Raw genomic sequence first — 288,358 nt, 5'->3', positions numbered from 1 at the left:
TCCCACCATTTATTTATATATAAATATATATATATTTTGTGTATATATATACATATATATTTTATTTAAATTTTTCGATATGTATACTTTGACAATGTAAGTAATAATAACTTGCCATGTCAATAAAGTCAATTGAATTGAATTGAATTGAGAGAGAGAGAGAGAGAGAGAGAGAGAGAGAGAGAGAGACAGAGAGAGAGACAGAGAGAGAGAGACACAGAGAGACAGAGAGAGAGAGAGAGAGAGAGAGAGAGAGAGAGAGAGAGAGAGAGAGAGAGGCAGAGAGAGAGAGACAGAGAGAGAGAGAGGCAGAGAGAGAGAGACAGAGAGAGAGAGGCAGAGAGAGAGACAGAGAGAGAGACAGAGACAGAGAGAGACAGAGACAGAGAGACAGAGTGAGAGAGACAGAGAGAGAGAGAGACAGAGAGACAGAGAGACAGAGAGACAGAGAGACAGAGGACCCCAGGCAAGTCGGTTCTTCCCCAGACAGATGTTAGCAGCCTCCCTCCCCTGGCACTCAGACCAGCAGAGGCACTATACGACTATAATAAAGCAGAGGCAGAGCAAAGCCCACCAAATACAATTGGGCTACAGTACAGACAGACTCTGTATGGTATACTGAACTATTCTTTTCCTCCCCAGCCTCGTATCAACTCATCCACCAGGCAGGGAAACAGTGGTGGAGGGAGGCAGTGAGACAGGGGTGTAGGGAGGGAGGCAGGAAGAGTGTAGGGAGGGAGGCAGGCAGGCAGGGAGCAAGGGGTGGAGGGAGGCGGGGAGGGAGACACGGGGAGGGAGAGAGGGAGAGCGCAGGGAAGGAGGGAGATGGGGAGGGAGGCAGGGAGAGCGCAGGAAGGGTGGGAGGGAGGCGGTGGAGGGAGGGAGGGAGAGCGCAGGAAGGGAGAGAGACAGGGAGAGCGGAGGGAGGGAGGGAGGCAGGGAGATAGGGTGGAGGGAAACAGGGAAAGCACAGGGAGGGAGGGAGATGGGGAAGGACAGAGGGGGGGAGGGATGGAGAGAGGCAGGGAGGGAGACAAGGTCGGAAACAGGCAGGCAGAGAGGGGGGCAGGGAGGCAGGCAGGGAGGGGGGCAGGGGTGGAGGGAGACAGGCAGGGAGGGAGACAGGCAGGGAGGGAGACAGGGGTGGAGGGGGGCAGGGATGCAGGGAGGGAGACAGGGGTGGAGGGAGACAGGGGTGGAGGGAGGCAGGGATGGAGGGAGACAGGGGTGGAGGGAGACAGGGGTGGAGGGAGGCAGGGATGGAGGGAGACAGGCAGAGAGGGAGACAGGGGTGGAGGGAGGCAGGGATGGAGGGAGGCAGGCAGAGAGGGAGACAGGGGTGGAGGGGGGCAGGGATGCAGGGAGGGAGACAGGGGTGGAGGGAGACAGGGGTGGAGGGAGGCAGGCAGAGAGGGAGACAGGGATGGAAAGAGGCAGGCAGGGAGAGAAGCAGGCAGGCAGAGCGGGAGGCAGGGATGGAGAGAGGCAGGCAGGGAGGGAAGCAAGGATGGCAGCTCGATACACCCTGCTTAAACATTAATATAGGCCTAGCAGCTTCTTCCCAACATAATATTACTAACGCAGTGAAGTGGAAACTCTGGAAATGGCCAATAGAGTCAGGGAGAATAAATAGGATGACTGGAAATCGCCAATAGAGTCAGGGAGAATAAATAGGATGACTGGAAATGAACCGTTTGATTACCATTCTTTCTCAATTACTATTTTCATGATTAACTGTTTTTCCTTGTTTTAAGTTTCATTAAATGACTGAAATACAAAATCCTGTCTAGTTGTGCATCAACCTGTTTATTAATGGAAACAAACATACTGTATTGTGACACACATGCATGTCATTTTCATAATTGTAACAGAGTATCTCTGATTGTAAACTCCAAAACATCCTCACGCCACTGAAGCGTAAATTAAAAATGAGTTATTTACGTTCACTTGCTAGAGAGGAGTGTGGGTAGCAGAGAGGAGTGTGGGTAGCAGAGAGGAGTGTGGGTAGCAGAGAGGAGTGTGGGTAGCAGAGAGGAGTGTGGGTAGCAGAGAGGAGTGTGGGAAGCAGAGAGGAGTGTGGGTAGCAGAGAGGAGTGTGGGTAGCAGAGAGGAGTGTGGGTAGCAGAGAGGAGTGTGGGAAGCAGAGAGGAGTGTGGGTAGCAGAGAGGAGTGTGGGAAGCAGAGAGGAGTGTGGGAAGCAGAGAGGAGTGTGGGAAGCAGAGAGGAGTGTGGGTAGCAGAGAGGAGTGTGGGTAGCAGAGAGGAGTGTGGGTAGCAGAGAGGAGTGTGGGTAGCAGAGAGGAGTGTGGGTAGCAGAGAGGAGTGTGGGTAGCAGAGAGGAGTGTGGGAAGCAGAGAGGAGTGTGGGTAGCAGAGAGGAGTGTGGGAAGCAGAGAGGAGTGTGGGAAGCAGAGAGGAGTGTGGGTAGCAGAGAGGAGTGTGGGAAGCAGAGAGGAGTGTGGGAAGCAGAGAGGAGTGTGGGAAGCAGAGAGGAGTGTGGGTAGCAGAGAGGAGTGTGGGTAGCAGAGAGGAGTGTGGGTAGCAGAGAGGAGTGTGGGTAGCAGAGAGGAGTGTGGGTAGCAGAGAGGAGTGTGGGAAGCAGAGAGGAGTGTGGGTAGCAGAGAGGAGTGTGGGTAGCAGAGAGGAGTGTGGGTAGCAGAGAGGAGTGTGGGAAGCAGAGAGGAGTGTGGGAAGCAGAGAGGAGTGTGGGTAGCAGAGAGGAGTGTGGGAAGCAGAGAGGAGTGTGGGTAGCAGAGAGGAGTGTGGGAAGCAGAGAGGAGTGTGGGAAGCAGAGAGGAGTGTGGGAAGCAGAGAGGAGTGTGGGAAGCAGAGAGGAGTGTGGGTAGCAGAGAGGAGTGTGGGTAGCAGAGAGGAGTGTGGGTAGCAGAGAGGAGTGTGGGTAGCAGAGAGGAGTGTGGGTAGCAGAGAGGAGTGTGGGTAGCAGAGAGGAGTGTGGGTAGCAGAGAGGAGTGTGGGTAGCCAGAGCAGACGTTGATGGTGAGTAAACGACTGCTAGAAACAATTCCGTACTTTGTCAGCTGAGGAGACGAGACACTGACAGTAATTAAAATCCCAAGCATTACAAGAGGCAGACGACCAGGCATTATGGTGAAAAATTACTAATTAAAAATGCCTCCTCCGACATTGGACAATTTAATTTTCAGACCCGAAAAATAAAAGATGTCATTATTAATTTAGTTGGCCACAGAACCTCAAATGGATCTAGAAGCTGTGTTGCTGTGTGTGTGTGTGTGTGTGTGTGTGTGTGTGTGTGTGTGTGTGTGTGTGTGTGTGTGTGTGTGTGTGTGTGTGTGTGTGTGTGTGTGTGTGTGTGTGTGTGTGTGTGTGTGTGTGTGTGTGTGTGTGTGTGTGTGTGTGTGTGTGTGTGTGTCTCATGGATCAAATGCAAGTGAGATGGTTGGTTGGACCCACATTGATAATTAATTGAATTACTGTGTCAATTAACATGCTTATCTGGGCATCCCACTAAGACAGGGGTACTTACAGTTGAAGTCTGAAGTTTACATGCACCTTAGCCAAATACATTTAAACTCAATTTTTCACAATTCCTGACATTTAATTCTAGTAAAAATTCCCTGTCTTGGGTCAGTTAGGATCACCACTTTATTTTAAGGATGTGAAATGTCAGAATAATAGTAGAGAGAATGATTTATTTCAGCTTTTATTTATTTCATCACATTCCCAGTGGGTCAGAAGTGTACATACTCTCAATTAGTATTTGGTAGCATTGCCTTTAAATTGTTTAACTTGGGTCAAAGTTTTGGGTAGCCTTCCACAAGCTTCCCACAATAATTTGGGTGAATTTTGGCCCATTCCTCCTGACAGAGCTGGTGTAACTGAGTCAGGTTTGTAGGCCGCCTTGCTCACACACGCTTTTTCAGTTCTGCCCACAACTTTACTATAGGATTGAGGTCAGGACTTTGTGATGGCCACTCCAATACATTGACTTTGTTGTCCTTAAGCCATTTTGCCACAACTTTGGAAGTATGCTTGGGGTCATTGTCCATTTGGAAGACCCATTTGAGACCAAGCTTTAACTTCTTGACTGATGTCTTGAGATGTTGCTTCAATATATCCACATCATTTTCCTCCCTCGTGATGCCATCTATTTTGTGAAGTGCACCAGTCCCTCCTGCAGCAAAGCAGTCTGGCTTTTTTATGGTGGTTTTGGAGCAGTGTCTTCTTCCTTGCTGAGCGGCCTTTCAGGTTATGTTGATATAGGACTCGTTTTACTGTGGATACAGATAGTTTGAACCTGTTTCCTCCGGCATCTTAACAATGTCCTTTGCTGTTGTTCTGGGATTGATTTGCACTTTAGCACCAAAGTACGTTCATCTCTAGGAGACAGAACGCGTCTCCTTCCTGAGCAGTATGACGGCTGCGTGGTCCCATGGTGTTTATTCTTGCGTACTATTGTTTGTACAGATGAACGTGGTACCTTCAGGCATTTGGAAATTGCTCAAAAGGCACAGTCAACTTAGTATATGTAAACTTCTGACCCACCGGAATTGTGCTACAGTGAATTATAAGTGAAATAATCTGTCTGTAAACAATTATTGGAAAAATTACTTGTGTCATGCACAAAGTAGATGTTCTAACCGACTTGCCAAAACTAGTTTGTTAACAAGACATTTGTGGAGTGGTTAAAAAACAAGTTTTAATGACTCCAACCTAAGTGTATGTAAACTTCCGACTTCAACTGTAAATACTATACTGAACAAAAATATAAAATGCAACAATATCAAAGATTTTACTGAGTTACAGTTCATGTAAGGAAATCAGGTGTGACTACTACTTGTCTCATGCAGCACGACACATCTCCTTCTCATAGAGTTGATCAGGCTGTTGATTGTAGCCTGTGGAATGTTGTCCCACTCCTCTTCAATGGCTGTTCGAAGTTGCTGGATATTGGCAGGAACTGGAACACTATCGTACACGTGGATCCAGAGCATTCCAAACATGCTCAATAGGTGACATGTCTGGCGAGTATGCAGGCCATGGAACTGGGACATTTTCAGATTCCAGGAATTGTGTACCAGATCCTTGTGACATGAGGCCTTGCATTATCTTGCTGAAACATGAGGTGATGGCGGCAGATGAATGGCACGACAATGGGCCTCGGGATTTCGTCACGGTATCTCTGTGCGTTCAAATTGCCATCGATAAAATGCAATTGTGTTCGTTGTCTGTAGCTTATGCCTGCCTGCCCATACCATAACCCCACCGCCACCATGGGGCAGTCTCTTCACAACGTTGACATCAGCAAACCGCTCGCCCACACAACGCCATACACATGGTCTGCGGTTGTGAGGCTGGTTGGATGTACTGCCAAATTAACATTGAATTATCTGGCAACAGCTCTGGTGAACATTCCTGCAGTCATCATGCCAATTGCACGGTCACTCAAAACTTGAGACATAGGGTGAAAGGGCAAGAAATAAAAGATTTAAGTGCCTTTGAACAGGGTGTGGTAGTAGATGCCAGGCGCACCTGTTTGTGTCAAGAACTGCAACACTGCTGGGTTTTTCACGCTCAACAGTTTCCCGTGTGTATCAAGAATGGTCCACCACCAAAAGGACACAGTGGGAAGCATTGGAGTCAACATGGGCCAGCATCCCTGTGGAACGCTTTCAACACCTTGTAGAGTCCGTGCTCAGACAATATTGAGGCTGTTCTGAGGGCAAAAGGGGGGAGTGCAACGCAATATTAGGAAGGTGTTCTTAATGTTTTGTCCGCTCAGTGCATATACGAGCTGTAACATTGCTATTCACATCTTTTCACTCTACTGAGCCCAGTCAAACTGTACTGGGCTGATTCTGGTTACGCAGGCCTGTACAGTACAGACCATGTTGGCCCTATAGTGTTAGTTGATGCACTAAGATATAGCTTTGTGTACTATCTTCATTACACCGGGACTCTGCTGCCTGTGAGCACGCAGCTCAATGCAGAGCACTGACTCAACACAATCCATCCCTAGGGAAGAACGAGACTAGCTGAGAGAAACGGATGGCAATTACTTACCCGCTAGATCTAGAAGGTTTTTTGTAGTGTGTGTGTGTGTGTGTGTGTGTGTGTGTGTGTGTGTGTGTGTGTGTGTGTGTGTGTGTGTGTGTGTGTGTGTGTGTGTGTGTGTGAGAAGGGTGATATAGATACAAGCCAACAAATGTTATATAGCTCAACATGCAAGTCAATAACACAGACATTTTCGTCTCTGAAAAAGGATCGTTGCAGAGTGCTTAACACACACTCTGTCTGTCCTTGGAGAGAAGAGGAGTCCTGGAAACCATTTCACAACTCTGATTTCCATCTCGGAGGCAAGGTGGTAGGAGGAGGGAGGAGAGGGGAGGTGGGAGTGGGGAGGTGGGAGGTAGGAGAGGGGAGGTGGGGGGGTAGGAGGGGGAGGAGAGGGAGCGAGGAAGGAAGCAGGAGGGGGGAGGAGAGGAGGTAGGAGGAGAGGGGGTAGGAGAGGAGGTAGGAGGGGGGAAGAGAGGAGGTAGGAGGGGGGAGGAGAGTGTTCACTCCAGAACTCCTCTCTGTGTGACGTGTCTCACACCCCCTCGCCCTCACCTCACCCATGCCTCTCCCTACCCCCTCACCCATCCCTCCCTTAGTAAGGGCAACATGGACAGCCGCCTTGGGCGGCATCTTGCCGGGGGCGGCACAGGGCGTCCCCAGGTGCGGGCGGGCACGGGCGCTGAAGCGGGGGTTCGGCCAAGGCACCATACAAGCTAGAATCTCCACATACACTTGAAACAAATAGCCAAACCGAAAACTGCAGACAAAAATGCTTTATGCTACTAAGATCAGTGAAATATAGGCTAAACTGAGTGAATGGCAGAAATCTCAACTAGCAAGCAAGTCGCAGCAATGAAGAACGCGAGGGGGGGGTGAGAATTCTGTCAGGGGGGAGATTTTTGGCACTTCACCGGTACACAGTTTAGCTGATATGTTTACGTTGGAAGCTGCCGGTAGAAACTATATAGTTGGTTAAACGGTGGTAAGTAGAACTAATGTACTTTTTCTCCTACCAACGTAGGCCTACCTAGCGAAGTTAGCTAACATCCCCTTATCAACATTGTTTTTAAGAGTGTTTAATCATGATTGCTGCTGACAAAAATGATAGCGAGGCTATATTGCTTGATGGACCATTTCAAATTGGCTAGCTAGCTAATAACAGAGCACGTCAATATGGCTAGTTAACAAGCTAACAACAGATCATGTCAATATGGCTAGTTACGAAGCTAACTTTCAGGGGATAAACTAGATGACTCTATCCAAATAGTGTTTGATTTGCTTGTCATCTATAGTGGTGATGACAATAGTCTGACTGACAACTTTACCAGGACGAGGACTTGCTGATGTCAAGCTCTTTCCAAAAGCCTCATCTCTGATGAAGCAAGCTACCTGACACTTGTTGTTTGTTTAGCTAGCTAAATGCCAAATGGTTCGGCTACCCTGATCGATCTGAAATTACATGATCAATTGATGTTTACTGAACATGAAAAGCATGCAGTTTCTTGCTATACAACTGTAATAGAGCTAAATGTGGAATAATCAGAAATGTGTAGTTCTGACTGCTCTTCAAGAGGTGATGATATTAAAAACCAAATAGTTGTAAAATGTATTTAACAATCTCTTGAAAACGGCACATAGTTGTCAATGGTTTTAGCAGAGCTGGGCAGGGGGGGGGGGGGGGGGGGGGTCTCCTTGCCCCCCAGCAGCCAAATCGAACGCTTTGCACCGTATTGTGACATTTTATTGATAATGGCATATTCCCTCCCTCCCTCCCTCATTCTCACTCCTCCCTCCCTCCCTCATTTTCTCTCCTCCCTCCCTCATTCTCTCTCCTCCCTCCCTCCTTCCCTCCCTCCCTCATTCTCTTTCCTCCCTCCCTCATTCTCTCTCCTCCCTCCCTCCCTCATTCTCACTCCTCCTTCCCTCCCTCATTTTCTCTCCTCCCTCCCGCCTCCCTCCCTCATTCTCTTTCCTCCCTCCCTCCCCCCCCATTCTCTCTCCTCCCTCCCTCCCTCCCTCATTCACTCTCCTCCCTCCCTCCCTCATTCTCTCTCCTTTCTCCCTCCCTCCCTCCCTCCCTCCCTCCCTCTCACTCCTCCCACCCCTCCCTCATTCTCTCTCCTCCCTCTCACTCTCTCTCCTCCCTCATTCTCTCATCCCTCTCTCCCTCATTCTCTTTCCTCCCTCCCTGCCTCATTTGCTCTCCTCCCTCCCTCCCTCTCCTTTCTCCCTCCCTCCCTCCCTCTCACTCCTCCCACCCCTCCCTCATTCTCTCTCTCTCTCCTCCCTCATTCTCTCATCCCTCTCTCCCTCATTCTCTTTCCTCCCTCCCTGCCTCATTCTCTCTCCTCCCTCCCTCCCTCCCTCATTCTCCCTCCTCCCTCCCTCCCTCATTCTCCCTCCTCCCTCCCTCCCTCATTCTCTCTCCTCTCCCTCATTCTCACTCCTCCCTCCCTCATTCTCTCTCCCACCCCTCCCTCATTCTCTCTCCTCCCTCTCTCACTCATTCTCTCTCCTCCCTACCTCATTCTCTCTCCTCCCTCCCTCCTCCCTCCCTCATTCTCTCTCCTCCCTCCCTCATTCTCTCTCCATCCCTCCCTCCCTCATTCTCTCTCCTCCCTCCCTCTCTCTCCTCCCATCCTTTACTCATCTCTCTCAGTTCCTGTAGCGTTATTCCTCTTGACAACCTCCACCGCAGCAGGAAGGCTGCCATGTATAGCTACGTCTGCTGTTCAACCAATCACATCTCATTCGGCCTGCTGTTCAACCAATCACATCTCATTCGGCCTGCTGTTCAACCAATAACATCTCATTCGGCCTGCTGTTCAACCAATCACATCTCATTCGGCCTGCTGTTCAACCAATCACATCTCATTCGGCCTGCTGTCCAACCAATCACATCTCATTCGGCCTGCTGTCTAACCAATCACATCTCATTCGGCCTGCTGTCTAACCAATCACATCTCATTCTAAAACAGGGACAACATGTCTCATTTTTAAAGCAGCAGCAGTCTGTAGCTGTAGGTTGCCAATGTGCAGGGATGGAGGGACGAGGGGACAAGCAATCAATGGCTGACATGTTGAGAGGCAGGCCAAGGCAATCAGGGTTGGGGGAGAAGAGGAGAGACACCTAACACACACACAAAGAAAGCTTTCAGAAATCCAATGCACACAGAGTAACAGTCAATGACGATCACACATCTCTTGATTTCCCCCACTTTGACATCATCAAATATAAATGACAGGGTGTGTAACAGAGGCTTTTATTCCAGTACAGCACTAACACACCTGATTCAACGAATCACCAAGACCTTGATTACTGAATCAGGAATGTCAGTCGGTGCTGGTCTGGAACAAAAGCCTGCACCCCCTGCAGCTAGCTCTCTAGGACCAGGTTTTATGACCACTGTACTAAACCCCATTTCAATTCAATATCTGCCCTGCCTGTTTATGACCGTTTCCATGGTGATCAACTCTTTGTAAAACATTCTATTAAACAATTACACAGCTTACTGGTCCAACATGGAAGGAGGATCAAGAATTCTGTTAAATCCTATTACAGCATTAGTATTAGTGGTCATATAGCCTCCCTGTCCCGGACCGCACATCACAAGCTATGTTTTAATGCCAACAGCCTAAACAAACACATACCAGCTAATCTCCAGACTACAGGATTCATTGGGGGGGGGGGGGGGGGTAAGATTTGTTTAGCAACACTGCAGTATCTGTGGCATAAACATGATGTACAGTAACAAACAGCAGGATAACATAACATGAATGGCACGTGACACACAGCATACATCTCTACATCCCTTTGGATGGGTTTGACTAGGCTACTGTCATCACATCAAACCCGTTTTGAAACAATCCTCTCCTGTAGCTTATATCCCGCTGCGATATGAGCATCAATGTACAAACGCAGACAGATTTTGCCTACAGTAAAACTATTATTCAATGGCTTAGTCTGTTCTTTATTATATTTATATTTGACATTGCCAAGATCTTGCGAAGAATTAAAAAGCACGTCCGTCCATTCGCCAATCAATCGATACCCATATAGACATTACTGTATGATACAGGCTGGGTACAGCTTCTCTGCTGCAAGCATCGCAACAACATCGGTCGGATGTCAGAGGTGTGCCGCAACTAGGTGTGCTGGACGAAACACACAAACACAGTGCTCTTGAGTTGGGAAAACCCAAAAAGACAACTCCGAAAACCCAAAACATTGACGTAAAATATTTCAACCTTAATAAGGTCGCTTGTTTTCCCCCCTTGCCACCTGCTCCGAAACCTACAAGCCGAGTGGACAATTGGGACGAATATTTGTCAGGAAGACAAAATATGGAGCACGTACGGCGCTTGCGTATTCCGGGTCGGTGCCGCCATTCATCAGCTCACAGACGGTAGCGCACTACTGAGCAAGAACACCGACCGAGCCCCGGTCCCGGTGGAGGCAGCTGCGGCAGCAACAATTATCCCAGGGACAAACTCGTCGTAATGAATGCTCACTTGTTACAGACGCCAAGCTGCGTGTCTGCAAACAGGATGAATCAGCCCAGAGTAGACCAGAGCCCCGCCATATCAATAGGACTGATATGGGGAGGTTTAGGAGGGGCTGCCCTGGGGAAAAAAACATCTCGTTTTTGCCATCAAGTTATGGGATGTAGCATATCCCATGGCACCTGAAGCAAAGCCAACGCGTTATAGCCGAACTGTCATGCAGACACTGTTATTATCTTTATTGATAACCAGAGGTTAGAATCACAACGAATGCACTTGGTGCGCAACTCAAAGCATCATCTCCGCAATAACTTAACTAATTCACTAATTGTTCTATTTTATTCTATGTACTATTTTCTATTGTTGTAAAATGATCGAATCAGATCAATGCGTTCTGAACACCTGCCAATGACCGGGCCCAGAACAGATTCTATAATATATTCTATCCCCCGCATAGAACGTTTCATGTTATTTCATGTCATGTTTTCCTTCCGCTACATTGATACATTGTAACTAAGTATTTTTCTATTTCTTATCTGGAACAGCATAATCTCCTGCTGGCCATGACAAACTCAGTAGCAGGATCACGGACTAGGTTGTCCTGGCCCCTCCTCAAGTGGCATTCGATTAGAGTCCATCTCTGTTACTGTTCGTTCTGCAAAACACTCGTATAGAAAAGTGTCTCCTTCTTCATAACGCCATAATATAGCATGCACGCGCAGCGGTGCGTTCAAACGCAATTCATCTCACCTCAGGTGTTTCAATATCGGTGTTTCTTCTAGAGTGCGGTGAGTCTTCCATGCAATTCCACCGTCTGTCGTTTCGTTCCCCACCTCTCCCTCTCGCTCGAGCCGGCTGGGCTCGTCAGCTTTCGGTTGGTCTGTGTGTGCTGTGCGCGCGCTGCCTCAGCCCTTCCTTCCTAGCCACCGGGCGTGACATCAGAGGGGGATTACAAACAATGCCTGCAAAAATCATCTTTAAATGGGGGGAATTGTATCTGGCCGGCTGCTCCAGCTGTCTTATACGGCTTCTATTGTCTTCAACTAGACTTCACATAGAAAATCCCTAGTCTGTTTAATCTATCCATGCTATTCTGGATGCCAGTTCAATTTTACCCCATTCTTCTTATAGAAGCTCTCTAAATCCATGTCATTTCTGTACTAAGTCACGTGGAAACAATTGGATTCCATTTATCATTGGTATAAAGTACTTAAGTAAAAGTACTACTTACAGTTGAAGTCAGAAGTTTACATACACCTGAGTTTAATACATTTAAACTTAGTTTTTCACAATTCCTGACATTTAATCCTAGTAAAAATTGTCTTAGGTCAGTTAGGATCACCACTTTATTTTAAGAATGTGAAATGTCAGAATAATAACAGAGAGAATGATTTATTTCAGTTTTTATTTCTTTCATCACATTCCCAGTGGGTCAGAAGTTTACATACACTCAATTAGTATTTGGTAGCAATACATTTAAATTGTTTAACCTGGGTCAAACGTTTCAGGTAAGCTTCCACAAGCTTCCCACACTGAGTTGGGTGAATTTTGGCCCATTTCTCCTGACAGAGCTGGTGTAACTGAGTCAGGTTTGTAGGACTCCTTGCTCGCACACACTTTTTCAGTTCTGCACACACATCACAGGGCTTTATGATGGCCCCTCCAATACCTTGACTTTGTTGTCCTTAAGCCATTTTGCCACAACTTTGGAAGTATGCTTGGGATCATTGTCCATTTGGAAGACCCATTTGCAACCAAGCTTTAACTTCCTGACTGATGTCTTGAGATGTTGCTTCAATATATCCACATACTTTTCCTACCTTATGATGCCATCTATTTTGTGAAGTACACCAGTCCCTCCTGCAGCAAAGCACCCCCACAACATGATGCTGCTACCCCTGTGCTTCACGGTTGGGATGCTGTTTTTCGGCTTGCAAGCCTCCCCCTTTTTCCTCCAAACATAATGATGGTCATTATGGCCAAACAGTTCTTTTTTTGTTTCATCAGACCAGAGTAAATTTTTCCAAAAAGTACAATCTTTTTCTGAGGTCTTGACTGATTTATTTTGATTTTCCCATGACATCAAGCGAAGAGGCACTGAGTTTGAAGGTAGGCCTTGAAATACAGTGGGGAGAACAAGTATTTGATACACTGCCGATTTTGCAGGTTTTCCTACTTACAAAGCACGTAGAGGTCTGTCATTTTTATCATAGGTACACTTCTACTGTGAGAGTCGGAATCTAAAACAAAAATCCAGAAAATCACATTGTATGATTTTTAAGTAATTAATTTGCATTTTATTGCATGACATAAGTATTTGATACATCAGAAAAGCAGAACTTAATATTTGGTACAGAAACCTTTGTTTGCAATTACAGAGATCATACGTTTCCTGTAGTTCTTGACCAGGTTTGCACACACTGCAGCAGGGATTTTGGCCCACTCCTCCATACAGACCTTCTCCAGATCTTTCAGGTTTCGGGGCTGTCGCTGGGCAATACGGACTTTCAGCTCCCTCCAAAGATTTTCTATTGGGTTCAGGTCTGGAGACTGGCTAGGCCACTCCAGGACCTTGAGATGCTTCTTACGGAGCCACCCCTTAGTTGCCCTGGCTGTCTGTTTCGAGTCGTTGTCATGCTGGAAGACCCAGCCACGACCCATCTTCAATGCTCTTACTGAGGGAAGGCGGTTGTTGGCCAAGATCTCGCGATACATGGCCCCATCCATCCTCCCCTCAATACGGTGCAGTCGTCCTGTCCCCTTTGCAGAAAAGCATCCCCAAAGAATGATGTTTCCACCTCCATGCTTCACGGTTGGGATGGTGTTCTTGGGGTTGTACTCATCCTTCTTCTTCCTCCAAACACGGCGAGTGGAGTTTAGACCAAAAAGCTCTATTTTTGTCTCATCAGACCACATGACCTTCTCCCATTCCTCCTCTGGATCATCCAGATGGTCATTGGCAAACTTCAGACGGGCCTGGACATGCGCTGGCTTGAGCAGGGGGACCTTGCGTGCGCTGCAGGATTTTAATCCATGACGGCGTAGTGTGTTACTAATGGTTTTCTTTGAGACTGTGGTCCCAGCTCTCTTCCGGTCATTGACCAGGTCCTGCCGTGTAGTTCTGGGCTGATCCCTCACCTTCCTCATGATCATTGATGCCCCACGAGGTGAGATCTTGCATGGAGCCCCAGACCGAGGGTGATTGACCGTCATCTTGAACTTCTTCCATTTTCTAATAATTGCACCAACAGTTGTTGCCTTCTCACCAAGCTGCTTGCCTATTGTCCTGTAGCCCATCCCAGCCTTGTGTAGGTCTACAATTTTATCCCTGATGTCCTTACACAGCTCTCTGGTCTTGGCCATTGTGGAGAGGTTGGAGTCTGTTTGATTGAGTGTGTGGACAGGTGTCTTTTATACAGGTAACGAGTTCAAACAGTTGCAGTTAATACAGGTAATGAGTGGAGAACAGGAGGGCTTCTTAAAGAAAAACTAACAGGTCTGTGAGAGCCGGAATTCTTACTGGTTGGTAGGTGATCAAATACTTATGTCATGCAATAAAATGCAAATTAATTACTTAAAAATCATACAATGTGATTTTCTGGATTTTTGTTTTAGATTCCGTCTCTCACAGTTAAAGTGTACCTATGATAAAAATTACAGACCTCTACATGCTTTGTAAGTAGGAAAACCTGCAAAATCGGCAGTGTATCAAATACTTGTTCTCCCCACTGTACATCCACAGTTACACCTCCAATTGTCTCAAATGATGTCAATTTTCCCATCAGCAGCTTCTAAAGCCATGACATAATTTTCTGGAATTTTCCAATCTGTTTAAAGGCACAGTCAACTTAGTGTATGTAAACTTCTGACCCACTGGAATTGTGATACAGTGAATTCTAAATGAAATAATCTGTCTGTAAACAACTGTTGGAAAAATTACTTGTGTCATGCACAAAGCAGATGTCCTAACCGACTTGCCAAAACTATAGTTTGTTAACAAGAAATGTGTGGAGTGGTTGAAAAACGAGTTTTAATGACTCCAACATAAGTGTATGTAAACTTCTGACTTCAACTGTAAGTCATTTTTGGGGGTATCTGTACTATACTTTACTATTTAGATTTTTGACAACTATAATTTTTTACATGACTACATTCCTAAAGAAAATAATGCTCCATATATTTTCCCTTACACACAAAAATAGTTGTTTTGAATGCTTAACAGGACAGGAACTTATCAAGAGAACATCCCTGGTCATCCCTACTGCCTCTGATCTGGAGGACTCACTAAACAGAGAACATCCCTGGTCATCCCTACTGCTTCTGATCTGGCAGACTCACTAAACAGAGAACACCCCTGGTCATCCCTACTGCTTCTAATCTGGCAGACTCACTAAACAGAGAACATCCCTGGTCATCCCTACTGCCTCTGATCTGGCAGACTCACTAAACACATATGCTTCTGTCACGTTCCTGACCTTATTTCCTTTGTTTTGTCTTTGTTTAGTTGGTCAGGACGTGAGCTGGGTGGGCATTCTATGTTATGTGTTTCTATGTTGGGTTCATTGTTATTAGCCTGATATGGTTCTCAATCAGGGGCAGGTGTTTTACGTTTCCTCTGATTGAGAACCATATTAAGGTAGGTTGTTCTCACTGTTTGTTTGTGGGTGATTGTTCCTGTGTCAGTGTTTGTACCACACGGGACCGTTTCGTTTCGTTCGTGTGTTCCTTCCTGTTCGTGCGTTCATGTGTTTTTGTTCTCAAGTTCAGGTCTGTTCACGTTGTTTGTTATTTTGTAGTTTGTTCAAGTGTTTTTCGTCTTCGTTTAAATAAACGAGATTGTCTTCACAATACGCTGCATTTTGGTCCGATCCTTGCTCCTCCTCAGACGAGGAGGAGGACGAGCGTTACAGAATCACCCACCAACCAAGGACCAAGCAGCGTGGTAACAGGCAGCGGCAGCAGGAGCAGCGCAAGAAGGAGGAATGGACATGGGAAGACGTTTTGGACGACAAGGGCTGCTACACATGGGAGGAGATCCTGGCTGTAAAGGATCGCCTCCCATGGGAACAGGTGGAGGCAGCTAGGAGAGCAGAGGCAACCGGAGAGAGGAACCGGCGTTATGAAGGTACGCGGCTAGCACGGAAGCCTGTGAGTCAGCCCAAATAAATTCTTGGGGGGGGGGGGGGGGCTACAAGGGAGTGTGGCGAAGTCAGGTAGGAGACCTGCGCCAACTCCCCGAGCTTACCGTGGAGAGCGAAAGTACGGGCAGACACCGTGTTATGCGGTAAAGCGCACAGTGTCTCATGTACGTGTGCATAGCCCGGTGCGGGTTATCTCCCCCCCCCCCCCACTGGCCGGGCTAGATTGAGCATTGAGCCAGGTGCCATGAAGCCGGCTCAACGCGTCTGGTCTCCAGTGCGTCTCCTCGGGCCGGCATACATGGCACCAGCCTTATGCATGGTGTCCCCGGTTCGCCAACACAGCCCAGTGCGGGTTATTCCACCTCCCCGCACTGGTCGGGCTACGGGGAGCATTCAACCAGGTAAGGTTGGGCAGGCTCGGTGCTCAAGGGAGCCAGTACGCCTGCACGGTCCGGTATATCCGGCGCCACCTCCCCGCCCCAGCCCAGTACCACCAGTGCCAACACCACGCACCAGGCTTCCTGTGCGTCTCCAGAGCCCTGTTCCTCCTCCACGCACTCTCCCTGTGGTGCGTGTCTCCAGCCCAGTACCTACAGTTCCGGCACCACGCACCAGGCCTACTGTGAGCCTCAGCCGGCCAGAGTCTGCCCAGTGCCGCCTGCACTGCCCGTCTGCCCAGTACCGCCTGCACTGCCCGTCTGCCCAGTGCCGCCTGCACTGCCCGTCTGCCCAGAGCCGCCTGCACTGCCCGTCTGCCCAGTGCCACCTGCACTGCCCGTTTGCCCAGAGCCGCCTGCACTGCCCGTCTGCCCAGAGCCGCCTGCACTGCCCGTCTGCCCAGCGCCGTCTGCGCTATCCGTCTGCCCAGCGCAGTCTGAACTGCCCGTCTGTCCTGAGCCTTCAAAGCCGCCCGTCTGTCCTGAGCCTTCAGAGCCGTCCGTCAGTCAGGAGCCGCTAGAGCCGTCAGTCAGGAGCCGCTAGAGCCGTCAGTCAGGAGCCGCCCGCCAGACAGGAGCAGCCAGAGCCGCCCGCCAGACAGGAGCAGCCAGAGCCGCCCGCCAGACAGGAGCAGCCAGAGCCGCCCGCCAGACAGGAGCAGCCAGAGCCGCCCGCCAGACAGGAGCAGCCAGAGCCGCCCGCCAGACAGGAGCAGCCAGAGCCGCCCGCCAGACAGGAGCAGCCAGAGCCGCCCGCCAGACAGGAGCAGCCGGAGCCGCCCGCCAGACAGGAGCAGCCGGAGCCGCCCGCCAGACAGGAGCAGCCAGAGCCGCCCGCCAGACAGGAGCAGCCAGAGCCGCCCGCCAGCAAGCTCTGTACTGGTGGTGCCCCGATCGCACAGCTGAATCAACTTTAGGAGATGGTCTTGGCGCTTGCTGGATTTTCTTGGGCGCCCTGAAGCCTTCTTCACAACAATTGAACAACTCTCCTTGAAGTACTTGATGATCCGATAAATGGTTGATTTAGGTGCAATCTTACTGGCAGCAATATCCTTGCCTGTGAAGCCCTTTTTGTGCAAAGCAATGATGATGGCACATGTTTCCTTGCAGGTAACCATGGTTGACAGAGGAAGTACAATGATTCCAATGCTACTCTCTGAAGAGCCTGTTCTTTCTGATCCTATGAGGTGCTACTCTCTGAAGAGCCTGTTCTTTCTGATCCTATGAGGTGCTACTCTCTGAAGAGCCTGTCTCTTCCTGATCCTATGAGGTGCTACTCTCTGAAGAGCCTGTCTCTTCCTGATCCTATGAGGTGCTACTCTCTGAAGAGCCTGTCTCTTCCTGATCCTATGAGGTGCTTCTCTCTGAAGAGCCTGTCTCTTTCTGATCCTATGAGGTGCTACACTCTGAAGAGCCTGTCTCTTTCTGATCCTATGAGGTGCTACTCTCTGAAGAGCCTGTCTCTTTCTGATCCTATGAGTTGCTACTCTCTGAAGAGCCTGTTCTTTCTGATCCTATGAGGTGCTACTCTCTGAAGAGCCTGTTCTTCCTGATCCTATGAGGTCCTACTCTATGAAGAGCCTGTCTCTAGCACTAATCCTTCCTTACACTCAAAACAACAGTTTGGTTTTGATCATGTTGAGCTCTGTCACATTTTGTTATCCGACAGCCGTGAAGAGAATACTGTACTTCCATACCAACTGCCAAGCTCACGCCAGCTCTCTCTCTACCCTGTCTTTGTTGACATTGCCTGCCTCGGCCCCATACCGGTGCCTGTTTGGTCAGGAAGACAGTTCTGATCACATCACAGATTCACACAACAGTATTTTTATTTATTTAACTAGGCAAGTCCGTGGAGAACAAATTCTTATTTACAATGACGGCCTACCCTGGCCAAACCCAGACTACGCTGGTCAAATTGTGCGCCACCTTATGGGACTCCCAATTACGGCCGGATGTGTTGCTCCTAGACGTTTGGATACATTCCTGCTAAAAATAAATTGGCAGATATTTCTGCATTCCTCCTGGCTGCGGAGTGACTTTCAGACCAGCCACTACAGTAACGCCTCTTGCACTAAGATGCAGTGCCTTAGAACGCTGCACCTAACAGTAGCCTGGGAGCCCTAACAGTAGCTTGGGCCCATATCCATAAAGCTTCACAGTGTAGGAGTGCTGATCTAGGATCAGGTCCCTCCTGTCCATGTAATCTTATTCATTATGATCTAAAAGGCCAAACTGATCCTAGAGCAGAACTCCTACTCTGAGATTCTTTGTGAATACTGGCCCTGTTGTTAAGTAGCACCTCCACAAGAGGGCTCAGACACCTACAGGAACATAGGGCTGTCTCTCTCTGCTACAAATGGTCTTCCAACCCACTCTATAACCCCTCCCTACCTGGCTGCCCTCTGGCTGAGTTCACTGCTCATGTGTATTTTGAGTATCGGTTACTTCAAATACTTTATCAGTATTTTCAAATACACAGTCCAAAACAAGTACTTTTATTTGAGTATTGTTTAACAGACTCAAAAATACTGCCATGCATTTAACCCAGGTATTTTAAAATAGTATTTGAAGTATTTGAAAAAACTGTCAAAATACTTTCCAAGTGTATTTCCAAATACGTTAAAAATATTAAACGAACTGTCTTTGCAAATAAAATATATATGCATACTTTCTTCAGAATGTACAGTTCCAGTCAAAAGTTTGGACACCTAATCATTCCAGGGTTTTTCTTTATTTGGACTATTTTCTACATTGTAGAATAATAGTGAAGACATCAAAACTATGAAAGGGGGGGGGGGGGGGGGGGTCATGATCGCTAATCAAGATGTCAGGGACTCCTAACCTAGTAAAGGCTGCTTTGAGCTTGGCTATGACCTGGCTACTGGTCCTGGTTGGAAGGTGGAGGATTTCTAGGAATCTAGAATAGTTGTCTGACACTAGGTAGCTTTGCTTTTGGTAACTCACACAGATCTATTGCTATTTTCTGACGTGGTCTGGAGGAAAGCTCTCTAGACATTAATGGCTCTTTTCTCTGTGTGCTCTTAGTTTCACAGCAAAAGGCACACATTTTGCACCTCTGTGATTATCTCCTGTGAGATTTAAGGCCACCACACTGACTGGTTAGCTCTCTCCCTGCACTTAACCAGCCCTCGGTGTCCATCATGAATCCTATGTAGGAATGACTATACGGTTTCCCTTGATCACTAGTCCATGTGTCTCTGGTAGTTCCCCTCTCACCTGATAAAAGTCTCATCGATTCAGGGGTTCTCTCTAAGTACTCAGGCCACCCATTTCTGATGAACCACAGCACTGACTGCAGCTGTGGGTCAGATTCTGTGTTCAGTCTGATGTCCTCCATTCTCCGCGGGGAAGCAGGTAGATTACTTACGTGGGAGTCTGTTGTACCCTCGTGGTTTCTCAGTGGACCCCTGGACAGAGCATCAGCTACGACAAGTGTCTTTCCTGGTGCGTACTCTGCGATTCCTCTAACACATCAACCTCATCAAGAGTCTTTGACACCTGATAGGAACATTGTCCACGTCCTTGCTAATGAGGGGCACAAGAGGTTTGTGGTCGTGACCAGCCTGAAGCTGTCTAGTCCATAGAGGTACTTCTCAAAGCGTTCACAAGCCCATAAGCTTGCTAAAACACTCTTTTTCAATCTGAGCGTACCTCGTCTCTGCATCACTCAGATGCCTGCGGGTCTGGCCCGACACCGTTTGCATCAATGATGTGCCCCAGGAAGCGAAGCTGGCTTTGTTTGAACTTACACTTGTCCTTGTTGAGCTTGATCCCACTTCTGACACCATGTTAAGACCTTGGTTGGTATATCTAAGATATAAAATACTTTTATCCGTAGGTTCTTTTCAATGTGTTACCACCTTTAATGACATGCGACTGAATGCTAAGTAGCCATGATCCCAACTGCCCTCGTGATCTAGCGCATGTCCGTTCATTCTATTGGTTAGGTTGCCAGTGACTATCCCCCTCGCGCAGTCTTTTTGTTCTATATCTGTAGACGCGACCCAGTCATTCGTTCTAAATGTTCCGTTGCCATGCTCCCTGGCAATGTTCTTATCCTGTGCTTGCTAGCTAGCCAACTACGGCTAACACAGTCACGTCAAACCGTGCAGCTAGAATAACAAAGTAGCTACATTTAATTTCGTTTGACCTGTTTTTCTATTTACATTTCTTTGTATAACCATAAAAATGATGCCAATTCATGATTTCGACTGGCTGAGAAAAGATGTCCGTCTCGTCCAATAGGACGGTGGAGATAGAATTTCAAATGTTGCAAATGTCAAGAGACAGACATTAACGTTTCTAAAAACCAAATGTTAGGCTAGAAGCAGGGGGAGATAACGTCTAGATGCCTTTTTACAGTGGAGATCAAGTTAATGAATTGGCTGGCTGAACTGAGGGATTTCTCAGATGGAACAGAAAAAAACATGCCAATTTTTTGCGTTTTTCAAGCTTAGCCGTGCTAAACAGGTTTTTTACTATGGCTTACACAATGCTTGTTTTGACCAACCCGTTGTAGAATCAGATTTGATGACTTTGTGGCTGCACCAGTTAGTGACCACTATGCAGAGCTGACTCCAGAACAACATGGCGAAACCTGAAGCTACAGCACTGTGTAATAACCACTGACAAATGAGCTGATGTGACTCAGGGGCAGAACGCCAATCAGATCATTCTAAGCGGGAGGTTTAAGAGATGTTAAAGTAGGTTAACTATTCCCTTTGAGAAGAGAGACACAGGTGGTGAACTATCCCATTTAAGACTTGTGTTTCAGCCCAAAGGTAGCCCCGCCACATAATCTTATGGATGGAGCTGGATAAATGTAATGATGAAAACGTCTGCAAAAATCCCGGATTGCAGCTTTAAGAAGAGAACACAGGAGGGCCAGAACGTTCAACACAGCTGCTTCCCTATGAGAGCTCGATCTGTTACTGTAGTCAATGGCGATGCAGGGTGGAACACGTGTTCTGCCGCCATTATTATTATCATCATGTTCATAGTGGTTTGCGTAACTGTGAAAAGTACATTCACAAAAAGGTACAGGACAGGGTCCTTTTCTTTCTAAATGTAACCCTAGCTAAATACGTACCATGTGAGTAAGTGTCAGGTCATACTATAGATATGCTCTGCGAACAAGACGATGCGATTTCATGCTTATAAAACAGACGTCGATGATGAACCATGAGATAATGTAACTAGTACCATTGTAACACCGGCAAAATACCGTTATACCGTATTGATCATAGTTAACCATAGAGTAACCTATAATCTAATACCCATTACAGGAGGCCAATCAGTGCTTAATTGCCTTTATTTATTAATTAATTGATTTAATTGTAATGAATCAAAAACATCTCAACATATCTTGTAAACTGGGTGGTTCGAGCCCTGAATGCTGATTGGCTGACAGCCGTGGTATATCAAAGCATTTATTTTTACTGCTCTAATTACGTTGGGAACCAGTTTATAATAGCAATAAGGCACCTCGGGGGTTTGTGGTATATGGCCAATATACCACGGCTAAGGGCTGTGTCCAGGCACTCCGCTTTGCGTCGTGCCTAAGAACAGCCCTTAGCCGTGGTATATTGGCCATATACCACACCCCCTCGTGCCTTATTGCTTAAATAATCCCTTAACGTTATGTGCTGAACTGCAAGACACACAGTGCTGTAAGGACAAAGGAACAGCTTCACTGACAAAAAGCTTTCATCCATTGACCTATAACACTACCCAGATCAGTGGATATCACCAAGAGATCTGGACTGACAAGCTGTCAAATTGGTGGGAGCCAAGTTACTTACTAGTTAGGAAAGAACAGAAACTCTTCAAAAAACACAATGAGAGCAGCTGTTTCTGATGCGATTACAGTGATTCTGACGGCCCAATACAGGCAGCCATACTGAGTGTAGTGTTGAATGGGAAGCATCCAGGCCTGTTCCTGAAACAGCATGAAACAGATTGTGTCATAACTCCCTTAAAGGGCCGTCCACACCAAGGACGATAACGATATATAAATATTTACAAAATAACACTACAACGATAACTACAAAAAGAGCGGAGAACGATAAGAGCTATCGTTTGGATCACTTTAAAACATTGACAACCAACCAAAAAACGTGTTCGACGGAAGCGTTCTTGGTTCTAGGTGCGTGAGGCTGCTCAGGGAGTAGAAAAGACAGAGCGCACGGTAAGCTTAGCTGAATAACTGGGCATGACTGAGCATATTGTTGGCCACATTACAGGACAACTTGATGATCCACGACAAACAGAGCGCATAAGAAGGCCATATTCTCTGATAGTAGGCCATCTAATAATGCTGATACCGCCTGACAAAATAAACACTATGAATTACCTGCTTATGTGGCTTTCTGGACCTTGTAAACTGTCTAGAAAATACCCACTACTGATCAAGTAGCATACCACCCTGCATCCTAATGCTGGCTTGCTTCTGAAGCTAAGCAGGATTGGTGCTGGTCAGTCCCTAGATGGGAGACCAGATGCTGCTGGAAGTGGTGTTGGGGGCCAGTAGGATGCACCCTTCCTCTGGTCTAAAAAATATATATATAATATCCCAATGCTCCAGGGCAGTGATATGGGACATTGCCCTGTGTAGGGTGCCGTTTTTCGGATGGGATGTGAAACGGGTGTCCTGACTCTCTGTGGTGACTAAAGATCCCATGGCACTTATCATAAGAGTAGGGGTGTTAACCCCGGTGTCCTGGCCATCTAATCATCCCCAGTTTACAATTGGCTCATTCATCCCCTTCCTCTCCCCTGTAACTATTCCCCAGGTCGTTGCTGTAAATGAGAATGTGTTCTCAGTCAACTTACCTGGTAAAGTAAGGGTTAAATAAAAATCACTTATTTCAGAATGAAACATGTGAAAACGCAGGGCTTTTTAGCGGTTATTGAAATAACCAGTGGTGGAAAAAGTGCCCAATTGTCAAACTTGAGTAAAAGATTCCTTAATAGAAAATGATTCAAGTAAAAGTGAAAGTCACCCAGTAAAATTCTTAAGTCTAAAAGTATTTGGTTTTAAATGTACTTAAGTATCAAAAGTATACATCATTTCAAATGTCTTATATTAAGCAAAGCAGACAGCACCAATTTCTTGTTTTAAAAATGTACGGATAGCAAGTGGCACACTCCAACACAGCCATTATTTACAAAAGATTTGTAAAGTGAGTGTTAAGTGAGTCCGCCAGAACATAGCCAGTAGGGATGACCACGTGTTCTCTTGATAATTGCGTGAATTATGGGTTGTCAGGGAAAATGTATGGAGTAAAAAGTACAATATTTTCTTTAGGAATGCAGTGAAGTAAAAGTTGTCATATATAAATAGTAAAATACATAAACTCGGCAAAAAAAGAAACAAACTTAACATGTGTAAATATTTGTATGAACATAACAAGATTCAACAACAGACAAACTGAACAAGTTCCATTGACATGTGACTAACAGAAATTGAATAATGTGTCCCTGAACAAAGGGAGGGTCAAAATCAAAAGTAACAGTCAGTATCGGATGTGGCCACCAGCTGCATTAAGTACTGCAGTGCATCGCCTCCTCATGGACTGCAGCAGATTTGCCATTTATGCTGTGAGATGTTACCCCACTCTTTCACCATGGCACCTGTAAGTTCCCGGACATTTCTGGGGGGAACGGCCCTAGCCCTCACCCTCCGATCCAACAGGTCCCAGACGTGCTCAATGGGATTGAGATCCAGGCTCTTCGCTGGCCATGGCAGAACACTGACATTCCTGTCTTGCAGGAAATCACGCACAGAGCGAGCAGTATGGCTGGTGGCATTGTCATGCTGGAGGGTCATGTCAAGATGAGCCTGCAGGAAGGGTACCACATGAGGGAGGAGGATGTCTTCCTTTAACGCACAGCATTGAGATTGCCTGCAATGACAAACTCAGTCCGATGATGCTGTGACACACCACCCCAGACCATGACGGACCCTCCACCTCCAGAGTACAGGCCTCGGTGTAACGCTCATTCCTTTGACGATAAACGCGAATCCGACCATCACCCCTGGTGAGACAAAACCGCAACTCGTCAGTGAAGAGCACTTTTTGCCAGTTCTGTCTGGTCCAGCGACGGTGGGTTTGTGCCCATAGGTGACGTTGTTGCCGGTGATGTCTGGTGAGGACCTGTCTTACAACAGGCCTACAAGCCCTCAGTCCAGCCTCTCTCAGCCTATTGCGGACAGTCTGAGCACTGATGGAGGGATTGCGCGTTCCTGGTGTAACTCGGGCAGTTGTTGTTGCCATCCTGTACCTGTCCCGCAGGTGTGATGTTCAGATGTACCGATCCTGTACAGGTGTTGTTACACGTGGTCTGCCACTGCGAGGACGATCAGCTGTCCGTCCTGTCTCCCTGTAGCACTGTCTTAGGCGCCACACAGTACAGACATTGCAATTTATTGTCCTGGCCACATCTGCAGTCCTCATGCCTCCTTGCAGCATGCCTAAGGCACCTTCACGCAGATGAGCAGGGACCCTGGGCATCTTTCTTTTGGTGTTTTTCAGAGTCAGTAGAAAGGCCTCTCTAGTGTCCTAACTTTTCATAACTGTGACCTTAATTGCCTATAGCTTACGTATGATAATTTTCTTGTCCCTAAGAAGCTTAATCAATTGGGGCGATGTTCGAGCCGGAGCACAGCCTGGGGAGCACACTATCCTAGTCTACCTATCATTACATAATCTGATAAAAAAATATATATATTTCACTGTGTAAATTCATTGGGTATAGGCTATTCACTGCAATATTAGGCCTTATATTCAGCTAATGAATTATGGGTTGCATACGCTTCTTCATAACTTAGGCTAGTGACACCTGTCTTCACGTTTCTCTTAGCGCAATTACGCACCTGGGCTCTGCTGCCTCTCAGCTCCAGCTATTCCTCTGAGCTAGTGAAGTCCCAGGAAAAAGTACACTACAATAGCTTGTGTACAATTCATTTGAGCATTTTATTTACTACTACTAGCCTATCAAGGAGAGATTCCAGAGACAGTGAGAGCGTGTGATCAAAATACACAAAAGTCCCGTCCCGGGACCAGAAGTATGTGGACACCTGCTCTTGGAACATCTCATTATAAAATCATGGGCGTTAATATGGAGTTGGTCCCCCCTTTGCGGCCACAACAGCCTCCACTCTTCTGGGAAGGCTTTCCACTAGATGTCACCACAGCAATGATCCAACTTGCTTCCATTCAGCTACAAGAGCATTAGTGAGGTCGGGCGTTTCAATTCATCCCAAAGGTGTTTGATGGGGTTGAGGTCAGGGCTCTGTGCAGGCCGGTCAAGTTCTTCTACACAGATTGAAAACCATTTCTGTATGGACCTTGCCTTGTGCACGGGGGCATTGTCATGCTGAAAAACAGGAAAGGGCCTTCCCCAAACTGTTGCCACAAAGTTGGAAGCACATAATCGTCTAGAATGTCATTGTATGCTGTAGCATTAAGATTCCTCTTCACTGGAACTAAGGGGCCTAGCCCGAAGCATGAAAAACAGCCCCAGACCATTATTCCTCCTCCACCAAATTTTACAGTTGGCACTATGCATTGGGCCTGGCATCCGCCAAACCCATATTAGTGTGTAGCCCAAACTGCGTGGACACTGCAGATGTTTGTGAGAAAAAAAAGATTTTCGGGATGTCTCCTGGTCTGTAAAAAAACGCTGTAGCTTGGCCACCTTCCACCGCAGAAGTCCAACATTGGATTTTGACGGGGATGGGGGAAAAAATGGCATAATATTATGCCTTAAGTGGAGAAATGCATTTGTTTTATGCCCAGCTCACGAGGCCCCTTGATGAGGCCCGAGGCAATTACCTCTTCTACCTAATGGTAAGTCCGCCAGTGCAAACAGGCTGGTCATAAATTCTATTATGTTTTGACACAGTCGTTCATTCTATTCATTCCACTTTGCTATGTTAAACAAATCAATGGCATGTAGCTAGCTAGCAGAGGTTCAATGACGACAAGAGACAAGAACTTCAATAAATAATGATTTAATAAATATTTTATAAATAGGCAACAACCAGCTGATTGTCGAGTCAATAAGATATTTATGGGATAGCTAGGCTAACGTTACTTCTCCTGATGGGATAGCTAGGCTAACGTTACTTCTCCTTATGGGATAGCTAGGCTAACGTTACTTCTCCTTATGGGATAGCTAGGCTAACGTTACTTCTCCTTATGGGATAGCTAGGCTAACGTTACTTCTTATGAGATAGCTAGGCTAACGTTACTTCTTATGGGATAGCTAGGCTAACGTTACTTCTTATGGGATAGCTAGGCTAACGTTACTTCTCCTTATGGGATAGCTAGGCTAACGTTACTTCTCCTTATGGGATAGCTAGGCTAACGTTACTTCTCCTCTGTTAGCCAACGGAAGCTAACACAGTCACATCAAGCAGCTGAAATGATAAACTATGTGCCCTTTCATTGGTTTCAACTTAGTTTCTATTGGCATATCTTTGGGATATATTCATTTTAATGATCATGATAATTTAATTTGCCCTGGATCAGAGAAGCTCGTCACGTTCATATATGCGTGACACGGTGGAGATCACAAAAAAATAAAACTGCAACATGTTGCACAAGTCAGATAGTCACACAGCGAGACGTAGCTATTACCCCGCTGTACCCAAACCAATGGTAAGCTAGTAGCATGGGGAAATATTGTCTAGACGCTTTTTTCGAAGGGAGATTGACTGGCTGGGCTGATGTAATAGAAATCATTATGATCTAAGGGCCAAACTGATCCTATAGAAGGACACGCAATATAACACTTTGTGAATACAATCCCAGGTATCATTGACTCTGTACCCTGCATATAACCTCGTTATTGTTATTGTGTTACTTTTATTATTTTCGTTTATTTGGTAAATATTTTCTTAACTCTTTCTTGAACTGCACTGTTGGTTAAGGGCTTGTAAGTAAGCATTTCACAGTAAGGTCTAAACCTGTTGTATTCGGCGCATGTGACTGATAAAAGTTTGATTTGATCACTAAGAGTAAGTACCACTAACAGGGTGAAACAGAACAGACAGAAACAAAGCAGCTACCACTCCTGGAGAGTCAATGGATGCCTCCCAAATGACACCCTATTCTCTATATAGTGCACTACTTTTAACCAGAGCCCTATGGGTAGTAGTGCACTAAGAAGGGAATAGGGTGCCATTTGGGACACAAAATGATGTGAAGATCAAACCTATAAGGGCAATTCCACAGCAGCAGGAGTGGAAAATGTTTTTTGGGGTATCTCAGATTGGTCTCACATAGGAACTCCACTGGGAGGAAGGATGTTTATTAACATGCTTTTTTACATTTGTATCACAAACTTTTTTTTTTTCTTTGAAAATCAGGATGACATTTAATTTAATAAGGCCCTTTTTAGACCTATACATGCCTCCTGTAAGAACCTATGAGCTGTGAACCGTACACGATACAGACAACATCTTGGTATCGTTATAGTCCTTAGTGTTCTCTCAAATATGGAGTATTCTGAAATACACATTTATTTATTCAACATAAAAAATATTAATATCTCAACTACCCTTATTGATTTTTCAACAATAAAAACGAACAATATACTCTTCAAACATCACATTTCCAGAGTTGGATCTCTGGTACTTTTAATAATATGACCCATTTTACACATAGAAATTGACATTGGTTGATGACCTATCACAGCCCTTCTTTAGGATTGCACATTCAGCAAGTCACCAGCAGAGGGCGTGCCCTTTGAATCCATTTCCCATTCAATGTGCTGGTGGTGATAATAACATAGCTCATACCTTCAGTATTAGCAGAGAGCCCACTCTGGAAATGTGATGTACTAGTAGAGTATATTGTTCCAAACACGTCTTAACATGAAAAAAAAAAAGGGAAAAAAAAGGGGTAGTTTATGTTGAATAAATTAATGTGAAAATTGTATTTCAGAATCTAGTCATACTCCATATTTTAGAGCACACTATAAGGTTTATTATGATGACACCAAGATGTCTTAACTTGTACGCTTCACAGATCATAGGGTCTTAGAGTTTGGTTGGTTCATGGTTGTGCTCTGTCTTAAGGTTTTATAGTTGTACGGTTGTCCGTAGCGACACATCAGGAATGGCTTGACTAGTTTTTCCTTCTTTGTTTTTGTATGTTGACAATTCATTGTTTGCTGCACTGCTCATCTCAAAGTAGTCAGCAGAACTGACTAGAAAACAACACGATTAGTGATGGATAACGGATAACCATGGCAGCTTCACATAGGCTATTCTTCTACAGTTAGTGGGAGACAAAAGGAATGAAACAGTGACATGATGAATGAAACGGAGACATGGATCTCATAAGTGAAACAACTAAAAGGACTGACAGAATGGTTGTTCTAGTCCCTAACATTGAGAGAGACCTGAACTAAGACTACTAACAGACAAACAGGCCAAGGAGACAGACTGTACTCTTCCAGAGAATAGCCCTTCTCAGACTTCCATTCCCAGACAAAGCTCTGCGGATGAATCAGAGTCCAGGCATTTTCAGGAGGGTGGGAGGGGCCACAAATTACTTGACCTATCAGAGACCCCCAGCCACCTTCACGAGTATTGAAGAATAGGATGAATTGACCAGCCACTAGATGCTGATCTAGGGACAGTTCTTAGCAGTTCTCGCCCTAATGGTTAAGGTTAGGGGTTGGGTAAGGGTGAGAGGATGCTAGATCTGTGCAGGTGGGAAACTTCTAACCGCTGCCCATCTCCGGTGGAACAGGAAGTATATCCTCTCACTGACCAATGACAGAGTTAGTCTATATCTCACTGACCAATAACAGAGTCCAGCCACTTCCTGTATGCGAGGGCGAAGCGTCCCTGCTCAGGGGAGCGGCAGCTGTCCAGGACACTGGCTACGAAGCTGTGCTCTGAGGGCAGAGCAGGGGGGCAGGGGCCAGGGGGACCCCTCTTCAGGCGCTTGGTGTCACGGGGGTCCGGGACCCCAACCCCGTCCACTTCCATGGCATCCTGACCCTCCTGAGCCTGTCCATTCCTGCGCTGCACCCTGTCTAGACCCACACCTCCAGGGCAGGCCGTGTGAGGGTGGCTGCTCAGCCCAGCATCGGTGTGGTTCGGTTGGGGAGACTCGCTGCCAAAGCCCTGGCCGTAGTGGTGGTCCCTCCTCCAGTGGTGCCAGAGGTAGAAGACGTGTCGCCTTGAGAAGATAGTTGTTATGAAATACTGCATTAGAATCATGTCAATGTGAAACAGTACGCTACACTGCAAAGCCTTTAGGGTGCTTTGTTTATTTATCTGTGCGGAATGTGAAGCTTAAAATATAAATAAGCACTTGATGTTTTTAATTAAGGGGGAAAAGATACAAAACTTATGTAGGCTAAAAAACAATATCCTTTTTAATAAAGTATTTGAGGAAGAGCACAACTGCTGTGCTGTCTTTTCTACAATCATCTTTAAAACCTAAGATATATCTATCTATATATGTGTCTCACACATTCAACAAGGATATGAACACTGTTGCCATGGCACCACTCACTTCTCCCTATCACAACAAAGCTGGTCAGGATAAACACTTGACTGTGCAGCTGGTCTTCAGCCTCGGGGCAAGACATATCTCTCACTCTCTCCCTCCCTCTCGTCTATCTTTTCTTTCTCTCCCTCTGTTCTCCCCCTCTGTTCTCCCCCTCTGTTCTCCCCCTCTGTTCTCCCCCTCTGTTCTCCCCCTCTAGAAGGAAGAATGTTCCACAGCAAAACAACATCAATGTCATGATAACCCCCAACATATCTACTCCTGAGAACATTGTCATGGTCTAACAGATTATAAACTGGGTGGTTCAAGCCCTGAATGCTGATTGGCTGACCGCCATGGTATATCAGACCGTATACCACAGGTATGCCAAAACATAATTTTTTACTGCTCTAATTACATTGGTAACCAGTTTATAATAGCAATAAGGCACCTATGGCCAATATACCACGGCTAAGGGCTGTGTCCAGGCACTCCGCGTTGCGTCCTGCGTAAGAACAGCCCTTAGCCGTGGTATATTGGCCATATACCAAACCCCCTCGCACCTTATTGCTTAAATAAACATGATTGGCATAATAAAGCATTTGCCACCAATATGGGAAGGTAGTGAGACAAACTCTGTACAGTATTCTATGACTGGAGTTTAGCCACACCCTAGACAAAGAGACATGGAGTTCCTGTATGCTCCTACCTGGTGATGCCAGAGCATGTCAATATAACATGTGTTCTGTGATTGGCTAACATCATAGTCCCAGGTTGAGTGACAGTAATATCTAAAGACACTAATAACTAACCCAAGATGTATTCTTGGTGTCGTTTCCAACGGATGCAAATTAAACGTAGTTCATAGAACAAGCAAGGAGGTGGGCACAGCCAGGCACGAGCTAGTGAGATCCTATTGGCGTGTTTTAGCATGCATTTGCACATCTCCATTAGGTAGAGTCTACTCTGAAGTGTGTGTGTGGGAAATAACTCAATTCACCCTTGCACTCCTTCTAAACAATGCAATTCTTTCAAACTTGTAGAAAGAATCAAGTCTCCAAAGTGCACTGTTCGTAAACAGATTATAGTTTTGGGAACAGAAAATGGTATTGAGATCAAATGTTTCATTGATGACAATTTGCAGAATGTCGGACAAGTTTTATCTAGCTTCATTTTATCCCACTTCCCGCCACTGGACTTCCTCTCATCACCATATTTGGTGGTGAGTGGAAGTTCTAAACGTATGCTTCAGATTTATGCCCCGTGACATGTCTGGGTTTCCCTTTTGGTCTGTGGTAATATTGTCCTGTAGGCTCGTACCTGTGACACCAGAGTGTCTCGTGTCCGGGGAAGGACTTGATGAGGTCAGTACATAGTTCCACCTCCTGGTGGAAGAGCTGAGGCAATGCCGGCACCGAGGCCAGGTCCTCTGGGGAGGGGGGAGAGGGGCAGGGGGCTGCTGCTGTGGCCTCGCCGTTGGCCTGGTGGTGGGGGTTGGCTTTGTGGGGGCTGTGGCTAGGGTTAGAGCTGGGCTGAGGATGGTAGTGCTGGGGAGAGGAGGAGGAGGACAGGGACTGGCTGAGCTCCCTGACCAGGGCCTTGAGCAGGAACTGGCGGTAGTGGAAGCCACTGTGGTCCGACACGTGCATGGAGACCCACTGACGCATAGAGGAGAGCTCATCATGGAGGATCTGGAAGGAGGAGAGAGGTCTTACAGCACTAACCATATGCATAACCATTAATCTCATGGTATATGTTCATCATCATGGGTGATTTCATTCACCAGTTTCATTCACATGGGAGTTTTTTTTATAAGCGAAGGGCACAGCATTATTCTGGAGCAGAATACAATAGCAACTTCACAGAGAAGAGAAGGAAAAGATTCAATTTGATGATATTTGATGATATTTGGATGAAACCAGATCAAAGTATGATGACAAAATGAAAATGTTATGTTGGTTCTAAACTGATAAAGTTTGATCATATAGTTACACCCCCCATGTCAAACACTTGAATTCAGGAGGCGGGATTATTAAGGGGATAGGGTCCCTGCACCCTTAACTCTAATTTTAATACACTAATGGTAACATGATATTATATTACCTTGTTTAAATACCGCTTTGTAACCAACATCGGACATGGGCGTGGTTAGGGCTGTGGTGGTCATTACATTATGTCAGCCATTTATTGTAATGCAAATAACTGCCGGTTTCACAGTAACTGACCGTTAATTTACATAAACATGTTTAGCATCTGCAGGCCTCCATGCCTTTGGAAAATACACATTAAAAAATCCTATATAATATCCACCGTCACAATAAATCCATTATTTATTTTAGGCAGAAACATTATGATATGAAGAAAATGCACTTCAGAAGACAAGAATATGAGTTTGCCTACTGCATGTTATCTGGCTATGCTCCGTGACCTAGGCTGTAGGATTATTCATTTACCTGCCAAGATATATGATAGTAAGAAGAACATCATTTAACTGAATAAAATAGAAAGGATATTTTTCCCCATTCTGGAGCGAGTGCACATATGAAGTGGCCATGTTTGTTTTTTTAATGTTTTTTACATTTTTCTCCCCAATTTCGTGGTATCCAATTGGTAGTTGTGCACTGCGCCCGGCCCACCCCGCCACAGGAGTCGCTAGTGCACGACGAGACAAGGATATCCCTGCCGGCCAAACCCTCCCTAACCCGGACGACGCTGGGCCAATTGTGCGCCGCCCCATGGGCCTCCCGGTCGCGGCCGGCTGCGACAGAGCCTGGGTGCGAACCCAGAGTCTCTGTTGGCACAGCTAGTGCCTGAAGTGGCTATGTTGAGCATTAAAGTGATCATTTGAAATAGGTCCTATATGCTATTTTTTAGAGTTATTTGGCTACTTAAGTTGTGAACGATACAAACCTTAGAATGTGTTAGAAATCTACACATATATGGGCTGCATGATGCGACTACAGGATATTGATGACTTCAGAAGGTTGTGAAAAAAGCTTGCTCTCTGATCCTCGCCTCAGGCTGCACAGCTGTTCTCTCATCAACTGATCACATTTTCACCCATCAGACTATTCTCAACGTAATCTTGTCTTTACTAATATGTAAAATGAGTTTTGATTTAGTATGGCCTGTGATCAAATAGACAGGATCAGAGGCAGGGGAAAAATACATGTCATCCGTATGCACTCGAATAGCGACTGGGTGTTTGATGTGGTTTTCCATTGCATTTGCATTGATGTCAGAGTGGTTAGAGGGACAATAGAGCCCTGAGTACCAGGCCACTAGGACCTGATGGAGGGACAATAGAGCCCTGAGTACCAGGCCACTAGGACCTGATGGAGGGACAATAGAGCCCTGAGTACCAGGCCATTAGGACCTGATTGAGGGACAATAGAGCCCTGAGTACCAGGCCGTCAGGACCTGATGGAGAGACAATAGAGCCCTGAGTACCAGGCCACTAGGACCTGATGGAGGGACAATAGAGCCCTGAGTACCAGGCCGTCAGGACCTGATGGTCATTAGCAAGTTGGGTACTACCAAAGCATGTTCAGAGTGCATAAAAGGAGATTACCGTGGAATATTTACTGTGGTCATGACCACAGACCTATATCTATCCAACCCTGCCTTTCTAAGGTCTTCGAAAGCCAAGTTAACAAACAGATCACCGACCATTTCGAATCCCACCGCACCTTCTCCGCTATGCAATCTGGTTTCCGAGCTGGTCATGGGTGCACCTCAGCCACGCTCAAGGTCCTAAACGATATAACAGCCATCGATAAAAGACAGTACTGTGCAGCAGTATTCATCGACCTGGCAAAGGCTTTCGACTCTGAGAATGCGGTGATTGACATCGGGCAGACTCAACAGGCTTGGTTTCTCAAATGACTGCCTCGCCTGGTTCACCAACTACTTCTCAGATAGAGTTCACTGTGTCAAATCGGAGGGCCTGTTGTCCGGACCTCTGGCAGTCTCTATGGGGGTGCCACAGGGTTCAATTCTCGGGCCGACTCTCTTCTCTGTATACGTCAATGATGTCGCTCTTGCTGCTGGTGATTCTCTGATCCACCTCTACGCAGACGACACCATTCTGTATACCTCTGGCCCTTCTTTGGACCCTGTGTTAACAAACCTCCAAACGAGCTTCAATGCCATACAACTCTTCTTCCGTGGCCTCCAACTGCTCTTAAAATTTAAAATGCAAGTAAAACTAAATGCATGCTCTTCAACCGATCGCTGGCCGCACCTGTCCACCCGTCTAGCATCACTACTCTGGACCGTTCTGACTTGGAATATGTGGACAACTACAAATATCTAGGTGTCTGGTTAGACTGTAAACTCTCCTTCCAGACTCACATTAAGCATCTCCAATACAAAATTAAATCTAGAATCGGCTTCCTATTTCGCAACAAAGCATCCTTCACTCATGCTGCCAAACATACCCTCGTAAAACTGACTATCCTACCGATCCTTGACTTCGGCAATGTAACTTACAAAATAGCCTCCAACACTTTACTCAGCAAATTGGATACAGTCTATCACAGTGCCATCCGTTTTGTCACCATAGCCCCATATACTACCCACCACTGCAACCTGTATGCTCTCGTTGGCTGGCCCTCGCTTCATATTCGTCGCCAAACCCACTGGCTCCAGGTCATCTATAAGTCTTCGCTAGGTAAAGCCCCGCCTTATCTCAGCTCACTGGTCACCATAGCAGCACCCAACCGTAGCACGCGCTCCAGCAGGTATATGTCACTGGTCACCCCCAAAGCCAATTCCTCCTTTAGCCGCCTTTCCTTCCAGTTCTCTGCTGCCAATGACTGGAACGAACTGCAAAAATCACGGAAGCTGGAGACTCATATCTCCCTTTCTAACTTTAAGCATCATCTGTCAGAGCAGCTTACAGATCATTGCACCTGTACATAGCCCATCTGTAAATCGCCCACCAAACTACTTCATCCCCATATTATTATTATTATTTTTTTGCTCCTTTGTACTCAAGTATCTCTACTTGCACATTCATCTTCTGCACATCTATCACACCAGTGTTTAATTGCTCAATTGTAATTATTTCGCCACTATGGCCTATTTATTGCCTTACCTCCCTAATCTTACTTCATTCGCAAACACTGTATGTAAACTTTTCTATTGTGTTATTGACTGCACGTTTGTTTATTCCATGTGTCGCACTGCTTTGCTTTATCTTGGCCAGGTCGCAGTTATAAATGAGAACTTGTTCTCAACTGGCCTACCTGGTTAAATAAAGGTGAAATATTATTATTATTATTATTTTTTAATTTAATGACTGCCAGTGAGGCAGTAATATGGTCACTAACAGCCCTACGCGTGCTTTATATAGATTGGTGCCAACATTATACTGTAGGGTGTCAGCAAATATAATTAAACGTCTACCCTATTCGTCTACAGGCAAAGATAAAAAAATATATATTTGGTTGATTTTGAGCATTTCTAACCCACAAAGAATATTATTGTTGATATTTTAGTCACTCAAAATGCTATTTTACATGGGACTCAGAATGACTGTTCGGGACCTTTAAGACATTGTAGAAACATTCGACCAATCAAATGTCATCATCCATTACATAACCCAAACACCAATGGCTGATCAGAGAGCAGGGCATCTTACCAATAACAGGAAGTGTCTATTGCAGCTCCATATCCCTGGTGCTACCATAGCTCCATATCCCTGGTCCTACCATAGCTCCATATCCCTGGCCCTACCATAGCTCCATATCCCTGGCCCTACCATAGCTCCCTATCCCTACCATAGCTCCCTATCCCTACCATAGCTCCCTATCCCTACCATAGCTCCCTATCCCTATCATAGCTCCCTATCCCTGGCCCTACCATAGCTCCCTATCCCTGGCCCTACCATAGCTCCATATTCCTGGTCCTACCATAGCTCCATATCCCTGGTCCTACCATAGCTCCATATCTCTGGTCCTACCATAGCTCCATATCTCTGGTCCTACCATAGCTCCATATCCCTGGTCCTACCATAGCTCCATATCCCTGGTCCTACCATTGCATCACTCCATATCCTGGGAATGCCACTGCGGCTTAAAAACAAGCCATGGATTCACTGAGCCACAACAAAACACTCTCCATACACCTTTAAATCCCTAGGGCTCGGTCCTGGGGGGTTGGCTGTTCCCAGATCAGTTCAATGGACCAGAAAGGTCTTATCGTCATGGTCACACAGCACAGTGACAGGCCAGAGAGAGATGAGACGTGAGGCAGAGAGGCTGGAGACACACTGTCCTTGGTGGTGATACACTATAAACCCTACTGACTGACATACAGAGCGGCCGGTCGGTCAGGATTCCTTACCTTCCTGGCAGTATAAGACCTGCTAGCTGCCTGCCTGGCTAGAACCCAGAGAGGTTACATTGAAAGAGCGGTTGTTTTAACAGAGACCGTGTACAATTAACATAGGCTATATTTAAGAGGCTGAGAGAGATGAAGATGGAGAAAGAAACAAGGGAGAGAGAGATATGTAGAGCCCATCTAGTCCTACTCCTACCTTGAGGTTGCCCGGGGCCATGTTCTGCAGAACCCAAACACGGTGCGACCAGGCATTGTAGTTGCTAGGGTAACGGCCGGCGGCGTCGGCACACACCTTCATCTCTTCGTGTAGAACCCTGTGGAGGTGCTCACTCATACGCGTCTTCTCTGCTGCGTCACGCCGATCACCGTCCCCCTGCTCCTTCCTGTCCGGCCCGGGGGAAGAGCACTCCCGTAACACCTGCTGTAGTATCCAGCGCCTGAAAACACAAGGGACATGTTGGAGTCACGCAGGCACACACACACACACTTCAATCACCCTCGGCTGGCTCCCAAAACAACAGCCCTAAACACAGAACCAACCACAACCTAAGCATCTGGTTAAACAACAGAGCCAGGACACTAACACAACATGGATAACATCAACACAAGATGGCTACTTCAGTGAAATATCAACTCCCATAGCATTTCTCTGTACACATGGGGCCATCGCAGTCTTCTCACGCTGCTAAACCCTTTGCTGGTAAGATGAGGGGTCGTTTGGAGTTAGGGCTGTTGGTTTTTGCTTTGTCATTATGGGGTAGATTGATGAGATTTGTTTTATTTTAACACATTTTTGAAAAAGGCTTTAACGTAACAAAATGTGGAAAAGGTCAAGAGGTTTGAATACTTTCTGAAAGCACTGTGTGTTATATCTATTATATATATATACAGTCGGGAGAACAAGTATTTGATACACTGCCGATTTTGCAGGTTTTCCTACTTACAAAGCATGTAGAGGTCTGTAATTTTTATCATAGGTTCACTTCAACTGTGAGAGACGGAATCTAAAACAAAAATCCTGAAAATCACATTGTATGATTTTTAAGTAATTCATTTGCATTTTATTGCATGACATAAGTATTTGATACATCAGAAAAGCAGAACTTAATATTTGGTACAGAAACCTTTGTTTGCAATTACAGAGATCATACGTTTCCTGTAGTTCTTGACCAGGTTTGCACACACTGCAGCAGGGATTTTGGCCCACTCCTCCATACAGACCTTCTCCAGATCCTTCAGGTTTCGGGGCTGTCGCTGGGCAATACGGACTTTCAGCTCCCTCCAAAGATTTTCTATTGGGTTCAGGTCTGGAGACTGGCTAGGCCACTCAGGGACCTTGAGATGCTTCTTACGGAGCCACTCCTTAGTTGCCCTGGCTGTGTGTTTCGGGTCTTTGTCATGCTGGAAGACCCAGCCACGACCCATCTTCAATGCTCTTACTGAGGGAAGGATGTTGTTGGCCAAGATCTCGCGATACTTGGCCGCATCCATCCTCCCCTCAATACGGTGCAGTCGTCCTGTCCCCTTTGCAGAAAAGCATCCCCAAAGAATGATGTTTCCACCTCCATGCTTCACGGTTGGGATGGTGTTCTTGGGGTTGTACTCATCCTTCTTCTTCCTCCAAACACAGCGAGTGGAGTTTAGACCAAAAAGCTCTATTTTTGTCTCATCAGACCACATGACCTTCTCCCATTCCTCCTCTGGATCATCCAGATGGTCATTGGCAAACTTCAGATGGGCCTGGACATGCGCTGGCTTGAGCAGGGGGACCTTGCGTGCGCTGCAGGATTTTAATCCATGACGGCGTAGTGTGTTACTAATGGTTTTCTTTGAGACTGTGGTCCCAACTCTCTTCAGGTCATTGACCAGGTCCTGCCGTGTAGTTCTGGGCTGATTCCTCACCTTCCTCATGATCATTGATGCACCACGAGGGGGGGTCTTGCATGGAGCCCCAGACCGAGGGTGATTGACCATCATCTTGAACTTCTTCCATTTTCTAATAATTGCGCCAACAGTTGTTGCCTTCTCACCAAGCTGCTTGCCTATTGTCCTGTAGCCCATCCCAGCCTTGTGCAGGTCTACAATTTTAGCCCTGATGTCCTTACACAGCTCTCTGGTCTTGGCCATTGTGGAGAGGTTGGAGTCTGTTTGATTGAGTGTGTGGACAGGTGTCTTTTATACAGGTAACGAGTTCAAACAGGTGCAGTTAATACAGGTAATGAGTGGAGAACAGGAGGGCTTCTTAAAGAAAAACTAACAGGTCTGTGAGAGCTGGAATTCTTACTGGTTGGTAGGTGATCAAATACTTATGTCATTCAAATAAATGCAAATTAATTACTTAAAAATCATACAATGTGATTTTCAGGATTTTTGTTTTAGATTCCGTCTCTCACAGTTGAAGTGTACCTATGATAAAAATTACAGACCTCTACATGCTTTGTAAGTAGGAAAACCTGCAGTGTATCAAATACTTGTTCTCCCCACTGTATATACACACACACACACAGTACCAGTCAAAAGTTTGGACACCTACTCATTCAAGGTTCTCTATTTTTACTATTTTCTACATTGTAGAATAATAGTGAAGACATCCAAACTATGAAATAACACATATGGAACCATGTAGTAACCCCCAAAAATGCTACTGCTAGATCAGTGGTAATCAAACGTGTTCTTTTCCCTCTAATTTATGAGGACCCCATTTTTTGGGCAAAAACAATTCCGCAACCCCACCGCAAAAACCTTAAAAATTTTACATTTAGATTTCTACATCAGCAAATAACCGTCAATTCAATATATTTTAATCTCTTATTAAAATAAAAAGAAACCAATACATACATGTACTTGATAAGTTGTATTTTTCTAATTATCTTTAAAAATATATATATATAGTCCCATACAATAATCTGTAGTCTTAAAATGATGTTAACCTTTTTTGTTTGAGTTTTTTGGGGGCGACCCCACTACAGACCTGACATGGAAGACCACTGAGCCAGAGGTGGAACCCCCATCTGGAACCTCCTCACCGGCAGGCAGCACACAATGACAGGATGTAACAATTCCCACACAACAGCCACGCCATGACCTTGCATGGCTCAGATGTTGGGGGGTAATATAGCTCTACCTCCCTCTCTCTGGTAAACTGTGGGAATTAGGCTGACCTGGTCTATTCAGTCTCAAAATAAATATCTTACTCATCGCCTTCTCCCTCTTTCTGTTTCTCTCGCTCTTTCTTATTCTCTGTCCTTCTCCACCCTTTTTCTCTCCATCACCCATCCCCCCCCTCTCCCATCCGTTGCTTACGAGCCCTTTCCAACAATGCAGAGTTAAAAGAAAATTTGGACAAAATAAAAACAGGTACGAGGTAGTTGAGGTAATATGTACATTTAGGTAGGGGAAAAAGTGACGAGCCAATCAGGATAGATAAACAGAACAGTAGCAGCTGCGTGTGAAGAGTGTGAAAGAGCGTCTGTGTGTGAATTGTGTGTGTATAGTCAATACACAATATAGTGTGGCTATGTGTAGTCAATATACAATATAGTGTGACCATGTGTAGTCAATATATATATACATACACACACAAAATATGTTGCTGGAATAGCCAAATCCACTAATTTGAAGGGGTGTCCACATACTTTTGTGTATATATATATATATATATATATATATATATACACACACTGTATTTTGGTCCACTGGCGACGAGACGTGCATCGTAAAATCGCCACAGTTACAAGGGCTGGGAATTACCAGGGACCTCACGATACCGTATCACGATACTTGTGCATTGAGATTCTATATATGTATTACGATTTGATACTGCGATTCAATGTTCCAAACATATAGCTTCCCCATACGCTGAAAACAAAATTGCTTCATTTAAGAAGATGAGAACAACCTATGAATGAAAAATCCTGGAGATTTGGTGCAGGTTACAGCTAACTAGCTAAAAGTGACCAAAAGGATGGTAACGTGGAAACTCCACCCCCCCCCCCCCACCAGTCCTACCTGTGTATCCATGTCTCGGGGCTCTTGGGGAACTTGGTGAGGGCCAGTTTTCCCAGGTACAGGTCTCTCTCTGGACTCAGGGCTCCACATTGTAGCAGTTCCTTCCTGCCAGAGCAGAGCAGACAGAGGAACTATTTAATGACATTACATCTCAATGCTCCTGATGTGAATCTTATGTTTACTGCACTATAGTTTTGTGTATGCTATTTGCGTACTTGTGTTTGTTTTAATAAACACTCCATAGAAGAACTTCCCAAAATAATAGATCAATTATTTCTCTCTCTCACACACACGCGCGCCCCCCAAAGATGGTTAGGAGGTTGATAACAGAAAAATTGTCCCGTAAAATGTTTTTTTTTTTAATGACTACATAGACCATGGCAGGGCTGCTGACTGGTTATATTCTCTGAACAAGGTCTTGGTTTAATCAAATACAACAGGCACAGCTTAGGTCGTGACCTTGACAGTTGGATACGGCATTTGGTATGACAGAATGATTTGACCAGGGCGTGGTCTTTGAAGGGAGGACCTGTGTCTTAACGGTGTTGGTCCACTCTGCACTCAGGGGAACACGAAGCTGAGCTGACTGGTTCAGGGCAGTGGAGAGTGTTGGAGTCAGGTCAATGTGTTAAAGGAAATGTCATCAACAGAACAACAGGTTAGGAGACACCAACGCACACAGAAACCAGATTCCAAGACACAGATTAAATCTAGTCCTGGTCAGTTGATAATCTCCTTTGAGCCTGCTTTTTATTCCAGGACTAAGCTTAATCTGTGTCCGGGAAACCGGCCCACAGAGTCACACACCCTTAAAAAACCTCCCTGTAATGGTCTTCAACCCTAGTCCTAGAGACCAATACAGGTTTATATTACAACCCAACACTAAATCACCTTGACGACTAGTGATTAGCTGAATTAGGTGTGTTAGTGTCGAGTTTGAACAAAACCCTGCAGCTCTCCAGGAAGAGGGTTGAATAACACTGCCGTTATGTTGAGCCACTATAGTGCATGTGGTTATAATATGATATTTAGCTCCATCTCCTGGCCAAAACTGGAAGCACAAGTTGCAGGTATCAGGTGTAATATCAGTGTACAAACAGCTGGATTTTAAAACAGCTGCTTCACGTCTTGCATCCCCTTGATATAAAATCAACTGCATGTATGAACTTAAGTACTAGCTGATAACGACAACTGCCTGAAACAAGAATCAACTACCAAGTCAAACATTAAGGCTAGTCTAGTCAAAGAAAGTCTACTGTGACATAATATATGAAAAAGCAGTGAGCAAGAAAGCCACAGGCCAGCCCATAGTACAGCAACCAGAGTATAGGCAACCAGAGACCTACAGCAGGGAAGAGAGAGGCCCCACTAGACTCTGATGATGATGGGCCATATCGGGGCGGCAGGTAGCCTAGTGGTTAGAGCTTTGGGCAGGCAACCGAAAGGTTGCTAGATCGAATCCCCGAGCTGACAAAGTATAAATCTGTCGCTCTGCCCCTGAACAAGGCACTGTTCCTAGGCCGTCATTGAAAATAAGAATTTGTTCTTTACTGCCTTGCCTGGTTAAATAAAAAATATTTAGGCATTGCTTTGTTAGTTTCTCTGATCCACCTCTACGCAGACAACACCATTCTGTATACTTCTGGCCCTTCTTTGGACACTGTGTTAGCAAACCTCCAGACGAGTTTCGTGGCCTCCAACTGCTCTTAAAATGCACGTAAAACTAAATGCATGCTCTTCAACCGATCACTGCCCGCACCTGCCCGCCCAGCATCACTACTTTGGACGGTTCTGACTTGGAATATGTAGACAAATACCAAGGTGTCTGGTTGGACTGTAAACTCTCCTTCCAGACTCACGTTAAACATCTCCAATCCAAAATTCAATTTAGAATCGGCTTCCTATTTCACAACAAAGCATCCTTCACTCATGCTGCCAAAAATACCCTCGTAAAACTGACTATCCTACCGATCCTTGACTTCAGCGATGTAATTTACAAAATAGCCTCCAACACTCTATTCAGCAAATTGGATGCTGCCCTCCTCAAAGTGCCATCCGTTTTGTCACCAATGCCCCATATACTACCCACCACTGCGACCTATATGCTCTTGTTGGCTGGCCATCGCTTCATATTCGTCACCAAACCCACTGGTACCTAGTCATCTATAAGTCTTTGCTAGGTAAAGTCCTGCCTTATCTCAACTTGCTGGTCACCATAGCAGCACCCACCTGTAGCACGCGCTCCAGCAGGTATATTTCACCGGCCAAAGCCAATTCCTCCTTCCAGTTCCTCTGCTGCCAATGACTGGAACAATTACAAAAATCACTGAAGCTGGAGACTCATATCCTCCTCTCTAACACCAGCTGTCAGAGCAGCTCACAGATCACTGCACCTGTACATAGCCCATCTATAAATAGCCCATCCAACTACCTCATCCCCATACTGTAAATGTTTTTCTCCTTTGCCCCCCAGTATCTCTACTTGCACATTCATCTTCTGCACATCTATCACTCCAGTGTTTAATTGCTAAATTGTAATTATTTCACCACTATGGCCTATATATTGCCTTACCTCCCTTATCTTACCTCATTTGCTCACATTGTATATAGACTTATTTTTCTACTGTATTATTGACTGTATGTTTGTTTTACTCCATGTGTAACTCTGTGTTGTTGTTTGTGTCGCACTGCTTTGCTTTATCTTGGCCAGGTCGCAGTTGTAAATGAGAACTTGTTCAACTGGCTTACCTGGTTAAATAAAGATGAAAAAATAAAAACAGTTCCTGACTGTACACACAATGGACAGTAGTAAGTCTTTAGAACGGTAAATGATTTACATGATATTCTGAGTTGATTTAAGCAAAACTCGGAGTTGCACACATTTATCTTAACTCTGAATCAGAACAAACTATAGCCCCAGCATTTATGATGATACCTCCAGCATTTATGATGATACCTCCAGCATTTATGATGATAGCTCCAGCATTTATGATGATAGCTCCAGCATTTATGATGATAGCTCCAGCATTTATGATGATAGCCCCAGCATTTATGATGATAGCCCCAGCATTTATGATGATAGCCCCAGCATTTATGATGATAGCCCCAGCATTTATGATGATAGCTCCAGCATTTATGATGATAGCCCTAGCATTTATGATGATAGCCCCAGCATTTATGATGATAGCTCCAGCATTTATGATGATAGCCCCAGCATTTATGATGATAGCCCCAGCATTTATGATGATAGCTCCAGCATTTAAAGGCTTGTGTGGGTTATGAAATTAATGTGAAATAAGACAGAATTCCTGAGAGGATAATAAAACATTTTTTTTTTTGACATAAAGTAATTCAGAGTTCACCCTGTCCAGATACAAGTTACCACTGAGATCATACATCCATATAGACTAGAGGTCGACCGATTATGATTTTTCAACGCCGATACCGATTATTGGAGGACCAAAAAAAGCCGATACCGATTATTGGACGACCAAAAAAAGCCGATACCGATTAAATCGGCCGATTTTTTAAAATGTTATTTGTGATAATGACAATTACAACAATACTGAATTAACACTTATTTTAACTTAATATAATACATCAATAAAATCAATTTAGCCTCAAATAAATAATGAAACATGTTCAATTTGGTTTAAATAATGCAAAAACAAAGTGTTGGAGAAGAAAGTAAAAGTGCAATATGTGCCATGTAAAAAAGCTAACGTTTCAGTTTCTTGCTCAGAACATGAGAACATATGAAAGCTGGTGGTTCCTTTTAACATGAGTCTTCAATATTCCCAGGTAAGAAGTTTTAGGTTGTAGTTATTATAGGAATTATAGGACTATTTCTCTCTCTACGATTTGTATTTCATATACCTTTGACTATTGGATGTTCTTATAGGCACTTTAGTATTGCCAGTGTAACAGTATAGCTTCCGTCCCTCTCCTCGCTCCTACCTGGGCTCGAACCAGGAACACATCGACAACAGCCACCCTAGAAGCAGCGTTACCCATGCAGAGCAAGGGGAACAGCCACTCCAAGTCTCAGAGCGAGTGACGTTTGAAACGCTATTAGCGCGCACCCAGCTAACTAGCTAGCCATTTCACATCGGTTACATCAGCCTAATCTCACAGAGAAGAGCTGCTGGCAAAACGCACGAAAGTGCTGTTTGATTGAATGCCTACGAGCCTGCTGGTGCCTACCACTGCTCAGTCAGAATGCTCTATCAATTCATAGACTTAATTATATCATAATAATACACAGAAATACGAGCCTTAGGTCATTAATATGGTCGAATCCGGAAACTTATCATCTCGAAAACAAGACGTTTATTCTTTTAGTGAAATACGGAACCGTTCCGTATTTTATCTAACGGGTGGCATCCATAAGTCTAAATATTCCTGTTACATTGCACAACCTTCAATGTTATGTCATAATTACGTAAAATTCTGTAAAATTAGTTCGCAACGAGCCAGGCGGCCCAACCTGTTGCATATACCCTGACTCTGCGTGCAATGAACGCAAGAGAAGTGACACAATTTCACCTGGTTAATATTGCCTGCTAACCTGGATTTATTTTAGCTAAATATGCAGGTTCAAAAATATATACTTCTGTGTATTGATTTTAGGAAAGGCATTGATGTTTATGGTTAGGTACATTCGTGCAACGATTGTGCTTTTTTCACAAAAGCGCTTTTGTTAAATCATCCCCCGTTTGGCGAAGTTGGCTGTCTTTGTTAGGAAGAAATAGTCTTCACACAGTTTGCAACGAGCCAGGCGGCCCAAACTGCTGCATTTACCCTGACTCTGTTGCAAGAGAAGTGACACCATTTTTCCTAGTTAAAATAAATTCATGTCAGCAGGCAATATTAACTAAATATGCAGTTTTAAAAATATATACTTGTGTATTGATTTTAAGAAAGGCATTGATGTTTATGGTTAGGTACACGTTGGCTCAACGACAGTCCTTTTTCGCGAATGCCACCGCATCGATCATATGCAATGCAGGCCCCGCAAGATAAACTAGTAATATCATCAACCATGTGTAGTTAACTAGTGATTATGATTGATTGATTGATTGTTTTTTATAAAGATATGTTTAATGCTAGCTAGCAACTTACCTTGGCTTCTTACTGCATTCGCGTAACAGGCAGGCTCCTCGTGGAGTGCAATGTAAAGCAGGTGGTTAGAGCGCTGGACTAGTTAACCGTAAGGTTGCAAGATTGAATCCCCGAGCTGACGAGGTAAAAATCTGTCGTTCTGCCCCTGAACAACGCAGTTAACCCACCATTCCTAGGCCGTCATTGAAAATAAGAATGTGTTAAATAAAGGTCAAAAAAAAAAATAATGTAATCGGTGTCCAAAAATACAGATTTCCGATTGTTATGAAAACTTGAAATCGGCCCTAATTAGTTGGCCATTCCGGTCGACCTCTAATATAGACAGCATCAGAGTTATCCTCAGAGGACAAGTTTCAGATACAAACCAGACACGGATACTATAGTATTATTCTGTCACAACAGTCGTCTGGATACTGTAACATAGAGAGACATTTTGTCCCCTCAGAGGGGGAAGGGCGTACTGACCCGTCGGCATCATCTTGGCAGTTATTTCAAAACGCATAGGTTCATAATAATTTTGACATACTTAATATCTAGTTTTTTTACATGTTGAAGAGTGGCCTGGAGTGTTTTTTAGCTCCAAATAATAATCACCACCACAAACAAACAAAAATATCAAACCTATGTTGCCCACCCCTGGCCAATGGGGAGTGAGAGGATGGAGTGGGTCTACTTAGAGGGCTTGTTATTGTGTCTTCAATGTGGCCACAACATATACAGATCATACTCTTTACACAACACAGCTGGAAGGGTGTGAGCCAGAGTTCTTACCTGACATTCCAAGCAGTGGTGAAGTCTGGGTTGAGCAGCAGCAGAGTGCAGGTGATGTCTACCAGAGCTTGAAGAGGGAGAGACAGGTCAGTATATAAACTGATTATTTTAAGTAAAAGTAAAGTCATTTATAATGCCCTTTTTTTTTAATTTTTTTTTTTAGGTACAATAAATTCTGTCCGTCAAAAATGGTAACGAAAGGATATCGCCACATCCCCAAAAGCTAATTTATACGACAGACTGAGTTCATCCTTTCTCTAGAAACCAATATGTTTTAGGTATAGGCCAGAGCTGTGTTCGAAAACTCATACTAACCGTACTATTTGTGAGGTAAATTGAGTATATAGTATTGTATTGCTTATTGGTCATAGTGTTGGTATACCAAACGTTCCCGGATGTCATACTACATTCGCCCAAATACGAAGTATACAAGCAGTGGACACTATTTCCGTGCTTTTAGGGCCCATAATGCAATTCTTCGGGAAATGGGCGTGGCTTCACATCATTTTCAGATTTGAAGAAAAGTGTGTTAAATATGCAGCCGAAGTCCAACGAGAGCGCCTACAAACTCATTGCTTTAACTAATTATGACAAATGTTAACAAAAATGTTGAGCAATGTAATAAAGTAATTACTTTTCAAATAAGTTACCTTACACGTTATGTTGGCTGACAATTTGTTAGCTACGCTATCCTTACGAACCACAGAGCATTACAGCAGTATGTACCGGTATGTTAGCTAGCTACCTAACGTTATTTGGCTACTAATACTTCAAACTTGTCAATATATTAACTAACTATTGGCTGGCTAACTACCCAACGTTTATTGACTTGATTATTCCTAGCTAAGTGGTATAGTCGTTGGGCGTTCTCAATGGACATTCGGGTGCTTTCGTAAATTCGCTCTGGCTATCGGACTTGCCTAGTTAAATAATAAGAGCGCAGAATAACTGATGAGTTTACGAAGGCTCAACACCCGTTGAATATGGCCTGTGTCAGTAAACGTCAGCAAAAAGTGTCATTAAATTGTTGCCAGCATCAGTCACCAACGCCCTGGATAACATGAAAACAGCCTAACCAGCCCTGGATAACATGAAAACAGCCTAACCAGCCCTGGATAACATGAAAACAGCCTAGCCAGCTCTGCTAGGGCGAGTAAAATGGTCAGAGTGAGGTGTTCTCTTATTTGTCTGGAAGTAGCTAATAAGTTAGCCAGTTAGCTTGGATGCTTGACTGCCGTTATGAGGTCAGGACGTTCGAATCCACCCTACTCCTCGGCCAGAGTGTCCAGTTTGCACCCTGAACGCTCCCAGAGCGAAACGCTGTCAATTTACAAACGGACAATCTGACAACACTCTGGCACTCCAGATTGAATTTAAGAACACACCCGTAAAATGTCTAGCTAGTGGGGGCCTCCCGGGTGGCGCAGTGGTCTAGGGCACTGCATCGCTAGTAATGTGTTATGCTAACAAGCTAGCAAGAGGTTGCATAGCAACAGCATCAACTTCCGGTAGACCGGCAAAGCGCTAGTACACTCAACTGAAAGGATACCGTTTGTTTACAGTATACTAAAATGAACTAATAGTATATAGTATGTAGTATATATATTAATTAAGTATGTGGTATACAGTATGCTTGTATGGGTATTCAAACACAGCTCAGGCCTTCAGAGTACAGTAACCCTTGCAATCTTCAGTGAGTAGTCTCCAAGCCAGCAGCTGTACAAAAGGTTACTTTCCCTGTCCTAAAAGCAGCAGCTATGAAAAGCAGCAGCAGCTATGAAAACAGTTGTGCCCTTGAGCAAGGAACTTCACCTCAAACTGTTCCAGAGGGCCTCCCGAGCGGCACAGTATTCTAAGGCACTGCATCACAGTGGTAACTGTGCCACTAGAGATCCTGGTTCGAGTCTCAGCCGGTCGCGACAGGGAGACCAATGGGGCTGTGCACAATTGGCCCAGCGTCGTCCGGGTTAGGGTGAGGGTTTGTCAGGCCAGGATGTCCTTGTACCATTACGCTCTAGTGACTCCTGTGGCAGGCCGGGTGCATGCACGCTGACAGGTTCACCAGGTGTACGGTGTTTCCTCCGACACATTGGTGCGGCTGGCTTCCGGGTTAAGCGGGCATTGTGTCAAGAAGCAGCAGGGTCGTGTTTCAGAGGACGCACGGCTCTCGACCTTTGCCTCTCCCGAGTCCGTACGGGTGTTGCAGCGATGAGACAAGACTGAGACTACCAATTGGATACCGCAAAATTGGGGAGAAAAAGGGGTAAATAATAAAAAATTATCACTGAAAAACTGTCCCAGAGGGTAGAGCTGCACCATGGCTGACCTGTGCTTCCAACCCCTCGGGGGAAATATGTGTATCTCGGGGTGTTGGACAAAAATTTAAAAATACATTTCTGAGGACAGTAAGGAAACTGGACAATAAAGTTCTTACCTTCCCTGTCCAGCCACTGTTTGCGCTGCCTGTAGAGCAGTAGCTTGTTGTGGACGTAGGGTAGCAGGTATTTGACACACCAGCTCTCCACTCCCAGCTTGTTCTCTACCAGCACGATGGGGCTGCGGTTATACCTGACCTCTGGACACGGGATCAGACCTATCTCATCACTGAGGGAGGGAGAGAGAAAGGTGAGTGTAAACCTGCATGCTAATTGCTCTAACACTACAAGGACACAACACTCCACTCTCAGTGGGATAGGCAGAAAACAGATGTTTTCAGGGATACAGTATTTCAACTTAACTTCCGTTTCCTCTGAAAAACTGGATGTGGGGACTCTGCTCAGGCGTCGTTTTACGGCTACAACGTTAAGTTAGACACACACACAGTAATAAGGAGCAATAACCTCCAGCCCAGTCTAATGAGGGCTTTATTCACTGTCTGGTGTAGGGTTGTATCTAGCCCAAATGGGTCTCTAGTTGACGGAGCTTTTAGATGCCCAACATAACAGTGGTCTGGATAGGGGACAAGCCTTGTAGCGAGCAACCTAGTTTGCACACATGCATCTCCAGAGAGTATACGCCGTGAGCACACAGTAAAACTGGTTTGCCTCAAACTGCGGCACACACACAGAGTCCCTTTTGCATTAGGGTCATGTATAGTACGCAAAATGTCACAAATAGAACTGAAGTGATTTCTAATTCTATATGCTAGAGAGGAATGTTCTACACAACTATATCTGAATGTTCCACAATGTTGTTATGCTGAACCCAGCTCTGGCACAGGCGGAGAGGGACACAGAAGAAGGGTGGGATTTTAACTTTTGAGGGTGTGTGTGTAGTCTAGCTATGCATCAGCATGAGTCGGGTGAGTGTTATCAAACACAGACATTCTCAAAGCACTGTACTCAGTGCAGCTGAGCACAGCCCAGGTCACTTCCAATAACACCAGAGGGTTGGAGAAGCCTATGCAACATTATACACACTAACACTACAAATCAAGCTTAGATTTTGGTTTTTTGCCTCTTAACCTTATCATATAAAAGTAGAAATGCAGAATATCAATCAGAGAAGTTCTGGCATGGTCTGACAATGTTCTACTTTTGAGAATAATAATTATTATTATTATTTAGTAGGTGCTATGGTACTTGATATTTGTCCTATTTCATGTATCAGTGTGTATTAATAAGAATTTAAATGTTGTTTTTTTTCATATCCCAATTCTCCCTGAGACACTCTTGGAGAGTGGCAGACCTGGCTCTCAAGAGAAGACAAACTAGGTGCACACTGCCCACAAAATGAAGTGTAAACTGAGCTGCACTTCCTAACCTCCTGCCAAATGCATGACCATATTAAAGACGCATATTTCCCCTCAGATTACACAGACCCACAAAGAATTAGAAAACAAACCCAATTTTGATAAAACTCCCATATCTATTTGGTGAAATATCACAGTGTGCCATCACAGCAGCAAGATTTGTGACCCGTTGCCACAAAAGGGCAAACAGTGAAGAACAAACACAATTGTTTATGTATATTTAACTAGTCAAGTCAGTTAAGAAAAAAATATTATTTACAATGACAGCCTACCCCTGCCAAACCCTAACTGGACGACGCTGGGTCAATTGTGCGCCGCCCTATGGGACTACCAATCACGGCCAGCTGTGATACAGCCTGGAATCGAACACGGGTCTGTAGTGGAGCCTCTAGCACTGATGCAGTTCCTTAGGCCACTGTGCCACTCGGGAGCTTATTATAAATACAACCCATATTTATTTATTTTCCTTTTTGTACTTTAATTATTTGCACATAGCTACAACACTGTATATAGATATAATATGACACCTGAAATGTCTTTATTCTTAAGGAACTTTTGTGTAATGTTTACTGTTCATTTTGATTGTTTATTATCTATTTTACTTGCTTTGGCAATGTTAACATATGTTTCTCATTCAAATAAAGCCCCATGAATTGAATAGCGTCACAGCCAGGGTCTGGATAATCTAACTGAACTGTCCATTAAATGAAAAGTTCTTTCTCCACATTCCGTTGTGCCGCATACAGGTCAGCAGCATTCTCTCTCTTTTAAATATGTGTATAGGCTTGATATAATGAGCTCTGAGCCGGCGGTCAAAACTCAAACACAAATGAAAGAAAAGATCTGGGATACTCAGCATCTAAGTAAAAGCATTCACACCCTGTTCTGAAATGAGAATGTAGGCCAGTTCTAATTTAGAACACTCAGTCAAGGACGCTTCTACACAGAAGCTAGTTACATTCCAGTTCTATTCTACACTCTACATCTGGGTTCCCCAACTGGTGGCCAGCAGGTGATTTCATTGTCCCCCAAGTTTTCTGAGCGAAGAAAATAAAATGTATATGTTAGTATTTTTTAAATAATTTTTTTCACCCATTGTTGGACATAAGACTAAAAACACCACGAAATCAGCTCCAAGTGATTTAGATTCTGGAAATCTGTTCCCAAGTATTGACAGAACTGAGTTTGGGACACCCTGACATAGCTACCTTGCTATGACATGGCATGTTAAGAGTCGCAAGCCGAGGAAGGTGTGACTCTTCCAACATTATTTGGCTGACTGGTTAAGTTACTTGTATGTGGTGAAAAGCGCTTTCTGATCACATGATTTGTGCATACCGTTCCAGAAATAGGAATAACAACAAGGCTGTGTTATCCGTTTCTGCTAATCAAACTAGATAGCCAATAGCCTAGCTAACATTATTTGGCTAATGAATAACTACTGTAGATAGCTAACTAGGTAAGTGGCAAACAAATTCAGCAGCAAAGTCAAATATGTTTCCTCAGCGATTTGTGGCTCAATGTAAGCATAGACACTAGCTATCTACCTTGCTATTTTTGCAAGCCTATACTGCCCTGGCTAGCCTTTTATCCTGCTAGCTAGTTAACGTTAGCTGACCAACAATCTGTGATGACTAACGTTAGCTAGCTAATGTAATGATATAGCTTGTTAGCACACCACGCAATGATTAATTTGATGTTATAGTGTAGCTAGCTTATCTTCGATAAAGTGGATATACGTACATATTGGGGTTTCTCTTGAAGGCGTTATTTATATCTTTTACAACTCTCTGAACCAATACCTCCACCTCATTCTCCGTCTCTGCCATTTTTGTACACTGATGACGTCAACGGATTATCTCAATTTCATCCGGGTCATTAAAAATGAACACACTTGGCTAGGCAAAGTGCGCATGTGTAAAACAGGTTTCACCATGGTAACGTTGTTGCAACATTTGTAAAAATTGAAACGCCACACCGGCTACAATGTTTTTATAGTCCACAGTAATTAATGAATTAGTTCCTTTCATACAATTTGCGGGACTATGCTATTTTACTGCTATGGAATGTTACTCACGTTCTAATCTTTGCTTTAACGGTCCCGTTCTATGACGTCACAGTAATTGGAATGGAATTTGGAAGCCTCTTAATTTTGCTAGCTGAGTATCCTGAGTGCAAAAGGCTTCCTTCAGTTCAGTGGAAGTTTTATTGGTGAATCACGGTTCAGTCTTCAAACTCAGTCACCATGTCTGATACCAAGATGTATTACAGCAGACCAACTCTTATTTCCAATTGGTATGTAGACTAGCCAACTATTCATTCTAAAATATCTCTCAACATCACAGCCATCTGCAGATCACATGAATGATGTACATATTATTTCCATCTAGGCATAAAAACAGAGAGGCCGAACCCAAAGACTATGACTTCACTCGTTGTCCAGATGGAAAGAAGAAACTCAGCAAATCTACCTACAAACACTTTGGAACCTACATGGATGCTGTGAGCAATACCTCTTCTTTGTGAAACAATAGGAGATTATATATCAAGGTTTTTTATTTGATCTTGATTGTTCATGTATCAGTTGGCCTTTAAAAAATATATATATATTTTGTTGTTGTTGCTGCTGCTGCTGCTGTAACATAATCTACTCCTTACCGAAGTTCCCTTTGGGGAAAACCCCCAATATATTCTAAGAGTTCTATTCTATTCTGTTTAACCTCCAGGATTGGAGCACCAGTACAGAAACCCAAATGTCACAGTATCTACTGAAGAGAGATTATGAGCCCAAGAAGAGTCTCAAGTCTATGGTAGAGGCTGGCCACTTCCAGTCTGCAGACTTTGACAAACGTACAGTCAGGTAGGTTGTAACTGTAGAACTGTAGCATGGTGCCATTAGGTACAGTAGCTGGCTATAGGAGGACTGTAGCATGGTGCCATTAGGTACAGTAGCTGGTTATAGGAGGACTGTAGCATGGTGCCATTAGGTACAGTAGCTGGCTATAGGAGAATTGTAGCATAGTGCCATCAGGTACAGTAGCTGGCTATAGGAGAATTGTAGCATAGTGCCGTCAGGTACAGTAGCTGGCTATAGGAGAATTGTAGCATAGTGCCATCAGGTACAGTAGCTGGCTATAGGAGAATTGTAGCATAGTGCCATCAGGTACAGTAGCTGGCTATAGGAGGACTGTAGCATAGTGCCGTCAGGTACAGTAGCTGGCTATAGGAGGACTAGCATAGTGCCATCAGGTACAGTAGCTGGCTATAGGAGGACTGTAGCATAGTGCCATCAGGTACAGTAGCTGGCTATAGGAGGACTATAGCATAGTGCCGTCAGGTACAGTAGCTGGCTATAGGAGGACTGTAGCATAGTGCCATCAGGTACAGTAGCTGGCTATAGGAGCACAAAAAACACAAGCACTAAAAGCTAATCTACTTTGTCGTTCTCACTGACCATTCAGGAGCACATTCTCACTGACCAATTAGGAGCACATTCTCACTGACCAATCAGGAGCACATTCTCACTGACCAATTAGGAGCACATTCTCACTGACCAATCAGGAGCATTCTCACTGACCAATCAGGAGCACATTCTCACTGACCAATTAGGAACACATTCTCGCTGACCAATTAGGAGCACATTCTCACTGACCAATTAGGAGCACATTCTCACTGTTACGCATGCCTCTGAGAAGAGGGAACGCAACTCCCTGCTACAACTCAACTCTCTGTGAAGTGCAAGAGGTATGGACTGCAGGTGCGAGAAAGGACGACAAAGGCAGAATTTACCGTTTACTAGGATTTATTTTCTTACACGGTAATATGGGGAAAAGGGGCTGGACGGAACCAAAGCAAAGAAAGTAAATATCAAAGTTCCCCCTCTCCTATCTAACCTGCCTACCCACTTAACTTACCTAACTTAGCACCACCTGGTGCCCTAACCAAAATACAGGGGGTGGTCCGCCCAGGTCTTACCTAGTGTGCCTCGACAGTGAATATACTACGGGTATATGTATGCCCTCGGGCCTCTTGCCTAAGCACTCCCTAAGTGCCTTCCCCTTCCCCCCTGGGAACAAATGAAACAGAATAATTATTAACAATTTCACAAACACTTTACAACAAAACTGAGTAAACTAACTCAGGCCACTAAAGAAGCTTTGACAAAGCAACAAACACAGAACTCTCTCTAATGATTTCTCCAAAACATTCAATCTCCCTCTAATCTTTTCTCCAAAACATTCAATCTCCCTCTAATCTTTCTCCAAAATATTCAATTCTATCTCTGATCTCCAAATCTCTACTCTCTTCTTCCTAAGCAGAACACTGGCTTTTATCTTCAGGTGGCAATGGTGATTAGAGTCAGCTGCTTCTTGACGAGGGGGCGGGGTCAGCTCCAATCATCAATTAGCCTGGGGTCGACCAATCAGCTGGTTGGGGAGTACTTCAGGAAGCCATCTCCTGAAACACACACTCAAATACAAACCAGAACACAGAAACTGGGGAACGTAACACTCACTGACCAATCAGGAGCACATTCTCACTGACCATTCAGGAGCACATTCTCACTGACCAATTAGGAACACATTCTCACTGACCAATCAGGAGCACATTCTCACTGACCATTCAGGAGCACATTCTCACTGACCAATCAGGAGCACATTCTCACTGACCAATTAGGAGCACATTCTCACTGACCAATTAGGAGCACATTCTCACTGACCAATCAGGAGCACATTCTCACTGACCAATTAGGAGTATATAGACTTATTTTTTTTCACTGTATCATTGACTATATGTTTGTTTTACTCCATGTGTAACTATGTGTTGTTGTATGTGTCGAACTGCTTTGCTTTATCTTGGCCAGGTCGCAATTGTAAATGAGAACGTGTTCTCAATTTGCCTACCTGGTTAAATAAAGGTTAAATAAATAAATAAATAAATAAATAAAAGGAGCACATTCTCACTGACCAATCAGGAGCACATTCTCACTGACCAATTAGGAGCACATTCTCACTGACCAATCAGGAGCACATTCTCACTGACCAATTAGGAGCACATTCTCACTGACCATTCAGGAACACATTCTCACTGACCATTCAGGAACACATTCTCACTGACCAATTAGGAACACATTCTCACTGACCAATTAGGAACACATTCTCACTGACCATTCAGGAACACATTCTCACTGACCAATCAGGAGCACATTCTCACTGACCAATTAGGAGCACATTCTCACTGACCATTCAGGAACACATTCTCACTGACCATTCAGGAACACATTCTCACTGACCAATTAGGAACACATTCTCACTGACCAATTAGGAACACATTCTCACTGACCATTCAGGAACACATTCTCACTGACCATTCAGGAACACATTCTCACTGACCAATCAGGAGCACATTCTCACTGACCAATTAGGAACACATTCTCACTGACCATTCAGGAACACATTCTCACTGACCATTCAGGAACACATTCTCACTGACCAATCAGGAGCACATTCTCACTGACCATTCTGGAACACATTCTCACTGACCAATTAGGAGCATATTCTCACTGACCATTCAGGAGCACATTCTCACTGACCAATCAGGAGCACATTCTTCTCCTTCATGGGGAAACTCATAGCAAGGCTGCACCTTGTTTTTACACTCAAAGACTCTTTATTCAATTCATTTCAAATAACTTTTGTTTCCTGAGAGGGAACTTCATGTGTGGTAAAGGATTGGTACCGAAAAGACACATAACACTGAACACACAAACATATATACATGTATGCAGTTACAGGCTATACACCAGTGGAGGCTGCTAAGGGGAGGACGGCTCATAATAATGGCTGGAACGGAGCGAATGGAATGGGTTTTGATACCATTCCACCTTTTCCGCTCGAGCCATCACCACGAGCCTGTCCTCCCAAATGAAGGTGCCACCAGCCTCCGGTGCTAGACACATACAGTGTATTCATGATGTTGCAGTAGAATATTGAGATGCTATGTATGCTATGTGCAGAGATTTACAAAAGGACATTTAGGTGGACACAATGTGTTGATCCAGTGTTGTTTTACAGCAGAGACACAGCAGGACATGTGACTGGTGTGACCAATAGCATCCTGCCACATCATCGCCCCGGGCATGACAAGATGTAAGAGGCTGTTCTCTGTTCTTCTTGCTTCGACACACACTTAGTAACCAGTTTTCTCTTGTACTAGAGGACAGTGAGGACGGTGAACTGTCGACTCCAAATGGTGTCGCTACTACTGTCTGCCAAAAGAGGGTGATATGACTGTTTGGTCGTTGAGGCCCCATTCTCCTTGTTGAATAATCACATTATTTTACACAACAACAAAAATCTCAAATGTTGATATTGACAAGATTAAAATATGATAACAGCTGAGAAAACAGTGTTGTAAGCAAAGTTGGAGAGGTTTTGAACATCCTTTGTTGAGAGGGCAGGAGAAAACACTTGACTTTTGCTCCAGTGGAACCCCTTTGTTTCCAACATAAAGCGGTCAAATAGTCCTGTAGTGAACATTACTTTCAAACACAATTGCAAAAGACATGGAGAGCGCCTGTGGAAACAGTGATGTATTCCTGCTGTCGTCGTGGATCCTGACTGTGTGGGAGGCTAGGGCTACAGCTCACAACAACATTTGTTGGGACAGCAGTCACCCACACACACATCACTCCCGCTTTTAGAAGGCTTGGCAACACTTAACACAACATTCACTTAACAACATTTGAGTCATGCCAAGAGACCTTTCATGAACATCTGTCTGTATTTTTTTTAGTGTAGGCTATAAAATCTCCCATTCACAAACAGTCTGGGCATAGTGGCAATTTTATTTTACCTTTATTTTATTAGGGAGTCATACTGAGACCAATGTCTCTTTTACAGACGAGTCCTGAATTACATAAATGACAGCAAATACACACATCAAAAAAATACAAAATGCAAGCAGAAATAAAACAATAATACAATCAGTGTTTATCAAATCAAACTTGATTTATAGTTCATTTCAAATCGGAATAGACTTTACAGTAGAACAACAAAGAGAAGATGCATCAGTAACAGGCAGGTCCTAATCATGCAGCACATGTAACAGATGTGAATATAAACACCATGTTGACTGGAGCCTGGGAGGTTGCCTCTGGGGGTCTGCCCAAAGAGAGTTATTCAGCAGTAGATTCTTTCAGGTTCCTGTGAGGGCACCCGTAGACTGGTGGAGACTGCTGAGGGGAGGACAGCTCATAACAATGGCTGGAACAGAGCAAATGAAATGGCATCAAACCATGTGTTTGATGTATCTGATACCTTTCCACTGATTCCGCTCCAGCCATGAGCCCGTCCTCCCCAATTAAGGTGACACCAACTTCCTGTGCTATAGACCTAATATTATGTAAATCAGATCAGATCATATCAATCAAATGAAATGTTATTGTTCACATACACATGGTTAGCAGATGTTAATGCGAGTGTAGCGAAATACTGTTTCTAGTTCCGACAGTGCAGTAATATCTAACAAGTAAATCTAACAAATTCACAACGACTACCTTATACACACAATGTAAGGGGCTGGAATAAGAAGATGTACATATAAATAAATGGATGCGCGATGGTCATGCGGCATAGGCAAGATGCAATAGATGGTATAAAATATCAAAATCAAATCAAATATATTGATATAGCCCTTCTTACATCAGCTGATATCTCAAAGTGCTGTACAGAAACCCAGCCTAAAACCCCAAACAGCAAGCAATGCAGGTGTAGAAGCACGGTGGCTAGGAAAAACTCAGTAGACAGGCCAAAACCTAGGAAGAAACCTAGAGAGGAACCAGGCTATGAGGGGTGGTCAGTCCTCTTCTGGCTGTGCCGGTTGGAGATTATAACAGAACATGGCCAGGATGTTCAAATGTTCATAAATGACCAGCATGGTCAAATAATAATAATCACAGTAGTTGTCGAGGGTGCAACAAGTCAGTACCTCAGGTGTAAATGTCAGTTGGCTTTTCATAGCCGATCATTGAGAGTATCTCTACCGCTCCTGCTGTCTCTAAAGAGTTGAAAACAGCAGGTCTGGGACAGGTAGCACGTCCGGTGAACAGGTCAGGGTTCCATAGCCGCAGGCAGAACAGTTGAAACTGGAGCAGCAGCACGGCCAGGTGGACTGGGGACAGCAAGGAGTCATCATGCCAGGTAGTCCTGAGGCATGGTCCTAGGGCTCAGGTCCTCCGGGAGAGAGAAAGAAAGAAAGAGAGAACTAGAGAGAGCATACTTAAATTCACACAGGACACCGGATAAGACAGGAGAAATACTCCAGACATAACAGACTGACCCTAGCCCCCCGACACATGAACTACTGCAGCATAAATACTGGAGGCTGAGACAGGAGGGGTCAGGAGACACTGTGGCCCCATCCGATGATACCCCCGGACAGGGCCAAACAGGCAGGATATAACCCCACCCACTTTGCCAAAGCACAGCCCCCACACCACAAGAGGGATATCTCTAACCACCAACTTACCATCCTGAGACAAGGCTGAGTATAGCCCACAATGATCTCCGCCACGGCACAACCCAAGGGGGTGCGCCAACCCAAAATACAGTATAGACATATGAGATGAGTAATGTAGAATATGTAAACATTATTAAAGTGGCATTATTTAAAGTGACTAGTGATAGCATTATTAAATCAATTTATTAAAGAGGCCAGTGATTGTAGTCTATGTTGGCAGCAGCCTATCTATGTTAGTGATGGCTGTTTAACAGTCTGATGGCCTTGAGATAGAAGCTGTTTTTCAGTCTCTCGGTCCCAGCTTTGATGCACCTGTACTGACCTCGCCTTCTGGATGATAGCGGGGTGAACAGGCAGTGGCTCAGGCAGTGGCTCGGGCAGTGGCTCGGGTGTCCTTGATGATCTTTTTGGCCATCCTGTGACATCGGGTGCTGTAGGTGTCCTGGAGGGCAGGTAATTTGCCCCCAGTTATGCCTTGTGCAGACCGCACTACCCTCTGGAGAGCCTTGCGGTTTAGGGCTTTAGAAGTTTGTGAGGGTTTTAGGTGACAAGCCAATTGTCTTCAGCCTCCTGAGGTTGAAGAGGCGCTGTTGCGCCTTCTTCACCACGCTGTCTGTGTGGGTGGACCATTTCAGTTTGTCCGTGATGTGTACGCCGAGGAACTAACTTTCCACCTTCTCCGCTACTGTCCCGTCGATGTGGATGGGGGGGGGGTGGGGGTTCTGCTCCCTCTGCTGTTTCCTGAAGTCCACGATCATCTCCTTTGTTTTCTTGACGTTAAGTGAGAGGTTATTTTCCTGACACCACACTGCGAGGGCCCTCACCTCCTCCCTGTAGGCTGTCTCGTTGTTGTTGGTAATCAAGCCTACCACTGTAGTGTCGTGTGCAAACTTGATGATTGAGTTGGAGGCGTGCATGGCCCCGAGGTCATGGGTGAACAGGGAGTACAGGAGAGGGCTGAGAACACACCCATGTGGGGCCCCAGTGTTGAGGATCAGCGGGGTGGAGATGTTGCTTCCTACCTTCACCACCTGGGGGCGGCCCGTCAGAAAGTCCAGGACCCAGTTGCACAGGGCGGGGTCAAGACACAGGGTCTCAAGCTTAATGATAAGTTTGGAGGGTACTATGGTGTTGACTGCTGAGCTGTAGTCAATGAACAGACAGCATTCTTACATACAGTTGAAGTCAGAAGTTTACATACACTTAGGTTGGAGTCCTTAAAACTCATTTTCAACCACTCCACAAATTTCTTGTTAACAAACTATAGTTTTGGCAAGTCGGTTAGGACATCTACTTTATGCGTGACACAAGTAATTTTTCCAACAATTGTTTACAGACAGATTATTTCACTTATAATTCACTGTATCACAATTCCAGTGGGTCAGAACTTTACATACACTAAGTTGACTGTGCCTTTAAACAGATTGGAAAATTCCAGAAAATGATGTCATGGCTTTAGAAGCTTCTGATAGGCTAATTGACATCATTTGAGTCAATTGGAGGTGTACCTGTGGATGTATTTCAAGGCCTACCTTCAAACTCAGTGCGTCTTTGCTTGATATCATGGGAAAATCAAAAGAAATCAGCCAAGACCTCAGAAAAAAAAACTTCTTAAGTCTGGTTCATCCTTGGGAGCAATTTCCAAACGCCTGAAGGTACCTTGTTCATCTGTACAAACAATAGTACGCAAGTATATACACCATGGGACCATGCAGCCGTCATACCGCTCAGGAAGGAGAAATGTTCTGTCTCATAGAGATGAATGTACTTTGGTGCTAAAGTGCAAATCCATCCCAGAACAACAGCAAAGGACCTTGTGAAGAGGAGGAAACTGGTACAAAAGTATCTATATCCACAGTAAAACGAGTCCTATATCGAAAGGCTGCTCAGCAAGGAAGTCGCTCTGGATAAGAGCGTCTGCTAAATGACTTAAATGTAAATGTAAATGAAGAAGCCACTGCTCCAAAACCGCCATGATAAAGCCAGACTACGGTTTGCAACTGCACATGGGGACAAATATTGTACTTTTTGGAGACCTCTGGTCTGATGAAACAAAAATACTGTTTGGCCTTAATGACCATCATTATGTTTGGAGGAAAAAGGGGGAGGCTTGCAAGCCGAAGAACACCATCCCAACCGTGAAGCACGGGGGTGGCAGCATCATGTTGTGGGGGTGCTTTCCTGCAGGAGGGACTGCAGGAGGGACTGGTGCACTTCACAAAATAGATGGCATCATGACGAAATGAAATTATGTGGATATATTGAAGCAACATCTCAAGACATCAGTCAGGAAGTTAAAGCTTGGTCGCAAATGGGTCTTCCAAATGGCTTAAGGACAACAAAGTCAGGGTATTGGTACCTCAATCCTATAGAGAATTTGTGGGCAAAACTGAAAAAGCGTGTGAAAGGAAGGAGGCCTACAAACCTGACTCAGTTACACCAGCTCTGTCAGGAGGAATTAAAGTTAAACCAAGTTAAACAATTTAAAGGCAATGCTGCCAAATACGAATTGAGTGTATGTAAACTTCTGACCCACTGGGAATGTGATGAAAAAAATTTAAGCTGAAATAAATCATTCTCTCCACTATTATTCTGACATTTCACATTCTTAAAATAAAGTGGTGACCTACGACAGGGAATTTCTACTAGGATTAAATGTCAGGAATTGTGAAAAACTGAGTTTAAATGTATTTGGCTAAGGTGTATGTAAACTTCCAACTTCAACTGTAGGTATTCCTCTTGTCCAGATGGGATTGTGCAGTGTGATGGCGATTGCATCGTCTGTGAACCTATTGGGGTGGGTATAGGGTATCAGGTAGGCTGGAGGTGATATGATCCTTGACTAGTCTCTCAAAGCACTTCATGATGACAGAAGTGAGCACTACGGGGCGGTAGTCATTTAGTTCTGTTACCTTAGCTTTCTTGGGAACAGGAACAATGGTGGCCATCTTGAAGCATGTTGGGACAGCAGACTGGGATAGGGATTGATTGAATATGTCCATAAACACACCAGCCAGCTGGTCTGCGCATGCTCTGAGGACGCGGCTAGGGATGCCGTCTGAGCCGGCAGCCTTGCGAGGGTTAACACGTTTAAATGTTTTACTCACGTCGGCCACATTGAAGGAGAGCCCACAGTCTTTGGTAGCGGGCCGTGTCGGTGGCACTGTATTGTCCTAAAAGCGCGCAAAGAAGTTGTTAAATTTGTCTGGGAGCGAGACGTCGATGTCCGCGACGGGGCTGGTTTTCTTTTTGTAATCCGTGATTGTCTGTAGACCCTGTAGACTCTACTTTGTCTCTATACAGACGCTTTGCTTGTTTGATTGCATTGCGGAGGGAATAGCTAGACTGTTTGTATTCGGTCATGTTTCTAGTTGCCTTGCCATGATTAAATGCGGTGGTTCGTGCTTTCACAGTTTCTGGTTAGGGAAGGTTTTAATAGTTACAGTGGGTACAACATCTCCAATGCACTTCCTAATAAACTTACTCAGCGTTTACATCGATATTATTGTCTGAGGCTACCCGGAACATATCCCAGTCCACGTGATCGAAACAATCTTGAAGCGTGGAATCTGATTGGTCAGACCAGCGTTGGATAGACCTAAGCACGAGCGCGCCCTGTTTTAGTTTCTGCCTATAGGATGGGAGCAACAAGATGGAGTCATGGTCAGATTTGCCGAAGGGAGGGCGGGGGAGGGCCTTGTATGCATCGCGGAAGTTTGAGTAGCAGTCGTCCAATGTTTTGCCCGAGCGGGTATAACAATCAATGTGCTGGTAGAATTTAGGTAACCTTGTTCTCAAATTAGCTTTGTTAAAATCCCCAGCTACAATAAATGCAGCCTCAGGATATAAGGTTTTCAGTTTACATAGAGTCCAATGAAGTTCTTTCAGGGCCGTCGAGGTTTCTGCTTGGGTGGGATATACATGGCTGTGACTACAATCGAAGAGAATTCTCTTGGAAGATAATGCGGTCGGCATTTGTTTGTAAGGAATTTTAGTTCAGGTGAACAAAAGGAGTTCCTGTATGTTGTTGTGATTACACCATGAGTCGTTAATCATGAGGCATACACCCTCGCCCTTCTTCTTACCAGAGAGATGTTTGTTTCTGTTGGCGCGATGCATGAAGAAACCCGGTGGCTGTACCGACTCTGACAACATATCCTGAGTGAGCGATGTTTCCGTGTTACAATCTGTTACAATCTCTGATGTCTCTCTGGAAGGCAACTCGTGCCCTAATTTCATCCACCTTGTTGTATAGAGACTGGGCATTGCCGAGTAATATGCTCGGAAGCGGTGGATGGTATGCTCGTACTGTATGATGCAGTGAGTCATTCACTCTGCACCGTCAAACCTGTTTAAAAGTGTCTGTCTCCGATTCCAGGAAGTTGGACTCCACATATGCAGTGGATTACCTGCCCCCATGGGACTCCAGCAAAGAAGCGGTGAGTTTGAGTGTCAAACATAACCCCGTTCAAACCTCAAAACACCTTTTCAAACGGATATCACCATTTCATAGTCTTCTGCTTTATTATTCAATTACTATTCCTTGCTTCTCCTCCTCCAGTACATACTGTTTCCTCTCATCTGACACACATCAACCATGTGATGAAATATACATGTTCATGTACCGTCATGTATAGAATTTTATTAGCCGTAACATTAGTGCTTACATTTGAGTGTTTCTGCTACGTCATGTGACGTCATTTGTCCGTTCCAGAAGCACTTGTGATAGGCTGCTCTGTCAGCAGTGGCAAGTTTCTAGTGTTTAATGTGTGGTTTTATTTTTTCCTCCGTATAACTGTTCCCAGATGTGTAATATAGTGTCTAATGCTCTACAGGAGGACTAGTCTCTAGGATTCTGAGCTCTGGGCTTACCCTGCAGGGAGCTGCATACGTTTCATATTCAACTTTTCATTCCATTATTATTTTTTTAACTTCTCATTTTTAACAGGAAATAAAAACAAAGTATGGATTATAGTGCAATAGGTTTCCCATGTGGAGAGATTGTTGTGTGGATTTCTGATTCCCCTATTTTGTAAACTTTTGTGAACTTTTTTTGTTGAGATGAATACATTTGAGGACATGTGTGTGCAGATTTCTGTTATCAATGTCCACCTATTTCTGAGGTTGGCTACCTGTTCTTAGAAGACTATACTGCTGTTCAAGAATCTTGGCAATAAATAAGTAGATGTTTTAAGCTTCGATAAATGTCACTGCATAGAACCATGTTGTAGACCCACATTAAGCTAGTTTGCGATCAAAGTACAACATTTCCACAACTCTTTGTCTTGAGCAAAGAACTAGTGATAGACTCAAACCTTGTCACATTTACACCCCAGGGCTTTACACCGGTGCCTGGCCTAACCCCAGGGCTTTACACCGGTGCCTGGCCTAACCCCGGGGCTTTACACCGGTGCCTGGCCTAACCCCAGGGTTTTACACCGGTGTCTGGCCTAACCCCAGGGTTTTACACCGGTGTCTGGCCTAACCCCAGGGCTTTACACCGGTGCCTGGCCTAACCCCAGCGCTTTACACCGGTGCCTGGCCTAACCCCAGGGTATTACACCGGTGCCTAGCCCCAGGGTTTTACACCGGTGTCTGGCCTAACCCCAGGGTTTTACACCGGTGCCTGGCCTAACCCCAGGGTTTTACACCGGTGCCTGGCCTAACCCCAGGGCTTTACACCGGTGCCTGGCCTAACCCCAGGGCATTACACCGGTGCCTGGCCTAACCCCAGGGTTTTACACCGGTGCCTGGCCTAACCCCAGGGTTTTACACCGGTGTCTGGCCTAACCCCAGGGTTTTACACCGGTGCCTGGCTTAAAGCCTTGATCCTGTGAAAAAGCAGCATCTACATCCACACATTGTGTCTCCCCCTCCAGAGAACCATGAAGGGCCTAGCAGCAGACAGCATTCCTGACTACAGGAAGCCCCAGTCCCAGTTCACAGACACCGCCGACTACCGTCGCGGGGGCAGGAACACCTGGCAGGATGAGAGCGGGGTCTATGGTACCCTGGGAGCCACATCCAGGGCCCAGGCTCAGCCATCCAACCCCATCTGCCCCTAGAACCCTCACCCTCCCTGGGGAACCACCACAGCATGGCCTCCTTAACCTGGTTCTCACTGACCAAGACTATTTTTCTCACTACAGACTTTACTGTAGCAACTTTTTACCTCAGTATTTCTCTTTCTTTCACCTCGAGCTATTGCTGTTTTGTCATTTTTACATGAATAAAGCAAGTATTGCATGCCCAACGTTTGTTTTCCAACAACAGTGTTTCATTGGAGTGGTGTCAGTGGAAATGGATACACCGCTGTGCTCAGTATTGGTGTTGCATCCCTCAGTGTTCAGTTCAGTCTTTTAGCATCTGGTGTCTCTCTGTGAGGTTTATAATATGCATCTCCTGGTGTTTTCCCCTCCCATCTCCCAGGGCGAGGGTTGTCCAGTCATTTATAATGTGTATTTCCCAGGGCGAGGGTTGTCCAGTCATTTATAATGTGTATTTCCCAGGGCGAGGGTTGTCCAGTCATGTATAATGTGTATTTCCCAGGGCGAGGGTTGTCCAGTCATTTATAATGTGTATTTCCCAGGGCGAGGGTTGTCCAGTCATTTATAATGTGTATCTCCCAGGGCGAGGGTTGTCCAGTCATTTATAATGTGTATTTCCCAGGGCGAGGGTTGTCCAGTCATTTATAATGTGTATCTCCCAGGGCGAGGGTTGTCCAGTCATTTATAATGTGTATCTCCCAGGGCGAGGGTTGTCCAGTCATTTATAATGTGTATCTCCTAGGGTTAGGGTTGTCCAGTCATGTATAATGTGTATCTCCCAGGGTTAGGGTTGTCCAGTCATGTATAATGTGTATCTCCCAGGGTTAGGGTTGTCCAGTCATGTATAATGTGTATCTCCCAGGGTTAGGGTTGTCCAGTCATGTATAATGTGTATCTCCCAGGGTTAGGGTTGTCCAGTCATGTATAATGTGTATCTCCCAGGGTTAGGGTTGTCCAGTCATGTATAATGTGTATCTCCCAGGGTTAGGGTTGTCCAGTCATGTCTTTCTGTTGTTATTTCTACATCCCATCCTATTACTTCATTGTTCTAAGTTCCTCCAACAAAAGCGTCCGTGTTCGTTTTCTCTCAGCAGAGGCAGAAAAGAACAAACCAATAATTCAACAATAACAGTCCAAGACCTCTGGGTCTCTCTTCAACTTTAAAAACGTTCTTATTGAATTACACAGATTGTTAGGCTGAACGTGAGCGAACTACCTCCCTCCTGGGGTTTGACCTGTACGTGACCTGGAAACAAACCCTTCTGTTGACCCTTAAAGCATGTGTGTGTGTGTGCGTGTGTGTGCGTGTGCAGGCATGGAGTGTGTGGGAGCCTGTTAACACGTACCTTTATTTACATGAAATTGTGAACTTCCTGTCGAATCCCCCCCCCCCCCCCCCCCCCATGGGATCTGAACCGTTTCCGTTGACCTGTAAAGCACATGTGTGTGTGGGTGTCTGCTTGCTGTGACCCGGCCTAGCCTACACCTTGGACATGAGATAGACTGAGAGAAAACACATCCTGCCGTGGCTTCTTCTTGTCTTCTTCCAATGTGCATTCAGTGGAACTGTGCTCATTATACTGTCTCTGTATAATGTCTATACTGTATATCTCTGCTGCTGGGTGAAAAAAAAACGACAGTTGGAATTGTTCACGTTAAAATAAAAAGTTTTGAGGGCACAAATCGGTGTGTGGGTCTCCTTTGTGCATTTAGAAAAGCAGTGGATGAGTGATTGTGTAACTAGAGAGAGAGAGACTGCATGCAGAATTCTGCAAAAATATCCTCCGTGTACAACATAAAACACCAAATAATGCATGCAGAGCAGAATTAGGCCGATACCCGCTATTTATCAAAATCCAGAAAAGAGACGTTAAATTATACAACCACCTAAAAGGAAGCGATTCACAAACATTCCATAACGAAGCCATCACCTACAGAGAGATGAACCTGGAGAAGAGTCCCTTAAGCAAGCTGGTCCACAATTAGACCCAACCAAATCATGAGAAAACAAAAAGATAATTACTTGACACATTGGAAAGAATCAACAAAAAAACAGAGCAAACTAGCATGCTATTTGGCCCTAAACAGAGTACACAGTGGCAGAATACCTGACCACTGTGACTGACACAAAATGAATGAAAGCTTTGACTACATACAGACTCAGTGAGCAAAGCCTTGCTATTGAGAGGCCTCCGTAGGCAGACCTGGCTCTCAGGAGAAGACAGGCTATGTGCACACTGCCCACAAAATGAGATGGAAACTGAGCTGCACTTCCTAGCCTGCCAAATGTATGACCAAATTAGAGACACATATTTTCCGCAGATTACACAGATCCACAAATAATTTGAAAACAAATCCAATTTTGATAAACTCCCATATTTATTGGGTGAAATACCACAGTGTGCAATCACAGCAGCAAGATTTGTGACCTGTTGCCACAAGAGAAAGGCAAGCAGTGAAGAACAAACGCCATTGTTATCAGGTTTCAGGTAAGACCCAGATGCAGACAGTGTCGAAGAAACAACGGTTAATTTCTAGTACAGGGTCAGTCAGGCTCAGGGTCAGGGCAGGCTCAGGCTCAGGGTCAGGGCAGGCAGAATGGTCAAAACCCGGGAAGGACTAGAAAACAGGCGCAAGACATGCGCAGGGGCACAAACACTGGTAGGTTTCACGAAACAAAACAAACTGGCAACAGACAAACAGAGAACACAGGTACAAATACACTGGGGATAACGGGGAAGATGGACAACACCTGGAGGGGGGTGGAGACAATCACAAAGACAGGTGAATCAGATCAGGGTGTGACAATTGTAAATTACAACCCATGTTTATTTTCCCTTTTGCACTTTAACTATTTGCACATCGTTACAATACTAGACATAATATGACATTCGAAATGTCTTTATTCTTTTGGATATTTGTGAGTGTAATGTTTACTGTTAATTTTCTATTGTTTATTTCACTTTTGTTTATTATCTATTTCACTTGCTTTGGCAATGCAAACATGTGTTTCCCATACCACAGCCCCTTATATTGGAATTGAATTGATAGAGAGGGAGAGGGAGAGAGAATGAGAGACAGGCATATCTACAGTATATTGATCTGATAAACATGTTTTCCATCAACCGCTTTTGGAGTTCTCTACCAACGCAACGTTGTGTTTAACTCCTGGGGTGAGTGACATCATGTCCCCATGGTAACTCTTTTTCAATGTGAAATAACAGGGCTGTGAATGTGATGTAATTGTGGAGAGGGACATCCACAGAACATAAGCCTGAACTTATATCACTACACTAGAGCTGTGATAAGAGAGTATTTTGAGGCTTGTGTCTGTTAAACGCATCATGATAAACATAACGATCCGTTTGGTTGACAGAAACATTCTGTGCTGGATGTGTAATACGTTTGTCTTTACGAGTTACGTTGAGAAACTGTTCAGTTTGAAGCTGAAGCGCTCAGTTGAAAGCTTACTGAGTGCTTCACTATGTATTCAGTAATTGAATACATAGTGAATTGAACTTCCAGAGAGGTTAAATGTGTGGAGGACATGGGTATGGGGAGAGAATGTCTGACATACAAGAAATGACAATAGGATCATCCAGCATTCCTCTGTGGTAAACAGAGAGCTATTATCAGAGCTATTACTGTATGTGAGGATTCTAGGTTACTTTAGAGACAGAAAAACACATGCATAGAAATGCCACTGGAGCAGTTGACCTATAGTGATTGTGAAATTGGTTTTCTGCGCAATCTTTCGAATTATTAAATCAAAATCAAATCAAATGTATTTATATAGCCCTAATAGTCCTGCATTAGGGGGCCGATATAGTGCACTGGGCCTTTAATAGTCCAGCATTAGGGGGCCGATATAGTGCACTGGGCCTTTAAAACCTCTCTGGGATATGTGGGACGCTAGATACACTTCTTGTAAATCCAGCCAGTGTCCGATTTCAAATAGGCTTTACGGCGAAAGCACACCAAACGATTCTGTTAGGTCAGCACCTAGTCACAGAAAACCATAAAGCCATTTTCCAGCCAAGGAGAGCCCTCACAAAAGTCAGAGATAGCGATTAAATCAATCACTAACCTTTGATGATCTTCATCAGATGGCACTTACAGGACTTCATGTTACACAATAAATGTGTGTTTTGTTCGATAAAGTTAATCTTTATGTCCAAAAACCTCATTTGAAATTGGTGTGTTATGGTCAGAAATGCATTGTCTCAAACAAACATCCGGTGAAAGTGCAGAGAGCCACATCAAATTACAGAAATACTCATCATAAACATTGATAAAAGATACAAGTGTTATTCATGGAAATATAGATCAACTTCTCCTTAATGCAACCGCTGTGTTAGAGTTCAAAAACGCTTTACGGCGAAAGCACACCTTGCGATTATGTTTGGTAAGCGCCAAGTCACAGAAAAACAATCAGCCATTTTCCAAAGAAGGAGAGGTGTCACAAAAGTCAGAAATAGCATTATAAATATGCACTTACCTTTGATGATCTTCATCAGAATGCACTCCCAGGAATCCCAGTTCCACAATAAATGTTTGTTTTGTTCGATAAAGTCCATAATTTATGTCCAAATACCTACTTTTTGTTTGCGCGTTTAGTACACAAATCCAAACTCAGCAGGCGCGGGCAAGTCCAGTCGAAAATTCAGACAAAAAGTCATATTACAGTTCGTAGAAACATGTCAAACGAAGTATAGAATCAATCTTTAGGATGTTGTTATCATAAATCTTCAATAATGTTTCAACCGGAGAATTCCTTTGTCTGTAGAAATGCAATGGAACGCAGCTAACTCTCACAGGAGCGCGCGAGACTGAGCTCATGGCACTCTGCCAGACACCTGGTTGAAACAGCTCTCATTCCCTCCTCCTTCACAGTAGAAGCCTCAAACAAGGTTCTAAAGACTGTTGACATCTAGTGGAAGCCTTAGGAAGTGCAATATGACCCCATAGACACTGTATATTCGTTAGGCAATGACTTGAAAAACTACAAACCTCAGATTTCCCACTTCCTGGTTGGATTTTTTCTCAGGTTTTTGCCTGCCATATGAGTTATGTTATACTCACAGACATCATTCAAACAGTTTTAGAAACTTCAGAGTGTTTTCTATCGAATTCTACTAATTATATGCATATTCTAGCTTTTGGGCCTGAGTAGCAGGCAGTTTACTCTGGGCACCTTATTATCCAAGCTACTCAATACTGCCCCCCAGTCCCAAAGAAGTTAATAGTCCTGCATTAGGGGACCGATATAGTCGTCTGCAACGCCAGCGACAATAGTACTGTTTGTCCATTTTGAGACGCGGTAGCCAGTATACACTTTCTCAAAACAATCCAAATTCATTCATTAATTTAGACGTTTTTGCCAGGAGATCTTAGTCGCGCAATTTTACATCAACTTTGCGTATCGACTTCGGCTATCTTCGGCTTGCTTCTAAAACATGTTTTTGTGCCTGAAGAACCGAAAAAAAGCCTTACCGAAGTCCAAAACTAACATAATGTGATCATAATATATGCAATGAACTCTTCCGAACTGTTTCGGCTGGGAAGCATGTGAACGCCTTTATGCGGGAGTGAGAGTTCCTAACAACTGAAAGTATGCATCTTACACCTCATTTTCACATACAAACTTTATACGTCCGAACTCAAAATCAAAAATGGGGTTCACCAAAATTAACATGGTCACTGTGGTAGAACGTTTACTTTGATTGGCGATTTTCTGCATTAACAAAAGTCCCATCAGGTAGCCTGATTTCAGATGGGTCCATACACTGAGTGTACAAAACATTAAGAACACCTGCTCTTTCCATGACATAGACTGACCAGGTGAAAGCTATGATCCCTTATTGATGTCACTTGTTAAATCCACTGTTTGCTCTTTTCCATATTATTATATACAATGCTTACATGTACATCCGCTATGACAGGCTCGTTGTCCACCCTCCCTCCCAAAAGCAGGGAAGGGATGAGAGAGCCACACCTATGGGTTCGTAGCTTCAACCCCACAGCACACACACACACACTTACACACAGCACACACACCATGAATGGACTGCCGAATGACTTGCTTTCTTTGCTCTTTTTGATATTATGTCTCTCTGAGAAGCTACCCAGGAAACGGCTGATGATATTATGTCTCTCTGAGAAGCTACCGAGGAAACGGCTGATGATATTCTGTCTCTCTGAGAAGCTACCCAGGAAATGCCTGATGATATTATGTCTCTCTGAGAAGCTACCCAGGAAACGGCTGAAAAAAGCCCATATTAATATATGTAGCCTTAGAAATGTAGGGGCTCCCGAGTGGTGCAGCGGTCTAAGGCACTGCATCTCAGTGCTAGAGGCGTCACTACAGACCCTGGTTCGATTCCAGGCTGTATCACAACTGGCCGTGATTGGGAGTCCCATTAGGGCGGCGCACAATTGGCCCAGCGTCGTCCAGGTTAGGGTTTTGGCCGGGGTAGGCCGTCATTGTAGTAATAAGGTTCATGAAATTAATAACTTGCGAACATCAGATAACATTCATATTTTAGCCATTTCTGAGACTCACTTAGATCATTCATTTGATGATACAGCAATACAAGGATATAACATCTATAGATGAGACAGGAATTCTAATGGGGGAGGTGTTACTGTACATATTCAGACCCATGTCCCTGTAATGCTTAGAGAAGATCTAATGTCAAGTGTTATTGAAGTGTTGTGGTTGCAGGTTCACTTGCCACATCTAAAGCCTTTTATTTTGGGGTGTTGCTATAGGCCACCAAGTGCTAACAGTAAGCATCTAAATAATATGTGTGAAATGATTGATAGTGTATGTGATGTAAACAGACCTATCTTGGGGACCGTCCACTCAAGAGGAAGCTTTTCGCTGTAACCAGTGCCTGTAATCTGGTTCAGGTCATCCACATGTATTGATCACATTTTTACTAATACTGTAGAACATTGTTCTAAAGCTGTATCCGTGCCCATTGGATGCAGTGATCACAATATAGTGGCTATATCCAGGAAAGCCAAAGTTCCAACAGCTGGGCCTAAAATAGTGTATAAGAGAGCACACAAAATATTTTGCTGTGACTCATGTGTGGATGATGTTAAAAATATTTGTTGGTCTGATGTGATTAATGAGGAGCATCCAGACGCTGCACTTGATGAATTTATGAAATTGCTTCTTCCAATTATTGATACACATGCACCTGTTAAGAAACTGACTGTTAGAACTGTTAAGGCTCCATGGATTGATGAGGAATTGAAAAACTGTATGGTTGAAAGAGATGGGGCAAAAGGACTGGCTAATAAGTCTGGCTGCACATCTGACTGGCTGACTTACTGCAAATTGAGACATTTTGTGACTAAACTCAACAAAAAGAAGAAGAAACTATATTATGAAGCCAAGATCAATGATATAAAAAAGTATGGGAAAAAACGAATTAGTACTTTAAATGAAATTATGGGCAGAAAGACACGTGTAACTTTTATTGAATCAGATGCCTTATTCATCACACAACCATTTGATGTTGCCAATTATTTTAATGATTACTTCATTGGCATAGTGGGCAAACTTAGGCAGGAAAACAACGAACAGTGAGCCATCGTACTCACGCATAAAAAAACTAATAATGAAAGAAAAGCATTGCAAGTTTGAATTTTGTAAAGTTAGTGTGGGAGAGGTGGGAAAATTATTGCTATTGATCAATAATGACAAACCTCCTGGCATTGACAACTTAGATGGAAAGCTACTGAGGATGGTAGCTGACTCTATAGCCACTCCTATCTGTCATTTAAACTCAGTAAATAAAGAAACGTCCTTTATTTTCAGCAAACTTAACATGTGTAAATATTTGTATGAACATATCAAGATTCAACAACTGAGACATAAACTGAACAAGTTCCACAGACATGTGACTAACAGAAATGGAATAATGTGTCCCTGAACAAAGGGGGGTGAGTCAAAATCAAAAGTAACAGTCAGTATCTGGTGTGGCCACCAACTGCATTAAGTACTGCAGTGCATCTCCTCCTCATGGACTGCACCAGATTTGGCAGTTCTTGGCATTGTCATGCTGGAGGGTCATGTCAGGATGAGCCTACAGGAAGGGTACCACATGAGGGAGGAGGATGTCTTCCCTGTAACGCACAGCGTTGTGATTACCTGCAATGACAACAAGCTCAGTCCGATGATGCTGTGACACACCGCTCCAGACCATGACAGACCCTCCACCTCCAAATCGATCCCGCTCCAGAGTACAGGCCTCGGTGTAATGCTCATTCCTTCGACGATAAACGTGAATCCGACCATCACCTCTGGTGAGACAAAACCGTGACTCGTCAGTGAAGAGCACTTTTTGCCAGTCCTGTCTGGTCCAGCGACGGTGGGTTTATGTCCATAGGTGACGTTGTTGCCAGTGATGTCTGGTGAGGATCTGCCTTACAACAGGCCTACAAGCCCTCAGTCCAGCCTCTCTCAGCCTATTGCGGACAGTCTGAGCACTGATGGAGGGATTGTGTGTTCCTGGTGTAACTCGGGCAGTTGTTGTTGCCATCCTGTACCTGTCCCGCAGGTGTGATGTTCGAATGTACCGATCCTGTGCAGGTGTTGTTACACGTGGTCTGCCACTGCAAGGACGATCAGCCATCCGTCCTGTCTCCCTGTAGCGCTGTCTTAGGCGTCTCACAGTACAGACATTGCAATTTATTTCCCTGGCCACATCTGCAGTCCTCATGCCTCCTTGCAGCATGCCTAAGGCACATTCACACAGATGAGCAGGGATCCTGGGAATCGATCTTTTGGTGTTTTTCAGAGTCAGTAGAAAGGCCTCTTTACTGTCCTACGTTTTCATAACTGTGACCTTATTTGCCTAACGTCTGTAAGCTGTTAGTGTCTTAACAACCATCCACAGGTGTATGTTCATTAATTGTTTATGGTTCATTGAGCAAGCATGGGAAACAGTGTTTAAACCCTTTACAATGAAGATCTGTGAAGTTACTTGGATTTTTACGAATTATCTTTGAAAGACAAGGTCTTGAAAAAGGGACGTTTCTTTTTTTGCTGAGTTTATTTAATCTGAGCCTAGAGGAATGTCTTTGTCCTCAGGCCTGGAAGGAAGCCAAAGTAATTTGTGTTTTGACGAAATACAACGCAACTTCTCTGTAAACAAATTAACAACAGACTCTCAGCATGCTTATAGAGAAAGGCACTCAACATGTACCCTATTGACACAAATGACTGATGATTGGTTGAAAGAAATGAATAATAAATAGATTGTGGGAGCACTTCCTAGATTAGATTTCAGTGCAGCCTTTCATATTATTGACCATAACCTGTTGTTAAGAAAATCTGTTTTATGGCTTTTCAACCTCTGCCATATCGTGGATTCAGAGCTACCTATCTAAAAGAACTCAGGGGGGTTTCTTTAATGGAAGCTTCTCTAAATGTCAAACATGTGAAGGGCAGTGTACCGCAGGGCAGCTCTCTAGGCCCTCTACTCTTTTCTATGTTTACCAATGACCTGCCACTGGCATTAAACAAAGCATGTGTGTCCATGTATGTAGACATCAACAACCACAGCTTATGAAGTCACTAAAACCCTTAACAAAGAGTTGCAGTCTGTTTTGGAATGCGTGGCCAGTAATACATTGGTCTTGAATATCACTAAAACTAAGAGCATTGTATTTAGTACAAATCATTCCCTAAGTTCTAGACCTCAGCTGAATCTGGTAATGAATGGTGTGGCTGTTGAACAAGTTGAGGAGACTAAATTACTTGGTGTTACCTTAGATTGTAAACTGCCATGGTCAAAACACCTGTCTATATAAGGTCCCACAGTTGACAGTGCATGTCAGAACAAAAACCAAGCCATAAGGTTAAAGGAATTGTCTGTAGAGCTCCGAGACAGGATTGTGTCGAGGCACAGATCTGGGGAAGAGTACCAAACATGTCTGTAGTATTGAAGGTCCTCAAGAACACAGTGGCCTCCTTCATTCTTAAATGAAGAAGTTTGGAACCACCAAGACTCTTCCTAGAGCTGGCCGCCCGGCCAAACTGAGCAATCAGGGGAGAAGGGCCTTGGTCATGGAGGTGACAAAGAAACCGATGGTCACTCTGACAGAGCTCCAGAGTTTCTCTGTGCAGATGGGAGAACCTTCCAGAAGGACAACCATCTCTGCAGCACTCCACCAATCAGGCCTTTATGGTAGAGTGGTCAGACAGAAGCCACTCCTCAGTAAAAGGCACATAACAGCCCACTTGCAGTTTGCCAAAAGGCACCTAAAGATTTCAGACCATGAGAAACAAGATTATCTGGTCTGATGAAACCAAGATTGAACTATTTGTCCTGAATGCCAAGTGTCACATCTGGAGGAAACCTGGCACCATTCCTACGGTGAAGCATGGTGGAGGCAGCATCATGCTGTGGGGATGTTTTTCAGAGGCAGGGACTGGAAGACTAGTCAGGATCGAGAGAAAGATTAACGGAGCAAAGTACTGCGAGATCCTTGATGAAAATCTGCTCTAGAGTGGTCAGGACCTCAGCCTTCCAACAGGACAACGACTCTAAGCACACAGCCAAGACAACACAGGAGTGGCTTCGGGACAAGTCTCTGAATGTCCTTGAGTGGCCCAGCCAGAGGCTCTAGTTTTGTCTTATCTTGATTATTGTCCAGTCGTGTGGTCGAGTCCTCCAAGGAAAGACCTAGTTAAACTGCAGCTGGCCCAGAACAGAGATGCACATCTTGTTCTTCATTGTAATCAGAGATCTGATATAAATACTATCATGCCAGTCTCTCTTGGCTAAGAGTTGAGGAGAGACTGACTGCATCACTTCTTTTTATAAGAAACATTGATGTGTTGAAAATTCCAAATTGTTTGCATAGTCAACTTACACACACCTCTGACACACACACTTACCCCACCAGACATGCCACCAGGGGTCTTTCACAGTCCCCAAAATCCAGAACAAATTTAAGAAAGCGTTCAATATTATTATATAGAGCCATTATTGCATGGAACTCCCTTTCATCGCATATTGCTCAAATGAACGGCAAACTTGGTTTAAAAAAACAGATAAAGCAACACCTCAAGGCCTCTCCCTTATTTGACCTAGATAGTTTGTGTGTATGTATTGATATGTAGGCTGCGTGTGCCTTTTTTAAATTGATGTAGTTCTGTCCTCGAGCTGTTCTTGTCATTTAATGTTCTGTGTTATGTCATGTTTCATGTTTTGTGTGGACCCCAGGAAGAGCAGCTGCTGCTTTCTCAACAGCCAATGGGGATCCTAATAAAATACCAAATACCAAATCTGTGTAGATGAAGGGGAGGTGACAGGTTAAAGAAGGATGTTTAAGCCTTGAGACAATTGAGACATGGATTGTGAATGTGTGCCATTCAGAGGGTGAATGGGCAAAACAAAAGTTTTAAGTGTCTTTGAACGGGGTATTGTAGTAGGTGTCCAGGCGCACCAGTTTGTGTCAAGAACTGCTGGGTTTTTCACGCTCAACAGTTTTCCCATGTGTATAAAGAATGATCCACCACCCAAAGGACATCCAGCCAACTTGACACAACTGTGGGAAGCATTGGAGTCAACATGGGCCAGCATCCCTGTGGAACGCTTTCACCACCTTGTAGAGTCCATGTCCCTGATGAATTGAGTCTGTTCTGAGGGCAAAAGGGGGTGCAACTCAATGTTAGGAAGGTGTTCTTAATGTTCGGTTTATAAACAGGATAATTATTTAATTAATTAGAATTCTTCTTGCAAAGCATTAAACTATTATAGTAATCTGTGCATGAAACCAATACTGTTTCCCCCAATTCCACAGAAATCACATTCAACAAATGTGTATTACTACATTGTGCAATAATTCATTTCACTTGGTCTGGACAGTTGTCCTGAAGACTTAAACTTAGCTAACAAGATTCAGTTCAACTCTTTTCTGCACAAACCATTTCCATTAATGCAGATGGAGAGAAAATAAACATATGTCTGGGAAAAGTCACTCAGTCTGAAACTAAGTACAGACACACACGCATGCACATTCACACACACGGAACAGTACAGTGGAAAACTTGCAAAACACAGAAGCCTGCCCTAGACCAGCCCTGGACCAATCAGAGTAATCTGATATATACAGTAGTTCCTGTGAGCCCTTTATTCTGTCTTCTAACCACTATGTCATCATGTCATCATGCCTCCACCTGTAGAGTCTCACTGTCTGTCTTTCTGTCTGTCTGTCTGACAGTCTGTCTCCCTGTCAGTCTCCCTGTCTGTCTTTCTGACTGTCTGACTCCCTGTCAGTCTCCCTGTCTGTCTGTCTCCCTGTCGTTCTGTCTGTCTGACTGTCCTGAGGAATAAAAGTGAGATGTGATTGTTGGCATGGCATGTTGGCATACCCACAAACCCTTGCTAAAGATCCAATGCAAGGGTACATATACAGTGCCTTTGGTAAGTCTTTTTCCACATTTTGTTACCTTACAGCCTTATTCTAAAATGTATTAAATAGTTATTATTATCCCCTCATCAATCTACACACAATATAATATAATATAATGACATCACAATACCCTATAATGACATCACAATACCCTATAATGATATCACAATACCCTATAATGACAAAGCAAAAACAGGTTTTTAGACATTTTTGCTTATTTAAAAAAATTACTTAAATAACACATTTACATTAGTATTCAGACCCTTTACTCAGTACTTTGTCGAAGCACCTTTGACAGCGATTACAGCCTCGAGTCTTCTTGAGTATGATGCTACAAGCTTGGCACACCTGTATTTGGGGAGTTTCTCCCATTCTTCTCTGCAGATCCTCTCAAGCTCTGTCAGGTTGGATGGGGAGCGTTGCTGCACAGTTATTTTCAGTTCTCTCCAGAGATGTTCGATCAGGTTCAAGTCCGGGCTCTGCCTGGGCCACTCAAGGACATTCAGAAACTTGCCATGAAGCCACTCCTGAGAAGTCTGGGCTATGTGCTTAGGGTCGCTGTCCTGTTGAAAGGTGAACCTTCGACCCAGTCTAAGCTCTGGAGCAGGTTTTCATCAAGGATCTCTCTGTACTTTGCTCCGTTCATCTTTCCCTCGATTCTGACTAGTCTCCCAGTCCCTGCCTCTGAAAAACATCCCCACCACCATGCTTCACCGTAGGGATGTTGCCAAGTTTCCTCCAGATGTGACGCTTGGCATTCAGGCCAAATAGTTCAATCTTGGTTTCATCAGACCAGATAATCTTGTTTCTCATGGTCTGAGAGACTTTAGGTGCCTTTTGGCAAACTCCAAGCGGCATGTCATGTGCCTTTTACTGAGGAGTGGCTTCCGTCTGGCCACTCTACCATAAAGGCCTGATTGGTGGAATGCTGCAGAGATGGTTGTCCTTCTGGAAGGTTCTCCCATCTCCACAGAGGAACTCTAGAGCTCTGTCAGAGTGACCATCGGGTTATTGGTCACTTCCCTCCCCCGATAGCTCAGTTTGGCAGGGCAGCCAGCTCTAAGAAAAGTCTTGGTGGTTCCAAACTTCTTCCATTTAAGGATGATGGAGGCCACTGTGTTCTTGGGGACCTTCAATGCTGCAGAACATTTCTGCTACCCTTCCAGATATTTGCCTGGACACAATCCTGTCTCAGAGCTCTACAGACAATTCCTTTGACCTCATGGTTTGGTTTTTGCTCTGACATGCACTGTCAACTGTGGGACCTTATATAGACAGGTGTGTGCCTTTCCAAATCATGTCCAATCAATTGAATTTCCCACAGGTGGACTACGATCAAGTTGTAGAAACATCTCAAGGATGATCAATGGAAACAGGATGCACCTGAGCTCAATTTCAAGTCTCATAGCAAAGGGTCTGAATACTTACAGTACCAGTCCAAAGTTTGGACACACCCACTCATTCAAGGGTTTTTCTTAATTTTTACTATTTTCTACATTGTAGAATAATAGTGAAGTCATCAAAACTATGAAATAACACATATGGAATCATGTAGTAACCAAAAAAGTGTTATTATATTTTAGATTCTTCAAAGTAGCCACCCTTTGCCCTGATGACAACTTTGCACACTCTTGGCATTCTCTCAACCAGCTTCACCTGGAATGCTTTTCCAACAGTATTGAAGGAGTTCCCACATATGCTGAGCACTTGCTGGCTGCTTTTCCTTCACTCTGCGGTCCAACTCATCCCAAACCATCTCAAGTGGGTTGAGGTTGGGTGATTGTGGAGACCAGGTCATCTGATGCAGCACTCCGTCACTCTCCTTCTTGGTCAAATAGCTCTTACACAGCCTGGAGGTGTGTTGGGTCATTGTCCTGTTGAAAAACAAATGATTGTCCCACTAAGCACAAACCAGATGGGATGGCATATCGCTGCAGAATGCTGTGGTAGCCATGTTGGTTAAGTGTGCCTTGAATTCTAAATAAATCACTGACAGTGTCACTAGCAAAGCACCCCCACACCATCACACCTCCTCCTCCATGCTTCACGGTGGGAACCACACATGCGGAGATCATCTGTTAACCTACTCTGCGTCTCACAAGACACGACGGTTGGAACCAAACTTCTCAAAAGGACAGATTTCCACCGGTTGAATGTCCATTGCTCGTGTTTCTTGGCCCAAGCAAGTCCCTTCTTCTTATTGGTGGTTTCTTTGCAGCAATTCGACCATGAAGTCCTGATTCACGCAGTCTCCTCTGAACAGTTGATGTTGGGATGTGTCTGTTACTTATATTTGTCTGCATTTATCTGTAATTTCTGAGGCTGGTAACTCTAATGAACTTATCCTCTGCAACAGAGGTAACTCTGGGTCTTCCTTTCCTTTGGCGGTCCTCATGAGTGGGTTGAGGTTGGGTGATTGTGGAGGCCAGTTTCATCATAGCGCTTGATGGTTTTTGCGACTGCACTTGAAAAAACTTTCAAAGTTCTTAAAATTGTCAGAATTGACTGACCTTCATGTCTTAAAGTAATGATGGACTATCGTTTCTCGTTGCTTATTGGAGCTCTTCTTGCCATAAGACTTGGTCTTTTATTAAATAGGGCTATCTTCTGTATACCACCCCTACCTGAAAAAAACACAACTGATTGGCTCAAACGCATTAAGAAGGAAATAAATTCCACAAATGAACTTTTAAAAAGGCACAACTGTTAATTGAAATGCATTCCAGGTGACTACCTCATGAAGCTGGTTGAGAGAATGCCAAGAGTGTGCAAAGCTGTCATCTAGGCAAAAGGTTGCTACTTTGAAGAATCTTAAATATAACACATATTTTGATTTGTTTAACACTTTTTGGTTACTACCTGATTTCATATGTGTTATTTCATAGTATTGATGTCTTCACTATTATTCTACAATGTAGAAAGTAGTAAAAATAAATAAAAACCCTGGAATGAGTAGGTGTGTCCACATTTTTGACCTGGTACTGTATGTAAATAAGGTATTTCTGTTTTTTGGAAAACTACTTTTACATCAATGTTCTCTCTCTCTTTCCTTCTCTCTATCATTCTCTTTATCCCAACTCTCTCTCTCTCTCTCTCGCTCTCTCCCATATAAAAGGGTTTCCACCACTGTTGTGCCTGAGCATCCACTGATCCATTGGGTCCTGGAGACCAGATATCGTCATTGCCTGATGCCTGGCTCCGCTGCCACGGGGCATAACTACCCACAGGCTCTCTGTCATGCTGCTGTGAAGCCCAGCCAGTTAGAGCTCAGTAAACAGAGCTGCCTCAGGGGCATCTGCAAGACATTCGAGCATTCAGTAATAAATAGCAGTGCAATGATGCTCTTTACCCTCAGCACGTCTCAGAGCTAGTCACTGAAATCATGTACTGACTGTCTCTTTTTCCATCCGGCAGAGTTGAACTGTCTTTATTGGCCTGACAGAACACATTCACGGCCAATACAATGTTGCCGTAGACGCAGCAATAAAACAACTCAAATCATTCATTTGGGATTTTAACGGATAGTAAACAAAACAGCAATTGAGGATACACAGTCATGGAATGTGTGAAATCTTTGTTTATCAAAGATGATTCATTATTCTCGGCTCACGCTGCAGACATCCCTCCCAGCTGCCAGCTATCTGAGTGTCTCTTTCTCCTACTCCTCTCAAAGCGGACAGAAAACAGAAAATCTTGTCACAGGTTGAAATTTCATTGGATATTTGTGGTTGTCAGATTATTTCTCTCAATTTCTTAATTAAAGACTGTGGATTTTGAATGACTATTTTGATGGATATTGTGACTGCTTTCTATAGGCCAACTGGATGAATAGATGTAATACAAATTCTGTGTCTGTCTCACCCCCTACACATCCCTCTCTCTCTCTCATACACATTAATCTGTCTCACCCCCTACACATCTCTCTCTCTCTCATACACATTAATCTGTCTCACCCCCTACACATCTCTCTCTCCCTCATACACATTAATCTGTCTCACCCGCTACACATCTCTCTCTCCCATACACATTAATCTGTCTCACCCCCTACACATCTCTCTCATACACATTAATCTGTCTCACCCCCTACACATCTCTCTCTCTCATACACATTAATCTGTCTCACCCCCTACACATCTCTCTCTCATACACATTAATCTGTCTCACCCCCTACACATCTCTCTCTCCTACATACACACATTAATATGTCTCACCCCCTACACATCTCTCTCTCTCTCTCCTACATACACACATTAATCTGTCTCACCCCCTACACATCTCTCTCTCTCTCCTACATACACACATTAATCTGTCTCACCCCCTACACATCTCTCTCTCTCTCTCATACACATTAATCTGTCTCACCCCCTACACATCTTTCATCTCTCTCTCTCCTACATACACACATTAATCTGTCTCTTCCCATCTCTCTCTCTCTCCTACATACACACATTAATCTGTCTCTTCCCATCTCTCTCTCTCTCCTACATACACACATTAATCTGTCTCTTCCCATCTCTCTCTCTCTCCTACATACACACATTAATCTGTCTCTTCCCATCTCTCTCTCTCTCCTACATACACACATTAATCTGTCTCTTCCCATATCGCTCTCGCTCAATTCAAAGGGCTTTATTGGCATGGGAAACATATGCCAAAGCAAGTGAAATATATAATAAGAGAAATAAACAATATCTCTTTCCCTCTCCATCTCCATCCCTCTCTTTTGCCTCCAGCTGTGTGTGTGGAACTTATCTCTAGTCAGAAGTCAGGCTGAGGATCAGAGAGGAACTTATCTCTAGTCAGAAGTCAGGCTGAGGATCATAGTGGAACTTATCTCTAGTCAGAAGTCAGGCTGAGGATCAGAGAGGAACTTATCTCTAGTCAGAAGTCAGGCTGAGGATCAGAGAGGAACTTATCTCTAGTCAGAAGTCAGGCTGAGGATCAGAGAGGAACTTATCTCTAGTCAGAAGTCAGGCTGAGGATCAGAGAGGAACTTATCTCTAGTCAGAAGTCAGGCTGAGGATCAGAGAGGAAATTATCTCTAGTCAGAAGTCAGGCTGAGGATCAGAGAGGAACTTATCTCTAGTCAGAAGTCAGGCTGAGGATCAGAGTGGAACTTATCTCTAGTCAGAAGTCAGAGTGGAAGAGCATACAGCTGGTCTGCAGATCCTCTGCCTACTCCACCCACACACACACACACACACACACTAATAGATCGATAGTATGAGCGACTTCTTCAAGAAAGCCAAAGAAACTAAAACTATTGCAGCCAGCCCAACGTACATGAGAGAGAGAGTTTTGTTAAAGTTTCCACTGCTCTGCTGGGACTGTACTCTATGTCCACTGAGGGAAGAGGTCAGGTCAGCCACTAATGATAAAAGCACCAAAGCCTCAGAGAGAGAAAGAAAGAGAGAGAACTCCTGGCTCTAATAGAAACAGGGGTACACTTTTCCACTCACTGAAAGAAGTGTGTGGTTTGGGGGATTTGGCCCCTTCATCTCAACAACACCTCAGCTTTACGTAGAGACTGGGTGTCTGTGGGGCCCTACACCATGTTTGCATTATGAGAGGGAGATAGAGAGGAGACCAAGCTGACATTGAGAGAGGAGACAGAGAGGAGACAGAGAGGAGACCAAGCTGACATTGAGAGAGGAGACAGAGAGGAGACAGAGAGGAGACAGAGAGGAGACCAAGCTGACATTGAGAGAGGAGACAGAGAGGAGACAGAGAGGAGACCAAGCTGACATTGAGAGAGGAGACAGAGAGGAGACCAAGCTGACATTGAGAGAGGAGACAGAGAGGAGACAGAGAGGAGACCAAGCTGACATTGAGAGAGGAGACAGAGAGGAGACCAAGCTGACATTGAGAGAGGAGACAGAGAGGAGACCAAGCTGACATTGGGAGAGGAGTCAGAGAGGAGACAGGACCATATGGTATCAGTACCGAGACAATACTTCTTTATACATCAAACAGGAGGTATGGATGGACAGAGGAACAAGTGGTTTTCCTGTTCTCCACTAGAAGGACGTGGAATGTTAATTTCCGGTCTGGTTTGGTCTAGTGGAAACACTGTGTGTCCCAAATGACACCATATTGTCTATATAGAGCTTCCACTGTGAGGATCCCAAACTATACTATCTATATAGAGCTTCCACTGTGAGGATCCCAAACTATACTATCTATATAGAGCTGCAACTGTGAGGATCCCAAACTTTATTATCTATATAGAGCTGCAACTGTGAGGATCCCAAACTCTATTATCTATATAGAGCTGCAACTGTGAGGATCCCAAACTCTATTATCTATATAGAGCTGCAACTGTGAGGATCCCAAACTCTATTATCTATATAGAGCTGCAACTGTGAGGATCCCAAACTCTATTATCTATATAGAGCTGCAACTGTGAGGATCCCAAACTCTATTCCCTTCCTTACAATAAAAAGCAGATGTTTTAACAGATGCGACTCCACAGACGGACAGCAGAACAAAGGCAACGGTGGTGAGATAGTGTTTATTTCTGTTTCCTGGGGATTCTTGTAAGATAAGAAGAGGACCTATCTCAAGGTGGATTACATGTACACAAACAGTCACTCCTCTGCTCTCTGCATGACACACTAAGTCCAGATCACTTTAACCCAGGGGCAGGACGGACCCTTCCCAAATAGGAACCTCACCCTACATACATACGCACACATGCATGTGCAGGCAGCCACACACACACACAACCATCACTTACAATACTCCACACACACTGGTGGTACAGAACTTCGTGTGTGTGTGTGTGTGTGTGTGTGTGTGTGTGTGTGTGTGTGTGTGTGTGTGTGTGTGTGTGTGTGTGTGTGTGTGTGTGTGTGTGTGTGTGTGTGTGTGTGTGTGTGTGTGTGTGTGTGTGTGTGTGTGTGTGTGTGTGTGTGTGTGTGTGTGTGTGTGTTGAATTGATAATAGCGGTATATCAGCTGCTCAGACTCCTGCTTACCCTGTTATAACAACCTGGCTCAGTTTCACCAGTAAAACTAACCAGAGTGCTGCTTCACAAAGTTCCATTACCTCATCCCAGACATCCATTACCTCTAACTGGGACCGTACTGGGTACTACAGACAGACACATTACCTCTAACTGGGACAGTACTGGGTACTACAGACAGACACATTACCTCTAACTGGGACAGTACTGGGTACGACAGACAGACACATTACCTCTAACTGGGACAGTACTGGGTACTACAGACAGACACATTACCTCTGACTGGGACAGTACTGGGTACGACAGACAGACACATTACCTCTAACTGGGACAGTACTGGGTACTACAGACAGACACATTACCTCTAACTGGGACAGTACTGGGTACTACAGACAGACAGACACATTACCTCTAACTGGGACAGTACTGGGTACTACAGACAGACAGACACATTACCTCTAACTGGGACAGTACTAGGTACTACAGACAGACACATTACCTCTAACTGGGACAGTACTGGGTACTACAGACAGACACATTACCTCTAACTGGGACAGTACTGGGTACGACAGACAGACACATTACCTCTAACTGGGACAGTACTGGGTACTACAGACAGACACATTACCTCTAACTGGGACAGTACTGGGTACTACAGACAGACAGACACATTACCTCTAACTGGGACAGTACTGGGTACTACAGACAGACACATTACCTCTAACTGGGACCGTACTGGGTACGACAGACAGACACATTACCTCTAACTGGGACAGTACTGGGTACTACAGACAGACACATTACCTCTAACTGGGACAGTACTGGGTACGACAGACAGACACATTACCTCTAACTGGGACAGTACTGGGTACTACAGACAGACAGACACATTACCTCTAACTGGGACAGTACTGGGTACTACAGACAGACACATTACCTCTAACTGGGACAGTACTGGGTACTACAGACAGACAGACACATTACCTCTAACTGGGACAGTACTGGGTACTACAGACAGACAGACACATTACCTCTAACTGGGACAGTACTGGGTACTACAGACAGACACATTACCTCTAACTGGGACAGTACTGGGTACTACAGACAGACACATTACCTCTAACTGGGACAGTACTGGGTACGACAGACAGACACATTACCTCTAACTGGGACAGTACTGGGTACTACAGACAGACACATTACCTCTAACTGGGACAGTACTGGGTACTACAGACAGACACATTACCTCTAACTGGGACCGTACTGGGTACGACAGACAGACACATTACCTCTAACTGGGACAGTACTGGGTACTACAGACAGACACATTACCTCTAACTGGGACAGTACTGGGTACGACAGACAGACACATTACCTCTAACTGGGACAGTACTGGGTACTACAGACAGACAGACACATTACCTCTAACTGGGACAGTACTGGGTACTACAGACAGACACATTACCTCTAACTGGGACAGTACTGGGTACGACAGACAGACACATTACCTCTAACTGGGACAGTACTGGGTACTACAGACAGACACATTACCTCTAACTGGGACAGTACTGGGTACGACAGACAGACACATTACCTCTAACTGGGACAGTACTGGGTACGACAGACAGACACATTACCTCTAACTGGGACAGTACTGGGTACGACAGACAGACACATTACCTCTAACTGGGACAGTACTGGGTACGACAGACAGACACATTACCTCTAACTGGGACAGTACTGGGTACGACAGACAGACACATTACCTCTAACTGGGACAGTACTGGGTACGACAGACAGACACATTACCTCTAACTGGGACAGTACTGGGTACGACAGACAGACACATTACCTCTAACTGGGACAGTACTGGGTACTACAGACAGACACATTACCTCTAACTGGGACAGTACTGGGTACGACAGACAGACACATTACCTCTAACTGGGACAGTACTGGGTACGACAGACAGACACATTACCTCTAACTGGGACAGTACTGGGTACGACAGACAGACACATTACCTCTAACTGGGACAGTACTGGGTACGACAGACAGACACATTACCTCTAACTGGGACAGTACTGGGTACGACAGACAGACACATTACCTCTAACTGGGACAGTACTGGGTACGACAGACAGACACATTACCTCTAACTGGGACAGTACTGGGTACGACAGACAGACACATTACCTCTAACTGGGACAGTACTGGGTACGACAGACAGACACATTACCTCTAACTGGGACAGTACTGGGTACGACAGACAGACACATTACCTCTAACTGGGACAGTACTGGGTACGACAGACAGACACATTACCTCTAACTGGGACAGTACTGGGTACGACAGACAGACACATTACCTCTAACTGGGACAGTACTGGGTACGACAGACAGACACATTACCTCTAACTGGGACAGTACTGGGTACGACAGACAGACACATTACCTCTAACTGGGACAGTACTGGGTACGACAGACAGACACATTACCTCTAACTGGGACAGTACTGGGTACTACAGACAGACACATTACCTCTAACTGGGACAGTACTGGGTACGACAGACAGACACATTACCTCTAACTGGGACAGTACTGGGTACTACAGACAGACACATTACCTCTAACTGGGACAGTACTGGGTACGACAGACAGACACATTACCTCTAACTGGGACAGTACTGGGTACGACAGACAGACACATTACCTCTAACTGGGACAGTACTGGGTACTACAGACAGACACATTACCTCTAACTGGGACAGTACTGGGTACTACAGACAGACACATTACCTCTAACTGGGACAGTACTGGGTACTACAGACAGACACATTACCTCTAACTGGGACAGTACTGGGTACTACAGACAGACAGACACATTACCTCTAACTGGGACAGTACTGGGTACTACAGACAGACACATTACCTCTAACTGGGACAGTACTGGGTACTACAGACAGACACATTACCTCTAACTGGGACAGTACTGGGTACGACAGACAGACACATTACCTCTAACTGGGACAGTACTGGGTACTACAGACAGACACATTACCTCTAACTGGGACAGTACTGGGTACTACAGACAGACACATTACCTCTAACTGGGACAGTACTGGGTACTACAGACAGACAGACACATTACCTCTAACTGGGACAGTACTGGGTACTACAGACAGACACATTACCTCTAACTGGGACAGTACTGGGTACGACAGACAGACACATTACCTCTAACTGGGACCGTACTGGGTACGACAGACAGACACATTACCTCTAACTGGGACAGTACTGGGTACTACAGACAGACACATTACCTCTAACTGGGACAGTACTGGGTACGACAGACAGACACATTACCTCTAACTGGGACAGTACTGGGTACTACAGACAGACAGACACATTACCTCTAACTGGGACCGTACTGGGTACTAAAGACAGACACATTACCTCTAACTGGGACAGTACTGGGTACGACAGACAGACACATTACCTCTAACTGGGACAGTACTGGGTACTACAGACAGACACATTACCTCTAACTGGGACAGTACTGGGTACGACAGACAGACACATTACCTCTAACTGGGACAGTACTGGGTACGACAGACAGACACATTACCTCTAACTGGGACAGTACTGGGTACGACAGACAGACACATTACCTCTAACTGGGACAGTACTGGGTACTACAGACAGACACATTACCTCTAACTGAGACAGTACTGGGTACTACAGACAGACACATTACCTCTAACTGGGACAGTACTGGGTACGACAGACAGACACATTACCTCTAACTGGGACAGTACTGGGTACTACAGACAGACACATTACCTCTAACTGGGACAGTACTGGGTACGACAGACAGACACATTACCTCTAACTGGGACAGTACTGGGTACTACAGACAGACACATTACCTCTAACTCGGACAGTACTGGGTACTACAGACAGACACATTACCTCTAACTGGGACAGTACTGGGTACGACAGATAGACAGACACATTACCTCTAACTGGGACAGTACTGGGTACGACAGATAGACAGACACATTACCTCTAACTGGGACAGTACTGGGTACTACAGACAGACACATTACCTCTAACTGGGACAGTACTGGGTACGACAGACAGACACATTACCTCTAACTGGGACAGTACTGGGTACGACAGACAGACACATTACCTCTAACTGGGACAGTACTGGGTACGACAGACAGACACATTACCTCTAACTGGGACAGTACTGGGTACTACAGACAGACACATTACCTCTAACTGGGACAGTACTGGGTACTACAGACAGACACATTACCTCTAACTGGGACAGTACCGGGTACGACAGACAGACACATTACCTCTAACTGGGACAGTACTGGGTACTACAGACAGACACATTACCTCTAACTGGGACAGTACTGGGTATGACAGACAGACACATTACCTCTAACTGGGACAGTACTGGGTACTACAGACAGACACATTACCTCTAACTGGGACAGTACTGGGTACTACAGACAGACACATTACCTCTAACTGGGACAGTACTGGGTACTACAGACAGACACATTACCTCTAACTGGGACAGTACTGGGTACGACAGACAGACACATTACCTCTAACTGGGACAGTACTGGGTACTACAGACAGACACATTACCTCTAACTGGGACAGTACTGGGTACTACAGACAGACACATTACCTCTAACTGGGACAGTACTGGGTACTACAGACAGACACATTACCTCTAACTGGGACAGTACTGGGTACGACAGACAGACACATTACCTCTAACTGGGACAGTACTGGGTACGACAGACAGACAGACACATTACCTCTAACTGGGACAGTACTGGGTACGACAGACAGACACATTACCTCTAACTGGGACAGTACTGGGTACTACAGACAGACACATTACCTCTAACTGGGACAGTACTGGGTACGACAGACAGACACATTACCTCTAACTGGGACAGTACTGGGTACTACAGACAGACACATTACCTCTAACTGGGACAGTACTGGGTACGACAGACAGACACATTACCTCTAACTGGGACAGTACTGGGTACGACAGACAGACACATTACCTCTAACTGGGACAGTACTGGGTACTACAGACAGACACATTACCTCTAACTGGGACAGTACTGGGTACTACAGACAGACACATTACCTCTAACTGGGACAGTACTGGGTACTACAGACAGACACATTACCTCTAACTGGGACAGTACTGGGTACTACAGACAGACAGACACATTACCTCTAACTGGGACAGTACTGGGTACTACAGACAGACACATTACCTCTAACTGGGACAGTACTGGGTACTACAGACAGACACATTACCTCTAACTGGGACAGTACTGGGTACGACAGACAGACACATTACCTCTAACTGGGACAGTACTGGGTACTACAGACAGACACATTACCTCTAACTGGGACAGTACTGGGTACTACAGACAGACACATTACCTCTAACTGGGACAGTACTGGGTACTACAGACAGACAGACACATTACCTCTAACTGGGACAGTACTGGGTACTACAGACAGACACATTACCTCTAACTGGGACAGTACTGGGTACGACAGACAGACACATTACCTCTAACTGGGACCGTACTGGGTACGACAGACAGACACATTACCTCTAACTGGGACAGTACTGGGTACTACAGACAGACACATTACCTCTAACTGGGACAGTACTGGGTACGACAGACAGACACATTACCTCTAACTGGGACAGTACTGGGTACTACAGACAGACAGACACATTACCTCTAACTGGGACCGTACTGGGTACTAAAGACAGACACATTACCTCTAACTGGGACAGTACTGGGTACGACAGACAGACACATTACCTCTAACTGGGACAGTACTGGGTACTACAGACAGACACATTACCTCTAACTGGGACAGTACTGGGTACGACAGACAGACACATTACCTCTAACTGGGACAGTACTGGGTACGACAGACAGACACATTACCTCTAACTGGGACAGTACTGGGTACGACAGACAGACACATTACCTCTAACTGGGACACGTACTGGGTACTGACAGACAGACACATTACCTCTAACTGGGACAGTACTGGGTACTACAGACAGACACATTACCTCTAACTGGGACAGTACTGGGTACGACAGACAGACACATTACCTCTAACTGGGACAGTACTGGGTACTACAGACAGACACATTACCTCTAACTGGGACAGTACTGGGTACTACAGACAGACACATTACCTCTAACTGGGACAGTACTGGGTACGACAGATAGACAGACACATTACCTCTAACTGGGACAGTACTGGGTACGACAGATAGACAGACACATTACCTCTAACTGGGACAGTACTGGGTACTACAGACAGACACATTACCTCTAACTGGGACAGTACTGGGTACGACAGACAGACACATTACCTCTAACTGGGACAGTAATGGGTACGACAGACAGACACATTACCTCTAACTGGGACAGTACTGGGTACGACAGACAGACACATTACCTCGAACTGGGACAGTACTGGGTACTACAGACAGACACATTACCTCTAACTGGGACAGTACTGGGTACTACAGACAGACACATTACCTCTAACTGGGACAGTACTGGGTACGACAGACAGACACATTACCTCTAACTGGGACAGTACTGGGTACGACAGACAGACACATTACCTCTAACTGGGACAGTACTGGGTACTACAGACAGACACATTACCTCTAACTGGGACAGTACTGGGTACTACAGACAGACACATTACCTCTAACTGGGACAGTACTGGGTACTACAGACAGACACATTACCTCTAACTGGGACAGTACTGGGTACGACAGACAGACACATTACCTCTAACTGGGACAGTACTGGGTACTACAGACAGACACATTACCTCTAACTGGGACAGTACTGGGTACTACAGACAGACACATTACCTCTAACTGGGACAGTACTGGGTACTACAGACAGACACATTACCTCTAACTGGGACAGTACTGGGTACGACAGACAGACACATTACCTCTAACTGGGACAGTACTGGGTACGACAGACAGACAGACACATTACCTCTAACTGGGACAGTACTGGGTACTACAGACAGACACATTACCTCTAACTGGGACAGTACTGGGTACGACAGACAGACACATTACCTCTAACTGGGACCGTACTGGGTACGACAGACAGACACATTACCTCTAACTGGGACAGTACTGGGTACGACAGACAGACACATTACCTCTAACTGGGACAGTACTGGGTACGACAGACAGACACATTACCTCTAACTGGGACAGTACTGGGTACTACAGACAGACACATTACCTCTAACTGGGACAGTACTGGGTACGACAGACAGACACATTACCTCTAACTGGGACAGTACTGGGTACGACAGACAGACACATTACCTCTAACTGGGACAGTACTGGGTACTACAGACAGACACATTACCTCTAACTGAGACAGTACTGGGTACTACAGACAGACACATTACCTCTAACTGGGACAGTACTGGGTACGACAGACAGACACATTACCTCTAACTGGGACAGTACTGGGTACTACAGACAGACACATTACCTCTAACTGGGACAGTACTGGGTACGACAGACAGACACATTACCTCTAACTGGGACAGTACTGGGTACTACAGACAGACACATTACCTCTAACTGGGACAGTACTGGGTACTACAGACAGACACATTACCTCTAACTGGGACAGTACTGGGTACGACAGATAGACAGACACATTACCTCTAACTGGGACAGTACTGGGTACGACAGATAGACAGACACATTACCTCTAACTGGGACAGTACTGGGTACTACAGACAGACACATTACCTCTAACTGGGACAGTACTGGGTACGACAGACAGACACATTACCTCTAACTGGGACAGTAATGGGTACGACAGACAGACACATTACCTCTAACTGGGACAGTACTGGGTACGACAGACAGACACATTACCTCTAACTGGGACAGTACTGGGTACTACAGACAGACACATTACCTCTAACTGGGACAGTACTGGGTACTACAGACAGACACATTACCTCTAACTGGGACAGTACTGGGTACGACAGACAGACACATTACCTCTAACTGGGACAGTACTGGGTACTACAGACAGACACATTACCTCTAACTGGGACAGTACTGGGTACGACAGACAGACACATTACCTCTAACTGGGACAGTACTGGGTACTACAGACAGACACATTACCTCTAACTGGGACAGTACTGGGTACTACAGACAGACACATTACCTCTAACTGGGACAGTACTGGGTACTACAGACAGACACATTACCTCTAACTGGGACAGTACTGGGTACGACAGACAGACACATTACCTCTAACTGGGACAGTACTGGGTACTACAGACAGACACATTACCTCTAACTGGGACAGTACTGGGTACTACAGACAGACACATTACCTCTAACTGGGACAGTACTGGGTACTACAGACAGACACATTACCTCTAACTGGGACAGTACTGGGTACGACAGACAGACACATTACCTCTAACTGGGACAGTACTGGGTACGACAGACAGACAGACACATTACCTCTAACTGGGACAGTACTGGGTACTACAGACAGACACATTACCTCTAACTGGGACAGTACTGGGTACGACAGACAGACACATTACCTCTAACTGGGACCGTACTGGGTACGACAGACAGACACATTACCTCTAACTGGGACAGTACTGGGTACGACAGACAGACACATTACCTCTAACTGGGACAGTACTGGGTACGACAGACAGACACATTACCTCTAACTGGGACAGTACTGGGTACTACAGACAGACACATTACCTCTAACTGGGACAGTACTGGGTACGACAGACAGACACATTACCTCTAACTGGGACAGTACTGGGTACGACAGACAGACACATTACCTCTAACTGGGACAGTACTGGGTACGACAGACAGACACATTACCTCTAACTGGGACAGTACTGGGTACGACAGACAGACACATTACCTCTAACTGGGACAGTACTGGGTACTACAGACAGACACATTACCTCTAACTGGGACAGTACTGGGTACGACAGACAGACACATTACCTCTAACTGGGACAGTACTGGGTACGACAGACAGACACATTACCTCTAACTGGGACAGTACTGGGTACGACAGACAGACACATTACCTCTAACTGGGACTGTACTGGGTACTACAGACAGACACATTACCTCTAACTGGGACAGTACTGGGTACGACAGACAGACACATTACCTCTAACTGGGACAGTACTGGGTACGACAGACAGACACATTACCTCTAACTGGGACAGTACTGGGTACGACAGACAGACACATTACCTCTAACTGGGACAGTACTGGGTACTACAGACAGACACATTACCTCTAACTGGGACAGTACTGGGTACGACAGACAGACACATTACCTCTAACTGGGACAGTACTGGGTACGACAGACAGACACATTACCTCTAACTGGGACAGTACTGGGTACGACAGACAGACACATTACCTCTAACTGGGACTGTACTGGGTACTACAGACAGACACATTACCTCTAACTGGGACAGTACTGGGTACGACAGACAGACACATTACCTCTAACTGGGACAGTACTGGGTACGACAGACAGACACATTACCTCTAACTGGGACAGTACTGGGTACGACAGACAGACAGACACATTACCTCTAACTGGGACAGTACTGGGTACGACAGACAGACACATTACCTCTAACTGGGACAGTACTGGGTACTACAGACAGACACATTACCTCTAACTGGGACAGTACTGGGTACTACAGACAGACACATTACCTCTAACTGGGACAGTACTGGGTACGACAGACAGACACATTACCTCTAACTGGGACAGTACTGGGTACGACAGACAGACACATTACCTCTAACTGGGACAGTACTGGGTACTACAGACAGACACATTACCTCTAACTGGGACAGTACTGGGTACTACAGACAGACACATTACCTCTAACTGGGACAGTACTGGGTACTACAGACAGACACATTACCTCTAACTGGGACAGTACTGGGTACTACAGACAGACACATTACCTCTAACTGGGACAGTACTGGGTACGACAGACAGACACATTACCTCTAACTGGGACAGTACTGGGTACGACAGACAGACACATTACCTCTAACTGGGACCGTACTGGGTACGACAGACAGACACATTACCTCTAACTGGGACAGTACTGGGTACGACAGACAGACACATTACCTCTAACTGGGACAGTACTGGGTACGACAGACAGACACATTACCTCTAACTGGGACCGTACTGGGTACGACAGCCAGACAGACAGACAGACAGACAGACAGACAGACAGACAGACAGACAGACAGACAGACAGACAGACAGACACATTACCTCTCTCTAACTGGGACAGTACTGGGTACCTCAGGCAGTGGTGGTAACTACGACAACACATTGACAGACAGACAGACAAACTGACAGACAGACAGACGGACGGACGGAGACAGACACCAAGGACACCGATTCATCACTTGTTTCTTACATAGACAAAGAGACAGACGGACAGACGGACAGACGGACACAGACAGACAGACAGACAGACAGACAGACAGACAGACAGACAGACAGACAGACACAGACAGACAGACAGACAGACAGACAGACAGACAGACAGACAGACAGACAGACGGACAGACGGACACAGACAGACAGACAGACAGACAGACAGACAGACAGACAGACAGACAGACAGACAGACAGACAGACAGACAGACATTGAAGTGTAAATGAAAAAAGGGCCACAGATGTTTCAGATGCTCACATACAGTACAGGAACAAGGCAGAAGTGAGTGTAAACTACACAAACTATGGAGGACAAATCAAACATAGCCCCACGGCCATGGCATAACATTTTCCTGGGTAAATACCAACGTCTCTCTCTGTGAGCAACCTGCCCAGAAAATATGTTCCGTTTCCAGAAACCAAAAAAGCCTTGTAGAAGACCTACAGTATCACTGTATGTTAGTGAATGAACAATATACTGTACAATTACAGTCTAGACTAGAACAGGACTCAAATAACAACATGGGATGATAAAGGTTGTGTCACGTTCCTGACCTGTTTTCCCTTGTTTTTGTATTTGTTTAGTATGGTCAAGGCGTGAGTTGGGGTGGGCATTCTATGTTGTGTGTCTAGTGTTTCCTGTCTCTGTGTTTGTGTTCTGCACCAGATAGGACTGTCTCGGTTTTCACGTTTGTTGTTTTGTATTGTTGTAAGTGTTCACAGTTCGTTAAATTAAACATGTTGAACACTAACTGCGCTGCATTTTGGTCCTCTCCTTCATCCCAGGAAGAAAGCCGTTACAGGTTGTTTAAATGCTTAAATTGCAAAAGTGAACTGGATAAATGTTTTCTAAATAAGTGACAAATAGCCTAGTTATCAAATCAAATCTAAATGTTATTGGTCACATATACATATTTAGCAGATGTTATTGTGGGTGTAGGAAACAGCTTGTGTTCCTAGCTCCAACAGTACAGTAGAATCTAACAATTGACAACAATACACACAACCTAAAAGTAAAAGATTGGAATTAAGAAATATATCAATATTAGATTGATCAATGTCAGAGTGGCATTGACTAAAATACAGTAGAATAGAATACAGTATTTACATATGAGATGAGTAAAGCAGTATGTAAACATTATTTAAACATTATTAAAGTGACCAGTGATTCCATGTCTGTGTATATGGGTCAGCAGGCTCTAAGGTGCAGGGTAGAGTAACCGGGTGGGAGCCGGCAAATGATGGCTATTTATTAACAGTCTGATGGCCTTATTTATTAACAGTCTGATGGCCTTGAGATAGAAGCTGTTTTTCAGTCTCTCGGTCCCCGCTCTGATGCACCTGTACTGACCTCGCCTTCTGGATGTTAGTGGTGTGAACAGGCAGGTGTTTGTCCTCCAGGACACCTGGAATGTTTACATATTGTTTTTACTTACACTTTTATGTTGACTACATATTAATGTTGAGGTTTTAAGTTTTGGCAGACTTTTCTTAGCGGATGAACAATCATCGCGAATTGAATTACGGAGCGTTTCAGGCCCCGAAGTGAACATATTTGTACACACGCAAACGCCATTAAAAACGAGTGGCGAGGGGCTTAAATTGCAAACTTCCCTTGCTTGGCTAATCACTTGGCCCGACGACAAATATGGCCGCGGGGATGCCCCTAAGGGCATAGGCCTGAGGGTTTAGTGCCGAAAGCTGTCTACTTTAAGTTTCAAACGAATCGACAGTTTCCGTGTATACATCAATGTTATTCTCACAAGCTCCCCGGAACATATCCTAAGCAATTACTTGAAATTAAACTAATAAATAAAATGAGACTACATGTAACTACATAGTATCTGTGCAACTTAATGAAGTGTGACATAAAGTATGGCTACTTCTGAAAGAGGGGGGTTATTTGGGCCGGAGCAGTATGATGTGGAATGTCTGTGATTTCATCCACAGCGCTAGGAAGAGAAAGAGATGCAGGAGGCGGAGTAGCCTACACAGATTCCCTGTGGCGATGCGTCCACTAGCCGTTAGAATCTGGACTGCATTACTGTCAGGCGCTTCCTCACTCTCCTCCTGTCCTCTATCCACCTCACCCGCCCCGAGTGCCAAGCGTCTTTCCAGTTGGATTAAGCCATGTAAACGGACCGGTAACAGCTGAGCGACTGCTCGTGCCCTGTTGCTGTGAGAGTTGGTGGTTGAACTTGAACTGTAGACGAGTTTGGCAGTCCAGAAGATAGATCGCGTCGTTTTGTGGTCGTATCCCCCTCTGGAATCTACGAGTGAGAAGTGAATGAGTCTCGCTGCAGCTTCAATATGAACAGCATTTTCCATCTCGTTTTTCTGGGTAAGTTGCAGCCTTTTTCTTTTGACATTATTTTCAAAGTTAATCAAAGAAATTGCACCGTTATTTTTCTAACACTCAAATGTTGGCTGTGTCCGTGCCACATAGCCTATTTGATTTCATCTTTAAGTTCTGATTCCGTTAGTTTTGAGTTTTTCTTTCTGGGCGCAGCAGACGCTCATGACAGTTTAAATGAATGATTAATTGTAGTGCAGCATGCTCTGCCTTGAAAGAGCCACTAGCTGTGTGCATGATATAAAACAGAAGCCCACACCTTTTGCAGCAAGCCAATGGCCTACGCGTACCAACAACTACATCGCTGTAAATATTGTTCTTCCTCTCCTTGTCCTCCAGTCCCTGTGCTTGTTGGGGCGCAGCAGCAGCTGTTACCCGGCTCCTGTAGCTTCGATACCGGTACATGCGATTACACCTCCGACCTTGCCTATGCCAGATGGACCAGGAACGAGGAAGGTTGGACAACTCACTTACTCTGTAATCAATGCTGTAACACAAAATACAAATATAGAACGGAAGTTAGAAAAGTCATGCTGCCCTTCAGTTGCAGGTTGTCTTCATTGACATCAACATGTTTTGAGATTTTCCAGGGCTACTTTTACATTATCAGGACTATATACAGGCTAGATGGTAAAGATGGTCAGAGCAGAATGTATGTATATATACATTGTGTCTGTCTATCGTCTGTCCATACTGTGTTTGACCATGACCCTGTCTCTTTATGCATGACTGGTTACATTAGGAGGGCCTCTTTAAGAGGGATGGGGGAGAACTAAAAAAGTCACAGAGAGAGATAGAGGGGGGGGGGCAGAGAAAGAGTGGGACATAGAGAAAGAGAGAGTGGGACATAGAGAAAGAGAGAGTGGGACATAGAGAAAGAGAGAGGGGGGACAGAGAGAGAGGGGGCACAGAGAGAGGGACAGAGAGAGGGACAGAGAGAGAGAGAGAGAGAGAGAGAGAGAGAGGGGGACAGAGAGAGAGAGGGGGACAGAGAGAGAGGGGACACAGAGAGAGGGGGGACAGAGAGAGAGGGGGGACAGAGAGAGAGGGGGGACAGAGAGAGAGAGTGGGACAGAGAGAGAGTGGGACAGAGAGAGAGTGGGACAGAGAGAGAGGGGGGACAGAGAGAGAGAGAGAGAGAGAGAGAGAGAGAGAGAGAGAGAGAGAGAGAGAGAGAGAGAGAGAGAGAGAGAGAGAGAGAGAGAGAGAGAGAGAGAGAGAGAGAGAGAGAGAGAGAGAGAGAGAGAGAGAGAGAGAGAGAGAGAGAGAGAGAGAGAGAAAGAAAGATGGGGAAGAAACAGAGATGAATATGTGTAGGGGGAGACAGACACAGAATTTCAATTATGTCTATTCATCCTGTTGGCCTATAGGGAGCTGCAAATTGTTCTATACAAACGTTCATCAAAAGTTTAGACTGCAAAAAGTAGGACCAGTCCATTATTTGAGGCACACTGATTGGAGGGAGACCAGCAAGTAGCACTTCTGGCACTGTGCTACTTTTCATAAATGTCTTTCAACCCAGAGGAAGTAATGGCCAGCTATCAATGGAAAGGTTTGCTAATGGTCTCTAAGGCTAATTACTGAATAAGTTCAGCCAAACAGAAAATACTGTCTGGTGAAAGAGAGAGGGAGTAGAGAGAGAGAGAGAGAGAGGGGGGTAGAGAGAGAGAGAGAGAGAGGGGGTAGAGAGAGAGAGAGGGGGGGGGGTAGAGAGAGAGAGAGGGTAGAGAGAGAGAGAGAGAGAGAGAGAGAGTAGAGAGAGAGAGAGAGAGGGTAGAGAGAGAGAGGGGGGGGGTAGAGAGAGAGAGAGAGGGGGGTAGAGAGAGAGAGAGAGAGAGAGGGTAGAGAGAGAGAGAGAGAGAGGGTAGAGAGAGAGAGAGAGGGGTAGAGAGAGAGAGAGAGAGAGGGGTAGAGAGAGGGAGTAGAGAGAGAGAGAGAGAGAGAGGGGTAGAGAGAGAGAGAGAGAGAGAGAGAGAGGGAGAGAGAGAGAGAGAGAGGGAGAGAGAGGGGGGGGTAGAGAGAGAGAGAGGGAGAGAGAGAGAGGGGGGGTAGAGCGAGAGAGAGGGGGGGTAGAGAGAGAGAGAGGGTAGAGAGAGGGGGGGTAGAGAGAGAGAGAGGGGGGGTAGAGAGAGAGAGAGGGTAGAGAGAGAGAGGGGGGGTAGAGAGAGAGAGGGGGGGTAGAGAGAGAGGGGGGGGGGGGGTAGAGAGAGAGAGAGAGAGAGAGAGAGGGGGTAGAGAGAGAGAGAGTTAAAGAAGCAGTTGAGGTGAGAGGTGCTGTATGTCACCACCAGCTGCTGATGCCAAGCCACACATTCTCTACAGTAAGACCTCACTCCCAGCAGGCTTTCTGTTTCCCACTGGACAACTCTAACATTACATTAAATTAGTCTCTGGGCTCTCTCTCTCTCTGCGGCTCTTGAGGACAGAAGCAGACTCCAACAACAAGGGCTCCTGGTTTATAATAATCTGTCTCTGGAGTTGATGTTACCCCCTCTAAAAATAAGTGTTGGTGTTGTAGCCTAGCGTCTCTGTGCCATCGCTGCTTGCCAAGCCAGATGGCCTGACTGACACTATAGGCTGCTTGTGCCATTTGGGATGCAGTTATAGTGTGTCTGCAGCCAGCTTCACTCTGGGACGTGCTGGGTGGGCCCATCTGTCAACCAGGAGACATCCAGCACGGTTCAGGCTTTGAAGTGGTTGAACAACAGAAACCTTCACTTCACACTGAACGGCTGAGGCGTTACACGAGCAGTCCCTGGCTGACAGAAAACAGAGCAGACCATGTAGCCGAGAGAATGGAATAACCGCCAAACATGGATCTACAGTCCCCTGACGGCGAACCGACACAACCTTGGCGAAGTCGGACTCAGTGGCTTGTGAATCGTGGTGGGCCGACCAGCGGTTTCGTTCCTCCCACTGGGTCGATAAATACAGCCATAAAACCAAAAGACTGGGCCACGACGGCTGTGTTTTCTGTTTGGTTTCCACAGCAACACTGGATCAGACAGGGGCCAGGCCTGGCTTACCAAAAAATAAAAATAAACCAGGTCACTCCAGATACTGACTGGTTTTCTGATCCACGCCCCTACCTTTTACTTTTTAAGTTTTCTGTGACCAACAGATGCATATCTGTATTCCCAGTCATGTGAAATCCATAGATTAGGGCCGAATGAATTTATTTCAATTGACTGATTTCCTCATATGAACAGTAACTCAGTAACATGTTAGATACTGGTCCATGTTGCGTTTATAGTTTGTTCAGTATAGGTTCAATGTATGGAATCACTTGGGAGTTTCAGGATTTTGAGTTAACTTCTCCTTTAAGATGCTTTTTGGGAAACCGGACCGTGAGTGTTAAACTGTTTAGGGACAGAGAATCATTTGTGTCCCTCTGGGTGGTCAGTCTGTGAAATGAGGACAAAGATGATGTAAATTCATCCTTTCTTTCATCTTACTGTATATATTCTATCTTCATATGACTGGTCGATCATCCACTTGGTTTCAAATTCACAACTATAACCATTAACTCAGATGTTATCCATCTTGGACTACCACAGTCTTTTCTTCTTTGTTTTTGGTTTGCGCCGTGCCTGGCCCCTGTGGAATCACATGGGAGTTTCTGGATATGGGGTTAACTTCTCCTTTTAATGCAAAGTTCTTCTTTAAAACCTTCGTAGGAGCATCGTTAGATTTCTGAGCTGCACTTGAAAAGGCTCGTTATTTACCGACCAATCGTAGAACAGCTAAGTTCGTTGTTAGATGTATTGACACATGCTCCAACGACACACTTAGCGAACATTTCTCTCTGCGTTATGGGAAAACGCATGTTACATCTTCGGCAGTTGTAGAAACGATGTATCGTTAAAACAGTCTTTAAAACATTCGTAAGCCTAAGTTCCAGGAAACCCGAACATGGTCTGTAGGTGGGTTGGTGTCCGTTCCGGTCGATCCCTCAGGTGTATTAGTTTAGGTTTTTAGGAAGATTAGAAAGAGACGGGGGAGAGAGAGAAGGCCTCATAGGAGCTGCTAGATCATAGCCACTCTAGAATGGTGGTGGAAAATGGTGTTTCATAAAGAAAGTACCCATATTTTCACTGTTTTTTTTCAGCCTTTCTCACCATTAAATCTAGATAAGGAGGAAATGAATGCCTTTGCAGCCTAAATGGAGAAGGTTTTTGGTACAAACTGGTCCACGGGGGATACAAGTGTATCGCCGTCAGCATACAATGTGTTTGGACAGTACGATGAAAACACTCAATATCACCATCCGCCGGCCTTTGGGCTAAGGTGTACCTATTGTGTAGACTCACACAGTTATAATCACAGTTCAAATCACACTTCAAATCACACTTCAAATCACAGCTATAATCACAGTTATAATCACAGATAAAATCACAGTTATAATCAAAGATAAAATAACAGTTAAAATCACACTTCAAATCACACTTCAAATCACAGTTATAATCACAGTTATAATCACAAATAAAATCAGTTATAATCACAGATAAAATCACAGTTATAATCACAAATAAAATCACAGTTATAATCGCAAATAAAATCACAGTTATTAACAAAGTTATAATCACAAATAAAATCACAGTTATAATCACAAATAAAATCAGTTATAAACACAGTTATAATCAGAGTTATAAACACAGTTATAATCACAGATAAAATTTGTTATAATCACAGTTATAATCACAAATAAAATCACAGTTATAATCACAGTTAGACTTACTGAGTCTCTGGCTTTTAGATGAAAGATGTCCTACTTTACACAGACAAACACACAGTACATTGTTAAAATTCAGTAACACTATGTTTTGACCCAGCTAACTAACATTAGCTAGCTAGTTCACTTAGCTACCTAGCTAGCTAGCTCACTTGCTGACATTAGCCTAATGTTGTTAGCTAGCCCAGATAACTTGCATGGCTAGCTAGCTAGCAAGTCACCACCACACATAGTGACATCAAAGTGCTAGCTATAACAGCTATCATCATCAGGTGGTGGCCTGCGTTGGCGCGATGCGTGAAATTTGATTTGATTGGTGACTGACTAAAGAACAATGAGCCGTTTTCTTGTGGCTCGGAGGAGCTTTCGCAAACTTTACCTACAAAATTGTACTCTGTAATGGATGGTTTTAAAAAGGTAGCGCAGTACAATACTAAAGTAAAATGACTGACTGAAAAATACTCAAAAAAGTACATGTACTCAGAAAAGCTACTCGATTACAGAAAAAGCCAATTTATGCTTGATCCAAACATGTGGTTGGATGGTATGGAGGGTGTGACGCAATTTCGGAGCCTCCGGAGGCATGCAGAAGCCAAATTGAGCTTCGCACCACATCGCCGTGCGCCTCACACATTTTGTAACAATGCAGAGGGCTCCGCATTGACATGATTGGTTGACGGAAGGTGGACGGCGGGAGGTCCTGTATAAACACAAACTCACTTCCTTGACAACTTCCTTCACAACAGCTCTGCGCTGCTCCGTAAAGGACAATAAGTATGAATTGAAATGTTTATGATGTGAGAATGTATGTGCGTGTGATCCTTTTAAAGAAAAATGTCCATCCTGGATGGACTACATTTCCCCCCCTATTCTATGAATGCCCTGACTTCTGCAGAGGCCGTATCACCATAAATGCTGCACTGCCAATGTAGACGACGGATTGACCATGGAGCGGCTTTTACGAGAGTATTTGTAATTTGTTACTTCCACTCCATACAGGGGTCAGGAGGTAAAGCAGACATCTAAGATCTATCAAAAAAAGCAGCGATATTATAGGTCGATCAAACCCACAGAGGCACAAAGGACCCTTACACACCCAAATAACTCAGCTAAACCAATCACCCAGACACTGACCCTTTGTTTTGTTAAACCCATAGAGACAAAGCTCTCCATTACTCACCAGGGTTTTGTTCACCAGGACAACTCGCCTGGACCTTAGCCAATCACCCAGACACTAATCCTGCATGTCAGGAGGACCTCCATTGGTCAAAGTTCATCCCAGGGCTTTGAGGTCAGGGGTTATCCCAGGGCTTTGAGGTCAGGGGTTATCCCAGGGCTTTGAGGTCAGGGGTTATCCCAGGGCTTTGTCTCACTATAAACGTAATTAAAGTGTGTCAGTCATAAACCTGTTTATAATGGGATTTGGAGGCTAGCCATACTCTACATCAGGGTTAGCTTGCTGCTACTAACTCATATATATGACCTGCATACATGGGCATCACTCTCCTTAGTCAGTCCTTTTTACATACATACAGTTGGTATACAACAGATGGACTGCAATGTTTTAAAGTTCAGTATAATAGATTAATAGGTTAGGGCCCCAGCATGCAACAGCTCTGTAACAGAAATCCCTTTGCTCTTTGGGGTTCATAGGTTGCGTGTGGCTCAGTTGGTATAGCATGGCACTTGCAGCGCCAGTGTTGAGGGTTCGATTCCCATGGAGGACCAGTAGGAAAATGTATACACTCGCTACTCTTAATGGGCAGGTGGGATGGTAGCGTCCCACGTGGCCAACATCCGGTGAAATTGCAGAGTGCGAAATTCAAACGACAGAATTATAAATATTTAACTTTCATAAAATCACAAGTGTGATACATCAAAATAAAGCTTAACTTCTTGTTAATCCAGCCGCTGTGTCAGATTTCAAAAAGGCTTTACGGCGAAAGCAAATCATGCGATTATCTGAGGACAGCGCCCCGCATACAAACACATGAAAAATATATTTCAACCAGGCAGGTGCGACACGAAAGTCAGAAATAGCGATATAATAAATGCCTTACCTTTGATGATCTTCTTCTGTTGGCACTCCAAAAGGTCCCAGTTACATCACTAATTATCCTTTTGTTCGATAATGTCCTTCTTTATATCCATAAAAACTCAGTTTAGCGGGCGCTTCAGTCAATAATCCACCCAGTTTCCCTCCATCAAAATGCAAACAAAATTAATCCCAAACGTTACTAATAAACTTTTGCAAACAAGTCAAACAACGTTTATAATCAAACCTTAGGTACCCTAATACGTAAATAAATGATACAATTTAAGACGGAGAATCGTAATTGTCTTTACCGGAGAAAAATACCAAAGAACGCGCTCTCTTCCATGCGCTTGGAAACACTACAGACAAAATGGGAGCCACCTAGAAAAACTACAATTTCTGGCTCATTTTTCCAGAAACTAGCCTGAAACTCTTTCTAAAGACTGTTGACATCTAGTGGAAGCCCTAGGAACTGCAATCTGGGAGGACTTGGCCTTATAATAAAAGTGACAGCCATTGAAAATAGTGGTAGGCTGATTTTTTCTTTTTTGGGGTGGTTTGTCCCCGGGGTTTCGCCGGCCATATCAGTTCTGTTATACTCACAGACATAATTTTAACAGTTTTAGAAACTTTCGAGTGTTTTCTATCCAAATCTACCAATTATATGCATATCCTAGCTTCTGGGCCTGAGTAACAGGCAGTTTACTTTGGGCATGCTTTTCATCCGGACTTCAAAATACTGCCCCCTACCCAAGAGAGGTTAAGGAGCTCTGGATAAGAGTTTCTGCTCAATGACAAAAATGTAAATAGGTCGTCCACATCCAGTGTTGTCTGTGTTGTGTGGTTAAATATGCCCTGCTTATACCTTTAACATGTATCTGGGTAGGAGCGTTGGGCCAGTAACTGAAACGTTGCTGGATCGAATCCCCGAGCTGACAAGGTAAAAAATATGTCGTTCTGCCCCTGAGCAAGGTGGTTAACCCACTGCGCCGATGACTTGGATGTCGATTAAGGCAGCCCCCCCCCCATCCCCCCCCCCACCTCTCTAATTCAGAGGTGTTGGGTTAAATGCGGAAGATACATTTCAGTTGAAGGCATTCAGTTGTATAACTGACTAGGTATCCCCCTTTCCTTTCAGTTGTACAACTGACTAGGTATCCCCCTTTCCTCTCAGTTGTACAACTGACTAGGTATCCCCCTTTCCTTTCAGTTGTACAACTGACTAGGTATCCCCCTTTCCTTTCAGTTGTACAACTGACTAGGTATCCCCCTTTCTTTTCAGTTCGTACAACTGACTAGGTATCCCCCTTTCCTTTCAGTTGTACAACTGACTACGTATCCCCCTTTCTTTTCAATTGTACAACTGACTAGGTATCCCCCTTTCCTTTCAGTTGTACAACTGACTAGGTATCCCCCTTTCCTTTCAGTTGTATAACTGACTAGGTATCCCCCTTTCCTTTCAGTTGTACAACTGACTAGGTATCCCCCTTTCCTTTCAGTTGTACAACTGACTAGGTATCCCCCTTTCCTTTCAGTTGTACAACTGACTAGGTATCCCCTTTTCCCTTGTATGACATTACAAATTACCTTTCTCACCCTCGTATTAAGGAGCTCAGGGCCAGAGGCAGTTTATCTGCAGAAAATTAGTGCTAAATGGATAGTTCATCCAAATTACTAAATTACATATTGGTTTCCTCACCCTGTAAGCAGTCTATTGACACGGTTTGACAGCAATCCACGCTTTGGTTTAGTTTTCCTAGCACTAGCGTTTTATCATTTGTGGCACAAATCACATCCAAGTCCTGGTAGCGATATTAGCATTTCTCGCGCATCTTGTCCAAATCATCCTAAAGTATCTCAAATGTATTGTGAACCCAGCAAAGTCACTTAGATGACTGGAACATGATGTGCGAAAATGCTAATATCTGTACCAGGATTTGGATGGGATTTGTGCCACAAATTCAACAAAATCGTGGTTCCGATATTACAATTTTTCGTGCAACATGTTCAAGTGACTTTGTTGAGCTTCGCAATCAATTTTATATACTTTTGTATGATATGAATATTATGTGCTACAAATGCTAACATTGGTACCATGATTTTGTGGCGTTTGTAGTCCGTAGATAAGCAGGTTACGTGGATTATCCGTATCATGTACATCACAGCCAGCTCTGGTCAGACAGACTAGGATTAGGCTCCAAGCCAACCAAACAGACGTGTTTATCTTCAAGATTTAGACATTCAATCCAATGATTATTTCCATATTTTAAACTGTTTTATTTAGATGTTAGAATATGACAAACAGTAAAAAATGAAAAGTTTTGTGCTGAAACCAAAGATGTTTATTATTCCAAGAGAGTCCATCCTTCTGTTATCCAGCTTGAACACTGCAGTGCACAGTGCAATATCTCTTCATTTACTCTTTGGCCTTAACATGTGGATCTGTTTACAGTCTCGAGGATCACTCTGGGGCCTTTTCTGAGGAGACCAGTATAACTCAGTCAGGAGTGTTGACGTTAGGGGAAGAGTCTAAGACTGCGTGGCAAATGACAACCCATTCCCTAGTCAAAAGTAGTGCACTTTGTAGGGAATAGGGTTTCATCAGGAGTGTTGATGTTAGGAGACTGTCTTTGGGACAGGGAGAGTCTAATTCAGTAGTGTTGGTGTTAGGAGACTGTCTTTGGGACAAGAAGAGAGTCTAATTCAGTAGTGTTGATGTTAGGAGACTGTCTTTGGGACAAGGAGAGAGTCTAACTCAGGAGTGTTGGTGTTATATTAGGAGGTAGCGGGACAGGGGAAGAGCATTGTTTTGGTTAGAGGACAGGAGAGAGGGAAGAGAGATAGGGGTTGAAATAGGGAGAAGAACATGGGGGAGGACCTTAGAAGAGAGAGGGAAAGAGATAGGGGTTGAAATAGGGAGAAGAACAGGGGAAAGGATGGGCTTTGATGGGCTTTGAAAGATGGGCTTTGAAAAAGAGGGGAGGACAGAAGAGAGATGATCCACATGGTATCTGGAAGGAATCATGTCCACTGTCTGTCTGTCAGAGCATATAGTTTGGTCCAGGTCGTAAAAGTGGACAGAGTAACGGACACCATTATAATAATATACTACAGACAACAACTGTCTCCATGCCAACTTGCTGCTTATAAAACATTACAGCACTACAGTACAGCCATCTCCATATTGTTTATCTACAGTTGGTGCTTATTGAACATGTGGCTTGTCTGATCTGCTTCCTCTACAGAGACCAGAAGAATCCAGTCCATACTCATGGTTTATGATGCATAGCACAGCCTGCCATTGCTCAACAACATTTGGGTTTAACCAAGGAGTTGACTCTCCAGCAAGATTTATCTTATCTATTAACTGTCTTTAAACAGTTTAAAGAAGAGGATGATTTTTTCACCCCAAGCCATGGGATTTTAATCATTTATCTCGTCTCTCTCTCATTCCTCATTCTCCCTCCCTACCACCCACGGTGCAGTGCAGGGGAAAAGGTGACCAGGGTGCAGTGCAGGGGAAAGGTGACCAGGGTGCAGTGCAGGGGAAAAGATGACCAGGGTGCAGTGCAGGGGAAAAGGTGACCAGGGTGCAGTGCAGGGAAAAAGATGACCAGGGTGCAGTGCAGGGGAAAGGTGACCAGGGTGCAGTGCAGGGGAAAAGATGACCAGGGTGCAGTGCAGGGGAAAAGATGACCAGGGTGCAGTGCAGGGAAAAAGATGACCAGGGTGCAGTGCAGGGGAAAAGATGACCAGGGTGCAGTGCAGGGGAAAAGATGACCAGGGTGCAGTGCAGGGAAAAGGTGACCAGGGTGCAGTGCAGGGAAAAGGTGACCAGGGTGCAGTGCAGGGGAAAAGATGACCAGGGTGCAGTGCAGGGGAAAAGATGACCAGGGTGCAGTGCAGGGGAAAAGATGACCAGGGTGCAGTGCAGGGAAAAGGTGACCAGGGTGCAGTGCAGGGGAAAAGGTGACCAGGGTGCAGTGCAGGGGAAAGGTGACCAGGGTGCAGTGCAGGGGAAAGGTGACCAGGGTGCAGTGCAGGGGAAAAGGTGACCAGGGTGCAGTGCAGGGGAAAAGGTGACCAGGGTCATTAGGTTTTTTGTTTCCAGACTCTATTGCTTTGGTTTTTGTCAGACCTCCTTTTTCCCTTTGTACAGAGAGTTTTTTTTTCTTCCCATCGTCCTCCTTGGTTCGGCGACCAACAGTTTTCTGTTTGTCTTAATGACTCGATGTCCTTGATGCTGTAGGAACTTACTCTTAATAGCTGATTTGATCTGATTAACTCTCTGATTGAAGTCAGCTTCTTTCGTATGCTGATGTCAGGTTTTGGTGTGCTTGTATGGTATTTTTGACTTTTTGTTTAGACTAGGTGATGCACTGTGTAACTACACAACATGACCTCACACACACACACACACACACACACACACACACACACACACACACACACACACACACACACACACACACACACACACACCCTCCTCCCCCACATCCTCAGCAGAGTAATATCCCCCTTTGACTCCGTATCAAACCAAAATATTTAGAAAAGATTAAGAAGAAATCAACATAATAATATTAAGTAATGATTTACGACTTCAATATCAAGCTACACTATTTATTTATTCCTTTGTCATTCTCCACAGGGCGTTTCATCACGGCAGACTCGTCCTTCATCGACGGGAGGGAGAAGGCTGTCCTGGTGAGCCCAGTGTTAGAGCTGCTGGACTGGAGCTGTCTGAGGCTGGTGTACCAGATCACTGGAGAAGGCGCTCTGCAGCTGCACCTCAGACCGGACGGAGACAACTTTGACTACACACTGTGGAGCGCAGACAAGCCCTCGGACAGCTGGCTCATCGCAAGCATTGACCTGAGAAACACCTCTGACGCATACCAGGTACACACACACACACACACACACACACACACACACACACACACACACACACACACACACACACACACACACACACACACACACACACACACACACACACACACACACACACACACACACACACACACACTGTTATGAGAATTTTGTTATCAATGTTCATAAACTTCAATTAATCTACTCGGTCTGCAACCCAGAGTTTGTAAGATTCTGATTTAAATGAAACAGACCGATTTCTCAGCTTACAATAGTCAAAATGTTTATTCACGAGGACGTCCTAACATCAAAAATGCAAAACCCAGTCTTTATAACACACACAAACAAGTTCAAATCTTAAACTACGCCTTGCTCAGACAGTCTGTGTTTTTCCACTACACAGATACATTGTTTAATCTACAACATGTTTCATACTCTTCTGCAAGCCCAACAGTTTCCCCCCTCCACGGGTGGAGACAGAATGTCCTGTAAGGAACACAGTATTACAACTCGTCTGTCGATAGCTCCTCTTATCATGTGTTTCACACTTGCACCCTGCTCACATACTAAAAAGTAACAAAAGGTCCTTGTTCTAATTCTGACTAAAACTACACACATCATCAGATTATAGTTTTATGATTCTAATCAATTTCATATAATTATATGGTTTCAGAGTGGAATTATTTAATCATTATCTTTCAACATATTAATTATTTTATCACACACACACACACACACACACACACACACACACACACACACACACACACACACACACACACACACACACACACACACACACACACATACCTAGCAGGTAAGCTTGCAGACTACACCCCCAAACACCCAGCCTCTATATTCAAAAACTGGGGTTCAGCCTCTATATTCTATAACTGGGGCTCAGCCTCTATATTCTATAACTGAGATTCAGCCTCTATATTCTATAACTGGGATTCAGCCTCTATATTCTATAACTGGGGTTCAGCCTCTATATTAAAAAACTGGGGCTCAGCCTCTATATTCTATAACTGGGATTCAGCCTTTATATTCTACAACTGGGGTTCAGCCTCTATATTCTATAACTGGGGTTCAGCCTCTGTATTATATAACTGGGGTTCAGCCTCTATATTATATAACTGGGGTTCAGCCTCTATATTATATAACTGGGGTTCAGCCTCTATATTATATAACTGGGGTTCAGCCTCTACATTTACATTTAAGTCATTTAGCAGACGCTCTTATCCAGAGCGACTCTATATTATATAACTGGGGTTCAGCCTCTATATTATATAACTGGGGTTCAGCCTCTATATTCTATAACTGGGGTTCGGCCTCTATATTATATAACTGGGGTTCGGCCTCTATATTATATAACTGGGGTTCAGCCTCTATATTCTATAACTGGGGTTCAGCCTCTATATTCTATAACTGGGGTTCAGCCTCTATATTATATAACTGGGGTTCAGCCTCTATATTATATAACTGGGGTTCAGCCTCTATATTCTATAACTGGGGTTCAGCCTCTATATTCTATAACTGGGGTTCAGCCTCTATATTATATAACTGGGGTTCAGCCTCTATATTCTATAACTGTATTCCCACACCTGTCCCCATCCCACACCTGTCTCCACTCCCCATCCCACACCTGTCTCCACTCCCCATCCCACACCTGTCCCCATCCCACACCTGTCTCCACTCCCCATCCCACACCTGTCTCCCCTCCTCATCCCACACCTGTCTCCCCTCCTCATCCCACACCTGTCTCCACTCCCCATCCCACACCTGTCCCCATCCCACACCTTTCTCCACTCCCCATCCCACACCTGTCTCCCCTCCTCATCCCACACCTGTCTCCACTCCCCATCCCACACCTGTCTCCCCTCCTCATCCCACACCTGTCTCCCCTCCTCATCCCACACCTGTCTCCCCTCCTCATCCCACACCTGTCTCCACTCCCCATCCCACACCTGTCTCCACTCCCCATCCCACACCTGTCTCCACTCCCCATCCCACACCTGTCTCCCCTCCCCATCCCACACCTGTCTCCCCTCCTCATCCCACACCTGTCTCCACTCCCCATCCCACACCTGTCTCCCCTCCTCATCCCACACCTGTCTCCACTCCTCATCCCACACCTGTCTCCACTCCCCATCCCACACCTGTCTCCACTCCCCATCCCACACCTGTCTCCACTCCCCATCCCACACCTGTCTCCACTCCTCATCCCACACCTGTCTCCACTCCTCATCCCACACCTGTCTCCCCTCCTCATCCCACACCTGTCTCCACTCCTCATCCCACACCTGTCTCCACTCCCCATCCCACACCTGTCTCCACTCCCCATCCCACACCTGTCTCCCCTCCCCATCCCACACCTGTCTCCCCTCCTCATCCCACACCTGTCTCCACTCCCCATCCCACACCTGTCTCCCCTCCTCATCCCACACCTGTCTCCACTCCCCATCCCACACCTGTCTCCACTCCCCATCCCACACCTGTCTCCACTCCTCATCCCACACCTGTCTCCACTCCTCATCCCACACCTGTCTCCCCTCCTCATCCCACACCTGTCTCCACTCCCCATCCCACACCTGTCTCCACTCCCCATCCCACACCTGTCTCCCCTCCTCATCCCACACCTGTCTCCATTCCCCATCCCACACCTGTCTCCACTCCCCATCCCACACCTGTCTCCACTCCCCATCCCACACCTGTCTCCACTCCCCATCCCACACCTGTCTCCACTCCCCATCCCACACCTGTCTCCACTCCTCATCCCACACCTGTCTCCCCTCCTCATCCCACACCTGTCTCCACTCCCCATCCCACACCTGTCTCCACTCCCCATCCCACACCTGTCTCCCCTCCTCATCCCACACCTGTCTCCATTCCCCATCCCACACCTGTCTCCACTCCCCATCCCACACCTGTCTCCACTCCCCATCCCACACCTGTCTCCACTCCCCATCCCACACCTGTCTCCACTCCTCATCCCACACCTGTCTCCCCTCCTCATCCCACACCTGTCTCCACTCCCCATCCCACACCTGTCTCCACTCCCCATCCCACACCTGTCTCCACTCCTCATCCCACACCTGTCTCCCCTCCTCATCCCACACCTGTCTCCACTCCCCATCCCACACCTGTCTCCACTCCTCATCCCACACCTGTCTCCACTCCCCATCCCACACCTGTCTCCATTCCCCATCCCACACCTGTCTCCACTCCTCATCCCACACCTGTCTCCCCTCCTCATCCCACACCTGTCTCCCCTCCTCATCCCACACCTGTCTCCACTCCCCATCCCACACCTGTCTCCCCTCCTCATCCCACACCTGTCCCCATCCCACACCTGTCTCCACTCCTCATCCCACACCTGTCCCCATCCCACACCTGTCTCCATTCCCCATCCCACACCTGTCTCCCCTCCTCATCCCACACCTGTCTCCCCTCCTCATCCCACACCTGTCTCCACTCCCCATCCCACACCTGTCTCCCCTCCTCATCCCACACCTGTCTCCCCTCCTCATCCCACACCTGTCTCCCCTCCTCATCCCACACCTGTCTCCACTCCCCATCCCACACCTGTCTCCCCTCCTCATCCCACACCTGTCTCCACTCCCCATCCCACACCTGTCTCCACTCCCCATCCCACACCTGTCTCCACTCCTCATCCCACACCTGTCTCCCCTCCTCATCCCACACCTGTCTCCACTCCTCATCCCACAGGGGGACGTCATCTGTTATGATTTTATTGCTTTTAGAGTAGAGATGGAGACGTTTTACTGAAAACTAAACTTCATAACAGTGCTTGTCTGATATAATGGCTTATTTGTTTTTGTTCTCTTCCACCATTTTCCCTCCCCCTTTCTCTCGTTCTATCTCTCTGTTTGTCCTAGCTTTTGCTGGAGGGTCGACCCAGTGAGGAAGCAGGCAACAGTGTGGCGATCTTCGAAATCCACATCGTGCCTGGCTACTGCATAGGTCAGTACCCAGGGTAGGAGAATGTTAAGACAACTGTTAAGCCTCACAACAGTCCCAGGGTAGGAGAATGTTAAGACAACTGTTAAGCCTCACAACAGTTCTCAGGGTAGGAGAATGTTAAGACAACTGTTAAGCCACACAACAGTCCTCAGGGTAGGAGAATGTTAAGACAACTGTTAAGTCACACAACAGTCCTCAGGGTAGGAGATTGTTAAGACAACTGTTAAGCCTCACAACAGTCTCAGGGTAGGAGAATGTTAAGACAACTGTTAAGCCTTACAACAGTCTCAGGGTAGGAGAATGTTAAGACAACTGTTAAGCCTCACAACACTTCTCAGGGTAGGAGAATGTTAAGACAACTGTTAAGCCACACAACAGTCCTCAGGGTAGGAGAATGTTAAGACAACTGTTAAGTCACACAACAGTCCTCAGGGTAGGAGAATGTTAAGACAACTGTTAAGTCACACAACAGTCCTCAGGGTAGGAGATTGTTAAGACAACTGTTAAGCCTCACAACAGTCTCAGGGTAGGAGAATGTTAAGACAACTGTTAAGCCTTACAACAGTCTCAGGGTAGGAGAATGTTAAGACAACTGTTAAGCCTCACAACAGTTCTCAGGGTAGGAGAATGTTAAGACAACTGTTAAGCCTCACAACAGGTCTCAGGGTAGGAGAATGTTAAGACAACTGTTAAGCCTCACAACATGTGGTTGATGCCTGTTTATATTTAGAAAACATAATATTGAAGTCAGAAATATGCCTTATACGTGGCACATGTGCAGATTTCATGACTTTTATACCAAGAGATATAACGGTTGTTGTTGTTGTTGTCAGAGTGTAACTTTGAGGAGCACCACCTGTGTGGCTACAGTAACCACTGGAACCCTAATGTCAACTGGTATGTTGGAGGGAGTCTAGCCAGAGACCCCCAGTCCAACCTGCCTGATGACCACACCATAAACAACCAGAGAGGTACACACACACACACACACACACACACACACACACACACACACACACACACACACACACACACACACACACACACACACACACACACACACACACACACACACACACACACACACACACACACACACACACACACACACACACACACACACACACACACACACACAATGCGCAACCAGAGAGGTACACACACACAAAGATCACCCCAGGGGCCTGACCTGAGGGGCCTGACCTGAGTGTGTGTTCTGTTCATTGGTGAATGTGTACTAGTTTTTGTTCTATACAATACGATAACCCAATATTGCTGTCATGTTTCTACATTTACATTTACATTTAAGTCATTTAGCAGACGCTCTTATCCAGAGCGACTTACAAATTGGAAAGTTCATACATATTCATCCTGGTCCCCCCGTGGGGAATGAACCCACAACCCTGGCGTTGCAAGCGCCATGCTCTACCAACTGAGCCACACGGGACCACATACATTCTACACCTCACCTGTCTCACCTCTCTCATCTCTCTCCAGGCCACTACATGTATGTGGACTCAGTCTATGCCAAGCGGTTCCAGGAAGTGGCCAAGCTGACGTCTCCCATGACGACCACACCGGTGTCAGGCTGCCTGTCGTTCTACTACCAGCGGGACCAAGAGAGAGGGAACATCTTCTCAGTGTTCACTAGAGACACGCTGGGACACTACGAGGAGATCTGGAGGCCTGAGGTCTACGCTACAACTTCCTGGAGGCTGGTCAACGTGGATATTAAGGCCCCACACCCCCTGGAGGTCAGTACGGGTTTTACACCACACCTGCTTGACAAACAAACACATGCCTGGAGGTCAGTACTGGTTTTACACCACACCTTAGATTTCAAGGGTCAGAGGGTAAGGACAGACAGACAGACACAAGCACGCAGGCAGGCAGGCAGGCAGGCAGGCACACACACACACACACACACACACACACAAGATCTTTGGTCTGTGCAGTGTTCTTCCCTGTGGATTCTCTGGACAGATATAAATAGCCAGACAGGAGAAGGGTGTTATTAATTACTGTTGCCATTGCACCAGAGACTGAAGTGTTGTCATAGCACCAGAGACTGACTGAGTTCCTTCAAGGGTAGAACACCACAAAGAAGATCCAGGGAAGAGTTTGTATGACTCTTCTCCTCCTCCTCCTCCCAATCCTCCCGCTTCTCCTACTCCCAATCCTCCCCCTTCTCCTCCCAATCCTCCCCCTTCTCCTCCTCCCAGTCCTCCCCCTCCTCTTCTTCTCCACTCCTCCCCCTTCTCCTCCCAATCCTCCCCCTTCTCCTCCTCCCAATCCTCCCCCTTCTCCTCCCAATCCTCCCCCTTCTCCTCCTCCCAGTCCTCCCCCTCCTCTTCCTCCTCTTCTTCTCCACTCCTCCCCCTTCTCAACCACATTTCACACAGACAGCCCTCCCCCATCAGCTCCTCTCCTATGAATCTCTTGTTGGAAGAGAATAGATTGAAAAGAGAGGAAATGTTTGGTCTCGTTCTCTGCTGCTGCTGTAGTGTTATAATGTATCTTATTTAAAGCAGACTGGTGACTTCCTGTCCGATTCTGTTGTGAAGTGTACAGTGCATTCCAAAAGTATTCAGACCCCTTGACTTTTTCCATATCAATCTACACACAATACCCCACAATGACATCACAATACCCCATAATGACATCACAATACCCCATAATGACATCACAATACCCCACAATGACATCACAATACCCCATAATGACATCACAATACCCCACAATGTCAAAGCAAAAACAGGTTTTTAGAAATGTATGTAAATGTAAAAAAAAAAACCTGAAATATTACATTTACATAAGTATTCAGACCCTTTACTCAGTACTTTGTTGACGAACCTTTGGCAGCGATTACAGCCTGGAGTCTTCTTGGGTATGACGCTACAAGCTTGGCACAACTGTATTTGGGGAGTTTCTCCCATTCTTCTCTGCAGATCCTCTCAAGCTCTGTCAGGTTGGATGGGGAGCGTTGCTGCACAGCTATTTTCAGGTCTCTCCAGAGATGTTTGATCGGGTTCAAATCCGGGCTCTGGCTGGGCCACTCAAGGACATTCAGAGACTTGTCCCGAAGCCACTCCTGCTTTGTCTTGGCTTTGTCTTAGGATCGTTGTCGTGTTGGAAGGTCATGATTGGAAGTGTTACGTTGAGCGAAGGGGGGGAACCCAAGAGCGGAAGAGGAAGAGGAAGCCGGGATGAATGCACAAAAATGTTTATTGAACACAGAACTGGGGAGTGCAGAACCGGGATAGGTCAGATGAGTTGCAAAAAAACAGGAGTGTAGAGTGAGGTTGGAGTTGTCTGAGTAGAACTGGGGAACAGGTCTTGAGGGGAATCCAAGGTAATGGTGGTGAATGATATCCAGAGCAAGGTGGTTGGTGGCGAGATGTGGAACAGGAGACAGGAGCCAGAGACAGAGCGGTAACTGCAAGGAGAGGACAAAAATGGTGTAAGGCAGGAAAACGAGTACAGCAGAGCAACACGATTTTGAGAATAGACAAAAGGCTAGAGTGATAACTGACTGAGCAGAGATTACGATCTGCCAGAGTGGAGGTGGCAGGGATGAGTATATGTAGAGGTCTTGATTTATGGAACGATTTGCAGCTGGTAGGGATCAGCTCTGACTCCAGCACACCTGTCTCCAACCACACAATCAGAGAGAGAGAGAGAGAGAGAGAGAACGACACCGAATGAACACCACCAGGCGTAGTGGGAGCAGATGTGACAAGAAGGTCATGATGGCGCCGGAGGGGAGGGCTGCCGTCTTATTGGCTCTTAACCAACCGTGCTATTTTGTTCGTTTTTTCACGTTGTTCCTAACTTGTTTTGTACATAATGTTGCTGCTACCGTCTCTTAGGACCGAAAAAAGAGATTCTGGACATCATAACTGCGATTACTCACCTCAGATTAGACGAAGAGATTTTCTTCAATGAGTCGGACGGGAGGGATATACTACAGACACTCGACCAGGCCCAGATCCCCGTTATTCGCTGGAGAAGGAAATTGAGATTTTGCTAAAAAAAGATCAGGGTGCCTTGTGTGGGATTAGGCGACGAGTAGCTAATCTGCCCTTTGCCTTCCGTCTTGCTAGCTAATGTTCAATCGCTGGAAAATAAATGGGATGAACTTAAAGCACGTATATCCTACCAACGGGACATTAAGATCTGTAATATCTTATGTTTCACCGAGTTGTGGCTGAACGACGACATTAAGCACATACAGCTGGCGGGTTATATCTATCGGCAAGACAGAACAGCAGCCTCTGGTAAGACACGGTGCGGGGACCTATACATATACAGTTGAAGTCGGAAGTTTACATACACCTTAGCCAAATACATTTAAACTCAGTTATTCACAAATCCTGACATTTAATCCTAGTAAAAATTCCCTGTTTTAGGTCAGTTAGTATCACCACTTTATTTTAAGAATGTGAAATGTCAGAATAATAGTAGAGAGAATGGTTTTATTTCTTTCATCACATTCCCAGTGGGTCAGAAGTTTACATACACTCAATTAGTATTTGGTAGCATTGCCTTTAAATTGTTTAACTTGGGTCAAATGTTTTGGTTAGCCTTCCACAAGCTTCCCACAATAAGTTGGGTGAATTTTGACCTATTCCTCCTGACAGAGCTGGTGAAACTGAGTCAGGATTTTAGGCCTCCTTGCTCGCACACACTTTTTCAGTTCTGGCCACAAATGTTCTATGGGATTGAGGTCAGGGCTTTGTGATGGCCACTCCAATAACTTGACTTTGTTGTCCTTAAGCCATTTTACCACAACTTTGGAAGTATGCTTGGGGTCATTGTCCATTTGGAAGACCCATTTGAGACCAAGCTTTAACTTCCTGACTGATGTCTTGAGATGTTGCTTCAATATATCCACATAATTTTTCTTCCTCACGATGCCATCTATTTTGTGAAGTGCACCAGTCCCTCCTGCAGCAAAGCACCCCCACAACATGATGCTGCCACCCCCGTGCTTCACGGTTGGGATGGTGTTCTTCAGCTTGCAAGCATCCCCCTTTTTCCTCCAAACATAACGATGGTCATTATGGCCAAACAGTTCTATTTTTGTTTCATCAGACCAGAGGACATTCTTCCAAAAAGTACGATCTTTTTCCCCATGTGCAGTTGCAAACCGTAGTCTGTCTTTTTTTAATGGCGGTTTTGGAGCAGTGGCTTCTTCCTTGCTGAGCGGCCTTTCAGGTTATGTCGATATAGGACTCGTTTTACTGTGGATATAGATACTTTTGTACCTGTTTCCTCCCGCATCTTCACAAGGTTCTTTGCTGTTGTTCTGGGATTGATTTTCACTTTTTGCACCAAAGTACGTTCATTTCTAGGAGACAGAACGCGTCTTCTTCCTGAGCGGTATGACGGCTGCGTGGTCCCATGGGGTTTATACTTGCATACTATTGTTTGTACTGATGAACGTGGTACCTTCAGGCGTTTGGAAATTGCTCCCAAGGATGAACCAGACTTGTGGAGGTCTTGGCTGATTTCTTTTGATTTTCCCATGATGTCAAGCACAGAGGCCCTGAGTTTGAACATAAGCCTTAAAATACATCCACAGTTACACCTCAAATTGACTCAAATTATGTCTATTAGCCTGTCAGAAGCTTCTAAAGTCATGACATCGTTTTCTGGAATTTTCCAAGCTGTTTAAAGGCACAGTCAACTTAGTGTATGTAAACTTCTGACCCACTGGAATTGTGATACAGTGAATGATAAGTGAAATAATCTGTCTGTAAACAATTGTTGGAAAAATTGCTTCTGTCATGCACAAAGTATATGTCCTAACCGACTTGCCAAAACTATAGTTTGTTTACAAGAAATTTGTGGAGTGGTTGTAAAATGAGTTTTAATGACTCCAACCTAAGTGTATGTAAACTTCCGACTTCAACTGTATGTAAACAACAGCTGGTGCATAATTTCTAAGGAAGTCTCAAGGTTTTTCTCCCCTGAGGTAGAGTATCTCATGATAAGCTATAGACCACACTATCTACCTAGAGAGTTTTCATCTGTATTTTTCGTAGGTGTCTACATACCACCACAGACCGATGCTGGCACTAAAACCGCACTCAATGAGCTGTATACCGTCATAAGCAAACAGGAAATCGTTCATCCAGAGGCAGCGCTCCTAGTGGTCGGGGAATTTAATGCAGGGAAACTAAAATCAGTTTTATCTAATTTCTATCGGCATGTTAAATGTGCAACCAGAGGGAAAAAATTCTAGACCACCTTTACTCCACACACAGAGATGCGTACAAAGCTCTCCCTTGCCATCCAGTTGGCAAATCTGACTATAATTCTATCCTCCTGATTCCTGCTTACAAGCAAAAATTAAAGAAGGATGCACCAATGACTCGGTCTATAAAAAAGTGGTCAAATGAAGCAGATGCTAAACTACATGAGTGATTTGCTAGCACAGACTGGAATATGTTCCGGGATTCTTCCAATGGCATTGCAGCGTACACCACATCAGTCACTGGCTTTATCAATAAGTGCATCGAGGAAGTCGTCCCCACAGTGACTGTACGTACCTACCCCAACCAGAAGCCATGGATTACAGGCAACATTCGCGCACTGAACTAAAGGGTAGAGCTGCCGCTTTCAAGGAGCGGGACTCTACTCCGGAAGCTTATAGAAATCTCGCTATACCCTCCGACGAACCATCAAACAGGCAAAGCGTCAATACAGGACTAAGATCCAATCGTACTACACCGGCTCTGACGCTCGTCGGATGTGGCAGGGCTTGCAAACTATAACAGACTACAAAGGGAAGCACAGCCGTGAGCTGACCAGTGACACAAGCCTACCAGATGAGCTAAATTACTTCTATGCTCGCTTCGAGGCAAGTAACACTGAAACATGCATGAGAGCATCAGCTGTTCCGGACGACTGTGTGATTACGCTCTCCGCAGTCGATGTGAGTAAGACCTTTAAACAGGTCAACATTCACAAGGCCACAGGGCCAGACGGATTACCAGGACGTGTACTCCGAGCATGCGCTGACAAACTGGCAAGTGTCTTCACTGACATTTTCAAACTCTCCCTGTCTGAGTCTGTAATACCAACATGTTTCAAGCAGACCACCATAGACCCTGTGTCCAAGAACACTAAGGTAACCTGCCTAAATGACTACCGACCCTTAGCACTCACATCTGTAGCCATGAAATGCTTTGAAAGGCTGGTCATGGCTCACATCAAACCCTAGACCCACTCCAATTTGCATACCGCCCCCAAAAGATCCACAGATGATGCAATCTCTATTGCACTCCACACTGCCCTTTCACACCTGGACAAAAGGAACACCTATGTGAAAATGCTATTCATTGACTACAGCTCAGCGTTCAACACCATAGTGTCCTCAAAGCTCATCACTAAGCTAAGGACTCTGGGACTAAACACCTCCCTCTGCAACTGGATCCTGGACTTCCAGACGGGCCGCCCCCAGGTGGTGAGGTTAGGTAACAACACATCAGCCATGCTGATCCTCAACACGGGGGCCCCTCAGGGGTGTGTGCTCAGTCCCTTCCTGTACTCCCTGTTCACTCACGACTGCATGGCCAGGCACGACTCCAACACCATTGTTAAGTTTGCTGATGACACAACAGTGGTAGGCCTGATCACCGACAACGTTGAGACAGCCTATAGGGAGGATGTCAGAGACCTGACCGTGTGGTGCAAGGACAACAACCTCTCCCTCAACGTGATCAAGACAAAGGAGACGATTGTGGACTACAGGAAAAGGAGGACCGAGCACGCCCCCATTCTCATCGACGGGGCTGTAGTGGAGCAGGTTGAGCTTCAAGTTTCTTGGCGTCCACATCACCAACAAACGAACGTGGTCCAAGCACACCAAGACAGTCGTGAAGAGGGCACGACAAAACCTATTCCCCCTCTGGAGCCTGAAAAGATTTGGCATAGGTCCTCAGATCCTCTAATGGTTCTACAGCTGCACCATCGAGAGCATCCTGACCAGTTGCATCACTGCCTTGTATGGCAACTGCTCGGCCTCCGAACGCAAGACACTACAGAGGATAGTGCGTATGGCCCAGTACATCACCGGGGCCAAGCTTCCTGCCATCCAGGACCTGTATACCAGGCGGTGTCAGAGGAAGGCCCTAAAAATGTCAAAGACTCCAGCCACCCTAGTTATAGACTGTTCTCTCTGCTACTGCACGGCAAGCGGTACCGGAGCGCCATGTCTAGGTTCAAGAGGCTTCTAAACAGCTTCTAACCCGAAGCCATAAGACTCCTGAACAGCTAATCAAATGGCCACCCAGACTATTTGCATTGCCCCCCCCATCTACACTATCTATGCATAGTCACTTAAATAACCTACATGTACATATGACCTCAATTAACTCGACACCGGTGCCCTCACACATTGACTCTGTACCGGTACTCCCTGTATATAGCCCTGCTATTGTTATATGCTGCTGCTCTTTAATTATTTGTTATCCTTGTCTCTTACTTTTTTTGTAGGTATTTTCTTAAAACTTGGTTAAGGTCTTATAAGTAAGCATTTCACTGTAAGGGCTACACCTGTTGTATTCGGTGACAAATATAATTTGAACCAGTCTGAGTGCTCTGGAGCAGGTTTTCATCAAGGATCTCTCTGTACTTTGCTCCGTTCATCTTTGCCTCAATCCTGACTAGTCTCCCAGTCCCTGCCGCTGAAAAACATCCCCACATCATGATGCTGCCACCACCATGCTTCACTGTAGGAATGGTGCCAGGTTTCCTCCAGATGTGACGCTTGGCATTTAGGCTAAAGAGTTCAATCTTGGTTTCATCAGACCAGAGAATATTTTTTCTCATGGTCTGAGAGTCTTTAGGTGCCTTTTGGCAAACGCCAAGCGGGCTGTCGTACCTTTTACTGAGGAGTGGCTTCCGTCTGGCCACCCTACCATAAAGGTCCCAAGTGAAACTCTGGAGCTCTGTTGAGTCACCATCGGGTTCTTGGTTACCTCCCTGACCAAGGCCCTTCTCCCCCGATTGCTCAGTTTGGCCCGGAGGCCAGCTCTAGGAAGAGTCTTGGTGGTTCCAAACTTCTTCCATTTAAGAATGATGGAGGCCACTGTGTTCTTGGGGACCTTCAATGCTGCAGAAATGTTTTGGTACCCTTCCCCAGATCTGTGCCTTGACACGATCCTGTCTCGGAGCTCTACAGACAATTCCTTCAACCTCAGGGCTTGGTTTTTGCTCTGACATGCACTGTCAACTGTTGGACCTTATATAGACACGTGTGTGCCTTTCCAAATCATGTCCAATCAATTGAATTTACCATAGAAGGACTCCAATCAAGTTGTAGAAACATCTCAAGGATGATCAATGGAAACAGGATGCACCTGAGGTCAATTGCGAGTCTCATAGGAAAGGTTGTGAATAGTTATGTAAATAAGGTATTTCCGTTTTTTTTTTTTATAAATGTGCAAAAATGTCTAAAAAGCAGTTTTTGCTTTGTCATTATGGGGTATTGTCACGCCCTGACCTTAGTTATCTTTGTTTTCTTTATTTATTTGGTTAGGTCAGGGTGTGACGAAGGTGGAATGGGTGTTTTTGTCTTGTCTAGGGGTTTTTGTATATCTATTGGGTTTTGGTTTGTCTAGGTAATGTAGGTATATGGTGGCCTAGATTGGTTCCCAATTAGAGACAGCTGTTTATCGTCTCTAATTGGGGATCCTATTTAGGTTGCCATTTTTCCGTTTTGGTTTTGTGGGTTATTGTCTATGTTGATGTTGCATGTCTGCACTTCGTGGTTATAGCGTTCACGTTATTTTGTTTGTTAGTGTTCTTCGTGTTCAGTCGTCTTCTATTAAAAAATATGTATTCACATCACGCTGCGCTTTGGTCTCCTCACTCCGACGAACGTGACAGGTATTGTGTGTAGATTGCTGAGGACATTTATTTAATCCATTTTAGAAGCTAACTGTTGATGAGCTAACTGTTGATGAGCTAACTGTTGATGAGCTAACTGTTGATGAGCTATTTATTGCGCTAACTGTTGAGCTAACTATTGAGTTTACACTGTATGGTTATCTTCTGATTATATATTGGTTATATCTTGGTTATATCTTTGTTTGGTCTGTGTTTTCCAGGTGGTTTATGAGGTAGCCTTTAACAGTGCAGCATGTTTTCCAGGTGGTTTATGAGGTAGCCTTTAACAGTGCAGCATGTTTTCCAGGTGGTTTATGAGGTAGCCTTTAACAGTGCAGCATGTTTTCCAGGTGGTTTATGAGGTAGCCTTTAACAGTGCAGCATGTTGTCCAGGTGGTTTATGAGGTAGCCTTTAACAGTGCAGCATGTTTTCCAGGTGGTTTATGAGGTAGCCTTTAACAGTGCCCGTGGAGGATACGTGGCCATTGATGACATCTCCTTCTCTCCAGAGTTCTGCCACACAGAGACAGGTGAGAGGGTACAGTATTACTATCATCAACTCAGTGGGGCGGAGAATCCTAGAGAATCTCCATTGAGCATGCTTTTTAGTCCAGGTCTACAGGCGTAATCTGTGTCTGGGAAACTGGCCCAGTGTGTTTCAGCAACAGTAGCTACTAGTGTCGTAGAAAATCACTTCAAATATAACTCTTACAAGAACTTTGTGAACTCAAATAAGATTTTTAATACAAATTGTATCACAATCTGGAATGTCCGCGGAACACACCCCACGGCACACACACCGCGGAACACCCACCGCGGAACCCCCCTCCCAGAGCCTTAGCTCCTATATTTATACACACATAGCACTATGTCCATCCCTTATGCAAATGAAGTCTCCCTTCTCAAGTCATTCGCCACCACTATCCTCTAGTTCAAGCTTCCCGCTTGTTCACGCCCAATAACGCCCACATCTGCTCTCAGCTAGACTACAATGGTGGCCGGACCCTCCATCCTAGTGTGTCAGCATAATGTGTCAATGTACTCTTTGTTTTGTTTGCCTTTATTGGAATCAGCAGATTCTGTCTTATAAACCTCTGTTTAGAAGCAGCTGACTATGGATCCCTCTATCTTTAGTGTGTCAGCATAATGTGTCAATGTACTCTTTGTTCAGTTTGCCTTTATTGGAATCAGCAGATTCTGTACTATACGCCTTCTTTTTAGAAGGAGCTGACTATGGGTCCTTTTTATCATTAGTGTGTCAGGTCAGCAGACCATGTGTCTCCCCCTTTCATTAATGTGTCCAATTGTCTTAGGCATATTTCTCTAGTATGTGTCTTATTGGAATTGTCAGACTATATGTCTCTTCTACCATTAGCATCCAGTTGCCTTATGTTACTACTACACTAGCTACATTACTCCGCCACCACAGAGCCCTGAAGTACCACATAGTCCCTACTCTACCATGGAACCCATTCTCATTTTCCTCAAGTGTTCCAGACAACATGATTTAGCAAGCGAGGTGGGAGAGAAGGGTGTGTTCCCTTTGAAGAAAAGGATTGGAATTGATTAGATTACGATTGGAACATTAACCGCAGATTATCAATTATCCTTCATTTGATTCCACTATCCTCTGAAGTTGAACTAGTCTCTCTCTTCTCTTTCTGTATCTTTCTCGCTCTCCTTCTCTCTGCCCCTCCGTCTAAATTCCAGAGAGAACCCCTCAGTAGCCAGTGTTCCATTACTGTGTCAGTCAGCCCTGGGCTTAGGATACAGCATGGTACAGCATGGTACATGTATTTTAAACACAGCTCTGATGTCATAGCCATATCAATACATACAATCTATAGCTTTTTTTATTGTAAACATTCAAAACATGTGTAAGTATCCTGCTGTGTCCTGAAAAAGACCTTGCAGCAGAAACTTTTTTTATTTCTATTTATAAAGCTCCCTAAGGTGTAGTATCATTTTATAAAGCTCCCTGAGGTGTAGTATCATTTTATAAAGCTCCCTGAGGTATAGTATCATTTTATAAAGCTCCCTGAGGTATAGTATCATTTTATAAAGCTCCCTGAGGTGTAGTATCATTTTATAAAGCTCCCTGAGGTGTAGTATCATTTTATAAAGCTCCCTGAGGTGTAGTATCATTTTATAAAGCTCCCTAAGGTGTAGTATCATTTTATAAAGCTCCCTGAGGTGTAGTATCATTTTATAAAGCTCCCTGAGGTATAGTATCATTTTATAAAGCTCCCTGAGGTGTAGTATCATTTTATAAAGCTCCCTAAGGTGTAGTATCATTTTATAAAGCTCCCTGAGGTGTAGTATCATTTTATAAAGCTCCCTAAGGTGTAGTATCATTTTATAAAGCTCCCTGAGGTGTAGTATCATTTTATAAAGCTCCCTAAGGTGTAGTATCATTTTATAAAGCTCCCTAAGGTGTAGTATCATTTTATAAAGCTCCCTAAGGTGTAGTATCATTTTATAAAGCTCCCTAAGGTGTAGTATCATTTTATAAAGCTCCCTAAGGTGTAGTATCATTTTATAAAGCTCCCTGAGGTGTAGTATCATTTTATAAAGCTCCCTGAGGTGTAGTATCATTTTATAAAGCTCCCTGAGGTATAGTATCATTTTATAAAGCTCCCTGAGGTGTAGTATCATTTTATAAAGCTCCCTGAGGTGTAGTATCATTTTATAAAGCTCCCTGAGGTGTAGTATCATTTTATAAAGCTCCCTGAGGTGTAGTATCATTTTATAAAGCTCCCTGAGGTGTAGTATCATTTTATAAAGCTCCCTAAGGTGTAGTATCATTTTATAAAGCTCCCTGAGGTGTAGTATCATTTTATAAAGCTCCCTGAGGTATAGTATCATTTTATAAAGCTCCCTGAGGTGTAGTATCATTTTATAAAGCTCCCTAAGGTGTAGTATCATTTTATAAAGCTCCCTGAGGTGTAGTATCATTTTATAAAGCTCCCTGAGGTGTAGTATCATTTTATAAAGCTCCCTAAGGTGTAGTATCATTTTATAAAGCTCCCTGAGGTGTAGTATCATTTTATAAAGCTCCCTAAGGTGTAGTATCATTTTATAAAGCTCCCTGAGGTGTAGTATCATTTTATAAAGCTCCCTAAGGTGTAGTATCATTTTATAAAGCTCCCTAAGGTGTAGTATCATTTTATAAAGCTCCCTGAGGTATAGTATCATTTTATAAAGCTCCCTGAGGTATAGTATCATTTTATAAAGCTCCCTGAGGTGTAGTATCATTTTATAAAGCTCACTGAGGTGTAGTATCATTTTATAAAGCTCCCTAAGGTGTAGTATCATTTTATAAAGCTCCCTGAGGTGTAGTATCATTTTATAAAGCTCCCTGAGGTGTAGTATCATTTTATAAAGCTCCCTGAGGTGTAGTATCATTTTATAAAGCTCCCTGAGGTGTAGTATCATTTTATAAAGCTCCCTGAGGTGTAGTATCATTTTATAAAGCTCCCTGAGGTGTAGTATCATTTTATAAAGCTCCCTAAGGTGTAGTATCATTTTATAAAGCTCCCTAAGGTATAGTATCATTTTATAAAGCTCCCTAAGGTGTAGTATCATTTATAAAGCTCCCTAAGGTGTAGTATCATTTTATAAAGCTCCCTAAGGTGTAGTATCATTTTATAAAGCTCCCTAAGGTGTAGTATCATTTTATAAAGCTCCCTAAGGTGTAGTATCATTTTATAAAGCTCCCTAAGGTGTAGTATCATTTTATAAAGCTCCCTAAGGTGTAGTATCATTTTATAAAGCTCCCTAAGGTGTAGTATCATTTTATAAAGCTCCCTGAGGTGTAGTATCATTTTATAAAGCTCCCTAAGGTGTAGTATCATTTTATAAAGCTCCCTAAGGTGTAGTATCATTTTATAAAGCTCCCTAAGGTGTAGTATCATTTTATAAAGCTCCCTAAGGTGTAGTATCATTTTATAAAGCTCCCTAAGGTGTAGTATCATTTTATAAAGCTCCCTAAGGTATAGTATCATTTTATAAAGCTCCCTAAGGTGTAGTATCATTTTATAAAGCTCCCTAAGGTGTAGTATCATTTATAAAGCTCCCTGAGGTGTAGTATCATTTTATAAAGCTCCCTAAGGTGTAGTATCATTTTATAAAGCTCCCTGAGGTGTAGTATCATTTTATAAAGCTCCCTAAGGTGTAGTATCATTTATAAAGCTCCCTGAGGTGTAGTATCATTTTATAAAGCTCCCTAAGGTGTAGTATCATTTTATAAAGCTCCCTGAGGTGTAGTATCATTTTATAAAGCTCCCTAAGGTGTAGTATCATTTTATAAAGCTCCCTGAGGTGTAGTATCATTTTATAAAGCTCCCTGAGGTATAGTATCATTTTATAAAGCTCCCTGAGGTGTAGTATCATTTTATAAAGCTCCCTAAGGTGTAGTATCATTTTATAAAGCTCCCTAAGGTGTAGTATCATTTTATAAAGCTCCCTGAGGTGTAGTATCATTTTATAAAGCTCCCTAAGGTGTAGTATCATTTTATAAAGCTCCCTGAGGTGTAGTATCATTTTATAAAGCTCCCTGAGGTGTAGTATCATTTTATAAAGCTCCCTAAGGTGTAGAATCATTTTATAAAGCTCCCTGAGGTATAGTATCATTTTATAAAGCTCCCTAAGGTATAGTATCATTTTATAAAGCTCCCTAAGGTATAGTATCATTTTATAAAGCTCCCTAAGGTATAGTATCATTTTATAAAGCTCCCTAAGGTATAGTATCATTTTATAAAGCTCCCTAAGGTGTAGTATCATTTTATAAAGCTCCCTAAGGTGTAGTATCATTTTATAAAGCTCCCTAAGGTATAGTATCATTTTATAAAGCTCCCTAAGGTATAGTATCATTTATAAAGCTCCGTGAGGTATAGTATCATTTTATAAAGCTCCCTAAGGTGTAGTATCATTTTATAAAGCTCCCTAAGGTATAGTATCATTTTATAAAGTTCCCTAAGGTGTAGTATCATTTTATAAAGCTCCCTAAGGTGTAGTATCATTTTATAAAGCTCCCTGAGGTGTAGTATCATTTTATAAAGCTCCCTGAGGTGTAGTATCATTTTATAAAGCTCCCTAAGGTGTAGTATCATTTTATAAAGCTCCCTAAGGTATAGTATCATTTTATAAAGCTCCCTAAGGTGTAGTATCATTTATAAAGCTCCCTAAGGTGTAGTATCATTTTATAAAGCTCCCTAAGGTGTAGTATCATTTTATAAAGCTCCCTAAGGTATAGTATCATTTTATAAAGCTCCCTAAGGTGTAGTATCATTTTATAAAGCTCCCTAAGGTATAGTATCATTTTATAAAGCTCCCTAAGGTGTAGTATCATTTTATAAAGCTCCCTAAGGTGTAGTATCATTTTATAAAGCTCCCTAAGGTATAGTATCATTTTATAAAGCTCCCTAAGGTATAGTATCATTTTATAAAGCTCCCTGAGGTGTAGTATCATTTTATAAAGCTCCCTGAGGTGTAGTATCATTTTATAAAGCTCCCTAAGGTGTAGTATCATTTTATAAAGCTCCCTAAGGTGTAGTATCATTTTATAAAGCTCCCTAAGGTGTAGTATCATTTTATAAAGCTCCCTAAGGTGTAGTATCATTTTATAAAGCTCCCTAAGGTGTAGTATCATTTTATAAAGCTCCCTAAGGTGTAGTATCATTTTATAAAGCTCCCTAAGGTGTAGTATCATTTTATAAAGCTCCCTAAGGTGTAGTATCATTTATAAAGCTCCCTGAGGTGTAGTATCATTTTATAAAGCTCCCTAAGGTGTAGTATCATTTTATAAAGCTCCCTAGGGTATAGTATCATTTTATAAAGCTCCCTAAGGTATAGTATCATTTTATAAAGCTCCCTAAGGTGTAGTATCATTTTATAAAGCTCCCTAAGGTATAGTATCATTTTATAAAGCTCCCTAAGGTGTAGTATCATTTTATAAAGCTCCCTAAGGTGTAGTATCATTTATAAAGCTCCCTGAGGTGTAGTATCATTTTATAAAGCTCCCTAAGGTGTAGTATCATTTTATAAAGCTCCCTAAGGTGTAGTATCATTTTATAAAGCTCCCTGAGGTGTAGTATCATTTTATAAAGCTCCCTAAGGTGTAGTATCATTTATAAAGCTCCCTGAGGTGTAGTATCATTTTATAAAGCTCCCTGAGGTGTAGTATCATTTTATAAAGCTCCCTGAGGTGTAGTATCATTTTATAAAGCTCCCTAAGGTATAGTATCATTTTATAAAGCTCCCTGAGGTGTAGTATCATTTTATAAAGCTCCCTAAGGTATAGTATCATTTTATAAAGCTCCCTGAGGTGTAGTATCATTTTATAAAGCTCCCTGAGGTGTAGTATCATTTTATAAAGCTCCCTGAGGTGTAGTATCATTTTATAAAGCTCCCTAAGGTGTAGTATCATTTATAAAGCTCCCTGAGGTGTAGTATCATTTTATAAAGCTCCCTAAGGTGTAGTATCATTTTATAAAGCTCCCTGAGGTGTAGTATCATTTTATAAAGCTCCCTAAGGTATAGTATCATTTTATAAAGCTCCCTGAGGTGTAGTATCATTTTATAAAGCTCCCTAAGGTGTAGTATCATTTTATAAAGCTCCCTAAGGTGTAGTATCATTTTATAAAGCTCCCTGAGGTGTAGTATCATTTTATAAAGCTCCCTAAGGTATAGTATCATTTTATAAAGCTCCCTGAGGTGTAGTATCATTTTATAAAGCTCCCTGAGGTGTAGTATCATTTTATAAAGCTCCCTAAGGTGTAGTATCATTTTATAAAGCTCCCTGAGGTATAGTATCATTTTATAAAGCTCCCTAAGGTATAGTATCATTTTATAAAGCTCCCTAAGGTGTAGTATCATTTTATAAAGCTCCCTAAGGTGTAGTATCATTTTATAAAGCTCCCTAAGGTATAGTATCATTTTATAAAGCTCCCTGAGGTGTAGTATCATTTTATAAAGCTCCCTAAGGTGTAGTATCATTTTATAAAGCTCCCTAAGGTATAGTATCATTTTATAAAGCTCCCTAAGGTGTAGTATCATTTATAAAGCTCCCTAAGGTGTAGTATCATTTTATAAAGCTCCCTAAGGTGTAGTATCATTTTATAAAGCTCCCTAAGGTGTAGTATCATTTTATAAAGCTCCCTGAGGTGTAGTATCATTTTATAAAGCTCCCTGAGGTGTAGTATCATTTTATAAAGCTCCCTGAGGTGTAGTATCATTTTATAAAGCTCCCTGAGGTGTAGTATCATTTTATAAAGCTCCCTGAGGTGTAGTATCATTTTATAAAGCTCCCTGAGGTGTAGTATCATTTTATAAAGCTCCCTGAGGTGTAGTATCATTTTATAAAGCTCCCTGAGGTGTAGTATCATTTTATAAAGCTCCCTAAGGTGTAGTATCATTTTATAAAGCTCCCTGAGGTGTAGTATCATTTTATAAAGCTCCCTGAGGTATAGTATCATTTTATAAAGCTCCCTGAGGTGTAGTATCATTTTATAAAGCTCCCTAAGGTGTAGTATCATTTTATAAAGCTCCCTGAGGTGTAGTATCATTTTATAAAGCTCCCTAAGGTGTAGTATCATTTTATAAAGCTCCCTAAGGTGTAGTATCATTTTATAAAGCTCCCTGAGGTGTAGTATCATTTTATAAAGCTCCCTAAGGTGTAGTATCATTTTATAAAGCTCCCTGAGGTGTAGTATCATTTTATAAAGCTCCCTGAGGTGTAGTATCATTTTATAAAGCTCCCTAAGGTGTAGTATCATTTTATAAAGCTCCCTGAGGTATAGTATCATTTTATAAAGCTCCCTGAGGTATAGTATCATTTTATAAAGCTCACTGAGGTGTAGTATCATTTTATAAAGCTCACTGAGGTGTAGTATCATTTTATAAAGCTCCCTAAGGTGTAGTATCATTTTATAAAGCTCCCTGAGGTGTAGTATCATTTTATAAAGCTCCCTGAGGTGTAGTATCATTTTATAAAGCTCCCTAAGGTGTAGTATCATTTTATAAAGCTCCCTAAGGTATAGTATCATTTTATAAAGCTCCCTAAGGTGTAGTATCATTTATAAAGCTCCCTAAGGTGTAGTATCATTTTATAAAGCTCCCTAAGGTGTAGTATCATTTTATAAAGCTCCCTAAGGTGTAGTATCATTTTATAAAGCTCCCTAAGGTGTAGTATCATTTTATAAAGCTCCCTAAGGTGTAGTATCATTTTATAAAGCTCCCTAAGGTGTAGTATCATTTTATAAAGCTCCCTAAGGTGTAGTATCATTTATAAAGCTCCCTGAGGTGTAGTATCATTTTATAAAGCTCCCTAAGGTGTAGTATCATTTTATAAAGCTCCCTAGGGTATAGTATCATTTTATAAAGCTCCCTAAGGTGTAGTATCATTTTATAAAGCTCCCTAAGGTGTAGTATCATTTTATAAAGCTCCCTAAGGTGTAGTATCATTTTATAAAGCTCCCTAAGGTATAGTATCATTTTATAAAGCTCCCTAAGGTGTAGTATCATTTTATAAAGCTCCCTAAGGTGTAGTATCATTTATAAAGCTCCCTGAGGTGTAGTATCATTTTATAAAGCTCCCTAAGGTGTAGTATCATTTTATAAAGCTCCCTGAGGTGTAGTATCATTTTATAAAGCTCCCTAAGGTGTAGTATCATTTATAAAGCTCCCTGAGGTGTAGTATCATTTTATAAAGCTCCCTAAGGTGTAGTATCATTTTATAAAGCTCCCTGAGGTGTAGTATCATTTTATAAAGCTCCCTAAGGTGTAGTATCATTTTATAAAGCTCCCTGAGGTGTAGTATCATTTTATAAAGCTCCCTGAGGTATAGTATCATTTTATAAAGCTCCCTGAGGTGTAGTATCATTTTATAAAGCTCCCTAAGGTGTAGTATCATTTTATAAAGCTCCCTAAGGTGTAGTATCATTTTATAAAGCTCCCTGAGGTGTAGTATCATTTTATAAAGCTCCCTAAGGTATAGTATCATTTTATAAAGCTCCCTGAGGTGTAGTATCATTTTATAAAGCTCCCTGAGGTGTAGTATCATTTTATAAAGCTCCCTAAGGTGTAGTATCATTTTATAAAGCTCCCTGAGGTATAGTATCATTTTATAAAGCTCCCTAAGGTATAGTATCATTTTATAAAGCTCCCTAAGGTATAGTATCATTTTATAAAGCTCCCTAAGGTATAGTATCATTTTATAAAGCTCCCTAAGGTATAGTATCATTTTATAAAGCTCCCTAAGGTGTAGTATCATTTTATAAAGCTCCCTAAGGTGTAGTATCATTTTATAAAGCTCCCTAAGGTATAGTATCATTTTATAAAGCTCCCTAAGGTATAGTATCATTTATAAAGCTCCGTGAGGTATAGTATCATTTTATAAAGCTCCCTAAGGTGTAGTATCATTTTATAAAGCTCCCTAAGGTATAGTATCATTTTATAAAGCTCCCTAAGGTGTAGTATCATTTTATAAAGCTCCCTAAGGTGTAGTATCATTTTATAAAGCTCCCTGAGGTGTAGTATCATTTTATAAAGCTCCCTGAGGTGTAGTATCATTTTATAAAGCTCCCTAAGGTGTAGTATCATTTTATAAAGCTCCCTAAGGTATAGTATCATTTTATAAATCTCCCTAAGGTGTAGTATCATTTATAAAGCTCCCTAAGGTGTAGTATCATTTTATAAAGCTCCCTAAGGTGTAGTATCATTTTATAAAGCTCCCTAAGGTATAGTATCATTTTATAAAGCTCCCTAAGGTATAGTATCATTTTATAAAGCTCCCTAAGGTATAGTATCATTTTATAAAGCTCCCTAAGGTATAGTATCATTTTATAAAGCTCCCTAAGGTGTAGTATCATTTTATAAAGCTCCCTATGGTATAGTATCATTTTATAAAGCTCCCTAAGGTATAGTATCATTTTATAAAGCTCCCTAAGGTGTAGTATCATTTTATAAAGCTCCCTAAGGTGTAGTATCATTTTATAAAGCTCCCTGAGGTGTAGTATCATTTTATAAAGCTCCCTGAGGTGTAGTATCATTTTATAAAGCTCCCTGAGGTGTAGTATCATTTTATAAAGCTCCCTAAGGTATAGTATCATTTTATAAAGCTCCCTAAGGTGTAGTATCATTTTATAAAGCTCCCTAAGGTGTAGTATCATTTTATAAAGCTCCCTAAGGTGTAGTATCATTTTATAAAGCTCCCTAAGGTGTAGTATCATTTTATAAAGCTCCCTAAGGTGTAGTATCATTTTATAAAGCTCCCTAAGGTGTAGTATCATTTTATAAAGCTCCCTGAGGTGTAGTATCATTTTATAAAGCTCCCTAAGGTGTAGTATCATTTTATAAAGCTCCCTAAGGTATAGTATCATTTTATAAAGCTCCCTAAGGTGTAGTATCATTTTATAAAGCTCCCTAAGGTGTAGTATCATTTTATAAAGCTCCCTAAGGTATAGTATCATTTTATAAAGCTCCCTAAGGTGTAGTATCATTTTATAAAGCTCCCTAAGGTGTAGTATCATTTATAAAGCTCCCTGAGGTGTAGTATCATTTTATAAAGCTCCCTAAGGTGTAGTATCATTTTATAAAGCTCCCTGAGGTGTAGTATCATTTTATAAAGCTCCCTAAGGTGTAGTATCATTTATAAAGCTCCCTGAGGTGTAGTATCATTTTATAAAGCTCCCTAAGGTGTAGTATCATTTTATAAAGCTCCCTGAGGTGTAGTATCATTTTATAAAGCTCCCTAAGGTATAGTATCATTTTATAAAGCTCCCTGAGGTGTAGTATCATTTTATAAAGCTCCCTAAGGTGTAGTATCATTTTATAAAGCTCCCTGAGGTGTAGTATCATTTTATAAAGCTCCCTAAGGTATAGTATCATTTTATAAAGCTCCCTGAGGTGTAGTATCATTTTATAAAGCTCCCTAAGGTGTAGTATCATTTTATAAAGCTCCCTGAGGTGTAGTATCATTTTATAAAGCTCCCTGAGGTGTAGTATCATTTTATAAAGCTCCCTAAGGTATAGTATCATTTTATAAAGCTCCCTGAGGTGTAGTATCATTTTATAAAGCTCCCTGAGGTGTAGTATCATTTTATAAAGCTCCCTGAGGTGTAGTATCATTTTATAAAGCTCCCTGAGGTATAGTATCATTTTATAAAGCTCCCTAAGGTATAGTATCATTTTATAAAGCTCCCTAAGGTATAGTATCATTTTATAAAGCTCCCTAAGGTATAGTATCATTTTATAAAGCTCCCTAAGGTATAGTATCATTTTATAAAGCTCCCTAAGGTATAGTATCATTTTATAAAGCTCCCTAAGGTGTAGTATCATTTTATAAAGCTCCCTAAGGTATAGTATCATTTTATAAAGCTCCCTAAGGTATAGTATCATTTATAAAGCTCCGTGAGGTATAGTATCATTTTATAAAGCTCCCTAAGGTGTAGTATCATTTTATAAAGCTCCCTAAGGTATAGTATCATTTTATAAAGCTCCCTAAGGTGTAGTATCATTTTATAAAGCTCCCTAAGGTGTAGTATCATTTTATAAAGCTCCCTGAGGTGTAGTATCATTTTATAAAGCTCCCTGAGGTGTAGTATCATTTTATAAAGCTCCCTAAGGTGTAGTATCATTTTATAAAGCTCCCTAAGGTATAGTATCATTTTATAAAGCTCCCTAAGGTGTAGTATCATTTATAAAGCTCCCTAAGGTGTAGTATCATTTTATAAAGCTCCCTAAGGTGTAGTATCATTTTATAAAGCTCCCTAAGGTATAGTATCATTTTATAAAGCTCCCTAAGGTGTAGTATCATTTTATAAAGCTCCCTAAGGTATAGTATCATTTTATAAAGCTCCCTAAGGTGTAGTATCATTTTATAAAGCTCCCTAAGGTGTAGTATCATTTTATAAAGCTCCCTAAGGTATAGTATCATTTTATAAAGCTCCCTAAGGTATAGTATCATTTTATAAAGCTCCCTAAGGTGTAGTATCATTTTATAAAGCTCCCTAAGGTGTAGTATCATTTTATAAAGCTCCCTGAGGTGTAGTATCATTTTATAAAGCTCCCTGAGGTGTAGTATCATTTTATAAAGCTCCCTAAGGTGTAGTATCATTTTATAAAGCTCCCTAAGGTATAGTATCATTTTATAAAGCTCCCTAAGGTGTAGTATCATTTTATAAAGCTCCCTAAGGTGTAGTATCATTTTATAAAGCTCCCTAAGGTGTAGTATCATTTTATAAAGCTCCCTAAGGTGTAGTATCATTTTATAAAGCTCCCTAAGGTGTAGTATCATTTTATAAAGCTCCCTAAGGTGTAGTATCATTTATAAAGCTCCCTGAGGTGTAGTATCATTTTATAAAGCTCCCTAAGGTGTAGTATCATTTTATAAAGCTCCCTAAGGTATAGTATCATTTTATAAAGCTCCCTAAGGTGTAGTATCATTTTATAAAGCTCCCTAAGGTGTAGTATCATTTTATAAAGCTCCCTAAGGTATAGTATCATTTTATAAAGCTCCCTAAGGTGTAGTATCATTTTATAAAGCTCCCTAAGGTGTAGTATCATTTATAAAGCTCCCTGAGGTGTAGTATCTTTTTATAAAGCTCCCTAAGGTGTAGTATCATTTTATAAAGCTCCCTGAGGTGTAGTATCATTTTATAAAGCTCCCTAAGGTGTAGTATCATTTATAAAGCTCCCTGAGGTGTAGTATCATTTTATAAAGCTCCCTAAGGTGTAGTATCATTTTATAAAGCTCCCTGAGGTGTAGTATCATTTTATAAAGCTCCCTAAGGTATAGTATCATTTTATAAAGCTCCCTGAGGTGTAGTATCATTTTATAAAGCTCCCTAAGGTGTAGTATCATTTTATAAAGCTCCCTGAGGTGTAGTATCATTTTATAAAGCTCCCTAAGGTATAGTATCATTTTATAAAGCTCCCTGAGGTGTAGTATCATTTTATAAAGCTCCCTAAGGTGTAGTATCATTTTATAAAGCTCCCTAAGGTGTAGTATCATTTTATAAAGCTCCCTGAGGTGTAGTATCATTTTATAAAGCTCCCTAAGGTATAGTATCATTTTATAAAGCTCCCTGAGGTGTAGTATCATTTTATAAAGCTCCCTGAGGTGTAGTATCATTTTATAAAGCTCCCTAAGGTGTAGTATCGTTTTATAAAGCTCCCTGAGGTATAGTATCATTTTATAAAGCTCCCTAAGGTATAGTATCATTTTATAAAGCTCCCTAAGGTATAGTATCATTTTATAAAGCTCCCTAAGGTATAGTATCATTTTATAAAGCTCCCTAAGGTATAGTATCATTTTATAAAGCTCCCTAAGGTGTAGTATCATTTTATAAAGCTCCCTAAGGTGTAGTATCATTTTATAAAGCTCCCTAAGGTATAGTATCATTTTATAAAGCTCCCTAAGGTGTAGTATCATTTTATAAAGCTCCCTAAGGTGTAGTATCATTTTATAAAGCTCCCTAAGGTATAGTATCATTTTATAAAGCTCCCTAAGGTGTAGTATCATTTTATAAAGCTCCCTAAGGTGTAGTATCATTTTATAAAGCTCCCTAAGGTATAGTATCATTTTATAAAGCTCCCTGAGGTATAGTATCATTTTATAAAGCTCCCTAAGGTATAGTATCATTTTATAAAGCTCCCTAAGGTATAGTATCATTTTATAAAGCTCCCTAAGGTATAGTATCATTTTATAAAGCTCCCTAAGGTGTAGTATCATTTTATAAAGCTCCCTAAGGTGTAGTATCATTTTATAAAGCTCCCTAAGGTATAGTATCATTTTATAAAGCTCCCTAAGGTATAGTATCATTTTATAAAGCTCCCTAAGGTATAGTATCATTTATAAAGCTCCCTGAGGTATAGTAGAGTTCCGGAAGTTCCGGAAGCTAGAGTGGAAACCGGTCGCATTCCGCTTCGCTCCTCAGGTAGTATCACATTTTCACATTCTCATTTCATTTCATTACAGTACAACGGTTTGATTTGTTTAATCTTAGCTAGCTACTTAGCCGTCTTTGTATCAAAGATAATTGCGTAGCTAGCCAGCTATTCTTCGTTCTTTTAACGTAACTTTTAACGTAACGTAGTCAACACTGCTACCTAGCCAGCTAGCCACCGAACAGCAACACTGTAGTAACTATTACATTCAACGGAACGACTCGATTAGTGTAGTGTTAGCTAGCTACATAGTTGTCTTTGCTGTCTTTGTTTCTAAGATAACTGCGTAGTTTAGACTAATTCGGTTAGCTAGCCAGCTATGTTTCGTCCTTTTAACGTAACGTAACGTAGTCAACACTGCTCGCTAGCCAGCTAGCCACCGAATAGCAACACTGTAGAAACTATTACATTCAACGGATCAACGGAACGATTGATTAGTGTAGTGTTAGCTAGCTACATAGTTGTCTTTGCTGTCCTTGTATCTAAGACAATTGTGTAGTTTATACTAATTAACGAGCCAGTTACCGAGGTTACATAGCTAGCTACCGAGGTTACCTAGCCAGCGACACTCTCAAACAAAGTCAACAACGCAGCCACTGCTAGCTAGCCCACTTCCGCAGTACTGTATCATTTTAATAATTTTGGTCAAGAAGATTTCTGCAACGCAAGCTTAACTTTCTGAACATTCGAGACGTGTAGTTCAATTGTCATTCCAATCTCCTTTGCATTAGCGTAGCCTCTTCTGTAGCCTGTCAACTATGTGTCTGTCTATCCCTGTTCTCTCCTCTCTGCACAGACCATACAAACGCTTCACACCGCGTGGCCGCGGCCACCCTAACCTGGTGGTCCCAGCGCGCACCACCCACGTGGAGTCCCAGGTCTCCGGCAGCCTCTGGAACTGCCGATCTGCGGCCAACAAGGCAGAGTTCATCTCAGCCTATGCTTCCCTCCAGTCCCTCGACTTCTTGGCACTGACGGAAACATGGATCACCACAGATAACACTGCTACTCCTACTGCTCTCTCCTCGTCTGCCCACGTGTTCTCGCACACCCCGAGAGCTTCTGGTCAGCGGGGTGGCGGCACCGGGATCCTCATCTCTCCCAAGTGGTCTTTCTCCCTTTCTCCCCTTACCCATCTGTCTATCGCCTCCTTTGAATTCCATGCTGTCACAGTTACCAGCCCTTTCAAGCTTAACATCCTTATCATTTATCGCCCTCCAGGTTCCCTTGGAGAGTTCATCAATGAGCTTGATGCCCTGATAAGCTCCTTTCCTGAGGACGGCTCACCTCTCACAGTTCTGGGTGACTTTAACCTCCCCACGTCTACCTTTGACTCATTCCTCTCTGCCTCCTTCTTTCCACTCCTCTCCTCTTTTGACCTCACCCTCTCACCTTCCCCCCCTACTCACAAGGCAGGCAATACGCTTGACCTCATCTTTACTAGATGCTGTTCTTCCACTAACCTCATTGCAACTCCCCTCCAAGTCTCCGACCACTACCTTGTATCCTTTTCCCTCTCGCTCTCATCCATCACTTCCCACACTGCCCCTACTCGGATGGTATCGCGCCGTCCCAACCTTCGCTCTCTCTCCCCCGCTACTCTCTCCTCTTCCATCCTATCATCTCTTCCCTCTGCTCAAACCTTCTCCAACCTATCTCCTGATTCTGCCTCCTCAACTCTCCTCTCCTCCCTTTCTGCATCCTTTGACTCTCTATGTCCCCTATCCTCCAGGCCGGCTCGGTCCTCCCCTCCTGCTCCGTGGCTCGACGACTCATTGCGAGCTCACAGAACAGGGCTCCGGGCAGCCGAGCGGAAATGGAGGAAAACTCGCCTCCCTGCGGACCTGGCATCCTTTCACTCCCTCCTCTCTACATTTTCCTCTTCTGTCTCTGCTGCTAAAGCCACTTTCTACCACTCTAAATTCCAAGCATCTGCCTCTAACCCTAGGAAGCTCTTTGCCACCTTCTCCTCCCTCCTGAATCCTCCTCCCCCTCCTCCCCCCTCCTCCCTCTCTGCAGATGACTTCGTCAACCATTTTGAAAAGAAGGTCGACGACATCCGATCCTCGTTTGCTAAGTCAAACGACACCGCTGGTTCTGCTCACACTGCCCTACCCTGTGCTCTGACCTCTTTCTCCCCTCTCTCTCCAGATGAAATCTCGCGTCTTGTGACGGCCGGCCGCCCAACAACCTGCCCGCTTGACCCTATCCCCTCCTCTCTTCTCCAGACCATTTCCGGAGACCTTCTCCCTTACCTCACCTCGCTCATCAACTCATCCTTGACCGCTGGCTACGTCCCTTCCGTCTTCAAGAGAGCGAGAGTTGCACCCCTGCTGAAAAAACCTACACTCGATCCCTCCGATGTCAACAACTACAGACCAGTATCCCTTCTTTCTTTTCTCTCCAAAACTCTCGAACGTGCCGTCCTTGGCCAGCTCTCCCGCTATCTCTCTCAGAATGACCTTCTTGATCCAAATCAGTCAGGTTTCAAGACTAGTCATTCAACTGAGACTGCTCTTCTCTGTATCACGGAGGCGCTCCGCACTGCTAAAGCTAACTCTCTCTCCTCTGCTCTCATCCTCCTAGACCTATCGGCTGCCTTCGATACTGTGAACCATCAGATCCTCCTCTCCACCCTCTCCGAGTTGGGCATCTCCGGCGCGGCCCACGCTTGGATTGCGTCCTACCTGACAGGTCGCTCCTACCAGGTGGCGTGGCGAGAATCTGTCTCCTCACCACGTGCTCTCACCACTGGTGTCCCCCAGGGCTCTGTTCTAGGCCCTCTCCTATTCTCGCTATACACCAAGTCACTTGGCTCTGTCATAACCTCACATGGTCTCTCCTATCATTGCTATGCAGACGACACACAATTAATCTTCTCCTTTCCCCCTTCTGATGACCAGGTGGCGAATCGCATCTCTGCATGTCTGGCAGACATATCAGTGTGGATGACGGACCACCACCTCAAGCTGAACCTCGGCAAGACGGAGCTGCTCTTCCTCCCGGGGAAGGACTGCCCGTTCCATGATCTCGCCATCACGGTTGACAACTCCATTGTGTCCTCCTCCCAGAGCGCTAAGAACCTTGGCGTGATCCTGGACAACACCCTGTCGTTCTCAACTAACATCAAGGCGGTGGCCCGTTCCTGTAGGTTCATGCTCTACAACATCCGCAGAGTACGACCCTGCCTCACACAGGAAGCGGCGCAGGTCCTAATCCAGGCACTTGTCATCTCCCGTCTGGATTACTGCAACTCGCTGTTGGCTGGGCTCCCTGCCTGTGCCATTAAACCCCTACAACTCATCCAGAACGCCGCAGCCCGTCTGGTGTTCAACCTTCCCAAGTTCTCTCACGTCACCCCGCTCCTCCGCTCTCTCCACTGGCTTCCAGTTGAAGCTCGCATCCGCTACAAGACCATGGTGCTTGCCTACGGAGCTGTGAGGGGAACGGCACCTCAGTACCTTCAGGCTCTGATCAGGCCCTACACCCAAACAAGGGCACTGCGTTCATCCACCTCTGGCCTGCTCGCCTCCCTACCACTGAGGAAGTACAGTTCCCGCTCAGCCCAGTCAAAACTGTTCGCTGCTCTGGCACCCCAATGGTGGAACAAACTCCCTCACGACGCCAGGACAGCGGAGTCAATCACCACCTTCCGGAGACACCTGAAACCCCACCTCTTCAAGGAATACCTAGGATAGGATAAAGTAATCCTTCTGACCCCCCCCCCCCCCTTAAAAGATTTAGATGCACTATTGTAAAGTGGCTGTTCCACTGGATGTCATAAGGTGAATGCACCGATTTGTAAGTCGCTCTGGATAAGAGCGTCTGCTAAATGACTTAAATGTAAATGTATCATTTTATAAAGCTCCCTAAGGTGTAGTATCATTTTATAAAGCTCCCTAAGGTATAGTATCATTTTATAAAGCTCCCTAAGGTGTAGTATCATTTTATAAAGCTCCCTAAGGTGTAGTATCATTTTATAAAGCTCCCTAAGGTATAGTATCATTTTATAAAGCTCCCTAAGGTGTAGTATCATTTTATAAAGCTCCCTAAGGTGTAGTATCATTTTATAAAGCTCCCTAAGGTGTAGTATCATTTTATAAAGCTCCCTAAGGTATAGTATCATTTTATAAAGCTCCCTAAGGTGTAGTATCATTTTATAAAGCTCCCTAAGGTGTAGTATCATTTTATAAAGCTCCCTAAGGTATAGTATCATTTTATAAAGCTCCCTAAGGTGTAGTATCATTTTATAAAGCTCCCTAAGGTATAGTATCATTTTATAAAGCTCCCTAAGGTGTAGTATCATTTTATAAAGCTCGCTAAGGTATAGTATCATTTTATAAAGCTCGCTAAGGTATAGTATCATTTTATAAAGCTCCCTAAGGTGTAGTATCATTTTATAAAGCTCCCTAAGGTGTAGTATCATTTTATAAAGTTCGCTAAGGTATAGTATCATTTTATAAAGCTCGCTAAGGTATAGTGTCATTTTATAAAGCTCGCCAAGGTATAGTATCATTTTATAAAGCTCCCTAAGGTGTAGTATCATTTTATAAAGCTCCCTAAGGTGTAGTATCATTTTATAAAGCTCCCTAAGGTGTAGTATCATTTTATAAAGCTCCCTAAGGTGTAGTATCATTTTATAAAGCTCCCTAAGGTGTAGTATCATTTTATAAAGCTCCCTAAGGTGTAGTATCATTTTATAAAGCTCCCTGAGGTATAGTATCATTTTATAAAGCTCCCTAAGGTGTAGTATCATTTTATAAAGCTCCCTAAGGTGTAGTATCATTTTATAAAGCTCCCTAAGGTATAGTATCATTTTATAAAGCTCCCTAAGGTATAGTATCATTTTATAAAGCTCCCTAAGGTGTAGTATCATTTTATAAAGCTCCCTAAGGTGTAGTATCATTTTATAAAGCTCCATAAGGTGTAGTATCATTTTATAAAGCTCCCTAAGGTGTAGTATCATTTTATAAAGCTCCCTAAGGTATAGTATCATTTTATAAAGCTCCCTGAGGTGTAGTATCATTTTATAAAGCTCCCTAAGGTATAGTATCATTTTATAAAGCTCCCTAAGGTATAGTATCATTTTATAAAGCTCCCTAAGGTGTAGTATCATTTTATAAAGCTCCCTAAGGTGTAGTATCATTTTATAAAGCTCCCTAAGGTGTAGTATCATTTGATAAAGCTCCCTAAGGTGTAGTATCATTTTATAAAGCTCCCTAAGGTGTAGTATCATTTTATAAAGCTCCCTAAGGTGTAGTATCATTTTATAAAGCTCCCTAAGGTGTAGTATCATTTTATAAAGCTCCCTGAGGTATAGTATGATTTTATAAAGCTCCCTAAGGTGTAGTATCATTTTATAAAGCTCCCTAAGGTGTAGTATCATTTTATAAAGCTCCCTAAGGTGTAGTATCATTTTATAAAGCTCCCTAAGGTGTAGTATCATTTTATAAAGCTCCCTGAGGTGTAGTGTCATTTTATAAAGCTCCCTAAGGTGTAGTATTATTTTATAAAGCTCCCTAAGGTGTAGTATCATTTATAAAGCTCCCTGAGGTATAGTATCATTTTATAAAGCTCCCTAAGGTGTAGTATCATTTTATAAAGCTCCCTAAGGTGTAGTATCATTTTATAAAGCTCCCTAAGGTGTAGTATCATTTTATAAAGCTCCCTAAGGTGTAGTATCATTTTATAAAGCTCCCTAAGGTGTAGTATCATTTTATAAAGCTCCCTAAGGTGTAGTATCATTTTATAAAGCTCCCTAAGGTATAGTATCATTTTATAAAGCTCCCTAAGGTGTAGTATCATTTTATAAAGCTCCCTAAGGTATAGTATCATTTTATAAAGCTCCCTAAGGTATAGTATCATTTTATAAAGCTCCCTAAGGTGTAGTATCATTTTATAAAGCTCCCTAAGGTGTAGTATCATTTTATAAAGCTCCCTAAGGTGTAGTATCATTTTATAAAGCTCCCTAAGGTATAGTATCATTTTATAAAGCTCCCTAAGGTGTAGTATCATTTTATAAAGCTCCCTAAGGTGTAGTATCATTTTATAAAGCTCCCTAAGGTATAGTATCATTTTATAAAGCTCCCTAAGGTGTAGTATCATTTTATAAAGCTCCCTAAGGTATAGTATCATTTTATAAAGCTCCCTAAGGTGTAGTATCATTTTATAAAGCTCGCTAAGGTATAGTATCATTTTATAAAGCTCGCTAAGGTATAGTATCATTTTATAAAGCTCCCTAAGGTGTAGTATCATTTTATAAAGCTCCCTAAGGTGTAGTATCATTTTATAAAGTTCGCTAAGGTATAGTATCATTTTATAAAGCTCGCTAAGGTATAGTGTCATTTTATAAAGCTCGCCAAGGTATAGTATCATTTTATAAAGCTCCCTAAGGTGTAGTATCATTTTATAAAGCTCCCTAAGGTGTAGTATCATTTTATAAAGCTCCCTAAGGTGTAGTATCATTTTATAAAGCTCCCTAAGGTGTAGTATCATTTTATAAAGCTCCCTAAGGTGTAGTATCATTTTATAAAGCTCCCTAAGGTGTAGTATCATTTTATAAAGCTCCCTGAGGTATAGTATCATTTTATAAAGCTCCCTAAGGTGTAGTATCATTTTATAAAGCTCCCTAAGGTGTAGTATCATTTTATAAAGCTCCCTAAGGTATAGTATCATTTTATAAAGCTCCCTAAGGTATAGTATCATTTTATAAAGCTCCCTAAGGTGTAGTATCATTTTATAAAGCTCCCTAAGGTGTAGTATCATTTTATAAAGCTCCATAAGGTGTAGTATCATTTTATAAAGCTCCCTAAGGTGTAGTATCATTTTATAAAGCTCCCTAAGGTATAGTATCATTTTATAAAGCTCCCTAAGGTGTAGTATCATTTTATAAAGCTCCCTAAGGTATAGTATCATTTTATAAAGCTCCCTAAGGTATAGTATCATTTTATAAAGCTCCCTAAGGTGTAGTATCATTTTATAAAGCTCCCTAAGGTGTAGTATCATTTTATAAAGCTCCCTAAGGTGTAGTATCATTTGATAAAGCTCCCTAAGGTGTAGTATCATTTTATAAAGCTCCCTAAGGTGTAGTATCATTTTATAAAGCTCCCTAAGGTGTAGTATCATTTTATAAAGCTCCCTAAGGTGTAGTATCATTTTATAAAGCTCCCTGAGGTATAGTATGATTTTATAAAGCTCCCTAAGGTGTAGTATCATTTTATAAAGCTCCCTAAGGTGTAGTATCATTTTATAAAGCTCCCTAAGGTGTAGTATCATTTTATAAAGCTCCCTAAGGTGTAGTATCATTTTATAAAGCTCCCTGAGGTATAGTATGATTTTATAAAGCTCCCTAAGGTGTAGTATCATTTTATAAAGCTCCCTAAGGTGTAGTATCATTTTATAAAGCTCCCTAAGGTGTAGTATCATTTTATAAAGCTCCCTAAGGTGTAGTATCATTTTATAAAGCTCCCTAAGGTGTAGTATCATTTTATAAAGCTCCCTAAGGTATAGTATCATTTTATAAAGCTCCCTAAGGTATAGTATCATTTTATAAAGCTCCCTAAGGTGTAGTATCATTTTATAAAGCTCCCTAAGGTGTAGTATCATTTTATAAAGCTCCCTAAGGTGTAGTATCATTTTATAAAGCTCCCTAAGGTGTAGTATCATTTTATAAAGCTCCCTAAGGTGTAGTATCATTTTATAAAGCTCCCTAAGGTATAGTATCATTTTATAAAGCTCCCTAAGGTATAGTATCATTTTATAAAGCTCCCTAAGGTGTAGTATCATTTTATAAAGCTCCCTAAGGTGTAGTATCATTTTATAAAGCTCCATAAGGTGTAGTATCATTTTATAAAGCTCCCTAAGGTGTAGTATCATTTTATAAAGCTCCCTAAGGTATAGTATCATTTTATAAAGCTCCCTAAGGTGTAGTATCATTTTATAAAGCTCCCTAAGGTATAGTATCATTTTATAAAGCTCCCTAAGGTATAGTATCATTTTATAAAGCTCCCTAAGGTGTAGTATCATTTTATAAAGCTCCCTAAGGTGTAGTATCATTTTATAAAGCTCCCTAAGGTGTAGTATCATTTGATAAAGCTCCCTAAGGTGTAGTATCATTTTATAAAGCTCCCTAAGGTGTAGTATCATTTTATAAAGCTCCCTAAGGTGTAGTATCATTTTATAAAGCTCCCTAAGGTGTAGTATCATTTTATAAAGCTCCCTGAGGTATAGTATGATTTTATAAAGCTCCCTAAGGTGTAGTATCATTTTATAAAGCTCCCTAAGGTGTAGTATCATTTTATAAAGCTCCCTAAGGTGTAGTATCATTTTATAAAGCTCCCTAAGGTGTAGTATCATTTTATAAAGCTCCCTGAGGTGTAGTGTCATTTTATAAAGCTCCCTAAGGTGTAGTATTATTTTATAAAGCTCCCTAAGGTGTAGTATCATTTATAAAGCTCCCTGAGGTATAGTATCATTTTATAAAGCTCCCTAAGGTGTAGTATCATTTTATAAAGCTCCCTAAGGTGTAGTATCATTTTATAAAGCTCCCTAAGGTGTAGTATCATTTTATAAAGCTCCCTAAGGTGTAGTATCATTTTATAAAGCTCCCTAAGGTGTAGTATCATTTTATAAAGCTCCCTAAGGTGTAGTATCATTTTATAAAGCTCCCTAAGGTATAGTATCATTTTATAAAGCTCCCTAAGGTGTAGTATCATTTTATAAAGCTCCCTAAGGTATAGTATCATTTTATAAAGCTCCCTAAGGTATAGTATCATTTTATAAAGCTCCCTAAGGTGTAGTATCATTTTATAAAGCTCCCTAAGGTGTAGTATCATTTTATAAAGCTCCCTAAGGTGTAGTATCATTTTATAAAGCTCCCTAAGGTATAGTATCATTTTATAAAGCTCCCTAAGGTGTAGTATCATTTTATAAAGCTCCCTAAGGTGTAGTATCATTTTATAAAGCTCCCTAAGGTATAGTATCATTTTATAAAGCTCCCTAAGGTGTAGTATCATTTTATAAAGCTCCCTAAGGTATAGTATCATTTTATAAAGCTCCCTAAGGTGTAGTATCATTTTATAAAGCTCGCTAAGGTATAGTATCATTTTATAAAGCTCGCTAAGGTATAGTATCATTTTATAAAGCTCCCTAAGGTGTAGTATCATTTTATAAAGCTCCCTAAGGTGTAGTATCATTTTATAAAGTTCGCTAAGGTATAGTATCATTTTATAAAGCTCGCTAAGGTATAGTGTCATTTTATAAAGCTCGCCAAGGTATAGTATCATTTTATAAAGCTCCCTAAGGTGTAGTATCATTTTATAAAGCTCCCTAAGGTGTAGTATCATTTTATAAAGCTCCCTAAGGTGTAGTATCATTTTATAAAGCTCCCTAAGGTGTAGTATCATTTTATAAAGCTCCCTAAGATGTAGTATCATTTTATAAAGCTCCCTGAGGTATAGTATCATTTTATAAAGCTCCCTAAGGTGTAGTATCATTTTATAAAGCTCCCTAAGGTGTAGTATCATTTTATAAAGCTCCCTAAGGTATAGTATCATTTTATAAAGCTCCCTAAGGTATAGTATCATTTTATAAAGCTCCCTAAGGTGTAGTATCATTTTATAAAGCTCCCTAAGGTGTAGTATCATTTTATAAAGCTCCATAAGGTGTAGTATCATTTTATAAAGCTCCCTAAGGTGTAGTATCATTTTATAAAGCTCCCTAAGGTATAGTATCATTTTATAAAGCTCCCTAAGGTGTAGTATCATTTTATAAAGCTCCCTAAGGTATAGTATCATTTTATAAAGCTCCCTAAGGTATAGTATCATTTTATAAAGCTCCCTAAGGTGTAGTATCATTTTATAAAGCTCCCTAAGGTGTAGTATCATTTTATAAAGCTCCCTAAGGTGTAGTATCATTTGATAAAGCTCCCTAAGGTGTAGTATCATTTTATAAAGCTCCCTAAGGTGTAGTATCATTTTATAAAGCTCCCTAAGGTGTAGTATCATTTTATAAAGCTCCCTAAGGTGTAGTATCATTTTATAAAGCTCCCTGAGGTATAGTATGATTTTATAAAGCTCCCTAAGGTGTAGTATCATTTTATAAAGCTCCCTAAGGTGTAGTATCATTTTATAAAGCTCCCTAAGGTGTAGTATCATTTTATAAAGCTCCCTAAGGTGTAGTATCATTTTATAAAGCTCCCTGAGGTGTAGTGTCATTTTATAAAGCTCCCTAAGGTGTAGTATTATTTTATAAAGCTCCCTAAGGTGTAGTATCATTTATAAAGCTCCCTGAGGTATAGTATCATTTTATAAAGCTCCCTAAGGTGTAGTATCATTTTATAAAGCTCCCTAAGGTGTAGTATCATTTTATAAAGCTCCCTAAGGTGTAGTATCATTTGATAAAGCTCCCTAAGGTGTAGTATCATTTATAAAGCTCCCTGAGGTATAGTATCATTTTATAAAGCTCCCTAAGGTGTAGTATCATTTTATAAAGCTCCCTAAGGTGTAGTATCATTTTATAAAGCTCCCTAAGGTGTAGTATCATTTGATAAAGCTCCCTAAGGTGTAGTATCATTTTATAAAGCTCCCTAAGGTGTAGTATCATTTTATAAAGCTCCCTAAGGTGTAGTATCATTTTATAAAGCTCCCTAAGGTGTAGTATCATTTTATAAAGCTCCCTGAGGTATAGTATGATTTATAAAGCTCCCTAAGGTGTAGTATCATTTTATAAAGCTCCCTAAGGTGTAGTATCATTTTATAAAGCTCCCTAAGGTGTAGTATCATTTTATAAAGCTCCCTAAGGTGTAGTATCATTTTATAAAGCTCCCTGAGGTGTAGTGTCATTTTATAAAGCTCCCTAAGGTGTAGTATTATTTTATAAAGCTCCCTAAGGTGTAGTATCATTTATAAAGCTCCCTGAGGTATAGTATCATTTTATAAAGCTCCCTAAGGTGTAGTATCATTTTATAAAGCTCCCTAAGGTGTAGTATCATTTTATAAAGCTCCCTAAGGTGTAGTATCATTTTATAAAGCTCCCTAAGGTGTAGTATCATTTTATAAAGCTCCCTAAGGTGTAGTATCATTTTATAAAGCTCCCTAAGGTGTAGTATCATTTTATAAAGCTCCCTAAGGTATAGTATCATTTTATAAAGCTCCCTAAGGTGTAGTATCATTTTATAAAGCTCCCTAAGGTATAGTATCATTTTATAAAGCTCCCTAAGGTATAGTATCATTTTATAAAGCTCCCTAAGGTGTAGTATCATTTTATAAAGCTCCCTAAGGTGTAGTATCATTTTATAAAGCTCCCTAAGGTGTAGTATCATTTTATAAAGCTCCCTAAGGTATAGTATCATTTTATAAAGCTCCCTAAGGTGTAGTATCATTTTATAAAGCTCCCTAAGGTGTAGTATCATTTTATAAAGCTCCCTAAGGTATAGTATCATTTTATAAAGCTCCCTAAGGTGTAGTATCATTTTATAAAGCTCCCTAAGGTATAGTATCATTTTATAAAGCTCCCTAAGGTGTAGTATCATTTTATAAAGCTCGCTAAGGTATAGTATCATTTTATAAAGCTCGCTAAGGTATAGTATCATTTTATAAAGCTCCCTAAGGTGTAGTATCATTTTATAAAGCTCCCTAAGGTGTAGTATCATTTTATAAAGTTCGCTAAGGTATAGTATCATTTTATAAAGCTCGCTAAGGTATAGTGTCATTTTATAAAGCTCGCCAAGGTATAGTATCATTTTATAAAGCTCCCTAAGGTGTAGTATCATTTTATAAAGCTCCCTAAGGTGTAGTATCATTTTATAAAGCTCCCTAAGGTGTAGTATCATTTTATAAAGCTCCCTAAGGTGTAGTATCATTTTATAAAGCTCCCTAAGATGTAGTATCATTTTATAAAGCTCCCTGAGGTATAGTATCATTTTATAAAGCTCCCTAAGGTGTAGTATCATTTTATAAAGCTCCCTAAGGTGTAGTATCATTTTATAAAGCTCCCTAAGGTATAGTATCATTTTATAAAGCTCCCTAAGGTATAGTATCATTTTATAAAGCTCCCTAAGGTGTAGTATCATTTTATAAAGCTCCCTAAGGTGTAGTATCATTTTATAAAGCTCCATAAGGTGTAGTATCATTTTATAAAGCTCCCTAAGGTGTAGTATCATTTTATAAAGCTCCCTAAGGTATAGTATCATTTTATAAAGCTCCCTAAGGTGTAGTATCATTTTATAAAGCTCCCTAAGGTATAGTATCATTTTATAAAGCTCCCTAAGGTATAGTATCATTTTATAAAGCTCCCTAAGGTGTAGTATCATTTTATAAAGCTCCCTAAGGTGTAGTATCATTTTATAAAGCTCCCTAAGGTGTAGTATCATTTGATAAAGCTCCCTAAGGTGTAGTATCATTTTATAAAGCTCCCTAAGGTGTAGTATCATTTTATAAAGCTCCCTAAGGTGTAGTATCATTTTATAAAGCTCCCTAAGGTGTAGTATCATTTTATAAAGCTCCCTGAGGTATAGTATGATTTTATAAAGCTCCCTAAGGTGTAGTATCATTTTATAAAGCTCCCTAAGGTGTAGTATCATTTTATAAAGCTCCCTAAGGTGTAGTATCATTTTATAAAGCTCCCTAAGGTGTAGTATCATTTTATAAAGCTCCCTGAGGTGTAGTGTCATTTTATAAAGCTCCCTAAGGTGTAGTATTATTTTATAAAGCTCCCTAAGGTGTAGTATCATTTATAAAGCTCCCTGAGGTATAGTATCATTTTATAAAGCTCCCTAAGGTGTAGTATCATTTTATAAAGCTCCCTAAGGTGTAGTATCATTTTATAAAGCTCCCTAAGGTGTAGTATCATTTTATAAAGCTCCCTAAGGTGTAGTATCATTTTATAAAGCTCCCTAAGGTGTAGTATCATTTTATAAAGCTCCCTAAGGTGTAGTATCATTTTATAAAGCTCCCTAAGGTATAGTATCATTTTATAAAGCTCCCTAAGGTGTAGTATCATTTTATAAAGCTCCCTAAGGTATAGTATCATTTTATAAAGCTCCCTAAGGTATAGTATCATTTTATAAAGCTCCCTAAGGTGTAGTATCATTTTATAAAGCTCCCTAAGGTGTAGTATCATTTTATAAAGCTCCCTAAGGTATAGTATCATTTTATAAAGCTCCCTAAGGTATAGTATCATTTATAAAGCTCCCTGAGGTATAGTATCATTTTATAAAGCTCCCTAAGGTGTAGTATCATTTTATAAAGCTCCCTAAGGTATAGTATCATTTTATAAAGCTCCCTAAGGTGTAGTATCATTTTATAAAGCTCCCTAAGGTGTAGTATCATTTTATAAAGCTCCCTAAGGTGTAGTATCATTTTATAAAGCTCCCTAAGGTGTAGTATCATTTTATAAAGCTCCCTAAGGTGTAGTATCATTTTATAAAGCTCCCTAAGGTGTAGTATCATTTTATAAAGCTCCCTAAGGTGTAGTATCATTTTATAAAGCTCCCTAAGGTATAGTATCATTTTATAAAGCTCCCTAAGGTGTAGTATTATTTTATAAAGCTCCCTAAGGTGTAGTATCATTTTATAAAGCTCCCTAAGGTATAGTATCATTTTATAAAGCTCCCTGAGGTATAGTATCATTTTATAAAGCTCCCTAAGGTATAGTATCATTTTATAAAGCTCCCTAAGGTATAGTATCATTTTATAAAGCTCCCTAAGGTATAGTATCATTTTATAAAGCTCCCTAAGGTGTAGTATCATTTTATAAAGCTCCCTAAGGTGTAGTATCATTTTATAAAGCTCCCTAAGGTATAGTATCATTTTATAAAGCTCCCTAAGGTATAGTATCATTTATAAAGCTCCCTGAGGTATAGTATCATTTTATAAAGCTCCCTAAGGTGTAGTATCATTTTATAAAGCTCCCTAAGGTGTAGTATCATTTTATAAAGCTCCCTAAGGTATAGTATCATTTTATAAAGCTCCCTAAGGTGTAGTATCATTTTATAAAGCTCCCTAAGGTGTAGTATCATTTTATAAAGCTCCCTAAGGTGTAGTATCATTTTATAAAGCTCCCTAAGGTATAGTATCATTTTATAAAGCTCCCTAAGGTGTAGTATCATTTTATAAAGCTCCCTAAGGTGTAGTATCATTTTATAAAGCTCCCTAAGGTGTAGTATCATTTTATAAAGCTCCCTAAGGTATAGTATCATTTTATAAAGCTCCCTAAGGTGTAGTATCATTTTATAAAGCTCCCTAAGGTGTAGTATCATTTTATAAAGCTCCCTAAGGTGTAGTATCATTTTATAAAGCTCCCTAAGGTATAGTATCATTTTATAAAGCTCCCTAAGGTGTAGTATTATTTTATAAAGCTCCCTAAGGTGTAGTATCATTTTATAAAGCTCCCTAAGGTATAGTATCATTTTATAAAGCTCCCTGAGGTATAGTATCATTTTATAAAGCTCCCTAAGGTATAGTATCATTTTATAAAGCTCCCTAAGGTATAGTATCATTTTATAAAGCTCCCTAAGGTATAGTATCATTTTATAAAGCTCCCTAAGGTGTAGTATCATTTTATAAAGCTCCCTAAGGTGTAGTATCATTTTATAAAGCTCCCTAAGGTATAGTATCATTTTATAAAGCTCCCTAAGGTATAGTATCATTTATAAAGCTCCCTGAGGTATAGTATCATTTTATAAAGCTCCCTAAGGTGTAGTATCATTTTATAAAGCTCCCTAAGGTGTAGTATCATTTTATAAAGCTCCCTAAGGTATAGTATCATTTTATAAAGCTCCCTAAGGTGTAGTATCATTTTATAAAGCTCCCTAAGGTGTAGTATCATTTTATAAAGCTCCCTAAGGTGTAGTATCATTTTATAAAGCTCCCTAAGGTATAGTATCATTTTATAAAGCTCCCTAAGGTGTAGTATCATTTTATAAAGCTCCCTAAGGTATAGTATCATTTTATAAAGCTCCCTAAGGTGTAGTATCATTTTATAAAGCTCCCTAAGGTGTAGTATCATTTTATAAAGCTCCCTAAGGTGTAGTATCATTTTATAAAGCTCCCTAAGGTATAGTATCATTTTATAAAGCTCCCTAAGGTATAGTATCATTTATAAAGCTCCCTGAGGTATAGTATCATTTTATAAAGCTCCCTAAGGTGTAGTATCATTTTATAAAGCTCCCTAAGGTATAGTATCATTTTATAAAGCTCCCTAAGGTGTAGTATCATTTTATAAAGCTCCCTAAGGTGTAGTATCATTTTATAAAGCTCCCTAAGGTGTAGTATCATTTTATAAAGCTCCCTAAGGTGTAGTATCATTTTATAAAGCTCCCTAAGGTGTAGTATCATTTTATAAAGCTCCCTAAGGTGTAGTATCATTTTATAAAGCTCCCTAAGGTGTAGTATCATTTTATAAAGCTCCCTAAGGTATAGTATCATTTTATAAAGCTCCCTAAGGTGTAGTATTATTTTATAAAGCTCCCTAAGGTGTAGTATCATTTTATAAAGCTCCCTAAGGTATAGTATCATTTTATAAAGCTCCCTGAGGTATAGTATCATTTTATAAAGCTCCCTAAGGTATAGTATCATTTTATAAAGCTCCCTAAGGTATAGTATCATTTTATAAAGCTCCCTAAGGTATAGTATCATTTTATAAAGCTCCCTAAGGTGTAGTATCATTTTATAAAGCTCCCTAAGGTGTAGTATCATTTTATAAAGCTCCCTAAGGTATAGTATCATTTTATAAAGCTCCCTAAGGTATAGTATCATTTATAAAGCTCCCTGAGGTATAGTATCATTTTATAAAGCTCCCTAAGGTGTAGTATCATTTTATAAAGCTCCCTAAGGTGTAGTATCATTTTATAAAGCTCCCTAAGGTATAGTATCATTTTATAAAGCTCCCTAAGGTGTAGTATCATTTTATAAAGCTCCCTAAGGTGTAGTATCATTTTATAAAGCTCCCTAAGGTGTAGTATCATTTTATAAAGCTCCCTAAGGTATAGTATCATTTTATAAAGCTCCCTAAGGTGTAGTATCATTTTATAAAGCTCCCTAAGGTGTAGTATCATTTTATAAAGCTCCCTAAGGTATAGTATCATTTTATAAAGCTCCCTAAGGTGTAGTATCATTTTATAAAGCTCGCTAAGGTATAGTATCATTTTATAAAGCTCGCTAAGGTATAGTATCATTTTATAAAGCTCCCTAAGGTGTAGTATCATTTTATAAAGCTCCCTAAGGTGTAGTATCATTTTATAAAGCTCCCTGAGGTATAGTATCATTTTATAAAGCTCCCTAAGGTGTAGTATCATTTTATAAAGCTCCCTAAGGTGTAGTATCATTTTATAAAGCTCCCTAAGGTATAGTATCATTTTATAAAGCTCCCTAAGGTATAGTATCATTTTATAAAGCTCCCTAAGGTGTAGTATCATTTTATAAAGCTCCCTAAGGTGTAGTATCATTTTATAAAGCTCCATAAGGTGTAGTATCATTTTATAAAGCTCCCTAAGGTGTAGTATCATTTTATAAAGCTCCCTAAGGTGTAGTATCATTTTATAAAGCTCCCTAAGGTATAGTATCATTTTATAAAGCTCCCTAAGGTGTAGTATCATTTTATAAAGCTCCCTAAGGTATAGTATCATTTTATAAAGCTCCCTAAGGTATAGTATCATTTTATAAAGCTCCCTAAGGTGTAGTATCATTTTATAAAGCTCCCTAAGGTGTAGTATCATTTTATAAAGCTCCCTAAGGTGTAGTATCATTTTATAAAGCTCCCTAAGGTGTAGTATCATTTTATAAAGCTCCCTAAGGTGTAGTATCATTTTATAAAGCTCCCTAAGGTGTAGTATCATTTTATAAAGCTCCCTGAGGTATAGTATGATTTTATAAAGCTCCCTAAGGTGTAGTATCATTTTATAAAGCTCCCTAAGGTGTAGTATCATTTTATAAAGCTCCCTAAGGTGTAGTATCATTTTATAAAGCTCCCTAAGGTGTAGTATCATTTTATAAAGCTCCCTGAGGTGTAGTATCATTTTATAAAGCTCCCTAAGGTGTAGTATCATTTTATAAAGCTCCCTAAGGTGTAGTATCATTTTATAAAGCTCCCTAAGGTGTAGTATCATTTTATAAAGCTCCCTAAGGTGTAGTATCATTTTATAAAGCTCCCTAAGGTATAGTATCATTTTATAAAGCTCCCTAAGGTGTAGTATCATTTTATAAAGCTCCCTAAGGTGTAGTATCATTTTATAAAGCTCCCTAAGGTATAGTATCATTTTATAAAGCTCCCTAAGGTGTAGTATCATTTTATAAAGCTCCCTAAGGTATAGTATCATTTTATAAAGCTCCCTAAGGTATAGTATCATTTTATAAAGCTCCCTAAGGTGTAGTATCATTTTATAAAGCTCCCTAAGGTGTAGTATCATTTTATAAAGCTCCCTAAGGTGTAGTATCATTTTATAAAGCTCCCTAAGGTATAGTATCATTTTATAAAGCTCCCTAAGGTGTAGTATCATTTTATAAAGCTCCCTAAGGTGTAGTATCATTTTATAAAGCTCCCTAAGGTATAGTATCATTTTATAAAGCTCCCTAAGGTGTAGTATCATTTTATAAAGCTCCCTAAGGTATAGTATCATTTTATAAAGCTCCCTAAGGTGTAGTATCATTTTATAAAGCTCCCTAAGGTGTAGTATCATTTTATAAAGCTCGCTAAGGTATAGTATCATTTTATAAAGCTCGCTAAGGTATAGTATCATTTTATAAAGCTCCCTAAGGTGTAGTATCATTTTATAAAGCTCCCTAAGGTGTAGTATCATTTTATAAAGTTCGCTAAGGTATAGTATCATTTTATAAAGCTCGCTAAGGTATAGTGTCATTTTATAAAGCTCGCCAAGGTATAGTATCATTTTATAAAGCTCCCTAAGGTGTAGTATCATTTTATAAAGCTCCCTAAGGTGTAGTATCATTTTATAAAGCTCCCTAAGGTGTAGTATCATTTTATAAAGCTCCCTAAGGTGTAGTATCATTTTATAAAGCTCCCTGAGGTGTAGTATCATTTTATAAAGCTCCCTGAGGTATAGTATCATTTTATAAAGCTCCCTAAGGTGTAGTATCATTTTATAAAGCTCCCTAAGGTGTAGTATCATTTTATAAAGCTCCCTAAGGTATAGTATCATTTTATAAAGCTCCCTAAGGTATAGTATCATTTTATAAAGCTCCCTAAGGTGTAGTATCATTTTATAAAGCTCCCTAAGGTGTAGTATCATTTTATAAAGCTCCATAAGGTGTAGTATCATTTTATAAAGCTCCCTAAGGTGTAGTATCATTTTATAAAGCTCCCTAAGGTATAGTATCATTTTATAAAGCTCCCTAAGGTGTAGTATCATTTTATAAAGCTCCCTAAGGTATAGTATCATTTTATAAAGCTCCCTAAGGTATAGTATCATTTTATAAAGCTCCCTAAGGTGTAGTATCATTTTATAAAGCTCCCTAAGGTGTAGTATCATTTTATAAAGCTCCCTAAGGTGTAGTATCATTTTATAAAGCTCCCTAAGGTGTAGTATCATTTTATAAAGCTCCCTAAGGTGTAGTATCATTTTATAAAGCTCCCTAAGGTGTAGTATCATTTTATAAAGCTCCCTAAGGTGTAGTATCATTTTATAAAGCTCCCTAAGGTGTAGTATCATTTTATAAAGCTCCCTGAGGTATAGTATGATTTTATAAAGCTCCCTAAGGTGTAGTATCATTTTATAAAGCTCCCTAAGGTGTAGTATCATTTTATAAAGCTCCCTAAGGTGTAGTATCATTTTATAAAGCTCCCTAAGGTGTAGTATCATTTTATAAAGCTCCCTGAGGTGTAGTATCATTTTATAAAGCTCCCTAAGGTGTAGTATTATTTTATAAAGCTCCCTAAGGTGTAGTATCATTTATAAAGCTCCCTGAGGTATAGTATCATTTTATAAAGCTCCCTAAGGTGTAGTATCATTTTATAAAGCTCCCTAAGGTATAGTATCATTTTATAAAGCTCCCTAAGGTGTAGTATCATTTTATAAAGCTCCCTAAGGTGTAGTATCATTTTATAAAGCTCCCTAAGGTGTAGTATCATTTTATAAAGCTCCCTAAGGTGTAGTATCATTTTATAAAGCTCCCTAAGGTGTAGTATCATTTTATAAAGCTCCCTAAGGTGTAGTATCATTTTATAAAGCTCCCTAAGGTATAGTATCATTTTATAAAGCTCCCTAAGGTATAGTATCATTTTATAAAGCTCCCTAAGGTGTAGTATCATTTTATAAAGCTCCCTAAGGTGTAGTATCATTTTATAAAGCTCCCTAAGGTATAGTATCATTTTATAAAGCTCCCTAAGGTGTAGTATCATTTTATAAAGCTCCCTAAGGTATAGTATCATTTTATAAAGCTCCCTAAGGTGTAGTATCATTTTATAAAGCTCCCTAAGGTGTAGTATCATTTTATAAAGCTCGCTAAGGTATAGTATCATTTTATAAAGCTCGCTAAGGTATAGTATCATTTTATAAAGCTCCCTAAGGTGTAGTATCATTTTATAAAGCTCCCTAAGGTGTAGTATCATTTTATAAAGTCCGCTAAGGTATAGTATCATTTTATAAAGCTCGCTAAGGTATAGTGTCATTTTATAAAGCTCGCTAAGGTATAGTATCATTTATAAAGCTCCCTAAGGTATAGTATCATTTTATAAAGCTCCCTAAGGTGTAGTATCATTTTATAAAGCTCCCTAAGGTGTAGTATCATTTTATAAAGCTCCCTAAGGTGTAGTATCATTTTATAAAGCTCCCTAAGGTGTAGTATCATTTTATAAAGCTCCCTGAGGTGTAGTATCATTTTATAAAGCTCCCTGAGGTATAGTATCATTTTATAAAGCTCCCTAAGGTGTAGTATCATTTTATAAAGCTCCCTAAGGTGTAGTATCATTTTATAAAGCTCCCTAAGGTATAGTATCATTTTATAAAGCTCCCTAAGGTATAGTATCATTTTATAAAGCTCCCTAAGGTGTAGTATCATTTTATAAAGCTCCCTAAGGTGTAGTATCATTTTATAAAGCTCCCTAAGGTGTAGTATCATTTTATAAAGCTCCCTAAGGTGTAGTATCATTTTATAAAGCTCCCTAAGGTATAGTATCATTTTATAAAGCTCCCTAAGGTGTAGTATCATTTTATAAAGCTCCCTAAGGTATAGTATCATTTTATAAAGCTCCCTAAGGTATAGTATCATTTTATAAAGCTCCCTAAGTTGTAGTATCATTTTATAAAGCTCCCTAGGGTGTAGTATCATTTTATAAAGCTCCCTAAGGTGTAGTATCATTTTATAAAGCTCCCTAAGGTGTAGTATCATTTTATAAAGCTCCCTAAGGTGTAGTATCATTTTATAAAGCTCCCTAAGGTGTAGTATCATTTTATAAAGCTCCCTAAGGTGTAGTATCATTTTATAAAGCTCCCTGAGGTATAGTATCATTTTATAAAGCTCCCTAAGGTATAGTATCATTTTATAAAGCTCCCTAAGGTGTAGTATCATTTCATAAAGCTCCCTACGGTGTAGTATCATTTTCTAAAGTGACCGTAGCTGGCAACATTTATTCCATGGCCTGTTTTTGGCCTTGGCCTGGATCATTTGGAATGATTCTAACCCATGGAATTAAGAGGTACCATTGTTCACTTCTACCCGCATAGAATGACTACAGTGTGATAGCTGCTTGTTTTGTTTCAGAGCCCGTGGTTGACCCGTCCATAGCTAACTGTGACTTTGAGGAGGATCTGTGTCAGTACTACCAGGAAAGAGTGGAGAGCAAGGTGTGGAACAGAGTTTCAGTGAAACCCAACGCCTACAGAATAGGAGACCACACCACAGGGACTGGTGAGTTACACAACTCTATGGGCGCGTCCCAAATCACACCCTATTCCCTATATAGTACACTACTTTTGACCAGTGTCCATAGGGCCGTGGCTAAAAGTTGTGCACTATATAGGGACTAGGTTGCCATTTGGGATGCACCCTATAACGCCTAAGACTTGTCACAAACATTTGAGCCCTTTATGTATTGTCGTAGGGCTGAATCCTAACATCCGCTGAAGTCGAATTTCAACTCATGTTTCCCATTAACATCGATACATAACTAAGTGAAAAATGTACTTGAAAGTTATGTTTCGCCCCATAATGATTGTGACTAAATAACAGGTATTTAGAGTCAGTTGGAAATAAAATCTAATTTATTCATCACATGCGCTGAATACAACAGGTGTAGACTTTACCATGAAATGCTTACTTACGAGACTGACAAAGCTGTGTTAAAAAGTAAGAAATTAGCAAATAAAAAAATTAAATAGTAACACAATAAAATAACAGTAAGGAGACTATATACAAGGAGTAGCAGTACAGAGTGAATGTATAGGGTTATGAGGTAGTTGAGGTAATATGAACATGTAGGTAGGGGTTAAAGTGATGTCCTGCATAGAGAGACGTAACATATAAAATCCTAAATCTACCCTCCAGGCTCGTTCCTCCTGGCGAACACACGATTCACGTCGCGGCCGGGTTACGTGGGTCGTCTCCACGGTCCTTTCCTCCCCGGCAACCATAAGTACTGTCTGCGTTTCCACTACGCCCTTCACGGCTTCAGGAAAGTGGAAAACGCGTTGGTTCTCTACATCTACGACCAGCACAACGTGGCTCAGGAGAAGGTCTGGAGCCTGGCTGATACCACCAGAGATGTCTGGACAGGGGTGGACGTCACATATATGAAGCCCATGGTTACCAAGGTAACAACGCATGCGTACACAGAAGGAAGGGAGGGATAATAGTTTAGTTTTTTGCTCTGCGATAGCCGGGTAATATCTGTGTCTTTCTCCCAGATAGTGTTCGTCAGCATCTGTAAAAACTTCTGGGACTGTGGCCAAGTGGCTCTCGATGACATCACAGTGACCATTGGGGACTGTAGAATCACAGCAGGTAAGACAGCAGGCCTGGGCGTGTATACGTCAGGTCTTTGACCTTGCCATTATGTCAAGGAGACTGCACATGAGATTGAATCCTGCCTTGTGATATCCACTGCGCATGAGATTGAATCCTGCCTTGTGATATCCACTGCGCATGAGATTGAATCCTGCCTTGTGATATCCACTGCACATGGGATTGAATCCTGCCTTGTGATATCCACTGCGCATGAGATTGAATCCTGCCTTGTGATATCCACTGCACATGGGATTGAATCCTGCCTTGTGATATACACTGCACATGAGATTGAATCCTGCCTTGTGATATCCACTGCACATGAGATTGAATCCTGCCTTGTGATATCCACTGCACATGAGATTGAATCCTGCCTTGTGATATCCACTGCGCATGAGATTGAATCCTGCCTTGTGATATCCACTGCACATGAGATTGAATCCTGCCTTGTGATATCCACTGCACATGAGATTGAATCCTGCCTTGTGATATCCACTGCACATGGGATTGAATCCTGCCTTGTGATATCCACTGCACATGAGATTGAATCCTGCCTTGTGATAGCCACTGCCCATGAGATTGAATCCTGCCTTGTGATATCCACTGCACATGGGATTGAATCCTGCCTTGTGATATCCACTGCACATGGGATTGAATCCTGCCTTGTGATACACATGCAACTATGAACTATTTCTCCCATTGACATCAATACTTATAAACAGAACTGAAACAGAGAGGTGTATAGGGTCAGCTGATTTACAGATCTGGATGATCTCCATTGTTGATTTTTGTAGAAATAAACAGTCTATTTCTAAGTTAAGTTGGTGTTCTTCTCACGCCGTGCTTGCCAAGCCCAAAGCTCTTTAGTTTCCATCCAAAGTGAAGTGTTTATTAAAACACTTTACTATTTATGTTAACACCGCTGGCTCAGAGAGCTAGTTTGGCTAGGTTACATATCGAAACTTAGTTATATTTTTATTTAACCTTTATTTAACTAGGCAAGTCAGTTAAGAACAAATTCTTACCCCTGGCCAAACTCTAACCTGGACAGCGTTGGGCCAATTGTGCGCCGCCCTATGGGACTCCCAATCACGGCCGGTTGTGATACAGCATGGAATCGAACCGGGATCTGTAGTGACGCCTTTAGCACTGAGATGCAATGCCTTAGACCGCTGCGCCACTCGGGAGCCACTCTAGGAGTGTGCTACTTAACAGTGGCATCCTGCTACTCTGGTAGCAGTCCAGGACTTGGTGTTGTAGTTTAGCCAGGAATCCCTCACTACATAACCTGATCTGAAGAAGTGTCACAGGCTGGATGTGATCCCGGGTACCCCACTGGAGAAACCAACAGCTTAACCATTAGAACAAGAGGAAATTCCCTCTTGGGCCAAGGGCTGACACTGATTGTAAAGTCGCAGGCAGGGCTACCTTGCAAGCAGGGTTCTCCTGGCACTGGCCTTGCTCAAGCCAGAGTAGCTAGTAGCATGAGAAAATATTTCAAGCTGGTATAAAATCAACTACAACTCTCCTCCTCTCCTCTACTCAAGCCCCGGCTGTGGATATGTGGTTTTTGTTGCCAGCTGCTGGGAGACTGGGCTGGGTCCTTCAGTTAAACTCTTACTATTTATAAGCTCTTAGGCTGCGTTTACACAGGCAGCCCAATTCGGATCTTTTACCACAAATTGGTCTTTTGACCAATCAGATCAGATCCTTTGCCCATAACAGTAAACACAGCCTTAGGCGATCAGCCATTGTGGCAAACATCTGGTGTCGCCGTCTATGGTGTTATATGGTAATTACATGGGCAGTGACGGCTTCTTTGCTTTGACAGCAGTTTCTCTGGGCCGTTTGGGCTGCGTTCTCATGCCGCTGTGGTGGAAACTATAAGGCCTTCGGAAACGGTTTAGATGGCATATGATAATATTACTGCCAACCTTTCAGAGACTGTCACAAATGAATTGTCTTTGATTGTAATTATAATTTATTTCACATATGCATAACAGAAATAGATTTCAAAGCTACTTGTAAGGTTTTGTTGTAATGTTGTCATTCTTAAATCTATGAAATGACAAAGGACTATCAACTATGAAGACAACAGTTACCTTGAAAGCGGCAGTGGATTTAGACTATTTTAGTCCCAAAGTAAACTGCCATTCATCAGGGCTGTTATGATGTTGCTCATGACTTTCATAACTGCTGCTGATTCAGCTATGACCCTGCTATGACCCTGCTATGACCCTGCTATGACCCTGCTATGACCCTGGTAGTGAAGAGCAATGGGGAAATACAGCCGACCCACTCAGACGTCAGTTTTGATTTACATTTGGTTGAGATGTCGACTCACATGAACTCAACGTGAAATATATATTTTTTAGGTTAAAAGTTAGGTGACAAAAATACGAAATTCCTTTACCTTGATGACTTTTTGCAAATCCAATTAGTTTTCCACGTTGATTCAATGTCATCAGATAGAATTTTTGTTGTTGAAATTACGTGGAGACAATGTTGATGCAACCGGTTCTTGCCCAATGGGGAAAGGAGTTATTCTTTATCTCGTTATGAAATCACTTGAGTCATCATTCAAACATCACGGTCAACTGCCAACCTCCAGGGAGTCAGAACACTGTTGATGTAGACCATAGATAGTTATTACCATGTCTCTACATTTAATCGAACTTTGCTGTCAGAATCCTTCAAACAGCTGTGTGTGTGTGTGTGTGTGTGTGTGTGTGTGTGTGTGTGTGTGTGTGTGTGTGTGTGTGTGTGTGTGTGTGTGTGTGTGTGTGTGTGTGTGTGTGTGTGTGTGTGTGTGTGTGTGTGTGTGTGTGCGTTTTCCAGGGCCGCTGAGACCCTTGCCTGGCCAGTGTAACTTTGAGACAGGGGACTGTGGCTATAGCCAGGAGAAGGAGACAGATAAAGGGGATTGGCTCCGGGTGCGAGGGCAAACCCCCACCTCCTACACCGGGCCCCGAGGAGACCACACTACAGGGGTGGGTGAGTCACCAGTTCATTCATTCATCCGTACACCCAGCATCAGTTATACACACACACGTAATGCTGATGATATGCTGTACTGTATGTCAGCAACGTGTTTGTATGACTCCTGATATCTTCCTCCTCCCGAGTGTTTACATTCCACCAGTAACCTGTCATATCTCATATCTCTCTTCAGGGTACTTCATGTATGTCGAGGCCTCCCTGATGCGTCCTGGTCACACAGCCCGTCTGCTGTCTTCTGACCTGAGGGGCTCCGCGAGGCCACAGTGTCTGGTCTTCTACTACCACATGTACGGCTCTGGCACCGGCTTGCTGAGCGTACTCCTGCGCCGCGGCGATAGCGAGCAGGACGCGTTGCTATGGAGACGTCGCGGCGAGCAGAGCATCTCCTGGATGAGGGCAACGGTGGACTACGAGTGTGACCGCAGACACCAGGTAGAGAGACACACAGACAGACAGACACACACAGTGACAGACAGACACACACAGTGACAGACAGACACACACAGTGACAGACAGACACACACAGTGACAGAGAGAGACACACAGTGACAGAGAGAGACACACAGTGACAGAGAGAGACACACAGTGACAGAGAGAGACACACAGTGACAGAGAGAGACACACAGTGACAGACAGACACACACAGTGACAGACAGACACACACAGTGACAGAGAGAGACACACAGTGACAGAGAGAGACACACAGTGACAGAGAGAGACACACAGTGACAGAGAGAGACACACAGTGACAGAGAGAGACACACAGTGACAGAGAGAGACACACAGTGACAGAGAGAGACACACAGTGACAGAGAGAGACACACAGTGACAGAGAGAGACACACAGTGACAGAGAGAGACACATAGTGACAGAGAGAGACACACAGTGTCAGAGAGAGACACACAGTGTCAGAGAGAGACACACAGTGACAGAGAGACACACAGTGTCAGAGAAACACACACAGTGTCAGAGAGACACACACAGTGACACTGACTGACTGACTGACTGACGGACTGACGGACTGACGGACTGACGGACTGACGGACTGACGGACTGACGGACTGACGGACTGACGGACTGACTGACGGACTGACTGACGTAAACACTCACTTCCGGAGAGGAAATGGGGACACATTTGTCTCATCAGACTCCATTGGAATAAATATTCTGTTTTATTCCATATTCATTGATATTGATGCTATTTTGAGAAATGTTGCTAGGTTTTTATCCAATTGGCAACAGATTTTCATGCGTATATTCTAAAATCTGCATAAAGAAAATATGCACATTTTCCCACTGGTGGTGTGTTTCTACCAAATGGACTTTGCGGATAAGTTTACTTCGATATGATGGTTATTATATGTATATACTGTATATATATATATGTCAATATTTGCGCATTAAGATATTTCCATCGCCATTTCTCGCATAATACATTTTACAGACTCCAAAACATCCCACCATGCCGACCAAACAAATGATCTGTCAGCATTTAGAAAATTGTACCGAAATTCCCTGTTTTCATCACAGCTGGATGGAAACGGGGTTTAAACTGTGGATGGAAACGAGGTTTAAACTGTGGATGGAAACGGGGTTTAAACTGTGGATGGAAACGGGGTTTAAACTGTGGATGGAAACGGGGTTTAAACTGCGGATGGAAACGGGGTTTAAACTGCGGATGGAAACGGGGTTTAAACTGTGGATGGAAACAGGGTTTGTGATGATTTTCTTTGCCTTTCTTTCCAGATTATATTCGAAGCGATCCGAGGACCATCAATAAGAAGTGATATCGCAATTGATGACATTGTGTTTAAAAAAGGACCGTGCACAGCAGGTAGGTTCTCTGGCCAGGCCGTCATTGTAAATAAGAATGTGTTCTTAATTGACTCGCCTGAATAGATAAAGGTAAAAAAGAAAGGGAGAGGAAAGTTTTTCAGGACTTGAGAACACACATTACACACATTTCACAGTTAACACATTATACTATATCGGGTGAAACTACAACCAGTATGACATCATAATGACAGGCTAAATCAACAGCAAAGTTGTACTCTGATATTGTAATCACTGAGCTATTTCTGTTTTGTGTTAGAATAGCTTAATGCTGTGTAGACAGGGGCTGGTGCAGTCTGTATAGTACAGCACCTGTTAGAATAGCTTAATGCTGTGTAGACAGGGACTGGTGCAGTCTGTATAGTACAGCACCTGTTAGAATAGCTTAATGCTGTGTAGACAGGGGCTGGTGCAGTCTGTACAGCACCTGTTAGAATAGCTTAATGCTGTGTAGACAGGGGCTGGTGCAGTCTGTATAGTACAGCACCTGTTAGAACAGCTTAATGCTGTGTAGACAGGGGCTGGTGCAGTCTGTATAGTACAGCACCTGTTAGAACAGCTTAATGCTGTGTAGACAGGGACTGGTGCAGTCTGTATAGTACAGCACCTGTTAGAATAGCTTAATGCTGTGTAGACAGGGACTGGTGCAGTCTGTACAGCACCTGTTAGAATAGCTTAATGCTGTGTAGACAGGGGCTGGTGCAGTCTGTATAGTACAGCACCTGTTAGAACAGCTTAATGCTGTGTAGACAGGGGCTGGTGCAGTCTGTATAGTACAGCACCTGTTAGAATAGCTTAATGCTGTGTAGACAGGGACTGGTGCGGTCTGTATAGTACAGCACCTGTTAGAATAGCTTAATGCTGTGTAGACAGGGGCTGGTGCAGTCTGTATAGTACAGCACCTGTTAGAATAGCTTAATGCTGTGTAGACAGGGGCTGGTGCGGTCTGTACAGCACCTGTTAGAATAGCTTAATGCTGTGTAGACAGGGGCTGGTGCAGTCTGTATAGCATGTGATAGACGGTATCATGTCTAATCACGGTTCAGTAGCTCAGTATAATAACCTCTTTCACACAGTGCAGTACAGCATCCTACCACAGGTTCTCAGTCAGAATAGAGACAGTTCTCTATACATAGAAATATGATGTATAGAATACACAATTCCCTGTACATAGACTTAGAAAAGACCGTTCTTTATACATAGAAATATGAATAGAATAACCTCGTCCCCAGGTTACTCCGTGAGAGCCGACTGGGGACCAGATATACAATAGAAAAGACACCAGGTGTCAATTCTAATTTAATTTGAAATTCCAATTCATTTTTTAAAATTTACTCATGAAGTGGAGAATTGACGTGGAATTAAATTAAATATTTTTACATTTCCCAGTTAATGGAATTAATGAACATAGTATAAAAAATGTACTGTAAGATTGGTTTTGAAACATTGCAACCTGTACTGCTATATTTTCAGTATACTTAAGTTGTCTGAACAGTGGCATGATCCGCCTGAGGGAATTTATTTCAAATTGGAGTTTGCAGAATGGTTGGGATAATATTGAATTGGGAATTGAATTCTTCGAATTGACCTAACATTGGAATTAAGAGGAATTTAATTATCTCTGATAATTCAAAGACTGACCTAGAATTGTAATTGAATTCAATTGAATACAGGGAGAGATAATTGAATTAGAATAGAATTTGTGGAATTGACCCTAATCATGATAGACACTTATCGATTCCCTTCCAACATGAGATTGTTTCACAGATGCATTTACAGGAGGCTGCTGAGTGGAGACGGGCTGATAATAATATCCGGAACGGAGCAAATGGAATGGCATCAAATTAATAGAAACCATGGAAACAATGTGTTTGATGTATTTGATACCATTCCACAGATTCCGCTCCAGTTATTACCACAAGCTCGTTCTCCCCGATTAAGGTGCCACAAACCTCCTGTGGGATGCATGTTAATATTTCTAATTTCTCTTCTAGATCCTGGAGACACAATTCCATATTCCGGCTTTTCAGAAAACTTCAACGAGATTGAGTACTGAGGGAAACACTGGATTGTCTGTGTGTCTGTGTGTGATAGAAGACTGGGTGGGGACAATGGTGAGAGCTTGTGTGTACGGGAGTAACTCCTGCAAGACCATTTACCTAGAGTAGAGACATGCTCAGTGCCAGTCATTAGTTTTCCCACTGTTTCTTCTTCCTGGTACAAGGTAGGATAAAATGTAGGCTTACAGACCATTGTACAGTCAAAACTTATTTTTTGTTGTTGTAGAAAAGCATTCAATATGTTCAAACGTAATATTTTCTGGATGTGTGTATGTCAATGTATTCTTACTCCCCTCGATGGACGTATTGTCAGTGCAGAAATAAGATGGATTGTTTTAAAAACTCAACGTTTTTACTGCACAGTTCATGTCTGACCCCTAGTGGTGGGAGGTCATAACTGCAGAGAATTCTCTATTCTGTCTAAAATAATACATGAATAGTCTGTATACAAATGCAATAGTAAAATGTTGACCAAACTTGTAAAGCACTGACCCACCTGTATATCGATTGTGTATCTAACATTTACACTATGCATTGCAATGATATCTAACTCCTCACGGTGACAACGGATTTGTGTCCAGCTTTAGGTCTGAAGTCAGAAGATAACCAGCAATTCATATATCAAAGTCTACTGGGATAGGCTACTCTTCTCTTTCTCAGGTTTCTTACTTTTCTTTTCTAAACATGTTTTCCTACGTAGGGCTATGTTCTGCTGAAGTTTAGTATGTAAATGATGCTCTACAAATAAACGTTGAATTAAATGCAGACACATTATTTGTTTTAATAGAACCTAGAACACTTGTCAGGGAAATTGTTTGACCAAATCAGTATGACTGTCTGATTTGACAGTCAAAGCAAATAGAAGCGGTTGGTACCCTCACCTGGGAAGAACTAAGGCAGGAGTGACAAACTCATTCCATGGAGGGCCTAGTGTCTGCTGGATTTTTCTTTCATGAAGTCCTAGACAACCAGGTGAGGAGTTCCTTACTAATCAGTGACCTTAATTCATCAAACAGGTACAAGGGAAGATTGACAACCTGCAGACATTCAGCCCTCTGTGGAATGAGTTTGACACGTGAACTAAAGGAACGTGGCTGACGTGAAAATCAATATTTAATTTCAGTAAAGGTTCAGGTCAGGGTTAAGGATTTGGTTAAGGTTAAGGTATGCGTCAGTTGTAGGTTTTGTTTAGTCGGGCTGTCAATGGGATGCTGGTCAGAAATCCCTTTTAACTCACCTACCTGCTGCTTTCAGTGTTGTGCCTTATGATGTCACCAGTTCACAGTTTAAAAGTTAGTCTGGTTAACAAGCACAAGGAACATAATTAAACAATCCATCTGTTTGTTTACAGATGTATGCAGCAAAATATAGAGTACTGTTTTAATACAAATAAAAATGACAAGATGTTTAATATATATTTTTGTTTTTGTAAAAGCATATTCATAATGTAACATAAATAACAATCACAGTTTCTAGGAGAAGTTATAGGGAAACAGTCCCAAAGCAGATTTTTTTTAAAACAAGCCATGTGTATTAAATATTTCAGGTTTAGATTTGCTTGTTTGAAATAGGATTACAGTAAAACTTATTGACACGAGTACACAAATATCTCAGTTCCTTTCACTTGACGGCTCTGTCAAACACTACAGACTAGTTAAGGCTACTGACCAAGTTCACAGCTGACCAAAAACACTGACAAATAAAACAGCCAAAAACCAGGGAGCACACTGTAAAAAGAAAAGAACCCTGGAGTATCCTTTAGGGGTTCTTCAAATTGAAACTGGGAGGGAACCCCGATAAGAACCCATTTTAATGGATCCTCGAAGAACCTTTTGAAGAAACTTTTAGGGTTCATTTTTGAACTACCCCCCCCCCCCCATTATTAATAATAATCAGCATAACAATAAAACAATATTTTAGTTGTCAGTGTTTATTGTGATTTTAGTGGCAAAGCAGAATAAAAAAAATCTAAATATGAGGTAAACTCCCAGCAGAGACCCACATCCAATGGGTTTATCCTCAGACACAGACACAAAAGTGAGAAGTTCAGTCATCTGCACCCAATACAGCTATCCTTCAACATATTCTTGTAGCCTACATATTTTTAACTCTGTTGATTGATATTCACTGAATTGTGGCCATTTTCTGTTTTAGAAAGATTCGCACAAATATGAAAAGATAGATGGTATCATAAAACAATATCTATTTAGATCATACTAGGGACAAAACTTACCTTAAATTGAGGAGATCTTAAAATGTTTCATTTAAGGGCCTGCGCCAGCTGTCTTTCATATCCAAATGTTTCAGTTGGGGCAGTCAGGTTCCTGCAAGAACCCCCACCAACTAAAGAGGTTCCTTCGATGAACCCCCACCAACTAAAGAGGTTCCTTCGATGAACCCCCACCAACTAAAGAGGTTCCTTCGATGAACCCCCACCAACTAAAGAGGTTCCTTCGATGAACCCCCACCAACTAAAGAGGTTCCTTCGATGAACCCCCACCAACTAAAGAGGTTCCTTCGATGAACCCCCACCAACTAAAGAGGTTCCTTCGATGAACCTCCACCAACTAAAGAGGTTCCTTCGATGAACCCCCACCAACTAAAGAGGTTCCTTCGATGAACCCCCACCAACTAAAGAGGTTCCTTCGATGAACCCCCACCAACTAAAGAGGTTCCTTCGATGAACCCCCACCAACTAAAGAGGTTCCTTCGATGAACCCCCACCTCCTATGGGGTTCTTGGAAGAACCTTTTTGGGGGCCATTTTCAGTGCCAAGAAACCAAAGGTTTTTCAAAGAACTTTGCGGATTTTTAGAAGAACCCTTGTTGAATCCCTAATTTTTAAGAGCGCCGGTACGTAAGCTAGCGACCTAGTTTAAATATCAACAGAGCTCCTACAAAAGCATAACATTTGATTAACACTTGATTTAGCCTACATCATCATCAATATTCGGTCTGGTTGGCTGATACGCGTAGCAGAGAGAGGCAGAAAGACAAGGAGAGGTAAATCAAAATAACTAAAAGAAATCGAGCTCGCCAATGATCAGCTGATAGTCCACCCTCTTTTCCTGATGTCGATCGTGTCTTTAGGAGGCAGTGTAACTAGTATGCTTACAATTTGTGTTGAGTGTGTTGCAGAAATAAATAGGCCAATGCTCTCAGTGCATGACTTGGGATGAAAGTACAGGAGCTGTCTTTCCAAGTCGGTCCATTAGAATATGTTCACCTAAATTCATCAATTACATTATGCAGTAGAGATCTCTGGTTATTTACTATTAAGATCTCTGGTTATTTACTATTAAGATCTCTGGTTATTTACTGTTAAGATCTCTGGTTATTTACTGTTAAGATGTCTGGTTATTTACTGTTAAGATCTCTGGTTATTTACTATTAAGATCTCTGGTTATTTACTGTTAAGATCTCTGGTTATTTACTGTTAAGATCTCTGGTTATTTACTATTAAGATCTCTGGTTATTTACTGTTAAGATCTCTGGTTATTTACTATTAAGATCTCTGGTTATTTACTATTTGTCACGTTCCTGACCTATTTCTGTTAGTTTTTGTGTGTTAATTGGTCAGGACGTGAGGTTGGGTGGGCATTCTATGTTTTCTGTTTCTGTGTTGGTTTTGGGTTACCTGGTATGGCTCTTAATTAGAGGCAGGTGTTTGGCGTTCCTCTAATTAAGAGTCATATTTAGGTAGGCGTTGTCACAGTGTTCGTTGTGGGTGATTGTCTCCTGTGTCCGTATGTCTGTTCGTACCACATGGGACTGTAGCGTTTGTTTGTTTCGTTTCGATGTCGTCTGTTTTCCTGTACGTAAGTTTATGTTTAGTTATGTAAGTTTATGTTCAGGTTGCGTCAACGTCGTTTTCTTATTTTGTAGTTTGGAAAGTGTTTTGTTTCGTTTCGTGTGCCATCGTAATTTATAATAAAGATGGCTTATTTCCCTGAGCCTGCGTTTTGGTCTGAAGATCCTTCTCTCCTCACCTCTTCCGAGGATGAGGAGAGCATCAGCCGTTACAGAATCACCCACCAACACGCTAAGACCAAGCGGCAAGGGAAAAATAAACGGAGTAAGGGACAGGAGAAAAACAAGGATTTCTGGACATGGGAGCAGATAATGAATGGAGAAGGTCCCTGGGCTAAGGCAGGAGAAAATCGCCGTTCCCAGGAAGAGAGGGAGGCAGCTAAAGCCCAGGAGCGGTGGTTTGAGGAGGCAGCAAGGAGACGTGGCTGGAAGCCCGAAAAGCCATGGGAACAGGTGGAGGCACTGAGGAGAGCAGAGGCTACCGGAGAGAGGAACCGGAGCTATGAGGGAACGCGTCTGGCACGGAAGCCAAAAAAGCCCGTAAGTAATTCCCAAAAATTTCTTGGGGGGGGGCTAGGAGATAGTGGGCCAAGGGCAGGTAGGAGACCTGCGCCCACTTCCCAGGCTTACCGTGGAGAGCGGGAGTACGGGCAGGCGCCGTGTTACGCAGTAGAGCGCACGGTGTCTCCTGTACGAGTGCATAGCCCAGTGCGGGTTATTCCACCTCCCCGCACTGGTAGGGCTAGATTGAGTATTGAGCCAGGTGTCATGAGGCCGGCTCAACGCGTCTGGTCTCCAGTGCGTCTCCTCGGGCCGGCATACATGGCACCTGCCTTACGCATGGTTTCCCCGGTTCGCCTACATAGCCCGGTGCGGGTTATTCCACCTCCCCGCACTGGTCGGGCAACCGGGAGTATTCAACCAGGTAAGGTTGGGCAAGCTCAATGCTCAAGAGTGCCAGTACGCCTCCACGGTCCGGTATTTCCGGCACCACCTCCCCGCCCCAGCCTAGTACCTACAGTGTCTACACTACGCACTAGGCTACCAGTGCGTATCCTGAGCCCTGTTCCTCCTCCACGCACTCTCCCTGTAGTGCGTGTATCTAGCCCGGTGCCTCCAGTTCCGGCCCCACGCACTAAGCTACCAGTGCGTCTCCAGAGCCCTGTACACACTGTATATTCTCCCCCTACTAATCCTGATGTGCTTGTCCTCAGCCCGGCGTCACCAGTGCCGGTACCACGCATCAGGGGTAGAGTAGGCTTTGAGAATACAGTGTGCCCTGTCCCTGCTCCCCGCACTAGTAGGAAGGTGCTTATCATTAGCACGGTGCCTCCAGTTCCGGCACCACGCACCAGGTCTACAGTGCGCCGTATCCGGCCAGAGCCATCCGTCTCACCAGCGCCATCTGAGCCATCCGTCTCCCCAGCGCCATCTGAGCCATCCGTCTCCCCAGCGCCATCTGAGCCATCCGTCTCCCCAGCGCCATCTGAGCCATCCGTCTCCCCAGCGCCATCTGAGCCATCCGTCTCCCCAGCGCCATCTGAGCCATCCGTCTCCCCAGCGCCATCTGAGCCATCCGTCTCCCCAGCGCCGTCTGTGCCATCCGTCTGCAATGAGCCTGCAAAGCCGCCCGTCTGCCATGAGCCTGCAAAGCCGCCCGTCTGCCATGAGCCTACAGAGCCGTCCGCCAGACAGGAGCCGCTAGAGCCGTCCGCCAGACAGGAGCCGCTAGAGCCGCCCGTCAGACAGGATCTGCCAGAGCCGCCAACCAGACAGGATCTGCCAGAGCCGCCAACCAGACAGGATCTGCCAGAGCCGCCAATCAGACAGGATCTGCCAGAGCCGCCAATCAGACAGGATCTGCCAGAGCCGCCAACCAGACAGGATCTGCCAGAGCCGCCAACCAGACAGGATCTGCCAGAGCCGCCAGCGAGCCATGAGCAGCCAGAGCCGTCAGAGCGCCATGAGCAGCCAGAGCCGTCAGAGCGCCATGAGCAGCCAGAGCCGTCAGAGCGCCATGAGCAGCCAGAGCCGTCAGAGCGCCATGAGCAGCCAGAGCCGTCAGAGCGCCATGAGCAGCCAGAGCCGTCAGAGCGCCATGAGCAGCCAGAGCCGTCAGAGCGCCATGAGCAGCCAGAGCCGTCAGAGCGCCATGAGCAGCCAGAGCCGTCAGAGCGCCATGAGCAGCCAGAGCCGTCAGAGCGCCATGAGCGTCGAGAGCCGTCAGAGCGCCATGAGCGTCGAGAGCCGTCAGCCTGCCATGAGCGTCGAGAGCCGTCAGCCTGCCATGAGCGTCGAGAGCCGTCAGCCTGCCATGAGCGTCGAGAGCCGTCAGCCTGCCATGAGCGTCGAGAGCCGTCAGCCAGCCATGAGCGTCGAGATTCGTCAGTCAGCCATGAGCTGCCCTTCAGCCTGAAAAGGCTAAATACCCAGAACTGCCCATCAGTCCAGAGCTGTCTCTCTGTCCGGAGCTGCCTTTCAGTCCGGAGTTGCCCCTCTATCCTGATCTCCCTCTCTATCTTTATCTACCTCTATAGTCTTATCTATCCCTCTGTCTTGGTTTATCTCTCTGTCCCGGTATTGTCATTATTAGATATGTTATTAGGAGGATTTTGTGGGGGAAGTAAGAGGGTGGACATTCTTGAAGGGAGGGGGCTAGGATGGAATATGGTGGGGTGGGAACCGCGCCCGGAGCCTGAGCCACCACCGTGGTTAGATGCCCACCCAGACCCTCCCCTAGACTTTGTGCTGGTGCGTCCGGAGTTCGCACCTTGTGGGGGGGGTACTGTCACGTTCCTGACCTATTTCTGTTAGTTTTTGTGTGTTAATTGGTCAGGACGTGAGGTTGGGTGGGCATTCTATGTTTTCTGTTTCTGTGTTGGTTTTGGGTTACCTGGTATGGCTCTTAATTAGAGGCAGGTGTTTGGCGTTCCTCTAATTAAGAGTCATATTTAGGTAGGCGTTGTCACAGTGTTCGTTGTGGGTGATTGTCTCCTGTGTCCGTATGTCTGTTCGTACCACATGGGACTGTAGCGTTTGTTTGTTTCGTTTCGTTTCGATGTCGTCTGTTTTCCTGTACGTAAGTTTATGTTTAGTTATGTAAGTTTATGTTCAGGTTGCGTCAACGTCGTTTTCTTATTTTGTAGTTTGGAAAGTGTTTTGTTTCGTTTCGTGTGCCATCGTAATTTATAATAAAGATGGCTTATTTCCCTGAGCCTGCGTTTTGGTCTGAAGATCCTTCTCTCCTCACCTCTTCCGAGGATGAGGAGAGCATCAGCCGTTACACTATTAAGATCTCTGGTTATTTACTGTTAAGATCTCTGGTTATTTACTATTAAGATCTCTGGTTATTTACTATTAACATCTCTGGTTATTTACTATTAAGATCTCTGGTTATTTACTTTTAAGATCTCTGGTTATTTACTATTAAGATCTCTGGTTATTTACTATTAAGATCTCTGGTTATTTACTTTAAGATTCTGGTTATTTACTGTTAAATCTCTGGTTATTTACTATTAAGATCTCTGGTTATTTACTGTTAATATCTCTGGTTATTTACTATTAAGATCTCTGGTTATTTACTGTTAAGATCTCTGGTTATTTACTTTAAGATCTCTGGTTATTTACTATTAAGATCTCTGGTTATTTACTATTAAGATCTCTGGTTATTTACTGTTAAGATCTCTGGTTATTTACTTTAAGATCTCTGGTTATTTACTTTAAGATCTCTGGTTATTTACTATTAACGATCTCTGGTTATTTACTATTAAGATCTCTGGTTATTTACTATTAAGATCTCTGGTTATTTACTATTAAGATCTCTGGTTATTTACTATTAAGATCTCTGGTTATTTACTATTAAGATCTCTGGTTATTTACTATTAAGATCTCTGGTTATTTACTATTAAGATCTCTGGTTATTTACTATTAAGACCTCTGGTTATTTACTATTAAGATCTCTGGTTATTTACTGTTAAGATCTCTGGTTATTTACTGTTAAGATCTCTGGTTATTCACTATTAAGATATCTGGTTATTCACTATTAAGATCTCTGGTTATTTACTATTAAGATCTCTGGTTATTTACTATTAAGATCTCTGGTTATTTACTATTAAGATCTCTGGTTATTTACTATTAAGATCTCTGGTTATTTACTATTAAGATGTCTGGTTATTTACTGTTAAGATGTCTGGTTATTTACTTTTAAGATCTCTGGTTATTTACTGTTAAGATCTCTGGTTATTTACTATTAAGATCTCTGGTTATTTACTATTAAGATCTCTGGTTATTTACTGTTAAGATGTCTGGTTATTTACTGTTAATATCTCTGGTTATTTACTATTAAGATCTCTGGTTATTTACTGTTAATATCTCTGGTTATTTACTATTAAGATCTCTGGTTATTTACTGTTAAGATCTCTGGTTATTTACTATTAAGATCTCTGGTTATTTACTATTAAGATCTCTGGTTATTTACTGTTAAGATCTCTGGTTATTTACTATTAAGATCTCTGGTTATTTACTATTAAGATATCTGGTTATTTACTGTTAAGATCTCTGGTTATTTACTATTAAGATCTCTGGTTATTTACTGTTAAGATCTCTGGTTATTTACTGTTAAGATCTCTGGTTATTCACTATTAAGATCTCTGGTTATTCACTATTAAGATCTCTGGTTATTTACTATTAAGATCTCTGGTTATTTACTATTAAGATCTCTGGTTATTTACTATTAAGATCTCTGGTTATTTACTATTAAGATCTCTGGTTATTTACTATTAAGATGTCTGGTTATTTACTGTTAAGATGTCTGGTTATTTACTTTTAAGATCTCTGGTTATTTACTGTTAACATCTCTGGTTATTTACTATTAACATCTCTGGTTATTTACTATTAACATCTCTGGTTATTTACTATTAACATCTCTGGTTATTTACTGTTAATATCTCTGGTTATTTACTATTAAGATCTCTGGTTATTTACTGTTAATATCTCTGGTTATTTACTATTAAGATCTCTGGTTATTTACTGTTAAGATCTCTGGTTATTTACTATTAAGATCTCTGGTTATTTACTGTTAAGATCTCTGGTTATTTACTGTTAAGATCTCTGGTTATTTACTATTAAGATCTCTGGTTATTTACTATTAAGATATCTGGTTATTTACTGTTAAGATCTCTGGTTATTTACTGTTAAGATCTCTGGTTATTTACTATTAAGATCTCTGGTTATTTACTATTAAGATCTCTGGTTATTTACTATTAAGATCTCTGGTTATTTACTATTAAGGGTTCATACACATTTTCCATGATGTCTCCATTAGTTTTAACCACATTTTCATGACTATTATTATAGCCTACATGAAAAAGTAGCCATTATTGACACTGGAAGGCTGCTGTGTCTGATCCCATGTAGGCCTACCGTCTCCTGTAGGCCTGCCTTCTCCTGCCGTTGATCCCTTGTTCAACTCAAGGCACTTAATCCTCCACAAAGTAGAACTGGGGCCTGTTGCACAAAACTAGGATAAGGGATTAAGCCAGGATATCTTGGTGATCCTGGCTCAATTGATCCGTAATCCGGTTGCACTAAAGATGGATAGGGGGCAGGAGGATATGTTATGGTATAAATTACCATGGAGATTTATTCTGTGGAGCTAGCCTGCTCCAGACCAGGCTAAATTCCAGGATCTATTTAATCTCATCCCTAATGTCAGTCAGCAGTCACCACAAATGGAAACCAATAGTTATTTCACTGCTCACTATACATTGTTATCACATATAACTAGACCCACTGTTATTATTTAAACGTTTGTGATCATTAATTTCAATGATTTTGGATAAAAAATGATTTTTAGATGATGTTGCTATCATTAGATAATTTACAGTTTCCCATAGACTATAAGGCTATATATAAAATGATAGAATATTAGGGCCACAGAGGGGAAAAAAACACAAGTCATAATATTGTAACCAGTTGTTTTAAAGGAGGACAGTTGTTAAAATGACAGATGTGGGGCATTTCGTGAAATTGTACTTCAGTATGGTTTCATAAACAAAGACATGCTGATGTGCCAGAATATTAAGTATCACATTGTCATAAGTATCAAAACAATATGTAGCTTTTCTGCAGAAAGAACCAGCCTCATAAATGTATGACTTTATCCTTTTTCTTCAGTGTGGCCCTAGTACTCTGTCATATAAACAAATACACATTCCATATGAATATAAAAACACAATGTGTAACATTATGTTCCTTTATTGAATAAGGACAAAACAAAGCAGGTAAACCATCAGCTCCTTTCGAAACTGAAGTCACAGTGACTCTACAAGATGGAAAGCACAGAATCCAAGCATATTATACAAAATGATACATACACATTCAAAGGTCTGTATATAACACACCCTGCATGTCTGCACACTAAAATAAATGCAGGACAAATCCATACACATCAACTGAACAGACAAATGAATGGATGCAGTAGCCTCCCTGCAGCCTTGTATTACACACAGTATACCGCACAAACATCATAAGAGGCCAAATTCGTCAAAAAACGAACCCAAAAAAACCCAAATTCCTCTGCCACCGCAGGACATATTTAACCAAAATTGAAAGCACACATACTAACTAAAATAATTCAACACATATTGGTCCCTCAGCAGCCGACCACTGTCGTCATCAGGGAAGATTGCCGGATTGTCCCAGTCCATGGCTGGTGGCACTCTGGGGGCCCTCTCCTTCCTCAGGCAGGCCACATTGTGGAGGACAGCACAAGCCACAGTAATATCACATGCCCTAACAGGGCTGACCCTTAATTTGTGAAGGCAGTGAAAGCGTGCCTTCAGGAGGCCAAAGGTCATTTCAACTCTGGCCCTGGTCCTGGCATGGGCATGGTTGTAGGCCTGCTGTGCTTCCTGGGGGTCTGTGAAAGGTGTCAGGAGAAAAGGCTGGCAGCCATACCCCCTGTCTCCCAGCAACACACCAGAGAATTCACCTGTCAACACAAAATCTCATCATTACTACCTCATAAACACAGTGATATTCTTGACACAGCCATGATGGTTATAAATAGGGGTTGTGTGGCTTACCTTGTGATAGGCACTGATAGATTTCAGAGGCCCGAAAGATTCTGGAGTCATGGACTGAGCCAGGCCATTTTGCCACAACATTGCTGATCACACAGTCAGCATTGCAGACCATCTGAAATCATAAGATGAGGAATATTACACCAATCAATGCACATCACTGGCAATGCAGAGTGTTCGTCAATGGACAATATCAAAAAGTTATGTTCACCTGAACATTAATGCTGTGAAAGGATTTCCTATTCACAAAATCGGCCTCATGGGCACCTGAGGGGGCTTTTATCCTTATGTGTGTGCAGTCCACTGCACCAATGACATTGGGGAAACCTGTCACACAAAGTAATGAGTATCCTACTATGTGTTAACAGTTGTCCTGTAATTTGTAGATCCTCTTACCTGCAATCCTATAGAACTCCTCTTTGATGTCACAGAGTCTTCTGTGGCCAGGGAAGGAGATGAAGACATCTGCTAATGCTTTGATAGCCAGACACACACTCCTTATTGTGCGGCAAATTGTGGCCTTGTTCAGCTGTTCTGCATCCCCCACTGAGTACAGGAAGGCTCCACTAGCAAAAAAGCGCAAGGCCACACAAACCATTTGCTCCACACTCAGTGCATGGCTCCGTGCAGTGCGGTGCTTAATCCTGGGACCCAGTAGTCTGCATAGATACCTGATGCCATCTGCAGAAAACCTGTATCTTTCATATAGATGGTCATCAGGGAAGGCCAGTGGGTCCAACCGGTCCCTGAAGACCCTTTCTCGCCTGAAGGCTCTCCTCAGCACAAGTGCTTCTTCATCCACCACATCTCGCACGAATGGGCATGCCATTGTCAGAGCAGAAAGGAACACACAATTTTGGGCCTTCATATAGGCTAGTGGCCACACCTGGTGCTGGGGGGGTGGGCAAAAGAGGGCGATGCCTTATAACGATGACTTGGTTGTACTGATTGCTGGGAAAATAAAAAAAACCTTAGAAAGATGCCACCGTCCTGTGTGCTCACAATAAGAGCTCATATGTCATGGCTCACTTGACTTTACGAGAATATACCTAATTTTTATTTTGAGCTGTGTCATCTTCTTGGAGCTGGGGGAGGAAAGAAAGATAATGATTAATACATTTGTGTTACAGTTAGCATACAGTGTACATTGAAGGCATATCTCACCTCCCTCTCAAGTTTTTTTATTTCAAGGTCCAGTTTCCTAATTGTCCTCTTTTTTATTTCGGACTCCAGTGCAAGATTTTCCATCTTTTTCTTCTTGTACTGAATGTCTATGTCTGCCAGTTCTATTTGGCGCCGGAGGTGGTTGCCATACAACTTTCTGATAGCTTGTGAGCTCTGTGAACACAATACAATTAGCGCAGCTGGAATTTGGCAGGATGTGGTGTCCTTTTATTAATACGCACTATGTTGCCAGGCTGGTTTTCCCACTGTATAGCATCTGGGTCCTGTAAAAGAAATTAGATTTTTTGATTTTGATGAGGACTCCTCACCATTGTAGAGTAAATAGTACTTTCACAGTCTTAACATGATACCTCATGCCTTCTGGAATCCAGAGAGATGGTCTCCCCTCATCATCGTCTCCATCATGTGCTGTTGCTGCTAGTGCAGCAGCAACAGCACATGATGGAGACGATGATGAGGAGGAGACCATCTCTCTGGATTCCAGAAGGCATGAGGTATCATGTTAAGACTGTGAAAGTACTATTTACTCTACAATGGTGGGGCCTTCACCCTATCACATTTAATCGGATTCATATTGAAGCTAGTAGACAAGACATGCCAGGCCTACAGTATGCCTTTGATGGAGTACTCACTGGATCAGCATCGTCTGGTGCTTGTGCTGGTGGCTCTAACAGGAACACAGTGCTGCCAGACACTGCAAGGCAATAGGTAAACCAAAGTCAGACAGTCCAAATTGATTCAATATGAATGTGGTTGTATCCCATGTAGAGATGGAAGGACATACCTTGAATGAAGCGGGTGGCATCTTGGGAGGAACCTATGCTCGTCTCTTTCCCCCCAGGGATCCCCTCTAAGACGGGCCTGCCTTTATTTAGCTCCAAGGCCATGTCCTCTGCTGGGGTAAGGTCAGCCTTTGGTGACCCACCACCCGTGCCTTGTCTGTGGGTATTCTTTTTCACTGCTAAAACAGTACAGACAATGTGTGAGCAGGCACCTTCTGGGTACAATATATGCTTGTGCTTTGTTAAATATTAGTCAGGGACCATACCATTCTGCAGAATGTTCTTGTATTTGATTTTGACCTGCTGCCATGTCCGTTTTGGCCCGTTCATGTTTAATCTACACACACACACACACACACACACACATTTAATGGAGTCACACTGCAAAAAATTACTTGGTATTTTTGTCTTGTTTTCAGTAAAAATATCAAAAAATTTATCATAGCTTTATACAGTGTGATGGAGTTACTTTACACAATTTCACTCATATCTGCAGTGCATTTCAATAAAAAATTTAACCGTTTCATAATTACAGTACAACTGCATTTTTGGAGATGTGAATTAAATATTTGAATTGTAATTGTGATGTTTCAGCGGAGCGGTGAGTGTGTAATTGTGCACTACTTACGCATTCAGGCGGTCTGCAATACTTTGCCACGCTTTTTCTCTTTGCTTTATCACTGTGGCGGTGTTGCCTTTCTTCTTAATTATATCTTTTACCTCCTCGTATGCCTCCATGAGGATTTGTGCTTCCGACGGGGAAAAGTACGCGGCTCTAGTTGCCATGGTAAATCAGTTAATCTGTGATCTGTGGCGGGGTCTATTTGAGTGAGCCGTGAGCGCGCACCTATCCAGGATTGGTTTCACCTGGCTTAATGAATCCGTGTCTGCTCATCCTGGCTTGGTCTTTGTGCAACCAATTAAGCCTGGACGCACATGTTTTGGCTTCATTGAGCTCAGCTGAGTCATTTATCCCGGATGTCTTAATTCTACTTTTGTGCAACAGGCCCCTGGGGCCCCAGCTCACGGCTCACTCAAATAGACCCCGCCACAGATCACAGATTAACTGATTTACCATGGCAACTAGAGCCGCGTACTTTTCCCCGTCGGAAGCACAAATCCTCATGGAGGCATACGAGGAGGTAAAAGATATAATTAAGAAGAAAGGCAACACCGCCACAGTGATAAAGCAAAGAGAAAAAGCGTGGCAAAGTATTGCAGACCGCCTGAATGCGTAAGTAGTGCACAATTACACACTCACCGCTCCGCTGAAACATCACAATTACAATTCAAATATTTAATTCACATCTCCAAAAATGCAGTTGTACTGTAATTATGAAACGGTTAAATTTTTTATTGAAATGCACTGCAGATATGAGTGAAATTGTGTAAAGTAACTCCATCACACTGTATAAAGCTATGATAAATTTTTTGATATTTTTACTGAAAACAAGACAAAAATACCAAGTAATTTTTTGCAGTGTGACTCCATTAAATGTGTGTGTGTGTGTGTGTGTGTGTGTAGATTAAACATGAACGGGCCAAAACGGACATGGCAGCAGGTCAAAATCAAATACAAGAACATTCTGCAGAATGGTATGGTCCCTGACTAATATTTAACAAAGCACAAGCATATATTGTACCCAGAAGGTGCCTGCTCACACATTGTCTGTACTGTTTTAGCAGTGAAAAAGAATACCCACAGACAAGGCACGGGTGGTGGGTCACCAAAGGCTGACCTTACCCCAGCAGAGGACATGGCCTTGGAGCTAAATAAAGGCAGGCCCGTCTTAGAGGGGATCCCTGGGGGGAAAGAGACGAGCATAGGTTCCTCCCAAGATGCCACCCGCTTCATTCAAGGTATGTCCTTCCATCTCTACATGGGATACAACCACATTCATATTGAATCAATTTGGACTGTCTGACTTTGGTTTACCTATTGCCTTGCAGTGTCTGGCAGCACTGTGTTCCTGTTAGAGCCACCAGCACAAGCACCAGACGATGCTGATCCAGTGAGTACTCCATCAAAGGCATACTGTAGGCCTGGCATGTCTTGTCTACTAGCTTCAATATGAATCCGATTAAATGTGATAGGGTGAAGGCCCCACCATTGTAGAGTAAATAGTACTTTCACAGTCTTAACATGATACCTCATGCCTTCTGGAATCCAGAGAGATGGTCTCCTCCTCATCATCGTCTCCATCATGTGCTGTTGCTGCTGCACTAGCAGCAACAGCACATGATGGAGACGATGATGAGGGGAGACCATCTCTCTGGATTCCAGAAGGCATGAGGTATCATGTTAAGACTGTGAAAGTACTATTTACTCTACAATGGTGAGGAGTCCTCATCAAAATCAAAAAATCAAATTTCTTTTACAGGACCCAGATGCTATACAGTGGGAAAACCAGCCTGGCAACATAGTGCGTATTAATAAAAGGACACCACATCCTGCCAAATTCCAGCTGCGCTAATTGTATTGTGTTCACAGAGCTCACAAGCTATCAGAAAGTTGTATGGCAACCACCTCCGGCGCCAAATAGAACTGGCAGACATAGACATTCAGTACAAGAAGAAAAAGATGGAAAATCTTGCACTGGAGTCCGAAATAAAAAAGAGGACAATTAGGAAACTGGACCTTGAAATAAAAAAACTTGAGAGGGAGGTGAGATATGCCTTCAATGTACACTGTATGCTAACTGTAACACAAATGTATTAATCATTATCTTTCTTTCCTCCCCCAGCTCCAAGAAGATGACACAGCTCAAAATAAAAATTAGGTATATTCTCGTAAAGTCAAGTGAGCCATGACATATGAGCTCTTATTGTGAGCACACAGGACGGTGGCATCTTTCTAAGTTTTTTTTTATTTTCCCAGCAATCAGTACAACCAAGTCATCGTTATAAGGCATCGCCCTCTTTTGCCCACCCCCCCAGCACCAGGTGTGGCCACTAGCCTATATGAAGGCCCAAAATTGTGTGTTCCTTTCTGCTCTGACAATGGCATGCCCATTCGTGCGAGATGTGGTGGATGAAGAAGCACTTGTGCTGAGGAGAGCCTTCAGGCGAGAAAGGGTCTTCAGGGACCGGTTGGACCCACTGGCCTTCCCTGATGACCATCTATATGAAAGATACAGGTTTTCTGCAGATGGCATCAGGTATCTATGCAGACTACTGGGTCCCAGGATTAAGCACCGCACTGCACGGAGCCATGCACTGAGTGTGGAGCAAATGGTTTGTGTGGCCTTGCGCTTTTTTGCTAGTGGAGCCTTCCTGTACTCAGTGGGGGATGCAGAACAGCTGAACAAGGCCACAATTTGCCGCACAATAAGGAGTGTGTGTCTGGCTATCAAAGCATTAGCAGATGTCTTCATCTCCTTCCCTGGCCACAGAAGACTCTGTGACATCAAAGAGGAGTTCTATAGGATTGCAGGTAAGAGGATCTACAAATTACAGGACAACTGTTAACACATAGTAGGATACTCATTACTTTGTATGACAGGTTTCCCCAATGTCATTGGTGCAGTGGACTGCACACACATAAGGATAAAAGCCCCCTCAGGTGCCCATGAGGCCGATTTTGTGAATAGGAAATCCTTTCACAGCATTAATGTTCAGGTGAACATAACTTTTTGATATTGTCCATTGACGAACACTCTGCATTGCCAGTGATGTGCATTGATTGGTGTAATATTCCTCATCTTATGATTTCAGATGGTCTGCAATGCTGACTGTGTGATCAGCAATGTTGTGGCAAAATGGCCTGGCTCAGTCCATGACTCCAGAATCTTTCGGGCCTCTGAAATCTATCAGTGCCTATCACAAGGTAAGCCACACAACCCCTATTTATAACCATCATGGCTGTGTCAAGAATATCACTGTGTTTATGAGGTAGTAATGATGAGATTTTGTGTTGACAGGTGAATTCTCTGGTGTGTTGCTGGGAGACAGGGGGTATGGCTGCCAGCCTTTTCTCCTGACACCTTTCACAGACCCCCAGGAAGCACAGCAGGCCTACAACCATGCCCATGCCAGGACCAGGGCCAGAGTTGAAATGACCTTTGGCCTCCTGAAGGCACGCTTTCACTGCCTTCACAAATTAAGGGTCAGCCCTGTTAGGGCATGTGATATTACAGTGGCTTGTGCTGTCCTCCACAATGTGGCCTGCCTGAGGAAGGAGAGGGCCCCCAGAGTGCCACCAGCCATGGACTGGGACAATCCGGCAATCTTCCCTGATGACGACAGTGGTCGGCTGCTGAGGGACCAATATGTGTTGAATTATTTTAGTTAGTATGTGTGCTTTCAATTTTGGTTAAATATGTCCTGCGGTGGCAGAGGAATTTGGGTTTTTTTGGGTTCGTTTTTTGACGAATTTGGCCTCTTATGATGTTTGTGCGGTATACTGTGTGTAATACAAGGCTGCAGGGAGGCTACTGCATCCATTCATTTGTCTGTTCAGTTGATGTGTATGGATTTGTCCTGCATTTATTTTAGTGTGCAGACATGCAGGGTGTGTTATATACAGACCTTTGAATGTGTATGTATCATTTTGTATAATATGCTTGGATTCTGTGCTTTCCATCTTGTAGAGTCACTGTGACTTCAGTTTCGAAAGGAGCTGATGGTTTACCTGCTTTGTTTTGTCCTTATTCAATAAAGGAACATAATGTTACACATTGTGTTTTTATATTCATATGGAATGTGTATTTGTTTATATGACAGAGTACTAGGGCCACACTGAAGAAAAAGGATAAAGTCATACATTTATGAGGCTGGTTCTTTCTGCAGAAAAGCTACATATTGTTTTGATACTTATGACAATGTGATACTTAATATTCTGGCACAACAGCATGTCTTTGTTTATGAAACCATACTGAAGTATAATTTCACGAAATGCCCCACATCTGTCATTTTAACAACTGTCCTCCTTTAAAACAACTGGTTACAATATTATGACTTGTGTTTTTTTCCCCTCTGTGGCCCTAATATTCTATCATTTTATATATAGCCTTATAGTCTATGGGAAACTGTAAATTATCTAATGATAGCAACATCATCTAAAAATCATTTTTTATCCAAAATCATTGAAATTAATGATCACAAACGTTTAAATAATAACAGTGGGTCTAGTTATATGTGATAACAATGTATAGTGAGCAGTGAAATAACTATTGGTTTCCATTTGTGGTGACTGCTGACTGACATTAGGGATGAGATTAAATAGATCCTGGAATTTAGCCTGGTCTGGAGCAGGCTAGCTCCACAGAATAAATCTCCATGGTAATTTATACCATAACATATCCTCCTGCCCCCTATCCATCTTTAGTGCAACCGGATTACGGATCAATTGAGCCAGGATCACCAAGATATCCTGGCTTAATCCCTTATCCTAGTTTTGTGCAACAGGCCCCTGGTTGTGGTTATTTGGTTTGTTTGTGTTGGCACCCTTCAACACCCCTACTTATCACATGTATACACGCAACCACTCACCTACACTACTGACTACACACACACCATTGTTAATTGTATTTACTTTACCTTAGTTAATAAATGTAGTTTGTTATTCCTTATCTCCATGTGGTCTCCCTTTTGTTACGGGTTTTGAGCCGGTTCGTGACTATACCCTGCACAGCCTATACCCTGCACAGCCTATACACTACACAGCCTATACACAATTATTTGAATAATGTAATGGATATTTTGTGCACAAAGGTGATGACTAAAGTGTCTTATTAGGAATTTTCTAATCTGATTTCTCTGTGGCCGTGTATGGAAATTTAACGTCAGTTAAACTGCAGTACTGAAACAAAACTGTAGGAGCAGTCGAACCCGTGCTTCAAGACCGGAACCATGGCCCAAGTCAATGGTACCTAACTATTACCCATTAATTAGTGTCCCCTGGGACCCACTGACCAAATTGGGTCCTATCCTGTGATAAGTATTGTGTGGCATATCTGTTATATCCGCTTGAAGGCGCTAAATCCTAAGAAAATACTGGTTAACGACATTCATGAATGGAATGTCATCATCAACATATCATGCCAGAAAACTCTTCAGTAGCTTTATCAATGCAAAGCCTGCTAACAAGTCCTCATGTCTATTATGCCCTAATCAGAATAGTACCTGAAAATCATAGTTTAATTACAATATCAATTTTGACCATTTTAGAGGGGAGGAACGAGAGCTCAAACATAAACACATTGAGTCCGATTGAAACCGGTCCAAAATGTAATGCGCCGTAAGGGGCGGTCTTTTAACTGTCGACGTCACTGATCGACCGCTTGTCACTGCTTCTCATACAGCGAATGGGCCGAGAAATAAGATCATATCTGGTCCAGCGTTATCTTTGGCATGGGAGAGGGAGATCAGTAGCCTTTGTTGCATCTGTGATGCATTGAAAAGGCGCCCTCTTTATGGACGATTGATTGCAATATATGCAAAGTAAGGAAGACATCACACGTGCGGGAGTTAGTTAGCTAGCTAGCTGATCTTCCCCAGCGGGTAGGTGAGCATGCATCACATCATCCAATGATGCTTCTTGGTCTTTCGTCGTAGCTTGCTAGCTAGTCCACGAATATACACTTTAGCTGACTATTATCAATGTTAACATATAGGCTTTGCTAAATGTGGGTCTCATTGTGAATGGGCTAGCTGACAAAGCTAGCTAACAAAGCTAGCTAGCTAACGTTAGCTGCTAGCTCAATAATGGACTAAATGAGCATAACGTTACTCCTTATGAAGGGTCTTACATGTTCTGTTTAGACGCGAAATGGCTTTGGCAGCCAAAACGGCCAAATACTCAATTTAAACGTGAATCAATTCACAATTGCGGTACAGTTCAAGAAACATAAAGCCATCTATCTATCTTACTTTCATATGACATCAAAATAATTGCGCGTATGCGAAATGTACACTTACTGTACACTGTTTTGCCCAGTGTTAAAGGAGCTACTGTAAATGTAATAAGTATGCATTGTAATTCCTTAAAATGTATTTAATATGTCTACAGTAATAGCGGAATAATTGTTACAACAATACCCCCCCCAAAAAATAAATATTTATTTATTGGGGCATTTTTATTGATTAACAAAACAAAGACCTGCTCTTGTTGTTAAATTGACTGGGCCTGAGCTGCACGCTAACTGATTGTTGTTACATGCAGTGAGTGGCACAATCAGTTATTGTTTACATATTGTGCAATGCTTCTAGAAATTTAAAATACAAGCGACAGAACCTAAGGCTGCTGCAAAAAATCGGGTAAACCTCACCACCTACCATCAAAAGGACCAACAGAATGTACAGGGCATTCGGAAAGTATTCAGACCCCTTTACTTTTTCCACATTTTGTTACGTTACAGCCTTATTCAAAAATGTATTACATCGTTTTTTCCACCTCATCAATCTACACACAATACCCCATAATGACACAGCAAAAACAGTTTTTTAGAAATGTTAGCGAATGTATTAGACATTAGACATTTTAAAAACTCATGACATTTACATAAGTATTCAGACCCGTACTTTGTTGAAGAACCTTTGGCAGCAATTACAGGAGTGGCTTCGGGACAAATCTCTGAATGTCCTTGAGTTGCTCAGCCGGAGCCTGGACTTGAACCCGATCGAAGATCTTTGGAGAGACCTGAAAATACCTGTGCAGCGACACTCCCCATCCAACCTGACAGACCGTGAGAGGCTCTGTTGAGAAGAATGGGAGAAACTCCCCACATAAAGATGTGCCTAGCTTGTAGCGTCATAGCCTAGAAGACTCTAGGCTGTAATTGCTGCCAAAGGTGCGAAAACAAAGTACTGAGTAAAGTGTCTGAATACTTATGTAAATGTGATATTTCACTTTTTGCTAACATTTCAAAAAATATATTTTATTTTTATTTATTGGTGTTGTGTGTAGATTGAGGGGGGGGGGAAACGACAATTTAATACATTTTAGAATACGGCTGTAATGTAACAATGTAGAAAAAGTCAAGGTGACTGAATACTTTCCAAATGCACTGTGCAACCGCGTGTAAATATTTTATTCAACATTCTGGGTTGTAGAGACTATTGTGGTATTTTTTTTTAAGGCAGATTTATTTCAGACTGAATATCCATGGGGTAACCATGGTAACAGTCTGATGTTTAGGCAAGGAACACCGCTGTCTTTCATCTGTTGTCCATAAACAAGCACTGTAAAACATGGCTGTGTGGGGGACCCTAACCCTATAGGCAGGGCTCCCCAAATCCACAGATTAGGGTCTAATTAACTTTTCAATTTACTGATTTCCTTATATGAACTGTAACTCAGTAAAATTGTTCAAATTGCTGCTTGTTGCGTTTTTTTTTTTTCTTCCCCCATTATAGAATCAGGTGTGTTATGTTTGGAGAGAGCCAATCCTAAAAGTAGGGGTGTGTCCTGGCTAAATTCCCAATCTCGCCCTCATACCATCATGGCCACCTAATCATCCCCAGCTTGGCTCATTCATCCCCTCTCCTCTCCCATGTAACTATTCAACAGGTCGTTGCTGTCAGATGAGAATGTGTTCTCAGCCCAGTTACCTGGTAAAATAAGGCTTAAATAAAGAATGTATAATACTGGGCAGGTCTCTTGGTAGCTGTCACTCAAATGCAAGGGGCTGGAGCTCATTGGCTACAATCTGAATTTCTTGGGGGCTGGCCCATGTGGGGTGAAATGTAGGGGAAAAGACACGGAGCAGCGTCCGTACAAGTTGCTTTCAAATGAGGAATTTTGTGTGTAATTTAGCTTAAACTGTAATTATGCTCATAGATTATGCATGTACAGTACCTTCAGAAAGTATTCACACCCCTTGACTTTATCCACATTTTGTTGTGTTACAAGGTGGGATTAAAATGCATTCAATTTTATAACTTTTTTGTCAACGATCTACACTATACTGTAATGTCAAAGTTTTAAAAACAAAAATCTAACATTAGTGTTAGCACGTTATTCTTTAAACAAATCCTCTAGCTCTGTCAAGTTGTTTGTTGATCATGTCTAGACAGCCATTTTCAAGTCTTGCCATATATTTTAAAGCAGATTTCAGTCAAAACTGTAACTAGGCGACTCAGGAACATTCAATGTCGTCTTGGTAAGCTACAGTGTAGATTTGGCCTTGTGTTTTAGGTTATTGACCTGCTGAAAGGTGAATTTGTCTCCCAGTATTTTCCTCTAGCATTTTACCTGTGCTTAGCTCTATTCTGTTTCTTTTTATCCTGAAAAACTCCCTAGTCCTTGCCGATGACAAGCATACCCATTATAGATGCAGCCACCATCATGCTTGAATATATGAAGTGGTACTCAGTGATGTGGTGCTGGATTTTTCTCGAACATAACGCTTTTTATTCAGGACATTAAGTACATTTCTTTGCCACATTTTTTTGCAGTTTTACTTTAGTTCCTTATTGCGAAGAGGATGCATGTTTTGGAATATCTGTATTCTGTACAGGCTTCCTCCTTTTCACTCTGTAGATCCATCCTCAGTTTTCTCCTATCACAGCCATCAAACTTTAACTGTTTTAAAGTCACCATTGGCTTCATGGTGAAATCCCTGAGCAGTTTCCTTCCTCTTCGGCAACTGAGTTAGGAAGGACGCCTGTGTCTTCGCACTGAATGGGTGTATTGATTCATCATGCAAAGTGTAATTTATAATTTCACCACGCTCAAAGGGGCATTCAATGACTGCTTTAAAAAAAAAAAATGTAAACCCATCTACCGTTAGGCACCTATCTACCAACCTCCCTGGTCTTTGTGATTGAGACTGTTTGAAAGTCACTGCTCAACTGAGGGACCAAAGATAATTGTATGTGTGGTGTACAGAGATGAGGTAGTCATTCAAAAACCATTTTAAACACTATTATTGAGTCCATGCAACGTATTATGTTACTTGTCAACCGATAAGTCTAAGACCTGTCTAAGCCGGGGGAGGGGGGGTTCCACTAAGCTACATGGATTTTTTAAAAGAAGGTCATACCAAGGATCATTTTGCTATTGGATATTAAATTTTTAGACTGCTTGAAGTATCAAAAAATATATATAATTTTTTTTAATTAACATTTATTTGGCCTTACTGCTATTAGCCATACAAACACATTGAATAACATATTTATTACATGGCACAACAGTCCTAAAATAAACATTTAAGGAAGTTTATTCTGAACTGTCTATCCTTTATCTGAGAGATCAGAAAATATATATTATTTTTTTGTTGTATTTATCCTCCTATTTTTGGCACTAAACAGTCATACACTGAACACAAATATAAACGCAACATGTGAAGTGTTGGTCCCATGTTTCTTGAGCTGAAATAAAAGATCCCAGAAATGTTCCATACGAACAAAAAGCTTATTTCTCTCAAATGTTGTCCACAAATGTGTTTACATCCCTGTTAGTGAGAAGTTCTCCTTTGCCAAGATGCACCTGACAGGTGTGGCATATCAAGAAGCTGATTTTAAACAGCATGATCATTAAACAGGTGCACTTTTGTACTGGGGACAAAAAGTTTCACAACACAATGCCACAGATTCCAGTTTTGATGGAGCATGCAATTGGTATGCTGACTGCAGGAATGTTCAGCAGAGTTGTTGCCAGAAAATGGGATGTTAATTTCTCTACCATAAGCCGCCTCCAACGCCGTTTTAGAGAATTTGGCAGTACGTTCAACTGGCCTCACAACCGCAGACCACGCAGACCAGCCCAGGACCTCCAATACAGGTTTCTAAACCTGCAGGATCGTCTTGAGACCAGCCACCCGGAAAGCTGGTGAAATTGAGGAGTATTTCTGTCTGTAATAAAGCCCTTCTGTGGGGAAAAACTCATTCTGATTGGCTGGGCCTGACTCCCCAGTGGGATGGCCTGGCTCCCACGTGGGTGGGCCTATGCCCACCCATGGCTGTGCCACTGCCCAGTCATGTGAAATCCATAGAGTAAGGGCCTAATGAATTAATTTAAATTGACAAATGTCCTTAATTGAACTGTAACTCAGTAAAATCGTTACTGCAATTATCACATGTTGCTTTTACATTTTTGTTCAGTATACTTCCATGATTTTTTTTCCCGACTTGTACAGGGGGACCTTCAATAAGTCTTGAGGCCTGTGGGCGTCCCAGAGAAAAACACTGACATCGTGAGAGTCTCAGCTTTCCATAGAGGGTTCATAATAGTTTTTAGGGTAAACCGTTCAGACGCTACAGACGACTTTGTGAGAAGACAGATTTTCGTGATGTCTTATGGTCTGACACACCTCTCTACGTCACCTTTCACTGCAGATGTTGAAGTTTTACATCGGTGGATGGAGACACATCCAATTCAACACATCTCTTAACTTAAACTGAGGTTTAAATTTGACAAGTTTATATTTATATCGACTTTAAGGGTTTAACCACATTTTTGCTCCTGAAGTTATTTATGCTTGACATAACAAAGGGGTTGAATACTTATTGACTAAAGACATTTCAGCTTTTCATTTGTTAAAATGTATATAAACATAATTCCACTTTGTCATGTGTGTAGGCCATTGACAAAATCTCAATAAAATCCTTTTTAAATTCGTGCACAACAAAATGTAGAGAACGTATCAGGGGGTGAATACTTTAAGGCACTGTATGTACTACACATGGACACATCCAGCCCAAAGCGGGATGTTTTAAAAAATACTTTCTTAGTCGCCAAAGTACCGCAGTATGTCTAACAAAACCTCCCCGGCCAGAAGATACTATCATAATCCTCAACTAACCTTGTACCACGCACATTGACTCGGTACCCCCTGTATGTAGCCTCGTTATAGTTATTTAATTGTTATTTTTTTTACTTTGTTTAGTAAATATTTTCTTAACCAACAATGCAGTTCAAGAAATAGAGTTAAGGGCTTGTAAGTAAGCATTTGACTGTACGGTTGTATTCGGTGCATGTGACAAATAACATCTGATTTAATCAATAGGCACTGAAGGTTGTTAGCAGCTAGTTAACCCATACATAGACACTAACTATCATACTGGTTGGGTGTCGACTCTCCAGCTATGAACTGGAGGTGCTGCATCAACCTCTACGTATCTCAAGCTAGTTAGCTATAAATATATGTAACCAGCTAGCTAGCTTTACTATCTACTAGTTAACGTTAGTTGTTCTTTAATCCCCTAACTAATCTGGATTAGTCTAGCCCGGTTAACATTAGCTAAATTAGCTAGTATCTGGGGGGGTGGCTTCCTGCCATCCAGGACCTCTGGATTTCCAAAGACTCCAGCAACCCCCTTTTTTTCTTAGCATGGTGCTACTCGCTGTTTATTATCTATGCATAGTCACTTTACCCCTACCTGCATGTACATATTACCTCAACTAACCTGTACCCCTTCTACTCTGCCTTGTCGTTGTTATTTTATTATTACTCATTTATTTTACTTTAGCTCATTTAGTAAATATTTTCTCAACTCTTATTTTTCTTTAAAACTGCATTGTTGGTAAAGGGCTTGTAAGTAAGCATTTCACTGTTCGGTCTACACCTGTTGTATTCGACGCATGTGACAAATAAAATTGGATTGGTTTTGATCTGACCTGTTTGATCAAGGATGAGGGAATGCACTTGACGTCTATCTACAACTAAAGAGGGTTGATTGCCGCTATCTCTGTCATTCATTAAACCACTTTGCGCTCTTCAATAGCTATTGTTTCAATGTGACGAAATCAAATCCAACTTTATTTGTCAAATGTGCCGAATACAACAAGTGTAGACTTTACCGTGAAATGCTTACTTACAAGCCCTTAACCAACAGTGCAGTTCAAGAAGAGTTAAGGATATAGTTACCAAGTAGACTAAAATAAGAAGTAACACAATAAGAATAACAATAACGAGACTATATACAGGGGGCACCGTTACAGAGCCACTGAGCGGGGGTACAGGTTAGTTGAGGTAATTTCTATATGTAGGTGGGGGTGAAGTGTCTATGCATAGATAATAAACAGTGAGTAGTATCAGTGTACAAAAGGGGGGGGTTCAATGTAAATTGTACGACGGCAATTTTATTAATTGTTCAGCGGTCTTATGGCTTGGGGGTAGAAGCTGTTGAGGAGCCTTTTGGTCCTAGACTTGGTGCTCCGGTACCGCTTGCCGTGCGGTTGCAGAGAAAACTCTATAACTTGGGTGACTAGAGTCTCTGACAATTTTATGGGCTTTCATCTGACGCTGCCTATTATATAGGTCCAGGATGGCAGGAAGCTTGACCCCAGTGATGTACTGGGCCGTTTGCACTACCCTCTGTAGTGCCTTATGGTCAGATGCCGAGCAGTTGCCATACCAGGCAGGGATGCCAGGATGCTCTCGATGGTGCAGCTGTAGAACCTTTTGAGGATCTGGGGATCAATGGCAAATCTTTTCAGTCTCCTGAGGGGGGAAAATGTTTTGTCGTGCCCTCTTCACGACTGTCTTGGTATGTTTGGACCATGATAGTTCGTTGGTGATGTGTACACCAAGGAACTTGAAACGCTCGACCCTCACTCTCCACTACAGCCCCGTCGATGTTAATGGGGGCCTGTTCAGCCTGCCTTTTCCTGTAGTCCACAATCAGCTCCTTTGTCTTGCTCACATTGAGGGAGAGGTTGTTGTCCTGGCACCACACTGCCAGTTCTCTGACCACCTCCCTATAGGCCGTCTCATCGTTGTTGGTGATCAGGCCTACCACTGTTGTGTCGTCAGCAAACTTAATGATGGTGTTGGAGTCGTGTTTGGCCACGCAGTCGTGGGTGAACAAGGAATACAGGAGGGGACTAAGTACACACCCCTGAGGGGCCCCAGTATTAAGGACCAGTGTGGCAGACGTGTTGTTGCCTACTCTTACGACCTTGGGGCGGCCCGTCAGGAAGTCCAGGATCCAGTTGCAGAGGGAGGTGTTTAGTCCTAGAGTCCTTAGCTTAGTGATGAGCTTCGTGAGCACTATGGTGTTGAACGCTGAGCTGTTGTCAATGAACAGCATTCTCACATAGGTGTTCCCTTTGTCAAGGTGAGAAAGGGCAGTGTGGAGTGCGATTGAGATTGTGTCATCTGTGGATCTGTTGTGGCGGTATGCGAATTGGAGTGGGTCTAGGGTGTCCGGGAGGGTGTTGTTGATGTTAGCCATGACCAGCCTTTCAAAGCACTTTATGGCTACCGACGTGAGTGCCACAGGGCGGATATCATTTAGTCAGGTTACCTTCACTTCCTTGGGCACAGGGACTATGGTAGTCTGCTTGAAACGTAGGTATTACAGATTTGGTCAGGGAGAGGTTGAAAATGTCAGTGAAGACACTTGACAGTTGGTCCACGCATGCTTTGAGTACACGTCCTGGTAATCCGTCTGGCCCCGCGGCTTTGTGAATGTTGACCTGTTTTAAAGGTTTTGTTCACATCGGCTACCGAGAGCATAATCACACAGTCATCCAGAACAGCTGGTGCTCTTGTGCATGCTTCAGTGTTGCATGCTTCGATGCGAGCATAAAAGGCATTTAGCTCATCTGGTAGGCATGTGTCACTGGGCAGCTCACGTCTGGGTATCCCTTTTTGTAGTCCGTAATAGTTTTCAAGCCCTGCCACATCTGACGAGCGTCAGAGCCGGTGTAGTAAGATTCAATCTTAATCCTGTATTGACGCTTTGCTTGTTTGATTGTTCGTCTGAGGGCATAGCGGGATTTCTTATAAACGTCCGGATTAGTCTCCCGCTCCTTGAAAGCGGCAGCTCTAGACACAAATGTTGCCTGTTATCCATGGCTTCTGGTTGGGATATGTACGTACAGTCACTCTGGGGACAATGTCGTTGATGCACTTATTGATGAAGCCGATGACTGGGGTGGTGTACTCCTCAATGCCATTGGATGAATCCCGGAACATATTTCAGTCTGTGCTAGCAAAGCTAGTCCTGTAGTGTAGCGTCCGCGTCATCTGACCACTTCCGTATTGAGCGAGTCACTAGTGCTTCCTGCTTTAGTTTTTAGGTGTAAGCAGGAATCAGGAGGATAGAATTATGGTCAGATTTGCCAAATGGAGGGCGGGCGGGGGAGAGATTTGTTTGCATAAAGGTGGTCTAGGATTTTATTTATTTTCCTGGTTGCACATGTGACATGCTGGTAAAGATTTGGTAAAACTGATTTAAGTTTTCCTGCATTAAAGTCCCGGCCACTAGGAGCGTCGCTTCAGGGTGAGCATTTTCTTTGCTAATGGCCTTATAGAGTTGGTTGAGTGCGGTCTAAGTGCCAGCATCGGTCTGTGGTGGTAAATAGACGGCTACGAATAATATAGATGAGAACTCTCTTGGTAGATAATGTTGTCAACAGCTTATCATAAGGTACTCTACTTCAGGCGAGCAATACCTCAAGACTTTAATATTAGACATTGCGCACAAGCTGTTATTGACAACTAGACACACACCCCCACCCCTTATCTTACCAGAGGTACATGGAAAATCCCGCTAGCTCTATATTGTCCGGTTCGTCGTTCAGACACGTCTCGGTGAAACATAAAATTTTACAGTTTTTGATGTCCCGTTGGTAGGTAATAATCTTAATTGTAGGTTATCAATTTTATTTTCCAATAATCAAATCAAATGAGTCACATGTGCCGAATACAACCTTACAGTGAAATGCTTACTTACGAGCACCTAACCGACAGTGCAGTTAAAAAAAAAAGAGATAAAATTAACAATTCTATTAATAGATGGGTTAGTATTCTAGCCTATTCTTTCTCATTTTCTGTCACTCCTGCCAGCTCTCAGCCTCGTACTCATTCTGAGGTGTGTGTGTGTGTGTGTGTGTTTTCTCTGAGTTTCCCTGATCTATTAAATGCTTTGTCATCTAATGACAATGTCAGTGTTGGTTAATAACATCACCTGTCCTGAGATTTTACTGAACTCTATAATTAAGTTCTCACAGAATGTTAGGGTTGTGTTGTGGGCTTTCTCCCCCATCTCCCCTCTACATAGTTTACACCCCCTCCCACCCCCTCCCCCCATCTCCCCCTACACTATAAGATACTCTTGTCAGTCAAAACCTCTTGAAGAAGACTCAAAGTGCAACCTGTTTCTGAGGTGAAAGCTTCAGCTTTTATCAAAGTTTTTTTTTTTCTGACGAGAAAAGATCTTCTAAAGCTGGCAAGTTAACTTTTTGATTTTCAACCTGTTACATAGTTTGTTCCTTATTAGGCTATGTGGAGTTCGGGGGGAATTGTGATTTGTCGGATACAGAATATTACAAAGGTTTCTAAAGTAGGCTGAGAACTCTGGTTAAGTGTGTTGCTGGCGGTGTATCGTGTGTCTAGCCTACGTCTTCAGGATAGTGCTGTTTTCAGCAGATTTTGTGGCAACTTTATGAACACATCGTAAACAGACTTTAAATGTTCCGTCACTATTCTTTTTTATTTTTTTCCCCCAATCGTCAAATTGCTTTGATGAACTTTCCGCTGAGTGTTATGGAGGCCAGGCGGCAACTTGTTACAGTAGCTGAATGTGGGTTGTCTGTGCCAGGCTGACTTCACAGTTGAGAGAAGCTGCGACGTGTTCAGTCAAAAGTAGCGCCTTCATAATGATTGACTTTCTCTCATAAATATATGGTTTATGCAATGGCGTATCGCCTTTTATGGCACAACTTATTGCCGATTTTTTAGAGAAAGTAATCTGTGTGCGTATTGCATGCGTAAACGCCAAGCTCATTTAAGTTACTTGTAGTGTCTTAACTGTAACTCCGTCTCACTTCCTTCCATTGTCTCCCCTCCTAGATGTCCTGTCTGTGTGTTGTGATAGCCTACATTGACTAACCTCTAGCAGACTTGGGGCAGTGTGGTGTCAGGCAGACGGTGATGAAAGACAACACCAGTCTTTTTTTTGAGGTTATTATAGTAATAGTGCACTGAGTTTCCTGCTGATTGTCTTCCACTTTCCCTGAGTTCTATCATGAGTTTCCTGCTGACTCTGCAGAGGAAGGTCATTAAACCTGGTCCCAGAGCTGTTTGTGCAGTCGCAGGCTAGTTAAAGGTCCAATGCAGCAGTTTTTTCTTATTATCTCAATATCAAATCATTACTGGCTAACAAGAACCTTACTGTGATTTGTTTTAAATTAAAATGGTAAAAAAATAAACAAATATCTTCTCAGCTCTTTTACGATCAAAAATCATTTTCAGGATGATAAAGTTTTCAGTTTGAACTTGAAACGACTAAAACCAGATATAAAGTATGTCGAAAATAGAGCTGTATATTTATAAATAATATCATCTTTGAGAACTAACAACCACAAGATTAAAAAAAAAATATTCTAAAATGTCCTTTCATGACACCCACATTGATTTTGTTCTAGTGTTTAAGTCACTCAGAGGGCTTATGCTATGGCAAAATGTGTAGAAATGCAGGAAATAACATTTTAAAACAGCAACATGTTTTTTGTAGCGGCCAAGAGGAGGGACCTCTAAAATGTTAGGTCAGAGACTGTGCCACGCTAACTTTACCACCGCTGCTGGGGGGGGAGGAATCATTGGGGCAACACTGTTCTGATAGCACTGCTGATTGTACTGTTATGTAATCGATGAAGAACTCACTCGCTCTTTCACTCTTTGACAGATCAGGACTCGTATCCGCAAAGCATCTGTGTAGGAGTGCTGATCTAGGATCTGTCCATAAATCCATATCATCTGATTCCTTATGATCTAAAAGGCAAAACTGATCGTAGATCAGTACTCCTGAGACACTTTTTGGATTAGGGCCCAGGTTGCGATGTGGGAACAGTGATGGGGCACTGGTGACCTCGTCTCCAGGCTAGCCTATTTACTACAGCATATCAAGAGCCGGTACGTGGATGTGACTACTGCCTGGTTTCATCCATGTAGCCTATTGGTTCCCCGTCTCTTCTGTCTCCATCCATGTAGCCTATTGGTTCCCCCGTCTCTTCTGTCTCCATCCATGTAGCCTATTGGTTCCCCCGTCTCTTCTGTCTCCATCCATGTAGCCTATTGGTTCCCCCGTCTCTTCTGTCTCCATCCATGTAGCCTATTGGTTCCCCGTCTCTTCTGTCTCCATCCATGTAGCCTATTGGTTCTCCCGTCTCTTCTGTCTCCATCCATGTAGCCTATTGGTTCCCCGTCTCTTCTGTCTCCATCCATGTAGCCTATTGGTTCCCCGTCTCTTCTGTCTCCATCCATGTAGCCTATTGGTTCCCCGTCTCTTCTGTCTCCATCCATGTAGCCTATTGGTTCTCCGTCTCTTCTGTCTCCATCCATGTCAAGTACTGTATGTTCCTGTAATAACCTAAATATGTGTGATCTTTTACGTCATAGTCCCCAAACCCTAGTTTTGTTATGCAGCAGTATAGCCGACACACAGGTCAGAGACCAGGGTCCTGGCAGGGAGTCAGGTTGGCTGGTATTGACTAGAGCAGACTGACTGATCCTACCACCTTATCTATATGTGGTCTAAATATAACCTCTGGAGACATGCCTGGACATTATAAACCTCTTCACTACTATTACTTTACCTTGTCATCCTGAGAACTCTGAGTCAGCCCTGCACAGTATTATGGGTATTTTTATCCATTCAGGACCACAGTATTTTAAAGGTCCAGTGCAACTGTTTTTTTGATCTCTATCACATCGTTTCTGGGTAACAATTGAAGTACCTTACTGTGATTTTTGTTTTCAATTAAATGGTCAAAAAGGAAGAGAAATATCTTCTTAGCAGAGAGGAATTTCTCGAGCAAGAATTTTGCTAGGACTGTCTGAGTGATCTGACTTGGGAAGGGGAAAACTGAAAACGATCTGTTATTGGCAGAGAAGTTTTCTTCTTGGTCAAACTAATTTACCGCCTGGTGATGTCAGGCCAAAACTCCATCTCACCAAAACAGGCTGATATTTCAGGCGATTTTACACTAAAAAGGCAATAAATATATATATATATTTTACAATTTCACAGTATAATTCCAATCTCATAGTTTAGAAATATACACCGAGTGTACAAAACATTAGGAACACTCTTTTTATGACAGACTGACCAGACTAATTATTTGTTTACAGGAATGGGAAAAATGTCCTTTCTATTTTATTCAACTGAGTTCAGTTATATTCTTCTTACTGTAAAATCCTATAATATAAAATAATGGCACAGGATTTATAAGCGTATCTGGTCAGCTAAATGAACAAGCCTACAGCCAAGGTCACAGAGCATAGCCAGATAACATGCAGTAGGCAAACTCATAATCTGTTCATAATCTTCTAAAAAGCCTTTTCTTCATATCATAGTGTTTCTTTAGACCTGACTAAAATATATCATGGATTCATTTTTTTATTTTTATGTATTCGTTCCAAAGGCATCGGAGGCTTGTATACAGCTGGAGACCGTGAGATGCTAAACGGGTTTATGTTAATAAACAGTCAAATACAGTGAGACCAGCAGTCTTCTACATGACAATAACCGTCTGACAAAATGTCATGACAGAAACAGCTCTAGGTGCAACTCAATAGTGGGAAGGTGTTCCTAATGTTTTGTCCACTCAGTGTATATAAAACCCAGGAGAATCACATTTTCGACTGCACTGGGCCTTTTTTTAATGTTTATACTCAGCAGTTCCTGCTTAATCTTTTGGATGTGTTTAAACTTCTACATCTCGTTCTAACCTGATGATTTAGTAGTCTGGGTTGTGTTCCACATGCTCCACACCTCGCTAGACAGAGTCTGGAGGTTTTGCCATGAAACATTGAGCCCCAGTAGCTTGGTTTTACTCTGGCGGACTTCACTCCATGGTGAAGGAAGGTGAAGTTCATTATAGACAGAGAGAAGACCTCAATTGACACATTTGCTGTGAGTTGTCATTGACAAACAAAGAAAGACATGCAACTACAGAGGACAGACGTAGCTACAAGGTGGGCGTTTCATGATTTTAATTTTTGAAGTATTGACCTTGAGCAAATCGATGTAGTCGGAGCTAGAGTCCACAAAGCCTGGTCTCTGCTGGCTCTTTACCTCTCTCTGCCCCTCCGTGGCTCTTTACCTCTCTCTGCCCTCCGTGGCCCTTCACCTCTCTCTGCCCCTCCGTGGCTCTTTACCTCTCTCTGCCCCTCCGTGGCTCTATCTCTCTCTGCCCCTCCGTGGCTCTTTACCTCTCTCTGCCCCTCCGTGGCTCTTTATCTCTCTCTGCCCCTCCGTGGCTCTTTATCTCTCTCTGCCCCTCCGTGGCTCTTTACCTCTCTCTGCCCCTCCGTGGCTCTTTACCTCTCTCTGCCCTCCGTGGCTCTTTATCTCTCTCTGCCCCTCCGTGGCTCTTTACCTCTCTCTGCCCTTTCCAATTCTGTGTGTCATACAAGGACAGGTCACACTGAGCCTCTTCCCAGCAGACACACAGAGAAACAAACCGAGAGAGAGGGAGAGAGAACAAGGGCAAGAGAGAGACTGTACACGCCAAGTCCTGCTATGGGACAGTATACTGTTGACCCCTGAACCAGACTGGCTTTCAAAAAACTATCTGTATATCCCAGGCCACATACACATTCTAAACTGTTTTTTATCTTCAAACTAAACCGGAATCGACAAGGAATGTCAGTGGAAGTGACTGGAGTTCTTAGACTGGTGTGGGTTTGTGGCATCTGCTTGGTTTCCCAATGTCTGAACTGACTGCTACAGTCTAGTGTGCGGCAAGTGGGTATACAAGTTGTGTTTCCATGGTGGCTGGCTGCTACACTGAGGTTTTGTTTGTACTTTTCCCTTTTAGCTCTAAGTTTTAAACTCATATTTTTCTCTCTCCCACAGTTGACTGCCCTGCTCTTTCTATCTCTTCACTCTACTACCCAAGCCCGACGGAAGACCTAAGAGCTCTACTCTGTACCGAGGGCTCTACTCTGCTCTACTCTGTACCGAGGGCTCTACTCTGTACCGAGGGCTCTACATAAGAGCTCTACTCTGTACCGAGGGCTCTACTCTGTACCGAGGGCTCTACTCTGTACCGAGGGCTCTACATAAGAGCTCTACTCTGTACCGAGGGCTCTACTCTGTACCGAGGGCTCTACTCTGTACCGAGGGCTCTACATAAGAGCTCTACTCTGTACCGAGGGCTCTACTCTGTACCGAGGGCTCTACATAAAAGCTCTAAGCCCCGTCACACTACTCCGGTTGGAAGAGGTAAGTCTTTCATACTGCAAGGCAATGAATAGAAACTTTGTTCTGAACCGTTTACTTTGTGTTTATTTAACCTCCCTCCCTCATCTCACTTAGTCAACTGCAATGATGTAATATGGATTATTGATGTCTGGACTGTTGACTGAATTGGTCCTCTGTGTGTGTGTATTAGACTCTGGACTGTTGACTGAATTGGTCCTCTGTGTGTGTGTGTTAGACTCTGGATTGTTGACTGAATTGGTCCTCTGTGTGTGTGTATTAGACTCTGGACTGTTGACTGAATTGGTCCTCTGTGTGTGTGTGTTAGACTCTGGATTGTTGACTGAATTGGTCCTCTGTGTGTGTGTGTTAGACTCTGGATTGTTGACTGAATTGGTCCTCTGTGTTTGTGTGTTAGACTCTGGACTGTTGACTGAATTTGTCCTCTGATGCATAACTGTGTGTCATTGTAGCTACCCCATCTTCCTGTCATGGAATGGCTACTGTTATTATGTGAGATCAGGGTGTAATTGTGTTTGGGCTCGGGTTGCTGGGGATCGGGTTTTCCCTGCTCTCTCCTCTGTTCATTGTACCAGGTGTAAGACAATGAAACGTGGTGTGTGTGGCTGGCTGCACAAAAAGGTTTGAAAACCAGTCACTGTGTTGGCCTACTGACCCCCTCTGTGACCTTTATGACCTCTCCTCTCCCCAGCCAGAATCCACTGTGTTGGCCTACTAACTAAGCCACCTTGGCTCTCCCATCTCCTCAGCCAGACCTACCTACCAATCCACCTCAGTGACCTCTCCTCAGCAAGCCAGAACTACTAACTAACCCATTTTGCTCTCTTCCTGTTCCCCAGCCGTAACCCAGCCAGTGGAGGGGTCATCATGACTCAGAGTCCCGTCCATGGCTGCTCAGTCTGTGTGGCCCAGCTGACAGTCTTCCTCTCCCTTGCCCTGCTGTTGTGTCCCCTGGGGAGAGCGCTCGGCGAAGACCAGGCTTCTCCGGCCCAGGTGCTGCAGGGCCTGTTGGAGCGATATGGGGACAATGCCACCATCTCTGTCCCCCAGCTCCGCTCTTTGCTGGCACGACTCGGTGCACCTGGCCTGGGAGACAACGGCACCGCTGCAGAGGCGACAGCTCCACCGGCGCCGCCCAGAGTCAACCTGTCCAAAGTAAATCGATTTATATTGACTGATACTAAGCATTAGGAGCCGCTCTCTCCTTGCATTTCCTTCCTTTCAGACCCCTTCCCTGAGATCTGTCCCACACAAACTTTAATGTTTGTCTTTTCAAAACATTTGTAACGAATCATATTGATTTATTGCTGTTCATGTCAAAACAAAGGAAGTGACATCCCTATATCCAGTCTGTCTCTGGGGTTGTGGAGAGGGGGGGTTGAATGGGGCATCCCCCCCTTGTTTTGGATGTTCTGGTCCCCCCGGATAATTTTTTACGTAGAAGGACTGAGAATCTCAGTTTTGGTGACTCTTTCTAAGTGGACATTCTACTCCAAAATGAATGAAAATAAATTATGCTGACACCATCTCAAATATAATTTCCAACTTCAGAAATGAGCCCAATAACATGTTGGTACAATTATTTGTTAATTATTTTTAACATATTGGACCATGCATTCAGCCTATGTATGCATGGTCTATATTTTCAGGTATGCTACTAGCAATAATCATTATCAACCCAACTGATGCAGCATATTTGCTATAAATAAATACGCTATAAATAAAATGATTACCCTATTGGGCCAATCATTAGCCAGATTCCAAAATGTGATCTTGTAACTAGTTACATTTTCTTCATATTACAGTGCTTCTTTAGACCTGACTAAAATAAATCATGTATTTATTGTGATGGTGTATATTAAATTGATTTATTATTACTTTTTTAAATGTAGATGTTCCAAAGGCGTGCATCAGCGGCTTGTAATACAGTGTAAATGACTACAACGGAAACAATGAGATGGGTTAGGGTTACTAGGCTTAATGCCATGTAGGACGCTTTGCATTCTTACTAGGCTTAATACCATGTAGGACGCTTTGCATTCCAACTAGGCTTAATGCCATGTAGGACGCTTTGCATTCTCACTAGGCTTAATGCCATGTAGGACGCTTTGCATTCTAACTAGGCTTAATGCCACGTAGGACGCTTTGCATTCTAACTAGGCTTAATGCCATGTAGGACGCTTTGCATTCTAACTAGGCTTAATGCCATGTAGGACGCTTTGCATTCTAACTAGGCTTAATGCCATGTAGGACGCTTTGCATTCTAACTAGGCTTAATGCCATGTAGGACGCTTTGCATTCTAACTAGGCTTAATGTCATGTAGGACGCTTTGCATTCTAACTAGGCTTAATGTCATGTAGGACGCTTTGCATTCTAACTAGGCTTAATACCATGTAGGACGCTTTGCATTCTAACTAGGCTTAATACCATGTAGGACGCTTTGCATTCTAACTAGGCTTAATACCATGTAGGACGCTTTGCATTCTAACTAGGCTTAATGTCATGTAGGACGCTTTGCATTCTAACTAGGCTTAATACCATGTAGGACGCTTTGCATTCTAACTAGGCTTAATACCATGTAGGACGCTTTGCATTCTAACTAGGCTTAATGTCATGTAGGACGCTTTGCATTCTAACTAGGCTTAATGTCATGTAGGACGCTTTGCATTCTAACTAGGCTTAATACCATGTAGGACGCTTTGCATTCTAACTAGGCTTAATGTCATGTAGGACGCTTTGCATTCTAACTAGGCTTAATACCATGTAGGACGCTTTGCATTCTAACTAGGCTTAATACCATGTAGGACGCTTTGCATTCTCACTAGGCTTAATGCCATGTAGGACGCTTTGCATTCTAACTAGGCTTAATACCATGTAGGACGCTTTGCATTCTAACTAGGCTTAATGTCATGTAGGACGCTTTGCATTCTAACTAGGCTTAATACCATGTAGGACGCTTTGCATTCTAACTAGGCTTAATGCCATGTAGGACGCTTTGCATTCTAACTAGGCTTAATACCATGTAGGACGCTTTGCATTCTAACTAGGCTTAATGCCATGTAGGACGCTTTGCATTCTAACTAGGCTTAATACCATGTAGGACGCTTTGCATTCTAACTAGGCTTAATACCATGTAGGACGCTTTGCATTCTAACTAGGCTTAATGTCATGTAGGACGCTTTGCATTCTAACTAGGCTTAATACCATGTAGGACGCTTTGCATTCTAACTAGGCTTAATACCATGTAGGACGCTTTGCATTCTAACTAGGCTTAATGTCATGTAGGACGCTTTGCATTACTACTAGGCTTAATACCATGTAGGACGCTTTGCATTACTACTAGGCTTAATACCATGTAGGACGCTTTGCATTCTTACTAGGCTTAATACCATGTAGGACGCTTTGCATTACTACTAGGCTTAATACCATGTAGGACGCTTTGCATTAATACTAGGCTTAATGCCACGTAGGACGCTTTGCATTAATACTAGGCTTAATGCCACGTAGGCTTGACTCACTAGGCGCTACCGTGTTGATTTGAGAGCAGAGGGATAAGTTAACACAGAGTTGTCTTCTCTTCATGTTAGAGGTGTGTTTCATGGCCATGTGTCCCTGAGCTAAGGGAATGACTGTTCACTTTTTTTGTCCAGAGTTTGTGTGCTCAGGCATGGAACCGTCCAGTTCCATCATATCTATATGGATAAGTTAATCTCACTTTAGTTTTCCATGAAGGGAAAACAGCATGTCCTTTATCAGATAGGAAGTGATTGGGGTTTCTTTTTGTGGTCAGTGTGTGTGTGTGTGTGTGTGACGGCTTGCCTGTTTCCCTCCACAGTGCTTACCTGGAGACACGCTGGCAGTTTACAGTATGAACGAGCAGTCTCGTCTGGATGGGCGTGGCCTACAGGAGCTCTGCCCCACCATGCTTCAGCAATTGGACTCGGGCGCCTGTGGGGTGGAGAAAAAGGAGGAGCTTATCATAGACCCGCCTTCCAAACCCACTGCTGCTGAGGGTGAGCCTGTCAACTCCTATTGTCTTTCGTAATACATTTGCAGTGTTTCCCCTACGGTAAAAAGGGGGGCGGGCGTGGCAGTGGACGTAGCCAATGGTTGAGACCGTCCTATAATTTTTTTTTATATATATATAAAAATAAACATTTATAAAGCTAGTTTCCTGCCATTACACCTATTTTGCCATGGTTTATGCCGTGTTGTGATGCTGTCTGACTCAAGCATATCAAAATCAATGGGGGACCCATGTAATGACATTTTGGGAATTTTAGATTCTCCCGACTAGTTTTTATATAGGTAAAGATGATCTCATAAAGAATGTATACGTCCATTATCTTTTCTACATACTTTATATACGTGTTTTATACATATTATTTTGTTGTTGTTTGATGTACCGGTACTTCAGTTCCAGTATACTGCTGACTGTTCACGTTCTGTTTTAAAGGCAGTTAAGTCACTAGATGACACAACCAGGGCAATCATTTTCCACTGAACTGTCTTATGTTAAACTTTCTCCAAGAAGTTTTCATTAGAACAATTACAATTCCCTCTTCTCTAGAAATCTGTTGTGGGTTAGATTTGGTCTGCAGTATGAAGTTCAGAGGAAGGTTCACAAATTAAAAGGCAGTTGGTTATGTTTCTCCTCGTCTTGTACTTCCTGGTCCACTTTAGCACAGAACAGCCATTATTAGAAGGCCACTGTCAGCGGATACTAGATACAGAATCCTCTTAGCAGGTACAGATGATACGTAAAGGCACCTCCATCTTGGATCGATCTGGCTCACACTGCCCACAGCTTCTCAGCCTGCTGACATCAGAGGTGGGCAGGCCATGTAACTGGATATCCTTGTTATTACTCTGGAAGCCATTTTAGTATCTGGTTCTAATCTAGGGGATTGTGTTGTGAATGTATGTAGGCTGCAGCCTAGGCTTTCGTACAGGCGCTTTTAGGGTATAGTTTAGTTTTATTACGTATAAATTGGCAGTGTTTAACATGCAAACAAGAACAGTAGCTACTAGCTAGTTCTCATCAGAGCCCAGTCTAAGTTGACCCTGGTGTAGCTGGTGGGTATAAAAAGACTGTTAATGACAGGCTTTGAGAATGTAGTAAACTAGTGTGATCGTCCCACTGGGGCGCTCCACCTAGAATTACAGTACATAGAAAGGACATTCTAACTCGCTGTGGAAAGTCATGAGGATGTTAGAACTGTGTCAGGTACTACCTATTCTGTTTCTGTGGTCTAACAGCACTTGTGGTGTGTTTAGAAACCAAACTCAAGAATGTTGATATGCCTTGCCCTCCCATCTCGATACCAGCTAACAGTTCTAGTTGCAATTTGCAATTATTCTAACACATGAACTGACAATGCTGGAGAAGAGCTCTGTACTGTGATTGTGTTGGTGATTTATCTGGATGTTGTTCAAGAAGATGTTTTAAAAACCTCTCACTCTTTATGCTATTTGTCCCTTTCTGTGTCCTAATTTCTGTCAAGAGAGGCATTGATACAGGATGTGTTTTGGCCAGAGATACATTTTCACTCATCTTCCACTAATGTCTAGAGCACTCTCCCCAGTGTCGTCCTGGGTTCAAATAGTATTTGAAATCTATTGTGTTTGCTTAAGCCAAACCTGGAGTGGTAGATGGCATTGTTTACACTTTTGAAACGATTCCATTGGCCCTATTGCGCCAGGCAAACTCAATCACAGCTAAAGTATATTTTAAAGATTTCGAATACTATTTGAACCCAGGTCTGGGACAGGGTATTTGGCCAGCTGTGACTCGGGCTGAGGTGCTACTAGCTGCTGCTGTTGGGATGCTGCAGTGGGGGCAGAGTGACGTCGGTTCAATATGTCCTATTGCCCTCCTTTTAAAAGTCTCTGTTCACAGAAATGGCCGTCTCTGTTTTGCTCCAAGATTTGTGCTTGTCTCATTTTGTTTAGGATTTCAAGCACCGTATTTGAAGATGACTGCTTCCTATTGAGACAATGTGTGTTCATTATGCAGAGGGAAGGAGGGTTTGGTCCGTCCTTCAAATGTTTCCCTCTTCGTTGCAGGTTACACTATAATGTTCCTAGTTAAATAAAGGTTACGTTAACAAAATGCTAGGGAGGACGGGCTGACGTTGCTTTGTGGTTATGTGGTTGTTTGACCTACTTTGGGTGCACTAATTGTAAGTCACTTGTACGTCGCTGTCGATAACCGCATGTAAAATGTCATGTTCTAACCACACGAGTCAGGATGTAGCTGTCAGCGACGCGTCTTTCAGACAAGGATGTGGGATGGATCAATTATTTTCAAGTGTTTACACCGTAGTAGTCTAGTCCTGTTTGAATAACACAGGAATGAGTTGCCTCTGCCCATAAAAACTGCATCCTCTCTGCCCTGCTTTAAAAATAAAGTTAAAGAACTGTTTGTCTTTTTTAATCCATTTGAACGTACCTTATGATGTCACTGCAATGATGAGAGAGATGTTCTTCTTTGTTTTATTATCTCTCTGTCATACTGTGTTCAACCGTGTTGGATCATGTTCTTCTTCTTTGTTTTAATGTTTTATTATCTCTCTGTCATACTGTGTTCAACCGTGTTGGATCATGTTCTTCTTCTTTGTTTTAATGTTTTATTATCTCTCTGTCATACTGTGTTCAACCGTGTTGGATCTTGCCTAGTCATCTTGTTTTAAGAGGACCACAATGGAAATAAGTCCCAGACTTTGTTATCCTCAATGATTTAACCCATGTGCATATATGGCTTTTTCAAGTTTTATGTGTGCTTGTTTTTTTAAATGTCGAATTAATAAACTAAATTCTTCTTACAGACCTTGTCACTTCTGCAATCCACACCACAACCAAAGTTAACCAATCTTCCTCTCCCACAGGATACAGGTGTTTTTTGTGTGCTGAAAGGAAACTTGGAACTCTTAACTCTTCATTTACATTACAGGAGTTTTATGCTCAACATGTCGACTGCACCTTTCCACAATGTCACTTCTCCCCTCCCTTTCCACTGATCCCCTTTCCCTTCCATACTGCCCTGTGATACCTCCCTCTCAGACATCACACACATCATCTGTGATCATTGCTGCTCCTGTAGTCACAGTCCTCTGTGATCATTACTGCTCCTGTAGTCACAGTCCTCTGTGATCATTGCTGCTCCTGTAGTCACAGTCCTCTGTGATCATTACTGCTCCTGTAGTCACAGTCCTCTGTGATCATTACTGCTCCTGTAGTCACAGTCCTCTGTGATCATTGTCACAGCACACAGAGTAATTCTCATATTAAACAAACGGCATGTGTGCTTCAGTGTTCACTTCAAACCTTCTCTTTTGGTGTGTCGTGTGCCTCCTCTTCTCCCTCCTTTTCCAATCAGTGTGGGGTTTCTCTATTCTGAGTGTGACCCTGGTCAGTGCCTTCTCTCTCACCGGTGTGTTCCTGGTTCCCCTCATGAGGACGAGTCACATGCGCCGGGCGCTCGTCTTTTTCATCGCCCTCTCCATCGGAACGCTCTACTCCACCGCTGTGTTCCAGCTCTTGCCAGAGGTGCGGTATCCATCAATCCCCTGTTGGGAAAAAGTCACCCCCCCCCCCAAAAAAAAAAAAATTCTCCCCCATCCCCTCCCTCAATGCCCCACTGACCACAGCACTCTCTCTGTTCTTCACCTCCTCCTGGGCATTTCCTTCTCTCGCTTCCTGGGAGTGTAATTAGCAGCTTGGGAATTGTCGTGTTCAACCAACCAGTGGTCATCAAAGAGCTACTGTGATTCTACAGTTGCTTCAGTGATTTTCTCTGCCACTGGAATTCTGGACTGGTTGTTCTGTCTGTCTCTTATCTGTGTGTGTGTCTACACGGGCTGGTCTGGCTACTCTGCACTGTTCGCTGGCTGTGGAATATATATGCCATCTGTGAGACTGGTTCTCCTTTGAGAGAGGCTGGCTGGCTGACTTGCTGGTTGGCTGGCTGCACACTGCACTGTACCTCTCTAAGCTCACCTCAGGGAAACCAGGCCAAGTGGAAATTTACTGCTCCCAGTGTTCCACAACTTTACCTCCTTTCTCAAAATACGATTGGTGAATTTGGTGTTTAAAATAAAATGACGCTCTCAGGCAGTGGGACTGTTTAGTGTGTCTGCAGTGAGCCAGCGGCAGCAGGAGCTCAGACCATGCCCTGGGGCAGCTAGCTAGTGGAGTGGTGCAGAGCAGACACACACCTGGCCTGAAAGACAATGGTGTGTGTGTGTGTTCTTAGCTACCCTTTCTCTATCTTTCTCTGGTTTTATCTGATCGGTCTTGCGTTGCGTACTCCCTAATACCCACCTGTATTGTGTGACCGCTCCAGTTTAAAGCACCAGTGGTTCCAGGCTGCATCATAAAGGCCTGAGGATTCTGCTTCCTCTGATCTGCGATGACATAATTACTCCCTCATCTCTTAATCACAGGCTGTTTGGGGTTGGAACACTGGTCTGATGGGAAACAAGTCATGGTGTCTCCATCATACAGTGATCTCACACACACACACACACACACACACACACACACACACACACACACACACACACACACACACACACACAGAGGTCTGTGAATGGACATTGATTGTGAATAGACAGTCAGTGTCCATTGATTGGGCATTTCCTGTTCTCTGTGAACAGAACTGTTGAGGGTGATGTGATTATTTTCTTCAGGATTGACATTTAACTGGTGTTCTCGGGTTAATCCTTCTACTGCAAAAAATAATATCTTTAATGATTTCATGATGTTAATTTAACTAATTTTCCCCTTTCTTTCCTTTTTTCCGTTCCTCTTTGGTCCCCCTTCCCTCTGTCTCTCTCTCCTCTCTCCTCCTCTCTCCTCTATCTTTCCCTCCCTCTCTCCCCTCTGGTCGTGGTCAGTTTGGGGTTATGGCTTCCTGTGTGTGACCTTCATTTCTCTGTGTTCGCTGGTTGGGGCCAGTGTGGTCCCCTTCATGAGGAAAACCTTTTACAAGCGTCTGCTGCTCTACTTCATAGCCCTGGCCATTGGCACCCTCTACTCCAACGCCCTGTTTCAGCTCATCCCAGAGGTAGTGTGAAGGGCACGCTATTCCCTGCGTAGTGCACTCCCTTGTTTATTGAACAACTTCAAAAACCTATTCCCTATGTAGTGAAATACATTAGTGCCCTATTCCCTATGTAGTGCACTACTTTAGGCACCCTATTCCCTATGTAGTGCACTACTTTAGCACCCTTTCCCTTATTTATTGAACAACTTCAGAAACCTATTCTCTATGTAGTGAAATACTTTAGGCACCCTATTCCCTATGTAGTGCACTACTTTAGCACCCTTTCCCTTATTTATTGAACAACTTCAGAAACCTATTCCGTATGTAGTGCACTACTTCTGGCACCCTATTTCCTTTTATAGTGCACTACATTTGGCTGAGGCTATGGCCAAAAGTAGTGCACTATATAGGAAATAGGATGTGCTCCACTACCTCAGATGTCCCCCCCCCCTCTCCAAGCAGCCCTCAGCCCAAATGAAACCAGACTAACTACGGTCATGCCCGGCCCATAGATTAATTAGGAGAACCACCCACTTAATTAACAGTATCACTTTATTGTCCCCTATGTGATTCTGAAAAGCAGACCCGTTGAGCTGCTGCTGGGCCTTCCTGGAAAGGGGAAGCACTGAGGAAAATAGTTTCTCTAGCTTTAGTCTGTTCTGAGATGGACTAGAAATTCACCTCATCCACCTGGGTCCATTTTGCAACAGAAAACCCATCACATGATCCCAAACCAACATGGCAGAGAAGAGTTGGCTGAAAAGTACTACCATATTTGGAAATCAGGCCACAGTAGATGACCTTAGCAGACAAACAGCCCAAGGTGTTAGCTAATGTGCTGATTACAGTGAAATATAGATACAATGTCTGCCTTTTTAAATGCTTGAAGCAGTATTTTGCCATTTGATAGCGCTCTAAACAGTGTTTTTATTGGTGATGTTTATAACAGTAGGCTATCTCTTAGCCTGGTACTGTGTCCTTGAGGAGAGAAACTGGCTAGCGTTTGTAATATCCTGTCCTTCCAGCCAGCCAGCCAGGGGCTGTTATGTCCTTCCCCCATAGTCTCAATAAGATATCAGGGAGAATTTACTTAACACTTGACTTCCTGAGATTAGTTGTCACCTAGTATTGTTCACATACCATTTTATAAAAGAACACTGACCGTGTGAAGTTAGGGATTGGTATTACCAATCTTTTAAATGTATGTACTGAAAATCATTCCCAATAACACATATAAACACATAAAGTAGGTCAGAGACCTGGATGTAGAGTGAGAAAATGGCCATAACTGACATGTTCCGCTTCAATTGTGCTGAGTCATGACGCAGCCATAATTGGCACTCTTCCCATGTAATAGTCCCTAGCTAGTTCAATCAAGCCAATTCTAATTTTTACACAAATCCTTTCACTGTCAGATGTAATACCCTGTTATTAACCAATTTGACTGATGCGTTATAGTTAACTATGTATATTGTCCTCCCTAGGCATTTGGTTTTAACCCTATGGTGGACAACTATGTGTCTAAGTCCACGGTGGTGTTTGGAGGGTTTTACCTCTTCTTCTTCACTGAGAAGATCCTCAAGATGCTGCTCAAACCGAAGGATAAGGTGAGTCCGCGTTCAACAACTTTTGCTGGTATTTGTTTTGGGTACAGCGAGGTAAAGGACAAGGATGCACAAGGATGACAAACATGAGATATGTCATTTCTTTCATCCTGTCTGTTTTTGCATGGTTTTCAAAAACATGACATTTGTTTGCCTGGTGCAAATGTGTGACTAATGTGTGAACCTATTGGGATTGGTCAGAAACCAGAAAAGTGTTATGTACTGCACATGCATTATAAACTCAGCAAAAAAAAGAAACATCCTCTCATTGTCAACTGCGTTTATTTTCAGGAAACTTAACATGTGTAAATATTTGTATGAACATAAGATTCAACAACTGAGACATAAACTGAACAAGTTCCACAGACATGTGACTAACAGAAATGGAATAATGTGTCCCTGAACAAAGGGGGGTCAAAATCAAAAGTAACAGTCAGTATCTGGTGTGGCCACCAACTGCAATAAGTACTGCAGTGCATCTCATCATGGACTGCACCTGATTTGCCCGTTCTTTATGTGAGATGTTACCCCACTCTTCCACCAAGGCACCTGCAAGTTCCCGGACATTTCTGGGGGGAATGGCCCTAGCCCTCACCCTCCGATCCAACAGATCCCAGACGTGCTCAATGGTATATAGATCCAGGCTCTTTGCTGGCCATGGCAGAACAATGACATTCCTGTCTTGCAGGAAATCACGCACAGAACGAGCAGTATGGTTGGTGGCATTGTCATGCTGGAGGGTCAGGATGAGCCTGCAGGAAGGGTACCACATGAGGGAGGAGGATGTCTCCTGTAATGCACAGCGTTGAGATTACCTGCATTGACAACAAGCTCAATCCGATGATGCTGTGACACACCGCCCCAGACCATGACGGACCCTCCACCTCCAAATCGATCCCGCTCCAGAGTACACGGTGGTCCCGTGTGGCTCAGTTGGTAGAGCATGGCGCTTGCAACGCCAGGGTTGTGGGTTCATTCCCCACGGGGGGACCAGGATGAATATGTATGAACTTTCCAATTTGTAAGTCGCTCTGGATAAGAGCGTCTGCTAAATGACTTAAATGTAAATGTAAATGTACAGGCCTCACTGTAACGCTCATACCTTCGACGTAAACACGAATCCGACCATCACCCCTGGTGAGACAAAACCGCGACTCGTCAGTGAAGAGCACTTTTTGCCAGTCCTGTCTGGTCCAGCGACAGTGGGTTTGTGCCCATAGGTGACGTTGTTGCCGGTGTTGTCTGGTGAGGACCTGCCTTACAACCTATTGCGGACAGTCTGAGCACTGACGGAGGGATTGTGCGTTCCTGGTGTAACTCGGGCAGTTGTTGTTGCCATCCTGTACCTGTCCCGCAGGTGTGATGTTCGGATGTACCGATCCTGTGCAGGTGTTGTTACACGTGGTCTGCCACTGCGAGGATGATCAGCTGTCCGTACTGTCTCCCTGTAGCGCTGTCTTAGGCGTCTCACAGTACGGACATTGCAATTTATTGCCCTGGCCACATATGCAGTCCTCATGCCTCCTTGCAGCATGACTAAGGCACGTTCACACAGATGAGCAGGGACCCTGGGCATCTTTCTTTTTATGTTTTTAAGAGTCAGTAGAAAGGCCTCTTTAGTGTCCTAAATTTTCATAACTGTGACCTTAATTGCCTTCCGTCTGTAATCTGTTAGTGTCTTAACGACCTTTCCACAGGTGCGCGTTCATTAATTGTTTACGGTTCATTGAACAAGCATGGGAAACAGTGTTTAAACCCTTTACAATGAAGATCTGTGAAGTTATTTGGACTTTTATGAATTATCTTTGAAAGACAGGGTCCTGAAAAAGGGACGTTTCTTTTTTTGCTGAGTTTATAACCTTATAGACATGACCCAATACACCTGACCATATTGTACTGTTTCTCAGCCCAATGAACCCAGGCTTCAGGACCAACAGTCATCTAGTATATTTGTGCCAAGACGAGATCACCTGATTTCAACTCGTCAACTAATTTATCGTAACACTTTTTGGCTAGTTCAATCAGGTGTGCTGCTGTTGGAATTGAACAAATGTGAAAAGACCGGTATTCCAACTTCCAAGAAGACTCGGTTGAGAAATCTTGTTCTGTAGCGGGGCTCTACGGTGCTCATAAACATCCACTAGTCTCGACCAGGGCTTTTCACACACACCGATAAGCATCCGCCCTTTAGATGGATTAGAGAGATATTACTGTTTGCATTGTGACAATGTGGATAAAATCATATCAGTCGAAGCTGGTTTAGCTTGTGTATCAGGGCGTTGGCTTTATGAACAGTAACAGAACAGTTGGCCTTCAACTGAAACGGGTGTGGGATGTTGCTTCTGCTTATTGCATCTGGGATGATGACGTCGGATGTTGTTGGGTCTGTTTGCTTTGTGTCGTGTAGCCTGGAGGAGACCTTACTTGGATGTGAGTCAATGACACATTCATAATTACACGTGTACTTAAAACAGACTCAAGTGAAGTAGACACCTGCAACACAAGTTCACATTCAGAGACAACAGAAAGTATTCACATCCCTGGACTTTTAACACGTTTTGTTACAGCCTGAATTTAAAATGGATTAAATAGAGATTTATTTTCACGGACCTACCTACAATGCCCCATAATTTCAGTTTAATAATGATTTTATTTTAACAAATTAATTCAAAATAAGTATTCAACCCCTTTGTTATGGCAAGCCTAAGTTCAGGAGTACAAATTTGCTTAATAAGTTGCATGGACTCACTCTGTGCTATAATCGTGTTTTAATGTGATTTTTGAATGACTACCTCATCTCTGTACCCCACACATCTATAAGGTCCCTCACTTGAGCAATGAATTTCAAACACAGGTTCAACCACAAAGACGAGGGAGGTTTTCCAATGCCTCGCAAAGAAGGGCACCTATTGGTAGATGAGTAAAAATAAATAAAACGCAGACATTGAATTAGGCGTGGTCGGTATACCGGGGTATTTGGAAAAAGCCATGGGATGGTTAATACAGTCTATAGCGTCACAACTATTTATTTTAATATTTGTATCAACTTTTTAAGTTAATACCTGCAGTCAACTTGTGCAATACATTAGATTAAGAAGATGTTCTTAATTTCACCTGTCACATTATGAAGCACATCGTAGTTCCCCAGAACAGTTGAGCCAGTCACGTGTTCATTGTAAAGAGCACAACAACAAAAAGCGGTGAGTCTGTAATGGGGACTTCAGAGTTTAATGGACTCACCGATAGACTTACTGATAAAACGCTATGGATTCACCGATAAGACTTACTGATAAAACGCTATGGATTCCCCGATAAGACTTACTGATAAAACGCTATGGATTCACTGAAAACTGAGGATGAATCAACAACATTGTAGTTAGTCCCAAAATACTAACCGGAATGACAGAGTGAAAAGAAGCCTGTACAGAATAAAAATATTCCAAAACAAGCATCCTGTTTTGCATCAAGGCACTAAATACTGCGAAAAATGCAGAATGAAGCTAAGCACAGGCAAAATCCTAGAGGAAAACCTGGTGGAAAGCAGACAACCAAACACTGAGAGATGAGTTCACCTTTCAGCAGGACAATAACCTAAAACACAAGGCCAAATCTACACAGGAGTTGCTTACCAAGAAGACAGTGAATTTACCTGAATGGCTGAGCTACAGTTTTGACCTTATTTATTTATTTACCCCTTTTTTCTCCGCAATTTCGTGGTATCCAATTGGTAGTAGTTAGTCTTGTCGTCCTCCGAAACACAACCCAACCAAGCCGCACTGCTTCTTGACACAATGCACATCCAACCCGGAAGTCAGCCGCACCAATGTGTCGGAGGAAACACCTGGCGACCTGGTCATCGTGCACTGTGCCCGGCCCGCCACAGGAGTCGCTAGTGCGCGATGAGACAAGGATATCCCTGCTGGCCAAACCCTCCCTAACCCAGACGACGCCAGGCCAATTCTGCGCCACCCCATGGGTCTCCCGGTTGCGGCCGGCTGCTCGAACCCAGAATCTCTGGTTGCACGGCTAGCACTGCGATGCAGTGCCTTAGACCACTGCGCCACCCGGGAGGCACAGTTTTGACTTAATCTACTTGATAATCTATGGCAAGACCTAAAAAATGGTTGTTTAGCAACCAATTTGACAAAGCATGATGAATTTAGAAAATAATAATGGTCAAATGTTACACAATCCAGGTGTTTAAAGCTCTGACCGGCTGACCACACCGCTCGCGTCGTGTGCGCTGCAAAATAAATGTACACATGCATGTTATTCAATCACTGCACCCACACTGCTTGCGCATGGCAACGAGTGCCTCGGTAACCAGGCGCTAAAAAATAACTTGGTTCTATTTGGGATGCTTGATGTGCTGCAAGTCCTGCCTCTTCCAACTCCTCATTAGTTTTTAGGAGCATATACCCACGTGGGTGATTGAAAGAGGAACTGCGGTCCACAGTCCAGTCCAGTTGGTGGTGGTAATGCACCTTAAAGTTGGTTGCCAACCGCTATATAAAGTCCAAAGAAGAAGCCTGAAGGAGGTGAGATTACTAGAAACAAACTTTTACCCTTTTACGTGTGGATTAATTGTCGGAGTAGAGGACCTTGTGCATTTCAGATAAAATAACAATGCAATGTTTATATCCCAGGACAGATTAGCTAGCAACAGCAAGCTAGCTAGCTAAATTGCCATAAATGTTTATTGCTTTTCGACCTGTCCCCAAATGAATATAGTTGGTTCAGAGTTGGTTTTGATATTTCAACCTGCGTGTCCCGACCACGTCTGGTGTGGGGGATCAAAACCAGCATGCGCGCCATTTCGCAAGTGGAGGCACGTGCTCGTGCTGTCTGGTCAGCATGTTAGACTTACCCAGAAAGACTTGCCGCTGTACTCGCTGCTACAGGTGCTTCTCCAAAGTATTGACCCAGAGGTGTGTGCACTTACTTAAATTTGATATTTTTGTATTTCATTTATAATGAATTGGCTCTTTAAAAAAAAAAAACTTTTTCACTTTGTCTTGATGGGGTATTGTGTGTAGATGATGGGTGAGAGAGAAAACATTTTAATCCATTTTTTAATTCAGGCTGTAACACAACAACATGTGGAATAAGTAAAGGGCTATGGATACTTTCTGGAGGCAGTGGAAGTGTCCTCAGGGCTTTGTGTAATGAAAGGGGAATACCAAGTACGTTGTACAACTGAAATGTGTCTCCTGCATTTAACCCAACCCCTCTGACTCAGAGAGGTGTGGGGGGCTGCCTTAATCGACATCCACGTCTTCGGCGCCCGGGGAACAGTGGGTTAACTGCCGTAACTATTCTTTCCTCTGAAGATATTCTAATTTATCAGCGACTACTGTACGTGCCAGACTAACCCGCAAGGCGCCGAGAGAGGTGCTTCACATTGTTTAGTGTGAGAATGGCATCTAAGGCATGTACAGTAGCCACGGATGATAAATGAGAACACCTTCCAGGAAAGAAACCTGTTTTATGTGGAGCGACGGTGTGAACTGCCTTAAAAAGATGCTTCACATTGGTGCCATTTTTTCCCACAGTAAACAATCAAGCCATGATAAATGAGAATGTAGAATAGCGACATGAAAGAACACTACCGTCACTGCACCTGTCTCTGTAGCCCAGGGAAAGTCCCGGGAAGGTTGCTTAGCGACGCTAGTATCAGTGGATAGTTTTAATCTGGTCAGTAGTGGTTGATGAGATGTCTATTTGATGCGTTGCTATGACCCAGAGTAACCCCTGTATGTAATAGTGTATAATAACATGCCATCTGCCTTATTGGTCTGTTGTTGACATTGCTTGAGGTGATGCTTCCTCCTATTGGACCTTCAGCATAGTGCAGCTTTGAGCCATATGATTAAGACCTGATGGATCAGCCAAGCCAATGTAATACCTTAACTAACACGGGTCAGGTGTGGCCTCTTAAACCAATTATATGGTCTACTTGACCCATTTACTGTACAGGGGCCTACTGAAAGCTGTGCTTTAACGTGGCGTCATTAAAATACTTTTCATGTGACTTGTATGGACTTCTGATTCCCTTGCTAATGGTCCTCGCTCTCTCTCTCTCTCTGCTTTTTCTCTGCTCTCTCTCTCTGCTCTCTGCTCTCTCTCTGCTCTCTCTCTCTCGCACTCTCTTTTTCTCGCTCTCGCTCTCTCTGCTCTCTTGTTCTCTCTCTCTGCTCTCTCGTTCTCTCTCTGCTCTCTCCCTCTCCCTCTCTCCAGGGCCATGACCACAGCCATTTCCCAGCCAACGGAGACATGGAAGAGGACGTGACAGAGAAGCTGCAGCAGAGTGGAGAGGTGGGGCTTAACCTGCCCAAGGTGGACGGAGGAGAGGGGGACCGTATGCTCACCCCTGCACTGACCCCACCGGTGAGAGAGAGACACACACACACTCACCTCCGCACTGACCCCACCGGTGAGAGAGAGACACACACACACACACTCACCCCTGCACTGACCCCACCAGTGAGAGAGACACACTGACCCCACCTGTGAGACAATTTACATTGAACTTTTTTGTAATATAGTTTAGCATTCATCTTAAGATACTTTTGGTCATGTAGTGTATGTGGATCCTGCTCGTCGAAGAGAATTAGTGAGGTCTGGCTCGCAGTCGGCGTTCCAATTCATCCCAAAAGTGTTCAATGGGGTTGAGGTCAGGGCTCTGTGCAGGCCAGTCAAGGTGTTCCACAGCTATCTCAACAAACCATTTCTTTATGGACATCGCTTTGTGCACGGGGGCACTCCACAAAGTTGGAAGCACAGAATTGTCTAGAATGTAATTGTATGCTGTAGCGTTCAGATTTCCCTTCACTGGAACTAAGAGGCCAAGCCTGAACCATGAAAAACAGCCCCAGACCATTATTCCTCCTCCACCAAACTTTACAGTTGGCTCTATGTGTTGGGGCAGGTAGCCTTCTCCTGGCATCCACCAAACCCGGATTCGGACTTCCAGATGGTGAAACATGATTCATCACTCCAGAGAACGTGTTTCCACTGTTTCAGAGTCCAATGGTGGCGAGCTTTACGTCACTCCAGCCGATGCTTGGCATTGCGCATGGTGATCTTAGGCTTGTGTGCGGCTGCTCGGCCATGGAAACGCGACAAACAGTTTTTCTGTTGTCTTTGCTTCCAGAGGCAGTTTGCAACCCTCGGTAGTGAGGGTTGCAACCGAGGACAGACGATTTTTACGCGCTACACGCTTCAGCACCCGGCGGTTCTGTTCTGTGAGCTTCTGTGGCCTACCACTTCGTGGCTGAGCCGTTGTTGCTCCTATACATTTCTACTTAAGTCGCTCTGGATAAGAGCGTCTGCTAAATGACTTAAATGTAAATGTAAATGTACTTCACAATAACATAACTTACAGTTGACCGGGGCAGCTCTAGCAGGGCAGAAATTATGACAGTGCCACATTGAAAGTCACTGAGCTCTTCAGTAAGGCCATTCTACTGCTAATGTTTGTCTATGGAGATTGCATGTCTGTGTGATTGATTTAATACACCTGTCAGCAGGGGGTGTGGCTGAAATAGCCAAATCCACTAATTTGAAGTGGTGTCCACATTGTGTTGTGTATGTACAGTACCAGTCAAGTTTGGACACACCCACTCATTCAAGGGTTTTTCATCAAAACTATGAAATAATAATAGGGAATCATGTAGTAACCAGAAAAGTGATAAACAAATCAACATTGTATGTTTGAGATTCTTAAAGTAGCCACCCTTTGCCTTGATGACAGCTTTGCACTCTCTTTGCATTCTCTCAACCTGCTTCATGAGGAATGCTTTTCCAACAGTATTGAAGGAGTACCCACATATGCTGAGCAGTTGTTGGCTGCTTTTCCTTCACTCTGCGGTCCAATTCATCCCAAACCATCTCAATTGGGTAGAGGTTGGGTGATTGTGGAGACCAGGTCATCTGATGCAGCACTCCATCACTCTCATTCTTGGTCAAATAGCCCTTACACAGCCTGGAGGTGTTTTGGGTCATTGTCCTGTGAAAAACAAATGATAGTCCCACTAAGCGCAAACCAGATGGGATGGCGTATCGCTGTAGAATGCTGTGGTAGCCATGTTGGTTAAGTGTGCCTTGAATTTTAAATAAATCAGTGTCACCAGCAAAGCACCATCACACCTCCTCCTCCATGCTTCACGGTGGGAACCACACATGCAGAGATCATCCATTCACCTACTCTGCGTCTCACAAAGACATGGAGGTTGGTACCAAAATCTCAAATTTGGACTCATCAGACCAAAGGACAGATTTCCACCGGTCTAATGTTCATTGCTCGTGTTTCTTGGCCCATGCAAGTCTTTTCTTATTGCTGTCCTTTAGTAGTGGTTTCTTATCAGTAATTCGACTATGAAGGCCCGATTCACACAGTCTCCTCTGAACAGTTGATGTTGAGATGTGTCTGTTACTTGAACTCTGAAGCATTTATTTGGGCTGCGATCTGAGGTGCAGTTTACTCTAATGAACTGATCCTCTGCAGCCGAGTTAACTCTGGGCCTTTCCTGTGGCGGTCCTCGTGAGAGCCAGTTTCATCATAGCTGTTGATGGTTTTTGCGACTGCACTTTTTCCAGATTGACTGACCTTCATGTCTTAAAGTAATGATGGAGTGTCATTTCTCTTTGCTTATATGAGCTGTTCTTTCCATAATATAGACCTGGTCTTTTAGCAAATAGGGCTATCTTCTGTATACCAACCCTACCTTGTCACAACACAATTGATTGGCTCAAACGCATTAAGAAGGAAAGAACTTCCACAAATGAACCTTTAACAAGGCACACCTGTTAATTGAAGTGCATTCCAGGTGACTACCTCATGAAGCTTGTTGAGAGAATGTCAAGAGTGTGCAAAGCTGTCATCAATGCAAAGGGTGACTACTTTGAAGAATCTCAAATATAAAATATTCTTTTGATTTGTGTAACACTTTTTGGGTTACTAGATGATTCCATATGTTATTTCATAGTTTTGATGTCTACACTAGTCCAAACTTTTGACTGTATATACACTACCGTTCAAAGGTTTGGGGTCACATAGAAATGTCCTTGTTTTTTAAAGAAACATTTTTTTTTTTGTCCATTAAAATAACATCAAATTGATCCGAAATACAGTGTAGACATTGTTAATGTTATAAATGACTATTATAGCTGGAAACGGCAGATTTTTTAATGTAATATCTACATAGGCGTTCAGAGGCCCATTATCAGCAACCATCACTCATGTGTTGTGCAGACTGTCTGTCCGTAAATGTTTTATGTAAGGAATTTTGAAATGTTTTTTATACTGTTACTTTGACTTTTGATACGTAAGTATATTTAAAACCAAATACTTTTACTCAAGTAGTATTTTACTGGGTGACTTGAGTTATTTTTCTATTAAGGTATCTTTACTCAAGTATGAACATTTTTGTACTTATTCCTCAACTCAGTCATAGTAAGTACATTTTCCCTCAAAGTAGCTATCAGCCAAGTCAGAGCTAGTGGAGGGGGGGTCGTCAATGTGTGTAATTTCATGAAAGGCTTTTTTGGGGTGAGAAGGGGCGGTCGAGGGGACTTGCTATGGAACTATTTAAGATGCTATTTGAAGAGGTTTCAGATGTTTTCAGAAGATGGGCAGGGACTCTGCCGTCCTAGCTTCAGGGGGGAAGCTGTTTCCACCATTAGAGTGCCAGGATAGAGAGGACCTGGGCTGAGTGGGAGCTGCCCTCCTGTAGGGGTGGGAGGGCCAAGAGACCAGAGGTGGGAGGGCCAAGAGACCAGAGGTGGGAGGGCCAAGAGACCAGAGGTGGGAGGGCCAAGAGACCAGAGGTGGGAGGGCCAAGAGACCAGAGGTGGGAGGGCCAAGAGACCAGAGGTGGGAGGGCCAAGAGACCAGAGGTGGGAGGGCCAAGAGACCAGAGGTGGGAGGGCCAAGAGACCAGAGGTGGGAGGGCCAAGAGACCAGAGGTGGGAGGGCCAAGAGACCAGAGGTGGGAGGGCCAAGAGACCAGAGGTGGGAGGGCCAAGAGACCAGAGGTGGGAGGGCCAAGAGACCAGAGGTGGGAGGGCCAAGAGACCAGAGTTGGGAGGGCCAAGAGACCAGAGGTGGCAGAACTGGGCGTCAGAGAAGAGAAGTCTCGGTTGAGTGTCTCGTCTTGACTGACTGGTTAGGGTCAAGAAGATTGTTCTGAGAGATTTAGCGAGAGAGTTGTTCTGAGACAGTACACTCAAGTATTATGGAAAGAAAAGCAAGAAGGGATACAGGTCTATAGTGTTTGTACGTCAGAGGAGTCGAGTGTTGGTTTCTTGAGGAGGGGAGCGACTCGGGCCATTTTGAAGTCAGAGGGGACTCAGCCAGTGGTCAGGGATCCCCCAGTGAGGAATGGGAGACGGTCTCTGGAGATGGTCTGGAGAAGGGATGAGGGGATGGGGTCGAGCGGCAGGTTGTCGGCGGCCTGACCTCGCTAGTCGTAGGATTTCATCTGGAGACAGAGGAGAAAAAGGTCAAGGCGTAAGGTAGTTCTATGTGAGTGGGACCAGTGGACTCAGTAGGCTGAGGGAATGAGGAGCGGATGTCGCCAACCTTCTTTTCAAGTTATCACAGAGAGTGAGGAGTGGGTGGAGGACACACCCGGCACTGACCCTACCGGTGAGAGAGAGAGTGACACACACACACACTCACCCCTGCACTGACCCCACTGGTGAGAGGACAAACACACTAGAACTGGTTGATATGGACAAAAAGTAATATCTTAATAAATGTGTAACTTTTGCTTGGTAATGATAAATACAATGATTACAGCCTACTTTCCATTAGCAGCAGGGATTTTTCTCCAGTGCAAAGTAAGACAACTGAGAGTTTACTTTTTTTTTCATCATAGGATAAACTATTTCATATAACGTATCCAGGGAATGCATGAATGATATTTTGATGTGCAACCTGTTGAAATAGGATCCAGAATGAATTTGCTGACATCGTTGGGCGCAGGCCCATAGGCCTATCGGCTATATAATTCACCACCTGAGGAAGAGGGAACTCAAAACACTAGATTGATAACTCTGAATATGATATTGTTGCTAAATAGCCATATAGGCTAATTGATTAATATATCAGTAAATGTAACATCCTACTAAACGTTCCGGTACCAGGCCTCGGCTACTTGATGTAGGCCTATTCACTGCAGTTGGTGTCCTCCTCCGCTCGGCTAGTGGTGCTATGAACTCAATGTTGAGAGGTGAGAGAAGTTATATACTCCTAGAAAGCTGTGACTCTCCTCTCTGTAATGAGGACAGTAGTTGCTTTGAAATTGCGTTTTCCAGCAACAGTTATATGCTTTGCTTATCAAAATGCACCGCTTTCTCCTCCGTGTTCATTGTGGCGAGAGGGAGTGAGAGTGGCTCGCTCATTTAGCAGCCGACAGAGAAACAGGGAAAGGCAGATACTTTCATAGCAGGAATCAACATAATGGATAAGCTATTACTGTTGGCCAAATAATGGTTTTAGAACAAAACAATCTGCAGGAACATTGTGTAGCAAAATCAGAGGAAATTACCAACCTAAGCAAAATGCTTCGGTAAGGGCAGGGCAGTGTCGGTAAGAGCAGGGCAGTGTCGGTAAGAGCAGGGCAGTGTCGGTAAGGGCAGGGCAGTGTCGGTAAGAGCAGGGCAGTGTCGGTAAGAGCAGGGCAGTGTCGGTAAGAGCAGGGCAGTGTCGGTAAGAGCAGGGCAGTGTCGGTAAGAGCAGGGCAGTGTCGGTAAGAGCAGGGCAGTGTCGGTAAGAGCAGGGCAGTGTCGGTAAGAGCAGGGCAGTGTCGGTAAGAGCAGGGCAGTGGTCGGTAAGAGCAGGGCAGTGGTCGGTAAGAGCAGGGCAGTGGTCGGTAAGAGCAGGGCAGTGGTCGGTAAGAGCAGGACAGTGGTCGGTAAGAGCAGGACAGTGGTCGGTAAGAGCAGGACAGTGGTCGGTAAGAGCAGGACAGTGGTCGGTAAGAGCAGGACAGTGGTCGGTAAGAGCAGGACAGTGGTCGGTAAGAGCAGGACAGTGGTCGGTAAGAGCAGGACAGTGGTCGGTAAGAGCAGGACAGTGGTCGGTAAGAGCAGGACAGTGGTCGGTAAGAGCAGGACAGTGGTCGGTAAGAGCAGGACAGTGGTCGGTAAGAGCAGGGCAGTGTCGGTAAGAGCAGGGCAGTGCCGGTAAGAGCAGGGGAACGTCCGTAATTGTCCCAGCTCTAAAACACACATACTCACCCAGCACGTACCCCACCGGTGTGAGAGCGCGAGCGCACACACACGCCGTCACACATACTCACACGCCCGCACCGAGCCCACCGGTGAGTCATACACTGTCCCTCACACCTCTCCTCCTCTCCAACAGGATTCTCAGAGCCTGGGTGGAGGAAACAGCAGAGGAGGCTGCTATTGGCTGAAGGGTACAGCGTACTCTGACATCGGCACGCTGGCCTGGATGATCACGTTGAGCGACGGGCTCCATAACTTCATCGACGGCCTGGCCATCGGAGCATCCTTCACTGCCTCGACGTTCCAGGGCATCAGCACCTCCGTGGCTATACTCTGTGAGGAGTTTCCCCATGAACTGGGTGAGTGTTAGTCTAATGAATGGGTCCAGCACCCCAAAAACAAAAGACCTCTAGAAAGTAAAGTTAATGATTTATAATGTTTGGGCTTACAGTGCATTCGGAAAGTATTCAGATCCCTTGACTTTTTCCACATTTTGTAACGTTACGGTCTTATTCTAAAATGGAATAAAGATTATTTTTTACCTCATCAATCTATGCACAGTACCCCATAATGACATCACAATACCCCATAATGACATCACAATACCCCATAATGACAGCACAGTACCCCATAATGTCATCACAATACCCCATAATGAGAGCACAGTACCCCATAATGACATCACAATACCCCATAATGACATCAAAATACCCCATAATGACATCACAGTACCCCATAATGACATCACAATACCCCATAATGACATCACAATACCCCATAAAGACAAAGCAAAAACTGTTTTTTAGACCCTTTGGTATGAGACTTGAAATTGAGCTCAGGTGCATCCTGTTTCCATTGATCATCCTTTAGATGTTTCTACAACTTGATTGGAGTCCACTTGTGGTAAATTCAATTGATTGGACATGATTTGGAAAGACACACCTGTCTATGTAAGGTCCCACAGTTGACAGTGTATGTCAGAGCAAAAGCCAAGCCATGAGATCGAAGGAATTGTCCGTACAGCTCTGAGACAGGATTGTGTCGAGGCACAGATCTGGGGAAGGGTACCAAAACATTTCTGCAGCATTGAAGGTCCCCAAGAACACAGTGGCCTCCATCATTCCTAAATGAAAGGAGTTTGGAACCACCAAGACTCTTCCTAGAGCTGGCCGCCCGGCCAAACTGAGCAATCGGGGGAGAGGTGAGGGAGGTGACCAAGACCCCGATTGTCCCTTTGACAGAGCTCCAGAGTTCCTCTGTTGATATGGGAGAACCTTCCAGAAGGATAACCATCTCTGCAGCACTCCACCAATCAGGCCTTTATGGTAGAGTGGCCAGACAAAAGCCACTCCTCAGTAAAAGGCACATGACCGCTTGCTTGGAGTTTGCCAAAAGGCACCTAAAGGACTCTGACCGTGAGAAACAGAGCTTGAGAGGATCTGCAGAGAAGAATGGGAGAAACTCCCCAAATACAGGTGTGCCACGCTTGTAACATCACACCCAAGAAGACTTGAGGCTGTAATCACTGCCAAAGGCACTTTAACAAAGTACTCAGTAAAGGTTCTGAATACTTATGTAAATGTGATATTTCAGTTTTTAATACATTAGCAAAAATGTCTACACCTGTCTTTGCTTTGTCATTATGGGGTATTGTGTGTAGATTGATGAGGGAAAAAACTATTTAATCCATTTTAGAATAAGGCTGTAACGTAACAAAATGTGGAATAAGTCAAGGGGTCTGAATACTTTCCCAAGTGCACTGTATAAGTAGGCTAATGTGAATCCAGCACTCTTCCACCTATCCAAGCTATATATGTCTGGCTGTGCTGATATTTTCCTCTTCTCTCTCCCCATCCAGGAGACTTTGTGATCTTGTTGAATGCTGGGATGAGCATCCAGCAGGCTCTGTTCTTTAACTTCCTGTCTGCCTGCTGCTGCTACCTGGGCATGTGTTTTGGCATCCTGGCAGGAAACAGCTTTTCACCTCAATGGATCTTTGCCCTGGCAGGAGGCATGTTCCTCTACATCGCCCTGGCAGACATGGTGAGAGGGGATGAGGGTAGGGGGGTGGACAAGGTCGGTGTTGGTCCGGTGGAGGGGGGGGGGGGGGGTCTGTTTGTGTGTCCACTGAGAATAGATATAGAGCACAACATACCATTCTCCCATCCAGTGTTATTTCTAAGGATAACTCTGTGTGGGCAATAAGGAACTGACCTGCCCCCCCCCCCCCCCTTCTATCCGTAGTTCCCGGAGATGAACGAGGTGAGTCGTGAGGAAGAGGAGGCGGGGGGAAGCAGCTTCCTTGTGACCTTCATCATCCAGAACGCAGGCCTCCTAACCGGCTTTGCCATCATGCTGCTACTGACCACCTACTCTGGAGCCATCACTATAGACTAGCATTATTATTCACACAACTACGCCCTACCGGTTTTAACCAGATCCAGCCGCTTTCAACTGTAATGATTCCCTTTGGAGCTGAATGGAAATGCCCCTCCCTCCCCAGGCCCCATTTTGCCCTGAATTCTCCCTCAGGACTTTAGAGACCCGGGGCTTCGGTACTAGTGCGGCAGGAACGCACCCTATAAGACTTAAGCAGTTCCCAAATGCAGTAGCTACTAGTACACTGGCAGGGGAATCGGCCTCCCTCATCTCTCTTGGGCCTTCCCCCTCAATACACTGGCAGGGGTATCACCCTTCCTCATCTCTCTTGGGCCTTCTCTGACCCCCCTAATTTACTGGCAGGTGTACCACCCTCCCTCATCTCTCTTGGGCCTTCTCTGACCCCCCTAATTTACTGGCAGGTGTACCACCCTCCCTCATCTCTCTTAGGCCTTCTCTGACCCCCCTAGTACACTGGCAGGGGTATCACCCTTCCTCATCTCTCTTGGGCCTTCTCTGACCCCCCTAGTACACTGGCAGGGGTACCACCCTTCCTCATCTCTCTTGGGCCTTCTCTGACCAGCCCCCACCCTAGCCTAGAGATCCCTTTCCCCTCTGTTCTATGCCACCTGCAGGGACAGGAACGAGTCATAGGCAGGGGGTAGGACCACCATATTATCTCCTATGCTGATGACCAACAGACATGCAATATCTACAAACCATTTATAAAAACACAGTTCATATATCAACTATAACTAGGTATAAATAAAGTTATTTAATCAAACACTTCCTTGTTCCCCAGACTACTGAGAGACCATTTCGGCTCTACAAAGACTCTGCTGTTGTCATGGAGATCATTCTGTCATTGGTTAGTTTGGACATGCATGATGAGCGTCGAGTTGGACATTTTGAGCAACCAGGGGTGTATTCATTACGGAAACCGTTTGAGAACCAAACAGTAGCAAACAGAGCAAATGGAACGAAACGGTAAGGGACCTACCAGAATTTGTCCAATAGAAACGATGTGTTTTGTTTCTGTTGCAAAATGTTTTGCAACATGTTTTGCAACAGAATCTGCGTAATGATTACACCCCAGGGTCCAGTGACTTGGAAATAGTGTATTTATGTTACCCATATGCCTCTGAGTGCCCATGGGCCAAACTACGGTGGCCTCCGCAGCACAATCAGGTAATAGCAGTTGTATTGTAGACATCCTTGGACTTTCTCCTTTTTTTCCATTGTCAGAGTGCAAACCCTTTTTTCAATACATACCAAAAAGAAAGTGTTTCATATATATATATATATATATGACACACAGATCAACCGGAAAGTTGAGCAAGCCGGCGTGAAGAAGAACAAATCATTTCCCCAACATAGGACTGATGTGTGTCTGTGAGTAAGTAGATGTTATGTTTTACTTCAGGAGGAACCAGACAAATGCAACACGTGTGAATTTTAACAACAGAATGAGGACAGACAGACCATTTATAATGGACTCCATTGGGACTTGTTTTTCCTCCAAAATGTGACAAAAGTGAAGAACAAAAACCTCCTGATTTTGTAGCTTTCTGTCCTGGTTTCCTTGGCTGACATTCTCTGCTAAGATCTCAGCAAATAGCTCCCTATTATAGTACACTTCCTAAAATAAGGTTTTCTGTAGGTAATAGAGTGCCGTTTTGGACAAAGCCTTTGTTTGATGGATGGACGGACTATGGTGGCACCTGAAGCCACGGTCTATTTCTCCCATTCAGTTCCCCCCATCTAGCTAACCATCTGTGCCCTTCATATGTTGTTGACTTGATTTTTCTAAGACTCTTTATCTCTATGAATGCAATCCTCCATTCCTTATCCATACCGTTGTCATATTGAGATAACGTCTATTGTTGTATTATTTGTATGTAATGAATGAATGGTTAGAATCAAAGACCGTACGCAGAATCGTAGTCACACTTAAAGGAGTAGTTCACTATTTTTACAAGATAATGTTCGATGGTTCCTCACCCTGAACATAGTCAATGGGCCAGGAGAAACTGTAATCCATGGTTCGGTTTTCTTTAAACAGCCACAACAAACTTCAGCTAACTTTTGCCACACCGCTGGCTTAAAATCTATGGAAGTGATGGGCAGTTTTTAAAAAGTAGAATGTCCAAATCACCCACAATCAATTCTATATTTTGTTTGCTGGAACTTTAAAGGGATTTGGCCTTTAAAAAGAAAAAACATGCTCACCAGCCCCTATCACTTCCATAGATTTGTAGCTTGCGGTGGCTAAAGTTGGTAATGGCTGTTTAATGAAAACTGAAATTTTTATTTAACTAGGCCAGTCAGTAAAGAACAAATTATCGGGCCTCCCGAGTGGTGCAAGGCACTGCATCGCAGCGCTAGCTGTGCCATTAGAGATTCTGGGTTCGAGCCCAGGCTCTGTCGCAGCCGGCCGTGACCGGGAGACCCATGGTGCTGTGCACAATTGCCCCAGCGCTGTCCGGGTTAGGGGAGGGTTTGGCCGGCAGGGATGTCCTTGTCCCATCGCGCACTAGCGACCCCTGTGGCGGGCCGGGCGCAGTGCACCTGACACGGTCGCCAGGTGTACGGCGTTTCCTCCGACACATTGGTGCGGCTGGCTTCAGCATTAAATGGGGATTGTGTCAAGAAGCAGTGCGGCTTGGTTGGGTTGTGTTTCGGAGGACGCACGGCTCTGGACCGCCTCTCCCGAGTCCGTACGGGAGTTGTAGCGATGAGACAAGACTGTAACTACCAATTGGGGAGAAAAAGGGTAAGATAAAAAAAACTGAAGAATTTTATGACGGCTTATGGGTGATAAGTTTCTCCTGCGCCATAGACTACATTCAGGGTGAGGAACCATCTAACATAAAGTTGTAAAATAGTGAACTACTCCATTTTTAAGATGTTTTTGTCCTTATCCAACACCCTATAGAAGCCATCTCACTCCTTCAGTGACGGGTGTCATTCATGTAGCAATGCCCAAACCACATGGTTGAATCTGGAAGGCTTGCCATGTTTTAGCCTGTAATGAATAACAGTTTGGTAGGCTGTTATTCAGCTTCTACAATGTCAACGGTTGATTCGATCAGTGAGTTATGATGAACTGTATTTTATTAGTGCGGTGGTCATGACAGTGCTATAGGGTTATATAACAATTGATATGAAGAGAAGTTATAAGTAACAGTTGTTACAGGGACCGTGTGGTAGTAACAGAACTGTAAGACCAGGATGATGCAGGATGAGTAGGCTTCCTCAGTCTCAACAGAATTTAGGGTTGTTAATGATTGGAAAGAATGTATTGTACCATTAGCAGATGCAATTGTGTGTAATATTATACGTGACCCCTAGAGGGAGACACTGCCTCTGAAATGAACCAGCATAGAGCAGGAGAGAATACATTTCCCTTCATTGAATATTTGCTCAGCGTTGTACTATAGTTGCTATGCATTGACTTCAATGTCAGTCTACAATTTATCTTGTTATTATTGGCATAGAATAGAGCAGATTAAAATCCTAAAGATTAGGTGAATAATTGCTCTTCCCCTTTTCTGAGTTAATCTATATGAAATAAACCATCGCATGAAATTAATTATGTACAATGGCAACCATAATCTATTGAACGTTTTGAAACGGTTAGTTGTATGGATAATCAGCGTTATTGTTTAAGCCATAATGTTTGAAATGCATTTTACATTTTAAGTTTATGCACATTACACACTTTTTTGTTTTAGAAATACAAGCCATGTGAAACTAGACAATACTGCACTATTTTTGTTGTATTTATTCATTATCTTCTTAGCGATCATTTTACATTTTTGCACATGTAAAACAGATTTGTTAGTCATATGGATACATCAATACAACACTTCTCAAATCAGAGTACATACACAGTCAACACACATTTCCACCTCGACATGTTCAGTCTCCATTTTGACAAGTCCATACCTCCATGCAGGATTTTGCTGTCTGAAACACTTAATTGTGTGTGACTAACCAGGGTTGGTGTCAATTCAGAAAGTAAACCAAATTCCAATTCCGAATGTTGTTAATTGAGAATTTGATTTGGAATATCGGTGTACTTCCTGAATAGAAATGGAATTGACCCCAACTCTGATTCAAACTGACAATAGACTTTTTAAAGAAGTTATTTATTGGTGACGTAAAGATGTCTGACTCCTGTGAATAGTGGTGTCAAGGAAGTGTTGTATCTTTTGCAGTGTGTTGTGGGAGCTGGGAACATGTATTTTTTTTTATAAACAATTTTCCTAAATTAACTCATGTCTCATTTTTTTGTTACACAATATACAAGGTATAACGTTAAAGGTACTTCATAAAGTCATTGTTTAGAACTAATACATACAGTGGGGGGGGGGAAGTATTTAGTCAGCCACCAATTGTGCAAGTTCCCCCACTTAAAAAGATGAGAGAGGCCTGTAATTTTCATCATAGGTACACTTCAACTATGACAGACAAAATGAGAAAAAAAAATCCAGAAAATCACATTGTAGGATTTTTAATGCATTTATTTGCAAATTATGGTGGAAAATAAGTATTTGGTCAATAACAAAAGTTTATCTCAATACTTTGTTATATACCCTTTGTTGGCAATGACCACAAGGTTTTCACACATTGTTGCTGGTATTTTGGCCCATTTCTCCATGCAGATCTCCTCTAGAGCAGTGATGTTTTGGGGCTGTTGCTGGGCAACACGGACTTTCAACTCCCTCCAAAGATTTTCTATGGGGTTGAGATCTGGAGACTGGCTAGGCCACTCCAGGACCTTGAAATGCTTCTTACGAAGCCACTCCTTCGTTGCCCGGGCGGTGTGTTTGGGATCATTGTCATGCTGAAAGACCCAGCCACGTTTCATCTTCAATGCCCTTGCTGATGGAAGGAGGTTTTCACTCAAAATCTCACGATACATGGCCCCATTCATTCTTTCCTTTACACGGATCCGTCGTCCTGGTCCCTTTGCAGAAAAACAGCCCCAAAGCATGATGTTTCCACCCCCATGCTTCACAGTAGGTATGGTGTTCTTTGGATGCAAATCAGCATTCTTTGTCCTCCAAACACGACGAGTTGAGTTTTTACCAAAAAGTTCTATTTTGGTTTCATCTGACCATATGACATTCTCCCAATCTTCTTCTGCATCATCCAAATGCTCTCTAGCAAACTTCAGACGGGCCTGGACATGTACTGGCTTAAGCAGGGGGACACGTCTGGCACTGCAGGATTTGAGTCCCTGGCGGCGTAGTGTGTTACTGATGGTAGGCTTTGTTACTTTGGTCCCAGCTCTCTGCAGGTCATTTACTAGGTCCCCCCGTGTGGTTCTGGGATTTTTGCTCACCGTTCTTGTGATCATTTTGACCCCACGGGGAGAGATCTTGCGTGGAGCCCCAGATCGAGGGAGATTATCAGTGGTCTTGTATGTCTTCCATTTCCTAATAATTGCTCCCACAGTTGATTTCTTCAAACCAAGCTGCTTACCTATTGCAGATTCAGTCTTCCCAGCCTGGTGCAGGTCTACAATTTTGTTTCTGGTGTAATTTGACAGCTCTTTGGTCTTGGCCATAGTGGAGTTTGTAGTGTGACTGTTTGAGGTTGTGGACAGGTGTCTTTTATACTGATAACAAGTTCAAACAGGTGCCATTAATACAGGTAACGAGTGGAGGACAGAGGAGCCTCTTAAAGAAGAAGTTACAGGTCTGTGAGAGCCTGAAATCTTGCTTCATTGTAGGTGACCAAATACTTATTTTCCACCATAATTTGCAAATAAATTCATTAAAAATCCTACAATGTGATTTTCTGGAATTTTTTTTCTCATTTTGTCTGTCATATTTGAAGTGTACCTATGATGTGGGAGTGGGAGAACTTGCACGATTGGTGGCTGACTAAATACTTTTTTGCCCCACTGTATATTCTAAACAGATAACTTATAAATTAACGTTTTAAATCTTGTGCTTTTCCAAATGTGGCGTCTTTTTTGTTGGCACCCTTTCATAATACATGACATTCGCTTATGAATGATTTCTGAAGAACTATAGGCACTGAGGTATAAAGAGGTTTTGTAATGGGGGTTTATAAACGCTTCAAGCTTCAACTTAATTCACGTCACCCCGAACATGGAGCTGCGTGTGCGAGATGTAAACTTGCCTGGGCACTTCCGGCTAGCCTCGGGCAGATCGTTTGCTTGCAAAACCGAACAGTGGCACAGTTCATAATGGCCATAGATTACAATGTGTAGCTACACTGAACAACAATATAAATGCAACAATTTTAAGGATTTTACTGAGTTAAAGTTCATAAGGAAATCAGTCAATTGAAATAAATTCATAAGGCCCTAATATGGATTTCACATGACTAGGAATACAGAAATGCATCTGTTGGTCACAGATACCTTTAAAAAAAAACAAGGGAGTGGATCAGAAAACCAGTCAGTATCTGGTGTGACCCCCATTTGCCTCATGCACCGTGACACATCTCCTTCACATAGAGTTGATCAGGCTGTTGATTGTGACCTGTGGAATGTTGTCCCACTTCTCTTCAATGGCTGTTCAAAGTTGCTGGATATTGGCGGGGAATTGGAACACGCTGTTGTACACGTCTATCCAGAGCATCACAAACATGCTCAGTTGGTGTTGACATGTCTGGTGAGTATGCAGACCATGGAAGCACTGGCACATTTTAAGCTTCCAGGAATTGTGTACAGGTCCTTGTGACATGGGGCATTGCATTATCATAATGAAACGTGAGGTGATGGCGGCAGATGAATGACACGAGTCGAGCGACAATGGTCCTCAGGATCTCGTCACGGTATCTGTGCATTCTAATTGCTGTTGATAAAATGCAATTGTGTTTGTTATCCGTAGCTTATGCCTGCCCATACCGTAACCCCACTGCCACCATGGGGCAGTCTGTTCTCAACATGGACATCAGCAAACCGCTCGCCCACATGACCACATACATGCTGTCTGCCATCTGTCCGGAACAGTTGAAACCGGGATTCATCTATGAAGAGCACACTTCTCCAGCGTGCCAGTGTCCAATCGAAGTCGGTTACGACTCCGAACTGCAGTCAGGTCAAGACCCTGGTGAGAATGACGAGCACGCAGATGAACTTCCCTGAGATGGTTCCTGACAGTTTGTGCAGAAATTCTTCAGTTGTGCAAACCCACAGTTTCATCAGCTGTCCGGGTGGCTGGTCTCAGATGATCCCGCAGGGGAAGAAGCCGGATGAGGATGGTCCTGGGCTGGCGTGGTTACATGTGGTCTGCGGTTGTGAGGACAGTTGCAAGTACTGCCAAATTCTCTAAAATTACGTTAGAGGCGGCTTATGGTAGAAAAATGTACATTCAATTCTCGGGTAACAGCTCTGGTGGACATTCCTGTAGTCAGCATACCAATTGCACACTCCATAAAAATGTTTTGACATCTATGGCATTGTGTTGTGACAAAACTGAAATTTTTTGAGTGGCCTTTTATTGTCCCCAGCACAAGGTGCACCTGTTTAATGATCATGCTGTTTAAATCAGCTTCTTGATATGCTACACCTGTCAGGTGGATGGATTATTTTGGCAGATAAGAACTACTCACTAACATGGATGTAAACAAATTTGTGGACAAAATCTGAGCGAAATAAGCTTTTTGTTTGTATGGAACAGTTCTGGGATCTTTTATTTGAGCTCATGAAATATGGGACCAACACTTTACATATGTTTGTTCTGTATAGTTAACTAGCTAACTGTCTGTAGCTAACTAGATAGCTAACTAGCTAGGTCTTCCTTTGCCAGTGCCACATTGATTTGGTGTATCCACTTCCTAGATTATGCACAACCTGTCATGTAAACGACAGTATTTATGCCAGCTACACAAACCGTCGTCGATCTTACAAGCTAGTTAGTTAGCTACTACTACTCTTAACTCGTAATGATTGTAGCTAGTTTCATCATCCACATTTATTTTTTACTCAGCTGTTAGCCAAAGTGTGTAGTAGAGTAGTGAGAGGCTGCTACTCTGAGGTATTCAGTATTTCCTCTAGGATTTTTGTTTGTTAGTGGTGGCAGAATGATGACATGCTAGCTGTTCCCATAGACTTCCAGTCATAGAGCCAACGACTATCCAGCAGCACATCACCCTGCATCCCACTGCTGGCTCAGAACAGGCTCAATTCGTCGGGGCTCTGCAAGATGTCAAAAACGTTCCACAGGGATGCTGGCCCATGTTGACTTCAATGCTTCCCACAGTTGTGTAAAGTTGACTGGATGTCCTTTGGTTGGTGGACCATTCTTTATACACACAGGAAACTGTTGAGCATGAAAAACCAAGCTGCGTTACAGTTCTTGACACAAACCGGTGCTCCTGGCACCTACTACTATACCCTGTTCAAAGGCACTTAAATATTTTGTCTTGCCCATTCACACTATGAATGGCACACATGTACAATCCATGTCTCAATTGTCTTAAGGCTTAAAACTCCTTCTTTAACCTGACTCCTCCCATTTTTCTACACTGATTGAAGTGGATTTAACAAGTGGCATCAATAAGCGATCATAGCTTTCAGCTGGATTCACCTGGTCAATCTGGTTAGTCAGGCTCTAGGCTCTGGATCTCTCTCCCTCCAGCCATCCGTGACTCAAGAGTCCATCACTAGGTTTCAGTCCCTCCTAAAACCCCACCTCTTTGACAAGTCATATCCCCCCCCCCCCCCCCCCACACACACACACACACACAAGCAAAGAAATACACTAGACACTCCTAACCTAACCCAAACCTTTACCCTGAACCGGGTTCGTATCCTAACCCCAACCCTCCTCATACACTGATACATCAGTCTTTGTCCCTTATTTGAACCCACCCCTGTCTTTTATTCATGTTTTGTTTAGTCTGATATTTTGACTCCTGTTTTTTCAATTGTAAAGTGACGTTAGGTCTTTAAAAAAGCGCTACATAAGTCCCATGTATTATTTGATTTTTGTGTAATGGAAAGAGCAGGTGTTCCTAATGTTTTGTACACTCAGTGCATCTGTGTGTTGTGTATCCCTGCAGGAAAGGAGACAGTGCCTGTGACATGTACACTATGTGATGGAAGAGACAGGTATTCTGTAGGAAGAGGTGTCACAGTGCTGAAGTACTCCCCTAGTGATGGGGGAAACAGGAAGACAGGTGTCCAATAGGAAGAGGTGTCACAGTGCTGAAGTACTCCCCTAGTGATGGGGAAGACAGGTGTCCAATAGGAAGAGGTGTCACAGTGCTGAAGTACTCCCCTAGTGATGGGGGAAACAGGAAGACAGGTGTCCAATAGGAAGAGGTGTCACAGTGCTGAAGTACTCCCCTAGTGATGGAAGAGATAGGTATTCTGTAGGAAGAGGTGTCACAGTGCTGAAGTACTCCCCTAGTGATGGGGGAAACAGGAAGACAGGTGTCCAATAGGAAGAGGTGTCACAGTGCTGAAGTACTCCCCTAGTGATGGGGAAGACAGGTGTCCAATAGGAAGAGGTGTCACAGTGCTGAAGTACTCCCCTAGTGATGGGGGAAACAGGAAGACAGGTGTCCAATAGGAAGAGGTGTCACAGTGCTGAAGTACTCCCCTAGTGATGGAAGAGATAGGTATTCTGTAGGAAGAGGTGTCACAGTGCTGAAGTACTCCCCTAGTGATGGGGGAAACAGGAAGACAGGTGTCCAATAGGAAGAGGTGTCACAGTGCTGAAGTACTCCCCTAGTGATGGAAGAGATGTCACAGTGCTGAAGTACTCCCCTAGTGATGGGGGAAACAGGAAGACAGGTGTCCAATAGGAAGAGGTGTCACAGTGCTGAAGTACTCCCCTAGTGATGGAAGAGATAGGTATTCTGTAGGAAGAGGTGTCACAGTGCTGAAGTACTCCCCTAGTGATGGGGGAAACAGGAAGACAGGTGTCCAATAGGAAAAGGTGACACATGGTTCTTGGTGATGTCTACATCCATAGTGACAATGGAAGGCAGAAACAAGAAAATACTCTTCCACTTCTGACCCCTATAAATATGTTATTTCCCCACATGGTGTACCCTTGGGCCCTTCAAGAAGGACAAACAAACTTTGTTTACTGAATGACTGACTGGGTGAAATGTTCTTTCATGCGCTCCCCGATCTTAGTCCTATTAATTTAAAATTAATACCAACTTGGAAATTGTACCAGAGCGTAAACAATGATAGTCTGGATCAAATTAGTCCAAAGCTATAAAAACGTAAATTCATTCTTGAGATTATTCTGTCCAGTGCATAGATATGTTTTGATGGACACAGCCAGTTAGCAACACATTGTTAACCATGCATTGTACCATAAAGGATAAACATCCATTTAAATGTATTTTCTAAAGACTGTAAGCTAGGTTTCACATGCATTCAAATGTCTTTGACTTAACATTTCTCTGTAAAGAAACGCATGGAATTCCAGGACAGATTCAAAGAACATTAGAATGCCCTTCTAGAATGTTCTCTCTTCTTCAGGTCTTGACATGTCCACAGACACTCCCTATCACACATACACATAACATACCAGCCAGTGAGAGAGAGGGTGGAGGGCGGCAGAGAATACAGTAACATCATTGTACAATAATACTGCTTTCACACAGGATTTCTGGTATTTTACCACCCAAAAAAGTATATGGGCAGTGTTTATATGACCCATTTAGAAACAGGACCATTTTTACCACATTCTTGCCTGTATAGCCTTTTATACCCTCCGTGCGCATGCCGATGAGGACTGGTAGTAGTGGTGTGCAGATGTGGGTGAGGTCTATTTTAATAAATCCATTGAATATACACCAACAAAAATACATCCATTATTAATTTGTTTAGGCATGTCCTAAGAAACATAAGATTAATAAAATATATTTATAAAACAATAGAATGTCAAATTAATGAAATCAATAGTTCACTATTTTGTTAATTAAAACAGATAAAACACACCTACCCTGATCACAGTCAACGCATATTTGATATTAAGAATATAACGGCATAAAAGAGAGAGAAAAAAATACAAATTATATTTTCCTACAAAACTTGTCATGGGAACCTAACACTGTCATATAAAAAAAGTGATATTTTGAAACAGCCTTCATCTCTTTTCTAACCTCTGCTTTGTGAGGGAGCAGGGGTAGGAAAAATGTATAAGAAGTATGTGCCAAGATTGGAAAGTTGTTTTTCATGAACCAGCTCGGCTTTTGTTATATTATAATAAAAGTCTATTTGAACTGACAGGCTCTGGTATTTGAAACATATGATTGACTGAATATTTCCACGACACTTTGTTGCAGCTTTGTGTTCACTCATCTCGAGGCTCGCAACTCCTTTATATCTTTACTGACTAGTTTAAGTATCCCCAGTTTATCAACTTTAGCAAGTCGCTTTCTACACTTACCATTCCCCGTTGGAGTAAAGCCTAAATCGTCTGTGTCCGTCGAGGAGTCTCGTTTTCTTTTGGGGTTTGGTTCTCCATGCTTATTACTCTCTGACGTGTTTTGGTGTTGACTGTGTTGGTAATATTGGTCGATACATTTCTCTAGCCTTATAATTTGTGTTGTTTTCCAGATTGAAGGTTATTTCCCATGAGAACAGTATGTGGAGTGAAGTGCTAATATTTAGTCAAATTGACAGATTTTGAATATTACCTTTTTATCTTGAGGCATTCTGCACCACTGTCTTCAGTCCGCCATGACTGCAGGTACACTATTAATGTTATAAGAAAGGAGTGTATATACTGTATTTGGCCTGGCGAAGCGTTTTTATGTGCTGACTGAATGGAAGCTGATAATTATGAGTTATTTACTCTGTTGGTTTCAGGAAGAAATGATGAGTAATCAATGTCCGATGAGCACAAATGTATCCAATACCGAGACGAGACCGAGAAGGAGAAGAGGAAGTTTGATAGCATCCACTTCATCGGCAATAACCGAAGGTGAATGTCTGCCATTGTTGTGTTTTCTAGAAACAGAAGAAGTTGTCTCCGGAAGTCTGCTACTTTCGGCTGACCACTCAAATGCGCCCAATAGCAACTCTACAGAGCGTCAATGGCTACAATTAATGTCTAAATGACTTCGGGACCATGTGAAGCTCCGTTCTGACTAGAGTGCAAGTACTACTTTTAGTAGCAGGTTAGGAGAGCATTTTAGCTAACCCTAACCTTTCCTAACCTTAACCCAAGTCTCTTAACCTGCCACGTTAATTCTCCTAACCTGTTACGAAAAAGTAACTTCCGATCAGCTGTACTCCCTCTAGTCAGAACCGTGGAGCATTTTTGCCAACGTCTACTGACACCGGCCATATTCAACGGGTGTTGACCGCTTGTAAATTCATCAGTTATTCTGCACACTGGCACACTCAGACGAGTGCTCTGAAATCGGAGTAGACAGCCAGGGTGAATTTACGAACGCACCCATAGTGTCTCAAGAAAACATATGTTTAAAAAAAAATATATATATACCCTCAAACACCAAGTTAGGCTATTTTGAAATTAGGTATGCCTATGGCATCATCACTGTCAATCGTGAATAACAATTCTTCACGTTCTATCAGAGAAATGTACTAACTGCGTCTGCAATCGATTGATGTCAATCAGTTTCATGGTAATATGCATGTAGATCTTCTTGACTAACTGTTTTGTGAGCGAATAAGAGCTGATGGGTTTAATAAACTGTTTTGTCTAAATTACACTATAGTGTCTGGAAATACGATGACATCGCTAAAGTAATCAAATGTTTAGTAAGAAACTACTTTGCCAGCATTATCACATTGTCAAATGTCAAATGTACTTTAGACAGATGGCAATGTTGTCATTAGCTAGAAAAGTTTGTCAAAAATAGCTACCAATGCTAATGGTAGGTACTGTAGCTAAAATCCGGTGTCCTCCCCTCAATCTTAGCTAATGTTATATTGCATCTCATGTCAATCTGGCGACATCAAAAGGTTTTCATACAAATGATTTGCCTCTTGAATGGCATTGTATTTCCAAGTCACTGTAATGCACTTGTAACCGATGTGAAATGGCTAGCTAGGTAGCGGTGGTGCGCGCTAGCAGCCTTTCAGTCGGTGACGTCACTTGCTCTGAGACTTGAAGTAGTGGTTCCCCTTGCGCTGCAAGGGCCGCGGCTTTTGTGGAGCCATGGGTAACGACGCTTCGTGGGTGTCAGTTGTTGATGTGTGCAGAGGGTCCCTGGTTCGCGCCCGTCTCGGGGCGAGGGGAAGGCCATAAAGTTATACTGTTACACACTTATGATGAAATCTTAATCAGCATTAATTGACGATGCATTGAGTAGAATGCTCAGTTGGGTATCAGTCCAAAAACTAACGTTTTAAAATAAGGCCTATTGTCGTGGCATTCATCCTCCACCATCACCTCATGTTTCAGTATGATAATGCAGGCCCCATGTCGCAAGGATCTGTACACAATTCCTGGACGTTGAAAATGTCCCAGTTCTTTCATGGCCTGCATACTCACCAGACATGTCACCCATTGAGCATGTTTTGGATGCTCTGGATCGACGTGTACAACAGCGTTCCAGTTCCCGCCAATATCCAGCAACTTCGCACAGCCATTGAAGAGGAGTGGGCCAACATTCCACAGGCCAAAATCAACAACCTGATCAACTCTATGTGAAGGAGATGTGTCGCGGTGCATGAGACAAATGGTGGTCCCACCTGATACTGACTGGTTTTCTGATCCACGCCCCTCACCTTTTTTTTAAGGTATCTGGGACCAACAGATGCATATTGATATTTCAAGTCATGAGAAATCCATTGATTAGGGCCCAATGAAATGAATTTATTTCAATTGACTGGTTTGTTTATGCGAACTGTAACTCAGTAAAATTGTTGAAATTGTACCATGTTGCATTTATATTTTGGTTCAGTGTAGCTTTACTGTGACCATGGAACCTTTGGGCCAGCATAGTGCCCACCAAAACTCTAATGACAAACACCATACAAGAGCTTTTGTACCCAAGCCCTAAGTTTAGTGTTGTACACTTTTAGTAATTACTATATCCTATGGGAGCAGCCAGAACATTTTGGATACCGAAGTTGAAAATAGGTTTAAAAATATGAATTTCCAGACCAGAGGCACAAATTTACTACAAACCAATACCAGATATACCACATTGGTACACGTTGTTGAAATTAGGATAGGGATCGGTGTGTTTTACTTTGTTTTACTGAGCCAAAACCAACTGGAACATGGGCTTTATGCTTCAAGTTACCCTTTTGAAGTGTCAACTTTCAGTAAAAAAATAAAAAGCAGACTTGAAGCGAATGTAAACATGTAATTAAACTGATTTTATCATAGAGCAGTTGAACAAGAGTTAGGAAAGTTTAGGATGAAGGGGATAGAGTTGACGTTGCCTGGCAACGTGGGATTGGTGCCAACAGCAAAGCAACTTCCCCTAATGTATCCTGGAGCGAGAGATGGCATGTGGCAGTGAAGGGGTCATTCAAAATGATGTGAAAGGGATTCAGTATTCTAACACACAGGTAACAAGGAAATAACCTGACACCAATTCAGAGGCAAACTACTGTATGTGAAAGTGTCTAGGGGTCATGTATTGGTAATACCACACAACATGAGAAAGAGACACCTTGAGAAACATCATGCCAAACAGGAAGTGTAAAGAAGGGGCTTCTTTGAAGGACGGATAAGGAGAGGGTCTCAGCTGAGGTCCAAGCATTCTCATTCTCATTTTGTAGCAGGTCGACGGATTAACGTTAGCTTACTTCCACAAGCTATCTACTACTAGCTAGCATGAGGGACTAACTTACTTCCACTAGCTAGCATGACCATAGTCAGTAGGAAGATAGGGCTAGCTAGCGAGTCAGCCTGCTAGCTAGTCAGTTAGCCAGCTTGCTAGCAAGCCAGCAGTAACATTAGCCAGCTAACGAGTGTTGCGGCAGGCTAAGGCACTGCATCTCAGTGCTAGAGGCGTTACTACAGGCCCTGGTGCCATAGGGCGGCGCACAATTGGCCCAGCGCTGTCCGGGTTAGGAGGGTTTGGCCGGGGTAGACCGTCATTGTAAATAAGAATTTGTTCTTAACTGACTTGCCTAGTTAAATAAAAATCCTCTAGATGGAGGTCTACTACCAGACCAGCACTACTGTTTTGGTGAGTATATTTATCTCTACACATTGACATTTATTCTGAAATAAAATAATCCAAAAACTGTTGTGGTTTAGAGATTTTTCTACTCCAGTTTAAAGGAATATGATTATTGTATAGCAATGTGACTTGTATTAACACTATTTCACAATGAATCACATTGTGTTAGCATCCTTTCACACACACAATCTGAAGGAAAAAAATATACCTCTTAACCATTCACTATCGATCACTTATAGAGTTCAGATTAAATAATTTGGTGTGATGAACCAATAACAAAGGGAGAAATGCAGAGAAACAATTTGTCAATCAGTATTTATATTGTCATTATAGAGACACCTGTTGGATAAATGTGCAAACTCTTTTTTCTTTTTTTTGACTCTTTATTCCGTTTTACACACAAGACAACACAAAAACAATATAAATATTATACTCAACTAGAAAAAATACAAATAAAAAATAGCTTTAAAGATACTGTACTTTAGACAAGTTAAACACACAGGGCAGAAGGCTACAAAGGTTAAAGGGCAATCTGTAGTACAGGGACAGAGCAGACACCTCATCATTGTTCCTGTAAACAGACAAGGGATAGGGGTGGAGAAATGCAACCACTCACAGACAGTCATGGCCACAGACCGACCATCCACTGGACCAAAAATAAAGTTTACAATGCTTTACATTTTTTTGATTAATAATTATAATTTTATGTAAGCGTGAACAAAATAAAATAAAAAAAACAGGGCAAAACAAGCTCACATTTTAGTGTCTGACCAGGCAACATGAACAAGGCATCCGCAGGTCACAATCAATAAGCACATCATCAACCTTAATGTCGTCCAAGAAAACACAAAGAAATGCTCATCCCAACCCTTAAGTCACAGGGGAGACAAATACAGACTTATTTTTGTTTTAATATGAATTCCATCAGAGGATGGACAGTTTAAAGTAAGACTGGAAAACCAAGCCTCATTAAACAGTTAGGGGTTCCCACGTGTATTGAATTTACTTTATTTCTAGTTTCAGAGAGCACAACACATCTCTCACCCAATATTTATAAGATGGGGGAGCTGCCATCTTCCAGTTCTGTAGTATAAAAGAGTTGTATAAGCAACACTGTCCAACTGGATTCTTGACAGGGGGGTACCTATGGGCAGTACTCCAAAAAGGGGAAACGGATCTATAACAGTGTCATGTATATCAGAAAAACATTTAAATATGAATTCCCAGAACACTGACAGTTTATGACAGCCCCAAAAGATATGCAACAGTGTGGCTGGGCGAACTACTCTCTTGGTGCTGTAAAAAGATTTTGGGTTAGTTTTCTGACCTTGTGGGTGGGTTTTGAGTGGTCATTGGGCTACAATTTTTAGCTTGACCTGGCAACACTGAGCACAGAGAAGTTATTAGTTGTTTGTGTGACAGGAAGATATAAATAGTAATGTTAGCTAAAATTCTTAACTTATCATGAAGTTAGCATGCCAATAGAACGAACTCTACAAAAATGTAACAATGTTTGCTTGCACTACCGGGCTTTTTATTTAACTAGCCAAGTCAGTTAAGAACAAATTGTTATTTACAATGATGGCCTACCGTGGTCCCAATACAAGTTGGTGCTGCTGCTGCCATTCCCCATATGATGCTCTACAGAGAACAGAGGAACAGACAGAGATATACTGAGGGATGAGTTAGATGAACAGGGGGAATGACAGTTTACAGATGACTGAAGGAAGTGCATGTGTGTTCTGCTCACCTCCAAAAGCCCCACTACCAGGTTGAAGCCATTTTTTGGGGACTTCAGGGGACATTCAGCAACAGGGTTCCAGCCAGTGAGGGATACATGCTGGTGATCCCCATACAAGTTGGTGCTGCTGCCATTCCCCATCACCACATAACAGAGACAGAGTTAAAGGAACAGACAGAGATCTAATGAGGGATGTGTTAGAGAAACAGGAGGAATGAGACTTTACAGACGACTCCAGGAAGTGTCTGTGTGTAGACTCAAAAATAACGCTTGTAAAAAAAGTTACCCTGGTTTTTTTTCTTGTGTTTTTCGTGTGATTTGAGAGAGTTTCTGACTGTGGTATCTTATCACCACACACAGCTGCTTCTTGGTTGTGACATTCCCATTGTCCTTTCATTAGTTATTCATGCACTGCAGGCCCTTCATGAGTGCATATCTGTGGATATTGATTCCTTTCTTTGCAATGTCTTCAACAACACATCCCAGGCGATCTACAGTTTCAATGCTGGAGTTTGTGCATGAGAAATAATATCGGCGTGGTGAGCTCGCATTTCTGATTTGCAATACCTTACAGTAAGTTTTTCTGTAATCTCCTGGGATGCTCTTAATCCCTTCCTTTTATACCCCGTTCTCTTTTCCAGTCTTTGTAATATTTTGTCACTTTACCTGGCATTCTGACAGTAGAATCGTGTCTAAATAAAATCAAATGTTATTGGTCACATACACATGGTTAGCAGATGTTAATGCGAGTGTAGCGAAATGCTTGTGCTTCTAGTTCCGACAGTGCAGCAATATCTAACAAGTAATCTAACAATTCCACAACAATTACCTGATACACACAAATCTAAGTAAAGGAATGGGATATGAATATATACATACAGTGGGGCAAAAAAGTATTTAGTCAGCCACCAATTGTGCAAGTTCTCCCACTTAAAAAGATGAGAGAGGCCTGTAATTTTCATCATAGGTACACTTCAACTATGACAGACAAAATGAGATTTTTTTTCTCCAGAAAATCACATTGTAGGATTTTTTATGAATTTATTTGCAAATTATGGTGGAAAATAAGTATTTGGTCAATAACAAAAGTTTATCTCAATACTTTGTTATATACCCTTTGTTGGCAATGACAGAGGTCAAACGTTTTCTGTAAGTCTTCACAAGGTTTTCACACACTGTTGCTGGTATTTTGGCCCATTCCTCCATGCAGATCTCCTCTAGAGCAGTGATGTTTTGGGGCTGTTGCTGGGCAACACGGACTTTCAACTCCCTCCAAAGATTTTCTATGGGGTTGAGATCTGGAGACTGGCTAGGCCACTCCAGGACCTTGAAATGCTTCTTACGAAGCCACTACTTCGTTGCCCGGGCGGTGTGTTTGGGATCATTGTCATGCTGAAAGACCCAGCCACGTTTCATCTTCAATGCCCTTGCTGATGGAAGGAGGTTTTCACTCAAAATCTCACGATACATGGCCCCATTCATTCTTTCCTTTACACGGATCAGTCGTCCTGGTCCCTTTGCAGAAAAACAGCCCCAAAGCATGATGTTTCCACCCCCATTCTTCACAGTAGGTATGTTGTTCTTTGGATGCAACTCAGCATTCTTTGTCCTCCAAACACGACGAGTTGAGTTTTTACCAAAAAGTTCTATTTTGGTTTCATCTGACCATATGACATTCTCCCAATCTTCTTCTGGATCATCCAAATGCTCTCTAGCAAACTTCAGACGGGCCTGGACATGTACTGGCTTAAGCAGGGGGACACGTCTGGCACTGCAGGATTTGAGTCCCTGGCGGCGTAGTGTGTTACTGATGGTAGGCTTTGTTACTTTGGTCCCAGCTCTCTGCAGGTCATTCACTAGGTGTGGTGAGATCTTGCGTGGAGCCCCAGATCGAGGGAGATTATCAGTGGTCTTGTATGTCTTCCATTTCCTAATAATTGCTCCCACAGTTGATTTCTTCAAACCAAGCTGCTTACCTATTGCAGATTCAGTCTTCCCAGCCTGGTGCAGGTCTACAATTTTGTTTCTGGTGTCCTTTGACAGCTCTTTGGTCTTGGCCATAGTGGAGTTTGGAGTGTGACTGTTTGAGGTTGTGGACAGGTGTCTTTTATACTGATAACAAGTTCAAACAGGTCCCATTAATACAGGTAACGAGTGGAGGACAGAGGAGCCTCTTAAAGAAGAAGTTACAGGTCTGTGAGAGCCAGAAATCTTGCTTGTTTGTAGGTGACCAAATACTTATTTTCCACCATAATTTGCAAATAAATTCATTAAAAATCCTACAATGTGATTTTCTGGATTTTTTTTCTTCTCATTTTGTCTGTCATAGTTGAAGTGTACCTATGATGAAATTTACAAGCCTCTCTCATCTTTTTAAGTGGGAGAACTTGCACAATTGGTGGCTGACTAAATACTTTTTTGCCCCACTGTATAAATATATGGAGGAGCTATGACAGAGCGGCATAGGCAAGATGATATAAAATACAGTATATACATATGAGATGAGTAATGCAAGATATGTAAACATTATTTAAGTGACTAGTGATCCATGTATTAAAGTGGCCAATGATTTCAAGTCTGTATGTAGGCAGCAGCCTCTGTGTTAGTGATGGCTGTTTAACAGCCTAAACTAGCATGTCAAATCGGTTCATTGATCTGTCCTCACCTCTGCACGTTGCTCTCTCTCCTCTGACTTCAACTTTCTTGCCTATGTTAGCTAGCTAGCTAGCTACATACCCAGAGAGAAAGCACATTGTTCGACCCTCTCTCTGAAGCTGTTGGATAATTATTTCTCAATTTCTCTGCCTTGCTGTGTTTTCTGTAATAATTGTCAGGATACAAAGAATGAAGCAAAGAATCATTTTGAGGGGGAAATATGTAGCTAACGTGAGCTCACTCACTTTTGTACATCGCGCTCGTCTGTACAATTGACCTTTCCAGATCAACTGTAATATCAATACCATTGTAAAGCACAATTTCTCCCCTTTCCAACAAAATTAATGACGAGACCTTCATGATGCCCATCTCTGCATGATTCAAGAAGGCAATGAGCTCCGTCGGGTCTTTTTAAAAATGGCGGGTGGGGAAGCTAAACCTATTGCATGATAGTGAGAAGGAGAGATGTCGTGTGGGGAAACGGCTTTTTTCACCCGATCTGTCCAATTTATCACCTCTAAAATGTAAATAAAACACAAAGAGTATATAATGTGTCATTACATACCTATTTAAAGGTTTGTGTTGAATTTGAATCTGGTTTTTAGGGCGGTGCTAAAGTGACCTTCAGAAGTAAACAGCGGTTTTTGAGAGTCATGATAGCTTGCAGTGATGACGCAAAAAATGACTAGGTATCCCCCCCTTACCCTGTCCCTTTCTTGTTTTTAAACGGTGAGAGAAGTGCTACTCCTGGTGGAGAGAGGCTGTAAGACAGAATTAGTTGCTTTATGCGTGCTGTACGTTACGCCATGACACGTCACGATATAACGTACATCGTCAGTTTTTTCCAACTTTTCTCCAATACTATAGGTCCATTGCCATGTCAATTAACGCTTGAATAGAAACGTAGTTCACACCCCAGATTTTGATGTCAACACAGTCGCTACAGTCCCATTAGTTTTCTTTGCAGCCTTGTTTGAATGTCGCGGTTGCGCACATTTGTACGGAATGGGGTTAGCATACTTCAGCTAGTGCTGCTGTTTGTTGTTGAACCTCACATCACTTCATGATGTGAGCGCGTGCTGCTCTCTCACTGACATGACTCAGCTGAGCTGCCTGCAGCAGCAAAAGCGCTCTGTCTCAACCATATGAGGGGTGATAAGTGCCAGAATTAAGCCTAGGCAACCGTACCACCGTGTGGCTGTCGCCTACCATTGAACGTCTGACTGACATGACATGATACTAACGTCTGCGTGACGCCTGCGTGTAACTAACATGTTGTCATACCAACGCCTTATTTCCTGTTATTTCCTGTTCCTGTTATCATGACTATAATGAACATATCTAACTTGCACCTTTATGCAATTATTAAGAGACTAGATACAAATAGCTAATCCTGGCAACCAATGTTCTAGCATTAATTAATTGAGGCAAGCAGATCAGAGATGTCAAGGTGGTACCCAAGAATATGCTACAGTATAGTGTAAATATCAACTACCAATAAACCTAAATTATAAGCATTTAGTCAATCAAATAATTCCTCTGTAAAACTAGGAATGCAGTTACTCTATTTAACTAATAGGATTAAATAATTTACACTCAAACAATTATAGTGTATATGAAATACATTATACATTACTGAATAACACAGAGTATATGAGGCTGTGAAACCCCTCATCACCACGAGATGGGAGAGCCGGGTGGAGGCTGTGAAACCCCTCATCACCACGAGATGGGAGAGCCGGGTGGAGGCTGTGAAACCCCTCATCATAAATACCTCCGTGTCTGGGAAGGGTTTGGTGTGTTTGGTTCTGATTAAATACCTCCGTGTCTGGGAAGGGTTTGGTGTGTTTGGTTCTGATTAAATACCTCCGTGTCTGGGAAGGGTTTGGTGTGTTTGGTTCTGATTAAATACCTCCGTGTCTGGGAAGGGTTTGGTGTGTTTGGTTCTGATTAAATACCTCCGTGTCTGGGAAGGGTTTGGTGTGTTTGGTTCTGATTAAATACCTCCGTGTCTGGGAAGGGTTTGGTGTGTTCAACCTCCAGTATTTATGCTGCAGTAGTTTATGTGTCGGGGGGCTAAGGTCAGTCTGTTATATCTGGAGTATTTCTCCTGTCTTATCTGGTGTTCTGTGTGAATTTAAGTATGCTTTCTCTCTCTCTCTCCCTCTCTCTCTCTCTCGCTCTCTCTCAGGACTACCTGGCTTGCTGTCCCCAGTCCACCTGGCTGTGCTGCTGCTCCAGTTTCAACTGTTCTGCCTGCGGCTATGGAAACCTGACCTGTTCACCGGACATACTACCTGTCCCAGACCTGCTGTTTTCAACTCTCTAGAGACAGCAGGATAGAGATACTCTGAATGATCGGCTATGAAAAGCCAACTGACATTTACTCCTGAGGTGCTGACCTGTTGCACCCTCGACAACCACTGTGATTACTATTATTTGACCATGCTGGTCATCTATGAACATTTGAACATCTTGGCCATGTTCTGTTATAATCTCCACCCGACACAGCCAGAAGAGAACTGGCCACCCCTCATAGTCTGGTTCCTCTCTAGGTTTCTTCCTAGGTTCTGGCCTTTCATGGGAGTTTTTCCTAGCCACCGTGCTTCTACACCTGCATTGCTTGCTGTTTGGGGTTTTAGGCTGGGTTTCTCTACAGCACTTTGACATCAGCTGATGTAATTTGTTATTGACTTAATATTGTTTGTCTATTGCTATTTTTGTATAACGTACTTTCAGATCACTGAAACTCTGTGTCACTGAAACTCCACCTGATGTGGTGGAAGTTGAAGAAGCAGATCAGAACGCCTTCGAGGATCACCTTCAGGCCCGGACTGAGAAGGATGTGGAGGTTTCTGACCAAGTAAAAATGATTGTCCGCTGTTCATTTATTTTCTGGCCCTCCAAGATATATGTAAGAGATGTATTTGTAATCATATGAAATATATATATTTATTTCTATTATCAATCAAGGTGAGATTGAACGCAGGAGGCGCAGGAGAAACAGAAGCATTTGCCTCCTCGCGGTGGGTTAGTGTTGGTACTGTCAGCAGTACCAACTCTGGCCCGGGAGTTTCTCCAGATAGTCAATCTCGAGGCTAACCACTGAATCACGGTACGTGACCTCCTCTGCCAGGTTGGTACTGTTAAGGTGTATGACTCCAGTGGTTATGACACCACCCCAGAGGTTCTCTCACTACTCACCTCTCTCATCTTTTCCAGGGACCATCCCTCACCTCCCTCATCAACCCCACTGACATAAAACATGTCCTTTCTTTTCTGTCTGCCATTAACAATATTGCATGTCTAATCAAACATTTAAATTAAATCATTCAATAACTGTATTTTTATATACAGTTGGGGAGAACAAGTATTTGATACACTGCCGATTTTGCAGGTTTTCCTACTTACAAAGAGGTCTGTAATTTTTATCATAGGTACACTTCAACTGTGAGAGACGGAATCTAAAACAAAAATCCAGAAAATCACATTGTATGATTTTTAAGTAATTAATTTGCATTTTATTGACACACCCGTACCCCAAAAAATATCCAAGTTTATATATTTAAATCTTAAATATTGCCAGGTTGGTTCACACAGCTGTTTCACAAGGTGTTCATTGTTGTAAATTGTAAGGTATCCCTTGATGGTATTGTCACGACTTCCGCCGAAGTCGGCTCCTCTCCTTGTTCTTTCGGCGATCGCCGTCACCGGCTTTCTAGCCATCGCCGCTCCATTTCTCATATTTCCATTTGTTTTGTCTTGTTTCATACACACCTGGTTTTCATTCCGTAATCACACTACATGTATTTAGTCCTCTGTTCCCCTCCATGTCTTTGTGTGTAATTGTTTATTGTTAATGGTATTTGTTCACGCTCTATACTTTTGTTTATTGTTCTGTGTTTTTGGGGCACTTAGATGTAATTTTGCGCCTATTTTTTGACCGAAATAAAAGTGCGCCTGTTTACTCTACTCTGCTCTCCTGCACCTTACTTCGCCTCCCTTACACAGCCTTAACAGGTACTTGTTAGTTCAACATTATTCATTGTTGTATCCTAGGACTGTAACGGCTCTCGTTGGTGGTAGAAAGAGTAGACCAAGGCGCAGCGTGGAAAGTGTTCATGATTTTAATTCCCAAAAAACACTCAAACAAAACAGAAAACGAAAACGCACAGTTCTGTCAGGCAACAGTAACTAAACAGAAAACAAGATCCCACAACTGAAGGTGGGGAAAAGGGCTGCCTAAGTATGATCCCCAATCAGAGACAACGATAAACAGCTGCCTCTGATTGGGAAAAATACCCGGCCAACAAAGAAATATACAAACTAGAATGCCCACCCCAAATCACACCCTGACCTAACCAAATAGAGAAATAAAAAGGCTCTCTGAGGTCAGGGCGTGACAAGGACCTACAATAGATATATTCAACCACAATGGTGTATTAATGAGCTATACATTTTTTTTTGTCATAATAGAGGACCACTGAAATAATATTATTTCAAGGGAAGGCCAGGTTAAAATGAAAACATGCCAGCCAGACAAGCCAGTGTATGAATCAAATGTATTTGCATATGGATGGAGTGGAAATTAGCTGACTTTGTAATCTAAGGTGAGTAACATTAATATGCGTGCGGGGGGGCATCGAAACAATATATTTTTTGTTTTTACCCCGATGCCTATTTATTCATAAAAAGCAGATTATAGTAAATATCATTAATCACAACAGGACTACATGTAGCCTAATTGGGAACAAATATAATGTGGGGAAAAGTGAAAGGATCCTAGTCAATCTATTGTTTGTCAAATCCAGAGTAAATATAGGCCTTCGTGTGTATTAAATCTGTAGGCGATTGTGGGCTAAATCAATGATGAATATAGATGAAATGTTCAGGCTTTATCATGATCTGTGATCAAAACAGGCTGGGGTGTTTTTCAGTTCCATTTAGACTACGGTTATGCGTAAGAACGCAACTGCACTGAAATGAATAGCCTAATTCAATGCGATTCTCCTGAATAAAAAAAGTGTTTTATCTGTTAAACTTTGTGGTCTATGGACAGACCCATACCGATCCTATCTTTTTGGTCTTTTGCTGTAGCCATAGCCTACCACTAATATTCTAAATTGCGGCGTATTTAATTAAACAACCATATTTTCCTGTGATAGTGACACTTGCTTTTCATTTAAAAGTGAGTGTTTTCATAAGCCTATAGGTCTACCAAGAAACCATGTTGAGGCTGTGCAAGACCTTCGATAGGCTAGTGGACTATGTGGAAATAATCGTGGAGTTAATCATTGTTATAGCCTAGATCGCTTTACAGAATCTGGGCCGTTGTTTTTTCTAAGGCTAAACAAACAAGGGGTAGCTTGTGCTTTGTGCCCGTCTCTATAACAAGGGTTAGGCCTATATCCTCACATACCCCCTCAAATCGAGCCCTGCTTTTAACCATAAGACATCTCCACAGAAATATGTAGAGCCTAAGGATTGAATGGTGACAATGATTGTGTCCGTTAAACCAGTAAACTGGAAACTCTGGGGGGGAAGAATGAGGTCAAATCATGACATCAGTGATGTTCAAGTCAGAGAAAGATGCCAGAGTTTCTGAATTGAAATTCCGAGTTAGAATACCGTTTAAAAAAAATCTCAGTCTGAGATCTTTTTTTCCCCGTGTTCCCGGTTGTCTTGAACGTACTGAAGTCAGAGATTGACGAGTTTCGAGTTGTTTTGAATGCTGGAGACCTAGGCTACCTCTTATTTCTGAATAGGACTACCTCCAACAAAGAAGCCCTTCTGTCTGTATTGATGTGAGAAATAGGCACAGTAAAGGTGGCTGGCTGTGATATCAACTAGCCTAATAATTTTTGTATTGAGGTGATATGGCTATTTTAGCTAAATTGACAAATTAAATTGATTAGATTACTCTGGCAATGTAAATTTATTGTTGACATGTAAACATTTGTAAGGTGTTCATGGTGAGATCTTTAATATTAAACTAAACAGACACTTAAACTAACCCGTGACGCGTAACACATGTAGACGTTTTTAAGGCATTCATAGTAAGATCTTTCATAATAAACGTACAAACTGACACGTCTACATGACGTGTAAGTGTCACATGACATGAACGTGAACGCGTCGGCAATTTGACGCCGTAGGAAAACAATTGTCTCCATTGACAGTCCATGTTAATTCATGGCGGTATTTTATGGCAATAGGAAGACGTTAGGTGACTTGGTGAGAGATATTTGTAGCTTCACGAGGCTTAATTCTGCCACTTATCACCCCGCATACAACCACCTGATTAATGGTTAACACAGAGTGCATACACCAGTAAGTGTGGGGTACCACATTCACCATAAGAATGGTGGGATTGGTATGATGATTTCCACCTTCTAATGGGGTGATTGTAGTCTAATCGGGTGCTCAACAGTACTACACACACACACACCCGTCCAGCCCGCCCCTCTTCTTCGATGAGGTTTAACGGCGGTTGGCATTCAACAAATGTTGCATTAACGCAACCTCCTAGACTGGAGTATTACTCCCTTATACTTTGCTTGAAATAAATAAACAAATACCCTACCATCTAACATTACACTTTAAAAAAATTATACTAATAAACAAACAATTTAAAATGAAATACACAAAAAAATAAACACCACCCTACTCCACTATTTAAATCTATTTAGTCCTACCTCAGGCCAACAGCCTGAAAGGATGGGACACCACCACTTAACACACCCTGTAACTCTTCTGACGTCAAGTCTCGCACACCCAAATACCTCTCTGCAGCTGCCATCACAACCTACATTTTCTGCCACTTACGTTCTATCCCTGCAGTTTAGTTCATAACCATTGCTATAAATGCTAAAAGTCCAATCTTATTGAAACAGATCTACTACTCACACCACTCCTCTCAGGATCCCTCCCCCTTGACCCTTCTTCCTCTACTTTCTTCACTGCCTCAGCATACGACTTCTGCACTACTCTAACCCTGGAAACCTCAACCTGCCTCAGGATATTTTCTGATCCCCAGCTCCATGGGTACCCCTACAATTAACACATAACACTACTTTTCCCAATGCTACACATTCCTTTGTCTCATGCTCTTCTGCACACTTCTCACACCTAGGAATCTCCCTCCTACACACTGCTGCCACATGCACATAAACTTGACACCTGTAACAACGTAATGTATTCAGCACACAATCCTAATATCACTTTGTCGGGCAAAGACTCAACATCAAAACTCAAAAGAACAGACAACGACTCTTCTGTTTCACAACTGGCACACCCCTCCCTTCCAATGACTGTATATGAAGCTCCTTCCCCGCCACTCACTCGCTCATCAACAGCAGCCTGCTTCACTACCTGATAGTCAACAGCAGCCTGCATCACTACCTGATAGTCAACAGCAGCCTGCTTCACTACCTGATAGTCAACAGTGGCCTGCTTCACTACCCAATAGTCAACAGCAGCCTGCTTCACTACCTGATAGTCAACAGCAGCCTGCTTCACTACCTGATAGTCAACAGCGGCCTGCTTCACTACCTGATAGTAAACAGCAGCCTGCTTCACTACCTGATAGTCAACAGCGGCCTGCTTCACTACCTGATAGTCAACAGCAGCCTGCTTCACTACCTGATAGTCAACAGCAGCCTGCTTCACTACCTGATAGTCAACAGCAGCACAGTGAAATTAATTGATAATTTAAAAAAAAGAGAAATGCCATTGCAGCCTCGGTGGAATCCGCAAAACAATACATTTTCATCCGCAACATCGTTTTCAAAGTAGCCTAAATTTAGGGGAAACCGCGAACATGGCAACCTTGTCTGTGCTGCTGGTACTGTAGCTCAACCCAGACTGTAAACACAGCCGCTACTCTCGTGAATATTATATTAGGGGGCGTGTACTTCCAGGTATGAACTAAACGAAAAAAATAAACATTTGATACATATTGTTGTTACTTGTTTTCTGTTACTCAATTTGACAACCATAAACAAGAAAACGAGTCGATATCCAATTTCCGTTTTGGGTACTAGAAAAATGATACAACAATTAATTGACTCGTTTGGCCTTGCCTAGATGAAAGGAAATCGGAATTATCCATAAGCATACAGAACCTTCTTGTCTTGCGTTTGATGTTTCTGTTGCAAAGCTATAGACCCTTTTCCAGTACACGACACATTGACGTCAGGCACAGACTCGTAAGACTCTTGGCGCCAGTAATAAAGCAATCGCCGTCTGTGCCCATTCAACATAACCGATATTACTTCTTAACAAAATAACCTCTTTGGGTGCTCATATGCTTACAATGATGTTTTGTTTCTTGCTTGAACAGCGCTAAGATTATATTTGGTTGTGATCTTTGCAAAATAACTATTTGGGGCTGCAGTTGTTAGCTAGAATGGTAACGCTCTTTGATATAGCCTAATTGATGTAGCCTGTTAGCTAGAATGGTAACGCTCATTGGTATGGCCGGTTCCCCTCTCTCCACTGAGATTATCTGCCTCTAACCCTATTACAGGGGCTGAGTCACTGGTTTACTGGTGCTCTTCCATGCCGTCTCTAGGAGGGGTGTGTCACTTGAGTGGGTTGAGTCACTGACGTGATCTTCCTGTCCGGATTGGCGCCCCCCTCGGGTTCGTGCCGTGGGGGAGATCTTCGTGGGCTGTACTCAGCCTTGTTTCAGGGTAGTAGCTTGGTGGTTGAAGATATCCCTCTAGTGGTGTGGGGGCTGTGCCTTGGCAAAGTGGGTGGGGTTATATCCTGCCTGTTTGGCCCTGTCCAGGGGTATCTTCGGACGGGGCCACAGTGTCCCCCGACCCCTCCTGTCTCAGCCTCCAGTATTTATGCTGCAGTAATTTGTGTCGGGGGGCTAGGGTCAGTCTGTTATATCTGGAGTATTTCTCATGTCTTATCTGGTGTCCTGTGTGAATTTAAGTATGCTCCCTCTAATTCTCTCTCTTTCTCTCTTCTCTCGGAGGACCTGAGCCCTAGGACCATGCCTCAGGACTACCTGTCCTGATGACTCCTTGCTGTCCCCAGTCCACCTGGTCATGTTGATTCTCCAGTTTCAACTGTTCTGCCTACGGCTATGGAACCCTGACCTGTTCACTGTGATTACTATTATTTGACCCTGCTGGTGATCTATGAACATTTGAACATCTTGGCCATGTTCTGTTATAATCTCCTGTTGGTCATCTATGAACATTTGAACATCTTGGCCATGTTCTGTTATAATCTCCACCCGGCACAGCCAGAAGAGGACTGGCCACCCCTCAGAGCCTGGTTCCTCTCTAGGTTTCTTCCACTGTGCTAGCCACCGTGCTTCTACATCTGCATTGCTTGCTATTTTGGGGTTATAGGCTGGGTTTCTGTACAGCACTTTGTGACATCGGCTGATGTAAAAAGGGCTTTATAAATACATTTGATTGATTGTAAAAGCTAGCCTTTAGAGCCATTTTACTGGGGGAAGTAGAAGTGATTTTTAAGTGTAACGCAGTTGATTTGCAATGATGACACAAACATTGTATTAAGCAGGACATTCATACGAGCCTTAAAATCCAATTCAAATCCAAAAAGTATTGCGAAATGCACTCATAAGCAACATGTAAATAGAGGCTTATTTTTCTGGCATTCTATAAGAGCTCCCCTATTGCTCTGCCATCCACTTGAAAGGGTTCTACGTCAATTGCGTTTGATAAGTTTAACCTTGTTTCATTCTTATTTTGTACAATGTGAATGTTGGTCGTAGCCTGGCGGTTAAGAGCGTTGAGTTAGTAACTGAAAGGTTGCTGGTTCGAATCACGTAAAATGTGTGGCTTCTCTGCTATGTGTAACCTTTAATTAACTAGGCAAATCAGGGTGTGGGTGTTTCCTCTGGAATTGACACATTTACGACTTGACAGACAGGGATGGAGAAGAGAACAGCGCCCCCGTCGAGCAGCATCATACGGTACGATACCGTGACAGACCGACTGCAGTCAGTCCAGCAACTGGGACAGCAGTGTGTCGTTCTTAAACTTCCATTGACGGCAGAAAAACTGCTTTTTTTGTGTGTGCTTTGACAGACGTGATGAGCGGCAGGGTTGGCGACCTCAGCCCGAAGCAGGCTGGGGCATTGGAAGAGGTAAATATCTGTATTGTAGGCTACATTTCTGGTTTTGTGTAGCAATTATTTATGTTTGTCGATGTGACAATCGCCGATACTGTTGAGGACGGTAACATCTGGAGCCTAGAAAACATATGACTACAGTTAATTGTAACTACCAATAGAATATTATTTAATCATGTCGTTCTCCCTGAAGTTTCTCTGTAAGGGCGTTTTCACACAGTTCTGCGCTGTACGCCTAGTTCGATTCAGAGAGCTTAATTTGATCAAGTTGGTTTCACACTGGCAAATGGCAAACTAAAATGCCTAAACAAAACCACGTGTTCATGCAAGTCATTTGTTTATTGGAGAAAAATGCTCACGTTAAATTAATATATGATTATCAAAAAGCATAACTGGTGTGTCCCAAACGTCATATTACTTTTGCCTTGGTCTTCCAACAACATGCAGGAGAAACAGCGCAATAGCTGCACCAACTGCGACGCGAATAGGCTATATTCAGTAGCCTATATCCCCTACCCTAATCTGCATCGCCTGCGAACGTCAATGCGCTGCTACTCACAGATATCAAATTACCGTTGGAGTGTATGCGAGAGCACCAAGGTCAATTAGTTTCATACTGGATATTCGGTATTCTGCCGTCAATAGCTATTGAACCAAGCATGCCATGACTATTAAATGTATATATTCTGAATCAGGGGGAGGATGGAAAATGAGACAGAGAGTTTGTGGTAATATATGTTCCATATTAATGGATTGGAGATGTTTTGTTGATGCGAGTTGGGTGCCTGTTTGATGACATCTAGTTGACATCAGAATTAATGAATAGAATTCTATCCATTAAAGGGGTAACCTGGGATTGGTACATCCATTTTTTGGGGATATTTAAATTATTACTATATAGCCATTGATTCTTGAAGAATGGAACTTAAAAAGGCCTCATGAGCAACGGTCTTACCCCATCGGAACCCCACATCTACGCTTGTTTACTCAATTGTTTGTAAACAATGTCATTGTAAACAAACACTGTATAGCTTGAAAACATGGTTAAAACTATAATTTTGATGTCATGGATGGTTAGTCCTTGCATCCATATTTGAGATTCCTTGCGTCTATGTATTTGAGAGTGGTTACATCTCTCATGCGACATTCCCTCAGCTGTTTACCAAATAACGTGGCGGGGTAAATGCTTTGTTATTGTTTGAAACCCAGATTGCCCCTTTTAAAAGGGGTCGACCTGCAGGACTATTCAATGTCCATGATCCAGACTTACTATCTCATAATTCTGACTTAAACCTAACTGGATTTTCCATCTACCTCCTGTAGGCCTATTATTTTATGAATTAATTCCCAAGATATTATGTAACATTATTTATACCGTATGTAATTGAGTATCTCCAGTCTTGGTTCGTTATTGTCCTTTATGTCAACTTTCTAATACTTTGTCTTGTGTTTATGTTTATATCACGCAAAGCTCAAACATACAAGCAGCTATCTGATTGTATCTCTACATACCACATTTAATATGCCAGAATCAACAGACGTGTGACAGTGGTGTCACAGATTGAGGCAATGTGAATGATTATGGTTTCATCTGTCTTATTTTATGAAATTAAACTTGATATCTGAGTATGCTCTCTAGTGGACTTATTTTAGTGATTGTTAACCTATGATTGAAAATAGGAATTTCCCTCAAGAAGTCACACTATTGAATTTATTTTGACCTATGCGCTTTGTTTAATGTGTAAGAATAGATTAACTTCCACATTTTGAGGTGGATTGCATGTGATTTTAGACAAGTGTCTGTGATTATCTTATAACAATTAATTTCATATCATGTGTTTTCATTCATGTTTACAACTAAACCCTTGTCCATCACTAACACACCTTTGGCATCTCTCTCTCTCTCTCTCTATCACTGCCACCCCGTTTCATCCTTGGGCAGTTTCGAGAGAGGATTCAGGACGTTCTTCCACTACTTCCTGCTCATCATGACCACTTCCTGTTGCGCTGGCTCAGAGGTGAGGTAAACTAAAGTTGGTGGGAGACTGAGGCTAACTACAACTGTTGCTTCATCATGGCATGGTGGTGGGCTTGGAGTTGGAGTACTATAGTATTCTGCTAGGAGAGCTGTAAGGCTGTTAATAAGACCATGCTTGTCTATGGACAAACTCTCAGGTCTAGCTTTGTTACTGGGAGAAGCTACGGAAGAAGTCACGTTGAACACGCAGATAAAGCAGGCACAGATATTGTAGTTTGAACGGAACAATTTCAGCAGTTGAAACTTGTATTTCTCAATAGTTTTTCAACACATAGAAGTAACCAACAGCTTTTCAAATAGAAACCGACCTTTAGGGAACTTACAAAACCTGCTTACAGTAAATGCCTTCAGTTGGGTGTTATGGGGGGAGAGTTTGAGAAAGAGAGAAAACATTTAGAAACCAAGTTGTTTAGCTTGGACATGGATAGTGTCTGTGTCTGTGGTGGAGAGTTGATTAGTCGATTAGTCGAGTGACAGGTTGTAGTAACACAGAGAGTGACTGGTTGTAGTAACAGAGAGTGTGACAGGTTGTAGTAACACAGAGAGTGACAGGTTGTAGTAACAGAGAGTGACAGGTTGTAGTAACAGAGAGTGACGGGTTATAGTAACACAGAGAGTGACAGGTTGTAGTAACACAGAGAGTGACAGGTTGTAGTAACACAGAGAGTGACAGGTTGTAGTAACAGAGAGTGACAGGTTGTAGTAACAGAGAGTGACAGGTTGTAGTAACACAGAGAGTGACAGGTTGTAGTAACACAGAGAGTGACAGGTTGTAGTAACACAGAGAGTGACAGGTTGTAGTAACAGAGAGTGACAGGTTGTAGTAACACAGGGAGTGACAGGCTGTAGTAACAGAGAGTGACTGGTTGTAGTAACAGAGAGTGACAGGTTGTAGTAACACAGAGAGTGACAGGTTGTAGTAACAGAGAGTGACAGGTTGTAGTAACAGAGAGTGACGGGTTATAGTAACACAGAGAGTGACAGGTTGTAGTAACACAGAGAGTGACAGGTTGTAGTAACACAGAGAGTGACAGGTTGTAGTAACACAGAGAGTGACAGGGTGTAGTAACACAGAGAGTGACAGGGTGTAGTAACACAGAGAGTGACTGGTTGTAGTAACACAGAGAGTGACAGGTTGTAGTAACACAGAGAGTGACAGGTTGTAGTAACACAGAGAGTGACAGGTTGTAGTAACAGGGAGTGACAGGTTGTAGTAACAGGGAGTGACAGGTTGTAGTAACAGAGAGTGACAGGTTGTAGTAACAGGGAGTGACAGGTTGTAGTAACAGAGAGTGACAGGTTGTAGTAACAGAGAGTGACAGGTTGTAGTAACAGGGAGTGACATGTTGTAGTAACACAGAGAGTGACATGTTGTAGTAACACAGAGAGTGACATGTTGTAGTAACACAGAGAGTGACAGGTTGTAGTAACACAGAGAGTGACAGGTTGTAGTAACAGAGAGTGACAGGTTGTAGTAACAGAGAGTGACAGGTTGTAGTAACAGGGAGTGACAGGTTGTAGTAACAGGGAGTGACAGGTTGTAGCAACACAGAGAGTGACAGGTTGTAGTAACAGAGAGTGACTGGTTGTAGTAACAGGGAGTGACAGGTTGTAGCAACACACAGAGTGACAGGTTGTAGTAACACAGAGTGACAGGTTGTAGTAACACAGAGTGACAGGTTGTAGTAACACAGAGTGACAGGTTGTAGTAACACAGAGTGACAGGTTGTAGTAACACAGAGTGACAGGTTGTAGTAACACAGAGAGTGACAGGTTGTAGTAACACAGAGAGTGACAGGTTGTAGTAACACATAGTGACAGGTTGTAGTAACACATAGAGTGACAGGTTGTAGTAACACAGAGAGTGACAGGTTGTAGTAACACAGAGAGTGACAGGTTGTAGTAACACAGAGTGTGACAGGTTGTAGTAACACAGAGAGTGACAGGTTGTAGTAACGGGGAGTGACAGGTTGTAGTAACAGGGAGTGTGACAGGTTGTAGTAACAGAGAGTGACAGGTTGTAGTAACAGAGAGTGACAGGTTGTAGTAACAGAGAGTGTGACAGGTTGTAGTAACAGAGAGAGTGACGGGTTGTAGTAACACAGAGTGTGACAGGTTGTAGTAACAGAGAGTGACAGGTTGTAGTAACACAGAGAGTGACAGGTTGTAGTAACACAGAAAGTGACAGGTTGTTGTAACACAGAGAGTGACAGGTTGTAGTAACACAGAGAGTGACAGGTTGTAGTAACACAGAGAGTGACTGGTTGTAGTAACACAGAGAGTGACTGGTTGTAGTAACACAGAGAGTGACTGGTTGTAGTAACACAGAGAGTGACTGGTTGTAGTAACACAGAGAGTGACTGGTTGTAGTAACACAGAGAGTGACTGGTTGTAGTAACACAGAGTGACTGGTTGTAGTAACAGAGGGATTGAGAGTATTGTTTGTATTCTTTAGTTCTTTAGTATTTTAAATGTGAGTGTCTGTCCTTGTCTGTTAGTGTACCAGTGTTTTGTTACTTGTCATGTTTTGTGTTTGTGGACCCCAGGAAGAGTAGCTCCTGCTTGTTCTAGATGGGACTGGGTTGAACTCACACAGGCTCTCTGTGTTATTTTGGGCAATGCACATTAAACCTGTAAAACAGGTTTCAAGGGAGAGAGGGCAATTATCATGGTTCACAAAGGTTCTTTAAAAGCTGAGAGATCCCATGGCACTTATCATAAGAGTAGGGGTGTTAACCTCGGTGTCCTGGCTAAATTCCCAATCTGGCCCTCATACTGTATCTTCATGTCTACCTAATCATCGCCATTTTATAATTGGCTCATTCATCCCCCCTCCTCTCCCCTGTAACTATTCCCCAGGTTGTTGCTGTAAATGAGAATGTGTTAAAAAAAAGTGGAAAGACATTTGAATCCAAGGCAAATTTTTTGCACCAGTCGCCTGCTGCTGTGTGAAAGAGCCATGACATGGGAAATCACTGTGACATTTTGTTTAGAGAATAAAGTTATGTAGCTTTGTTACTGTAGACTTCATGCAACATATTTCCGGGGACATACACTATTGTGACCCATGTGACAGGAAGACGGGGTGAACCCAGAGGTTGTTGACGTTCTTCTCTTCTTCTTCCACACAAACATTGAACAAGTCTGGCGTTGCATAGCAACATCACTCAGAGGTAATGGTCTGGTCTGTCTAGACCAGGGATGGGCAACTCGACCACGGCCCCCATTTTGTAGGCCCGTGGATCTAAATGTAATTCATTACAGTTACTAGTGCTGAGCGATTAGTGCTTTTTGAGGTCCGTTCGGTTTCGTTTTGATTATTCCCCAAAAAATATTCACGTTTTTCAATTTTGTTTTCGAGGATTTTATTATTGTTGTTGCGCTATGCATTATGTGGGTTGAACGCTGTAACAACACAGACTAAAACAATGAATACAAGTCCCATGATGGTAGAGACTTCCCATAATTGCTGATCACTTAATAACCTTCATTTACACTCATGAGTTTACTGTAATACAATATTTCAGTTGTTGTTTATTTCATTTGTTTTATTTAAAGACTTTATTATTTCATTCCAAGTCATCATCTCATCTCTATAGAGCTGCTGTCTGACAACATCACTGCTTTAGTAGTTCTTCACAGTAAATAAGACTTTATGACTGCTGAATACCAACTGTCAATGGGCGGATCACTTTTGTCAAGTCGCCTTTCAAAGTGTTTTGCATTACGAGGGATAAAAATTGTCTCACTTGCGCCTAAATGTCGACTGCATGAACAAAAATCATGTGATCAAAGGGAAATGTAGTTTTGACTCCAAGTTTCAACAGTTGCTCTTCACCAACTTCATCCTGCAGCCATCGACCTGAAATAGTGGGAGGCTCTATCGTCAACCAATCACAAGGGTGTTTTGTTTGACCCACAGGAACGTGGCCAATGACGTGACTGAAACAGGAAACAACTTTGCCTCAGTTCATGTACACAGTGGATATGTACAAATGAATGTGATATTTTAGGCTCTCGCTCTCACCAATTGATTGTACAATGTACAAACATATTTTCAGGTTGTGAGTGTTCGATATGGGTCTGGAGACGTGTTTATTTCCACATTAAAGAAAGAAATAAATACTTTTTATAAGGAATGTCAGTCACTGCCATGTTGCACTGAGCCTTGCTGTTGGAAACACCACATCAGTGGCCGCTTTTGGTCTGCCACAGATGCACCTCCCCTGACTTCACTCCTAGACTTTCCCCTTACCACTCAAACAAGTTATTTACTTACTTGCCTAGTGAAATAAAAATGTTTGTTTGCTATGAAGATACAATATCACTTAGGCCTATTATTAATACGGTATCGCCTTTAGGCTACACCACAGCTGTCATCCTTACCTCCAAGCCTGGATTCAAGTCCAATTTGTAAGTCGCTCTGGATAAGAGCGTCTGCTAAATGACTTAAATGTAAATGTAAATGTAAGTTGGATGTATAGGCTAATCTATTGCAGGACTCTGAAGCCAGTTTGAAATGAGACACATTAGCCCACCAGTCAATGACTAAGGCTGCGTTTAGACAGGCAGCCCAATTCTTTTGACCAATCAGATCAGCTCTGACAAAGATCTGACTTGAAAATATCTGATATGATTGGTCAAAAGACCAATTACTGGAAAAAAATATCAGAATTGGGCTGCCTGTCTAGATGCAGCCCTTTTGTATTGACCATTCAGCGCTAATTGTGTTCTGTGGGTGTTACTGAGTAGGCTGATAACCCATTTAATGGATGCACAGTCCATAGGTTAGGCTGTAAAATATCATTAGAATATTCAATACGCACAATATGCTGACGGGGAAGGTGATTTTCCACAGTCCAAGTCCTGCAATAACAGCAGGGCTCTACAGTGCAACCATTTTACTCACATATGAGCCCAGGTATTTTGTTGTGTGACCTGGAATTTTAATTTAGGACCACCAGTGTGCTAGAAAAATGAAGGATTTTAGCTTTCAAATCAATTGTATTGGTCACATACACGTGTTTAGCAGATGTTATTGCGGGTGTAGCGAAATGCTTGTGCTTCTAGCTCCGACAGTGCAGTAATATCTAACAAGTAATATCTAACAGTTTCACAACATATACCCTAAATACACGTAAATCTAAGTAAGGAATGGATTAAGAATATATACATATGTCAAAGCGGCATTGGACTAAGATACAGTGGCATAGTGTAGGATACAGTATATACATATGAGATGGGTGATGCAGTATTTATAACCTGAAATATGGTGCTCCTGAATTTCTTTGTGTGCTCCTACATTTTTTCCTTTAAGAACACATGTGCTCCTTGTAAAAAAAGGTCGGCTTCAGAGCCCTTGAAGAGCTAAGAACTGGTGTTGGAACCTAAATTATTTTCCAACCGTTTCATTCTGAATGGAACCGTCATTTTGTTTTTGTTCCATTCCACTGTTCCGACCTGCAAAATAAAGTTCTTGACCCCCCCCCCCCAAAACGTACACGTTTATATCATTCCTTTCTGTTCCTTTTTAAACCTCTGAAATCACATTTAGGTCGACATTAAATTACTACCAATCAGTTTGGATAAAGCAGCTTTCTATGGAGCGGGCAAGCTGTAGCCTAGTTGTTTACATGCGAGATGGACAGAGTGTAGGGCGCGAGATGTGACTGAAATTTTGCGGGTGGGGAGAGAGGGTGGAGGAGGAGGCTTGGCTTGAAGCGCTGAGCATCTTGTTATGACATACATTATCTGAATTAGTCCCACACAATTATACCTACGGAGGAGCGGCTTCTATTGAGGAACTTTGAATGTCTTTGAAATTCCTAGAGATGGCTTAACATTGGACCACAGTTAGCTAGCTAGCTAACGAGCTTGTGTGTGCAGAGCGTCATCAGGATTAAAAACGTTTTCCCTTTTGGTAGTTCATAAATCCAATGTGAAACATGGCAACTACAGTGCCTTCAGAAAGTATTCATACCCCTCGACCTTTTCCATGTTTTGTTGTTGTTGCAGCCTGAATTCAAAATGGATGAAAAAAAAATATTCACTCATCTACACACAATACCCCATAATGACAAAGTGAAAACATGTTTTTAGAAATTCTTGCAGATTTATTGAAAATGAAATACATAAATATCTAATTTACATACACTGCCGTTCAAAAGTTTGGGGTCACTTAGAAATGTCCTTTTTTTTATTTTTTTTAAGCATGTTTTTTGTCCATTAAAATAACATCAAATTGATCAGAAATACAGCACTTTCTTCTGAAACTCGTCAGTCTATTCTTGTTCTGAGAAATTAAGGCTATTCCATGCGAGAAATCACCTACAATGCTGTGTACTACTCCCTTCACAGAACAGCGCAAACTGGCTCTAACCAGAATAGAAAGAGTAGTGGGATGCCCCGGTGCACAACTGAGCAAGAGCACAAGGACATTAGTGTCTAGTTTGAGATACAGACGCCTCACAAGTTCTCAATTGGCAGCTTCATTAAATAGTACCCTCAAAACACCATATTTGAGGGTACTGGCATTCTAGGCAGAGTTCCTCTGTCCGATGTCTGTGTTCTTTTGCCCATCTTAATCTTTTATTTTTATTGGCTAGTCTGAGATATGTCTTTTTCTTTGCAACTCTGCCTAGAAGGCCAGCATCTTGGAGTCGCCTCTTCACTGTTGACGTTGAGACTGGTGTTTTGCGGGTACTATTTAATGAAGCTGCCAGTCTCCATTGACCTCATGGTCAAATCCCTGAGCGGTTACCTTCCTCTCCGGCAACTGAGTTAGGAAGGACGCCTGTATCTTTGTAGTGACTGTGTGTATTGATACACCATCCAAAGTGTAATTAATTACATCACCAGGCTCAAAGGGTTAGTCAATGTCTGCTTTTTTGTTTTTGTTTTACCCATCTACCACTAGGTGCCCTTATTTGGGAGACATTAGAAAACCTCCCTGGTCTTTGTGGTTGAATCTGTGTTTGAAATTCACTACTCGACTGAGGGACCTTTAGAGGTAATTGTATGGGTGGGGTACAGAGATGAGGTAGTCATTCACAAATAATGTTAAACACTATTATAGCAATATAGGTAATAGCATGCCATTTGGGACACAGCCACTGACTGACTACTGGCTGTCAGCTGGCCACTTAATTACCTTAGCTAGAGTATTAGATAGGCTGCTTGGCATCCTCTCCTATCTCTTCTGGGTCAGTACTTCTGGGTCAGTACTTCTGGGTCATTAATTCTGGGTCAGAACTTCTGGGTCAGTACTTCTGGGTTAGTACTTCTGGGTCAGTCAGTACTTCTGGGTCAGTACTTCTGGGTCAGTACTGCACAGTGCTGCTACTGTAAGCGGGAGGTCTGATATAAGGTTCCACAGTGGAAGGAAGCCTCAGGCAGGCGACTGGCTGCTTGTAATCTCCTAACGGACCCTTCAAGCTGGAATCCTTCATGGTGAAACAGCCACGTCTGTTTGCAATTTTACAACAACAAAGAAGTTACTGCTCTGACATCATTGCACGAGGGATAGAAGAGCAGCTGTTCTGCTGCTGTTCAGTTTGGCAACAAAAACAATAACAATGGTGGTGTGGCGGCCAGTGGCGCGGATTCCCATCTTTAATGGAGGCTAGCGATAGTCTGTTGTCATGGTGCCACAACCGGCTCTGCCCTGCTCATTGGCTGAAACCCAGAGTGAGGAATAAATGCAATGTCTGGGTATATAAAGAGAGATGGAAACCAGGGTTTCAGCCAATTCTAATTGAAGGCAGTCAATTCAGGAAGTAAACTAAAATCACAATTCAATAATAGAGAGAAATGGAATGAGAGAAGGGACCAGAGAGAAAAAAAGGACATTCATTTTCAATGACTTCTCAATGAAGTGAAAAGTAGAAGCTATTTATTTTTAAAAGTTTGTACATTTCTGAATGTAAAATTCAAATCACATGCCTTCAATTTGAATTAGGCCCAACCCTGATGGGAACTAATTCTTCACAGTCACAGCCATAGCTGACCGAGTCAATGTGTTTCCAAATGGAACCCTGTTCCCTATCTAGTGCTCTCAAATGTTACCCTATTCCCTCTTCAGTGCACTTCTTTTGACCAGGGCCCATAAGTAGTGCACTAAATATGGAAAAGGGAGCTATTTTGGATGCAACCAGTGCCTCTCATCGTCTTCTCATGAACGAAAAGGGGACTTAGGGTCATTTCCTGTTTGTTTGCTAATAGTTGTCTGTTGATAATGTTTTTAACATTAGTTGTGGAGGACAAAGATGCTCTGTGTTTCTCAAATAGACATAATACATGTTGAATAACAGCACACACACACACACACACACACATTCCCAATCACCATCAGCTGTTATCTACAACCATAGCTATTATTCACACCCCCCTCTTTCTTCTCCTCTTCTCTCTCCCCCTTTCTCTCTGGCTCCTTCTCTCTCCCCCTTTCTCTCTGGCCCCTTCTCCCTCCCCCTTTCTCTCTGGCCCCTTCTCTCTCCCCCTTTCTCCCTGGCCCTTACTCTCGGCCCCTCCTCTTCTCCTCTCCTCTCTCCCCCTTTCTCTCTGGCCCCTTCCCTTTCTCCTCTCAGCCAGGAACTTCAATGTCAACAAATCAGAGGCCATGCTGAGAAAGGTAACCCTCCCAGTCAACCCCTCTTATGTTGTTCTTATTGAAACATATGGCTATTGTCTATCTGTTGTATATTGTCAATGGTACCATTAGATTAGCCCTAGTGTGACCAGTGGTTTGTCCAGCCAGCCTTACACAAGCCATCTGAAATAATGTGGGGGAATGTTCATGGAAAATAGCAGGGATTGTGTCACATAAAAGTGCTGCTCACAAAACGGTATTTAGCCTAATGCGGAACATTAATCTCATTAAACAATTTAGCCAAGCCTACTGTACCATTATGTCATGTGCTATTTGATATCCCTTTCATGCTGAGGGGGTATTTATGCAGGTATTAGTCACTCTGGCAGTCTGACTGATCCACTTAACTCACTATACTCATTGTTGTCCTGTCTGTGTGAGCGTGTGTGCGTGCCTGTGTAAGAGCGAGGGAGGGGGGCAGGGTATAAAGAAGGGGAGGGAGGGGGGAGGGTATAAAGAACATGCTGTTACATGTTAAAACTGTTCTATGGTGTTTTCTTTCAGCACCTTGACTTCAGGAAACACATGAACGCAGACACAATCACCACACAATGGCAGCCTCCAGAGGTACCGCTCTCTTGTATTTATAGTGCGTTACCGTGGTATCAATAATGTGTTATCATGGCTATTGCAGTGTGTTACCATGGTATTAATAGTGCATTACCATGGTATTAACAGTGCGTTACCATGGTAGTAACAGTGCGTTACCGTGGTAGTAACAGTGTGTTACCGTGGTATTAATAGTGTGTTACCGTGGTATTAATAGTGGGTTACCATGGTCTTAATAGTGTGTTACCATGGTCTTAATAGTGTGTTACCGTGGAATTAATAGTGTGTTACCGTGGTGTTAATAGTGTGTTACTACGGTATTAATAGTGTGTTACCATGGTATTAATGGTGGGTTACCATGGTATTAATAGTGCGTTACCATGGTTTTAATAATGTGTTACCATTGTATTTGTGTCCAGGTGATAGAGAAGTACCTGTCAGGTGGGATGTGTGGGTACGACCGTGAGGGAAGCCCCATCTGGTGGGATGTCATCGGCCCCGTGGACCCCAAGGGCCTCTTCCTATCAGCGTCTAAACAGGACTTCATCAAGTCTAAGATCAGAGACTGTGAGATTCTGCAGAAGGAGTGTGAGCTGCAGTCTGAGAGGGTATGAGAGGGTTTCATTCATATGTGGAGGGCCTGGAGTTGTTCCTGAACCTACAGTATGACCTGACCAGGACAAACTCCTGGCACTAACCTTACTGAGATTAGATACAATCTCCTGGCACTAACCTTACTGAGATTAGATACCGCTAATGAAGTGTTCCTGTCTAGAATCTTTGTCATCCTTGTTGAAAACCTAGGGTTACAGATCTGAGATGACACTTTGATACTCTCTCCATCGCTCTCTCGCTCAATCTCTCTCTTTCTCTCCTTCCCTCTCTCTCTCCCTCGGTCTCCTTTTCTTTCTCTCTGCTGTAGTTGGGGAGGCATGTTGAAGCCATCACTATGATCTATGACTGTGATGGTCTGGGTCTCAAACATTTATGGAAGCCTGCCATCGAGACTTACGGAGAGGTACACACACACACACCACACACCACACACCACACACACACACACACACACACACACACACACGCTGTTCTGTTGAATCCAGAGTGTGAATGTGATGATACTGTGTGATCGTTGTGTTGTTGTTTTACCTCTACAGATCCTGACCATGTTTGAAGACAATTACCCAGAGGGCCTCAAGAGACTGTTTGTCATCAAAGGTAAGTTTCATCACCACTAGCACAGGGGGTTTTCAAACCTCTTCTCGGGGACCCCTTACCGTTCCAGGTATTTGAACTATTCCACAGCTAGCACACCTGAATCAACTTGTCAACTAATCATCAAGCCCTTAATTATGTGAATCGGGTGAGCAAGTTCAGGGCTACAACAAACAGTGGTAAACCTACCTGTGTAGTGTGTCTCACATCTCTTTATTTAAAATATATATACAGTTGAAGTCGGAAGTTTACATACACCTTAGCCAAATACATTTAAACTCAGCTTTTCACAATTCCTGACATTTAATCCTAGTAAAAATTCCCAGTCTTAGGTCAGTTGGGATCACCACTTTATTTTAAGAATGTGAAATGTCAGAATAATAGTAGAGAGAATGATTTATTTCAGCTTTTATTCTTTCGTCACATTCCCAGTGGGTCAGAAGTTTACATACACTCAATTAGTGTTTGTTAGCATTGCCTTTAAATTGTTTAACTTGGGTCAAACGTTTCGACTAGCCTTCCACAAGCCTCCGCCAATAAGTTGGGTGAATTTTGGCCCATTTCTCCTGACAGAGCTGGTGTAACTGAGTCAGGTTTGTAGGTCTCCTTGCTCGCACAAGCTTTTTCAGTTCTGCACACACATTTTCTATAGGATTGAGGTCAGGGCTCTGTGATGGCCACTCCAATACCTTGACTTTGTTGTCCTTAAGCCATTTTGCCACAACTTTGGAAGTATGCTTGGGGTCATTGTCCATTTGGAAGACCCATTTGCGACCAAGCTTTAACTTCCTGACTGATGTCTTGAGATGTTGCTTCAATATATCCACGTATTTTTCCTCCCTCATGATGCCATCTATTTTGTGAAGTGCACCAGTCCCTCCTGCAGCAAAGCACCCCCACAACATGATGCTGCCACCCCCGTGCTTCACGGTTGAGATGGTGTTCTTTGGCTTGCAAGCCTCCCCCTTTTCCCTCCAAACATAACGATGGTCATTATGGCCAAACAGTTCTATCAGTTTCATCAGGCCAGAGGACATTTCTCCAAAAAGTAAGATCTTTGTCCCCATGTGCAGTTGCAAACCGTAGTCTGGCTTTTTTATGGCGGTTTTGGAGCAGTGGCTTCTTCCTTGCTGAGCGGCCTTTCAGGTTATGTCGATATAGGACTCGTTTTACTGTGGATACAGATACTTTTGTGCCTGTCTCCTTCAGCATCTTCACAAGGTCCTTTGCTGTAGTTCTGGAATTTATTTGCACTTTTCGCACCAAAGTACATTAATCTCTAGGAGACAGAACGCGTCTCCTTCCTGAGCGGTATGACGGCTTTGTGGTCCCATGGTGTTTATACTTGCGTACTATTGTTTGTACATATGAACGTGGTACCTTCAGGCGTTTGGAAATTGCTCCCAAGGATGAACCAGACTTGTGGAGGTCTACAATTTGTTTTCTGAGGTCTTGGCTGATTTCTTTTGATTTTCCCATGATGTCAAGCAAAGAGGCACTGAGTTTGAAGGTAGGCCTTGAAATACATCCACAGGTACACCTCCAATTGACTCAAATAATGTCAATTAGTCTATCAGAAGCATCTAAAGCCATGACATAATTTTCTGGAATTTTCCAAGCTGTTTAAAGGCACAGTCAACTTAGTGTATGTAAACTTCTGGCCCACTGGAATTGTGATACAGTGAATTATAAGTGAAATAATCTGTCTGTAAACAAATGTTGGGAAAATGACTTATGTCATGCACAAAGTAGATGTCCAAACTATAGTTTGTTAACAAGAAATTTGTGGAGTGGTTGAAAAACGAGTTTTAATGACTCCAACCTAAGTGTATGTAAACTTCCGACTTCAACTGTACATTATGTGTATTTTGTGGTACTTTTTACCCCTTTTCCTCCCCAATTTCGTGATATCCAATTGGTAGTTACAGTCTTGTCCCATTGCTGCAACTCCCGTATGGACTCGGGAGATGCGAAGGTCGAGAGCCGTGCGTCCTCCGAAACACGACCCTGCCAAGCTGCACTGCTTCTTGACACACTGCTCGCTTAACCCGGAGGCCAGCCGCACCAATGTGTCGGAGGAAACACCGCACAGCTGGCGACTGATGTCAGCGTGCATGCGACACAGCCGGGGATCGAACCCAGATCTGTAGTGACGCCTCTAGCACTGCGATGCAGTGCCTTAGACCGCTGCGCAACTGTGTCTCACATCTCTTAAACCTGTATGAGACACCAGTGTATCGCACCATACTGTCGTTTACATGGTCCTTTCTCCCCTCCACCTCTCCTCAGCCCCTAAGCTCTTCCCTGTGGCTTACAACCTCATCAAGCACTTCCTGAGTGAGATCACCCGCAACAAGATCATCATCCTGGGGGGTGAGACACTTCCTTATTGACATTGGAATGTTCCCATAAAAATGTACTGTTTTAGAACGCTGAGTAAAGAATTGTCAGCTCTATGGATGCCATTTCTATTAGCCTCACACTAGGTTGTGAATACATACAGTATGTATACCCATCAGTATACCCATCTATACATACAGTATGTATACCCATCTTAACCCTACATGTACATGAAGGTTATGAATGTACTAAGTGTTATCCACTCTGAATCAGCTTCTGCTAAATGACTGAAATGTAAAATGATAACATCAGTCTCTCTCCTCACCTGTGTGTTGTGCAGCCAACTGGCAGGAGGTGTTGTTGAACTACATAGACCCGGAGCAGCTTCCTGCCGCGTACGGAGGGAAACTCACCGACCCTGACGGGGACCCTCGCTGTAGGAACAAGGTGAGCTCACACCACCAGGAAGTAGGACTCATTACTGCTCTTAAGTAGTTTTTTGGGTGCTTTTTGTTTTTCATACATGGTGACTATATTTCTGACTTGCAGTTTCAGCATTTAGTAGTTTCTCCACACCTGCCTTAGTGGTTTTGCAGTAGGATGCTGCATACTAGATACTAGGCTGCGAGATGAGAGCAGCTTTGCTTTGCTGCCTGTGACCACAAGATGCAGTAGGCAGGACTAGTGATTCATTAGCTACATCCTGCTGGCAGTGGGGCTAGATAAGGAGTCTCTGTCGGACAGTTGAACTCCTATGGGTGATCCGTTGACATTGTGGACTGTACAGCATCAAGAAACGATTCACAACCAGTCTTGACAGGCTCTTCATTCCTTCTGGTCACTGAGATGTTATAGGAGCTCCAGATGGGTTCCTTTGGGTCTGCTTCCACGGGGTACAGTCTGATGGTGATTGGGTATTTTATGTTAGACAATGTTGCTGTCATGGATCTGCTTCTTCTTGCTCTACAGTTCAGTCTTACCTTTTCACCTTGGACCTCGCTGCTAGCCACCACCGCCAATGGCCCTTTAGTAATCTCCATGCCATTAAATGCAGTTGTTAGTTGTTGTCTAGATGCAGGCTTGGGCAGACACATGCTGACTGATAAATTGGTTATTTAATTACCCAGAAAAACTGATCTTATGTCTGATGTTTCTGTAGATAGATAGGTAGAGATGTCTTCCTAACCGGAGATGAGGAGCAGGAGGAGGACAGGTCTTTGTCATTCCAAATGAGGCCCAGGAAAATCTCATAGAACTCTTGGAATCTTGAACTATTTTTGGAATGACTTTGGAATCTTCAGGAAGACTAAGATTCTAAGGACTGAAACTCTCTACTTCCATTCCATTTTTGAGTCATTTAGCCATTTTCAACATGTGAACAGGAATTTAGTTTGCTTTTTATCATTGGTAGCTATCTAGCCCCATACTTTCTAGCTATCCCATGACTTTATTTGTTGTGTTTCGGTCAGGTACTTGGTGGAGCATTTCTTACTTGTTGACTTCTCTGTGAACGTGAAGAACTGATGCTCAATCCAAAGAGAGGCATGTAGAGACATGACAAAGCAATTCAAATGTGTTTGATGAGACTTTGGTCTGAACTAGGTTAACGCCTTGTTGGCCTAGTTCAGACCAAAGTCTCATCAGATATATTTTACTAGTATTATCATATCAAGGGTCAAGACTTCCACAGGTCCTAGTAGTTCTACATTCTATGTGTGGAATGTTGCAACTTCTGCTGTGACTGTGAGTTGCTGGAAGGTCGTGCAGACATCATCACCTATTTACTGTATAGAGAGATTAGATTAGGGGGTCTGTGTGTACAGTACAGTGTACAAGGCATATTATGCAACAGTCAGTCAAAGTTGAAAGGACATTTTTAACACGTTTACCGTTGGCAGTGCCACAAATGCGTTTGGGCCTGTTTGTGTCTGCACCCGTGCTCAGTAGTGATGCGCGGGTCAGCAGTTTGTTCACCCGCAAACACCTGCAATTGCTAATAATCCATTCGCAACCGCACGACTTTATGTGATAAAGTGAAAATGTCAGGCCCTCACCTGACCCTAAACCACTAATATAGAAAATACACTGTACAGTCAGAGATTACCAAAATATTTTTGGACATGCCGTTTTTAGATAGGCCTATGTTACTGTTTATAATTTCAAACATTTTGTTGGGCTGTTTTCAACTTGTCTATGATTAGACACATGCAGCTTCTCTTCTGTCATTATACTGTATGTTACCCTAGAAGACTAAATAAACTCTTGCTCACCAGAATAATAACATGCATCGATAGAATGAATCCTTCAATCTAATTCGCATCGGTAAAGCTTGTTTCCTCTTTCCTAAAGCCACCTGCACCGTGGATATAACCCGCATCACTAGTGCTCAGCTCTCAACATTCCCCACGGTTTGCTGTGTGATCCCAGACATGTAATGGTCCTGTGTGATCCCAGACATGTAATGGTCCTGTGTGATCCCAGACATGTAATGGTCCTGTGTGATCCCAGACATGTAATGGTGCTGTGTGATCCCAGACATGTAATGGTCCTGTGTGATCCCAGACATGTAATGGTGCTGTGTGATCCCAGACATGTACTGGTGCTGTGTGATCCCAGACATGTAATGGTCCTGTGTGATCCCAGACATGTAATGGTCCTGTGTGAATTTTTAATTTTTTATTTCACCTATATTAACCAGGTAGGCAAGTTGAGAACAAGTTCTCATTTACAATTGCGACCTGGCCAAGATAAAGCAAAGCAGTTCGACACATACAACAACACAGAGTTACACATGGAGTAAAACAAACATACAGACAATAATACAGTAGAAAAATAAGTCTATATACAATGTGAGCAAATGAGGTGAGATAAGGAAGTAAAGGCAAAAAAAAAGGCCATGGTGGCGAAGTAAATACAATATAGCAAGTAAAACACTGGAATGGTAGTGCAGTGGAAGAATGTGCAAAGTAGAGACAGAAATAATGGGGTGCAAAGGAGCAAAATAAATAAAAAAAATACAGTAGGGGGAGAGGTATTAACTGTGGACTGATGTTAATCTCAACCATCTCATAGTTGGAGTCATCCTCCATCTGTAACAGTATAACTTTAGACCGTCCCCTCGCCCCGACCTCGGGCGCGAACCAGGGACCTTCTGCACACATCAACAACGGTCGCCCACGAAGCATCGTTACCCATCGCTCCACAAAAGCCGCGGCCCTTGCAGAGCAAGGGTAAAAACACTACTTCTAGGTTTCAGAGCAAGTGACGTAACTGATTGAAACGCTATTAGCGCGTACCCGCTAACTAGCTAGCCATTTCACATCCATTACACATCTTTCTCTCCCTCCACTCACATGGAATATACCACTCCTTACTGCCCCCTGTTGGTAGCTTTCAGTTACTGCTGGAACTGAAATGTTTTACTCTTCCGTCTGTTTGGTTAAGCTGAGGGCTCCCTCTCATGTGTTTGGTAGGGCTGAGGGCTCCCTTTCATGTGTTTGGTAGGGCTGAGGGCTCCCTCTCATGTGTTTGGTAGGGCTGAGGGCTCCCTCATGTTTTTGGTTGCACTGCGGGCTTCCTCTCATGTGTTTGGTTGCACTGATGGCTGAGGGCTCCCTCTCATGTCTGTTTAGGGTTACTACAGAGGAAGACTAGATTAACCAGTAGAATGAGGGCAGTCAGTGTGGTCAAATAAAATTTGCTGTTCTTGTTTTTATGCAAATAAATAAACAATGGACGTCAGAAACGTATACTCTGGACTCTCATTTCCAAACTATGAAACCTCAGAAATGTTCATAGTTGTAAGTAAGCCTTTCTTTTTTTATATCCTTTTATTTCTCCTTCCCTCAAAAGAAAAAAAAACCCAGTGTTTATTCCCCTAACATTTTTCCTGCTGACTTTCATTGCATTTTTCTCAGCTGGACCCACACCATCCATCCTCTAACACTGTATCAATGTGTTCCAGATCCACTACGCAGGGCCGGTACCTGCTTCCTACTTCGTGAGGGAGTCAGTGAAGGTGGATTATGAACAGTGTCTGACAGTCAGTCGAGGCTCCTCACAGCAACTGGAGTATGAGATACTCTTCCCTGGCTGTGTGCTCCGGTGAGTGGGGACCTGTTAACCTCTCTATCCCTCCCTCACCATCTCTGTTCCTCATTCTTTTTCTTTTACTGTATGTGTGTTGTGTATAGTGTAAGCCAAAAAGGAAAATTAAATCCATTCATATTTCTTCCTGCTGTTTCCTGTGTGTGTCTCATGCAGGTGGCAGTTTTCCAGTGATGGGGCAGACATCGGCTTTGGGGTGTTTATGAAGGGTAGGATGGGGCAGAGGCAGAACGCATCGCAGATGCAGGAGGTGGTTCCCAGCCAGAGATACAATACCCACCTGGTGCCTGAGGACGGCTCTCTCACCTGCAACGAGCCTGGAATCTGTGAGTACAGGACAGCCAGACAGGGCGACATAAGGGACTACACGTAAACCCTTCTCACAATAACACGCTGATCCAAACCATACTGTGCTAGCTTGGGTATTTTTGGTTCCAGACACTATACAGCTTGGTAAGGTTACGGTCACACATGGAGAATTGGGCAGGGTCACATGACAACCAGGCCTGGCATACAGGGATACAAAGGCTGCATTTACACAGGCAGCCCAATTCTGAACTTTTTCCACTAATTGGTCTTTTGACCAATCAGATCAGCTTTTTTTTGCCATCATTTGGCAAAAGATCAGAAAGGGGCTGCTTGTGTAAACGCTGCCAAAGAGGACAAGGGCAATGGTCAAGGTGTAGAAGGACTTGACTGAGGAGAGACATCTAAGTTGTTTTCTTTTGCTTCTCCAGATGTGCTGCGGTTTGACAACACCTACAGTATCTTCCAGTCCAAACGCATTAGCTTTACTGTCGAGGTCCTGCTCCCCGGCCAATCGCAGTCTCTGAAGAACATGATTGGGATGGAATCTGGGGCCAGCAACCAATCACAGTCCCTGAAGAACAGGAGTCTGTCAGAATCTGTGGCTAGCAGCCAATCACAGTCTCTGAAAAATAGGGGTGGGTCAGAAAGGGGGGCTAGCAGCCAATCGCAGTCTCTGAAAAACAGGGGTGGGTCAGAAAGGGGGGCTAGCAGCCAATCGCAGTCTCTGAAGAACAGGGGTGGGCCGGAATCTGGGGCCAGCAGCCAATCGTGACAGACGTTACTGAGTTGCTAATCTCTCGTGGACAGATTCTCGTGGACAGATGAAATGGGCAAGAATCTGTCAAGGTTCACGTAGAATTAAGTGATTACAAGCAGCAGTAGCTCCTCGTTTTGGGTTTACGTCATTGATTATTTGGACAAATCAGGATTGGGTGAAGGCGGGGCTTAAACTGGTGCAGTGATTTTCAAGCCTGTGTGCAGATGATAAACGGTTTCCACTAGATTCCACAGCCACAAAGTCAAAATCAAAATGTTTTTTCTTCCATGATCAACACTGGTGAAATTAGGTTTGGCTGAGAGTTTCCGTTTGGGAAGGAGGAGACTTCGCTTCCTTTGCACAAAGTTAATCAGAATTGTTAACGGCAGTCCCTCCCAGAAGTAAAACAGGAAATGAGATCATTTTACTTCTAGGTAACCGAGATTACTGAGTTGCTAGCCTGTCCTAGATTATAGTGCGTCCCAAATGCCACCTTATTCCATATATAGTGCACTTTGGGACACAAGCCCGAGTCTTACCCCCAACCATGGTCAGTGAAAACTTGAAAGCACTGAAACAGACCCCACTGGTCCGGCACTGAGGGATTTCATCTGACCATGGACCGTTCCATATGCTGCTCACAAACAAACGTATGTAGCTCTGATCCAGGGGGTTACATGTGTGGCTTGCTGATGCTGAGACTTCAACATCAGCAAGCTGCACGTAACGCCCTGGAATAGAGCTAGGACGTACAGTGAAGAGAAACCAGGAGTTCCACAACTCAGAGTCCTTGGAATGGAGAAGCATTCAAACTGTCAATAACAACTGGCTTACTTGAACAATAATACAGTATGTTTATGGAAGAGATATGTCATCTCATAGACTGGGGATATCTGCTATAGATGAACGTCATTGAAGTTTATTGTTCAGGGCGTATTATTTTGCAGTGCTGAACAGGGTACATAGCCACAGAGCAGGGCGTATTATTTTGCAGTGCTGAACAGGGTACATAGCCACAGAGCAGGGTGTATTATTTTGCAGTGCTGAACAGGGTACATAGCCACAGAGCAGGGCGTAGTATTTTGCAGTGCTGAACAGGGTACATAGCCACAGAGCAGGGCGTAGTATTTTGCAGTGCTGAACAGGGTACATAGCCACAGAGCAGGGCGTATTATTTTGCAGTGCTGAACAGGGTACATAGCCACAGAGCAGGGCGTATTATTTTGCAGTGCTGAACAGGGTACATAGCCACAGAGCAGGGCGTATTATTTTGCAGTGCTGAACAACCTTTTCAAAATAAGGAAAGACTTCAGAGATTCATCCTCTCTCTCGCTCTTTCTCTGTCTCTCTCTCTTTCTCTCTCTCTCTGTCTCTCTCTCTCTTTCTCTGTCTCTCTCTCTCTCTTTCTCTGTCTCTCTCTCTCTCTCTCTCTCTCTTTCTCTGTCTCTCTATCTATCTATCTATCTATCTATCTATCTATCTATCTATCTCTCTCTCTCTCTCTCTCTCTCTCTCTCTCTCTCTCTCTCTCTCTCTCTCTCTCTCTCTCTCTCTCTCTGTCTCTGTCTCTGTCTCTGTCTCTGTCTCTGTCTCTGTCTCTCTCTCTTTCTCTGTCTCTCTCTCTCTCTCTTTCTCTCGCTCTCTCAATTTGCTTTATTGGCATGACGTAACAATGTACATATTACCAAAGTGTACTTTAAGTGATACATTTACCATTTTAACATAATTAAAATAATAATACTCAAGATTATTAACGGGATAATCAATAACAACAATAATCAAGGGTATAAATAACCATACATTAAACAATAACAATAACATAGAGGACATTGCAGGTTGGTTGGTCTGTCAGACACTGCCCCTCATTTTATGGCAGGCAGCAATTTTGGGCTTCTGAGTGGCGCAGCGGTCTAAGGCACTGTAATTCAGTGCTAGAGGTGTCACTACAGACCCTGGTTCAATTCCAGGCAGTATCACAACTGGCTGTGATTGGGAGTCTCAAAGGGTGGAGCACAATTGGCCCAGTGTTGGCCGGGGTAGGCCGTCATTGTAAATAAGAATTTGTTCTTATTAACTGACTTGTCTAGTTAAATATAAAATACAAATGTAGTGCGCTGCCAACCCACAGCTCTCTGCGTCCTCCCCCAACAGGACAGGTAGCATATTGCTCTTTTTTGAGTTTTATTGTTAGTGGATATTGTCCTAATTCTGCCCTGTTTGTAGTTTTCCTCTGACAATGTACGATAATCTTACAGAACTCTGAATGCAGGGTTTCAATTGGGTGTTGGTCCCATTGGGTAAAAATTTTGCAAGTGGACCCCACACCTCGCTGCCATAACTTGCAATTGGTTCAATGACACATTCAATCAGTTTTAGCTAATTGGTATTTCAATTTGAATCGTTTTTTTAATGGCGTAGAATGCCCTGCATGCTTTCTCTCTCAGTTCATTCACTGTCCCCCTTAGGTGTCCAGTTGAGCTTATTTTTAAATGTAAGTAATTGTAACCTAAACCTAAGTAATCTCTCTTTCTCTCTCCCTCCTCCTCCTCTCTCCTTCCTCCTCCCTCCTCCTCTCTCCTTCTCCCTCTCCTCCTCCTCTCTCCTTCTCCCTCTCCTCCTCCTCCTCCCTCCTCCTCCTCTCTCCTTCTCCCTTGAGTGTGTATTTTCTTTTTGTCATCAACCAGTTCTGTTGAACATTTTAAATCCATACGTTGACATACCAGTAGTTTTATTTTCAGGGAAAACAAATCTATATTTAGTATTGTTAAACAAGACCTGTGAGGAAGCTAATATCCACTGTAACAAAGTATTGTATCGTTAAGCATCAATGCACTACAACAGAGGTTCCTTTTCACATGTATTACTGTTTACAGAGATAACCCAAGCTATATTAAATATACCATCAGCTTGACTTTTTTTATTTGAGGGACCTAGGAAAATGTGGTTTTGAAGCTCATTTCCTGTAATTCAACGTAGTTTAACAAGACTCATGACATCTTTCAGATAGGCTATTTACATATGAATAAGAATAATAGATAAGGAAGATAAAGTCCAGACCCGAGTTCCCCAAATGTTACCAAATATGTTTTATGATCATTTATATGAACCCTCAATTGAATTATACATATTCTCTTTTACAGAAAGTGAATAGATCAATTGATAGCAACCGAGTCACACATTGTGTAAGATCCCTTGTATATAAGATTCCATTTCTTTGACTCCTCGGCATTAGAATGTCGTAGCTTAGCTTCTGAATGTTATAGAGACAAACCAAAGGTATTAATTCCCATGTGCATCAGAGTCGTGTCTTCCTCTGGCATTTTACCGCTTGTTGCTAGCTTAAAGCATTTTTTTTTAGGGTTAGGGTTAGGGTTAGGGTTATCCTGTGCCACCCTCCCACGAAACGTTGGCGCCTATAGGGGGCCGTGCCCCCTAGGTTGGGAACCCCGGCACTAGAATGACATTCCATGTTGTTGTGTAATTTGAAGCGGCTTGTTGCTGTTTATGGCCGATTCTGCAACTACAGGCCTTTTGGGCGTCCCAGGGGTGTCTTGTTAATTTACATATGTTAAGTTGACACTCAAATAACCGTAAACGTATAATTTTTTTTTGCTGGGGGTCACTGTTTCGCATTTAGTTTAATTTGAGCTTAATTTATTTGCACCAAAGAAAACAAGTGATAAACAACAATACAGATAATAATTCAACAGTGTGCAGGTGTGGTTGTAAGCCCAAGGACTGATTATAAAAATCACCACAAAAAAACGATATACAATACAAGTAAATCAAATCAAATTTTATTTGTCACATACACATGGTTAGCAGATGTTAATGCGAGTGTAGCGAAATGCTTGTGCTTCTAGTTCTGACCATGCAGTAATATCTAACAAGTAATCTAACAATTTAAACAAGTAATCTAACAATTTAAACAAGTAATCTAACAATTTAAACAAGTAATCTAACAATTTCGAGAACACGAAGCGAGGCGGCCATCTCTGTCGGCGCCGGATGTTGCTAAGTACCAAAATAAAAAAGGTTTGTTAAAACAGATAACAGATTACTGAGTTGTTTTGTTCATCAGGCTGACCCCCAGTCTTCATGGAGGAGATTATTGAGTAGTTTGGTTCATCAGGCTGACCCCCAGTCTTCATGGAGGAGATTACTGAGTAGTTTGGTTCATCAGGCTGACCCCCAGTCTTCATGGAGGAGATTACTGAGTAGTTTGGTTCATCAGGTTGACCCCCAGTCTTCATGGAGGAGATTATTGTGTAGTTTGGTTCATCAGGTTGACCCCCAGTCTTCATGGAGGAGATTACTGAGTAGTTTGGTTCATCAGGCTGACCCCCAGTCTTCATGGAGGAGATTACTGAGTAGTTTGGTTCATCAGGTTGACCCCCAGTCTTCATGGAGGAGATTATTGAGTAGTTTGGTTCATCAGGTTGACCCCCAGTCTTCATGGAGGAGATTACTGAGTAGTTTGGTTCATCAGGTTGACCCCCAGTCTTCATGGAGGAGATTATTGAGTAGTTTGGTTCATCAGGCTGACCCCCAGTCTTCATGGAGGAGATTATTGTGTAGTTTGGTTCATCAGGTTGACCCCCAGTCTTCATGGAGGAGATTATTGTGTAGTTTGGTTCATCAGGCTGACCCCCAGTCTTCATGGAGGAGATTATTGTGTAGTTTGGTTCATCAGGCTGACCCCCAGTCTTCATGGAGGAGATTACTGAGTAGTTTGGTTCATCAGGCTGACCCCCAGTCTTCATGGAGGAGATTACTGAGTAGTTTGGTTCATCAGGCTGACCCCCAGTCTTCATGGAGGAGATTACTACGTAGTTTGGTTCATCAGGTTGACCCCCAGTCTTCATGGAGGAGATTATTGAGTAGTTTGGTTCATCAGGTTGACCCCCAGTCTTCATGGAGGAGATTATTGAGTAGTTTGGTTCATCAGGCTGACCCCCAGTTTTCATGGAGGAGATTACTGAGTAGTTTGGTTCATCAGGTTGACCCCCAGTCTTCATGGAGGAGATTACTGAGTAGTTTGGTTCATCAGGCTGACCCCCAGTCTTCATGGAGGAGATTATTGAGTAGTTTGGTTCATCAGGCTGACCCCCAGTCTTCATGGAGGAGATTACTGAGTAGTTTGGTTCATCAGGCTGACCCCCAGTCTTCATGGAGGAGATTATTGAGTAGTTTGGTTCATCAGGTTGACCCCCAGTCTTCTCTTGAAGTTATTGAGGGATGATGAGGTTTTGGCAATGTTGAAGATAAGAATTCCAGAGTATGGTACCTCTATATCGGATAGAGAATTGACTATGTGAGGTACGGCAGTGGGGAAGGTGAAGGTTATCGCAGTGTCCTGTGTTATATAGATGGATTTCAGAATGAACCTGGAAGAATCCATTGAGGGGTTTAGGTAAACTATCTGAGAGGTATGAGTATTTCTAGATGAAAATGCATAATTGGCATACATTAATGTCATAAATAGACAAGATATTGAGTTTCTTAAACGAAGGTGCAGATAGAGCCAGGTAATTAGAGGAGGTGGCTAGTCTTGTAAATGTATTTTGTATGAGGAGTCATTTGTGTAGGTAGGAGGCATATGTACAGTACTGGCCCAGACAATATTACAGTAAATGAGATATGGGTAAATTAAGCTATAGTATAGAGTTAGGAAGCAAGCCTGATGAACCAAGCCTCTAATCTTTCTGATGATACCAACACATTTCATCACTTAGCTGCAGACAAATTGAATAGGATCTTTCCAGGATACCTTTTCATCACTTACAACACATTGGATGTGACTTGTTCCATTTCATTCCCACCAATTGAGATTCTGGCTCTTTTTTTTTTAAACAATATTTATTTTCTTACTTCTTTTTTTTTTTTTTTTACATTTAAAGATAATTTGTTTATCTTGGACCATTCAGAACATATGACCATATGCCTGACGTAGCTTAGTTAATTAGTTAATTAGTGAATGAAAATGATTGTGTGATAAAATCAAATTGGTATCCTTAGCAAAGAGAAGGGGAAGAAGTATGGTAGAAGAACCAGCAGCAAGGTCATTGATATAGATTAGGAATAACAAAGTTCCAATTATTCAACCCTGTGGGACGCCACAGGATATCTTGGCCCTGGTAGATGTACAGCCGTTTGCATAAACAAATTGATGCTGATATCTTTAAATTACAAATGACCTCCATTACATCATCGCCTACATTACATCATCACCTCCATTACATCATTGCCTACATTACATCATCGCCTCCATTACATCATCACCTCCATTACATCATCGCCTCCATTACATCATCGCCTCCATTACATCAGGAGGATCAAACTGAAGCTGAGAAGGGAAATGTCCCTTAATGTAATCCAAGGGATTTCCAATCAGTTTTCTCTATTGTCTTTGACAGAGAGGAACCCACATTCACAAAAAAAGTTATTATATACACATGAAATAACATCAGGATCACTATAGGTCTTATTTCCAACAATACATTGAGATGGGTTAGTTGTAGATGCCTTTTTCTTATTCATTGAGAAGGCAGTTGTCCCACACCCTGACTTTTGATCTTCTGCTATGTATTTCAACAAGAAAAAATGTGATAATTGGAAAATATTTCATGCAAAAGATGCAGAACAAAACCACAAAACGGGCTACTTTGGCAACGACCCTGAGACTTAACATGAGCACATTAAACCCCAAGGTAATGAGCATCAACCAAACAACAGACAACACCATAAACCTGGACAGGAGATATACTGGAAGAAGTAACATATATTCACTGACCTGGGAAGTGTAATCGGGAAAGACGGGGGAAGCGACAGACATACAAACAAGAATAGGGAACGCAAGAACATATTTTTTTTAATGTCAGGACAAATATGGACCTCCAAGATAATTTCAACAAGAAATAAAATACGCATCTTCAACTCCAACGTCAAATCAGTTTTACGGGGAAGAAACGTGGAGAAACACAAACGTAACAAAAGCAATAGACTTCAGACAAAGACACATCCTGGGAATATACTTGTCAAACACCACAAGAAACAAAGAACTCTAGGAAGTCGCACAACAATAACTAAATGAAATCCCAAATAAAATGCAGGAAATGGGGCTGGATTGGGCACACCATGAGGAAACGCCCCATCAACACGACCAGACAGGTTCTAACATGGAACCCTCAGGGGTTAAAGAAAACCGGGAAGACCCAGGAACAGCTGGAGAAGGTCTGTGGAGGCAGAACTAAAAGAAGCAGAATCATCCTTGAAGGAAGTGGAGAAAACCACCTAACTCCGAACGGCATGGACCAAGTTTGTGAATGACCTATGTTCCCCTAAAAGCAAAAGGTTTTAAGTCAAGTAAGAAACCTTATGGCCTGGCAGTTCAATCCCAAAAATTAGCAAAGTGTCATTACCAACACAAAATGTGTCGGTATTGACAATTTCCGGGTTATTACCATTACAAAGGAGTGACTTTTTGTATAACTTCTGTATAAAATGTATACCTCCGCTCATTACTGCTTACTACATGAGATTATACTGTCTTTATAGCAATCAATTATGTTCTAGATATCCATTTCCCCCATTTCCTTCCACTTATTTTTAACAACTATCCTAATGCGATACACCATTACCCTGTCATTACTGCTACACAGCCACAATGTAATCAATAAAATGTATTTATAAAGCACTTTTTACATTAGCAGATGTCCCAAAGTGCTAAACAGAAACCCAGCCTAAAACTCCAAACAGCAAGCAATGCAGGTGTAGAAGCCCGGTGGCTAGGAAAAACTCCCTAGAAAGGCAGAAACCTAGGAAGAGGAACCAGGCTCTGAGGGGTGGCAAGTCCTCTTCTGGCTGTGCCGGGTGGACACACAGCATTCTAAAGAAAAAATATATTTACACATGAAATAGCACACTTCTGTCTATGTCAAGTGTAAAGCACTTGTTCTCAATAGAACTATTGTAAAAATGATAAATATATAACAATTTCAACAAGAAATTACATTGTTGATGGTAGCCTCCGTGCCGGTATAGAAGCTCAGCCAGCAAAAGGCCCATATTTATGGATTAATGAATTAAAATATATATTTCTGATGTGTGAGGTGTGTAGCACCAAATCATATAGACAGATCAAATAAAACCATTGTTTGTCATTCAGTTTTAAAGTAAAATATAATGTTTTATGATGTGATGCTAATGACATCTGCAGAAGGTTCTGGAAAAACAGTCAAATCCATGTATTGTTGAATAAAATAGTCAAATCCAATACCAGTTTATGATTCCTGACAAATTGAGAAACGAATTCAAGAAACAACTTTTAAAATTTTCATAAGAAATGCCAAAAGTGCCTGTAGTTCCAAAATCACACATATGTAAAATAGTTTCCAAAATCACACATATGTAAAATAGTTTCCAAAATCACACATATGTAAAATAGTTTCCAAAATCACACATATGTAAAATAGAGTTTCCAAAATCACACACATGTAAAATAGAGTTTCCAAAATTCTGTGAACTTTCCCAAAATGTCCATGTTTTCCAAAAATCCGAGTTGGAGGATTCCGGATTTTGTGCTTATTCCTGAATCCCGGGAATCTGACAACTAGATTTCTGGAAAACCTGGACATTTCGGGGAAGAGATTGGGATTTTGCAACCCTAGATCCTTCATTCCCAGTATATACTGTATGTAAAAACAAGAGACATGCCCTGCTGTATGCCTGCCTTTAATATGTCAGTGTGATTGAAAAACGTGCTGCAACAAAACCAATGAACCTTATGGACAGTTGAAACACTTGAAACACTGGTACATGTCATCTGTCTGTAAACTGTACTCTATATCGATCGAAGTCGTCTTCTGCCAGCACCTTGATAAAGTATTATGCACTTACAGTGAAAATCATGGAATGTAGCTAGATATTATAGTCTTAATTGACGTTGGTTTGTGCTCACTGTTCAATGGATTCTAGTTTATTACCTTATGTATTTTACTGATGAGTATGGGGAATAGTACCTCCACTCCAAAACATGTAAATATTTATATTTATGTGAACATATGTCTTTAATTTCTTTAGTTAAAAGTGGAAACGTAATTTATTTTTAACGGTTTAATGAATGTAAAGTCAGTGCACATCTACAGTACTGAGACAGAAGTTTAAGCTAGCCTGAGTACCAGTTTCTTTAGCTAACATTTGACTCCTTGACACTCCTTGTCATTGCCTTTGGAGTGGAATGTTAGCTAAAGAGACTGGTACCCAGACTAAGTCTAAGGTATCAATCTATTGGGGAACAATGTACATGACTGAATCAAGGTGAAAAATTTTCCGATCATTGTCACTGCTACTCTAATCACACCACTCATCTCTCCCTCTCTCCCTCTCCTCTCTCTCTCTCTCTCTCTCTCTCTCTCTCTCTCTCTCTCTGTGTCTCTCTGTGTCTCTCTGTGTCTCTCTGTGTCTCTGTCTCTCTGTCTCTCTGTCTCTCTGTCTCTCTGTCTCTCTGTCTCTGTCTCTGTCTCTGTCTCTCTCTCTCTCTCTCTCTCTCTCTCTCTCTCTCTCTCTCTCTCTCTCTCTCTCTCTCTCTCTCTCTCTCTCTCTCTCTCTCTCTGTCTCTCTGTGTCTCTCTCTCTCTCTCTGTGTCTCTCTCTCTCTCTCTCTCTCTCTCTCTCTCTCTCTCTCTCTCTCTCTCTGTGTCTCTCTCTCTCTCTCTCTCTCTCTCTCTCTCTCTCTCTCTCTCTCTCTCTCTCTCTCTCTCTGTCTCTCTGTCTCTCTGTCTCTGTCTCTGTCTCTGTCTCTCTCTGTCTCTCTCTCTCTCTCTCTCTCTCTCCCTCTCTCCCTCTCTCCTTCTCTCCTTCTGTCTCTCTCTCCTCTCTCTCTCTCTCTCTCGCCTGGGGATTACTCCATGCCCGAGGGTTTATTTTGATGTCCAGTATTACTGTCTGTACTTCAAATGTTAATGTGCTTTTCATTAATGTGTATCTGAATATACAGTATACTAACTAAAAAGGTACTTGGAAGTACAGTACTGGAGTCTACCAAAGCAAAGGTGTGTCTGTATTTCTCTAGTAGTTGTATTTATTGTCAAATAGTTTTCTATGCATTTGTTAGGTACAGATACAATTAAAACATTAATATGTAGTTAATTAGCATTTTATTTGTCGGGGACCATGCACACCAAGTACAAATACACTTCCTTAAATATTTATGAATGAAGCTAAAACTTTTAATTTGGCATTTTGGAATTGATCAAATGTTTCATATGAGGCAACAGTAGAGAATGTAACCTTTTTATTTGAGGGTATATTCATACCCATATGTGTTTTACCTTTTATAAATGAAATATCTTTAAGTATCTAGTCTCCCCACTTGAAGGTGTCATAAGTATTTGGACAAATTCACTTAAGTGTATTAAAGTGGTCTGGATGCTACCATGATTACGGATAATCATGAATTAATCGTAAATAATGATAATTGAGAAAGTTACAGAGGCACAAAGATCATACCCTAACCTCTCACCATTACAAATAACAGGGGAGGAGGGGGTGATATTTCTGCCTCTGATGTTCGTGCCCTGGGATTAGGGAGGGACTTCTAGACATCAACTATCTCACTGTTATCGCTTACGCTTCTCTTTGCCTCAATATCGCTATAGTTCAGGAGGAACCAGAGAATTTTAGAATCAGGTAGGTCAGTGGCTCCATACTCAGCTGCACAAAGTCAAATAATTGTCTTTAATGTGTTCAGAACGTTAGTCTAGTAGTATATAGACGAGGAAGGCCTGAACTCTCTATGTCACAGCCATAACCAAGTATTTGGCTATTTCTGTCGCCATAGTGTTCTCCTGGAGATCAAATAGTATTACACACAGTTCAGTCACAGTTTTTTATTTTAAAGAGTAGAATAGCAGTATTAGCCTGGCTGATGTGGCTCACAGCGTAGGGACCATTCTAAACCGTTCTAAAAAATAAAATCACTCAGGGGTTGAGACCTCTCGTTGTTTGTTTGGGGCGGCAGGTAGCCTAGTGGTTAGAGCATAGAATCACCCATACGACAGTAGTGATGGGTCGTTCGCGAACGAGTCGGCTCTAAGAGCCAGTTCTTGTAGGTGAACGTTGGGAGCCGGCTCGCAAATGGAGGTCCGATCCAATTTGGAGGAGCCCCTCCTTCAAAGATCTGCAGATCCTCTGAGCTGGTGGAAGAACAAGGCCTCCGTCTACCCACGGCTTACTAAAGTCATGACAGGGAGACGCTGCATAGTGGCCACATCGTTCCCTCTGAGAGTCTTCTCGAAAACGGGACAAATAATTACTGAGCGAAGAAACCACATCAGCCCTTCGGAAGTGAGACAGCTTGCATTTCTGAATGCAAATCTCTCATAAAAGCAAAATATGGTCATGCATTGCCGTGTGCTGCTGGTTATAACATGGCAATAAAGAAGAGAGAGAAAAGAGGGACCAGTTTAATGTTTAAAGTGGGCTGCTGCAGTTTTGTACATTGTTATTTATTTTTCTTTGATATGGTGCAATATTCTATTATGCTGTTCAGATTGTATTCGTTTTGAATGGTTACATTTATATGCACTTTGTTTATATACATTAAAAAGTTATACTTTAAATGCAAATGTAAAAATACAAAAAATGTATAACAAACCATTGCATCTTTAAATAGATTGTGGTTAAGCTAGAGTATGATTTCATTTAATAATTTAATTAGAACGGTTTTAACACCAATCATAGTCAAACTATCGCTAACTATTTGACTTGAAAAAATACAAAACATATATTTTTTAAAGAGCCGTTTGGAAGCCAAAAGAGCCGGCTCTTTTTGGTGAGCTGAGCCGAACGACAGGGCTCACTGAAAAGAACCGGAATGCCCATCACTATTGACAGTTTGAATCACAATACCCATAAAACTTAGCAGTCAAGGGAAATGGTTCCAATCGTTTTTCCACCATTCCATTTTAGAAACACTTCCAATCAAATCAAATCAAACTTTATTTGTCACATGTGCCGAATACAAAAGTGGAGACTTTACCGTGAAATACTTACTTAACCAACAGTGCAGTTCAAGAAGAAGAAAATATTTAACAAGTAGGCTAAAATAAAAAGTAATAATAAAAAGTAACACAATAAGAATAACAATAACGAGGCTATATACAGGGGGCACCGGTCCCGAGTCAGTGTGCAGAGGTACAGGCTAGTTGAGGTAAAATTAAAATAAGGGCTGTGTTTCGTGTAGGCTCACCCTGGTGTGACATTTTGATAACTGTGTACATCTGTTTAGGTCAAGTGACTTTTATCAATATATTCAGCTCTATTTACTCTCAGATTCTAAAATACTAATTAGCATCAAAGTAGACACCATGCAAAACTACAACTCCCTGCAAGCTCCTGCACATCGCTATCCTCCTGCACGTCATCTCTAGCTGCATTAACCTGTCAGTCTTTACAGACATCGCTGGGAGCAGGAGACACCACTCTATCAATTGTGAGACTGTGAATCATCATACATAATAAAAACAAAGCCTATATTACAATTATTTAAATGTATAATTAATATAGCCAGGTATATCAAACATCCTCATCTACAAATGTTGATTGTTTTCTTCGCTATCTAACTAATTTACTGTCTGACTACTGTGTAGACCCCGTCCACGACCATTCCAACCAGTCGCTGTCCATACAAAGGGCTCTCCAGGATTGTCCACATGGCATAATCGTTGGACAAATTCTGGTGACCCAAACACAAAGGTGAATTCCCCATTGGCAATTCTTCCATTCATCTCTGGGTGGCCGTGGCCAACGCAGGCAGCAGTGATTTAAAAATTATACTTGATCTTCCATTGTCAATTTCAACAAGATTGGTTTCTTCTGACATTTTTGTTGATAACTTTCCGCTAGCAAACCACAGTTCTTTTTTTTTTTATTGAAACTTTATTGAACACATGCAGACGTCCACACTTGGTAGATCAAACTTGTGTTATGTGCCGCTTGTGTTATGTGCCACTGGCTCCATAGAAATAATTTATTAATATGTATTCTTGTTTCTATGAATGGCTCCATCCATGTTTGTTTTGGTTGTGCGACGCGTGCGATTCGAACAATCAGTGTGCACTCGCCTATAAACTCGTGTCTGTTTGTGTCACCGCCACGCTACCTACCGTGCCGAGGAGAAGTGACAGTCATTGGAGCGGTGTGGTCAGATGTATGCAATATAACTGATTCACCACCAGAGGGCGGTATTCACACATAAATAGTCAAAGAGTACAGAGTGGGTTTATGGAGGTTTCTCAAACTGGTCCTGGAGAGCTACTTGTAACATTTTCACAAAAACACAAAAACGTATATTCACGCGGTCCTTTCCAGCATGGTTCCAGTAACTAGGGTGGGTGTGTAGACAGTACAGCTCAGTACAGCTCAGTAGTGTGAACTGTGAAGAGGATATGGGTGTGCAGGATTTCATTCCAGCCCTGCAGTAACACACCTGAATCATTAAATTATGGTCCAGAATGAAGACCAAGATTATTGTCTGGTGTGTTAATGAAGGCTGCTGCACAAGCAACTCTCCTGGACAGGATCTGAATAATCCTGGTGTTTTCAGATCAAAACTACTCATGTCTTTGGAAACTTTGAAATAATAATATTTTTTGAATAATCTATCTCCTTTAATGGATTGTGTGCATTGAAAAGGGTTGTTATACTGTCTGTATAGGGACATCAGGAAGGGTGTGTCTCCTGGTTATACTGTCTGTATAGTGACATCAGGAAGGGTTGTCTCCTAGTTATACTGTCTGTATAGGGACATCAGGAAGGGTGTGTCTCCTGGTTATACTGTCTGTATAGTGACATCAGGAAGGGTTGTCTCCTAGTTATACTGCCTGTATAGTGACATCAGGAAGGGTGTGTCTCCCGGTTATACTGTCTGTATAGTGACATCAGGAAGGGTGTGTCTCCCGGTTATACTGTCTGTATAGTGACATCAGGAAGGGTGTGTCTCCCGGTTATACTGTCTGTATAGTGACATCAGGAAGGGTGTGTCTCCCGGTTATACTGTCTGTATAGTGACATCAGGAAGGGTGTGTCTCCCGGTTATACTGTCTGTATAGTGACATCAGGAAGGGTGTGTCTCCCGGTTATACTGTCTGTATAGTACCATCAGGAAGGGTGTGTCTCCCGGTTATACTGTCTGTATAGTACCATCAGGAAGGGTGTGTCTCCCGGTTATACTGTCTGTATAGTACCATCAGGAAGGGTGTGTCTCCCGGTTATACTGCCTGTATAGTACCATCAGGAAGGGTGTGTCTCCCGGTTATACTGTCTGTATAGTGACATCAGGAAGGGTGTGTCTCCCGGTTATACTGTCTGTAAAGTACCATCAGGAAGGGTTGTCTCCTGGTTATACTGTCTGTAAAGTACCATCAGGAAGGGTGTGTCTCCCGGTTATACTGTCTGTATAGTGACATCAGGAAGGGTGTGTCTCCCGGTTATACTGTCTGTATAGTGAGATCAGGAAGGGTGTGTCTCCCGGTTATACTGTCTGTATAGTGACATCAGGAAGGGTGTGTCTCCCGGTTATACTGTCTGTATAGTGACATCAGGAAGGGTTGTCTCCTAGTTA

General features: G+C 43.0%; 8 protein-coding genes and 3 long non-coding RNA genes across 20 annotated transcripts in view; 7 read left to right on the top strand and 4 right to left on the bottom strand.

The window, feature by feature from the left end:
- The window catches only part of LOC139544984 (amyloid-beta A4 precursor protein-binding family A member 1-like), a 151,831-nt gene extending 140,352 nt beyond the window's left edge, over positions 1–11,479 (bottom strand). For all 5 annotated transcript variants that reach the window (XM_071352249.1, XM_071352251.1, XM_071352252.1 and 2 more), the window contains exon 1: positions 11,288–11,479. The gene's annotated coding sequence lies outside the window, so the exon portion shown is untranslated. The remainder of the gene's footprint in view (positions 1–11,287) is intronic.
- Positions 11,480–27,439: 15,960 nt separating this feature from the next.
- LOC139544977 (protein prenyltransferase alpha subunit repeat-containing protein 1-like) lies at positions 27,440–51,517 on the bottom strand. The gene is made up of 7 exons (XM_071352235.1): positions 51,390–51,517; positions 48,330–48,499; positions 45,896–45,962; positions 40,004–40,108; positions 36,192–36,432; positions 30,971–31,341; positions 27,440–29,338 (listed from the first exon to the last, which is right to left on the bottom strand). Exons 1-7 carry the CDS (start codon positions 51,473–51,475, stop codon positions 28,948–28,950), a joined length of 1,431 nt encoding a protein of 476 aa, XP_071208336.1. The 5' UTR covers positions 51,476–51,517; the 3' UTR covers positions 27,440–28,947.
- A 242-nt stretch (positions 51,518–51,759) lies between these two features.
- LOC139544978 (cilia- and flagella-associated protein 95-like) lies at positions 51,760–64,419 on the top strand. 3 transcript variants are annotated; one of them, XM_071352237.1, is made up of 6 exons: positions 51,760–51,941; positions 52,037–52,148; positions 52,373–52,506; positions 55,724–55,795; positions 62,545–62,605; positions 64,046–64,419. In XM_071352237.1, the coding sequence occupies exons 1-6, from the start codon at positions 51,892–51,894 to the stop codon at positions 64,229–64,231; spliced, it is 615 nt and encodes a 204-aa protein (XP_071208338.1). In that variant the 5' UTR covers positions 51,760–51,891; the 3' UTR covers positions 64,232–64,419. The 3 variants fall into 3 exon arrangements, with proteins under 3 accessions (XP_071208338.1, XP_071208337.1, XP_071208339.1); XM_071352236.1 differs by having other exon boundaries at positions 55,721–55,795; XM_071352238.1 differs by lacking the exon at positions 55,724–55,795.
- Positions 64,420–96,226: 31,807 nt separating this feature from the next.
- On the top strand, positions 96,227–165,667 carry mamdc2a (MAM domain containing 2a). Its single transcript, XM_071352233.1, has 14 exons — positions 96,227–96,577; positions 96,929–97,045; positions 108,005–108,255; positions 112,128–112,212; positions 113,046–113,183; positions 113,710–113,966; positions 122,546–122,639; positions 156,771–156,917; positions 157,554–157,819; positions 157,913–158,009; positions 160,848–161,003; positions 161,182–161,441; positions 162,756–162,843; positions 164,837–165,667. Exons 1-14 carry the CDS (start codon positions 96,547–96,549, stop codon positions 164,896–164,898), a joined length of 2,049 nt encoding a protein of 682 aa, XP_071208334.1. The 5' UTR covers positions 96,227–96,546; the 3' UTR covers positions 164,899–165,667.
- An 8,550-nt stretch (positions 165,668–174,217) lies between these two features.
- Positions 174,218–177,318, bottom strand: LOC139544975 (putative nuclease HARBI1). Its single transcript, XM_071352232.1, has 6 exons — positions 176,958–177,318; positions 176,843–176,878; positions 176,190–176,744; positions 176,005–176,120; positions 175,797–175,908; positions 174,218–175,702 (listed from the first exon to the last, which is right to left on the bottom strand). The coding sequence occupies exons 3-6, from the start codon at positions 176,659–176,661 to the stop codon at positions 175,332–175,334; spliced, it is 1,071 nt and encodes a 356-aa protein (XP_071208333.1). The 5' UTR covers positions 176,662–176,744; positions 176,843–176,878; positions 176,958–177,318; the 3' UTR covers positions 174,218–175,331.
- A 209-nt stretch (positions 177,319–177,527) lies between these two features.
- LOC139544983 (uncharacterized) lies at positions 177,528–178,777 on the bottom strand. The gene is made up of 3 exons (XR_011668978.1): positions 178,027–178,777; positions 177,763–177,939; positions 177,528–177,672 (listed from the first exon to the last, which is right to left on the bottom strand). It is a non-coding gene; the product is annotated as an uncharacterized lncRNA (long non-coding RNA).
- An 11-nt stretch (positions 178,778–178,788) lies between these two features.
- Positions 178,789–179,857, top strand: LOC139544982 (uncharacterized). The gene is made up of 3 exons (XR_011668977.1): positions 178,789–179,356; positions 179,444–179,620; positions 179,711–179,857. It is a non-coding gene; the product is annotated as an uncharacterized lncRNA (long non-coding RNA).
- Positions 179,858–180,026: 169 nt separating this feature from the next.
- LOC139544974 (putative nuclease HARBI1) lies at positions 180,027–182,432 on the top strand. The gene is made up of 7 exons (XM_071352231.1): positions 180,027–180,183; positions 180,252–180,425; positions 180,505–180,540; positions 180,639–181,193; positions 181,263–181,378; positions 181,475–181,586; positions 181,681–182,432. The coding sequence occupies exons 4-7, from the start codon at positions 180,722–180,724 to the stop codon at positions 182,049–182,051; spliced, it is 1,071 nt and encodes a 356-aa protein (XP_071208332.1). The 5' UTR covers positions 180,027–180,183; positions 180,252–180,425; positions 180,505–180,540; positions 180,639–180,721; the 3' UTR covers positions 182,052–182,432.
- Positions 182,433–184,024: 1,592 nt separating this feature from the next.
- slc39a14 (solute carrier family 39 member 14) lies at positions 184,025–228,418 on the top strand. 4 transcript variants are annotated; one of them, XM_071352246.1, is made up of 11 exons: positions 184,027–184,261; positions 195,338–195,564; positions 198,512–198,880; positions 199,717–200,032; positions 202,714–202,891; positions 207,776–207,945; positions 209,409–209,531; positions 215,766–215,915; positions 221,899–222,121; positions 223,621–223,805; positions 224,007–228,418. In XM_071352246.1, the coding sequence occupies exons 4-11, from the start codon at positions 199,745–199,747 to the stop codon at positions 224,157–224,159; spliced, it is 1,470 nt and encodes a 489-aa protein (XP_071208347.1). In that variant the 5' UTR covers positions 184,027–184,261; positions 195,338–195,564; positions 198,512–198,880; positions 199,717–199,744; the 3' UTR covers positions 224,160–228,418. The 4 variants fall into 4 exon arrangements, with proteins under 4 accessions (XP_071208348.1, XP_071208347.1, XP_071208345.1 ...); XM_071352247.1 differs by lacking the exons at positions 195,338–195,564; positions 207,776–207,945 and adding an exon at positions 206,257–206,426 and having other exon boundaries at positions 184,025–184,261; XM_071352244.1 differs by lacking the exon at positions 195,338–195,564.
- A 25,186-nt stretch (positions 228,419–253,604) lies between these two features.
- LOC139544973 (SEC14-like protein 2) lies at positions 253,605–273,991 on the top strand. Its single transcript, XM_071352229.1, has 12 exons — positions 253,605–253,792; positions 255,720–255,795; positions 264,401–264,444; positions 264,967–265,029; positions 265,431–265,619; positions 265,934–266,029; positions 266,166–266,226; positions 268,513–268,596; positions 268,904–269,010; positions 272,528–272,667; positions 272,827–272,996; positions 273,408–273,991. Exons 1-12 carry the CDS (start codon positions 253,739–253,741, stop codon positions 273,749–273,751), a joined length of 1,428 nt encoding a protein of 475 aa, XP_071208330.1. The 5' UTR covers positions 253,605–253,738; the 3' UTR covers positions 273,752–273,991.
- A 4,583-nt stretch (positions 273,992–278,574) lies between these two features.
- On the top strand, positions 278,575–283,879 carry LOC139544972 (uncharacterized). Its single transcript, XR_011668976.1, has 2 exons — positions 278,575–282,098; positions 282,155–283,879. It is a non-coding gene; the product is annotated as an uncharacterized lncRNA (long non-coding RNA).
- The last annotated feature ends 4,479 nt before the right edge of the window (positions 283,880–288,358 follow it).

The sequence above is a fragment of the Salvelinus alpinus genome, chromosome 19 (genome assembly GCF_045679555.1).
Source record: "Salvelinus alpinus chromosome 19, SLU_Salpinus.1, whole genome shotgun sequence".
Taxonomy (NCBI): Eukaryota; Metazoa; Chordata; class Actinopteri; order Salmoniformes; family Salmonidae; genus Salvelinus; species Salvelinus alpinus.
The sequence above is the reverse complement of the archived record's forward strand: the minus strand, read 5'-3'. Positions and strand labels throughout refer to the sequence as shown.

What these genes read in the sequence shown, in the direction of transcription:
- LOC139544977 (XM_071352235.1), bottom strand. Translation starts at nt 51,475, where the DNA reads ATGGCAGAGACGGAGAATGAGGTGGAGGTATTGGTTCAGAGAGTTGTA. An exon ending in TTCAAGAGAAACCCCAATAT is followed by an intron (nt 48,500 to 51,389) that starts GTACGTATATCC and finishes TCCCTCCCTCAG; the next exon opens with TGATGAGATAGGTCTGATCC. An exon ending in ACCACTGCTTGGAATGTCAG is followed by an intron (nt 40,109 to 45,895) that starts GTAAGAACTCTG and finishes CTGCTCTGGCAG; the next exon opens with GAAGGAACTGCTACAATGTG.
- LOC139544978 (XM_071352236.1), top strand. Translation starts at nt 51,892, where the DNA reads ATGTCTGATACCAAGATGTATTACAGCAGACCAACTCTTATTTCCAAT. An exon ending in CCAACTCTTATTTCCAATTG is followed by an intron (nt 51,942 to 52,036) that starts GTATGTAGACTA and finishes ATTTCCATCTAG; the next exon opens with GCATAAAAACAGAGAGGCCG. An exon ending in TTTGACAAACGTACAGTCAG is followed by an intron (nt 52,507 to 55,720) that starts GTAGGTTGTAAC and finishes GTTGTTTTACAG; the next exon opens with CAGAGACACAGCAGGACATG.
- mamdc2a (XM_071352233.1), top strand. Translation starts at nt 96,547, where the DNA reads ATGAACAGCATTTTCCATCTCGTTTTTCTGG. An exon ending in AGGCCCCACACCCCCTGGAG is followed by an intron (nt 113,967 to 122,545) that starts GTCAGTACGGGT and finishes CATGTTTTCCAG; the next exon opens with GTGGTTTATGAGGTAGCCTT. An exon ending in AAAAGGACCGTGCACAGCAG is followed by an intron (nt 162,844 to 164,836) that starts GTAGGTTCTCTG and finishes TTTCTCTTCTAG; the next exon opens with ATCCTGGAGACACAATTCCA.
- LOC139544975 (XM_071352232.1), bottom strand. Translation starts at nt 176,661, where the DNA reads ATGAAGGCCCAAAATTGTGTGTTCCTTTCTGCTCTGACAATGGCATGC. An exon ending in GGAGTTCTATAGGATTGCAG is followed by an intron (nt 176,121 to 176,189) that starts GTAAGAGGATCT and finishes TTTGTGTGACAG; the next exon opens with GTTTCCCCAATGTCATTGGT. An exon ending in CTATCAGTGCCTATCACAAG is followed by an intron (nt 175,703 to 175,796) that starts GTAAGCCACACA and finishes TTGTGTTGACAG; the next exon opens with GTGAATTCTCTGGTGTGTTG.
- LOC139544974 (XM_071352231.1), top strand. Translation starts at nt 180,722, where the DNA reads ATGAAGGCCCAAAATTGTGTGTTCCTTTCTGCTCTGACAATGGCATGC. An exon ending in GGAGTTCTATAGGATTGCAG is followed by an intron (nt 181,194 to 181,262) that starts GTAAGAGGATCT and finishes TTTGTATGACAG; the next exon opens with GTTTCCCCAATGTCATTGGT. An exon ending in TTCACAGCATTAATGTTCAG is followed by an intron (nt 181,379 to 181,474) that starts GTGAACATAACT and finishes TTATGATTTCAG; the next exon opens with ATGGTCTGCAATGCTGACTG.
- slc39a14 (XM_071352247.1), top strand. Translation starts at nt 199,745, where the DNA reads ATGACTCAGAGTCCCGTCCATGGCTGCTCAGTCTGTGTGGCCCAGCTG. An exon ending in CCAGAGTCAACCTGTCCAAA is followed by an intron (nt 200,033 to 202,713) that starts GTAAATCGATTT and finishes TTCCCTCCACAG; the next exon opens with TGCTTACCTGGAGACACGCT. An exon ending in TGCTCAAACCGAAGGATAAG is followed by an intron (nt 209,532 to 215,765) that starts GTGAGTCCGCGT and finishes CCCTCTCTCCAG; the next exon opens with GGCCATGACCACAGCCATTT.
- LOC139544973 (XM_071352229.1), top strand. Translation starts at nt 253,739, where the DNA reads ATGAGCGGCAGGGTTGGCGACCTCAGCCCGAAGCAGGCTGGGGCATTG. An exon ending in ACCCTCGCTGTAGGAACAAG is followed by an intron (nt 269,011 to 272,527) that starts GTGAGCTCACAC and finishes AATGTGTTCCAG; the next exon opens with ATCCACTACGCAGGGCCGGT. An exon ending in CTGCAACGAGCCTGGAATCT is followed by an intron (nt 272,997 to 273,407) that starts GTGAGTACAGGA and finishes TTGCTTCTCCAG; the next exon opens with ATGTGCTGCGGTTTGACAAC.